Raw genomic sequence first — 243,024 nt, forward strand, 5'->3', positions numbered from 1 at the left:
AGTTATACCAATAACGCAATAGATACAGCAGAAATAGATTTATCCTTTTACCAACTGAGTGCCAAAGAAAATCCATTAATCAAAACAAAAAGTATTTAAAATCAGACATTTTCTGCTCTTTCAGATCAGGTTTCCTTCTGTAGTGACATTTTTGCAAAAACAATTTTAGAGCCTTCCCCTTATAAAAGTACGGCACATAAAAATATCCTCAATTGGCTGATCAGTGTGAGTGTATAAACCAGATTTGGAGCAGTTTGAAGGGGTGAATCTATTCAGTTTCAACATTGCTGGCTTGATTCTTTTTATCTGCTTCTACTGACGTGCGATGCAATGAATGTCGTATAACAGCACTGCAGATAAGTAATCTGATTATTTTTTGGATGGCCTCTCCCACATTGAATCACTCCGAATGTCCGGCTCATTTCATTCATAAACGGAGTGCTCTTTGTGAAACCCATGGCCAAGCTCAAGCACCCAGTCTCTTAAATATCTGTGACCGGTACAGGAAAGCACATCAGAAAAGCCCACGTGACTTGCCATAGTGAAAGAGTGAATAACATCTGTTTCATCACCATCCACAGTTCACCTTCACTATTATTTGCTTCTATGAAAGGGTTAGCAAGCCCATGATAGTCGGGGACGTTGACTAATGGAATATGACAAAGATCTGCGACAGGCCAAAAGGCAGAGCATTTCATCATTTGTAAGAAAAATAACCCTCCCGCAATCCTCGATTAATGGATAGCACCTTGTTACCTGAATTGTGACATCAGCCCTCATCAAAGTGGCACATGAAGTCATTTTTAATATTTCTGATTTCTTGTGTGAAATCATTCCAATATTAGTAATAATCTTGCTTAGCATTATGTTGTACAATGTATTGCTGCCCACAGAAAACAGTTATGCTGGATGTAGTTATTAACTCTCTAGTCTTCCATATTGTGCTAAAGATCATCTCTGTAAGGCATGATCAAATGGGATGTTCTGTGGTTGGTTTAAATCACACAGTGACATCTTCAGTGAATTCACAGACTGGTGTTCATTTTTTGTGAGAATTAGAAATCATTACAAACGAAATTCCTGTTTGTGTTCTAAAACATACAGAAGAGTGTATTGTGGTTTTACAACTTAAATGTTTTCAGTCTTTCCAGTTTGGAGGACTTATGTTAATGCTCTTGATTAGGAGTTTGATAAATTCAAACTGAAGTTAGTTCTTATAAACACATTTGCTGTTAAATCTTACCTGTTATAAACAGAACTGTAGGTAAATGTACCCACTCTTAAGTTATTTCACACCCCATTTACTGCCTTTGTTTCTAAGTACCCTAAGATATCCGTGAAACCGTGATTAAAATTCTGTGCTTTAAGGAAGAGGACAGGAAGGGTGTGTGGATGTGATTTTTATCACACACCCAGTCTGAGGATCAAGAAGGTATTGAGAGGACAATCCCCAGTGCCTAAGAGCTGTATTTAAAAGATTGATGTTTAGCGTAAGTTACCAATTGTGGTCAAGCAACACAATTCGACAAGTACATCTGTGAACTGATGTATTAAATTGGCCTAAATGCACTCCCAAAGGTCCTGTTTTCTATTCCTATGTGTAGAAAACCAATACAATTATATCTCTGTCCCAGCAACCATTCTGATTTCAGTGAGAACTGCATTTGGTCACCTGTAAGAAATGCAATATCTATAAGTCTAGCAGGATGGCTTTGACCTATTTGTGGGAATTTTTATGCAGTTATACTTTCCTCTTACTGTAAAAACATCCTTCACGTGTGATAGGCTTAGTGCTGTCAAGAGAAGCTTAGAACCATATCTTGCGACAGATGGCATAACCTTTAAAGTACAGTGTAACTGTTGAGGTTTCTCACCACTGCTTTTCTTCAGTAGACAAAGTTTGCCCTTCTCTTTAGTTCATTGTGCAGTATTGCCACATTTATGGTCACAACAGTTGGAAAGGAGGTAAAGAGAATTCAGACACAGTGGCTAAATGTCTCGCAGCTACCTCATGTGGCTCATCTCTTATACCGGGCGCTAGAAGTCGCTGTGGTGCTGGGGTACTCGCCCAATACTGAATAGTGTCTATGGTCTGCACACCGGACAGCGGAGTTCGGATTATTTTCCACTCGTCATTCTAAGATTAAATCTCAAGACTTAAAACACTCGTTCTTGTGAAATAGCCAATAAATGTACGAGTTGTGCAATTAGGCTTGGCTCCACTGAAATGAAAGCAGCAGTAGTAGTGGTTAGCGCACAGTACTCAAAGGTAGGAAGTTGCAGGTTCAGATCCTCGGGGGAGGGGGCTGCTGTTGTACCCTTGAAGATGGTACTTCACTCAGATGTTCCAGTAACGTTGTTTAAAAGGCTACAAAAGCAATCCTTAGAATGTACATTTTGTGTATCATGTTATCGAAGCTCGGTCTGCTTTTACCTCATTTAAAAAGTCAAAAGGTTTGGATCTGAATCTGCAAGTATGAGTGGACAAGTGTGCCTGAAACGCTTTTAAGGTGCAGCAAAAACAACATCCATTCATTCAAATATACCACCGTGCCCGTGTAAAATGATCCGGGCTTAAAAGGCGCTTGTAGAGAATAAAGTAATTCTTGGAAGCACTGTGTACTTTCACAGGTTCGGCCTCATCTATAATTATCTGTTCTTCCAGGGCACATTCCCTCAGACAGGTGATATAAGAAATCAAAGAAATGTGGAACGACAAATCACATGGCTGGATTCCACTTCACAACATCAGAAGAGCTCATTCAGGAACTTAACCTTTATGTACAGTAGGCCTGCAGAGACACATGGTTCACCTTTCAAACCAATCCGCTCAGCACCATACAAGGAGGAAGACCCTTTCACCTCACTGCCATTACTTCTAATGGAGAGGCAGGCAACTGCAAACTCACACCAGTCCACTTCCAACAACGTAAAAATGACAAAGGGCGAGATGTGGTCAGCGTTATTTTAGATTCTCAAAACCTGTTTAGGAAATTTCTGTGCGATTATCTTACTTTACAACCAACAAGTTGAGAACTGGCCCTGGCAGTTAACATTTGTCACAAATGGATATTAACACACCGGCAACCGTGTCATTGATCATAATGTCATTCGGTCAGTATTTGATCATTTAATAAATTTAATCATGGTTTTTTTCCCCACCAGTGGTTCGCTAATGAAACTTGTTAGGTACTAAAAATTAGTTAAGGGCGAAACCCTCAAATACACCAATTCTCTTAATTAAATTTTTGCTTTTATAACAAATTGAGTGTTTTCTAACAAACTGATTTGAAATGTTTAGCCTCCATTTGTTTTTCCAAAGCCTACATTTGTAAACCATAATAATCCATTTGAAAGTCCAGCTACACATTTACTTTATTTCAGAAAAATCAACACCTTGTCAAGTTCTGTTGCGTACTCCTCAAATCCAGTGAGGATAAGAGTGCAGAGGATCCTAAAAATAGCTACAACACTCATTTAGAAACCGACTTGGGAACTGGGCTAGAAACACCGTTGATGTTTCTGTGTACTTTGTAGACATACACATGTTTGACAATGTTTTGACTCTGGGGCCCTTTTAAGAGCAATCAATAAAAGCTGAAAAGCTGTAGATTTAGGTACCCCAGTGTAATCCAAACTCTTCAGGCAGATGTTTCACTTTTTAACAGCTTGATTATTAAGAAGAACCACCTTATTGCTGCACCGAAGTGTTATTGTTTTTAAGCATGTTGGATTTCCCTCTGCTAATAGAAAGTAAATATTTCACATGAAATAGCATCAAAAGTTTTAACAAACTGTAGTCTCATGTAGATGGAAAAAGTTATAGCTAATCAATTTCAAATGCAAGTGTGAAGTCTAAAAATGAGCTCTGCAAAGTTTAAATATTTTAAATCGTAGTTGTGTAAAGGCAATATCTATGCCTTGCTTTATTCATGTTCGGAATTATAAACCTCTAAAAAGTGCAAAGTCCAACGGACATCCAACTGAACTTTCACTCTAATAACGTTTCCGACAATTCAGAAGGCAAAATAGATGAGTTTTACAATGGAGAAAAATACACAATGCAGCTTAATCTTGTGGATTATTGGCGCAGTATTTCTGACCGTGCTAAAAAGACCCTTGGCAAAGGCAGGCTCAGCTGGCACTGCCATCGCAACTGCAGGGGACAGGTCGAAGCCATGCGACGCTCCCACATTCTGTGGAATTAAGATCTCCAAGATCAAGGGGCACTGTAAGAGGGAGCGAGTATACTGTAGATCTGCACATTGAGACATTATGGCAGCAAAACGTCAATCTGTTCTGGAAAGAAACAGGAGTTGTGAAGAGCTCATTTCAGGAACAAAGTACAGCACGGTGCAAGGCATGGGTCAAGGAATTAGTGCAGGATCACCAAAGCATTTACAACATGTACAAGTTGAAGAAAGGCCATAAAACCGTATATTCGCTTTAATAATTCACACTTCACGCTTGTCCTGCCTGGGAGACGCCTCTGTATCCCCCGGTGGAATACTGATAGAGGAAGTCTTTAGTGCCCACTGAAATATCTCTTTCAAACAATGTAGTGGAACGATCTTCTCCCTCATATTACTGTAACACTGTTGCACCGACGTCTTGCTTGGTACATTTTGTCTGTCCACTGTGTTGTTATTATGTTGGGAGTGTGCTGCAAAACAAATTTCCCAAAATGGGACAATACAGCTTGAATTGAATTGTGTATAATAATCTAACAAGTAATACGATTTGCAACTGTTCAAAAGTGTACTGCATTGTTGCAGTGAATCGAGCCAAGTGGTAAACTGGGCCAGCTTCGGTGGCACTAATCTCTTCCCCTAAATGTGACCTCCAGCTCGAACCAGCAGCTGGCCTGCCTCTGGGACTGGAGGAGGAACACTGGTACTCAGTCCTGGCTTGTGCACCCAGAGACACAACAGCAAGATTACTTTGTGAGCACTAACGTGATGGCCCATAGTCTTTAACACAGTTCTTACAGAATTTCTGTACATACACTTCTCTAGTGCTGAGCAATAAATGATTTTCCTTCATACTACTGGTTTGGTATTATTTGCATACATTTTATTTCCACACTAACAAAGTCTGCTTGCATGACATTTATCTGTAGTGTACAGTAGATTGTGTAGAATCGTGTAGAATTCAAATTCTAGGTGTTTTTTGTCCCCACAAAAAAAGTGAATAATACATTGATTGAGACATGTGAGGCCAAACTGATTTGCGTCACTTTGCCCCTTAGATATGGGACCTCCGTTCATCCACAAGAATAACGAGTTGAACAGTTTGGTAAAAGCAGAGTGTCAACTTTGTTTGGTCATTTCAGCCAAAAGGCCCTTAAGTCTGAAAATCCAACACTTGGTTACCGGCTCAGAATCAGGTATTAAACCCAGCCTCTGTCTTTGTCAGGGGGAGCCTCCTTATTCCCTGCAGAAGTCAACACATCCAAGACCTGTGGCAGCAATTTGTGGATTGTTAGCTGTAGTGTGCTGTGGGTTGTGAGCTGTTCTGTTCTTGTTTTGTTTCTAAAGGGAACAGCGTGATCTAAAAATGCTTTTTAAATCACTGTTTGCGCCTTCCTTGTTTATTGTTTCCGTGCAGTGATTCACACATTGCTGTAGGACATACGCCTGGAATTCCATCACGACAGACCAAAGCTGTGGTCTGCTTATGAGAAAACACCCTGTGGCTTCTTATTAACACAGCTGTGGAATTGCTCTGGACCTAAGGAAAGAATACAGTGGATTTTTGTTTTCTGGTGTAAAACAGACAAGCGTAGTCAACCCTCAAATCATTTTTTAACAGTAATGTAATATCATGTGTATTGGTGAATCTGTCCCCCTAAAGAAAACTGCTTAATAGAGAAAGATCTAAATTCGCTTCTTAAGTGATAAAAACAACAACATAATGTTGAACTCATTGCCCCAGTAATGGTCATTTTTAAAATCCTTTGCCCCACAATCCTATCTTTTTAGCAGCACACATCAAGACGTAGCAAGAAGAAAATGTTGATCTCAAAGCTGCTCGATGTACTTTTCCATAGTCTGTAGTAATTAGGGTGTAAAGAAGAAAAGGCAGCCCCACGAGATGATTCTCTAGCTGGCTCGTTTGTTGTTGTTTGTTGTGTGTTTTACGCTGGAAAGACCTCAGATCATCATAAACATACAGCAGATTTATGTTTCTTTCTGACTTTACTGATACCCTGGTGTCGGTTCTGTGGAAATATTTCCTGGATCTGTGTTGTGAAGTATAGTATATGGCCAAGTGTGGAGTTTGAGAAACTCCTTGAGAAATCTATGCCATGCAAAACATCCGAGATATGCAAAGTAAAACAGACATTTGCAAAGCAGCATAGTTAGGTGCTCCTAGCAATGAGACCGGTTTGCTTGTTTCTATCCAGCCTTGACGTTTTTTTCACATAGTAGTCAGCATTTTCGTGATGGATTTGCCCTGCATCGACGGGATTTAAATATTTATGCCCATGCTCATTACTGACAGTCAGGTGGCTAAATCCCATGTCCACATTCTTGACTGCCTTTTTTCCTAGCCTTAGAAAATAATTGTGATTCCCTTTTCGGCAGCTTAGTCTGTTTTCCTGATTAATTTTCATTGGAAATTAGATTATGCACTGCAGTGTTTCGCCTCGACGATTGAATAGTATCTGGATGCAAGTCATTCATCCGCAAAAGCCCTTCCCTGTTCAGTCCCAATTGACAGCCAGAAGTAAATTCTCAGAGGGCAACGGCATTAAGGCAGCGCAAAACTGGCATCTGTGATAACGCTTGTGATCTGCAGGGAAAGGCGCAGAGAATCCTGAGTCTGTGAATCTCAGGACTGAAATAAGCCAAGGTGAAATTTGCCATTTAAGGAATGCAAGTGAGATTTCTCAGACTTTATTGTAATATAGCACCAATTTATTTTCACCTCTGTGGATACTTCTTGCAGAAAGTTTTCAATGTCTGCCTCAGTTGGTTTGGTTTTCGTTCTAAACTAAAGCAATTTCCATCCCAAGACTTTCAAAATCTCAGAATGCTCCAAACCAGAGGTGCCCTGTGGCAGTGTTCAGGTGTGTGTTCAGGCTGTGTTCAGATCTGACCGGCTTTACTCCGAGCCTCTGCCTGTCCTCTCGTGCGCGATTTCAAATCGATAGCAGCTCTATCCTCATGCATGAGAACAAACTAAAGAGCTGCGAGTCTGCTTCCCGGGGGATTCTGCTGAAAATGAGAAACATGAGTCTTCTTGGCGATTTCATTTGAACAAATAAATAGACAAGAGAAAAGTCTAACCCTGGTGTGTGAAGCACAGAGATAGACCAATCTTGTCAGGTTGCCAAGAGCTATTGCTGATGTGCCTGGACCAAAGAGAATGAGTGAGAAAGACCAATTACAGTGGGTCAATGGATGTAGTATTTCATTTCAGCTTTGACATATTTTACCCCTAAGGCAGGAGTATAATTGTGTGGTAATTCCCCATCCAATTGTTTAAATGTTGGCCAGTTTCTCTTTTTGTATTGTACTCTCTATTCAAGAAGATTATAACACCAAGTTCCAGCACATGAACACAAGGGATCTGTACATACATATAGGAAAGCTATTATATACTGTATATATAATATGAGCAGTCCTACCTGTTAGACAGATCGGTGCTAATTCACTAACTTTATTTAGACATTGGTCAGCACATTACTTCTTCATTAGTTCTTTATCTTCACTTTATACAAGTAAAGAAGTCCGTGATAGTGAGTGTGAGTCTTCTCATGAATGATTTTTATGGAGATAAATTACGAAAGACTAAAATTCACTTCTTTGTTTTTTGTATTTCCTTCACATTCAAGTCAATAAACACTGTTGCTATGTTTGCTTCTGCCACTGCCTTTAAAAACAGAAACGCTTCATACATTTATATATATAATCTTGCTGTCATTTCAGTTAGTATTGGATGCGGTTTAGACAGTAATAGAAAATGACCATTACTCACTGTTCTTTAATAGAATATTTAATCCCTGTGGTCAGTAATGTATAGCAAGTTTCTGGCATTAATTAAGCAACTCCCTTCTAACAGTCATTTTATGGGGCAAATAAATATAAAATCTTGGCAGCTTATTTCCCTATTGTTTTACTTCAACAATTAATAAGATTGACTTGATAATGTTTCCTGGTGTTTCATTGTGACGCTTTGGAGTTAAGAGTTGCAGTGATCTATTAAGGTAGGTAGCCCTAGTTGTGCAAACAGTGGACATTTTAAAAAGTATTCTAAATGTTTTGTAAAATAACAGTATCACATGAAATCAAGACAGAGAAGTACAGATCACACAACAGATTGTTAGATAATGTTAGATAGTGCAATGCCAGATTTTAAGCTCCTCAAATAAAGTACACATCTTTTCCACACCTGTCATTTGTATCTGTACTGTCAGGAAAATATAGATGGCAGTGTGTTAAATGAGTGTCTAGCTGTTCTAAGCCATGCTGTGATGTCAGTAAACTAGCAGAATATGTATTTAATGACAGTTAGGTTTTTTAATAATAATAAAATATTGCTAAGAAAGTTTAAATCCCTCCAATCGCTTTTTTTTTTTGGTTTGCACAGGCTACAAACACATAACAAAGAGAGCTCAGATGATACAGTATAGCCAAGTGCTGTGTGCTCACAATTACACTATTGCGGAATCCCTATCATTTGCTGCCTCTGCCCCTTTCGTCATGTGGTCGCAACAACGGAATAAAAATCTGATTATACTGTATTAAAGCCCTGCCCTTCTGCGCTGCGTTTGCGTTCGTGACCGGCACTGTGAGCAGTTCCGGTGAACACCTGTAGGGGTCACCCTTGATACCCAGTGCATTTGAAATGCAATTTACCGGAACACTTCCTGAGACCAAGGACAGGAAAGAAGTTGGTATGACACCCTCTTTATAAGGAGCCTGAGCATGCAGTAGCTGGGGTTAATAGCAGCACAGTTCCAGCTGTGAGCAGAGGAAGAACATAGCACCAGGTACCTCAAGGCCAGGACTAGTTTCCCACTGTGCCAGCATTTCTGGGGGGGGGGGGCACTCAATTGTGAGCTTTTATATTGTGTAATGTTTCAGGATCCCAGGGAATCCTGAGTATAAACATATTCTCTTTTCAATAACATGCAGATGATGTATGATACACCCAATCAAAACAAAAGTGATTGATGGTAAATCGGAGTACCGAGATACAAAATATCCTGTCAGCCCAGGGCGTTTAAAAGACATGCCTTTTTTCTCATTCTCTTTGGCAGGGAAAGTGTAATTCTGTTCAGTGTCATTCTGTAGCGCGCATATGTTTTGGAAGGAAGTTAGCATGCCTTGTTATGCCTTCAGTTACTAGTGCTGCCTAGTGTCATCCCAAAAATGTCCCTGATGAGCAGTTCAGTGATGATTCACCATCTACATGATGCTTTGGGTTCTCCTTCAGACCATACACATGAAAAAACAGACAATTTATGGTGACCATTGCTGTATGATCTGTAAAGCCACTTACTATACATTTAGTTGGCACGTAACACGTAGCACCACCTTAGTGCCTGGAGGTGCCATATATTCAAAGGTTATGTGTTCATAATGATTACACAGCATCTGTTACAGGTTTGTATTGTGTCATTTCACGAGTCCAATCCCTTCAGAACACACAATTTCTGAACAGTCGTTTTCTGAATCAATCATTTTACAGTTTATGCCGTCACCAAAACACTGTTCTTTCACTTGTAGTGGAATATATGACTTTCTGGAAGTAAGAATTCCATTGTACCAGTACATGTACTGGTTACATATGGCAATAAAGTTCAAGTTCAAGACTACTAGCCATTAGAGTAGGTGTCAGCTCATGGGGTGTTGCTACAGATTTCGGCCAGTCAAGTGATGTTGTATTACCCCCAAAAAATAAAAACAGAAATGCAAAATACTGTGTGCAGATAAAGGCCTGTGACTTTAAAGTTCTTCATGTCTATGCAAAACGTTTAAGATTGAACGCTTTGTCCCTTTAGCTATCCATGCCTCCGTCTTACAGTGTAGTGAGCTCCTGAGCATTAAAGAGAAAGCCCTGAGTTCAGCCTGAGCTGCTCCCTGCCTCAGCAAGCAGGGCTGCGCCCTGGAGACCACTGTCAGTGTGTCCACACATCACAGTCCCATCCGCAGTGGCGCTGCACACATCTGCTGAGGACAGCGTTATCAGAAGAGACTCCAGATGGGACAAGAGGCACGTTATCATGAATTATGGAGAACTGAAAGCAGACTGCCCACCCTCAGAGTAGTCATCCCCATAAACAATGCAGAATTACAGCTATGACTAATGTTATCAAGTCCATGTTTTTCTCCAGAAAGAAGGGAAGGATCAGGACAACAATATTACTTTACAACATGCATCTCGGCCCTTACTGGAAAAAAAATATTAACAGGGCCAATTCCTTCTTCATTGGAGTGTGTTTTATCATGGAGTCCGCACTACCTTTGAACAATGTACAATCTGAATTCCTTTTTTTAAATGAAACCTTTATGTAACCAGACCAGGTGAATTAAGAGCAGGTTCTCATTTACAATGATGATATGAAGAGAGCTCTGATTTATACAGCTCTGATCTGAAGTGCAGAGCTTTCTATGCATCTATCGTAATAGTAAAAAAAGGAGCATATTATATTCATACATTAGACATAATCAGGCTTCTGGTTACATGGCTGGCCAGCTGTTTAGAACATAGTGCTAACAATGCTAAGGCTGTGGTTAATTCCCTCAGACTTTACCCAAAGGGTAGTGGGAGTGTGGAGCAAGCTATCTATCCATGTTTTCGAAGCCAATATCCTGGCTTCTTTCAAGAAACAGCCTGATGAGATCTTTGTGATCAATCGGCTTCTAACCTCTAACTGGGCTAGATGGGCCAAACAGTATTCTCTTGTTTGTGACCTTTCTGAAATTCTGAAAACAATCCCACAAGTAAGATCTTTAGGGTCTCCTCAGTTACCTCTGAGACACCTTCACCCAGTTTCAGCTGTTTCGACCTGATGTTTCCTTGTCTTCCCAGCTATACGGATGGATAACATTTGGAAGATTTTTCTTTTGTCTCGCTACATTTTCTATGTAAATGTTTGCAAATTGCTGTCTAGAAGGGCTGTAGTGAACACTGCCCCTCACCTTGCTTGTTTTGAACGAGCTGTAAACCCAGAAATTCTCCACCGCGCACAGATATCAGCATCAACAACAAGAAACCGATAACAACAAGGGGGGCTCTCTATTAGGAGGTCTTACTGTCCTAAAAACCTGTTATCATTACCTTTGCTGGATTTAACAAAAAGCTGTTGGTGCTCCACCTGGCAGGAGACTTTCTGTTTCTGAAGAAAATATTCTGCTTTATAATTGATGGCAACAATGCAAAAAACAAACTAAAACCAAAAGTGTTTTTGCACCTTCATAAGAAACAGCCCTGACCTCCTACGTTCCTCAGAACAATAGAAATGTTTCTCATGAATCCAAGCTCCACCCACTGTGGCCCTCTACCACAAATGCTGTCCGCCGTTTGTCATTCAGTGCTCTTCACATTCCAGACTTCACTGGTTTTTATTGGTATTCTTTTTTTCCAATGTCAGGCAAGCCCACTGAACCAGGTTCGAAACCTGTTTCTTCACCATTACTGTGTGAGCAGCGTAGATATACAGTAGTGTACGGCGTGATTCTGTTTATTTATCATGTGAGAAAAAAAACTCCTCTTCCACAGTGCTCCCTTCCTGCATGACATGAAGTACTTCAATGAAATTAACACACAGACAGAAACTAACTGCAATATTGTAAAAAACAACTGGTTTCAGCATTCCAATACTACTGTGAACATGAAGCTAGCCTTTAGACTGGCTTATGTTAACAGTAAATAACTGTTAAAATAAAGTTGCTGTTATACAACACTAGAATTCAGCTGCACGAAATCTGTCAGCTGCCCTCCACAACATTCAACTTCTGGCACAGGGTACATAAATATAAATATACTTGTTTTTCCAGCTAGGAAACAATATGTGGGTTCCTTGAAATCCAAAAAGAAACTTAGAAAACATGCTTTTCAACACTGCAAATAGACCATAAAAAGGTCTTGTAATTCTGAAAGTGGAAATGCATTTAGAGCATATTTTATAAATGGTTTAGATGAAGTGTTAGTGCTGTAGGAAAACTGTCACAAAACAAAAGGTTCTGACACAGCAACACACACGTCTATGTTTTTATTATTCGTTTATCAGGAAGACCATTATCTCGAAACCTCCTGTAGCCACTGATATAGGCGAGTGTTTGACTTGGGTCCACCCATCTGTTTTCCAACCTCTTTATCCAATGCAGGGTAGTGGGGAGGCCAGAGCCTGTCCCAGCAAGCAGTGGGTGCAAGCCGGGGTACACCCTGGACAGGATGCCACATGCCAGCCCATCAAAGGGCACACACACAAACACACACACACGGGCCAATTTTTTTCCCAAGAAGTCAATTAACCTACCAGTGTGTCTTTGGACTGTGGGAGGAAAACCCATGTGAACATGTTGAGATTATAGAAACAGCCCAGGAATTGAACCCAGGGCCCCACACTGCTAGGCAGCGATGCTAGCAACTGCACCACCATGCCACCCCTTGACTCAAGCTGTCTTTGTCAAACACCTTTCTGGACGGTCCTCTGGTTTTTCAGATGTCCTGTCCTGTCCCTGCATGGTTTTCCAACATTTGGCCCACTCTGTCGGAGCGACAGCACAGTGGGGAAAACGAGAGTGCTGGCACAATGTAGGCAAAATGACAAAAACACGACACTGACTTTCAAACCGTTTGTGAAGTCCCCTCGTCAGCCAGAGCTGATACCTGGAAACCTCGCTGTCACTACACAGTCGCCATCGGCCGAAGCTCCCAGCAGGCTTCGTGCTTCTACTTACTGTAACGTGAACTGTTGTCTCTAACCTGTATTTGTAAGATGAATAAAATACTTTTTGCTCAATGGGCTTGGTAAACCGATATTATGAATTGTCATTTGAGTACGTTCCTGGTGGGGTTTTTTTGTTTTGTTTGTATTGTTCTGTTTGTTCAGTTTGAAAATACCTCAGGACTACACATTTACAAAGAGAAGTGTACAAAGATAGATTTACGTGGGCAGAAGCATAGAGCAGAAGCTTCTATGAACAGTATCTTCTATGGGCCTTTTTGTGGAGCTTTCGAAGAATTTCATTCCTCTAAATTCAAAGTAAACCTCTCTGCCCTTGATTTCATCGCTGGCTACATTTTAAAGCAATGCCTGCTAGCACACCTCTTCTTTCAAACCTTCATCCGCTGTTCAACTACAAAATGTCATACATGCTAATCAGGACAATGTCCTTCCCTGTTCTGTCATCCTCTCTCTCTCTCTGTGGCCATTTAAAGTTTTCCATGCAGTATCTCAGCTCAACAAGTGTGACGTTGCTAGAGCTTTACAGCTACAGTGTTCGTGTTCACGCTGTATGAAGTCATGCTGCACATCCGTGAGCTTTGAATAAAACACAGAGATTCCTCTGTGAGCTGGTAATTTACATCGAAACAGAAAAAATAATAGGAGGAATTAGGAGGCACTGGACGGAGTCTGTGTGGAGTTTGTGTTTTCTCCCCACGCTCGTGTGGAACTGGCCCTGGGGGGTGTGTCTGTGTGTGCCCTGCGGTGGACTGGCGTCCCGTCCAGTTTCTATCCCTCCTTGCTCCCTTGGCTTGCTGGGATAGGCATCCGGCTCCGCCGCGGTGCTGTACCGAAGGAAGCGGTTAGAAACTAGATGGACAGTTTCCCAGCTAGCCGTGTCAAAAGGTGATGTGCTAATGAACAGGGCTGTCCTGCCCCTGAGAGAGTTCTCCCTCTGTCTTTCTGAATTCCCCCTCTGTGGCTCGGGCTCATGGTGCCGAGCACGAAGGCAGCTCCCTGTGTCACAGGACGCCAAGCTGCTCCATCTCCTAGAAACCCATGATCATCGGCGTGTACTGTGTGCTACTGGGAGGACCACGACATACTTTAACCACCAGTAGCTCATTTCCTTCAGTGGTGTTCAGTGAACCACACTCACTTTTCCCTGCCTTTAGGGCTCCGGACACCCTACTGTACTGCAGGGAGAGTGACCTTTTAACTCTTGGACCTGAGGGCTGAGCAATGCTCTCATCACTGCCACCAGTGTACCAGAGGAAATGTCAAGATATGGGAGTAGTCAAGCCCTAACCTTAATCCTATCCACCATGCATATACTGTATACAGAAATGTAATTAAGTCCAATTAACACGCATCGTAGGTCAGATTGTGGTCACGATTTCTTCATGCGTGACTGACACGCAGTGCAGATCAACATACAGCTTTGCAAAGCAAAAGCAGCAAAAAGTGACAGCGCACTCTTTTACAGACATAACAGTAGCAAGATACAACCATCATGCTTCTTTCCAGACATTACGATAGAGCACCACCGATATCTTCATTACAAGAAAAGCATGAAGGAAAACCCCACTACAAAAGAATCGGAAAGATTTTGTGGAGAAAGGCTAACAGTCCTCTTACCAGCGGAAGAGCTGCAAGTACTTGCTGTTTTGCCAATTGTATTCTTCTGGCAGAAATGCAGCTTTCTTTTTCTGCCCAGTATTTACTCAACTTCTTACCTCTCTTCATGCCCGGCAGCTAATCTGAGCGCTATGCGTGAGACAAATGGATTTTTCCGTAACCTTTTTTACAATAACTTCATTCTCATTGTTCCTCTGGAAAAAGACTGCTCAGGCAGCAAGCACCGGGTTCGTTTCCTTGAAAACAAAGAGATGAATTACAGTTTTGGATGAGCTATAGAAGCCGAGACACCTTTAGAACCAGGAGCCCGGTGCTTTTATCCTTATTCACCACGCTGTCTGGGTCCCCAGCCCAAAGTGAGCAAAGTCAGCTTGCATCACTGTCTGCAGCGAGAGGCATTACAAATCAGCACTCGCAAGAGCGCAAAAAAACCCCACCGGACTGTAGAAACAGGGAGTGCATTAAACAGTCTTTTAGAGAGGTTCTTCAGAATTGTTCTGGTGAGGCTGAATGATCAATGCAGTCATTAAGTGAGTCAGTTAGAAAGAACAGTTTGGAGTACCGTTCAAGGACTCTGAAACTAAAGTAACTGCTCTAGTGCAATATTCTGTTATGTCTGAATTTTGGTGTATCATTGCTGTCCACTCTTTTACTGGACACCCACAGACCTGGGCGCCGACTATGAGGTCTTTCTGTTGGAGTGTAAAGCTCTGATGGCACCCTTCCCTTACTGGTGTTACTGGTACAAGCCTATCAGTTCTCTTGACTCTGCAGTTTTCATTGAGGACATCAGGCTTAAGTCACTTCTGTCAGGGCTCATGGTTAAACAAGTTGGTCTTCGAACAGGGATTGTTCGTTTTCTCTCTGAACGGCTTTGAGGCTTGTGCATTTGGGGGATTTCTCAGTGAGAAATGAATCGTTTGATAGGCTGTTGGCACCAGATGCAGAAATGGTTTATGGCACAAAGAATTACTGCTAAGTGGGTACGCGGGACATTTGCCGAAGAAGTTAAAGATAGATGTTTGATCGGCGTCAGTTGTTAACATCGTTTGGCAAGTTATTTCAAGGCATTGCCGAAAAGTAAAAAGTCAACTGGCATCGCCGCCTACAGTGCAAATCATTTTGAATCATGTAGGCAACAGACAAAATATCTACACCACAAGTTAACAAACATGTGGAATTCATCATCACAGGAGCTCCTGAAGGGACCATTCTCCTTTGTGTTCTGTGTGGTGTGGTTTAGCAGAGACCAAAGGCTAGACAATAAATCAGTCCTGCACAGATGCATTGTAGAGAAACACTGATCAGCGCACTGGTGTCTGCGAGCGACCTGATCTCTGCACAGAAAAGCAACTCCAGGCGGCGCGGTATAAATTCAGATATCCCCCCCAAATGACGGATCACCCTGGCAGACAACCATAAAATCCGAAGCAGGGGAGAGGAGAAGGAATTCCACCACAAACATGGCCCACTCACAGCCCCAGATCTCAATGTGATTAAACGGGCGCCCCCACACAGGCTTGTGGGATAGAACACCCCAAACCAGTGTCAATTGAAGACCTGAAGCGCAGTCTCTTTCATGTGTGGAGCGACCCGGGACATAGCCTCAGCCCAGAATTTACTGGACACAAAAAGAGTAGGAGGTTCGACCAGTTACTGATTAACAATGTGAATTACAGTAACCTACCCAAAATATATAGTAAATGACTCTGTATTTGTGTGTACAGTACAGTATATATAACGATTTCAATTCCACAGAGACGTATTCTCAGTGATGAGAATATGTTTTTAAGCAGCGCAAAGGCGCAAGAGTTATCAACTTTTTGGTGGGACACTGGTGGAGACGACGCCATCCAACAGTATCTGCATAAACCAGTACAGAAAATAATACCAACATTGTATGTTTTATAGCGTGTCTCATGTCACGACATCTCAAAACGGGTTACAGATAAGGTAACAAATCGACGATACGTAGAAAATAAACATTTCTGTATTTATTAAAGTTGGGAAACGCATGACCTACAGAAATGTGTGGTTGAAAGGCTTTTTTGAAGACCGTTGTTAAGTCCTCTTTTTGCTGGCTTACGTCTTCTGCTGTACAGTTAATTATATCGGGCTCCAGTAGTTATAATTCCACAAAAACAAAATTCTTCCTAAAATACCAGTATGAAAGTATAAAAATCTGTGGCTTGCGTAAATTTAGCTCCGTTTACTTCCACATGGAATGCTGCGCGAAAACAAGCCAAATCTCTTTAAAAACGTCCCTTCCTAAGGCCTCGACTGATTGGTTTGCGTTGATATATATTCTAATGAGTTCAGCAGCTGCAAAGACCTGATAGATGGATGTTGTTGTCCGTCAGGGGGAGGTGTGGTTTGGTCTAATGCTACACAATGAAAAAGATTGATTATATGTGGTTCAATTTAGCCAGGAGCTTTCCTCAGACGCAGTGCAAGGGGCGATGGAGAATGGCAGATAGGCAGAAGCGAGTATTTGTTACCGCAGGAAAATAAGAACGCAAAAAAATTAAGAAGCGAATGGAAATACACGATTCAGCAGAGTGTGGTTTTCTCCAAGCACGTCTTAGAAGTTGAACGTCGTCCTTTTAGTTATCTGGTAAGTTTTATACAGTGACTTTTTTGAACTCCTTAAAATCGGATAACAGGAACCCAGTTCTCATTGTGCTGTCGCAAACTTCAGTAGTCCCCAGTAGGTGAATATTGATTCGATTTATTTAACATTTTTCAATAATGATTTTAGCACAAAGGGTTTGGGATGATTGTCTCACTGTAGCACTGCTTTATTTGTCCTTGTTAAAAGTTTAAGGCGAGGCAGTTATTATACTTTTAAAGTGGGGTTTCCGAATTAAATAAGTTGTGTTTCTCCGATGTATTATGTTTGAGGGCTAGATTCAGTCTTCGGGCAGCTGTGTGATTGTGTAGTCTTGGATTACAGCTGTTGCTGCTGTGACCAAATAGTAACATTTGCATCTCAATAGGTCAGATGTCTGGATCGCATCTTTTTAAAGACTAGATCTTGCATTGTGTACGTGAAAGAAAACTTGCTAGTGGGAAAAAAACACTGACACTCGATGTCGTGCTGTGCTGTAGTTGAATATGCCTGTAGTGTCTGCATTTAAAACGTGGCACTATCAACAACTGTTATTATTGCATGAGCTTGAGCAGGCTTCGCTACTATCGGAACTTTAAACCGGATTTATGGAGAGAGAAAGGAGGGGCGCGACTCTTAATTGTGAGAAAAGAAACGAGGTAGTTAAAGATAAATTGTAATCGCAACAGGATTTGTGGGACGTGTTCAGTCTAGATGAGGAGAACCGCTGGTGTTTGCGGTGGATTAGGAGCTGAAAGTTGAAGGCAGGGATTTTGAGCTCATGATGATGTGAAACCATGCAAAGGATTTGTGAGCAGCAGCGATTTACGCCCGAAAAAAAAGTTGGAAGAGGGGACCTCGTTTCTCGATAAAGCATAAACGTTAGCAGAATGGAGTTTTCGAAAATAAAATAATTATACAGGTTATATCCTTAAAAGGCGATGGGGTTCAGATCTTAACATTTTGTTGACCAAAAAGGTAGAAGAAAATGACAGGATCTCTTATGGATTTCCAAAAATCTTCGGCGCTTGGTTTTGGAGTGCCTCGCAAGCTCTTCGGTGTGCGGGTGAAAGTGTTTGAAGGCTTGGAGGCTGGAAAATTGCACATTGGCAGTATTTGCCGGGTTCCATTTTTTATGAGCGCACTTCGTAAAGCGCCCCCCGTTTCAGTTCAATTGAATTTAGGATTTGCGAATTAATATCACAGGAGGGTGGAAACGCGAACCGAGACAGACGGCACGAAAGCAGCTCTGCGTGGTCCGCCAAATGCAAAATCCTGCGAGCCTTTGTGTGGTTTCGTTGAAAATAGTCTTGGCATAAAGCGTTTATTGTAGTCGACGGAACCATAGCGGGGCTTCAATGCTAAATGAAAGAAGGGCAGCGAGGACAGATTGAAACAAAAGTTCATTGAGCAAAAAGGAAATTCCAAAATAAAACTTATAGCATAAAAAATCAGAGCATATTATCCTAATTAATCGGAAAAGTGACACCAACTTTTATGAGAAGTGTAATTTGAGCTACATAACTGCTAATTGTCAGTTTTAGTGTTTGCAAAAGATTTGCTAGAAACCTTATTTTTTAATAATATAAGGTTTAATGCTCCACAACCCGAGCGATGTGTGGTTAGGGGGACTCTTCGGTTTTTAAGACTCGGGAGCATTCGGTGCAATTATGTAGGCAAGTCACGAACAAAATATCGCAACACCACTGCAGTTACATTAAAAAAAAATAACTTTTGGGGATTAAACGGCCGAGAAATCTGCTTTGGATGTAAAATTATAACAGCACCACCGAAAATATAAAATAGTGGGGATTGCAATATTTTAGTGTTTCCACTTTTTAATATGTGAATTTTTTAAAAAAGTGTACGAATACGTTAATAACACGTCTTAAAGATTTGCTCTTCACATTGATTAACCATCCAGTGTTTTGGCCTGACCAGCTGACCCAAAGAGGTAGTTTTTTGTTCTCCTTTCCATCAGTCAAGGCAACTCTTGTGGGCCTCCGCATCCCACTGTTAAAGCGTTTTATACCTGTTGACTAGACAGACAGCTTCATTTTTTTACACTTCGGAGCAGTGGGTTTCTGTGTTGACATGTAACAGCGGGGAACAGCACCTCCTTTCAAAGCTAAGTAGTTCTTCTATACTCCGTGGCATTCATCAGTGTCTGTTGCTGACTGATCCCTCGGCCACCTGGGCTCCCTTTGCTGGTATGTTGGATTTATTCGCAATATTGTTTTAAAGAAAATTGTCCATGCTCGTGTGTTCACACACGCCACATGTAAAAAAAAAAGGCTCTACGCTTATATAGCGCTTTTCTGGACACGCCACTAAGCCCGTCGCAAGTAATGGGGACTCCCCTCCACCACCCCATCTGGAAATAGACCTACTGTAGCTATGCTGTGCTGATGAGCCCAAAATAATGTGGAACTGGTCAGCTGGCTTTTTATTAAGTTGGACTCTCGTTTGCTCAATTCAACTCTTAATTGGAGCCCAAACCCGGAGATCATCTGTGTGCGACAGTGGGATCTTCTCTTACAGAGAAGCCTGGATCAGCGTTTGTGTTTCCACGCTCCTGCGATGAAACATCGTGATGCGCTCTTGTGTTTTCTTTTTTCCTTCTGCGGAAACGAGTTTTTTTTTTTTTAAAAAAAGAGGCGTGAACAAGCGTTGCCCTCTCAGGCGGATCTCTGGGGCTACCGATGCTGAATCCAGGAATGCTCATAATTTTCCGCTGTCGGGAGGGTGATGGGCTGCCTGTGAGATGGGGTGTGTTGGAGAATAACGAGAGGCCGGCGTTACCTCCATTTCTGCTGTGTGCTGGCCCTGCCCGGCCGGGCTAGACAAACTCTAGTTGGCCCCTGTGCCTGTCGTTGGCCCGGCCCAGGTTTTTAAGAACCCAGTCCTCAATATGGCGGGTAAGAGTCGGAGAACTCAGCCAGGAGTCGTTACCGGGCTATTTCGAGTCACACGTCGGCACTTATCGTTTTGTTTTACAGTACTTGTAGTAACAGTAGAGCGCGCTTAGGGAAATGACATGTTTTTAGCAGGGGACGTGCCGTGTTGTGCTCCAGGATGTTCCAGGGTGAATGCCATAACAACATCTGCGTCGGTAGGGTGGGGGCATCAGTTTATCTCTGGTTTGCATAAATAAAGCTCTCGCTTTAGTCACAATCTTCCCCTTATGACCTGTAATTGTAAAAACAGCTAATGAAAACAATAAATAAGTTAGACCAGGGGAAACAAGCTGCATCTACGGTTTAAAAATGTGATGTGTTTCTTGGCAAACCTGTTTTGCTTTTGATTTACGTCAGCACCCAGTGTTGTGATGCTCCGGCCTTCATCGCCTACTTTCAATAGACTAAGGCAAACAGAAGTGTAAAATCAAAACACTGCAATTATCAGTTTATGACTTCTTCCGGCGACACTACAGCAGTATGAGAGAGCCTGCATCCTGTTAAACTAACAGTGGATTAAACTCTATAACACTGGCAGCCTTATTTGCTTCCTAGACCCAGGTAAAAACATTGTTTAAATGAACAATGTAAAAAGCACAGACATGGGTAAAAGTGAGACCTCTTTGAATAGCCTCTCTAGCTGGTATTACGGTTTCTTCCAAGTGTGTATGCTATTTCTGTCCTTTTCCACTAGTGTTTCCTAGCATGTCCTAAATTATCCAAGTATTTCTGCCACAGTCAGATTGATGATTTAGGTAAAGGATATCCTGGCTTTTTTATTTTTGGTGTTTGGGTCTGTAGGCAAATGTGGGTAATATGTGTGTAACTACTGTAAACTGGAGCTTCTTAATGTACAGTCTTTCCACACAATTCCCATTCAGTGCTCACTGCTAAAAGGGGAGTTCAAGTTGCACAGTCCCCTCTTTGACAGTTTTAGTAACACATTCATCCCAAAAGTACAGAGTAAAAGCAGATTTCAGATGTCAATAGCATCACCCCTTAGCTTATTGTAAGATACAGTGACTGCTCTCCAAAAATCATCTTTAATTTAAGGTGCAGACATTAATTTTTTTTAATAAGCTTGTCATGATGCCTTAAAAGTGAAAGAATGTTGAAGAGGGTTTTAGATTCATGCGCATGTAAAATAAGAGTTCACACTGCTTTATCGAACAGATGTTGAATGCCATTTAAAGTCCACAGAGAATTAGAGGTTTTCCCATTCTAATTCGGATGCGTTGGTCCTTATTTCAATAACAAGGGCAGTAGGTCATCCGTTTGCCTTGATACAAGAGACATCCTGTGCCTGATCTTAGCTGCCGAAGAACTGAGTCTTTGTTTCCCCATTGTAAGACATACCGATAATCTCATCCAAATGAAATAAGCAATTTAGATGTTATCATTTTTGTTCCTGGTTTATTAATGAAAATAGTAGTCCCGCTGTTGTCTGCAGCAGATAAGAAGGTGCTTGTCTGTTGTTTTTTTTTTCCAACGATAAGTGGGTTTTAGAAACCACGCTTTTGGTGTTTGTTTGGCTGGTCGGGGATGGGCTCCTGTTTTTGGCAAACTAAAGGAAACGCAAAAGGCTGGTGGCACCCTGGAGTGTGCCAGGAGCCATAGCAAATGTCCTGGTGCCACAGGAAGGCACACGGATGCCATGTGGTACAGAAAAGATTTATCTGTCATGGAAACAATATCCTGTTATTTCTCTGGGCTGCCTAGGCCCAGGTGCACACCTCTTGCTAAAATAAATTGTTCTCTGCTTATTCCACATCATAAGCTTCTTTAATGGCAGGTTGTTCTTAAGCAAGCAGACACGGCACATGCCGAAATGTTCTTGAGAAACGGGTTCATGTCTTACATGCACTGGTATGGAGTCAGCTGAGAATGACTGAGACACTGTGTGAAAATGAAGCCTGGATCTGTCACTGTTTCAGCCATGGCGGAAGACAGGGATCTGATCCACATTACGTGGGCTTTGTGGGGAATGTCACCACGACGAACGGGACAGCCCGAGCTCTTCCACATGTTTTTTTCTCTTGGAAGGTGCAAGGCCCAGGATTAGAGCCAGTGTAGTCTTCTTTCAGGACTGCGCCTTGCGCAGTAGTTTAGTTTACTTAGGTTTTTGTTTCTTAGTGCAAAAAGACAACTTATTAATCAGCTTTAGGTGGGCACATTTCTTATTTATAGAAGTATCTTTGCAGTACTATTTCTATTTTAGCTTTAAAGACAAGACCATTATAAAGAAGGGGAACATTCATGAACGACTGACTGACAATGTTTAGCAGAAAAGACTTGTTTTTATTTCTGTTACTGTGTATCTCAGAATGTTGTGCTTTCTTAAAACTCATGTTCTCCGGTAAAACTGTTTAGATATTCCATGCAAGTGTTCCAACAGACAGTCCAACTCACAGGTAGCTCTCGATTTATGCTCTCTTAATTCATGCATGTTTAGGTTGGTGCTTCTCCAGCATATATACTACTTCTTAGTTCAGGATAAATTAGTTCTCACTTTAACACACTTGGGGGCTGAGCAGCAGGACACTTGACAGGGTGTTACAGACGATATTCGTTGCCCGTGCCCAGTTGCATGCTGGGATGAATAGTGTCGCTTGGGTGACAGACAGGCTGCTGACTGACTCCATCTCCTCCCTCTCACACTTACTAGATCTAGAAAATGAATTGTCCTAGTCTGTCTCTTCTAATAAAGCCCTAAAACAAAGTAAGAGACTCTATGGGGGAAAAAATCTCTTAAACTAAATTCAGCATTAAGAACTTTTAAATATAGTATTAGTAAAAGTATAAATAATTAGTCATTTCAAAACTGTAAACCTTAACATTCAGTAAACTAATAATTGTTTAAAACCCTCTGTAAGGACAAATATTTACAATGTTACTTTACAGGACTTTAACCTAAATGGAAGGAAATCTATGCAGGAAAGACATGTCTGTGATCACATTACTGTTGCATATTCCACACCAGTCACCACCCACCACTAACAAGTCTTCCCTTCGCATTTTACATCACATTGTTAAACATTTACAGTCCGTATTCCTGAATTTAAAATCTATGTAGTGTTTACCTTTACCTTATTTTATTATTTGTGGATTTCTCCATTGCTGCGGGTATTTCTGATCTTAGACACAATTTTACCAGGGTTTGTCCATTTAAAGTGAACATGCCGTTTTTTGAGAGCACATCTGGCATGTGGATTGAGAACTACCTGTGTGTCTCCTGTCGTACACCGCTATTTATTTTCTAGCATATAGTTTACACTTGCATTGTACAGTTATCAGTGCGTTTAAATAAAAACACTCCCCTTTGCCGGAGGTCTCTTGTTTGAAGTGTTATGTTGAACTGTGGCTTCATGTGCTATAGCATCTCTGGAAGTGAACAGCGAGAAGCTAGTCTGTAGAAAACTCTCATCCAGCTCTCTGCTTCTGAGGCAATGTGTGGGTGGAGTCTCTGTTCATAAAGTATGGTTAATGAAGCTTCATTAAAAGCAGTGTGGCGAGGACAGTCAAACATTCCTTATTGTCAGCGCTTGAGTATTTCCCAATCAGTGAGGCTGCAGATTCCTTTGACAGCTGCGTTACTGCCTTGTAGTTTGGTCTCATCAGCCTCCTGGAGGTGGTCAGCGCTGGTAAGGGGGGATGGCCTTTGGAAAACCAGGTTGCTGCTGTAATTGCTCTTTGCTGACCAGTAGGTGGTGCTGTTCCTACTGGGCCAGAATTGCCGAACCACTGCCCCAGCATGGTGACAAGGGATAGAGTGTTGTGAGGTACCAACCTGTGGGTGGGATGTTAAACTGAGGTTCTGACCAATTGGTCATTAAAGATCCCATGTCAGCGTTTTGTAAGAACTGTCCGTACTGTTCATGTCAACCTTGGTATCTTGCCTGAATTCCACTGTGACCTGGGACACTGTGGTTTCTCTAGAGTTCCCCCTTGTCTATTAGGGATGTGATTTCTTCCTCTGTAATTGCTTTCTCAATCCTCTGATCTGCTGTCTAGTGGGTCACCCCTGCATCATGGTGGTGGGGCTGCAGTTTTTTGTTGGCTGAGCTGAGTCCCCTCCTGTGTGTGAAAGGCTATGGGATGCTTTTAGGCTGAAGAATGCTATTCAGATACAAGGAGTTCTAATTATCATCTTCTTAAACCACAGACCCCCACATACTTTTCATTTAAAGATCCATGCATTCAGGCCGATGTCACCGTCTTGTAAATCTCTCCAGTCAGTGAGCAGAGACTGTGGGCTTTAGAGCTTAGTGCTAGGTGTGTGTGTGTGTGACTTATAGTCTCATTCCTCTTCCATTTCAATGAAAGGTTCTTGCCAGATCATCCATGAGTGGTTTTTCATTCTGAAGTGCTAACATCTTTGCTAAGAAGTGCATACTGTACGTCTTGTCCTCCTCCAGGAAATCTTCACCAGATAAAGGCTTCTATCTGTGATTTGTCAGATGTAGGCTGTACTGGTTCTTGTTGTTTTTACCGGTTGGAAGATAATGACAGACAAAGCCTTCTTCACCTACAGTAGAGGATATGGAGATGCAAGAGAGAACACGTTTTAGCTTTAGGTGTTTTTTTTTTAATAATGCTACTGTTATTTGGGAGGCTTTCTGAAATGCTGAAATTTTTACCCTTACCCTTTAAGTTTTTTTTGCTTATGGAATTAACCATAGCAAATACTCTCTGAAAATAAGCCCTCCTCGTTTTTTAATTTTCGTCAGAAATGCACAGAAAATGGAACAATAAAGAGCACTTGTCCTGCAGCTGAAATTATTTTTGGCTGTGGCAAAGTGTGGCATCCTAACATCTAGTTTGTTGAGCTTTAAACAGTCTATAAAAAGTAGGTGAGCTCAGTTATACGTCCAGGGTTTCCTGAAAGAGGCTAAGGTTCTGAGTGTGCAGGCAGATGACTAACACAAGCAGCTTCCTGTTGGCTGTTGCACCCTGGAAAAAGAAACTTTGAGCTGAGATGCCCTTTTAAATGCACAATGAGTTAGTTATTGGTAACTGCAGTCTAATATGTGCTGGAAATAAACTTTTTTGTTTGCTGCTAGTTTAATTAAAGAAGGGTGTTTTTTCCCCCATCTATAGATTATGAGTAATTCAAATTTAATTGCTTCTATATTATTTTTTACCCTGGGTTCAATTCTGGACTATCTATCTGCGTGGCGTTTTTACTGTATGTTCTTTCCATGTTTGCGTGGGTTTCCTCCCACAGTCCAAAGTCATCCTGGTGGGTTAATGGGTTTCTGGGAAAACTTGCCCCAGTGTGAGTCACTGTTTGTGTGTGTGTATCTGTCCTGTGATGGACTGGTGTCCTTCCTAGAGCCTGGTGCATGCTGGGATAGGCTTTGGCTCCGCCACAACCCTGTAATGAAACGTGGACAGGTGGAGGTTTTCATTTTGTTTTCAAATTGTTCTGTTGATGTTTTCTTATTTTAAAGCATAGTATTTACTTGTAAATTAATTCTGCTTTCAGCACTCCATTTTCTTCATCTGTACCTATATACCTGAAAAAATTACTGCTATAATTAAGGAAACTTTTTCTTGCTTAACTGACGCCACATTTCTAAAAGAGGACTGGTAGATTGGTATGAAATGCAAATCATTTCTGTCCTAAAAATGTCAGGAGTAAACTGGATAGAAAATGAAGTGTATGCAGAAAAAAGAAGGGGTAAGTCACCATATTATGAAATTAGGAACCGCTTTCACTGATCATTGAGAATTTCAGGCTTCTTTGCCCCCAACAGATGATTTAAAGCAGATGTATGGTTTGACTTTCATGAAAAAAGAGAAAGAGCAGAAGGCTTCTGTCCAGCTATAAAAGGTCACTGCTGATCTGGCCTGTGATGTTCTGAGCTCCATTAACTCTCCTGAGAATGTCTGTTTCCATGGATACGCATTGTTCCCTGGTGCTTGCATTCAGAACGCCTTTCTTAAAGGTATGTTCTACGCTCCATGTGCTCACGTGTCCTCGAAGAGAGGACATTCATGGCTTACCATGATTTCGTAAACATTTCGTTTTATAGCAGGTTCATTGTATATATTTATAGTACTGTTAATGAAATGCATGGCTTCAGAGCTCTGCTTTTTCTCTTAAGCACATATCTCTTGAGACCTGTTACATAAACACAATATTGTAAGATGGATCAGATCTATTGCAGACGTTATGTGGCTGCTCGGCATCTCCTGTTTTGTATTTCTGATTTAATTTTATTTTGTTTTTCTCTTCCTATGGTAAAAAAATGGTTCTGTATAGCCCCCACTAAATAGGCAGACACTAAATGACCTCTTGGTAATCCTGTAACTGTCTCCTTTTCAAGAGCAGGGCAATTACATTTAGCCTGTTCCACCACCGAGTAAATAAGAACTGCAAAATTGATTCTGCACACAAAGTGCCTCCTATTACCCTTGCAGCCTGACGTCCATTAACAGGAGGAATAGGCCAATGGGTTTGGCTATGGTATGGTTGAGTAGGATATATGGTCGCTGCACTTGAGCTCTGAAGTGGCAGGTAATGTGCTTAATTTTGTGACCCAATGTTTTATGTACAATATATGCTAGGTTTGGCTATAGCTCTCTGTGATTACTAATGTCATGGATGCAATCAGTGTTTCAGAGGGAGATCTGCACGATTGCATTGAAGTTCCTGGAATTAAATTTCCCAAAACCTCTCTTGAAAGCACTTCTCCAGCTTGGTTTCTAGCCCGGTCTAGATTCTGATGTGGAAGAAATAAATTCACACACAGACTTGCACGATCCCCTGTGTGACTGTGTCTCGATAATATCTGGATAAAATGTATAAACCAAACCCCGGCGTACTTGAAGCTATTTTTGATGTGTTTTCTAAACTGTTTATGTACTGTGGGCCAAGTTGGATGGTATTGAAGCCAAAGCTGAAACTTTTAGTGCATCCAATGTGTTTGAAGATCTTGTGTAAAGTATGCAGCAGACTTTAGTGGTCCTGATATGTTGTCTAGGTACAAAGGTGACTCATTTTTCTATTTGTAGCTCTCTGTTCTTTTTGTCAGTGCCAGGCTTGGTACACCCCAAGCCTTATGCGAATTGACATTATTTAAAACCAGTTGTGCTTAGATGAGGGGCACGATGACACAAAGGCAGAAACTTTTAATGAAATGGGAAGGCTGCAAAACAAATGCACGGCCCACAGCCCCCTGATGGTTTATTTGCCTGGCAGATACCCTTATACACTGTAGCTTAAACCAACATGAGGGCAAGGAACAACCACAAAGTTATGATAGGGTGAAAATAAATTTAACGCCACTCCACTCAAAGTGCTCCACAGGTAAGCACCTGGATGATGCGACAGCGGCCATAGTGCACCAGTACGCTCACCACACACCAGCTCTCAGTGGGGAGGAGAGCAGAGGGATGAAGCCCGTTCACAGATGGGGATTATTAGAATGCCACCTCTACATATATACACTCAGGCTACATCCCTTGCCTCAATTAAGAGCATCTACAGTAATAGAGTGCTCTTGTATTTCTGCTTTAGTGAAATTATCGTGGAATGTTTGGTGTCTATTGTACCAAATTAAACTCCTTATTTTCCTCATGCATACAGAGAAAGCTGATGCAGAGTTGTGATAGCAATTTTTTTCCTTCTCTGTTTGTTTCAGTATAAGGCTTGTGCCCAAGATTAACAATGAGGGCCTAGATTGTCTTGGGTCAATGGGAATACTGTAATCCACAAGATAGAATGTGATCAATTTGTTTAATTTAGGCCGTGATTGCGGCCAAAAACAGAGTTGTGCCGATACTGTCTTCACGGCTTATTTCAGCTGAAAGGCTTCGGCTTTGGCAGGCAGTGCTAATGGGGATTGAAAGGCCTTAGGCCACAAGAGTGCTCTACCTCTGAGCTTTGGCACCAAAATCCTCAGTTAGTCCCAGAGAATGCACTGTTACAATCTTGATGAAAAACATTCGGAAACCTCTTTTCCTTTTTTTCCCTGAATTTTACTGATGCCTGTTTTTGCCTTAATTAGTTTCAGTTTTTGTGAGTCAACTCAAGTAAAACACGAGGATGGGGTGTCTTGGGCCTAGGGGCCACGTGAGTAGCTGGAGGTTTAGCTGAAACTATAAAGAAAAGTCTTTTCTTTCACTACTCCGAGGAAGGCATGGAAAATGAGGTGAACTCTTGCTTTTGCCTTCTGCGAGCAAGACGCAGGTAAATGAGCCAATTACACTTTTTTTCGCAAGGAGAGCTGTGAAGTACAGACGTATTTATCTGGCTATAATAGACCTGTAGATTTGTATTGGGAGGCTTTTGGTGGTATTTCACCTAAGGTGTTTGGAATGATTTATGGGGGAAGCGTTGAGTCCATTTTTCTAAAACAGTGTTAGAAAGTCCTGTGTTTGAAGGAAAAAAAGCATAAACTGCCATCGGTTGGTTTTATCCTACAAATCTCAGCAATCAAAGCCTAATTGTTTCCATGCTATTGGTTGGTCATGTAGCAAAACAGTTGGTATAGAAAATAAATATTGAAAGGAAGGGTGCTACCCAGTAGCATACCTTTAAACAAATTAAAACTGAACAAATATTTTCCTTGGCAAACCGCTGTTTTCAGTTAGGAAAACCAAAAGCAAAATACCGGTTCAGTGGTGAACTTTTTTTCAGTTCTGCACCGACTGCTGCGCAGTATGTAGGTTAGCAGGTTCTCTCGGGCTCGTTTGTGTGTAGGGAGGTTGGTGCTCTTTTCATAACTGGACATGTTGTCTTGGGAGATCTCTTCCCAGCTACCCATGAGCCTCCTCCCTGCTCTTTTTCGTCCAGTCAGGAGCAGCTGCGAGCTGGTTCGTGATTCCCGAACTGCGGTTTGTATGACTGTTTTACTAGTTCAAGTGGGTAGACACCCGAAGAAGGCTCCACAGCCGAAAAGTTGTGTTTCTTTTCAGCATGGTATAAACCTTTACTTGTTCCTTTACTGTTTTACTGTCATGCTGCTGTTGTCACTTCTCTTGATATACTTTGATATTTGTACTCTTCACAGATTGTTTTGTTTTTAGTCTGGCCTTTCACGGGTCAGGAGTCCCTCCTTGCTTTGCTCTACCATTAGGGGCCGTTTTATTGGTCTTTAATAATTGCTTACACGTATATAGCGCTTTTCTGGACACTCCACTCAAAGCGCTTTACAGGTAATGGGGACTCCCCTCCACCACCACCACCAGTGTGCAGCCCCCACCTGGAAGTGTGGATTTTAAAGCGTGGCAGCTCTTGCGCCGCTTCAGATCAAAATCCAAGTAGCTCCTTTTGTATGAATGGGAAAACAAATTCCACAGATTGACTTTCTGGTCCCTTGTTGAAATGAAGGCATAAACGTCTTTGAGCATACAAAAATGATGCATGTACCCACAGTGATTTAGATGTACCGCAGTTGAGTAATGAGGACAGATGACTTTGGACTTGCACAGGAGCACTGTAGTTCATACTTGGTACTGCCATCCCTCCATTATTTTTTAACCGCTTGATCTAATACAGGGTCGCGGGGGAGCTGGAGCCTATCCCAGCAAGCAACGGGTGCAAGGCAGGGTACACCCTGGCCAGGACGTACTTTGTACTTCTTCATCCCACATTTTGGCCAGTGTTCTGAGCCCCCGGTTCTGTGTTCTTCAGCTCTGGTGGCGTCAGAGAGATGGTCTCCACTGCTTCGCCGGGCCTGTGGCTTGTCCACTGACTTTTGCAAGGAATGCTCCCCTGTGTCTGCTGTCCGTTCGCCTTAGTCGGCAATGGTGTATTTCGGGCAGCACGGTGGCAGGCTGGATCTGCACTGCCAGAGGGGCCTGGCGCTGGGGGGGGGGTCACCCCTTCAGTGTCCCGTTCAGTCAACAGGCCCTTTGTGGCCAGACCAGATGGGCCCCTAAAGGAGGGGAAGAAAAACTGCTGTTTAGCCGGGCGCGTAGAGGAACACTTGAGTCACTCAAGCTGCATTTCCTCTGCAGTGTGCAGTGACTGCAGGCAGTCTTACTAATTTGTAACGGCACTTGCATACTTTGTGGTGTGGGGTTGAGATTCAGCGTTTTGTTAACCAGCATGGAATCTTGGAAAGAATTTCAATACTAGAGAATTGGGATATTTTCTTTTTTTTTCCACTTAAGCAGAAGAGGGTGATTTATACATTTTGTGCAAAATAGTGTTTTAGAAAGGACACCTATATCTGGATATACAGAATATCTTACGTTTTATTTTAATCGAATACTGTTTACCCTCATGGGACTTCAATGGCCGCAAGTTTCATTTGGCTTAAAATGCTAGGGGTGTTTTTTTTTTTAAGATGACACATGGACATAGTCACCCTGCACTCCTCTACATCTGGAGGATCAGGGTGGTGGAAAATTTACAACTGTTAAATATTATTTCATCTTTATTTAGAACTTGTTGATCCTGCCAAAATGACCAAAACGATGATTCTGCCCTAATCTGTGACTCATTCAGAAAGGATAGGTCATATTAACCTTGTCATTTTTGCCTTAGACTTATGTTTCCAAGGTGTGAAGGGTTTCTAAAAGTGTACTGAAGAGCTAGAAATCGTCAAAGGAAAAGAAACACGTTTCTTTCTGGTCAAATGGGAGGAACCCAAAGGAAATGGCCTTTGGTCTGGTTTATGTAAAGTAAAAAAACGCAGTGTGCGTGTGTGGATAAATGTTTTATGTAAATCTGATTACGTGAAAGCACATTCGCAGTTAATACTGTTAAAGTTCAGGGATGTGCGAAAGGCTTTGGTGTCTTTGAGAACAAAATACGTTTTTCAGAAAACGTCGTTTTCGTTCACGTAATAAATCTTCTGGACCTAAAAAGCTAAATAAGTAAGGAAGGCTGCGTTTATTTTTAGAGTGCTGTTTACTTCAGTTTTGTTCAGTGACCTTGCCGTGGCGACGTATTGGTAATATTATTTTGTTTCGCTGGCAAAGGGCGGGTTGCCAATCCAGTGGGGTGCACGTCAGCTGGGCCACTGTTGGCTCACCCCTGATTCGGCAAGTTCAGGAAAGGCAAAGCGGGGTTTTTTTTATTTAAAATTTTATGACCAAAGTAGCCTCGCAAACAACCGTCTTCAATTTCTCATGAAAATGAAGCAGTCATGCAAAAACATTTAAACCAGGTCTTCTGTACCAGTGATGAAGAAAGCTTAAACTGTTTTACAGAAAAGGGCTTGGAACTAGGTGCCCCCGACTGCGTTAATTAAATAAGTATGTTAAACACTGCAGGCTCTCGACAGGAATCCCCTTTTGGCTTCCGAGGGATCATAACTTCGCTCGACACCGCCTCTCCACCTCCAGGACGCCGCAGCAGCTGTGCTTGAAGCTGGGCTGTCAGCCCGCCTCACGACTCGCTGTGAAGGAGCAGCCTTTTCGGTCCGGATTTATTTTATCCCGCAGGCGAGACTCCCCTCCCCTCCCACACACGCGTACGCACCACGGCCTCTCAGCCCTCTCGATACCGGCGTAGCGGAGGGTCGCTGCGAGCCGACACCTCGGGGAAAGTCTGGCAGTTTGTCACCATTTGTAAAATCCAAGGGAAAAAAATAAGAACTTAACCCCACCTTCCTTTCGTGGTAATGACAGATGCCCTCGGTTTTTCAGCAAAGGTTTTCAATGGCACAGATGCTCAGATCCATTGAGGTACAAACGTTGAGTGTTAGTGGAGAAATGGGGAACTCTTTCTTCCACTAGGGCCCGGTCCTACTGAGGCGTCGGTGTGCTTTTATCAGAGGACGGGAGGAGCCCTAGCCTTGCGTTTTAACAAGGGCCTGCTTTGATGGAGATGCTGGAAACTTGAGCCACTTAACTTTTTGTCCCTTCACTCCGATCACTCGCCCTCTGAGGTCTGTGCATCTGCCCATCAAGTCCCAACTCTGGGACAACAGCATTCAAAAGTTTACGGTCAGGTGTGATTTCTTCAGGTCACCTAATGAGCTGTAACAGAATTTGTATTCATTCTGCATGCTAAGTTAAAATTGTCTGCCACACTAGTCAGGCCGCATTAAGAACACTGTGTACAATTTGGTCTCCGTGTTGTAGAAAAAATACCGCTGGTCTGGAAACAGTCCAGAGTAGAGCAACCAGATGCATACACTGACCGGCTGAAAGAAATTAAACTTTTTAAGTCTTGAATGAAGAAGACTGAGGAGACTTGATACCTCCTCTCATTTGTAACCTTTCTTATGTTCTAAACCAAAGTGACGACAAGCTTCAGAATGAAAACAATATGAATTCTACTCAACGCAGAACAGGGTGTTCTGAGAGTCTGCGAAAAGTCACAGGCTCTCATTCTGCTGCTTCTTGAGAGAAGCTCTGATAGCAGGGCTGAGTAGTTTGTCTCTCACTCCCACAACTATTAAAGAAAGTGCTTTGTGTTCTCAATATTAGGTACGCTTTTTCCACTTGTGTTTTTCCGTTGGTTTTGAAGGAGTCCATTCAAAGGACTTTTATCAGTGTCTTTGAGGATTTTGAATACTACCCACATCATATTCTGTGTTCAGGCCCAGTAAGATTCAGTTGCCTTACCTGTCCGAACATTGCTCCAAGCCTGGAAATGTATCTGCTTGCTCTTCTTCAGACAGTATTTAAAAATAAGTTCTTTCTAATGCTTTCTACAATTTTAAAACAACATCCCCTTAAATAATGTTAGGATATAAACTTAAAATTGCAGTATTTTAACTTTTAAACCAAGAAGATAAAAATGCCAGCTTAAAAAATAAAGGCCCCGTCTTCGTCTTTCAAACACCTAAGCCTATTTCTTCAAGCTCAGTCTTTCATTTATATTTTCAGTCTGCTGTTTGCCTGTGACATTTCAAATTTGTAGATATTTAAGTGTTAACTTCCATGTTTTCTCCCAGTCTTGAATTGTCTGAAGTATTTTTGTATTTCCCTCACATTTCTTACAATGTTTGCTAATCCTCCTATTTAAGTCTCTGCAAACTTCATTAGTTTGCTAACAATACTACAATTGGATAATTTCTTAAAAATTAGAAAGAGTAGTGGTTTCAGTACAGATCCCTGTGGTACGCCACTTATTTTAAGTGAAACATTTATTTTGTATCTCTCTTTTCTATCCATTAACCAGTTCTCAATCCCAACATTCATCTGAGAATTAAGTCGTTTTTAGGAGCAACAGAATCAAATGTTTTTTCAAAATCTGAGTACATCTTATCAAATGCTCTGTATTCATCATTGCTATTATTTGTTTGAAGAACTTAAGTTGCTTAAGTTAGTTAAGCAAGACCTGCGTTTTTTATCCATTTTGATCTAGTTTTGTTTCGACTCTAGTTTTGTTTCCCTACCACCTTACATGTAATAAAACTAAGATATGTGATTTAATTTTGTGACGCTTTTTATGGATGGACACTAAATTATTATATTAACAGTATTCCAGTTAATGAATATTACTGTGTCCTGAGTCACTGAAGGAAATTCATTTAATAGTCTACAGATAGCCTATCTTCCTTAATTACAAGTAATAAAATACTGTTAAACCACAGAGATTAATCTTAAATCATTTTAATTCCTCTATCCCTTATGTCTCTTCTGTGTTGATACTGCATCACATAAAACTCACACCAGTTGAGACACATTGTCAATTACTACCTTGGAAATACCGGAGTGAAATATTAATTTAACGTAATAATTTCATCACCGAAAAGTTTCATGTTCTCCTTTTGCGTTTTTTTCTTCTTCGGAATTACAACTTCTTTTCTCTCGACCATTTTTACTCCGTGCTCTTTATTTGAATCAGTTTTTTTTTAATCGGGTGTTGTTCTTTTTTCAAGTCTTGTTCTTATTCTGTCACCTTTTCTCTCTCCTTGTATTTTCTTAATTGCTTTATTAAACCCTCTTGGCCGCCGCTTTCTAGCCTTTGGGTTACTTTAGGGAAGAATGAGCTCTGGGCTTCAAACCAGATTATCTCTCCTGATTGATCATGTCAATCCTCTTCCTCTTCGCTTCTCTCAAACTCCGGCTGTCCTCCGTAGTCCCCAGTTTCGCACTATAAGCCAGCAGCCATATCGCCCTGGAACTCACAACTGGCAGCCCACTGAAGCTCAGCAGGTGTGAGCCTGGTCAGTACTTGGATGGGAGACCACCTGGGAAATACTAAGGTTGCTGCTGGAAGAGGTGTTAGTGGGGCCAGCAGGGGGCGCTCACCCTGCGGTCCATGTGGGTCCTAATACCCCAGTATAGTGACGGGGACACTATACTGTAAACAAGGGCCGTCCTTCGGATGAGACGTAAAACTGGGGTCCTGACTCTCTGTGGTCATTAAAAATCCCAGGGTGTTTCTCGAAAAGAGTAGGGTGGTAACCCCGGCGTATTGGCCAAATTTCCCATTGGCCTTTACCAGTCATGGCCTCCTAATAATCCCCATCTATCAACTGGCTTCATCACTCTGCTCTCCTCCCTACTGAGAGCTGGTGTGTGGTGAGAGTACTCGCGCACTATGGCTGCCGTCGCATCATCCAGGTGGGGCTGCACACTGGTGGTGATGGAGGGGAGTCCCCATTACCTGTAAAGTGCTTTGAGTGGAGTGTCCAGAAAAGTGCTATATAAGTGTAAGCTATTATTATTATTATTATTATTATTATTATTATTATTATTATTATATACTTCGAAGTGAATCTGAGGCTCAGAGGAAAGTAGAGAACCTCTTTAAGGTTTTCAACTTCAGTGAACTTCACAGGCTGATTTATTTTACCTTTGCTTTCACAGCCTCCTATTATAAAACAAGACAGTTAGGGGCTCTCATGTCATTCCCCAGACTTCTCAAAAAAACCCTGAGGGCACGCACACGTCTGGGTTACCTGTTTGGGGTGCTGCGCTGACGCTAGGCTGGAGATCATCTCATGCTCTTATCCTGCTCTGACAAGGCGGGCTGCATAGTATTTGCATCCCAGCCTTTTGCATAACTGCCAGAAAGTAAGAAGACTTCATTTCCATTTTCTCGCCGGCCCTGGGTGACGCAATGTCCTGTGTTTGTTTTATGTGGCCCTCGGTCGCGCGGACCTGGCACAAAGTCTGGATTTCTGGCGACACTGAACTGGGCACGGCCAGCCTCCTGTAAAGTTCTCACTCCGGCCCGACACAGCCGGGGACGCCTGCGTTTGGGGTTCTGCCACATGTTCTTTCCAGTGCAAGTCGGCATTCCAAATTAGAGTGTGACTCCCGGGCAGGTTTTCCTTCCTGTTTTTCCCTGAAGTGCCGTGCGTACTTTACAGACCCTGGGGTCTGTAAAACGGGCTGGACTGGCGACTGGCCCTACTGCCCACACCCTTCCCGGGTCCTGGGAAGGGTGCAAGCTGGGGGCATCCGTTTGGGGGATGTGGGCGCCACCCCTGTTTGCGTCGGTTTAATTGGCTGCCTTGAAGGGGAACTGCAAGGCTGATTTGATATTTCGGGGTTAGGAAGGATCAGCATTGATGAGGGCATTTCAAACCACAATACAAATAAAATGTACGCAGTAACTTGTAAAACCTCCGGTTGACATCACAAATTATTTATGCTCAGGGCCATAGTCTGTGATTCAGAACGAGTCAACAAGACATCCAGTGAGGTGAAGCAGCCCTATGACCTTGTGAAGGAGCAGGCTTGTGAATACATCTTTTAATCCAATAGCAACGTTGCTTTCGATTTTGATATGGTTTAGCAGACAAATACTACTTGCTTGTTAACTCTGCCGTCAGATCACGTTGGAACATTTTGGCAGTGAAAGGTACGAGCGAATAAGTGCAGGCTGTGCAGCAGACATCACATGACATTAGTCATTCCGGGGACTAGTGAGCAGGAAGGGCCCCATCACATGGCAGTTCAAGGGAACTCAAATACGAGTTTGAGACAACATGGCAACTTACAGTACTATCACAAAGTCCATGGTTGTGGGCTTAATTCGAAATGTGTCAATTTTTAACGAATTCAACATTTTTTAACATCAATTAATTTATTGAGTTAGAAAGATTTAATAACGGGCCTGAGAAATTGGGACTGCAGTTCCCTTTTAATGCACCTTTCAGGTGGTGCTGGTGGGTTATTCTGGGCTAGAGAGAACTAGAACCGAGCAAACACAGTGGGCTGGACGGCATCTTTGCATTTTTGACCATCCTGATTTGAACAATATCTGTCCTCATCAAGAAAAGAATTATCTTGGAGAATCTGACCGCTAGGAAGAATGCTTTAGTAAGATTTAGTTTCTTGAATCACTTCAAGTTGCAAATGAAGCAAATAAATCTGTCACTGATTGGATTTGATTTTGGTTTCGACAGGGAGAACTACTGAAAGCAGAGCACTGTGGATTTAATCGGGTTTAAACCGTGTCCCTGTCTTTTGATTGCTTGGAAGACTGGATTTATGAGCATTTGAGATATTTCATACTTTTGTAAGTTTTATGCGTCTTCAGATTTGCACAGTTGCCATTTCAACAACGGGAACTTTGTGCTTTTACAAAGAGAGATTTGTTTAACAGTTCTCCTCTCATATCATTTTTATTAGACTTTTAGATCTCTGAATTCAATTCAAATTCCTGGTTGATTTATGTGTAATATTACACTCTTGGGGGGGCTTTTGCTGTAGTGCTATCTACTTTTTATTTGGTTTAGTCGGGCTTCGATTCTCTAACCGTCCCTGTCAGCTCTCATTTGCCTGCAGCATCCTTTGAGCACCTGGCCAGGATACACAAACCCACACAGACGCACCAGAACCCATCAGCTTCTTAGCTTTAACAATGGGTGGGTGGAATCTGATTTCTTGAGTCTCCAAGACCTTAAACCTCTGGACTTCTGCTGTTCCTCAGAGATAAGCTACACGATTCCGCTACCAGCTGCTCCTGCCCGTCATCCCTCGCGGTGGATGGGGATGTGCAGCCGTGCGCATCATTTCCTGAAAACCCAGAACCGGAGGGCGATAGCAAAGTAAACACGAGGGCGCACTCGCCGCAGAGCGGGCTGCTGGCCCTCCCCTTCGGATCAGTCACGCGCCCGATAAGGAAGGAGGCGACTGATTGGAAATTCAGCCAGCCGTGTGTGAATCGGCAGGGCCAAACAACAACAACAACACCACCACAGGAAGGCGTTCCACCCTGCTGCACACGGAGCGAGACAGCAGGGCTTTCTCGGTGTAACCTCTCACCTTAAGAGAAAGTGCTTGTCAGCGGTATTACATGGATCCGCGTTGTGGCGATATGCCAAATACTGGCTGAGGAACTTTGCCTTCAATAGCTGTAGGGTTGTAAACGTTTCTATAGAGATTATTTTTGTCTCCGAACGGGCTGTGAGGCCTTAGATATTTCCCTTGTTTCCCCTGTGATCCGATTCCCATGGCTTTGGACTTGGAGACCAGTTTATACAGACAGACCAGGAATGTTCTTAATACAAGCGAAGTTTAAAAAAAAAACTAAAAACGGTGCTTCCTCATGTGTATCGGCGAGGTACTTCTTGAGCTTTCTGAGGCTTGCACGGCCTCAGTTTTACTTGTCTGAAATTTGAATGCCTGCTGCTCAGACCTTCAAGGTGGACACTGTGGTTCCACACGTAGTCAATATTCGCCTGATATATATGGGCATAACTAGATACACAGGTCTGATAAACATGCCGGGTGGTCTTTTTTTGTTAGGTGACTTTATGTAACCTGTAACTTACCCTAGGATTAAACGCTGTTTTATTTAAAATTGGAAACGTGTTCTAGAACAAACTCGGGCAAAATAATTTCCTTAGAAACCGCACCAACGTCAAGACATAAAATGTCCTTGTTGTCCTTTATTTGATTTTGTAAGGAAACGACTGCATAGGGGTGCTGTGTTAGCTTAAGAACAGTAACAAATGCGATAAGGCCGTTCGAGCCATCAAGCAGATTCTGTAGTTGGTAGTTAACTGGAGGTGATCTACATGAAGACAGGGTATTGGTTTCAACAACATAACTTTGTATTTGTTCTAAGCATAGGCTTTACCACGACTGGTGTACCTTGCTAATTGGCTTGTGGGACAGCTCTGCGTTTATACACAGAGTTAGTAAAATCCTGTGCGTGTCACCTCACAAGCTCAAATTAATATTATGCTGCAGAGTAAACGGAAGGACCCGTCTGATGTTTGCAGATGCGGCGTTGCACAAATGTGGGCTTCAAAGCTGCACAGAGGTGGTGGCCACCATTAAAAGGGGAAGAGTGTTATAAAATCCGTGCTTTAACCCAAACCACCCAAATCCGTTCTGCACCCAGTGCGTCGCCAGAGTGTAGATGTGCAAGCATCTGAAATGGTCGCCCAACGGCAGGGCCAAAACTGAAGGATCCACTTCATTTTGGCATCGCCGTCATTCCGGTGGAGGCCCTGTGCGTCAGTCTCTAGGGATTTCATTATTGTGGTGGAGGCTGGAAGAGGAGCTCTCAGCGTGTGCAGTGCACCAGCATAGTGCTAAATTGGTAGGAGCAGTGACCTTGACTTTGACCTGTATTTTTAGCAAATGGCTCTGTCGCCTTTTTTCCCCCCACGTTTGTCCTGATAGGTGCATAAATTCCCTAGACCATCTGGAAATTGCAGGAAAACAAAAGAGTGGTAGGTGTAGTGGATTTGGTGATCTTGACTCTGCTCCATTCTCGACTGCTTGTATCTTCATCTAGAGCCTTCTGAATCATTTGTGTACGACATCATCTCGTCTTTTGAGAAGATAAGATCACATTATTGGCCGTATACAATTTCTTGCATTAGGAATTTCTTTTCGCATACCCCAGCTTGCTCTCCGTGAGACACACAGGCACACAGATGGGGAGAGAGAAGCTGGGGGTCAGAGCGCAGGGTCAGCCAATTATACGGCATCCCTGGAGCAGTTGGGGTTAAGGGCCTTGCTCAGGGGCCCAACGGAATAGGATTCCTCTGCCGGCCGCAGATCCTGAGCCACAGAGCCACCGCTCCGCAGACATGTAACGCGTCATCAAAAAAAAAAACACCCCAAATCATTACGTTTCGTTATCATGCTATCAAGCAAGCGACCCAGATGGTGTTAATCTCCCAGCTTGTCACTGTAGGAGACGTTTTGCCCCCCGAGACGAGGCGCTCTAAAGTAGTCCTGTGGTGGAGTGTGGTTCTTGAAGCTGTGTCTCATGGCAGCTGTCACACACCAGGCCCTTTGTGTGCTGAAGAAAAGCTCTGCCTGCTGATCCTTCGCTCAGCTCATCGTGTGAAAGCCCCCTCTCGCAGCAAACGCAGATTGTGTCATTCATGGTTCAGTTGGGCTCCTACTTCACATTATCTTGTGCCTTGTTTTTTTTTCAAACCATGTATATCCATGTTTCAATTCTAGTTGAGTCGCTATCAAATACAGTGGATAATATGACTGCCTTAAAAACCCCTTTAGGTTTTTTTAAAAGGGGTTGTTTAAGCATTTCAGATTATCCAGTCGTTGTTTAAGCCTTGGTTGTGCTGAAGCAGCTCTGTCTGTTGGCTTTTGCAGAGGAGAGCTCCAGAGCCTCACCGAGTTGTGCTGAAGTCCAGCCTGTGTGTGAGAATCTGACTGTACACAGTTTGTTTCCGGACTGCGGCGGCACTCCTCAGGAATTCCTGTATAATGAATTTGCCGGCTCGTGATGAATAGCCCAGGCCAAAAGGACGCCAGAGGAGCATCTGGATAGTGAAAGTAATTGGCAGCACGAGGCTCTTGTCCCTTTTTGTGCAGCAGGGTGGCAGGTGTGACCCTGCTCTCTGGGGGACAATATTGCATAATTTGGCACTTTGTGCGTCTGACTCCTTAAGAAAAGACAGGACTTCTAAGAATTTCGCTCAGTGAGATAATAAATGGAAAAGGGGAGCCTAATTGAATGTAGCCTTTTTTACATACCATCCTCCGAGACGAGGACTGGGGGAATCGGTGCAGCCAACATCAATTCAGAAACGTAATTGAGTTTGAAACGGAAACCCGTACAAAACATTGTAGCAAAGCGTGCTTTTCATTTTATTTTTGTTTGGAAGGGGGAAGTTAAAAGGTATTTGTTTGCTGTGTACACTATTGCTTGATTTTGTGCTCTCGGAAGGATTAGAGCGCTTTCTCTGGCAGGATCCATTTATCCCCTGTGCTGTTAGTCTTCACTATTTTGTCTTTGTTAGCAGCTGTTACATACCTCCCGTTGTATAGCTGGACAGTTCACTGATGGATTGTAGGATCTTACTAATTCATCACTAACAAGCATCTTATGTCAACAACTGAACCAAAAGCTAATTTTATTAATCAATTGGATTTAATCGCTAAAACTGACTGGCAGGTTGCTATGTAACATTTAATGGAACAGTTCTTATTCAATTTGAGAACACATTAACCCGTTTAGTGTCTCTCCTGTCCTAAACGAATTCCTCTGAAAGTGGACAGAAGGAGCACAGAAGCTCACGTAGTATTTCACATGTGCGAAACTGGTCCAGACCCGGCAGTGTCCGTGACGTGCGAGGCCGAATGGAGACGGACAGTCTGGAAAGCGGGCCAGTGAAAAGCTTGCGTGGTACCGCGTTGATAAGATCAGGGTGCGAGGCGGATAACGGGCAGGCAAAGATGCTGCGATGAGCCACACCAAGTGCAAAGTCTGTCCCTCGCACTACAGACGCAGCGGTTTTGCTGCAAGGAGATTTGGCTTAGTGTGCCTGCAATAAAGAAATCATGATAAAAAAAAAACCTTTGCACGGCGGCGCATTGGTTAGTGCTGGTGCCCTGGGATCAGTTCCCATGTTTCCTCCCACACGGGTTTCCTCCCATGGTCCGGAGACATACTGGTAGGTTAAACTGGTTCTTGTGTCAAGGGGGTAGCCTGCTTTGTACCCTTTACTTGGCAGGATAGGCTCCAGTTCCAGCTCCCCGCAGCCCTGAACTGCATTAAGCTGTTAGGAGGTGGATGTATGGATGTCAGCTGGACTTAGTTTGTGTTGATGGGACCTTTGCTTGTAGTGACACCTCTTAAGATGTGTCTTGCTTGTTGTATAGCTGAGCTTTAAATATACAACAAGCAAATCAAGTATCTTCAATGGTTGACAAGAGAGATAGAAACACCAATAGAACAGGAATAATTTTCTCTTTCAAGAAAACGTGAAGAGAGGAGACCGACGAGAGAGTACCGTCAGTCAAGTTGTCCGACGTGAATACCTGACGTGTAGCGTGTGTTCATGCCGAAGGATTTTAATGTTAAACTCGTTCTGTTTTCTGTGTGTTACTGCAGCACAAGGATGCTATATTGGGCTATATCCTGATAAGCTCATAGGTTATCGCGGTCAGCTCCTTCACCCTCTAGGAAAGACACAATATGAGGTCAGTGTCAAAGCTGTAAAATTAGGCTATTTTAGGAGCTAATTTTAGTAGTATTTAGTTCTTAAAAAAAGCATTGTAGTGTATAATGTTAAGAAATGGTGCAAGTTCTGGGAAATCATTGTTTTGGTCGTGTTTGGGGAAAAAAAGGAGAAACAAACTTTACTTTCCGTCCACGACGGGAATCGAAAAAATTCGAATCCACTTTTACGGCTTTCAGATCCCGCAAGATGTTTTTGGCTTAGTATCCTGACTGGTAAAAAAAAAACAGTAAAAAAAGTCTGTGCAGAGTCAAGTGAAGTGAACTTGAGCCAGTGGCTGACAGGACCCTTGGGAGCTGATTAATATCCTTGGTAGCTGTAGGTGTGGATTTCCTCTCTGTCTCTCGGAATAGTTTTCACAAAAGGACACTGAAGGCACAAAAGGGTTTTAAAGAGCCGTCGGCTCAGAGCCTTTTAGTTGCCTCAAGACTTTTTTCTTCTTTGGACGTCAAACTTTGTGGAGATAAATACTGGGTATCCAGTGTTAGAGGAATAACAAATTGGAAAGAAACTTTTGTTTTGGGAGGGACAGTCTTTTGTTGGAGTCTGAAATATCTGGTCGGATCGCCCAGCTAGGAATCCTTCTGTGTCCCTCCGAGCAACCTGGATTAGAGCTTGTTGCACTTTCGTGCAGATCCTCTTACAGAGATGGACTTTTGTGGAAGAGAGAGCTTGGGGAGGGAAAGGAGAAGAGTTGAATGGATTTACTTTTGTGATGAAGAGTCACAAAAGAAATAGGAAGTAACTGATACATCCGCACACATGGTGTCTGTGTTGAAATAGGTAGGTTACAATTAAGGATCCTGTTTTTGAGGACTGGAGTGTACCTTCAAGTGTTTATGCATATCATAGTTGTGGTGGTTGGAGTATTGCCGTTTATTGACTTAAACAGAGAGACATCTAGCTTGAGTTTTGTTTTCTGAACAATCTCGTTGTATTATGCTATTTTTGGGCGCCACATGTAGCCAAAGCTACTGCTTGCTAAATGAACAACAATCTCAGTAACAGTAACCTGCTCTCAGTGTTTTTTCTTGAAAGGCAGAGACAATTGGGAATTTCCAACGGATTTGTGAGTTGCTGGGAGGCGTACAGGGGAGAATCAATATCTCTCGGGTTTGTGCTGGAAAGAAAAGGCAGCACCTTCATGCCTTAGAACGCCTGTCCTCTCTGGGTCTGTTTCCAGATTTAAAACATCTAAAATATGACTGCTTGGCAGAAAACTAAATCTTGTTTATTTGCTGTATATTCCAGCTTCAGCTATGCAACCGGAGAGGAGAAATAATAAATAGCTCTCAGTTAATGGTTCAGAGCAAGACTGGGTTACTAAAGTCCTGGTTGAAATGTGTAGTCCCCCTCCCTGCCCTCAATGAGGGGCAGGGTTTTGTGTGAATATAGTCGAATCCAGTTTCTGACTACAGTTATTCTGCATGGCTGGAGTCTCCTTGCAGTGATGGTACTCATGGTTTTTCTAATGGGCGGGTGGGTTTTTATCTTCCCAGACAGATAGTAAAGTAGTCTTTATGAGATCTAGGCGCTGTTAGTGAGTGTCTTCGTGGGTATGCTAGTTTTTTTTTTTTTACAGTGCTGTATAGGTGAGCTATGTGTGGAGTCTCGTTTTTATTTACTGTAGGGCTCCACTGTGCTCCTGAAGTTTACTGTAAAATCCCCTGCAGAGAAGCCAGGTCTTTTTCTGTGAATGGTACAATTACTGCTCTATCTCGGGGCAGTAATAAAGTTTCAGTTTTTATGGGTGCTAATTATCAGGGAGTGGCTGGACTGTTGTGTTGCCTCAGCAGAAGCTGACTGCAGATTTTCTTGTTTGGCACATGTAGGCTCACAACATGAGAACTTAAATTTTTCAGAGATGTGGGAAAAAATCTGGTCAGTGGGGCAGTGTTTATTCATGAATTATAGACAGAACATAATTTCCCTTTAGTAATCAAAATACCAGATTAAAACATTGAGCCTTTAAGTGTTGCTATGAAAAGCCTCTTTTTTTTTTCTTCATATTCTAAAATAACCACTGAAGCCATTAATTTGGTTACTGAATGGTTTAATGAGTGCTAATGTGTTTTGTACTGTCTGGAGGAAGCACCTGCTCTTCATAAATATGTATGGATCATGCCACTGGGTGCTTTTTTTTTGGCCTCCTGGCTCAACATGCAGAACTTTGATGGGTTATTTTCTTTTGAGTGCACGGCTGTAAAGACCTGGTAACTGAGAGAAATTAGGCTTATGAGCAGATGCCTTATTGTGATTTGGCTTTGCACCCTAATTCAAGCAAAGTGTGAAATGTGGCCCGTGAATCAGATTTCAGATGGTTATAGTAATCTGTTCATGATATATAAAGGCATATAGATCAGGCTGGTGGGTTTTACACATTTCAAATGCAGTTAATGTGAGTTGCTTGCTTTTACAGGGAAGTTTAGGTTTAGTGTGTTGTATGATTATAAGAAGTCAACAAAGACCACAATATAGTTCCTGTCATGATGATCGGTTTATCAGTGCCTGTCAAAGTGTTAAGTTAGTGTTCATCCAAAATTCCATCTCACTACTTTTGCCTTTTCTTAAATGAAAAGGAGGAGTTTTTCATTGTGTGTTCAGCTTGGGTAACCGCTGTTGCAAGAGCCCAATCACTGTTCTTTATTATGGACTGATATTCGACACTTTGGTTTGGTTTATGTTAGTTTTGTTTTAGAACATGAAATTTGGGCCGTTCTGGCCTAGAATATAGAGTAAACATCCTCGGTTTCATTTCAAGGGTCAGTTTAAGGATCACATCCAGATTACTTAAATTGTGTACTTCCAAGTGTAAAATAAACATGATTTACTTGTACTGGCCTTCGGTGAATGCAGTATGTTGCAATTCCTCAAAAAAAAAAATCAACCCGAATTTGAAAATAAACATGATTTCTTTTTTTACCGTCCCGAGGCTGGGTCTTTTGGAGATTTTTTTCAGATGGTGGATTCTGTGTTTATGGGGGGGGGAGGCTAAAGTGTGAAAGTGTTTAAATCGGCCAGTGTTTTTCGCCATGGGCTACCCTGCATAGCTATCTCATCACCATAACCGGAATGCCAGGGAGACCCGTCTGTTATGGATTTGGAGTGCTTGAAGCTTGATAGCCAGTGGAGTGTGTATGTCGTGCTCCTTTTGTTAAAAAGGGGGGAGTGGAGAGGGGCTTCCTTTGTTGTCCTGTTGGAGAAATTTTGTGAAACGTGCCGAAACGTCATTCTTTTTAATTCGAGCAGTGAGAGCGCCCTCTGTTGGGGTGTTGTTGTCGGTACTGCGCCGTTGCTGGCTGAAGTGTTGTCTTTGTCAGGTATGGGGCAAAATGTTTTTGAGCTTTTTGAGAAAAGGCATCCGTTTCCATCAGGTGTCAGTTTAGGAATTGGCAGGAGCTGTGATACAGTAAGGTATAAAACGATTGTTTTTAGGTGAAGATAATCGAGCTGGGTGGAATTATGAAGTAGCATTCATATAAAAATACAGGGATAAAGATAGTCGCTTTGATTTGCCAAAGGGGCCCGGCATTAATGTTTGATAATTGCAGTATTCTTACTCTTGTTTTTTAGGATTTTGCAAGTCCTCATCATTCATTTTAATGGAATCAGTGTTAGTGGAATCGGAGCTCATTTGGCCTTTTAATAAGTGAACTCATACATTTTTTTTTGTTTTTTGTTCTGTACTGAAACTAATTTGTCTTGTCCGAATTAGTGTAGCTTAGAAAATCCTTTAAAGAAGAAAGTCTCATTGTTGTGTCTGGTCTTCCAGGCTTTTGTTTAACTCCCCCTATGAACTTGAAAGGAGGCCTACGAACTGTCAAAACAGTCTGGTCTGTCTTCAGCTGTGAATTAGCAACATTGTTTGGCATTAAGCTATATCGAGTGTGGACTTGGGGTTCCCTTTACTGAAGTACCTTGTAATAAGATGGAGAAATAACAACTTTACAAAATCCATTTTGTTATACTATTTGTCATGGATACAAAGGAAACACATCCTCAGCTGGGGTCTGGCGGTCCCCCAATCAGTTCACCAAATGAAGCATTTATTGGGTTAGCTGACATCACGCTTTTGTACCCATTTCTAATGCTGGGTCCTTGACTGGGGTGGTTTGAACTCAGTACCTTCCTCAAGTGTACAGAACCAGTCCCCCACCCAGGATTCGAACCCACAACCTTCCAGCGACACGTCCACAGCCCTAGCCGCTGCTCCACACTGCTGACTAAAGTTCAATTTGACTTCCACGCCTCCTCATGTATGCAATTTAGAGCGAAGGGTGTGTTCTTCAGGCTTCGAACAAGGACACGAGGCAAACCTGGCCTACATAACATTTGGTCTTTTTAGCAGTCGTAAGTCTGGCAGAATGCACGTGACTTTCACTTTTTGTCTGTCCTCTCACCTTAATTAGTTGGAAATGGTGAACACAGCAGCAGCCCTCTTGTTAGTAAATCCCCCCCCCCCACTTTCTCTCATTCAATCAGGGCAGTGGTCCCCTTCCTCCTGAGTTCTCTCGTGGTAATTGTGGCATGCAGGGTCAAACAAGAGCCTAGTCATAGTGTGTTCCCTGGTGACTCGGAGGCATTATGGCAGGCTGTCTGGGCTAATCATTTCAGGCGGACCATGGAAAACCACTTTGGTTAAGCCTGCATCACCCTGTTCCACCAGTGGAAAAAAAAGTCTACACTCAGAGGGTGTAGCTAGCACATAAAAATACACCCCTACCAGAATGCAGGCTTTTCTCTCTCTCTCTCTCTTCCTCTTAATGGTTTTGCTTTTGAAGATTGCTAGGCAGCGACCTTCTGGGCTTGTGAAGGGAGTCTCTGTGCATTTGTGTTAGAGAGACTTAAAATATCCAGCGTGACATCGGAGAGCACTAAGTTCTTCTCGTGCGTTTGTGCTCAAACGGCTGATAGATTAAAGCCCTGAACAGAGGTAAGGATTGTTTTTGCTTTGCTTTTGTTTTTAGTTTTCTTACGTGGGATTAAGAAGGGAGGGGGGAACTTCACAGAGCTGCTTTTTATCCCTTGCACAGGTGTGGAGTAGCAGTCTCTGGATCTCGGAAACCTCCAGGGAAATGAGCCGTTTCCTTTGTTTGGCTCCTGTGTTATTTGCCACACCATGTTATTTTAGCATAGCGGGAGAGAAAACGAATGTTTTGTGTGCGTGTTCTACGGAATACAAGTTCTGTAGTGGACTCATTGTGATGGACCTGTTTTGTCAAAGGAGTGCAGCTCGTCCTGTTTAACGAGGCTTGTTTGCTTTTGCTTTTTAACCCTCTTTGAGCATATGAAGAACGATTTGTTATTAGCAGCAGTTTGGAGTTATGTTGCTAACTGAATGCGATTTAGGCTCCCCAGCGCAGAGTCTGTTTTTCTTTTCCTTGTGCTTTCCTGTTCCCACTCTGCCCCTGTCGTACTTGGTGGAAGGACACGATTTGAGCTCTGTTTGGGGATTTTTATTTTGCCTTTTAGTCTGAAGTGTTTTGTGTTCTGTTTTACTGAGCTGTGTTGCGATGGCAAGCATAATGTGAATCACTTTTAGGAAGGCAGCCAAGAACAGAGAACAAAATGAAAACTATGACTTTAAGACACTTGTCTTAAATAAAATAAACAATTTTAGTTCAGAATGCTGTTGTGCTGTGTAGATAATATTCCTGCTATTTGGTTCCTGAATGAATACACGTTATCCCTGTAATTTTGAATTGGGATTTATATAAGTTTATTCCTCTTGTGTCTGAAACTTTGTCGTTTCTTTTTTCTGCTCAGTGTTGTCCCTGCTGGCTGTCCGTGCGGTGTTTAATTTAGTCTCATGTTGAGGATGAGGTCAAGAAGTGCATGGCAATAAATAGAATAGTCAGCCCTCACCAGGATGGGTCAAATTTAAAAAAAGTTTTTCCCACTGTTCGTGGTTTATAATGTTTTAACAGGGAGGCAGAGGATGGGATGGCAGCAAACCAATCCGCATGTTTTAGCTAAGCTGCCCGGCTCTGTGATATTTTCTAACGTGTCGAGGATGTAAGTGGTAATTCCTTGATGAAGGCCATTGCTGCTGAGAAGTGATTGTTATACTAAATTTACTTGCACAAAGGCTTAAAAAGCACTTTTGAATTGCAGTGAGCTTTATAGACTTTATACTTGCCGCAAGCTTTGACCTACTGCGTCAACAATACCATGGTGTAGAGCAGTACTGGCTGTTGCCATTGGAAAGCGAGCAATTTTAGGTGCTCTGTTTAAAAAAAATCACTAAATTTGGCCTTTCAGGCTTGTTTCACGATACAGCTGGGCATCACTTTGTAAAGGTGGATGCTGCACATTGGTGCTGGTGGAGGGGAGTCCCCATAACCTGTAAAGTGCTTTGAATGGAGAGTCCAGAAAAGTGCTTTATAAGTGTAAGCAATTATTATTATTATTATTATTATTATTATTATTATTATTTATTAAAGAGGTGTGCTGCCTTGAGTTAACAATCACGGGTAAGCATGCTTTTCTTTACTACAGTCTTGGGTTTATAGGCTACAGGCTGTGCATCATAGGAGTCTTTAAATACTTAATTGCTACATGACTGCATTCGTTTTTCTCTCACTTAATCGAGGGCATCGCACCCCCCCACCAAAAAAAAATAAAAAAAAACAAAAGGAGGAATTTTTAATTGCCTTGTATATTTATATTTCCGAAAACCATGTCCTTGTACTAGAGCAAGAGGCTCCGGCAGTCGAAGTGTTCTGGGCAAGAGGGAGACTAAACAAAGGGGTTGATTGCAGCAAGACCCACTTCCAGCCTTGTAGCAGCTCTCAAGAATGCAGGGCAGCGGTTACGGGCGGCTTTTAAGAAACGGCAGATGGCCCATACGAAGGCTCAACAAAAGTGTGATGCAACGCGCACAATATGCTTTTATTAGCGCATGTCACAGCGCAAGGTGGAGGCGACGCACAGACAAAAAGTGGCTGAAAAGTTGTCATCCACACAGTACTTGCCTGGTGACTTTTGGCTTTTCCCAGAGGCTGCTAATATATCGGAACCCTTTGAGACTTCTCCCTGATGTTTCCCCTTTTAAATAGCTTATTATGCTGATCATAAAGCTGAGGCAGGAGCCTCAAACTCCTGGAAGGCTGGCGTTTTCTGTTTAATACTTCTAACCAAGCTGTGATGTGTTTCATAGGTTTGATCTTTTGTATCAATCAATACATCAATTTTGTATTTTTGTAGGTTTTGATGTTTTGTACATAAGAACCCTTACAAATGCAAGGAGGACATCCAGTGTATTTAAACAGTTTGGTAGTGAGCAGCGAATTGATCTGAAGATCTCATCCAGTTGTTTCTTGAAAGAAGCCAGGGTATCGCCTTCAACAAGATGGCTGGGTCGCTTGTTCCACACTCCCACAACCCTTAGTGTAAAGAAGTACCTCCTGTTCTCGGCTGAAATGAACTGGCATGAAGTTTCCACTTGTGTCCGCTGGTTTTTCTGAAATGGGGAGGGTCATGTCTGTGCCGTCGGGGAATTTGATTACTTGAATCGGGTCCCCTCACAGTCTTCTCAGTTCCAGACTAAAATGTGTTAAGGCATTTTAGCCTGTCAGTGTTGGATGGTCCTTTTAAGCCCAGGAATGAATCTAGTGCTCCCGTCTGTATTGGTTATAGAGCAGTAATTTTTTTTCTGTAAAGTGATTTAAAATTGTACACAATTACAAATTATTGTAATTTAAGCCTTACTAGTGCATTGTTCAGTTTTAGTACTCTTTGCTTTAAATTGAACCAATAGTTGTAAAATGTTAAGGATCTTAAGGAAAATTCTTCGTATGCGTATATACAGTGTATAAGAGCATAGTATAAAATAACTTAATTGACACCAGGCCTTCAAGGAATTAAGTTTGAAAACCCTTGGCTTAAGGGATGATAGTTTTTGTATATTCATTCCACTGTCCTTTCTGTTGAAAACAATGACTGGCATATTTGGTGATTTCTGTGCAATTTCACCTTCTGTTTGTGTTATACGCTGTACATCTATTTTTATGGTGCTTTTTTGAAAGATGTCCGCTTTCAGGCTTTTTAGAGTGTGTTTTGTTTCAACAGTCACTTCACTTTTATTGCAAAGCCAAATGTCAGCATGAACAGATTAGGCTTCTCCAGTGGAGTTGCTTCCCACAGCTGAATGAAGCAGAGGTGTTTTTTAGAGTCTCTGTGCCACTTACGAGTAAGCTTAGGGTCGATATGGCTGGCTGTGGCCTTTCAAATTCCCTGCGTCACCAACCCGCAGGGCCATGTGAGCCTCAGGAGCCCTGTGCAGTGTCAGAGATATGACTTCTATACCCTTCACCTTGATGGCTTTGGGAAGCAGCTTCCTTAATGAAATTCAGCTGCACTTAAGATTTAGGCTAGCTGCTCAATGCATGTTTTTGTCAGTGCTTGTGGATCCTGCTTCCGTTTAACATGTTTAACATGAAACCAAAAACATCATATACTGTGTGTGTCCTTGGGATATTCTGTGGACTAGTCCAGTGACGGAGTCTAGTCTCTGTTATGTTCACCTTCTCTGGTTCATCGTAAACACCTAAAAGGAGGGTTTCCAAAGGACACTTTACAGGAGAGAAAGATCCATCCCCATAACGGGTCTTGAGTGGGGTTTTAACAGAATTACTGATAACGGCCCTCTGATGCGATTTGGGAGGTACAGTAGTCTCGCAATAAGGAACAGTGAGCAAACAACCGACTGGCCAGAGGTCTCCCAGCTGTGTCTCCAGCCTGACTGGGTCGGGCTCGTGTAGAAGAGATGAGGCCTGCTGTGAATGTGCGCTCCCTCGACTCAGTGGGCCTCCGTGTCTTTTCTGCGTCTGGTGTGGAAACAGGCAGTGGTCGGTTTCAGGCCCAGTTTAAGAAAACACTGCTGTTATTCTTGTCAAAGAAGCCAAGACGTAGCTACTGTTCTTGTTCTTGGCTACTTCCTGTATTTTTCTGAACACCCACAATTAGTCCTTTGTAGTTTAATTTTTGCATTGTATCTCGAATGCTCTTACAGGGGGATATCAGCTTTAATTGTATGGAAATGGGGTGTAGGTGTATTCACCATGAGCAAAGTTAATTCCATATAAAGGCAGACGAAATGTGTACAGGAAAGAGTTTTTGGGGTGGTTACGTAGTCCGTGGAGGAGAGTATTACAGCAGTGCAGTGCTGTAACTGATGCTTTATTTGGCGTTCATTGGTGGCGCAACTTGGCAGCTGACAGAAAAATGAAAATTACATGGAATTCCACAGTTCAAAAACAAATACTGGCCAACTGAAGCTGCTTTTAAAAACTTTCCCGGCCCTTCAGATCAAACGTCACTGAGTGCTACAAAGCACGAAAAAATGTAGCTTGCGTGTACCTTTTTTTTTAAAAAGGAATTTTCTTGAATAAGAATGTGATATAGACTAGTAATGTACCCCTTTTAAAAAGGAGGGTGGCCAAAGAACACTGCACAAAAGTGAAAGATCCAGCAAGATCGATTATGGATCTTGAGTGAGGATTTAAACGAATTACAGATAACGGCTCTCTAATGTCATTTAGGAGGGAGTCTCACAATAAGGAGCTGGACAACGGTTTTTAGGTACACTGTAGATATGCTGGTAGTCCTGGGAATGCAGGGCCCTTGTATGTGATGTTAGTGATAAATAAGATATAAACATCCCATGTAGCCCTTTTTATCCCCACCAAAGGAACTTAACACCAGCATACAAAGAAACTGCTTACTAGTGGAGAGATTTAAGAATTGTAATTTCATCTCTGCTTCCTAATCCATTAACTATGGTTGTTAGATTGAAGGTCAACATGCAAAGAATCACTATTGTCATTGTGACGTATCAGAAGATTTCCTTGTGTGCGACCGTTTGTAGCCTGGATGTACGGTAGAAAGCAGCATTGGTCATGTATGTTTTTTACACATACCGTACCCTCTTCTTTCTGCTTTCAGATGACCTTAAGGAGGCTGAACTGCTGTAGTTGTACAGACCATGCAGTTTGGTGGGATTTCTACTGATAGCAGAGACAACCGTTGGTAAGGAATTCAGTTTCCATTCATGTTTTATCAGTTTTGTTGTATTGCAGCCCCAGTTCATTTTTAGAAAAAAATGCTTAAAAAAAGTCTCTGATCCACGTTTTATTTTAAGAGTTTGCGCTACTGATCCGGGTGTCATTCTGGGCTGTTCCTCTGTTTTGTTGGAAATGAGAAAATTTTTTTTCTTTGATGGTCATGCACATCTCTGGCTAATTAAAGGCCTTTTAGTCTCTCTGGAACTCATTCCATGCTCCTGTCACACATAACATCCGTTAAGCACATAAAACAGCTGGTCACGACTCCTGGTCTTTTATTATGATATTGTACATTTTACTGAACTACCCAAAGATGTCTTTCCATGGAGGTTCAGGCTTGTTTATGAACTTGTATGGATGCGTCAATGAAAAGTCTAGACAAGATAACTAAATATATCATCTAACAAAATTTTGAATTTGTTTGTTATATTTAATAACAGTTAAGCATTATTCACGGATACAAAAATGGAAGTAGCCGAGAGACACTTTTACCTTTTATATTAATATATTTGTATTAATAAATGTAATGACCTAAAGTATATACCAGACTTTAACCTGCATTTATTTTAAATTAGCTGATACTGCATAACATTTTCAAACAGGAATTTCAAGCCAGTATTTTACAGGTTTCTGCATGTTGTACAGTATCTGACTCCAGAAAACAGGCGAACAGTACGGGCAAATGAGCCTCTCCCAGACCTTAGACTTTCCATTCTTCACGTTTATGCTTTCCTTCTTGAGACGCTCAGAATCGCAACCACCTTATTTGCGGATTACGTCACGCATACAAGGATTCTGATCAGGTGTCTTGGTGCAAAACCATAGAAACGATCAAACAAAGCTGTTTCGGTGCCGGTAGGTTTGGGAGTTGACCGGTCTCCCCGAGGGCGAGTTTTGAAACGGGCGGCGTCCTGGATGAGCCGGGTCAACAATGATGCTAACATCAAGTATTTAAAAATCGGGGGTGTTACCCTGGCGTCCTGGCCAAATTTCCCAGGTCTTTTGATTGGCCTTTGCCAGTCATAGCCTCCTCTCTGAACTGGCTCCATCCCTCTGCTCTCCTCCCCACTGAGAGCTGGTGTGCGGTGAGCATACTGGTGCACTATGGCTGCTGTCGCATCATCCAGGTGGGGGCTGCACACTGGTGGTGGTGGAGGGGATCCCCATGACCTGTAAAGCGCTTTGAGTGGAGCGTCCAGAGTGTAAGTTTTAATTTTTTTTTAACACGGCCACCTCCCGCGGTGACGCGCGGTGTCGTCTTCCCGTTGCAGATCAGAATGGGGAACTCCGACAGCCACTACAGCCTTCAGGGGCCCAAGAGCGGCGGCGGCGGCGGCGGCGGCGGCGGCTTCATCCTCCCCGGCAAGCAGAAGGCCTGCTCCCTGCGGTTCCGCGCCGTCCACGCGAAGGACGAGCACTCCCGCTCCCCTCACGGCTGGGGCCGCGGCGGGGGCGCGGGAGGGCCGGGGTACAAGTCGCGGGCCCTGGCCCGGGGCTGCCTGTCCCAGCACAAGGGCGGCCAGCCGTACGTCCCCCGCCATTACGACTATGTGACCAAGGGAGGGAGGACCGGCGCCGGCAGCAAGCACGGGACGAGCCCGCCCGCCAGGGGCGGCCAAGCCAGCAACTTCCTGCTCGTGCCCGAGAATGGTTTTCCCTATGCCGGCGGCGAGCGGACGGGAAATCGCTACGTAGCCGCCGGGGAGCGCAATGGCCACGTCGCGAACGGACACGGGACCCCCGAGCAGGTTTCCCTGGCAGACCTGGATGGAGACCAGAGCAGCCCCAAGGTGCTCATCAAAACGCTCGGCAGGTTCGACGGCGCCACGCGGGTGGAGTTCACCAACACCACCAACAACAACAAGCTGGCCGTGGACGACTCCGGCGGGCCCGTGCAGTTGCTAAAATACTCCCCGGCGCCGCAGGTCCCCGCCGACAACCCAGAGATCCTCAGGCGGCACTCCCTGGCCGTCTCCGAGGCAGAGCCGAGCCTCGCCCCGGCCGACGCGGGCCTGAGAGCCAGCAAAGGAAGCTCCCTGAGCTCGGAGTGCTCCTGGTACGACTCTCCGTGGGGCAACGGCGCGGAGCTCAGCGACGCGGACAACGCGTCCTCCTCCGCCAGGACCGCGGACGCCGGCGCCGGCGAGGCGGTGCCGCCCGGCGACCAGCGGCTGCTCGGCCGGCGCGCGTCTCCCGTTTCCCTCCAGGACCTGTACAGGGACGCCGGCTTGGCCGCCACCTTCCCCGCCGCGAAGGAGCTGTCGAGCCGGTACCTGGGCGTGCCGTGCGGTGGCGGCCACCGCGCGTCCTTCGTGTCCACCCTCGACGTGGCGGCCCAGGGGGAGTGCCCGGGCTCCAAGCAGTACGCCTCCTACACCCTGCCCTGCCGCAGGTCGAAGCCCATCGTGGAGGGCAGCGCCAAGAAAGACACCCTGAAGAGCCGCATGAGGCGCATCAGTGACTGGACCGGGAGCCTGAGCCGCAAGAAGAGAAAACTGCAGGTGAGACTCTATTTCCGTGCTTCAGAACGGCTCGCCACCCGATTTAAAACACTCTCGCCGCAGGGACGGGGCATCACGTTTCGGTGGAAGGCGGGGTAGACATGCCGGTAAATTCTCCACTATAATTATTTCTCTCCAGACGAAGATTCTCCTGGCCCCTTTTCCCCAAACGGTTTCCGATACGACGGATACTGTATCGCGGCCCGTCAGATTGCCACGGGTCATCTTGGTTTTGCAGCCGCAATCAAATGGGAAATCGCTAATGCGCTTGCTCTCTGGGGGAGCCAGCGCCTGAGAGATGTAGATGCAAATGCATGCAAAAAATGTTCTGTTATCGGGGGGGTGGGGGAACGTCTGTTATCGAAAACCGACTGCTTTTCTCATACCGGGATTTTCTGGATGCTCGAGATAGTTTGTTTCAAAAGGGAACTCGATAGACGGTAAATATCTGTAATAGTTCACATTTTTTTTTAATTGTGGGAAAAGGAGCTCTGCTATTGAATTTTCCCCATTTCCTTTCTTTTCCTTGCCTGGTTTTCCTGCACGCATAACGGAGCTGCTTTGATTGCTCCCAGCTTCTCACGCGTGTGCATGAGTGTCTGAGAACCGGACAAATGAGGTGGCTGATGCTTCCGATGGTGTTGATGGTATTTTTTTATTTTTTAACCACAGCCTTCTTTACAGCACAATTTCTCTGTTCAGAGCACCTGCTGAAAAATATAAAAGTGTGTGTTCAGCGGGAGGGTGTAGGGGGAGCTGTGTTTGCATGCTGTGTGTTAATACTTGCAGGGGAGAGCGTTCATGCTGGTGGGTTGCTGTGCAAACCATTCTCTAGTCATGGGTGTTCCAAGGAAAAGGCGCCGTTTCCAATCCTCCAGCACTTCGCATTGGCATTGAATTCTTGATCTGTATTTTCGAACGGTTTTTTAAATAGTGCTGATATTCAGAGCAGGCACTGTGCACAAGCAGCTGCATGTGGCGGCGACTTTTTCCTGTTGTGAGAACCGCACCGTGCTTTTTTTAAAGACGCCGTTCCACCTCCCAGCCCCACGAGTGGACATTACTGCCAGCATTCACGCCCCAGAGAATTTCGTTCCTCCTTGGCGAACACAAAACTTAATTTCCCCAGCTTGTTAGGCAGACTGAAAGAGAAGCGATAACCTGACAGGTTTTTGGCCGGGCCCACCTGGGGTGGAAGCGCGCGCAGGGCAGCAGAACGCCGCGTAGCCGAAAATTAAAGCCGCGTCCGTATGCCAAATGCCAGTGAAATAGCACCAGCTGTCCGGGATGCGTCTCGGGGCTCTGAAAATTAGATCCGTGACGCTGCCGAAGACAGGACGTCACTACAAGCTAGGAAAGAGAGCTTCCACACGGGATGTAAAACGCCAACCGTCTCGCAATGAAACGCCGAAGAGACTTGTGCAAGCCTGCTGTATCTGCCAGGGTAAGCAGGGACACTGGCTGAAAAGAGCTCCTCACCATGGTCTGTCAGGATATGTATGTATTCACTCTCTTTTGCCCTTCAGGGGTCCCGGCAGCCAGAGGGGACAGTGTGTTGTTTGTGGTCGCGTGGAGGAACTTGTGAAACGTTGGTCCGGGGTGGCCTGCTGCTGCTGTACACGCTGTGGGGCCTCCGTGTGCACTCAGAGTAAAAATGTGCTCTTAAAAAGTGTGCTAAGTAAGAAACAAAGATGAAAAAGGTTTATTTTTTGTATAAGTAGCGGTAATGCGTCTCTTTCTAGGTGGTTATCTAACTACGGTGAAATGGCCTTGATGGGTTGAAGTGTCTCTTCTCCTTTATGACCGTTCTTTATATTTAAAGCCCATGAAAGCGAGGCTTTAAAGTTTATTTTGTGATTTAGATCTTCTGGCTCTGATTGATAACAGCTTAATGATCTTTGACATAAGAAGATGTGGGGGGGGGGAATATAGATGAATTGCTGTTATTCCTGTGTATGGACATCTGCTTTTAATGGTTTGTGTTGCTATCCTGGTATAATGAACTCCACGTTTTCAGGAAAGAAAAAAAAATGGTTTTAGGTGAGGAGTGAAGTATTCTAACAGCACACCTGTATTTAATAGGCGGTCTCACAAATAAAGAAGTAAGTTTTAACGTGGGCAAGAAGTTCTAGCTTTCTTCAAGGTGATTTGTACATTTGTCATTATTGAAGCTGGACTTCCTCTAAATGCGTAGAAAGCAGTCAGCGTGCTAGAAATCACTGCAAAGCTCTGTTTGTGACGTAGTCAAGGTATGTGCTAGTGACGATTCAAAATATTTATCGTTAGGGCACAGTATCTGTTGTATCAGATATTTATCTGATGTAGTTGATTTGCAGTTTTTAATTTAGTGGAGATCTGTTCTGTCTTATTATGTTTATTATATACTGAGAGATAAAAAAAACATCAAATTAATATTTGAATATATACAATAGAATGTAATGCATATAAATGCTTCTCGGTGCATTTTAAAATTAATTTGTTAGACTTTAAAGTTCCTCCCCAAGGAGCTTCAGTCTGCTCAAACCTCCCCAGTCACTTATCATCAGCGTTTAAACTGTTATTTCCTTAAAGGTGGTGTTAAGAAACGTTGCAGCAAATGTTGGCAAAAATTGAAGAGACAAAAAAAATGTTGATTGCATAATGTAAGTAAGGAGGCCTGTTAACTAAGTATTTACAGCAGCATTTATTACACTTGATGATTAAGTAGACTTTGTTCCCAGGAATATTCACAGACTGTTCAGTATTCTCCTGATCTGTGCTTTGTAATGTCTTTATCCCTGACTTGAGCAAGAATTAAAATAGGTTGTTGTGACTGAATCTTGGCTTGAAATTCGGCATCCTCACGGCGACATTTTATTCTAAAGTCATGTGAGCCACTACTATTGCACAGAGGCCACTCCACTAATGTGAGGCTCATTAAGGTAATTTTGTGCATCTAAATTAAGGTTTCCCACGACTAAGGGTTTTGAATACTAATGGAATCATGTTTTTTTGCTTTGAATGCGTGGTGTCGGTTGTGTATTCAACAAATATAAATTTCAAAGAGTCATGACTCAGTGTGAACTCGGTATTTACAGCTGTATTTGCTACGGTTGATTATATTAAGTAGACTTTGCTCCCAGGGCAACAAAATGTGACAACTGCAAGAGTTTGAAAACTTTTTACAATGCTCTTATAAATTTGTCTGTTCGTTCATATTGATAACGTTTAGGTGACAAATCATCAAATGTAGAGCTTGCTAAAACTTTCAAGAGTCAGTGAGGTGTATTTGAAAAGGTTTGCCAGAATGGGCCGGGGCCTTTTGATCATGGGATAGTTTTGTGTTATCTGGTTTGAAGCATGTGTGCTTTAGTAACAGGCAAATGAAACCACTGGCTGGAGGCTTGTAGAGGGATGGGTATCCTACATGAAACACAAAATGGCATCAGTCTACTAGATTCATAATTTTAATGTTACTGGAAAAGAAAGAATTGTGTTACAATTAAGTGTGAACCCATTTTCCTAATGAGGTGAAATGTGAGCGAATCTTTAAGGAGATGACCAATCACACTGCAGTGGAGTTGTAAAAAGCTGCCTGAGATGCTTGCCTGCTTGCTGGTGCACTTCCTGTTGGTAAGTCTGTAAGGAGTAAAAGGCAGGTGCTCAAGGAATGTTCACAGGGCTGCTGCATTTGTCAAAGCATTTCCCTTCACACACGGAGACGGAGCCATCGAAACCACATTAGAACGTTTTTTCCTTTGATGGCTTTTTCTCCGCTTCATCCAACTGAGGGTCGTGGGGGAGCCTATCCCAGCAAGCAGCGGGCGCAAGGCAGTGTACACCCTGGGCAGGACGCCAGTTCATCGCAGGGCACACACAGACACAGACTCGCACCCGGGCCAGTTTTCCCAGAAGCCAGTTAACCTTCCAGTATGTCTTTGTGATGTGGGAGTAAACCAGAACGCTCGGAGGAAACCCATGCTCAATGTAATGAGCATGTTGGCCCCCCTACAAACAGCACAAACGATGAAGCCCACCTCTTTCGTTAGTGCTGTGTTTGTGTGCAATTTAGTTTTTTCGGGTAATCGTGTGACTGGCTACGATGAAGTTTAAAGGTACAAACGCACTCTGTACTTTTAATTACGTGCCCTCACGCTGTATTCTACACCAGGGGTTGACCACCCGGGGCAGATGGAGAAACAAAATTGCAGACACTGTTGTCCTCGCACCAGTAATCGAGCGCTTGAACTCAACAGACGGGGTTACCGGCGGCCACGGTCGTTGTGCACGGTCACGTGATCACCAGAAAAGAAGGCTCCATATCTCGGGAACGGCATAAACCGGCACTAACGAATGAGACCGGTTCAGTTTCCCGACTACGTTGTAGGGGGGCTGAGTGACGTCACGACCCCTTAAAAAACAAGGCACTATGTCTCGGGAACGAAAGCAGCACAAACCGACCCAAACACATGACTAACGAATGGGGTGGGTTTCATTCGTTATTCAGATAATGAATAAAATCGCAGTGCTTCTTGAAAAAAGACCTGCGTTCCGTTTAAAAATGTTTAATGATTTAAAAATGACTGAATTAAAAATGCCCGAAGGAGTAGGATTAAGAGATTTATTTAGTTGGTACGGTGGCTCTGTGGCTAAGGATCTGTGCCTGTGACCGGAAGGTTGTCAATTCGGATCCCATGGCTGGCAGGGGAATCCTACTCCGTTGGGCCCCTGCGCAAGGCCCTTAACCCCAACTGCTCCAGGGGCGCTGTATTAAATGGCTGATCCTGCGCTCTGACCCCAAGCTTCTCTCCCCGTCTGTGTCTCTCATGGAGAGCAAGCTGGGGTAAGCGAAAAGACCAAAACGAAAAACGAAATTGTATATGGCCAATAAAGTGATCTTCTCTTATTTTAAAGATTGATTTCATTAGCCATTCGCGGGAGCAGTACATGCAGGAGTGCCATTATGCTGAACCCGGCCTGTGTCTGTTCACCTCCCCCCCTCCCCCTGGCTTGCAGGAGCCCAAGAGCAAGGACGCGAGCGAGTGCTGCGACAGCGGGATCGATGGCCTCACCGCGGACACCAGCTCGCCCTCGCAGGGGTCCAGCCTGCTGTGGTCGCCCGGCTCCGGCCAGGCCCCGCCGGCGCGCAGCGAGTCCGCCAGCGCGCTGCCCGGCGCTGCCCTGCGCCAGAACATCTACGAGAACTTCATGAGGGAGCTGGAGGCGGGCCGCGGCGGCGGCGGCGGCGGCGACGGCTCCGAGCGGCCCGAGCCCTCCACGGAGACGGAGGAGACCAGCAGCGACTCGGCGGGCTCGCTGGAGCAGCTGGACCTGCTGTTCGAGAAGGAGCAGGGGGTGGTGCGCAAGGCCGGCTGGCTCTGCTTCAAGCCCCTCGTCACGCTGCCCAAGGAGAGGAAGCTGGAGCTGGCCCCGCGCAGGAAGTGGAAGCAGTACTGGGTGACCTTGAAAGGTGAGTGGGAGCGCCAGCTCCTTCAGGGGGTGCGGGGATCCCCCGAGCGGACAGTCCACTTCGAGAAGCATCCATAACTGCATTTCCGTTTGACGCTTGACGTTCAGGCTGGCCAGTGACTCGAGCCTCGATGTCTGGGCTAGTGTTAACCGCTGAAGACAACGTAAACGACCGTAATCGCGACTGCTTGGCTCAGTTTAGTATGAGGCACGGCAGCCATGAATACGTGGGTATTAAAAAAAAAAAAGATCTTTAGTCTTTGCATGCCATAGCGGAAGTAACCAGGAAACCCTCAGGAGTTGCTGACCAAGTGTTTCCAGCCGATCCGCCCTCAAGTGATTGCGTGTATCATTCCAGAGTAAAACATGGATCGTGTTCTTCCCGACAGAGTGATTGAGGATATTTCTATGAATACTCCATTCACTCTTCTTTTTGTGTCATTGTTGAGGTTGAAGAGAAGGTCAGGATTATATCAAGACTGAAAAGTCCGGTTTCTCCCTCTGCCCTCTTTGGAGCTGCACATAGTGGCTAAAACGTTGGAAATTGACTCGTGCAGATCATTTTCAGCCATGTTTGACAACCCTCTAATTTAGCTTTAACAGAGTATCTTTCCAGGTAAATGGCAATATTTAATGGCCCTAATGGCAATCTAAAGAACAGGATAATGGAATATGGAAGTACGTGGAGTCAAAATGCAGACAATCTGTTTTTCTACGTGTGGAGACCTGCTTCACTTGAGATTAGTCTTAGTCAACTACTCCTTCATTGGTGCAATGAACCGTTAAATATTAATATTTTGTGTAATTAGCTTGTCTTGCTTTTTAGTGCCTCATTACATTTCCGAGCTGGTGTATTTGTTTTTTTTCTGGTATTGTTCCTTTTTAGTTTTCTGTAAGGGAGCAGTGCGTGCTTGTTAGGGTCCCTGCTGTTGATTGTGAAAATGATTAGTGCCATAGGGAAACAGTTTTTTCCACTGTATCATTTGTTTAGAAAGGCCCAACAAGTACCTTTTAATGACAGGAAAATTGCCCTAAACAGCAAGGGCAATCTTAGGTGGAGCTGCACTATGCTAATGGACTACGTTATGAAGCCTTAGGTACTGTCTCAAAAGCTTAAAGGGAATTATGCAAGTGTACTATTAAGGACAAAACAAACCTGGAAGGCTGAATGTGTAATTCTACTAAGCATAGATTACACAGCCTGGAACAGTCTTTTTAAGGTAACTAAAGAAAGACAGCACTTTGCTTAAAATGATTATTTTTTTTATTCAGAATGTTCCAGAGCTTTAGAGTGGGTTTTCTGAACTAACTTAGATGTCAGCAGTGTGATTTTTGATCTTTGTGATTTCTGACTGTTGTGTAAGAACTGGTGGTATTTTAAGATGCTGGCCTAAACTGACCGTTCACTAGAATCATTAAGATGTCCCATTGCAAACAAGATGCTATCTCATTGCCATTAATAAATATAAGAAGTTAAAATCCCCAGTTGCTGCTGTAAGCAGTTAGGTTTTCCAAGACGTAGAAGTATCTTCTTTTTGTGGTAAAAAAAACATAAGAGCATTATTCAGAAGGGTCAGTGGGGTCTGTTTTAGCCCTGGTTCACTCTATCTCCACCTGTGCCAGGCATGGTCTCGTACAGTTTGAAATTATACAGGTTTACATGCGTCTAAATGTAAGCTTGCTAAAATTCTTCTCTTATGTGATAAAAACATAAGAACATAAGATAAATGGCAGAGTACCATTTGATCCGCACAAATTTAGTTAATAATTGATCCAGGTATCTCATCCATAGATACAGTAGATAGATACTTTATTGATCCCGTGAGGGAAATTGCAGTGCAACAGCAGCTTAACACACACAACACAGCCACATTGTAACGAATGATACAATAATAATAATGATACAATACATACGATACAATACAATCAGTACAGTGAGAAGTGCACTAAGAGGAGTTACTCACAGTCCAGAACACACAAAGAACAAACCAGAACAGTACACAAAAAAGTCATATTGCACAATATAAATATATATGTATTGCCCAGGTCCCTGGCACGTATTGCACAAAAACGGTTGTGAAGGGGAAAAGAAAAAGAACAGATGTATCAGTTTACTGTTCAGTCCAGAAACAGGTCACTGCCCAGACGCAAGGTGGATGCGCTGTACAGTCTTATGGCAGAAGGCAAGAAAAATCCATCTGTTTTTTGAAAGCGGCTTGGGTTTCTGCCTTGACAACATGTATGGGCTACTCTCTCTAAAGAATAGCTCCTGCTCTCAGTTCCTCAGTACATTTCCAAAGAAAAAGAGCAAACTTAAGCATGTTGCCCAACCGATTTGATTTAAATGAAGTGTGCAGCATACATGAAAATAATGACCAGTCTTTCAATATGTGGAGCTGAGCGGCTCTCTTGGCCTAATAGCATGGAGATCTTTGGTCTGGAGTTGTCTGGACTCACTGGAGTAATCCGTGTTTAAGTGGAACACGCAGGCAGGGCTGCCTCCTCTCGCAGGCTTCAGAGGAAAAGATAACTGTTGACCTTATTGCACCACAGCTAGCTCTTCTGACTGGGCATGTGATGAAACAAGCAGAGGAGAGGGGTATATCCCATTCTTAATGGCCAGATACAGTTCACTGCATCTGGCAAATCTAGGAACTCGTTTATCAGTATGACCAAGAGTGTTCTTGGATCTTTTGACCCTGTGTGTTTATATTTGCTATGAAAAACCTAAATACCCTCTACAAATAGAGGGTAGTAAAGAAGGCTGAGGGCATTATGGAGTGTGTGTTTCACCCCCTCCGTTGTGAATCTACACTGCTCCCATCTGGGAGACGCCTCTGTGTCCTCAGGTGTAACTCAAGAGATCTTTCATCCCCTCCGCAGTCTCGCTCTCAGACAATGTGAAGTAACTATCTCCTGAAACACTGCTGTTCGGTCTTCTTTGTTGGTAATATTTGCATGTCTTTGTTGTATTGTATTGGACTGTACCGTAAACCACATCTCCCCCAAGGGATAATACATCTTGAATTGAATAAAAGTGACCTTCGGTATGAATTAATCCTTGTAAGAATGGGAAAGAAAAAAATAGGTGAAAATTAAGCTGAGTTAAATGATAAATTGGGTTTTAGTTTTTGCTTATCATTCAGGTATAAACAGGATATCAAGTCAGACTTGGTTCCTCACCTGCTAGTGCTTTATACATTAACACTGCATTTTGGGGGCATGATACTGTTTAAAACCCTTCATGTCAGACTGTCAAATTATTCTCTCGGGGGAAATTTAGACACTCTAATCTGTCTGCCAATGAGCACGAACTGCAAGATGGTGTTCTTGACAGTTATAGTTAAGCTGGTCTTGTGTAAAGACTGAAGTATTTCCTGTCTGGTCTGAGGGAGCCATACCTTCTTTTAGGAAAGAGGAAGTGGCTAATTGATGGGTTTTTAGTCGGTGTGCTTTTACTTGGGTATACATGTCTTAGGTCTCTATTGGCGTTAATGGTCCTTAATTGCTAATCTTCTCCTGTTTACAAAAAGCTCGTCATTGAGCAACAAACCTGGATTTTCTGGAGTTCCTTTGTTTCCCGGTTCTCACAGTCATATTTGTTAAAGTATGTGTTTGTTTTCTTTATTTCGCGAAGGCTGCACACTCCTGTTTTATGAAACCTATGGCAAGAATTCGATGGAACAAGACTTATCTCCTCGCTACGCTTTGTTTGCTGAAGACAGCATAGTACAGTCTGTCCCCGAACATCCCAAGAAAGAGAACGTGTTCTGCCTAAGTAATACCTTTGGGGATGTCTACCTCTTTCAGGTTGGTGTTTTTCAATATTTTATTATTTATATATAAACGAAGTAAAGGTAAAGAAGCTGTTTCAGACACTGGAAACACCCCAGTCTGGTACTATTTTGAAATCTCATCTTCCTCTACCCCTAATTCCAGGCATTCGTTGACTAACAAGTGGAGAATGGAGGCTGATGAGTGTAAAAGTCATGCTAAAAAACAGGGGGACTTAATAATGGAATATTTAGAAAGTTTATCCAAAAGGATGAGCTGATGCAGTATGTTCCTGTGTGACTACGTCTTTCACCACACCATTGTACAGCTTGTCAGTTGCTTACGTTTTTCTTTTAAAAATTTGATTTGTAACAAAATGGGGCTTTTTTGCTGCTTTTAGCTTAAAAACGTCCTGAAGGCAAACCCCGTTCGATGACCTTGCCCTTTCGTTTGTATACTGCTAACTGGCACAGATAGGTCCGGCCAGTGAACCCAGTGGATCTCGCTGCAGGGGGAAAACTGACAGCAGCAAAAGACACATCGATTTCCTTTGGGGGGGGGGGAGTGGGGCTTTTTTGTGTTTGAGAAAACCGGAGCTCGCAGGCAAGTTATTGTTGGCGTCACCCTTTCCTGTCGGGAAGACGAATGTAGCCCTGGCATCAATGCCACAAAGCGTTTGTTTAGTGGTTTTTCACACCTTTTCCGAACAAAGTGAGGAGTGGGGCTTTGTCAGAGACAATCGGCGGTGGGGTGGGGGGTTAGTTTTATTAACGGGCTGTCGGGTTGCAATTGGGATTGGGTTTGTTTCTCCGCGGTCCGGAGCTGCCCTTTGAACCAGCCGAGCGCGTCGGGGGCCAGCCTCTCAGGGCGGTCTGTGTTTCGCCGCGTGTGTCCTGCAGGCCACGAGCCAGACCGACCTGGAGAACTGGGTCACCGCCATCCACTCGGCCAGCGCGTCGCTCTTCGCCAAGAGGCAGGGGAAGGAGGACACGGTGCGGCTGCTGCGGAGCCAGACCCGCAGCCTGGCGCAGAAGATCGACATGGACGGCAAGATGAAGAAGATGGCGGAGCTCCAGCTGTCCATCGTCAGCGACCCGAAGAACCGGAAGGCCATCGAGAACCAGGTAAGGCCAGACTTCATTCGTTTCAGTCTTGGCACCAGTGTGCAGCCCCACCTGGATGATGCCACAGCAGCCATAGTGCACCAGTACTCTCACCCCACACCAGCTCTCAGTGGGGAGGAGAGCAGAGTGATGAAGCCAGTTCATAGATGGGGATTATTAGGAGGCCATGATTGGTAAAGACCAGGGGCAAATTTGGCCAGGACGCCGGAGTAACACCCCTACTCTTTTCGAGAAACACCCTGGGATTTTTAATGACCACAGAGAGTCAGGATCTTGGTTTTACGCCTCATCCAAAGCACAGCGCCTTTATTTCCACACCAGTGTAACATGGAATAAACCTTTCCCTGTCATTTGCAGCCTGTGCTGACGCAGCTCCCTGCTTGAGCTTGAACTAGGTACGGAAAGGAGTGAAAGGGAATGAAATTGTGTTAGCAGAGTAGAGGAAAGGAGATTGATGTTTGTGATACTTGTGGGGTCCTAGAAGTTAAATTCCATCTGATTTGTTGTTTTTTTTTTTACTGATTTACTTTCAGCTGAAAGGAATTGCTATAAAGTGGCAGGAAAAGGGACTTTCATAAAACTAAGATTTAAACTGATTTTGAGGGGAAAAAATGTGATCGTAAGCTACAAAGTTAACTTTCAAAATGCAGTTCATCGACTGGATCTGACGGAGTATAATGTTAGACTTTGAATGGCTGTATACTGCGAGGCATGCTGCCACTGCTGGCTGCATTCAATTTGTATTCCAGATGTTTGTGGTAATAGGCTCTTACTTCATATTATCGACTTTCAAAGTATTTCAGCCTGAAGAGAAAACCAGATGAAATCATGGATTTGCCTGGAGCAAAACTGTTTTCTGCCTGTGCCCAAGCCAGCAAGACGTTTGAGTTCTGATATCTACAGTTCCCTGTTACAAATTAGAGAAAAAAAAGAGATCTATGCAGAGGCAATTAAGGCAGGAGGTTTGTTAGCTTAAAACTCTTTTTTTATCTTATTTAAAGTCAGGAAATTGGTTGTATATCGTTCTTGGGCAACTAGGAATTACCCCAGGCATAAGAACTCTCGTGTGATTCTGTATTCTGGTTCATCTGCTGCTAGCATTGATATTTTAACTAAAAAATCTTTACATTTTTTTCTAAGTTTGCATAAAATGTGAAAAGACTGAATGAAATTCATTGTTGTAAATGTTTTTCCCTTAAACTGTGAAAATGGCTGCCCTTTGAATACAAAATGTATTTCCTAGGTTTTTTTGCTTTTGATACGACCATGCAAAATGGGAAAGTCGGGGTGTTTTTTGCGTAGGGGCCCCTCGGTCTTTGCTGCAGTGAAGGAGACTGGCCCTGACTAGTCGACAGGGAGCCAGACTTTCATCTCCAGCCCCAAATGACTTTGATGTCCTGTCCGTGAAATCGGGACCATGAGGTCTGTTTGAAGTAGACTTCTTGGCCTCTCGCAAATTAAAGGATAATCTCAGGAGTTCAAACAATTAAGTCAGCTTCTTTCAAAGAATAATGGAGAGAAGTAGCTGTAACTCCTCCCTCCTCCCCAAAAGCACACATTCTTTCTGTATCTTTATAATGGCAAAAATGTGATCAAATAACGTCCCATTGATGTTGGTGACTCATTTAACCAGATGGATGCAGTATGTGGTGACTGTGAAGGGACAGTCATGCAGGGTCTGTTTTGGTGCAGAACTGGCAATACTCCTAAAATGAAACACAACAAAGTGCGTTTTCCCCTGCACACATTCCTGAGCACTCTTTTAGCGGGCTTTCTTTGAAATGTCCAAGCCTGTGAAATCTGGCCTTCCTGAATTGATGACAAGATAAGGCAGTCTCGAATGTTGATTTGTGTTTCCTCCCTTATACAATGCAGTCATTTGGTAATGCATATGAAATTCTACAGCTATAGCTCAATTTCGGAATTTGCTGCTTTTTGAGCAATTTATTGAAATGTAGAAAACGAAACATTTTTACTCCACCTTAGATTCCTGAATATTTTCGGACCATGTATATGTAAACTGTACATGGAAGTGTTAAAAAGTCAGGTTTGCATAAATAGGCTCTGATTTATTTTTTTCCTTCTTCAAACAGATGCTTTATATTCAATTGAAAGAGTTCTTGAAAGACCGTACTGCTTACGTTTGTTAGGGTAGTAGCATAATCTGTGAAACGCACACACTCATGTAGACTTCATGCAAGTAAAACCATTCTTTTGCCACACCGACTGGGTTGTTACTCATTGCCCGCTGTCTGTCGAGAAAAAAAACTAATCCTCCTTGGATTCCTTAAAGAGATAAAGTTACTATTTGTGATTCGCAAATTAGTGCCAGAGCTGTGAACAGCATTATCCCATCCAGTGCCCTAGAATACCTACTGGTAATTGCATTAGCCCTGACATGGTCATTCCCACAGATCGCGCTGCTGGTCTCGAGCGCCAGCATTCCAAGAAGGCTTCTGTGGAAAGTCCTGAGAGCGGTTAAATGTTTTGTCTTAAATGTGTACGAAGTCGTTGTCTGTGCGGTACCCCGCTGTCAAGCAACTCTTCGGCTTGGGGAAAAGACTTAATGTCTTTTAATGTCAATTTTGTGAAACTAAGAATGGCTCGCGGCGTACCTGTGCCTTTAAGGTTTGAAGTGAAAGCCGGCAAATGCGTCACCTTGTTTAATGTGCATATTTCTCTCCCCCCTTCTCAGTCCTTTCTGTTAGCGTAACTGTGGTGTAACTGTGCGTCAGTGAGGAGATACCTTTTCTGATAGCTAAAAGTAACTCGATTTTTTTTCAGTTTACATGTTGTTCTGATCTTTATTTACATGTGGCCGATTTGGCCGGGTTCACTTTATGCTGGTATATTACCGATAGTTCGGCACCAGGAGGAGTCTGGGAATTCCATTGTACGGAAAAAAAGATTTCACACTTATTAATTTTCACCTTCCTAGGGATTTGTGTACAGGAAAGGCAGACTATTAAACTAAACAAAAAGCGTTTTCCCACAGAAAACGAGGCAGAACCCATCTGTTTTTATACTTGACGTCGTCACAGTCTCTGGTTGCTGGGATGTGATTGGTGCACGTGTTTTCCTAATGGCTCGTGTGGCTCTGTTCCCCATCACCTTTGTTGTCGGACGTTTACTGCAGGGAGCGAGAGGCTTGCCAGGAAGTGATTAGACGTGTGCCCCTGCCCCCTCCTGGGAACCTGCTCTGGCATTCCCGTTCCCCGCGTGAAAGCGATGACAGCTGTCTCGGTGTCCATCTGACCCACGGCCTTTGTCTTGCACCCTGTCCTGCCCAGATCCAGCAGTGGGAGCAGAACCTGGAGAAGTTTAACATGGACTTGTTTCGAATGCGCTGCTACTTGGCAAGTCTGCAAGGGGGAGAGCTTCCCAATCCCAAGAGCCTCCTGGCAGCTGCCAGCCGGCCCTCCAAGGTGGCTCTCAGTAGGCTGGGCATCTTCTCCGTCTCCTCCTTCCACGCTTTGGTAAGAGCAACCTAAGGGGAGGAGCGCTGTCGGGTCAGCTGGTGATCTTTTACAGGGAGGGAGGAGGAGAGTAATAATGTAATAATAATGTCTTGTCTGCTTGTTTCCTGAAATTGGCCTATTTTAATCAAGCACATTTACAGTCCGTCCATTTTCCTGTCTGCTTGGCAATAATATATTAATACAGTGATTCTTATTTTCTTGAGCAATGGGTTAATTAAGTTCTTAGACCATTAAACTCCTATCAGCCGGATAGGCAGGGTTGTCTGAATGGCCTTATTTCATCTTATAAGTTCTTTTAGGTTCTAACAAATGGACAGTTTTTTTTCAAAATTATTTTTTTCTTCCCCCATGAAGTGAAAATAAGAAATGAATGGACGCAGATTTAACAGTTTTTTGTTTAGTAAAGACTTTTTAATCAAATAACTCAGACAGTCACAACACCTAAGTTAAAAAGAGAAAGGTTATAGTATATTATAATTAGGTGTAATAATTCCCTCTATGGGGTCTCATTGCCCCATTGACCTGGGGATCTGTCTGTGTGGAGTTTGTATGTTTTCTCCATCTGCTCCAGTTTCCCTCCCACAGTCAAGAGACGTGCCGGCAGGTAAATTGTCTTCTGGGAAACTGGCCTGGCGTCTGTGTGCGTCTGTGTGTCCTGGCGTCCCGCCCAGGGTAGATTGTATTGGATGAAGAGGTTAGAAAATGGGTGGATGGCTGAATCTCCACTGTGTGCTTGCGGAGATCTGTGCTGTGTTTCAGTGCTCTCCAGGGCTGAGAGAATCTGCTTCCTGATTTTCAGCATTTGGAAAGGTACCCCCCCTGTCCCAGGTGGCTGTGTAGAGTGGACATCCACAAGCCTCACACAGTGACTTTTCAGTGCTGACATCTGGTTAATTCCAAACAAGACCAGTCCCTCTCCTCTCAGCCCCTGCTCGGGTGTACCTGCCTTGATGTCTGTGAGGGCTCACAGGCCAGCCGTGTGGCTGGGCCCGTTGTCAAGGTGTGGGCAGTCTAGTCCTTGTGTGCCTGTTTTCTGAGTGTTCTCTCTCTCTCTCCGCCCGAATGCGCTCAGATCTGCTCGCGGGACGAGGCGATGCTTCGGAAGAGATCTCTGTCCCTGTCCCAGCGGGTCCGCAGCAAGAGGGGGCTCTTCTCCTCCCTCAAAGGACTGGACAGCCTCACCAAGCGGGGCAAGGAGAAGAGGCCGTCCGTGTCGCAGGTACGCCGCGGAAACGCAGCCCGTATCGCTATGGTTCTTGGTAGAAACTCGGGAAGACGCTGAGGGCGAAGAACACTCACTCTTTAAAGTGCCGAAGTCAGAGCCACAGGTTTAGGACTGTGGAACGAATTTGTTATTCATGTTTTTTTTTTCCGCCTCTCATTTCTTTCCTTTCATAAGTCAACTTTTACAGTAATAAAAAAAAAGGACAGCTATTTCTGTATATGAGAGCATCTGGCTTCCAGTTCATGGCCTGGGGTTGGAATCCTGTAAAGATAATATTGTAGCACTATCATTACTGCCAATTGAGTAATAATCCCAGTAAACGTCTCTTGCATTTTTTCTGAGGTCAGCCTCGTTAAACCCCCCTCCCCTCCTTCAACTCCATTTTGAAATGCCAAGCCCACACAGGCCTAACCACGTCTCCCTTTCATCCACTGAACCCACTCGGTGTGTATGACAGAGTAATTGAGCCATTAGCTGCTGTTAGGAGCCCTGACTGCTACCCCCTGCTCAGAATTGACTCGAAACGGTACAGCTCGGGTCCGTGCCCTCATCCCGAGAAGTGAACAGGCTACACGCCATAAAAGCCATTACGTTCATCTCCCGGGTTTAGAAAATCATTCCCAGGATGCATTTTCGTTTTTTCCATTTATGTGCAAATGTGATATCATTAATAAGTGAGAGTTCTGTCCATAAAACTTTAGTGTCTGGTATTTTGTTGTTGGAAGCGACATTGTTCAAAAGCAAAAGCACTCCTGGCATGAATTATTAAGGCCCATATGTGGTAAATTGCATGGAGTGAAACTAGCCCTGCAGCAGTGAACAGATGGCTTGTGTGACTTGCCTTGTCATTCACTAAATATTAAGTACTGTAGGTCTATGTCTGAAACAGAGCACACTGCTCCTGTTTCCAGGACTGGTAGTTTAATATGGGGAAACTGTTACAAGATCTTAATTACCTTTAAAAAGGTGAGCCCCTCATGACTGCAAAACCTGCTAAGCTTTCCTCCAGTTACATTTGGTGTATCCTTAAAGAATCAACATACCCATCAACAAGGATAAGGTTTGTAACTCTTAAAGGGGTAATACCTGTGAGCATTAAACACTACTCTAAAATAAAAACTTAATCCAAAGTTAAAACATTAGTCACTATTTGCTTTTTGTACTCGTCCGAGAAAGATCTGCAGCAAGTAGGTGCTTTCCAACAGTGCTTGCTGGCTGAGGTATGTGAATTCATTTTAGTCACTGGCAAAAAACCCAATTAGTTTCAGTAGTGCAGGCAGCCATGTTTTCTATAACATCATAAAAAATAACAGTGGCTCTCTGTCAATACATCACTGATCTCAGAAATTTTGATTACCTGCTGGGAAAAGGTCTTTCAGAGCATCTTAACAAGGCCTAAAGTATAAGGATCCCGCTGAAGTGGTCAGTGCTTCAGTGTCGAGTGGAGAAAGAAAATTGTGAACCCCAAAGCACAAAATCCAATGTAATATAATGTGTCTGGGAATAGATTTTGGCTTGGTTTTGTTGCGGCCATACTTTTTTTTTAATTCTTTGTCTGTCTGACGTTGTGCTGATAGTGACTTTTAAAAATGTGAGTCAGCCACAGGATAAAAAATTCTGGGACATTTTGTAGGCTGTCAAGATTCTTGTAAGGAATCTGCTGTGCTTTCCTCACCTAATAGCATTATTTCTGCTTGAAAAAAGCGCTGCTACTGGCCAGTGAATATTTTAAGAGCTGTGTGGTGCTTAAGCATAAAGTGTATGCTTAAAAGTTTTTAGGTCTTTCTAAAGACATACTGTAGTAGACAGTCATCACTCATGCTGGGAAACATCATGTAACTTGGGTCAGTGTCATCCAGAAACAACCATGTTTTTTTAAATGATGTCTTTGCTTGTGTTTACTAAAGGCATTTTATTCTGGTTTGTGAGACTTTCATATTTACTTTATCTTGACAGTATCTCCATTACATTATTTGCATAATATTACACTATAGGGATAGTGATTGTGTTGAAAGTAAATGGGCAACCAAGGGCAAATGTGACATATTGGTCAAGGCCAGGGGGAAATTTGGCCAGGACAGCGGGGTTACACCCCTACTCTTTTTGAGAAACACCCTGGGATTTTTAATGACCACAGAGAGTCAGGACCTCAGTTTTACCTCAGGACGGCGCGTTTTTTACAGTATAGTGTCCCCATCACTATACTGGGGCATTAGGACCCGCATGGACCACAGGGTGAGCGCCCCCTGCTGGCCCCACTAACACCTCTTCCAGCAACAACTTTAGTTTTTCCCAGGAGGTCTCTCATCCAGGTACTGACCAGGCTCACACCTGCTGAGCTTCAGTGGGCTGCCAGTTGTGAGTTGCTGGGTGATATGGCTGCTGGTGATGGGATTTTATAAGGATGTATGACGCAGCAGTTGAGTGGAGGATAAAGCTGGGGTAGGGAGGGAAAACTTTAGAAGTCTGGATAGGAACTGGGTAGGAAGTTTTGGAAATTAACAGGCTTTCTGACATCTCTGTGTCGCCATTGCTGCAGCTATAGTTTTTGTCCTGTTTAGCAAGCGTTATGAGGTATCACCTTAGGTGAAATTTGTCCGTTTTCACTGCGGTGTTCACTCATGTTCCCTCTTCTCCAGAGAGGAACACGAGAGTGTCTTCCTGTGGCCGCTGCGAGTGGTCTGAGCCTCAGACGGCCGCTGGTGAAGAATGTGAGGATATCCCTTGCTTCGCTTCGCACGGAGACAGAATTAGCTGCCTATGTGCGCCAAGTCAGGCTTTGCATTGTGCAGGATTAGTCACCCGTGCCAGAGAGCTCAGGCCACGACAAGACAGACAGCAGTCTGGGGGGAAAAAAAAGATCTGACTACTAAGAAAACCAGCCAGTTTTTTTTCATGTATCCACCACAGGAGTTATAATTTGAGCATCGTTAGACTACTTATTATTTCCAATAAAGCCTGGAAGGTTTTGTGGATGGAAATAGTATCAAAGCTAACATTTAAGATCAAGTTTTTAATTTAAAAAAAAGCGGTGCCTATTTATAGTGTCTGTTGCCTAGTTACAGTTACTTATAGAGTGACAATTTGTTTTTAACTTTCAGATTTTTGAAAATAATGCTGGAGGACAAATAAGCCACCTTCCCTTGACTCCAAGTAGCTGTGAGGTGAGAGTTGCACCACTGTTCTAGAATTCTAGAACTTAACACTTCTTTTAAGTGTTTCTTTGGCCTCTTCCAACAAGGGACAAGGTAGGAAAATAGTCAAGTCAGTGCTTCTAGAAGTCATTTAAAATGTTTTTTTAATTGATGGACTGAATGGTGAGCTCTTTAATTAGTCCTGTGGCTTCTTAACATTTTTTATGTCAGAGTTTTAATACTGCTACACAAGTATTGTTTTCTTCAGCACCCAGTTAGGTCTGTAAAAGAAGTGGTAAGTATGTATAAATGGGTATTTTCGCATTGACTGATATTTATATCGGTTTCTTTGTGTGTCAGTAAGAGAAATTAGTTGAGGTTTTCCAGAACAATCCATAGGATAAAAGAGGCTGTATGGATATATGTGCCTATATCATTTAGTCATTTGAACAAAGTGTAAGAAAATTAAACACTTGTCTAAAAATGCATTTTATTTAATGGGGCCATAATGAAACTGGTCTTATGCAAATGTGCGGCACTAGAGTCTTAAAAGTTTGAGCACTACTCACCTTGGTTTTAGAAACAGTCTGTGGAGTTCCTCAAATGAAGGCTGATAGTTTGTCTCTAAGTGGGTTTCATGGTTCTAGATGGGCATTCTGAAGAAAGCCGGGTAAAACATCAGCTTTAGCTTCTGCAGCTCCAGTGACAAATGCAGAGACTGCGGTCCGTTTGGACAGGAATGCAGTACAAGATCAAAGCGGGGACTTTTTCTTTTCATGTCTGCAGCTTCTGCTCCAGTCTGAAACCTGTACAGAATGTCTGTAAAACAGCAGCCTTTGAACAAGCTTATCACTTCCAAAATCTGTGAAAAAAGATAAAGATATTCTGGGGACTCAATGTTCTAGTGGAATTTGGCAAATGAATCCTACTTTGGCAAAAGGACTTTGCAAAGTTACAAAAGCGCATCCTAACAGCTGTACTGTAAAAACTCAAGACTGTAACCAGTTTTCATCACTTTGACGTGAAAGTAGCAGATATATTTTCAGGAGGATGAAATGTATTGGCTTATATCCAGGAAGGGAAGGGGGCTGGTAAGTTTTTGCTTGTGTGACAAACCTAATCATCCGTTACACAGCATGCCTGAACTTTTTAACTTTTCCATTCAACAGATGTGTTAAATGCACAGTAAGGATCACAGCAGTGTCTTGAAGCATTTTTAACTGTCTGTGACCAGCAATTTTTCCCTCTCGTAAAAGAGGCGCCATGCATGACTATCTAAACTTTCTGAGTGATCGCGGCTTGTGAGATGTATGGTTTGCTGTTGAACCGTGCTTAGCAATCGCTGCTCATCATAGTTGTGTCTCTGTTTGTAAGATCCTGCATTTGGAAATAGACATTTAAAAGAGACAGACTGGCTCACATTGTGACTTTGGCTGCTTACACAAGGGGGTTACTTAAAAAGGCCATATTTCCTCCAGCTGTCTCAGAATTAGAGCTTTGCATCGTTTTTAAGGGTGTCTTGGGTTCCATACTTGTCTCAAGACACAATGCTCCATATTATTGCAACCAGGATGGCTTGAAATATTGCCAAAAATGGATATTATTAAAAGGGCTAACTAGTTGAAGGGTACTACAGACGTGGACATTGATAGAAGCTCAAAGGTTGTGTTTCATTGGGCTGGCTTGAAAGTTAATTTTTCATTTTTATTCAAGTCGAACTCTTGCCTCCCTGCACAGTTTTTTTTTTCTCTCCAGCACGAGTTTGTATTTTTTGAAGAATGGAGCTTCTATCAGACATGACGTAAGATCTGGAAATGTCCGTTTAGGCCCCGTTGCGTAATTTATTATTATTTCCTTAAAAACAAAAAGATCTGGAAGGGCCAGCGCATTTGGCCGAAGTGGCCCCCAGGATCCGCTTCCCGATGGAATTTTTTTCCGTGCTCTGTTGAGGGTTTTTTTTTTCTCCTCCTAGGTGCCAGAAATATTAGGAGCCATCAATTATTTCTGGCTCTGCGGACCACAAAAGGGGGAATCCGCTGCCTTAACGCTGGCTTGTGACGGGTAGGATTAGGCACTGAGCAGCTGTCATAACGCCCTGGCGATGTGTTGACACGGTGCTGCAGTACCAGCAAGCCCCGCCGCGTGCAGACTCGCTTGCAGACGGGGCGCCGACGCGAGCCTTTCTTCAGCAAGAATCCGGTTGTTTTTACCGCAGACTCTTCTCTACCGTCGAGGGACCGGGGTTTTTTTTTCCTCCATTCTTTCGATGCCGTTACGCTACCGAACGGTCGTTTTGCTTTGTGTTTTTTTGAGATGAGGCGAACTGCCGAGTCGCTCCTTACCGTCTTTGTCATCCTGCTGCTGAACAGCTATTTCACTCGCACCCCAACTTCCTTCAGCAAAACTGAAATGAATTGCTCTTTAGGTTTTGAAACCACTTGTCAATAAACCCACATTTGGAGAACTCCAGGGTTTTAAAAATCATTAAACGGATTAATATCATTGCTTGTAGTATTAACGGTATTTTGTCTTGTTAGTACGGTGTACAGTACTAATATTTAGTAGTAGTACAAAGGGGTTAGCAGATAAGTAGTGTTTAAAAAAAAAAAAGTTGGGCTTATTTTCAGGTGACTTGTACCCGTGTAACTACATTGTTTAGAGAAGAAAGTGGTTTTACAGCTTAATTTTTAAATCTTTTTTTCATTAAACATTTTAAAGCTACATTCACTTTAGTATGTTTGTATAGATTTTGAGACTGTCACGTTCTTCAGTGGCCTAGTTTATACACCAGCCAGAGGGGTTGTTAGTGGAGGACCGTGTTTTGCTTGTTCCTGAAGTCAGATGAGAGTTTCAGACTTTTCAGCTCAGAGTTTGCTCTTCTCTGCTTTAACTTTTTGCTAGATATGGGCTGGAGATTGTCATTCTCCAAGATGTTTTCTGTGGAAGGAAAATCTGAAGTACAGTACTGGTTAAAACTCATCACAAATGCCACAGCATTACACATCACAATCTATGCGTTTTGGCTGCTTTTGTGGAAATTTGGATGGACTGTTACAACTTTGTGGCAGTGAATGAATGCACAGTACTCTGGTATTAGTCAAGTGGTGGTTAAGAAAGAGATGCAGTCTGGTAACTGGTGGCAACAGAACTTTCCAGTAATGCAACTGTAGATGGATGACAGTTATACATTGTTTTGTTTTTTCCTGTAGGGACGGAGGCATTGAATGTTACCCCACTTTCTCTTTTGGACAAACATTACCTCAGAAATATAACAGCACGTAAAGTGATTTCACAATAGTGAACCTTTGTCAGTGTCATGAAAAGTTGTTGACACAAATTTAACAGTAATGCCTCTGGCCCTTGTTTTGGCATGGTTTGTAAGGCTTTCATTTGGCTGTATTTTCAGGGATATGAATCTCAATGTTTTTTACGGGGTTTTTTTTTCCCACCGCTGAGCAGTTGAGCACTTTGTTTTCACTTGCCATTGGGTGTGCGTGTGTTAGGTTTGTTTCCATGAGCTCCAAAATGAAATAAAGAAGCTTTATCCCTAGACTCGCACTGCCTGGTTTTAAATTTAAGTGTGGATAGAGAGTGTTTGACTCGGGTCTTAGTACAAGAAGAAGGGCCACAATGCATTTTTTCCCTCTTTGTCAAGGTTCTGTTAAAAACACTGTTGGAAGCCTTCAACATTTAGAAGCATTTTCAAATAAAAGAATAAGACAATTTGTTGGTGATGCGATCGTATGTCTACGTCTTGCAAGATGAAATAACAGAGTAAACTTTGGTCAAACCCCAGCATTACGGACAATTGTTCGGCTTCCCCATGTCTTGCAGATGGAAACAAGAGAATTAAGTGACGTGAAAGGTGGTTTGAAAAGTGCTGGACATTCTGGTTGTCTTTACTCACCAATAGTGGAAGGCAAAACCATTTAACTTTTTTTTTCCCCTTCTTAACTATTCCCCCCTTTCCCCCCTCACGAGCATTTTGTGCCTGTGGTGAGGTCAGAATTCACAGGTAGTGGAGGCACAGTAATAAAGTTACTGTTGCACCAAAAAGGAGGGCTTGCCAACTGTTAGGTTCACTGTTCCGGGTTCCTACAGTGTGAAACATGGGAATCCCAAAGTCAGAACGGTAGGACGTCAGCAGCTTGCCGCTCTGTAGACTGATCCCATCCGATCTTGCTAGTTAAGCAGGGTCACGCCGGATCAGTACTGGGAGAGGAGACCTCCCAGGGCAAACCAGGCTGGTCTCGCCTCCTGGCCGGAAGGTACAACCCAAAGCACCGTATGATGACCAGGGACAATGTACTATAGAAGGTGCCGTCCTTCAGATGAAATGTTAAGCCAGGCTCCTGGCTGCTTTTTTTTTCCATTCAAGATCCTATGGAGCAGTTTGAAAGAATGCAGAGGTGAATGTATTAACCCAGGCGTTTAAAATCGACTGTAGGCTTAGTCAGTCTGGTCTTCCTAAAGTTCCCCTTAATTCAGCTGCTGAAGCCAGTATTTACTTCCTTGCCTGGTTTGCCTAGCGGGGCTGCTGGCGCAGAAGGGCTGAACTTCAGTAGGTCCCCTCCTGTGTTTGAAGCGCTTCGGGATCCTTTGGGGATAAACGTACTACACAAATGCAAGGAATTGTTCTTGTTGTTATTGTTAGTAATAATAACACAAACCATCCTCTTTAGCAACCAGAACCTGGCTACAGATTTTACAGTGATCCGTATCTGCCACTTGAGCTTTCTAAGTGAACTGCATCTAAAAGATGCTTCTTCATTGGAAATCCTTTAACGGAGGAGCACCTTACAAGCTAATTCACATGTAGACGAAACTATGTACAGTACTATTACTTCTAAATACTGGATAGGTAAAAACCTACCTGAACCTTTGATACCAGCGACCATCTTGTTTGTGTCTTTTTTTTCTTCAATTACAGTACCTCTCTTCTTTGCTCTTTCAACAGAGATTAGATGGCTCAGCCAGTCTGCACTGCACAGCACCCCTAGAGAGCAGCCACTGGGACACTGCTTTGGAAACTCCAGTCTACATCTACATGCCTGACAACCAAGCCGTCACAGTGCCTATAAAACAGGACCACATGGTTGTGGATGTGCTTTCCCTTGCATGTAAGGTGAGCAGAGAGAGAGGAGTTTATGGAAGTTCAGCACACGCAGCTTGTCATAGATGTGACAACTCAGTAACGTATTGCAACACAGCAAGACACGGGATGAAGATTACAGAGCCCTCTTCTGCCCTGGCGACCTGCCGATAGTGGTCTTCATTTTCTTTCAGCTCCACAGTCCAGAGCCTTTAGTGAATATCACCCGTGTACATCGTGTAATCGATAATGTTTTTGTTTTCATGATAGGACATACCTATTTTTGAGGTTTCACTATGGTGAAATGTTTTTTAAGCTTGTCTTGTCTTCTGTCCTTTTTATTCTGGACTATTGATGTCTTTCTGCTGCAGGTGCCCACAGTTTATTACACATTATCATGCTTCGTGTTCTGTAAGTTACCGTGTTTGTCCTGTGATTTCATGCACGTACTGCACGTTGACCAGGGTCCTGCGGAGAAAGCTTTTATTAGGAGCAGCGAATGTGATGCTAACATGAACATCCTTGGGAAGCCAGTTCCTGGGGAGGAGAGATTGCAGAAACACACTTTCTCATGGGAAAAAGCTGACATTTTCAGTGTTTATTTTTGGCCCCTTTTCATGGATGTGGCCAAGGTCTTTCCCAAACTGTACAGAAAAGAAAACATTTTTTTTCCCACATACTTTGAGCAAGTTATTTGGTAGCTCTGAGGTAAAAACCTCTTCAGTAACGAGACATTGTTTTATCGTTGGGAGAAAAATAGCCCACGATGGTCTCGTTCCAGTGCTACACAGAGGCGTTTAAGAACTCGATCTCTGTGCTTTACACGAAACACTGCATTGTGAAAAATGTTGACTAAAAATAGCAAGTGAGTAAGAGGTTCAGGAAAGCCCAAAAAGAAAGGTTAACACAGAGTATTCAGGCCAGTCCAAAGCCCAGACCCCAATATGCACAGGATTATATATATTATCCTTGTTTCAATTGTCTCTTTTGATGCACATCTATACTTACAAGCTCCTAACCTGCTTGTCTCAACAAAAGTATAACCCTATGTCTAGCAGTCTTTGAAACAGTTTCATTATTTGACCTTCCTTCCTGTGCCTGTTCATGTGTTGAACACTTAGAATTTCTGGATGTTATGTATATGTCTGAACAGACGTGTGATGAAAAATTTCTTCTTTTTAAGAATGCAAACACGACCAAAACGGTTGTTGTGCTATACCTTGTGTCTGTATGGTCATCTCTCAAATGAAGCATAAGTACAGCTAGGAAAATAAACTGACCCCTTAAAAATAGAGAGAAATATCCAGGTGATTTGTCCAAAGGCACAGATCATTGTTACTGTATGTTGGGAAGGAAAAAGTAAAACCCAGGTGTAGTTCCGAATCGCACCACTAGATGCCGCTTAAGACTTTCTGTTCTGTGAGCGTTGGCTCTGGACGTGGATGTCAATAATATTACTGTTGGGAGTGCAGAATGAGATCCTTCTTAAGTATTTCTAAGTCTCCGTCACTCAAGGACAGAGCCTGAAGAGCATGATTTATTTGGATGAATGCTGCGAGAACTTGAAATTGTGTGATATTGAAATGTTCTATTCTATGTGACCTGTAAAAGGGGAGATGTGGGAATACATTCACGGGCACAAGTTATTAAAATTACATTGTGTTAAAATGCAGAATTAGTTTTATAATGTAAGTCATCACTTTTTTTTCTCAGTTGCAAGATTCGATAAATGTTATTATTGTATTTTTTTCGTGATGGTTTCTTAAATAGCGCAGTTTAAGTTCAGGACTGCCGAATACAGGATGTTTTGAGATGCCAACACTTGAAAAATGCTGCAGTATTCTGTTGACATTTACAGGGTATGCAGAAATGTGAAGATTGCCTGTTTAGAAAGATCTGCTGTTATTTCGGAGCGATTAGTCTTGCAATGTTTTCATTTCTGTAACGGATACCAAAAATGTGATTGCATTTTGTTTGCTAGAACCAGCTGCATTGCATTATCCCAGGCATATGAATAAATTGAAGCCCAGTGTAAGATGAAAGGGTACTGTTCAATGATATGTAAGGGGGAACTGAAGACTTTGAGCAAATATCTGTTCTTTGTGCTACAGAAGAAGCAACTAGACCCAGGCAGGCACTGTCTGCGCCTTCGGAGAACAGTGGGGCAGAACGTAGAGCTCAGCACCCCCGCGTCCAACGAGTTCATCCAGGACCTGGTGAGACTCTGTACAAGATCAGCACCAAACTGCAGCGTTGGGTCATTCTGTCCTCTGCTGCTGTTTGGGACTGAAAGCAAAGGTTGTTGTGGAATGGTTCCATGAAAAGTGATTGGGGTTCAAATGAAATTTTTTAATCATAATAAAGTAATTCCTTATACTTATATAACACTTTTCTGGACACTACACTCAAAGTGCTTTACAGGTGTTGGGGATCCCCTCCACCTCCACCAGTGTGAAGCCTCACCTGGATGATGTGACGGCAGCCATAGCACACCAGTACACTCACCACACACCAGCTCTCAGTGGGGAGGAGAGCAGAGTGATAAGGCCAGTTCAGAGATGGGGATAATTAGGAGGCCATGTAAAGGCCAGGGGGAAATTTGGCAAGGAAGCCGGGGTAGCACTCCTGAGAAACAAGAAACACCCTGAGATTTTTAATGACCACAGAGAGTCAGAGCCTCGGTTTTATGTCTCATTGGAAGGACGGTGCCTTTTACAGTATAGTGTCCCCGTCACTATACTGGGGCATTAGGACCCACATGGACCGCAGGCTGAGTGCCCCCTGCTTATCCCACTAACACCTCTTCCAGCAGCAACCTTAGTTTTTCCCAGGAGTCTCCCATCCAGGTACTGACCAGGCTCACACCTGCTGAGCTTCAGTGGCCTGCACATTGTGAGTTTCTGAGTGATATGGCTGCTGGTTAGGGTTAGGCTTAGGTAAATAGGCTGTTAAATCTAGTAACCCGTGTTTGTGGTTTGATTTTGTAAACCCAGTTTCCTAGTTCTCTTTCGAATTAAAGCTTTTCTGGTGACATGACTTAATTGACATGGCTGTGAATGTGCTTCTCCAAGTATCAGAGCAGAATTAGATAATTGGTTGTATGAACAAGAGATGGGTGGGGCTTTCTTCTGTGCTTGTTGTACAGGGGCATGTTGTACCAGCAACCTGCCAGACTGCAGTGAAATGAGTAAGAGACATGACACTCCTCCAGGTGGTGCTCAGTTCCCTGTAAGACACTGTGTAGCTTGCAGTGTAGCAAATGACAAATGGCCCAGACTGGTGGGCATGTTGGAGGAGGGGGTGCACAAGTCCTCATTACTTTGTTATAAATGGGTTCTCATAGCAGCAAGTTAAGCTAAAAAATAATTGGAGATTTCAAATTGGAATGGGCATTAAACAAAAAAATAGTACCTACAACTTTTTGGTCATTCTTACTATTTTAATGAAGTTTCTTTTCATTTTTACAGGTGTATGATGAATTAGAAATTATACCTCTGAATCTTTACCAGTTGCTCCTGTCCAGGTCTCCAAGTACAGTGGACTTTGGTAAGTTCCAGAGAAGTAATCCTGTCTAGCTCTCGGATTGTGGAGATGCACTGGAAAAACTGGCAACAATTTTGGAGTTGTTCATTATAAATCAAAGGAACTGTCTGAAATTGCAACTTAGAAAAAAAGCATTAAAAAACTAGTCTAAAAATGAGAGCTAATTAACTCTTGTTTTGCTGTTACTATAAAGGGCAGCACGGTGGCGCTGTGGTCAGCATTGCATTGCTGCCTCAGTGTTTGGGCCCTGGGTTCAATTTCAGACCTGGTGTGCCCTCTGCGTGGAGTTTGTATGTTCTCCATGGGTTTGCATTTTTCTGTTTTCCCTCCACAGTCTGCAAACTGGAAGGTTAATTGGCTTCTGTGAAAATTGGACCGTTTGTGCGTGCGTGCGCACTGTAATGGACTGGCGTCCCATCCGAGGTGTATCCTGCCTTGACCCGTTGTTTGCTGGGATAGGCCCCAGCTCCTCCCGGACCCAGAATTAGACGTACCGTTCAGAATCGGCTGGATGGATGTTACTATAAAGAATGGGCTTGGCAGAAGTTTCCACTTTCATTTATTGAACACAGACTTGCTGGACAGTCACTGTCCTGCGCACCCTGCATGTCAGCTTATTGATTATGGCTGTGTCTGCTGTGCTCTTGCATTCTCTATGTGCAATGGGCTGCGTGCTGTGTTGCAGGATTTGCGGTCACTGGTCATGTGGACGGGTTCAGGAACAGCCGGATATTCGTCAGTGAAGTGCTTCCCGATGGAGTGGCATCCAGCGAAGGTAGATCTTTTAATCTTGGTGCCCCGTTACACTCCGTTCTCGGTAAGACTAAGAGGTATACAGTATGTTCTGCAGTGCGTTGTTGTGCTGTCTATGCGTAGTTATACATTATGCGTAGTTATATATTAGTTGATTTGCGAGGCGGTCAAGAACAACTGCAAGCTGCAAGTCACAGCTTCTCCCTTTGACTTTGGAACGGCGGTGATAAAGCCTGTATTGGACAAGAATGAAGGAAGCCACGGAGAGCTGGGCATCTCGAATGCCATGAGGTTTACTGCTTGAGAGTCCAGCCCCTCTGGGGAGCAGAGAGTTGCTGTAGTACTAATCTCACAGCTGTTTCACGTTATTTTGAAACGGGAATTTTTCTGACTGGCCTTGCGAGACCTAAAGACCTAGAAATCCAAAGATCCGAGTACGCCTGGCCAAAATAAATAAACGTGGCAAGCAGAATAAGGTATATAGGTAAGAGATGACCAGTTGGATTCTTTTTTTTCCTGTTTCAAGTATTTTAGCCTGAAGTGGAGGAGAAAAGCAATTGCTTCCATTATTTTTTCCGTTTTCTGCGTAAACAGCAGTCCATTGATACCTCACATTAGGAAAGCTGCAGCGCTGAGGCTATTTATAGAGCACAAAAAGAAAACTGTTTTCAGCTGCATGACCTAATGGTGCAGGATTTAAAAAAAAAAAACAGCTGGGCCATTTTTGGGGGGTGAAAACAAGAGTGCATTCAGTTCCGAGGTGTTTTTTTAAATTAGGTTAGTCCCACAGTAAACACCGCCGTGCAGTGACTCACGGAACTGTTTCTGCCCGTTCCCGAGGGCTGCAGTTGTTCCTCATTTGCCCACGCCGTGCTTGCAGGGCTGCGGCCGGGGGACGAGATCCTGGTGCTCAACGGAAGGAGCGTGTCGACCCTGGACCTGGGGCTGATCCAGACTCTGTTCAGCGAGCAGGCGCTGAACATGACCCTTCGGAGAGATTCCCCCTCAGGCCTGTGGCAGGGATCCGCCTGGCCTGCGGCCGAGACCAGGGACCCAGCCCCGCCCTTTCCTCCCCCGGGTCAGTTCCTGGAGGACCTGCTTGAGAGCCACACCACACCGCCCTCTGCCGGTGAGTCCCTTCCTTCCTCTTCCACCCCTCCTGCAGCAGCACAGGCCGTCCGGTTTAATCTCCCGGCATCTCAGTGCCCACGGCATTACAGTGGGCACAGTCAAGAATTTTCTTTTAATAATCCAAAAGGAGTAAATTCGGAAGCCGTTGGTGCCACTTTTCTAGCAGTGGCCTGAGCTTGGGGTAATACGTGTAGGCTGGAAAATTGTTAATGTCCACTTATAAAAACTATAAAACTGAACCAAGTAGTTACTGAGCCATATGTCAGACTTCAACATGTCAGGTTATGGAAAATATAGGACATACTGTAGTCAACATGGATTAAGAGCAGGTCAAGTCTTGTTAAGTTAATGTGTTGAAGATCTTTGAACAAGAAACAACAACAAGAGAGTCCTACAGAACTACCATACGGAATAGAAGGCTTTTTCACATGGGTCATATAAAAAAGAGTTCTCAGTTTAGAAGCAATAGGCTTTCAGGGAACTGTGTATTAATGGATAGAAAGGAGAGTGCAGATACAGTAAGGGGCTGAAATTGGGGTGATGTAATTACTAGAGTACCACTGAGCTACTGCTAGGGCCACTGCCCTTCCTACTTTTTTAAGAATTGATGATTGAGTTTCTAGACAGGTCAACTAGCCCGATGTGCAGATGATCCTACAATAGGAGCATCATAGGATTATGCTATAGCTATAAGCGGCAAAACAACATTTAAAAAAGATTGATATGAAATTAAAGACAGGCCAAGACCAAATGTGCCCCATTTCAAACTTCTCAGATTTATCAGAATCTGGATCTTGTCACTGACTCTTCTGATGTTTTTTTTGATTGATCCTTTGGTGTTTCTGAGCAAACCAATCTGAAAGCAAATATTTTCATTTCCTCTTCAAAATCATCTTTAGTTTCCATATGGTGGTTTGCAGTGTTTTGTGTACTACCTATGTGATACTTACAGTTTTATTTGTGTACAACAGTCAGATTAGCCTTTTAGCAGTGTACATTGTAACAGCACAACTGACTAAAATTTCTACAGCTGCTCTGGAGTATAAGAGTTATTATTTAGAATTTAAAAGTACTTCCAAGCATTCTCAAAACAGGATGTGGGGATTTGAAGCATGGAAGTGTTGTTTTATAAATACACATTGCAGTTAGTACTATCCTGATAGCAGCTAAAATTAAAGTGGCAGTTGGTTTAGGTCATCCTAACACCTCTCTGGTGTGGAACTGTAACTGATGCTAGAGGAAGAGGTTGTGTTTCGGGAACTTGGGTATCAGCAGCACTGGCTCAAATAATTCCGCTGAAGCTGTGAGGATCTTCGTCAAATGTATCCTTCTGATTCTTAACAAAGGTTAACTTGGGGAAAGCAGCTACCTTTTGCTTTATGAAACTGTCTCCAGAGGAACTGGAACAACTTATTTTGATGGTTTCAAAACGTTGTTATTGATCTGACTGTACTGAAATGTAGGGAACTTGGAGCCTTCATGGTAATAATGGGGAACTGCAACACTGTTTTTAGACTCCGGGGTGAGAAAGAGTCAGCAGTGCCGAGTGCATTTCCAACCACAATAGAAGTAAAATGTGCACAGTAACTTGTAAAACCTCCAGTTTACATCACAAAATAGATTAAATTTCCAGGTCTGCGCAGAGCCGTGTTCTGCGATTCAGAATGAGGGAACAAAACTTCCAGTGAGGTGTAGTGGACCTATTGGACATGCAGGCTTGTGAAGACATCTCTTTTAATCCAATAGAAATATTGCTGATAAATGGAACGTACTTGTTACCTCTGCATGCAGATCACATTGGAACATTTCTGCGGTGAAATGTCTGCTGCACAACCTGTACCTGTTCGCTCTTGCATCACTTTTACATTAGTCATCACAGTGACTAGTGAGCAGGAAGGGCCGCATCACTTCGCAATTCATGGGAACTCAAATACGAGTTTGTGATAACGTGGCGACTCGCAGTACTTTCACCAAGTTAATGATTTTGAGTTTAATTTGAATTTTAATGTTTTTTTATATACAGTATATGGTCAATGAATTTATATTGGGACTGAGTTTTAATAACTGGTCTGAGACATTGTTCCCCTTTAAACCAAAACAGGATGCTATGGGGAACTACAACAGGTCAAGCAGCAGTCAGGGGGTTTTGGGTTTGTAAATGGAAGGTTGTGAGTTCAAATCCCAGGCTAGGTACTGCTGTTTTACCCCTGAACACAATAAAATACCCAGGTGTATAAATGTCCAAATGTAAGCCAGTTTGGATAAAAGCACCAGACAAATAAATGAGTAATAAGTAATTATATAGGTAATTGGAAGAAATCATGTTTTTAATCAAAATCACTGTAGCAGGTCTTGCTTTTGCTCATCTGATCAGTCAAGCAGTTTCCGTTTGCAGTCCTTCCCTTGTTTTTTGAAGTATGCTTACACTGTGCTCCTGTCATTGCCACCTGGCTTATACAGTGTTTTGGATAAGTATTTACGCCTTCCAGTGATGTACCAACCGTATTGTTGAGCTGCAAATGGTATGCACACATTTTTTAAAACAAATCTTTTTATTCAAAACCTGAATACCCAAACTAAACCCTTTCATGGGTGAAAGAATTTGAACATCAGCCAACACTCAGAATTAAAAACTAAAAATCAAAAACATGAAAAGGGTGGTTGCGTGAGTATTTATTTCCGTCAAGCCAATACGACTAGTACTTGGTCCTACACTCATGCTTGAAAGTTGGTCATTATTTTAGATATAGAGATATTATATGAACCTGAACTGTTGAATGAATTAATATATAGAATTAATATCCTAAATAAAGACGTCCCACACACAAAAAGGGATTTGAACCCGCAGATTATTAGACTGTGATATTTAACAAATCACCAGATATTCCTGTGTGCAGAAGTAAATGAACAGTCAATAACATGTGGCACCTCCATAACCAGCAGTAACTTCCCGCAGTCGCCTCCTATAACCAGTTGTCAGTCCCTGACATCTTGCTGGAGGGTTTTTTTCCCCCACTCCTCTTTACAATACTCCGCCAGCTCTGTGAGCTTTGAAGGACGTCTTGCATGAACAGCCCCCTTCAGGTCCTGCCACAGCATTTCAATAGGATTCAGGTCAGGGCTATGGTTTGGCCATTCCAGGACACGGAAACGCTTCTTCCTAAGCCATTCTTTAGTGGACTTACTTACTGTAAATGTTTTGGATCGTTGTCTTTTTGAAACATCAGCTTTGTGCCCAGCTTGAGTTTTCAAACTGATGGCCCGTCATTCTTCTCAAGAATTCACGATTCCCTCAGTGATGTCTAGTTGCCCAGGGCCAGAGAAAGAAAAACAGCCCCATACAAGGACACTCCCACCACCATGCTTGACAGGAGGGATAAGGTTTTTTTGGTGGTAGGCTGTGTTGGCTCTTCGTCAAACATGGGGCCCTCTTGTTGTACCCAAATAGTTCAATTGTGGGACTCATCTGTCCAGAGAACAGACTTCCAGAACTCTTCAGGCTTGTCCAGGTGGTCTCTGGCAAACTCCAGACGGGCAGCTTTGCTCTTTTTGACAGAAGAGGCTTCTTCCTGGTGACCCTTCCATAGATGTCCTTTCTGTTCAGGGGTCTTCTTATCGTTGATCTATGCACCACTACTCCAGAGGCAGCTAGGGAGGCTTGTAGACCTCTGGATGCTATTTCAGGATAACGCTTTACCTCTTTTATCATTCCGCTCGTGGCCCTGGGTGAAATTTCAATAGGACGTCCACTTCCTGGCAGGGTTGCCATCATTTTAAATGCCCTCCACTTGTATACTTTTTGCCTCGCAGTGGATTTACGGAGTCCGAATCTTTTTGAAATGGCTTTATAACCTTGTCCAGATTGATGAGCATCCACTGCTTTTTCCCTCAGTTCTGCTGATGTTTCCTTAGTTCGAGGCATGATGCTAGACTCGTACTGCAGGAAGAGTTACGGACCTGCTTTTTTGCAATTATTTATGTTTGCTCCTCCCTAGCACATAACTTCAGATCTTCAGTTTCATTGGTTACCATTCTGTCATTGACCCACCTGCTCCTGCTTCACCTTGATGTAAGTTGTAGAACTAAGGGTTCACTTATTTTTTGCACCTGCACAATTTCTGTATACTGTGTGTGTTATTGTGCTGCATGGACATTTTTCTTTTAAAACACTCAAAGTGGTGAATAATTATGCTTTATTTCAAGTGACAATTTCTGATTAAATATGCATTTTGTGGTTAAGAAACCAATAAATCTCACATTATGCAATGGGGTCACAAACGTTCAGGCATGACTGTAGCATCCTTGGCATCAGGTACACCTGTGAAACGTTTTGGATAAGTCTCTGCCCACTTTGCAAACCAGCGCTGTGCAAATTTCACCCATTATTCTTTATAAACTTGCCCAGGCTCTGTCAGTTGGGTTAGGGGTTGTCTAGGGACAGCAATTTTCCAGTCTTGACATGGATTTTCCATCACATTGAAGTCATGACATACTGGGCCAGTCAAGAACATACACTGACAAGATGAAAGTGAAACTTTGGACTTCTGCTTCGGGTCATTGTCCTGCTGAAAGATTTAATTTTATCCCCGTACTTTTCTCCATCCATTTTCCCCTTGAGCTTGACAAGCTTCCCAGTCCCTGCTGGTGAGACGTAGCCCTAATGCCTCTACCACACAGCTTGACAGTAGGGATGTTGTCGCCTGTGTGTTGTGCTGTATACATTATATGTTGTGTGCTTTTCAATTGGGCTTCTTTATGAAGTGGCTCAGTTAATTTTTAGATTCACGTTAGCTGCTAAACTACCAGGCAGTAGGACTAAATGGCATCTGATCTGCAGCCATTCTCACTTGAGCCCAGGAGAACAAAGCCGTGCAGAAGGTGAATGGAAATGAAAAGTTGGAATAGGAAACTGACATTTAATTTCTCCTAGACGCCTCTTGCAAATGTAGAGAGCTAAAACACAGCTTATTATTGGAGTGAGAAAATACGTGCCTAATATCTGCACAGCTGCCTGCCCCTCATGATCCATTTGAGTGATTCACTTCAGAATTGTATAATTTTACACCCACAGTCTTCTGTCATCTCCACCCACTTCCTCAGAAGAAAAACGAAAACAAAGCTGTTGTGTGAAAAGTATTTGTGTTTATTTTGTCTGTCGTATTAAAACTGGGTTGTTTTGAAGAGTGCTTGATAGAGATAGCCTTTATTTCTTCTCCAGCAGCTACACAGCTGTTAATACGACCATCTTCCGGCAAAGAGCAATGCTGCATGTCTGCATGGTCAGGGCTCTAAAATAGGGTCTGACTGAGAACTGAAACAGAGCCCTGCATGCTGACAGCTTACTGCTGACCTGATGTCAGAGGCTGCCTACGCAGGAAAGTGCTTTCATAGCTAAAGATCTGTGATAAAATTATGTGATTAAAAATGGCAGATTCTTAAGTTTGGATATACTGTCCCTATAAACAAATGGGACAGCTGGTATTTGGTTGGTTCTTCAGGTAAGTGTGTGTGTGGTGTCTTTACTACCCTAGATGATAATTAGTGCTGTATGTTTGCATTTTATTAAAAAATCTAGTTGAGGCTTATAAATCTAGAATTAGTGTTTTTTGTATAGAACAATTTTTCTTGATATGTCTTAATTTCCTGGTTGGTTTATGTCTGTATTAAGAAAAAAAACTTTAAGATAAAACTTATGCTTTAATGTCAGACTGTATTATATACACAGTATATTTTTACTGAAAGCTTAAGGTGTTTCAGGGTCTTCTCCAGTTGTTTCTAAATATAGTCATTTTCTGGTTCTACAATGCTTAAAAGTTCAATGTTTCTCTTTGAATACCTCAAAGATCACAGCAGAAGGCATGCTTGCTGTAGCTGAAAGTGTGTTTTCTGGATTCACTGGTCACAGCTAGGCAGATTAGCACCAGTGGCCACCAGAGTCAGAAACTGCACAACCTGAAAATGTTTGTGGTTTGTACAGTGGGAGCCTATTTCTTGGTATGTTACTGTGAGGTTTCTAGAAGCACAATCCTAGCGTGCATTGAACTGTTGGTGCCCTGTGGAGGTTAAAGAAAAGCGTAGGATGACCTGGCCTAAGTCCTGTTGATTCAACTGCAGGCTTTTTACATATGGAGATAGGTGCTGGCAGCCTGTCATACTGCTATGCACCCATCACACTGGCCTGATGCTGCCCAAGTGACATTGCCTTCACATTCCTGCAAAATAAAAGGCTGCCTATGGGAACAGACGTTTTATCGTTGCATGAGTCCATGAGTTATTTCCAGAAATGGGATTTTGAAGACTTCTAGACACCTTGTCTGAATACCAGCAGCCATATCACTCTGCAAGTCACAACTGGCAGCCCACTGGAGCTCAGCAGGTGTGAGCCTGGTCAGTACCTGGATGGGAGACCTCCTGGGAAAAACTAAGGTCCCTGCTGGAAGAGGTGTTAGTGGGTCCAGCAGGGGGCGCTCACCCTGCGGCTCATGTGGGTCCTAATGCCCCAGTATAGTGACGGGGACACTATACTGTAAACAGGCGCCGTCCTCCGGATGAGACGTAAAACCGAGGTCCTGACTCTCTGTGGTTATTAAAAATCCCAGGGTGTTTCTCGAAAAGAGTAGGGGTGTAACCCTGGTGTCCTGGCCAAATATCCCATTGGCCCTTACCAATCATGGCCTCCTAATAATTCCCATCTATGAACTGGCTTCATCACTCTGCTCTCCTCCCCACTGAGAGCTGGTGTGTGGGGAGCGTACTGGTGCACTATGGCTGCCGTCCCATCATCCAGGTGGGGCTGCACACTGGTGGTGGTGGAGGGGAGTCCCCATCACCTGTAAAGCACTTTGAGTGGTGTGTCCAGAAAAAGCGCTATATATGTGCAAGCAATTATTATTATTTATTATTAAATGAATGCTGTCTGCCTTCATATGACTGAAAGACTGAGGTGCCAGTATATTGTAAGATGAATGTGGCAAGGCTGGCAAGCTGTGCAAATTGGCACTAGGCGGTAACATTTGAGTTAAAAGGATATGCTTTTTTAAAACATACTGCATCTAAAGCTTGACGGTATTACAGTATTAGGTTGTCAGGCACCAGGGCTGATGTCTGGGCTTTTCCTGCTTAGCAGCGATGCATGTTAATCATCGGTAATGTTATCATACTGATGATCCTACCCTGTAGGTCTTTGTTGCTGTGTGGTACACATTTCCAGTGTCTGTAGCTCTATGCTGGTTTTGCAGTGCTGCATGTCTCCCTATGGGCTCTAGGGGACGATAAAGAGTCTCACTGCTGAAGGTTTTAGCGCAGTGGTTCCCAGTTCCCAGGGCTTTCATTTCCTCCCACCTTCAGTAGGTAGTTGAAACCATACTTGGTCTAAGAAGTTGCTTCATTGGAAGGTTCGCACTGTGTTTCAAGTCACAAGATTGGGATTTTATTTCATTTACAAAAGCTGATCATTTTGAAGAGCTGAAGAGCTGGGAACAAACAACTGAGATTAATCTTTATTATTATTAGGAACAAGTAATAGGTTTATTCCATGCTGAAAAGAGAAGAAAAAAAACACAACGTTTCGGCCGTGGAGCCTTCTTCAGGTGACTGTTATTATTATTATTAGGTCAATCAAGCGTTTGATGGTGTAACTGAGGGCTTGACTGGAACACAAACCAACAGGCGTGTGGATCACCAGGACCATAATTGGGAATCACTGATTTAATATTATTATTATTGTTGTTGTTAATAATAATTCCTCACACTTATATAGCGCTTTTCTGGCACATTCCACTCAAAGTGCTTTACAGGTAATGGGGATCCCCTCCACCACCAGCAGTGTGTAGCCCCACCTGCATAATGCATCAGCAGCCATAGTGCGCCAGTACACTCACCACACACCAGCTCTCAGTGGGGAGGAGAACAGAGTGATGAAGCCAGTTCATAGATGGGGATTATTAGGAGGCCACGACTGGATGAGAAATTCGGCCAGGATGCTGGAGTGACACCCCTACTCTTTTCGAGGAACTCCCTGGGATTTTTAAAGACCGCAGAGAGTCAGGACCTCGGTTTTATGTTTATCCAAAGGACGGCGCCTGTTTACAGTAAAGTGTCCCCGTCACTATACTGGGGCATTAGGACCCACACAGACCACAGGGTGAGCTGGTCCCACTAACACCACTTCCGGCAGCAACCTTAGTTTTTCCCAGGAGTCTCCCATCCAGGGACTGACCAGACTGAGCTCCAGTGGGCTGCCAGGTGTGAGTTGCAGGGTGATATAGCTGCTGGAAAGGTTTTAGAGTTCAGTGGTTTAGGGGAAGGGGCAGGTGTATCCTCTACATTTCAACACATTTCGTTGATCAGCATTTATAGATTAAAAATTTTAATCACTCCGGAGAAGTATAAGTTTGAACAAAGCAAAAGAAAACAACTGCAAGATCACGGTTGGGGTGGTAATGATTGCAAAGGCTTCGTTGTGGGACATAATTATAAATGGCACTGTGGGAGGAAAAAATACTTTTTTAGAAAGAATGGATGAGAATTGTGTCCATGTGAAGTCGGAAAGACATTCTGATGGTTATGCAGGTAATGGATTTTGAATATTTAGATTTCACCAGATGAAAAAGCTTTTTTTTTTATTTTTTCTGAAGCGTAGCATTCGACAAGGAAACACTCTTCCTTGCCGTCTTAAAAACACAGGGCTGTCAGTAACCTTGTGTTGTTGCAAGGATACTTCACATGTTTTGTCAGTTGGCATTTGAGACCTTTTGAAATGCAGCCCCAAATGTCATGTAGATGTAATTGAACTCTAATGTCAAATGCTAGAGATTTGGTTTACCCCCATTCTGAGAAGTGAATCTGAATTTGCCTGTTCTTTGGCAGCAGTCTGAAATGTGGTTGTGTAGAGCTTTTTCCACTCCGTAAGCCTTTGCAACACTTCTCTGTTTCTCTTTAAAGTGTTGCTTTGCAAAACATGTGACACTCTGAAAAGAGAATAAAAATAGGGTGTTTATCTGGCTGCTTAACGGCCTTTACTTGGATGTGTTTCATTGTTTAGTGCGCTGAAAAAGCTAACTTCATGAGAAGCTGAGAAGTCACGTGACTTGACAGTTTAGGTTTTTATTTTTTCTGTTTTTAGTGTTTAGGTTCTCCAATGTCCTGTGCTCATATGTGGTCAGACCCAAATTTAAAACCTGTCAGCTTGGTTTCTTTCTTTGTGATTTTAACGAGACACTTTGCCCTTTATTCTCAGGCAGGGCTGCATTTAAACCAGGTCTTCCTCACTGGTTTTCTTTCTGAACTTTGGGTACATGGGAAACTCTAACTTGAATTCCAAAATGTTTGATTTGCAACGGCTGCTTCTCATGAAGCTGGGCTTTTAGTGCCGATATATCATGTTATCATTGAGTACAAAAGTTCAGTTCCCCTGGGAAGAACATCTTATCAAGTTGAGATTTAAGGAGTCACCATTTTCTGTCTTTTCACCTTGAAAATGTGGAATATTTTGCTGTTTAAAAATATGGTTACGTGCTGGACATTTCTGCTTTATGCCATTGAAAAAACTGATTATTGGCAACATTTCTTGAAAAGCCTCAGAATGTAATGATTTAAATCTGTAATGATTACTTTTTTTAATCTCAGGTGTTGGCGGTATCCACGATGGCTCTGGCACTGATGTAGGAAGCTCCGCTGACGATGCTCAGCTGCATCTTTCTCCTGGGCCGCAGACTGAACACCATCGAAAGGTGAGCAGCAGGGCAATTAAACCACATTACCGTCCCCTTCCTTTGGATGAAACAAAGTTGCGTCCTTTTTTTTTTAAGATTAATTACCATGGCGAATGTACATGTGCTTCTGAGAGACCTTTTCAGGAAAGATAACAAAAATGAATGATGTCCAAACAAAAAGAGAGATGTTTTTATTTCTCCTGTGGAATCCCTGAGGTGTTTTTCTCAACTGTAGCGAGGCGCTGGCGGGCTCACCTGCAGAGGGCAGGTAGTGATTTGCCATCTCTGACCACAACTGCCTCAGCCAGAGGTCTGAAGCTTTTCATCAGCACCAATCCATGCGGGTGCGTTTTGGCGCCGGTGGCCCGAGATGCCAGGCTGGGTCTCCTGGCCACCTGTGTGATCGCGCTGCACTCCGGACGCAGCCCAGTGACGGCTCGCAGGAACCGCTGGAGTGGGTGGCTGCAACAGGCAGCTGGCAGGCTGGTGTGGTGTCAGTCTGAGCGCTGTATAATTTAATGCCTCATTACTTCGCTCTTACTGGTGAGATTGCTTATTACTGTCAAGGATCCTTGGAGGCTGTGACAGCTGCTCCCACACTGAAGGAGAGGAACAGAGGGCGCAGCAGCAGAATTAAGTATATACTGCTCTCTATTTTTTTTTTTTAAAAACTACTGCACTAAAACTGGGTGTAGTTGCTACACTTGGTTGTTCGATTAGAATCATTCTGCATTATTTTTGGAGAGAATTCGGTGCTGTTTGACCTGTCACCCCCCCCTGGTTTTGTCAACATTTAAATTCACAATCTCATTTCAGTGCAGGGGCTGGTAGTTTGAAAAATGATCTTGAAGCGCCGCAGATTTCTGTCTCCAGCAAAATCTTTCAGAGCGGTTTTCTGCAGGATGTCTTTTTCTGTGGAGGATGTTCAGATTTCACTTGCGTGAACAGCCCACAGGTATAAAACCTTTGTCTCCTGCGTTGGTTTCTGCCTGTCTGCCAGGAACGTAAGTATGGGGGTTTTTATCCCCGTGAATAAAAGGGCAAATTTTTATAATGACTTTTGCATAATAATGTTTGAAAGCCAGTCGTGCTCATTTCGGGGGTGAGAGTCCCATTTAATTTCATGTGTGTTCAGTGTCGGTGCTTACAACCTGCTGAGTGCTGAGTGTGATGAAGAGATGTACTGTTTCCTTTTTTTATCAGTTTGATTTAGAAATGCCGTTTAATTCATATCCGGATGTGTAGTTCATCACAAATCAATATTGCGTTTTGTTTTTCTAATGACTTGTTTGGAGAAACTGGACGCTTTCTTCAGAATACACGTCTCTATAAGGAGCACAAACTGTCACTTGTCAATAAGGAGGCACGTTGATGTAAAAGAAAAATGATCACGTCAAGTAGGTGTTTTAAAAAGACTACATTGTTGCAGAGCTGGATCGCTCGTAAAAACAGACAAGCCCGTGCAGAGGAGAGATGTGTCTAGCGCCTTTCGATAAGCTTACCTACTGGTGTTTTGTAAAGCTTGACGTTACTTCTCAAGGTGAGCAATCAAAGCCAGCAGTTCTTGACAGTTGGTGTACTGTATTAGCGTAGTTGCGATAAATGCAAACCTGTTCAGTTCTGGGGAAAAACCAGTTACAGTCTTGTGAATCATGTAACAATTGAAAACAGTTGAAAGGGTGTTTAAGGTGTTGCGGCACAAGGACAAGCAGTGATTAAAATGGTATTGCGATCTGTTTTTCAGATACACCACAGTGTAAAAAGAAGGTTTAATTTCATACCTTTTTTTTAGTTTAGTCCATCCTTATGTACTGTGACAAGGCTGTTACTGTGAAACATATGGAATTGTTGTCTGCCACCCATCCACCAGGGCGATTTTCCACGGTCTGCTAAGCTCAGTCCAAGATTGTGAAAGATTGTGCAGGATATTGTCTGTGCACACAGTGGCACACTGCTCAATAGTGTCAAGCACTGGAGCAGTGCTAGCAATCTGAGCACCCTCAGAATCTGAACTCAGACATTCTGTTTCTTAAACATTTTATTACATCCAATTTAATTTTATTTAACACCCCAGTTATTAATTGCTCCTTTTAAAACATTCACCAGTCCCTGTTCCTGTAGGTCATATAAAACCGCAGAATGTTTGTCTCCAGTCCAATTTAGTACATTGTAATGTCCTTTTTCAGTGTTTGTCAGTCGTTCCACAAACTCTCCCCTGAAGTGTACAGTATGCATGAAAATCACAGAAGTTATTCATGGCTGGCTGCAGAAGGTTAATAGCTATTGTGGCCAGCTGGGAGGAATTAATGTCACTGTTCAGAAGAATGTACTTTTTATTATCTACCAGTAGTGATGACTTTTTCCAAGGTAATTAATTTGATTGTCAATTCCAGTTAATTTATACAGAGACAAAATTATCTGTGGCAGAGTGTGCACAAATTAATTTGAAGGAGAGTCATAAATACTCCTGCTAAAATGCATAATTACTCAGCTTTTTGTGTCAAGTGCTTCTTCTGGCTGATAAGCTGCTTCTGTGTCCTGACGGCCACAACTGGAAGTCCAGTGCTTAATGTTTATTACGGGTTGCAAAGGATCCAAAATCAAGATGTGCAGAAGTCCTTTTCCTCCGTATGGCCTGTACAATTTCTATACCTTTACAATGAAAACTTAAAGTTTAAAAGAAAACTCACACTTAGGTGTCTGTGTAACGTCCTAAGTCTGTGACTTTATTATGGCTTAGCTGGTTTAGGTCTGTGGGTTGTTGGACACAGAACCTCTCTGATTTACTTCTAAATCTTTACCGTCTGGTTTTGTGAAGGTGGCAGCGTGTGTTGGAAAATATTATGCAGTCTGTACGGTGAAACATACAGCACGTTACACAGTATAACAGACGGCACCACACAGAGTAGACAGAGTAGGTAGCTGCGTCAGCAGGCGCAGGCTGCAACAGAGAAGGCTCCACAGCCGAAACGTTGTTTCCTTTCTTCTCTTTTCAGCATGGAATAAACCTCTACTTGTTAAAGTGTTGACAGTGCATTACAAAACTGTACATAATAAATAGTGATAGAGTGGTAGAGAGTGATAGAGTGGTAGAGAGAACAAGAATAGATGGTAGAGCAAGTCAAAAGTGCAGACTGCAGAGGTGCATTGAGCCCTGAGGCACTGCAGTTAGCTGTGAAGGATGCGCACTGCCGCAATGGAAGAAGCTGTTCTTGAGCCTAGTGCTCCGCGCGTTAACCAGAGCGCAGGGGGGAGAACAGCTTGTGGCCGGGATGGCGGGGATCCCGAATGATGCATCGGGCTTTATTGCCACAGCGGATGGTGTGAATCTCGCCAACTGATCCTTCAGACCTCTGCGCCATCGCCACAGCCCTTTGTGGAGAGACCTTGTCACACATGGTAGTATTGCAGAACCTCACAGCGATATAAAACAAGGAGGGGTTCTGGGCTCTGGATCAGAAGGTTGTGGGTTCAAATCCCCCAGTGACAAGCTGCTGCTGTACCTTTGAGAAAGGGGCTTCACTCAGATTGACTTACTAGTTGAAGAAAGGATTAGGTCTGAGTTTTTCCAACAAGATTTAACATGTACCACTAATACATTTTAAACTGTATTTACGCAGAGACCAGGGTGGAAGCTGATGTGCTAAAAGAGCTAAACTTGGCCCTGGTGGCACCAGTATAGTTAAGCTAAAAGAGATGGAGCAAACTAAGACAAATGCAGTAAACGTAGGAGCATTTTATAGGACATGATGTATTTCTGCCTCCTCCAATCATACAATGATTAATTCGGTCAAGGGTAAAACAAACAATGGGGAAGAAATAAAACATAAAAATAACTGTTTAATGATATTTCTTTGTACTTCATTTATGGCTTTTTTACATTGGCCAATAAAGACCTAAAACAAAGCTTTTAGACAAGAGCAATAAGCAAACGCCAAGGTCTCATGTGGTTGAATTTGCCCTGCGGAACTGTACCCCTGCTTCATCTGTCCCAGTGCTGAAAGCGCAGTGACGTGTCTGTTTCAGCCTTGCGGGGGATCTGAAACAGCACAGCTCCTGGATTGTTTCCTGCATGGTTATCTGCACTTGAAATGAGCATTCAAGCACGTCATGTCTGTGGGCCGGCGAAGTGTCTGCTCAGCGGTGTCCCTTTCTATTACACCCCGGCAATCTCTAGATGACTCGGCAGTCTTGCTTCGATTCCCCATTCCGTTCGGATTTTACTGTCCGCAGGTATTTCGCGTTTCTAAAAATACCCAGACTGGGGCACGGAAGCTGACTCATAAAGACGATGCCGTGGAGCTCACTATACGCTTTGAGGCGCTCCTGTGTTGAGCCTTCCTGTGATGTTTGAAATTTCGCTAACACGTACCATCCCTCACCTAACATTCTTATCTGGGTATCGTTTGACAGGAAGCGTGACGCTGCAGTCAAACGTTCTGTGAACCACCTTACAGAGATCATTGATAAGACTTTCAGTTTACAGTTGGCGTTAGGATGTGGCATTAGCCTTTTCCAGTTATGCCTGCAAGCTGCGACCTTGCTGATGGCACTGTCTGAGACACCGGGCCTCTTAGTCGCGTCACGGATTGGGAAGTCATCGCTCTCGTCGGGAAAGCGTTCAAGGTAATATGAAAGACGCAAAAATTAAGTACAGGCTGTTGGGGAGCAGTCACAACAGAAACCCAGGTTTCCGTAATGAAGTTCTGCGCTACATTAGCATTGTTCCATGGTGCAAAAAGAAAGAAGGGTATGAAAGAGTGAAAGAAAGGGGGCGCTGATTGGAAACCTTCCATTTCATAGTAAACTGCATGTAGACAATCAGCAGTCTAGACTGCAGTATAGATTGCATGCAGAGCTATTGGCAGGGAGACATTTTCACAAGTGGTTGCATTGTTGGTCTTCGCAAAGCTATTGCAGTAGCAGGGCACGGACATACCTAAATAAGACTGCTGCTGGTTCTCCATTCTATCGATATCATTATTTTCAGCAGACTAAATAATGTGCCTGCTAATAATAATGACACTTATTGAGTGAGCGAAAAATCATGTCAGATGAACTGTGGCTTGTCAGTCTTCCTTGCAATGATATTCACCCCGCCGCAGAACCGGGCGCATTAACGTATATTGTCTTGGAAACTCCACCAAATTTCCTGTGAGGACTCGTAGCTCCCTAAAAAAAGAAGTTGTATATTCCTGAGGCTTATTAAATCAAAAACTTGCATATCACGCGCATGTAAGCTGAGACCTTCCCACGCTTGGATCGGGTCCCTTTGTAGTCTTCTCTGCTCAAGATTGAAGAGTTTCAGTTCTTTCAGCCGGTCAGTGTAGGACTTTCCCTGAAGCACCAAATGCATCTGGACTGAATCGTGATTAGCAGTGTCTTTTCTTTAACGTGGTGACCAAAATTGTACAAGCGATTATAAAGGAGGCCTTACTAGTGCCTTATGCAATTTTTACCTAACATTCCTAGATTTAAATTCTCCGTTAACTATATAGCTGAAGTATTTGTTTGCCTTTTTAAAATGTAATATGTAAAGATGTAAATACTGTATGTCCACATTTGCGTTTTTCAGGAGAGAAGCAGAAAAATGCGAATTGTCTCCCAAATGTGGATTTTTCTCTTTAAAGCTCGCATAAACTTGAATGTTTAATTACTAGTTGAAGCCAAATTCGGAGTCCTTCTCTTCTGATTATGCCGCCTTTTTAAATGTTTCAGCAGCCAGAGTAAAACGGTATAGCTTTTAAATCTTGTGTAATGCTAGCTCTTTCTGCGCTTTATACAGTTTTAAGGATTCCCGTTTAAAAAACGGAAAGAAAGGAATGTCCTACAGATCCCATCTCGGTCCCTGTTTTTGGATTCCGAGTAGTCCAGCAGTTTTGTCGTGGTGGCCCAGAGCTCTGCAGTGAAGTGAAACACGCTTGAAGTCCCTCAGGTAACATATGGCGTGGATCTGGCTCCTAATCCAGGCTTACACTTCAGCGTCTGTCCCAGTACTCCCGAAGATGGGCTACAGACCGTCGGCCATGTCATGTAATTTGGATTAATGGCCGCAAAGACGGGGAGAAATGCCAGGCCGTGCGTTTACCTCTCCACTTTGATTGAATTACTTGCTCGGACCCTTTCTCCAGCTCAGACCGCGCACTCCCTGTTAACGATGTGCTGGTTCTGGCCGGAAGAAATGGAGGCGAAACCCTTCTTTTTGCACTTCACTTTTTTGTCTGTGAAACTTTCCTTAAAAAATAAGCTGGTGTGTCTGGTCGAAGATCTCTCCTCCTGTGTGGCTTGCAGAAGGTCCTCTGAGACGCCTCTTCTGGTATGTTTGGCATGGTTTTGGTACTGTATAGTTCTCATTCCTTTGGTATAGTTAATATTCCTTTCTTTTTACGCATTCGTAATGTACTCTTGTAGCACTTCTGTCTGTGAAAATCCAAACCTTACTGCTGTGTGTGTAAATTCGCTCATTTGGGAGCTTCGTGATCCAAAATCCAAGACAGGACATTTTGGTGCTGTTTTTAAAATATGCTATTGAAAGTCTTGATCTGTTCATAGAGCTGTTAAAAACCGTAAAAAAATAAAATAATGTAGAGAGTAAAGTAGAGAATAACCTGAGAAGTTAGATTTTGTAGTAAAGCGCTTTGAGTGGAGTGTCCAGAAAAGAGCTATATGAAGTGTAAGGAATGATTATTAATTAATTTTCTTGTGGATTTTAAAAGTTTTCATTAATTAAAAGATCCGTTTTTATAGTGTCGTAAGTGTGTAAAAAAAACTGACTTGCGTAGTGCAATTGGACTGAACAGTTTTTAGAAATATTTAGATCATGCATGCATACAGTCCATTGTGTCATTTTAATTGCATTGTTTTTGGTATTGAACTACGTGAAGAAAACTAAATGATCCTTCTTCACTCTCTGGGAAACTAGGATGTCCTTTGGCTATCATGTGGTAATTGCATGAAGAATAACAGGTAGAAGAATATTTCCATCTCTTTGCTTTTAATATCTTTTAATTCTGCTGGTTCAATACATCATTGTGACTCATGAAGAAGATTGCAGGGGTTGCTTGTAACGACTGACACATCTGTGAAAAGAACTGTATATTTATTGGTCGTTTCAAAAGACGAGGCTGTTCTGGAAAATGTTGGCGTTGGATTATTGCTCCACTTAAAGACACAAAGGCACAGTAATCTTTGTGCACTGCAAAGAGGCTAATGCTGCTTGACCCATTAAGAAAGTCCATTGACATTAAACCAGCTTCATGCCTGTTAATGAGGAATGATATGTTTGTTTGTTTATCTGTCAGAGTAGGTGAACTAGCAAATTTGTGATAGTATCTAGTATTTGGGTTCTGTGGGTTTATGAATTTCATAAAAGAGAACTAAAATTGCAGAGTGGAAGTTGTTATAAAGTGATTATACTACTGTGGAAACGCTGCTTCTTTCTTCCAGTGAAAAGCTTAGGTTGTGGGGCTACATGTCAGTGACAAATGGAACCACAGCTTCTCACTGGCTCTGAAGTGTGACCTATGATGAACAGCTAAAACAACTTTTGGTAAAAAGGGCAGAGCGATGAATCGTGTATGTTTGGCTGTGCTAAATTTTCTTCAGTGATCTCGCCGTTTGCCTTGACGAATGTTTTATGCATTCCTGGAATATTTTCTTGAGGATAAAATACAAGGATGTATTGAAATAGAAAGGAAGTCGTGTCTCGAAGAACAAGAGATTGTGAGACGCGTTGTCAGACCGATGTCCGCCAGGCTGGGGGCTGGCCGGCGGAGTCGGGAACAGTGATGGTACACGAGAGAAAAAACAATAGTCCAGAATTGGAATGCTTTCAGTTTTTCATGTTATCTAGCTGTGTGTTTTTGGATCACACACACAAAAAAAAAATTCTTCTGCTTTCTCTCACCCCCCAATAAGCAACCGCTTCATTTCCTAAGTTGGGTTCACATGAAAAAAAGAAATCGCTTCTGCATTCTGTGCTTACGTTTCCTTTTTTTCTAAGGTTGCACATTAAAGCTCAACCAAAAGCTCCGAAAATTACCCCTCTAAATTATCCAGCATTCATGGAAAACAATAATAATTTTATCATTTTTTACTCCTGCGTTGTGCCTGTGTATTCCTTCCATACCCACCCAGTTTAGAGTCACCAGTTGCTCATGGCAGTGGGTCCTGGACCCTCAAGACCAGACGGGATCTCACAGCCTGTCTTCCCACGATGCCCTTCATCTCTTGGCCCTCGGCGGGCTCCTGGAGGGGCAGCGTTGCCCTCGGTGATGCCACTGCAGTCATGCAGGGCCCCCGGGGGCAGCAGGGGTCGCTGTTTCCCTGAGAGCCCCGGTGAACTACATCGCACCCCATCCCCGCCAACACGCACACGCTGGATCCCCACCGCTCGTGTCAGCCTGTCAGCCTCCCGGGCTTCTTTCAGAAAGACCTGTGCAGTTCATGCCTCTCTCAAGCCATAGTTTTATGGATTGAAGTACAAAAGAATGGAGGCCATTTGGCTCATCGGTGCTCCCACATCCCCTCCGAGGAAAGAAGTTTCCATCTGCGTCCTCTAGTTCTCGTTTCACTGCTGGTTCTGAAGAAACCTGCTGGGTTTACTTTCTCAGTGTCTTTTGAATACTCGTCTCGGTTCTCCTCCTTGCCTTCTCTTTTCAAAACTCCGACAGTTCAATTCTCTCAGCCTCTGCGGGTTAAGGGATTTGGCAAGGATGTATCACTTCTGTATTCTATCAGTTTTTTGTGTTAAGCCAGCAAAATGTCCCTTAAGTCCCAAAATGCGTATTTTTTTTGTCATTTTCTGGACTGTTTCCAGAGCAACAATAGCTTTTCTATGTTTTCTATGAAGTGGTGATCACTTTATACAGTAAAGGAACAAGTAATAGGTTTATTCCACGCTGAAAAAAAGAAGAAAGAAAACGCAACGTTTCAGCCGTGGAGCCTTCCTCAGGTGTATTTCACACCTTCACACCTGAAGAAGGCTCCACGGCTGAAACGTTGTGTTTTCTTTCTTCTTTTTTTCAGCGTGGAATAAACCAATTACTTGTTCCTTTGCAGCCTACGCATGCTGACGCAGCTCCCCACCTGAACTTTATACAGTAGGTCATTTAGAAATTGTACACCGTCTTCTAAACGAGGCCTGACTAGTACATCGTCCATAAAGCATGGCACTTTGTTCACAGTAAGTGCAGTTGTGTTATGATATTATTCAGAGGCAGAAGTATATTTTTCTGTCTCCAGCATCCCTTACAGCCTCTTCTCTTTCTCGCGGTGAAGGAAATCCTTTCACTCTGCACGGGAAGTTTCAGAACAAATCCTGCGAGGCCAATTTGCAGAATTCGTGGAGCAGCAGTTTTAGCAAAATGCCTACAGCTACAGAATCAATCCCTAGATCACTTCACCAGGCTTTCGCTGCTCTCCTGGAGGAATAGCTCATTTGGGCCGCGGCGTGTTTTTCCCCTTGTGGAGGGGGAGGGCTTGTCGCGTCGGGCTGTCCGCCAGGGCTGTGAAGTCCAGAGGAGCTGCGGGGCCAGGCTAGCCATGCGTGTGCCGGGTCTCCGGGCTGGGGAGCTGCCTTCGCCTGCCGCGGCCGTGCCTGGCTGGAGGAGGAGGAGCCGGCTGCAGGCGAGGGGATGTTCCCTGGCTCGCAGGGCCGAGCGGCAGGCCGCGGCGGCCTTTGGGCCGATCTACAGGGCGGTGCTCAGGGTGAGTGTCCTCGCTGCCGGCGCCGCGGGGCAGGGCCGCCGGCCGGTCGCGTTTAGGGTTCGAGGGGGGGGGGAGAGCACGGCCACCCGGGGGCCTGAAACCAAGGTGTTCACGTTCCGTCAACGAGGCCGAGCCTGAACGTCGCCTCTGGATTGTGGGGAATTTGGGGTTTTCGAGGTCCGCTGCCAAAAACAAGAAGTAACTCTTCCCCTCGTTTGTGGGGAAGCGTTGAGCATCCTCTGTAAGGGAGGAGGAAGAGGGATGTCAGCACGGTTGGGATTTGGGAAAGGAGAGAGAATCCATCGCAGTCGGGGATTAAAGTGTCACCCTCCAGAATCCTGAAGATTAGATCTCATTAGTTTTCCCACGTCTGCGGCAGGTTTTAGCCTTCTATGACTTAATAGCTGTGAGCAATTTATCATCCTTGAGGGCCCGGCTGAAAATCCCGAGAATATTACCTTCCAGTAGTCCTCCAGACTTTTGTAACCGTTAGTGTTTCAGCTGATGCTTTAGCACCTCACCATAGGACCAACTGATAGGCTTTGCTCAGCTGTCCTGTTAAGGGTGTAAATGCATTTTGCCATGTTAAAGGTTACATTTAAAGTTTCATATTGCTTAAACAGCAAGAGGTGAAATATCGGTAAGGGTTGAAGAATCTTCAGCACAAAACACAGTGCAATGGAGAATTTCTTGCACAGCCAATTAGATGTCGTGACTGTGAAGTTTGCTGGACCATTGCTTGGATTTGTTGGTAATGCAGGATGGCTTATCAGATCATTTTCACCTTTTAAAGATGGTACCAAAAATCGGTGCTTCAGAAACAGCCTTATACTGAGCTCGTTTAGGACTTAAAAAATAATTGTACACCACTGTACGTCTAAATCCTTTGCAATCAGATCTTTAAAAGGGCAGTATGGTTAGCTTTCTTTATTTTGTGACCTATTCTACTTCTGGGATTTTTTGCAGGCACATCGGTGCCTTATGTAATATCTGCTGGAACTGGAGCTCACTGCTTGAAGTGACAGCATAAGCTGCTTCTAATTAATGCTCATTAGGAGCTACTGCAGCCCACAGTGGTAGTGGGTGGTCCCATCTGTGCTGGCAAATTTTACAGGCATTGCATAAAAATACCTCGGTTTGCATTGCTGTTTCCACAGGTGATCAGGCCGTGTTATTTAACATTGCACTGTGTGGCCTTTTCATTTACTTGATATATAGAAGACGATAAAACTGCTTTTGCAATGCAGTTATTTGTGAATGTCTTTTTCCATGTAATTACGATTATTTATAAATGCCATTATTTAACAACGGCATTCCCCTCTCCTCTGGGGCTGGGAATGCTTTGAAACAGCTGTTGGCCTGACTAGAACTACTTCAGTAGCAGGGGTGAGAATTTTCTTTCTATGTTAACAAGTGTAGTTTTCCAGGGCTGCTGTGTGTGTGTGCCTGTTTATCCCCAAGTATACTGTCTTCAACATCAGTCTCTACAGAAGCCACATAGAGGACCGATAAACCACTGGCTCCAGGCAGACCATTGTAATGGTCCCATATTTATGTGATGTGTTGTATTATACCCAAATTATATGACTGGCCTTTTTATAACGGACTATTTAATCTGTCAGGGCCTGCACTAAATCATGTTCAGCTGTGCACTGAATTAACCACCCATTTCAGCATGTGCTGTATGCTGAGATGGTAATTTACTGGGAAGTTCAGGAATAAACCAAGACTGTGGACAATAAGGAATTTTTATTTCTTTTTCTTGAAAAGGAACCCTGTTATTATACATTCCTTTTAAGAAACTGTAAAACTGTGTGGTTGTAAAACGGTTCTCTTTTTTTTGTTGTTGTTCTATTTGCCCTGCACTAAAACACTGAAAATTGTTGTTGCATGTGTACGTACACTATACACATTTCACGCGTGCAAATGTTGATTTTGTATTGCACCACACACGCTGGGTGAGGCTGATATGTGCGTCCCTGGCCAACACAACAGCCGATCTCTGATGTCTGCTGCTGTCTGTTTTAGAAGCTGAAAATGGGCAGAAAAAGCCATTTTCTCAAGGGCAGGTACTTCAACAACCTCTTCAGTTGAAACATCAGCCTGTGCAAAACGTTTGCAGTGGGTTGGGCTTCGGTAGAGCGCTGCTCGGTTTGGTCACCTTTTCGCTGATTAAATCCAGAAATCCGCCACGATGTGAGGGGAGCCCTGCTGCGCGCGCCGTGTGATTGCGCCCCGGCAGCGGCCGGAGTTCGTGCAGTTTCAGGTCGCGTCTTCGTGCTCTGGGCGCGGGCCCGTTGGTCCTGTGGCCCACGAAAGTGAAGTCCCCTGTCCGGTCTGTCGTGCAGAGCGTGGAGACGGTGTGCTCGCTGTACCACAGCTTCCAGGACGGCCCGGGGGGAGCGATGGACGGAACCAGAGACGCGAGCGAGCCGGCACTGAGGCCCTGCCCGAGACACATGTCCGCCACCGAGCGGCTGCGAAAGGTCATCCAGGAGCTGGTGGACACCGAGAAGTCCTACGTGAAGGTACCTGGCATATTTAATCTGGCTCTGTTGTCGTTTTAACATTGAAAAGCACAGTTTCAATGATGTTCTACAGCAATGATTCGCCACCGTGTGCAAGAGTCCGCTTCCGTTCTTTAAAAACTGATTCAAATGCATGGTCTTTGTGGCCCCAGTAACACTTTTGGTGCTCAGTTTGGATCATTCTGCAGCTTGCGTTAGCACGGTGCCGTTTTGTGTTTTTGAAAAGGGCGGGAAGGTGCACCCCGCTTTCTGAGGAAGGATGGAAAAGCTCCGGTGTTCGTCTGTGCGTCCCTTTGTCCATTTCAGCACATTCTGAATAAGGACACCGGCCCAATGAGAAACATCCGAGCAATACACAAGGATTATGTGGGGATTCTGGGAAAGCCTTCTGATTAAAATAGGCTATTCCTCAGGCATAATCTTATTAAATGGGGTGCGTGCCACTCTTCGCTGTGTTCAGGCATTTGTTCTGAGCTGGCGGTGACCTTGCTTCATTTCCAGTTTGTGATTTCCACCTTTCTCGGTCCACAGGATCTCACCTGCCTCTTTGAAATCTACTTGAAGCCACTACAAAATGAGACATTCCTCACACAGGACGAGGTAAGAGGTCACAAGGCCAGGATACTTGCTCCGTGGTTAGCTGCGAGAGGTTACTGCACAGAGCGAGAGGGTTGGATGTCACTTAGCCTGGATGGACTTGGGCACACAGATGCTGGGTATTTTCCTAATTGTTTTTGCATTCGCACAAAAACTCACTGGAACTTTCTCTGCATGTGCACAAGCAAGCAGCTATTTATAGAAGCTGTAGATAAGACATTTTACGTATTCATGACTAAATTGTGAAGTACGTAAAGAAATACAATGCTGAACTCCAGTGAGATAATGTTACCGTAGTGCAGCTGTGATGCTGAATATGGTGGAGTGAGTAGGGGATCCTTTGGCTGCCTGGGCACATTAACACTGCAGGAGCTGTGCCAGTGCTCTGGATGGCCCTTAAGCTCAAGGCTTTGGACTCTGGACTCCCCCTTCAGAAAACAATGACATCCAGGCAACATATAATTCAGTGCAGTGATTGTGTGTGTGTGTGTTTTTCCTCCAAGTCACAAGCATTGCACGTTTGTGCTGAGTGAGGCTGAATAAGAATTAGTAGTATCCAGCTCGAACATCAGAAATAATTGCTGTTTTGTAACGGCTGGAACAGAGGTTTTAAAAACACGTTATACTGTACGCCTCAGTTAGATTATTTTTTTTAGATAAATAAATATCTAACATGTTTTTGTTGATTGTGTTCCCTGCGAGGACAGACAAAGATCTGAAGTTTCCACAGAAACGACTTTTGCTCTTCAAATTAACTACGTGAAGGAATTCATCTAAGTCTTGTTTTCAGCTTGTAACTTCTGAATGGAGATGCTTAATATCTGCGTTTTTTTTTTGCTGTGTGCTGTTCCTTCAGATGGAGTCCCTTTTCGGCAGCCTTCCCGAGATGCTTGATTTCCAGAAGGTTTTCCTGCAGACATTAGAAGAGAGGATCTCCTCATCCCCTGATTTCAGCACTTTGGAAACTCCATTACAGTTCAAAGTAAATCCGCCTTCCAAAGTTTTTTTCACACTGTTTTCGCGTTGGGAAATTTTTTCCATGTCTACGGGAGTCTTCAAGCTGTGAAGTTTGAACGTGGCGTTTATGGTACAGGGGCAGGGCAATCTGGATTTCTAAAAATAAGGCAAATGACTAGTCCGTGAGGATGCCAAAGAATGAAACCTTCCAAAGCCTGCCTTCCTAATATCAGCGATGTCCTCTGGTGTGACAGGCCTGATGGTATTCACTAGAGCAGTGGTTCTCGAACTTTTTAGACCAAGTACCACCCCTAATCCAACCAAAGCATCCAAAGTCATCATCTCTTAGGAACCCCAGAAATTCTCAATGACCAACATGAACGCAGGTGCACACACACTCACACATACATACTGTATAATAAATATTATAATAATAAACTTTATTTGATATAGCGCCTTTAAAGGTGGCTTCTCAAAGTGATTTACAGAAAAAAACAGTAACAACAACAAATAAAAATGATAAAAAAGCACCATTTCAGTGAGAGGGGTGAGCCTGTTTAGTCGAGCAAAGCCAATGTGAATTATTTTTTTGAGCCTTGATGCAATGCACAACAGAGTCTAACAGATTTTAAATCGTCAGGCATTTTCTTGATGGCAAAGCTCTCGCGGTGAATGTTGCAATGCGTCCATTCATTTCTGGAGCAACCTCTCTAGTTCGTGCAGCTACACCGCTGTGTCGGCTTGTCATCGCTCTAGCGCTGTCGGTACAAACTCAGACGCATTTTATCCAGTCGAGGCCATTCTCTTCGATAAATTCATTCAGAAGCTGAAATACGTGCTCTCCTGTAGTTCCTGTTGGTAGCGGCTTACAGAACAGAAAGTCCTCACGGGACGTACTACAGACTCATCTAATTGCAGTGGAAAAACATCTGCTCATCTTAACACGCTCTGCAACGTACTTTTGATATAATCCTTCATTTCAATAATTCTATGAGTAACTGTGTCTTTCAGGGGGGGCAGCAGGTCGGGCTGTTTAGCAGCTTTTTCTCCACACATAATACGTGTCAGCTCTTTTGCCAACGGTAAATAAGGTTCTTCAAAAATAGTTTGGGGCTTACCTGCTTTAGCAATCCGCAAGCTTGCATTGTTCCGCGTTTCCGTTTTTATTTCCGTATTTTAAGTTTTTATTTCATGTGCGAAACACAGAGACGCTCTGTGTATTTTTCTCAAATGAACCTAGAACAGTTCTTAAATACTTTTCTGTTATCTATCACGCTTTCCTGCGCTCACAAGATTACCAGCATTCACAGCACGTATTTCTATGCATTCCTGTGTTTCAACATTGGCATTGCTCCAAAATCACACACATTCTCCTACCTCCCTATTTGCTGGAGATAGCTTTTGTTTTAAATACAGTTGGTCACTTACGTTCATAGCAAGCATTCCTATAGAGTGGTATAGAATTACAGAGTATCTCTTGTGTCCACTGAAGTATTAGCACGCGCTGTATCGTAGTACGTAGGCTGCGTATTCGACACGTATTAAAACAGAAAATATGAAAACCCGTCTCGATTTTTCAGCGCACACGACACAGTTCCGGGGTCATATGGCGTACCAGCTGGCGGTGCTCCGCGTACCACTGCAGGTACCCGTACCACAGTTTGAGAACCACTGCACTAGAGCCTTCCCAGAGTTACAGTGAGCGCTTCAGGCATCCCAGGAAACATCACCAAGACGCGACCCGGCAGTCTGGGGCTGGCGCTCAGGCCAGCGTCTTTACTGCCGAGTGTGATCCGTGCTTTTAATGGGAGTATTATTGTGTTGTGAAGACGATGTTGCATGTTTCCCTTGTGGCTGAATCCATGAGTGCTTACCATCCACTCCTCCAAGTCAGTTGTTAGACATTAGGTGGGTGCTTTATTCAGAGAAAGCTATGTCAAAGAATTGCAGGGTTTCGTTGAATGCGGATGTAAGGATACTGTACGTATCCAAATGCTAATTCCTTTCAGTGCTCCAAAAATGTCTCCTCCCCCCCCCCCCCCCCCCAAAGATACCAGAACATTCCACAGAATAATATCTTTTAACTGAGGGGATTTTGCTGTGTCTAACACACACTTCTCTGTTTCAGAAACTGTTGTTCTCCCTGGGAGGATCCTTCCTGTACTACGCTGATCATTTCAAGCTCTACAGTGGGTTCTGTGCGAACCACATCAAGGTCCAGAAAGTACTAGAGAGAGGTACTGCCTAAAACCGGACCGGTTCTGTTGTCGCTGTAGGAGCGAAATGGGTTTTCACCGTGGCGGATGTGACTGTGCTATTTTTGAAGAAAAGTTCCATGAGTGTCATGAGTCATATTATAATGTTCAGCAGAAGTATTGTGGTTGGTGGAATTAGTTTGTAAGTAGTGTAGCATAACTTCCTAGTGCTGCTGTAGCCAACATCGCAGTATGGTTGTGTCCTACGGGGACAGCACATTTTCTTCTGCTCAGGTAGCTCCAGGCTGCGACTTCTGTTGTTAGCCTTGTTTGTATTTTGTTTTTTCTCATTTTAGTTGGAACAAATAATGTCACAGAACCCTAAAAAAACATTTAAAGCCTGATTTTCATTCTTCTTGGGTATCCGAACCCAAGATAAACCCATGTATTAGAAGGTTAACATAGGTATGGGGTATCACGGTCCTGGAGTTTCGAGGTTTGTGGAGTGTCTTCTTGGAGTGTGTTACCTTTAAGGATGTGATTATTCATGGCAGCCCATACGCAAACCCCAACATTCAGTATTCCCCTAAACCAATACTGAAACAGTGGACACTAATGAAATGATCAAGCAAAAAGTCTTATGGCATTTCATGTATCTATAAATAGAGCCTAATAGACATTTAACAGTGGTGTGAATAAGTACCTTTGTAGATATTTCATTTAAAAAATGTTTGAAGCATTCAGATGCAGGTTTTTGCAATTGCTTTTGCAAGTTGAAGTGTCTGCCAGACTACGTGTTTGTGATCTTCAGATAAATTGTGTACTAACATACCGCTGAAAAACCTAAGCTAGCATAGATTGAGGGCAAATGCTTTTGACTTGTGCCTGGTCCTGTTTGTCCATTCTCTATCCTTGTAACATTATGCCAAACTGGAAGTTTTGTGGTCATCTTGGGTTTTGGTTTCACCTTTATGTATTTGCTTAGAAAACGGCTTTCAGTCACAGTGATTTAGGAGGTCGGATGAAAATAAACTGCAATATCCCAGGATGCCTTACTTTTTCTCAGAAAAATGTTTAGTCTTTTCATGGGCTGCTGTGCCCTCGTGTGGGTAAAAAGTGTTATGGTTTCAAGCACAGTGTTGACTTTGAGTATCTTATTAGGTTATAAATTGGCTTTTGCTTTTCCTGGGGTTGCTTCAATTTCATACAATTTTTAAAAGAGCAGAACATTTTTTAAAGAGGTTTCATGCCATTTCTAAAGGAGCTTTTTAACTTGTACCAAAGGCATATGCAGACACTTCACCTTTAGAAAAAATAAAACCAATACACAGGGTCGGATCCTGGTGTCCGTAGGCCCCGGGCACTTTCACTCTGCAATGTGCACAAAGAGGGGTAAACGCCAGCTGAATGGCGTCGATTGACATGATGCACTGTAAACTATTCTCATGCTAAACCACTTGACTGATGGAGCGAGTCGAGCGAACATCACTTCCATACTTCTCGTTTCTAGAACAGCCACTAGAGAGCGTGGGATGAGTGATTTGGAGCCCCTAGAGTGGATCGCAAGCATGTTGTTGCAGATCATTTTTCATTAGTCACTACTGTTTCACTCTTTCGTAGGCCCTAGGCTCTGTGCCTGCAGTGTCTAATGGGAAATCCGGCACTACCAATCCGGAGCTTTCTGGAGAACCTGGGAGGAGGAAAAATAATTATTGAAAACGAAACATTTTGCTGTTAGTGCCGTTTTCTCAGTTTTCAAGAGCAGTTCATTTTTTTTTTCAGCGCATAAATAAAAGTGTTGGGCGATTTAATATTTTTGAAATATCACACAGTGCAGCTATATGTGAGCATTTGAATTGGGAATGGTTTAAAGGCCACAAATTCCCGAAATCTAACCCGGGTTTATCCTTGGCATTCCCAGCCAAAACGGACCGGGCCTTCAAGGAATTTCTGGATGCGAAGAACCCAACCAAGCAGCACTCCTCCACCCTGGAGTCGTATCTCATCAAGCCAGTCCAGAGGGTGCTGAAGTACCCCCTGCTTCTGCGAGAGCTCGTCTCCCTGACGGACGGGGACAGCGAGGAGCACTATCACCTCACAGGTACGCGGTTCCGAACCGCGGCGTCCCCACCGAGCTACGTCGTTAAACATGCCCACGCCCTTAAAACCGCGTTTCGCCGTTTCGCCAGACGGGGCTTCCATTTTTTCCCCCGTTTAATGTCTTAGTAAAATAGCGAAAGACCCAGTTCTGCCAGAAATAGTTTTTCGGGTGTAACGGCTGTGGCGAGAAGGAGGCTGTTCCTCATGCCGTTTGTTTCCCGCCGTGCTTGTTTGTAGAAGCGCTGAAGGCCATGGAGAAGGTAGCCAGCCATATAAACGAGATGCAGAAGATCTATGAAGACTACGGGACTGTTTTTGACCAGCTGGTAGCAGAACAAAGTGGAGCTGAAAAAGAGGTATGTATAACGACACCGGAAACCTAGTACCTCCCTGGTCTAGCTATGAGCCAGCGGTGGCTTCCACCTCCTGACCGAATGGTCAGACCCATGTACTGTAGGTCCTGCAAAATCCACTGTCTAAATGGGTACTGAAGTCTCACAGAAGATAAGGGTAAATGTCAATCACTCTTGATAAAAGGATCAGCCCAATTGCTATTAATTTGTGGGTGTGGCGCTACAAACAGTATATGGAGCTAAAAGCATACCTTCACATGGAGAGAAGACAACGATGGTCAGATCTTTTTCTCATTCCCCAGGTCACAGAAATTTCCATGGGAGAATTCCTTATGCATTCCTCTGTGGTTTGGCTGAACCCGTTCCCATCGCTGGGCCGAATGAGAAAGGACCCTGAGCTCACTGTTTTTGGTAAGTTTGCCAACAGAAATGAGCAGACCGGTACTCTCAACACTAGCTGACCTAAGCAACTTCCAAAAGTTAACATTTGAAAAAGTTTCAGTGGGATCCAATTTAGAGATGACATGTTGCGCTTCAGTAATCTTAAGTGTTTATCAATACTTGTATTCTAGTTCTACAGTCCCGAGGTTCATTAAATCAATTGTATATGCAAAATGTGTTATGTATTTGTAGTCTTTCCATTGGAGAAGCTGCCCCTCTTGCTGTTGATGTGCTTTGTACAGTCCAGTTATCGTAAATTTTGAAAGAGCGGAAAAGGATATATTGTTATACCAATATGTAGTACAATAAGATATATGGAAATGGTAAAAATTTAATGCTCTGTTTCTCTCCTCAGTCTTCAAGAAAGCTGTGATATTAGTGTACCGAGAGAGCTGCAAATTAAAAAAGAAGATGGTAAGCCTTCCTGTTCATTGCCTCTCTAAGCTTTCTGGACACTACTGTTACGTTATTTAAAAAAAACATTAAACCCGTTTTTTTTTCCCCTTGCCTTTTCAAAGCACACGAATGCACGTTCGGCGTTCAGCCACGGCGATCTGGATCCCTTCAAGTTCCGGTGGCTCATCCCCCTGTCTGCGCTGCAGGTCCGGCTGGGGAACTCGGCAGGTCAGTGGGGCTCTGCTCACCTGCTTCCGGTGCTGCAGGTCCGGCTGGGGAACTTGGGGGGTCAGTGGGGCTCTGCTCACCTGCTGCTGGTGCTGCAGGTCTGTCTGGTGAACTCGGGGGGTCAGTGGGGCTCTGCTCACCTGCTGCTGGTGCTGCAGGTCCGGCAGGGGAACTCGGGGGGTCAGTGGGGCTCTGCTCACCTGCTGCCAGTGCTGCAGGTCCGGCTGGGGAACTCGGGGGGTCAGTGGGGTCTTCACCTGCTGCCGGTGCCCGGCCAGAGATCCGTCCCTTAGCCTCGTACGTCAGCACACGGTTGCGTCTCTCGAGCGATGTGAAGTGCACTTTCGTTATCAATCATTTATATTCTCTGTGCCTCAGTAATACCTTTCAAAGAGCTTACAATAAAATGCGTTTTATCGGCTTACTTTTGGTTAATGGATTAGATCTAACCCTCGAAGAAAATGCCTCGCTTTTTGCCCAGTGTTATATTTAAGGCATGCGGTAGGAAGTTGAAGGATGGAACGTAGACGATTGTGACTGTGAAACATGGTTTTTCTGCCACAAGTCTGTTCTCTTCGGGCTGTTCATTCTGTGGGTTAAAAAGTCAATCGATTTTCTTAATTTTGTTTTCCCAGGGACAGAGACAAACTGCATTTGGGAACTAATCCACACGAAATCTGAAATCGAAGGGAGACCAGAAACCATCTTCCAGCTGTGCAGCAGGTAGGGGGAATTACCGTGGCTGTTCAGTCAGGGTCAAGCTGCTGCCCTCCTCTCATGGAGCTGAAGCCGACAGCCTGTAAGAATCATGAGACGATGCACTCACGTGCCTGTTTACAGTTTGCCATGGATAACATTAGCCTTCCTCGACATCCTCCACAAACACTGTGCTCAGAACAGGAGCATAAGGAAGACTACCATCTGGTTATTTGATTGCCAGTAGCTCAGGAAGCTGCCCGATGTCTTCCACGTCTTCCGCGGGTAGAGCACGCTCTATTTTGTAAATGAACTCAGTGTAGTTTCCCTCTTCTGACATGAGCACGGTGTAGTTGTCCTAAAGCGGTATGCAAACAGCTGTAGGAGTGGCAGGCTGGTCACAGGGCTGGAGTCTGTTCCTGAACGGAGAAAAGACTGAATATTGTTTAAAAATGGCAACAATTTCTTGCATTAGGAATTTGTCTTTTCGCATACCCCAGCTTGCTCTCCATGAGACACACAGACGGGGAGAGAAGCTGGGGGTCAGAGCGCAGGGTCAGCCATTGTACAGCGCCCCTGGAGCAGTTGGGGTTAAGGGCCTTGCTCAGGGGCTTAACAGAGTAGGATTCCTCTGCCGGCCGCAGGATTTGAACCGGCAACCTTCCAGCCACAGGCGCAGATCCTCAGCCACAGTGCCACCACTCCGCTCCGTAATCCTAAATCTTAAATTATGTACATGAATAAATACCATGTGCTAGTGCATTACTTACAGATGAACATTTATTTTAAGATTAAGGTGTAATACTCAGATTAGGATTTACAATACCTACATTAAGTCCCATGTAGAGCTTTGCCGATATAGGAGGGTCCTTTGGGAACCTTTAGTCCTCTTGCTGTCAGTAGCTCCATTAATGTGGACTTGAAGCTGCTGCTTTAACTGCTCCTTGAGTCTGAGCTGTGATCTGACTGGATGGAAATAATACCACGGAAACCAGGAGGGGCCTGACCTCTAAAACTCCCCTAACAGCGAGGAGGCCCAACCACGAGCCAGCAAATATTCCAGGAAAGCGCTATGTAAGCGTAAGGAATCATTATGATGAAATCAAGGACAAGCAACTCGTGGAGGGGGTCAGGAGCGAGGATGGCCTGCCGACTGCGGCCCGAGCTCCGCCGCGCGAGTAACGGCCTCTCCGCCCTTTCCTGTAGCGTCCCCGAGAGCAAGGCCAGCACCGTGAAGGCGATCCGCTCCGTCCTGAGGGAGAACGTCCGGCGGAACCTGCGCTGCGAGCAGCCCGCCGAGAGGGCCTGCAGGGAGCGGCTCGTCCTGCTGAGAAACCCCGTCCCCACGTCGGCCAGAATCGGTGAGTCCCGCCGCCGGGCGGAGAGACGCGGCCGAAACGGTCGAGAAAACCAGCCGAGCTGAAAATTGAGCTCGAGGTTCGACTTCCATTGGCGAGTCTCGCTGCTCGGTTACACCTGAACCTGCCGGCTCCCGATTTGACAGGATGGGAAAAAAACCCCCGCTGAAACTCGCTCGGTCGGGTTCACTGCCATGGCCGGGCGGAGGTGCACCTCGTACGGCCGGCTCTTCTAAAGGCCACTGTCGAGAAATGAACGAGCTCGCTTTGTTAGTCATCTTTCCTGCAGCCCATCATTTTAAATGCATTAAGTTGTGTCAAGAACAGTGTGTAAGCACAAATCCCACATATCCTGAGTTTGACAAGAAATGTCACTGTAGCTTATTGTGCACATACTATGCATACAAGTATAAGTAGGCCAAATCTATTTTCGATACTGATTCGGTATTTTTAGCACCATTTGATCATTCCTGACGCAGTGTGATAGATGGTAGTGACTTGGTTGCTTTCACACTACTGCGCCTCGTGTGAGGGAGCTGATTGGGTAATGAGGTGATTTATCCTGTTGAATGTCAAAACCAGAAGAAAACCGAGGGACTGGTCTGTCCTGCTCTAAAGAAGAGGATTTTAGTCGTCTGTATGCCGGAGCAGCGCACTGGTGGAGTCGGCAGCAGTGGTGTAGTACAGTACGCGTTGTTGGCCACCTTTGTGGATAAGAAGAACAGAACTTTACAGGCAGAATGATGCGCTAATTGGTCTGAACAGCAGACCAATCAACACTTGGGAGGTTCAAGTGTGATGGGCTGGGTAGACGTATCTATTGCTGCTGAAGTGACGGCAGTCTGACTAGACAAGGCTTCTTTTGTGAAGTCCCGGGACCTGACCTGACTGCATAAAAGTCCTCAAGGACAGTGGCTTTCTTGCGAGACAAGATATGTGACCGATATGCCCTGCTGATCTCTGGCAAGATGAGCTGGGATGATGTCTGTCATCTAGGGCTCAAAAATCAATGAACAGGCAACGAAGAGGAGTGAGACACGTCCGTAACCTCGTGTGCATCATTTATTGCCTCCCAGAATTCTCCAGATGCTGTATTGGTCAGTATATTTAACGTTGGGCACCCTGCCGATGACATGTTAATCGGCGTGATGAATGAGCCACGTCCTTGCCACACTGTCGGTGCACCTGCTGGAAAAAGGTGGCTCTGGGAATTAGTTGCCGTTATAAGCAATAAATGTCTTTTGCTGCTTAGGGTCTGAAACAGAAATAGCTCTTCCACTCAGTGCGTGATATCCGTTGATTGCAGGTTCCTCCCGAGCTTCCTGGTTGTGCAAGCACCCATCCCTTGACGTCACTGCCAACGAGCTGCTGAAGGGGGGCCAGCCCGACTCGGACGAGGGCAGCCTCAGCAGCGGCACCCAGAGCAGCCACACCCCAGAGGGCCCCCCGGACCCCAGGCCGCCCGCGCCCCGGGCCTCCAAGCCCGCGCCGGCGGAGGACGGCGGCGTCAAGGAGTCAGACATCCTCAGCGACGACGATGAGTTCTGCGAGGGGGCCAAGAGGGAGCCCCCCACTGGCGCAGGCTTGGAGGCCCAGCTCCGGAGGCTCAAGCTCGCTGAGGAGGAGGAGGCGGGGGAGGAGGACCGCGCGCCGGCCCCCCGCGTTCGGCTGGGGGCGGAGGAGCCGGAGGACCCCGAGGGGCACCCGAAGCTGGTGCGGGCGCACTTCGGGCCCATAAAACGGAAAGGAAACAGCCTGAGGAGGACCAGGGGGATTCTGCAGACGATGAAGGAGCACAGCCGGTCCCTGGACAGCCAGTCGGAAGGGACGAACGTGGACCTGAACGCTCTCCTGGAGCGGGAGTTCAGCGTGCAGAGCCTGGCTTCTGTGGTCAACGAGGACTGCTTCTACGAAGCGGCCGAGAGCCAAGCGGCCCAGACAGTTCCTACCCTGTAGAGTCTCGGGAGGCTTTCTCAAACCCCACCTGCGTTAAGCTACGGACCTCTACAGGCTTCCCCATCTAACACTCCTCTTTGGAAGTAGGCCCTCATGAGGGGAACACGTTTGCCGTTTAATACAAGGAGTTACAGCAGACTTGTAACAGGTCTCCGCCTTGCTGCATTTGTGCACTAAGAACACAGATTGCCTAAATCTTTTAACTGTTTTTTTTTTTTTTTTTTTTACATGTAAATGCAGGATTTTTTTAATTATTATTTATTGACGATAGGTGTCTATTTTTTTTTATTTTAAGGAAAAGGCAAGCATTGGGGCCCCCCAGACCTGGACTGAGTCGGATTTTACATTGTTTAAAGACCAACGATAAAGAGAGATTTACTGTACAATTATTTTTGTGTAAATTATATGAAACATGAGAACTCGGGGTATTATTTTTTAATAGTCTCCATCGATGTAGCTATCAGTGTTCTGAGGCACTGCTTAAGCAGCGTACGCTTAACTGCAAATAAACTGCTTATTAAAACCAGCTATTTCGCTTTAAAAAAAGCTTTCAGCTTTCTGTGGCACAAAGGCCTAATTTAATGTTTTGTTAAAGACTGTATATTGTATTTTCTCTAAATGACTGTACTGTAACTTATATTTTGTATTCTTTACACATACTTGACATTGTACAGATAGAGCAAAATGCTGTAATTTGCAATAAATACAGTCTGGTAATATATTTGTTGCACTTTGGCTATGTTTCTGGGTAGATCTGTGATTCTTAAATTACAGCAGATTAGTTCCCATATTAAAAGTCGCTAGAAATATTAAACTTCGATCTTTCTGCACTACTTTATAGAAGGTCATTTTTTTACATACTGTAAAAATACATTCTGATCGAGTATATTGCTCATTTGTAAATCTCTTTTCTCTGAAGAACCATGAAACCAGTGAAAGGGAATTAACTTTAATTTTAAACTGATAAACATAGTGTGCATTTTGTTTAATGCATCTTCTGTGCACAAAGCTACTTCATAGATGGTAGTTGTAATGTGGATTGTGATATTCCTTTATCTCTCTAATTCTATGGTATGCAACACTATCTTAGGTTAGAAGTCCCCATACAAAGCTGAAATGTAACATGTATATTTAATCATTCCTATTGATCTTTCCCCAAGCCTGCGCCTTTGACATGGCTGTAAGGACACATTTACACTGGTCATTTGCTAGCCTGGGAATCCACTACTATGTGATAATGATTGTTGTTATTCATCTGGCTAATGCTTTTATGCAGATGTGTACACACTGATCAGAACATTTTACTTCAGATCGATGCATGTTCACAGTGCAGTACGTTGGCACTGGTCACCCCAGGATTTGAAACCCACCAGACTTCTGGTTTGAAGTCCAGAGCACTAACCACACTTCCACACTGTATGACTGAATATATTAGATGGAGACCATTTGCGTAATTAATATGAATAACATTCATAAAGATGCCCTTCAGGTGCCTGCATCCAATAAAAAAACCTATGAACTGTAGAATTCCGTCCCGCCACGATGAACGATCGTGTTCTGAACTGTGACGGTACCAAGTAAAAGTTTATTCCATGCTGAATGGCAGAACGTGCACAGACTTATTTAAAGACTACCGTGCAATTGATTCCACTGGTTAAACCTGAAAGCCAATTAATGATGTAGGTGTTGGGTTGAGACTTGTGCTATCACAAAATTAGCGCATAAAGAACACAATAAGATGATGGATACCAAATTATTTTCTTGAGGGCAGCGATACCTCTGTGTAATAAACACAGGTCATGTTTTAGGGGAGTTCTTAACCATAGTAAATACACAGATTATAGAAAACGATGTTACAGGATTACAATTTCCAGTGATGGTATACCATGGTATTTAGATGACAGGAACACAAAAAAATATATAATAAGAGGAACAACTGTCCTGTCCAATACCACGTGTAATACATAGGTTAAGCAGTTTTAAACCCTGGTCTCCAGTTTTAAGGCTATTTCATTTATATCCTAATAGCATTTAATACATGACTTAAGTGATTATAAGCGCACATGATCTGATATTTTTGAAAATGGCCTTATCCAACATGGCATACAAAAAAGAGCAGGATAATCCATGCATTTGCCCAGCTCAGCTCATTACTGAATGGATATGCTTGAATGTCTCACTACATGCCTACTGTGCTGATGCAGTACTGTGACACCTCTATACACTGGCCCCAATTAAATCTAAAATTTGATTAACCTGTCAATTTCACTTTGAAGCATATTTTTGTGACCATTATTCATATAATAATAATAATGATGGCTTCCATTCCTTGTGTCCAAGTCCAGATAAAATACGAGACAAACACCAATGTCAGGTTTTTTAACTTTAGTTTAATCTTTTCACCAGCCCCGAAAATGGTTCAGCTAAGGAGCTGTCAGCTGGGGTTCTGCAAAGGAACAAGGAAACGTTCATTCCACACTGAGAAGCCGACGAAAAGCCTGATTTGAACCTTTTCTTTTGTTGAAAAATATTTGCAAGATTTAATGCACTATTTATTATTTTTCATCATTTACTACTTTATTATGGCTGCGCTGTTTTAGGTCTGTGGGTTGCTGGACGCTAAACCCCTCTCGTTTGCTTCTAAATCTTTACGGCTTGGTTCTGTGAAGGTGGCAATGCGTGTGTAGGAAGAGATTCTGCAGTCTGTATGGTCAACATATTTGCCGATTTTAAAGTTCTTGTTTTATATGCTGTAGAACGTGGCCATATAAACGAGCAATTTGAGAAATCACTGCCCACCCCCCCCCAGTTGTTCTCTCTTTTGCAGGCTACTTACCCATATGAGAAGGGTCTGCTATTAACAGGACATCTGGTCACTTAATTATGTGACAAGCTGGCTGTTGCTGGAATGCCCCACATGGCATCACGTAATTGGTAGAGCCCTGCTGGGCTAGAATGGGTGTTAGAAAGAACACCCTTCAAAGCCAGGGGGAGTGAGGAGAGCAGGAGTCGCAATGTGTCGGGGACATGCATATTAGCATATTAATCAGCACGTGTCTGCTAACTCGGACTAATGCGCACGAAAGGGCGGAATGAGAGGCTGCCAGACAGATCCATTCGCCGTCGCACTGACTGGATGCCAAGCGAATGAAAGTCCATTCAGGTGGTTGTGTGTGAACAGACATCCTCTTAGCACAACAGCATCTCCTGTCAATTTTACCAGGCGCCTGTAGGCCTGCAGTGACGTCAGTGAGAGAGACGCCACTTCGCCAGTGGTCCCGCCGGTCTCCAGTATGTCACCAGAAAAAGAATAGCTCTGACAGGTGAGCGTGTCAAATTAACAGGCTTGCTCGTCCTCATTCTCTCTGGGCGGTGCGCGCGAGACAACGTCTTAACTGTGTGCTGGCTAAATCCGGGGCTATAAAACAAACAGCCTGGATTTATGGTTCTAATCCAGCCAGGAAACCGGTGCTACTTCAAGCAGAAACAAAGCCTTGTATCGGCTTTATCCACTGCCCATTTTATGTGGTGTAATATAATATCACCAGTTACCAATTTAACTCGGCTGCAGCAGCACTGATATTTCTCAGAACACATCAATGTTCAATTCCCTAAATGTCTTAAACACAAAGGCCACACTCAAAGGCTGATATACAGTACCAAGAACATATGTACAATTAAACCATTCAACCCATGTGATTTGCTAGATCTCTTCTTTCAGGTTTCAAGACAGTTTTCACTCCCCAAGTGATTAAAAAAAACTACAATTTTAAATAATGTATTGTTCTGGCTCACTGAAATGTCAGATTTAATGTCTGTTGTCCTTGTTGAAGCCTTCAACTTCCCTAAAAAAAAATCACAGTTCTTCCTCCTCCTCTTTGATGCACCTCGATCTTCTCTTCTTCCTCAGTTCATCTCTGAAGTCATAGGCGAGGAGACCTGGGTTGTCTGAGCACAGTTTGCTGTAGGCGTCTGACAGGTTTCTGAAATGGGGAATGGATAACTCGGTCGGGCGCAGAGTCGGGTCCACATCTGCCGTGCGTAACATCTGCTCTGAGAGCTCCAGACGCCGAGCTTCTGGAAACAACATTCTGCAAGGAAACAAAAAGAGCTCAGCCCGGTACAGTATGTCTCGCCGCACGCTGAAGCCCCCGTTTCACAGGAGCCCCAGCAGAAGATAACACGTCCTTCATAAATACAAGTGGGAGTTTTTCTGGCTGCTTTCATCCCACGTGATGCTGGGTATTATCGTGAATTATCCCCATACTAGCACAATCTGTCAATGCAGCAGCTATAGTTGCATAACTTTTCTCTTTTACTCCTTTGCTATGAAATACTAATATGAGTCATAATTCCTGCTCTCTTTTGAGTGCTCTTCTTGTTTTTCTGGGAATGGGGGAATTAGCATGAACACAGACAAAGGCGTGCTGGCAGTGTAAAGCCAGCATAAATGAGAACCGACAAATATCCAGAGCTTTCAAAAGGCTCTGATGGAAACACCACAGCTTACTCGATTCCTCGCCGGCAGTGTTTCCTTCGGAACTGAAAGACGTTCCTGACGACTTTTTCCACCAGTTTGAAGGGCTGGCCGATCTGGGGCTGAACCAGAGGGGTGAAGTGGACCACCCCGACATCCACCTGCCGAGACACGCGAGGGGTTAAAGGCACGCGGGACGAGAGGGCTGCGGGAGAGATGACGCAGCACGATGTGAACCGAGTTCAGGTTGCCACAGTAACACCTGGGAAGAAGGACCTTAAAAACAACCTCTTCAAAAACAGAATATTTAATAAGCCCCTGCGTCCGCGTACAATGCAGTTCAGGAGCACTGTTCCCTGAAAGAAGCCTTAAAGGGATGCAGCTGACACCCAAATAATTCATTCTAAAAGCTTTCAGTGCAGATCACTGTCCTCAAGATTTACCTCCAATGAAAATCATAATGTCAGAGCCAGGGAGGACTGGCCAAACTGCTTTCTGCTGTAACTTTTAGACCGAGAGCTTTGCTTTAGCTCCATTTAACTGCAGCACCACAGTGCTCTATCATCGCTAAGCGGACATGACAAACTGTTGAAGTGATCGTGCTATCCCCTACACAAGCCGGCTCTTCCCCTCCTGTTCTGTCCTGCCTGCTGGCGACATCTTTGTTGCCCTGTTTTACAGAATGGGACTGCGCATGAAGCCATGGAAATGGGGAAACAAAAGACTCAAGATTAGCTTTTCTTTCTGTCTTGAAGAATTCTGTGGCCACGCTAGCTGATGTGCGCAGTACAGTATATACCAGGCTTTCAAGGATAATCAGAACAGACCCTCCAGATTACACCTCCAGCACAGCATGCCGCCGACTAGCATGCTGAGGCACGAAACAGCCAGTGAAGCTCATGGAATGGGGAACACAGCCTGAGTTCACCTGGTAATCATCACTCCTGCATCTCTGCCAACTTCATCAGAAGGCGCGCTCGAGAGGACTGACTTCAGAGACTGCCCAGAGCTGCCCAGGAGGGGGACGAATCTCGCTCAGCTGCAACGTGCTTTCGAAACAGAATCGGCATTAGGTAAGAAAGCCGAAGAACGGGTTATATATTTGCTCAAGAGGGGAAACGCATGAAAACCGCTCAGTAAAATGTAAACTGCATGGCTTACTGAAGGGATTTTCTCATAGTCAAGTCTGCTTGTTTCTGAAGTGAAGCCACAGAACGCAATATTGCTGGAGGAACACAGTTCGGTGGTATAACTTAAACTGAAAAACAGCTAAGGCTTGGTAAACACTTTGGTAAATTCAAATATTGTAAATATGACCAACTTTGATGAACCCTCTTCCCCCAAGATAAGCTTATACTTGAAGAACCTTCCACATAAATGAATATTTATGCTGATTATTTTGAAAGACTTTTAAAGCAGAGGTAAACAAGATAGCTTTTGCAATTAGGTCTTAACCTTGCAGTTTTTGTTAACCCAGGAATTAAATTTAGCATTTAGCTCATTGTATTGACATAAAGAGGAGGTTCTTCTTAAGTGTAGTTGTTCAATGTTATCATATCTTGTAAAGTTAATAACAAAAGAAATCAAAATCACTACTTAGGCTGGCCTAGGAACATACTAAGTCACTTTTTTTTCTTCCAAAATATAGTAATACAGTACTAAAGATGATGTAATGAACATTCTGTTGTAATTATTTTCCTCACTCTGTAACAGGAAAGCTATTACTTAGAAACATAAAATGCAAATTCTTAATTTCTTCCATTTTTAACATTAAGATTGTAAAATGCTTTTTGAAGTTCCAAATTACCTTATTACAATTTCAGACTAAGAAACTGAACATCAGAACATCATTCTTTACACAGTTATATTATATTTATGTATATGCTCTAAGTAAAACATATTAAAAAGGGAACAACTGTGTCTACTATAGATTTCCAATTATTAAAAAAGAGGTTTTATAGCCTTACATGACCAAATCTTTAAAAAGGGAAAAGCACAAACATAACCCTTAATGATTTCCAGGTGAAATCTGTTTTCTAAACTACTTTGTGGAAAAACTATTTATTAAAACCCCATAAAAATTCTTTGGCTATCTGGCTTTTTAAATATACAATTTTTATTTTCTTTTAACAAATTACCTTAATTTATTATAACATGTATGTTAAATTTATTGTATGTCTTCATACAATTCTAACATCAGTTACATTTCTCAAATATTAGTGTGATTTTTCAAATGGTCTGAAAACAATGTGGAAAAAAATATTTATACTATGTACAGCAATAAAACCTAGGGTTGCATTATATTATTTTTAACTCATATTCATACAAGTAGTAGTAGACTAGTGCTTACCTTAGAGCTTACAAGTTGTCAGAAATAAGAGCCTGTCTTTCTGTTACACCAATGGCCTTTCAAAAAGATATTCAAAGTTCATTTATTTACATGTGGCCTCTGCCTTATGTTTAAATAGCAATCCTCCAGGGTAGAGAGTGGTATTCTGTTCTCAAACCTGGGAAAATGCCTTTCAAATTAAATATTAAAAATATTATGCAGGAACAGATACAAAATTGTACGTATTCTGTCAAAGAGGGGAAAAAAGACAATCACACAATCACCTGTCACTGGGAGGACTTGTTGATAGTCTGCCTACCATAATCTGATAATCTTTGGTTATCCATAAGGCCTTTGCAACCACTCTCCGTAAGAACAGAAAAAACTGCAAACTGCTCACGTTAGGCCCAGCCCTGCAAAAAGTCTTAGAACAGGTGGGTCATACCACTAGGCACCACAAATATTTTCCGAGAAGTTGTCTGAATTGCGCGTAATCAATTAATTCATTCCACTCGTTTTGGATTGTTTTCTATAATAGGTCTGCTTAATTTAGTTTCACATAACATATTCCAAAATGTGTTCAATGAGTCATCAAAGTGTTTTGTTCAAATACAGCCTCTTAAGAGTTATTTGCAAAAAAAAGTGTTCAATATTTCTAGTGGATGATCACAAAAGAGTCGGGACGGAAATCCACTGGTATTTATAGTGTTTGATAGGAACGACTTAATGAAAAATATGCTGATGGAAAGCCCACGAATCCAATTTAACAAAACTGCCAGGTCCTGTTTACATGAACGTTATCAACTAACCTGACAATCTGCAATGATTATGAGGATCAGTAAAGATCCCTGTCAACAATGGTCTAAGGCAGATGGTTCAGGCTAGATACAGCAAGCGCCTCGGACAAAATCCCAGGGTGCCCCCGTCTGCACCCTGAACCAAAGTGGGGCGTCAGCTGAGCCAGGAGAAACTGGAAAGCAGCTGAGACTGATGGCATCATTCAGAGGGACGTCTAAAACCTTGAGAGGAATGGAAGGAGGTGGCCAACTCTTCACTACCGTGCACAGGACAGGCTCCCTGGCGAGGAGCTCTCGGCCATCGAAGGCGGTGGCCTTCCATGGGCTCAGAAAACCACCAGGCGGACTGGGCAGCTGCCGACCTCTCTCTCTTGGCTATGCCAGCAAACGTACGGAGCCGCTCACACCTTCGCATGCAGTAGCACCATCATTGTCACCGGGCAACCAAGAGAGGAGAACCGGAACTGCAACGAGCAGGTCCTGCCTCTCACAACCCACCAGAATCAGGACCGGCCTGGCTCCCATGACATGGTCCGGTGACGCATCCTTCCCAGCTGGCCCTCCAACCCACTGTCAAGTGGGGAAGCGGAGTCTGCATCACCTACATGATGCTTCCGCATCGCCAGCCGCTGGAGGGTGTGACTAAGCAGGCTGCCTCGTGGCTATACCAGCGATATCCCGGATGCATCTTCACACGAGTCTATCTGGGCTGACAGCACTTCTCTCTCGGCCCAAGTGCACGTGCTGACTTTGGACTACATTGTAAACCGCTAAAGGAACAAAAAAAAGGTTTATTCCATGCTGCAAAGAGAAGAAGGAAAACACGACGTTTCGGCTGGAGAGCCTTCTTCGGGTGTCCACAACCGAAATGCGTTTTGTTTCTTCTCTTTTCAGCATTGCATAAACCTATTACTTGTTGCTTTGCAGCCTACGCATGCTGACGCAGCTCCCCACCAGAACTACATTATAAACTGCTGGCCAGGATGGAACTCAACTTGTGTTCACCTGAACACAGCCCCGAACCAGCCTTGACACCGCATGTCTTATTGCCCACTGATATTACAGTGATGTGACAAAAAGTACACCCTCTTAAGATTCTATTGTTTTACAAATTAAGACATATTTGACCTTCACATAGTCCTTACAAAGCCCTAACAGTAGATAAACCTAACCTCATGTGACAGATAACACACACACATTTTATCTTGTCATTATTTATTAAACAATAAAATCAGCCAACATTCAGTTGCCTTGTGTGAAAAAGTAAGTGTGGAACCTCCTTTAGCAGCAATGACTTGAAGGAAACATTTCCTGTGAGACGTTATCAGTCTCTCACATCGCCTGGGAGAAGTTCTGGCCCACTCCTCCTTACAAAACTGCTTCAGCGCGGTGAAGTTTGAGGGTATGTGTTTATGCACATCTCTTTAAGCCTCACCTCAGCATCTCAATTGGGTCGAGGTCTGGAATTTGATTTGGCCATTCCATAAAACCTGATTCTTGAGGAACATCTTCAAGACAAAATGTACCATATGGTGCACCTGGTCACCTAAAATAGCTTTGAATTCCTTGGCTGTAATTCTACCATGTAGAGTAATAATTCACCACCATGTTTAATAGTTGGGAACAGGCAATGTGGACTGAAGTCTTCCTTCAGATTTCTCCAAACATATAAACCATTCATGATGTAGCAAAAGACCACTCATCAGACCAGTACTTTCTTCCACTGCTCAGAAGTCCAGGTTTTGTACTCACTACAACAGGTTATATGGTGTTGCACATTGGTTTGGGGTATAAGCTACTTCAGACCGGCAGCCCTACCATAACTTTTAGCTTTGTGAAGTTCACGATGTACACCTGCAATTTGGGCAACAACTATCTCACTAAACTCTGTTAGATCTCTCCTATTGCTCAGAAACTCCCAAATAAAAAGTGATGATTTCAAAATGCCTTTTATAGCAGAAACATATTGATGATTAGCATTGGAATGAATATGAAACACTGGTAAAATCTGTTTCATTTGCAGTTTAGATACTTCAAAATACGAATCCTTATTTGCTGTTTTGCCAAACCCCTGTATACTGTATATAATGACCATATCATACTAGGAACAAGAATAAAAATGGACACAGGTGACTAGTTAAAGTGGAACATTTATTTCCCCATATATGACTGAAGCATCTTCGCACCCCTTGTGCAATAGTAGATTCTATGTGGGATATTCACAGTTCTTTTGTCCTGATTAGCACTGTGGAAAATGAAAATAACACTTACTGAAGCTAACAAACATTGTCTTCTGCTGGGATCTACAGACGTAGGGAGTTATTGGGGGTTAAAAATAATTATTTAAGGCAAGGCCTCTGATGAGTATTAATTGATCAGGTTCTTCTACCAAATTGTGAGAAGCAGTGATCTACTTAAAATACATGTAATATGGGGAAAATATTTGGAAGAAAAAAAATTACTCTGGGGAAAAAATAATCGCGATGGCAGAGCTTGGTTTCATCCCCTCGTCTCTCCTTCTCGAGCTGACTCGGTAAACTCAGAAAGCCAGACCACATTTACCTCCTATAAACAGCACCCTTTTCGCCGCTTCCTTAAACAAGTGAATGAAGAGCCGTGTTCCAAATATGAAAATGCTGCAAACCTACAAGCACTGAGGTGGAATACATTAAACTGTAACAATACCTTCAAAGGACAACCCGCATTAATTCAGCTTTTGAAAGAGGCACTTAAAAAAAAAGAGTAGGCAGTTACCAATAAAGAACAGCATCTCCTGCTGGAGGTAGCAACGCCTCATATCTCGCACTTCCCACGCTCCGCAAGCTGCCCGAGGCACGGATACGAGCCCGATGCACGAGCGGAATCCGACATCGTCGAGCCCTGCTCCGAAAGGGGAAGACGCAGCAAGCAGGGCTACAAGTTTCGGATCTGTCCCATCTTGCTCAGGGACATTTAAGGCCGGGGCGAGCACCAGTGACAAGTGGTGGTGTTTCTCCGGGTGAGCTAGAGAGAAACCCTACGTGCTGTTGTAGGTATATAAAAGCCCTATAGTACATCTCCTCTCCATGATCACAAGCAATCCCTTCACAGCTGATGTCGAGCACAAGATTACAGCAACATCCCCAGAATTAAGCCAACAGTACCACTAACCCGCCGGCATCACAACAAAGGAACAATCTGCTGTTAGCGGCTCTGGCGTGGTTTTTTTTTTTAGAAAGTCTGTTGTAGCACCTCTTGTGTGTCTCTGAAAACCTTGCTGCTAGATGAATTCCTTCTCTCTCGTTACCAGCCAATACACAAGCTCCTGAAACACAGCACTGGTAGCAGAAATACTTCCTAACAGAAAGATCACATTTATACACAAGATTGGATTATGAAGGACATGAGGCATTGTGGTGATGGTCTCCTTCAGGTTTTTATGCCTTACCACTAAGGACTGGAAGTGAACGTGCAGCACCTTGTTCATCACCTTTTTAGGAGGTATTTTAGGGAGGCATACAGAACTTGCTCCCAGGAAAGTGTAGATCAACTGCAAGTATTGAGTATTGGTACAGCAGTACAAATGACTATTCAAAGACCTGGAGGAAAAATGTTTGCACAAATAGCTAGACTTTAATAAGTATTACATATTGATTTCTGATTTGCACAAAATTACAACAAACACGAAGATAAAAGTTAAGACCCTAAAACTTGTGCATTTAAAATAAACAACTCTCTGCTTGTAAAAAGGATGAAAGTGTCCACATTAAAAACTTTCATTTCTGTGAACAAAAAGGTTAGGAATAGAAATTGTTAGCACTCTTAAGACTTTCACTGGAAAGCCGGCTGTGGTTCAGTCAGTGTCAATAGGGTGCATTGTTTACCGAAGCCCTAAGAGAAAGGAACAAAACGGTAATGTGTAATAGCATCGTACCTCACCACAAATCACAGTCTAACACATCTGGGTTCCCTTGGCACCTGGTACATGCAATTTTCCATTTTTCAGAACTAAAAGCAGCTTTCGGGAACCAGTTGCTGAAGTCGAAACTGCAGCTGTGAACGAGCTTCATGTCCCAACCAGAATGTGACCAAGCACAAAGCTCAGAAACAGCCAACACGACGCACTACTGTGTACCAATTCAAGTTCACACAGACACAGACACAGACACACACACAAGACACACAGACACACACACACACAGACACACAGACACACAGACACACAGACACACAGACACACAGACACACAGACAGTACCCGTGCTGGGCTGCGCGAGGAACACAAGCTGCTGGTGTGCACTCCTCTGGCTCTGCTCTTTCACTCACAAAAGGGCCTGGCTCCCTTCCCCCGCTGGAGAAGGGTCGCGCCTGGCAAACGTGACAAGGGAAGGATCCGGAAGCAGGGTCTTGAGCCCTGGACGTCCCAGAAAGCGCGTCAGTGCCCACTCCCTGTAACCAGCACGGCCTGGCCTAAGCAGCGGGATATTCTCATTTCCTGCACCCCCTTAAAGGACCACCCGTGCACATAAAAGGAAAAGACAGACCTTATCCTGCTAAGACCTGAGGCTCCTGAACACCTGCCTGGTAATTAATGAGGAGCCAGACGACCGCAAACAGAGCCCAAGGAATAGGTGCCTACCCTTCCTTCATACAAGTGTGGCAGCTGAAGAGATTATGGCATTTACAGCACCTTAGTGTTACATAGTCCAGGGGAAAAAATGTTTTGCCCATTAAATTTAATCTTAGCATTAAAAAAGCTTATTTTGGTAATATCCTGAGGTACTGTTCTTTTTAATAGCCAAGCTGACAGCATGATTTATGTAATAGTTTGTTTAAAACTTAGTATGGTAAGTAGTAAATCAAGAAACGGCTTTGGCATCACTACCAATTGTTTTCTCTTGCACGTTAAATTGACGTTTAATTCTTTACAACCTTAGAACAAGAAAATACAGCCTTTTGTGTCAGCCAATAGGCTATAGTGACGTATAGCTCTTTTACAGCACTGAAAAGGAAATAACCCTAATTTAAAAGCACAAAGCGGCCATGTGCAGTACCATAACTGGAATCTCTTCTAGCTGTACGGTTGCTAAGGAAATTAGTGACATGAATGATCTGTACTGCTAAATCACCCCCTCATCCTTTTTGTATTTAGAAATCACTGCAGATAACCTGACCCATGGGACTCTACACCAGTCAAGAGGTAAGAATTTGAACATTTTCTTCTTCGAAGATGTAAACTGTTCAGATAATACCAGGATGAATAAAATACACTTTTTTTCATACTTTGTTGAAAAACAGCCAGAGAAAATCTCTGTCCCACGTCAAAGTTTACACAGGATTGTATTGAGAGAGCCCAGTTTTATTCACAAGAGGGCTTTGGAAATGCCACTAACTTACAACTCAACAGGATACTGCACCTTTAAGCAGAAATTTTACCAGGAACCCGTTTATCCTAAGGAGTACCAGTTCTATTCAGCCTGAACGCAGGGAAGATGCAGACAAACCAAGAAAGCACGCACACACAAAATTCTCTACTCCCTTTCAGTACCGGCGGCGCAGAGGAGGGAGTGTCTCTGAGCCGCGCCGTCTTCAATCTTTGCCGGCGAAAAGGTTTTTTTTTTCCCTCTTTATTTCAACTTGCACAATTCTCCTTCCCCCCGTCGCGCAGCCCGCCGGAGCCTAGGCTGAGGAGCTATCGGCCGCTGTCATCAGCGGAGAGAGAGAGAGAGAGAGAGAGGGGGGGAGCCGGCCGGCCGACGCAAGGTGAGGGCGCAGGAGGATGGCGTCCGCGGGCATGCAGGTCTTTGCCTTCATCCTGGCGCTGCTGGGACTCTTCGGGGCTACCGTGGCCACCCTGCTGCCCAACTGGAAGGTGAGCGCGGACATGGGCTCCAACATCATCACGGCCATTTCCCAGATGCAGGGGCTGTGGATGGACTGCACCTGGTACAGCACGGGGATGTTCAGCTGCACGCTCAAGTACTCGGTGCTGTCCCTGCCCGCCTACCTGCAGACGGCCCGCACCGCCATGGTGCTGTCCTGCGTCCTGGCGGCTCTGGGGATCTGCCTGTCCTCCCTGGGGCTGAAGTGCACCCGCTGGGGGGGCGGGAGGCAAGCCAAGGGGCACACGGCCATCGCCGGGGGGGCGTGCCTCCTCCTGGCGGGACTCCTGTGCCTGGTCCCCGCCTCCTGGTTCACCAACGAGGTCATCGCCAGCTTCCGCGACTCCGCCGTGCCGGAGAGTAACAAGTTCGAGCCCGGGGGAGCCGTCTACGTCTCTTTCATGTCCGCGGGGTTCCTCTTCGTCGGGGGGGCCGTCTTCTGCACGTCCTGCGCCGGGAAGCAGCAGGGACCTCGGATCTCTTCTCCGAACAAGCCGCCGCCGCCTCCGCAGCACCAGCAGTGCTGTTCAGTCTCACAACCTCTAGATAATAAGGCTGGCTACAGCCTGCAGGACTACGTGTGATTTCCAGCGCGAGGCAGCTGGTAGCTGGGGCTGCCTGCACTGGATCGGCGAGGCAAGGAGAATGTGGGAGGAGGGCAATTACTGGCAGTTTTTTCTCTTTTTTTTTTTACACCAGAAGCACAAGCGTCTTAGGTATTCCCCGGAGCAGCGCAGAGGAACAATCGGATTCCGAATACAGAGCGAACAGGCAAGCGCTCGGACGGAAACGCACTGCAGGGCAGACAAACTCTAAATATTACATGCGAGTGCTGGTAATGAATATTAACTTAAGGGTTTATTAGAAATTGATAAGCCCTCTCTCTAGCAAGAATGTATTTCTCACATACAGTAGGTTCTGCGCTTAGAAGCAATTATTTAGCCGATAACTACCATTTAGCGATGCATTATTTCAGTAAACAGGCAATATGTGTAAAAAAATGCAATATGTACCATTCATAGCCAGCTTGGAATGTTTTACCATCTGCAAGAAATTACTTCTTTATATGACAGGATGCTTATTATTCTACCTAAGCATGCTATCCATAGCATTTGAAAAACGCAGCAGAGTGACTGATTTCAGACAAGCATGAGCTTGGAAAACGCGCGTCTAAAAAAGTTGCAGTAAATTATCCAGATGAAACTCTTGGGCAGATGGGAGGGGGGGGTTATTCAGGATCGAAGGTGGATGCGAAAATGGGGAAAAAAATCCACCTTTTTTTAAATTGAACAGTCGAGCGAAACCTCTCTTACTGACACAACAAAGCTGGGCAATTATGTCCCCCTGATCACATGAATCCAAACAAAAACAGGCTCTCTGCGAGGGCGGGCGCGCGCTGCTCATTTATTCCACGCACATCCGCGCGTGCGTTTCACTCGTGGCTTTTCACTGCCATGGTTACAGAATTCTTTGCCCAGACATCTATATTGTGGGGCATAAATGCCGGAGGGGCCGTCGCCCCCCACAATCAAGAGCTAACATCTGCCACCTTCACAGACACGGCTGAGCGGCCCCGCGGCTGGAAACAATAGCCTCTCGACAGGACGGAGGACGCCAGGCCGGCCGCGGCCGGTCGGTGGTCCCCCGCCTGTGGAAATCAAGAGGCTTCGCAGAAGCCAGACGTGCGGACTCCGTGAGGAAAGTCAAACAAGTCGTTTTCCTCCTTACAGCCTTCCTTCAGCTGGTTTTACTTATTTGGCAAAAAAAAAAAAACTAAAACCCATAACGTGCTGCTGCTGATGTCTCCCTACGAAAACAGGTTTTAAAAAAAAAAATTAAGAAAAGGAGTTTGATTAAAAAAACGTGTCACTTTTAAAAAATGAAAATCTGCGATGAAAGCATTCATACAACACCCATTCTGACACGGTTTCTTAGGGAATTTGTTTATACTTAGCAAGCGGATGATCTAATGGAAATGTCACCTAGTATATTTGCCCAGACCTCGGGAGTTTTGTAATGGAATGACATTTCTCTGCAGGAAATGGTATGGAAATCTTCCTTTTGTGTCAGAGATATTATAGTATTAGAACTGTATTTAATTCCACGCTGGGAAAAAAAAGAAAGAGACACAAGGTTCCGGCTGTGGAGCCTTCTTCAGGTGCACCTCAAGAAGGCTCCACAGCCAAAACATTGCGTCTCTTTTCTTTCCAGCGCGGAATAAACCTTCACCTGCTCCTTTGCAGCCGACGCAGCTCCCTACCTGTATATAATACAACTATTTACATCAGTTTAATGCTGCACTGGCCTGAAGCAGCCTACCACCACCACATTCCCCTTCATTCGTTTTTCTACCTGCTTCAACCAGTTCAGGGTCACAGGGGAGCCGGAGCCTATCCTGGCAAGCAATAAGCACAAGGCAGGGGTCCACCCTGAAGCCCACAGCAGGGCAAACACACCAGGCACAGTCTTCACAGAAGCCAATTAGCCTACCAGCATGCCTTTGGCCTGTGGGTGGAAATCAGGGCACCTATAATCATAATAATAATTGCTTACACTTATATAGCGCTTTTCTGGACACTCCACTCAAAGAGCTTTATAGGTAATGGGGATCCCCTCCACCACCACCAGTGTGCAGCCCCACCTGGATGATGCGACGGCAGCCATAGTGCACCAGTACACTCCCCACACACCAGCTCTCAGTGGGGAGGAGAGCAGAGTAATGAAGCCAATTCATAGAGGGGGATTGTTAGGAGGCCATGATTGGTAAGGGCCAATTGGAAATTTGGCCAGGACACCGGGGTTACACCCCTACTCTTTTCGAGAAACGCCCTGGGATTTTTAATGACCACAGAGAGTCAGGACCTCGGTTTTACGTCTCATCCGAAGGACGGCGCCTGTTTACAGTATAGTGTTCCCGTCACTACACTGGGGCATTAGGACCCACATGGACCGCAGGGTGAGCGCCCCCTGCTGGCCACTCTAACACCTCTTCCTAGAGGACACCCACATGAACACAAAGAGATCCTCACAGTTAGCGCCCCAGGAATTGAACCCACGGCTCCAGGGCTCCAGGGCTACAATGCTAGCCACTGCGCCATCATCCACTCCAAAACACACGCCCAACGTACACAAAACAACGTTAAAACAACCTTAGAAGGATATTCTTTGCGTCTGAACAGAAAAGAAAGCCTCACTAGCAAGAATAAAAGACCGTATTCATTAAAAAAAAGGGTGCCGACAAGACTACATACCATCTGCTTTATCTAACACATTGCCGACGATATAAATCCCGGGAGGTCGGAGGCACAATGAAAAGCAAGGGTACCACACCATCGGAGGCAAGGACAGGGCCTGCTTAGGAAGCGCAAGGTCGAATTTTAATATCCGCGCTGGTCATCGCGTACAAAACCGCTGCACTTCTGCTAATGGCGATGGTCCACAAACCAGACCAGGAGACAGATATTGATTTAGCGTATTTTAAATGATTGACTTGAAACACAACAAAGCTATGGGATTGGTCGTTTTGGTAGAACCATTATGTACAGGATCTGGAATGTGAACCAATAGCAGAAGCCAAAAGAGCACATATATAGACTCATATTGTGAACAGCACAATGGAACTGACAGCTTTTGTGTGCATGTATGTATTAGCTGTTGAGCGTATGACAATCCATTAGACAGCAATAACGTTGACAAAGAGCAAGAATGTAATTACAGAATGAATTCTGTAACAGTCCTGTCCTACTACCAAACATGTTTTGCAGCATTAAATTGTCATTACACTGCTTATTCAATTGTACAACTTCCCAAGCTCCCAAGAAATGTAATTTATGACTATACTGAATTCACTTGCCTTGCAGTTTAAGCCAGAAAAGAAAGTGTTACAGAACTAAAGGCAGGAAGGCGTGAAGGATCCCATGAATATATTAACGAAGTGCCAATATTTTAATCCATCTCCTGGAGAAAGCAGAGATAAATGATCCTGAGTTAAATATGTGCTTAGGTTGGTCTCAGGGGTTGTACAATGTCTGATTCTTTATTTTTTCCATTTCGATACACTGTGCAAAGCACATTTATTACGTTAGCACAGGTTCACAGTGTTTTCATGTTTTGTCAAGGGGAACTGCACCTAAGAGGCATTTTTTACAAAGAAACATTTTCCTATCTTCTTTAAAAGAAGACCAGTGATTTTCACCTTTAACAAGGTATCATAAATGGACATATTTGTAAGTGAATAAGTTCTCCTCATAACACTTGATCATTTTGCGCACAGCGTAACTTTGTCAATTTTCTTGCGAACATCTTTGAAAAGGGGAAAAATGAAAGTAAGCAGTTAAGAACCCACTTAACAATTTGCAACATTTCAGCACAAAATGTCACTCCTTCATTTCAACCAGCGAATACGGCTGATGACTAGACCTGTGAAAAGGGTTAATGGATTATAATTATTACAGAGCCCTGTTGCGTTAAAATGTGCATCCCCCAGAGACATTAATGTAGTTCTCGTTTTCAGAGATGCTTAGTTACGGGTAGCTTTCAGTGTGTACGCTGGCATCGGATGCTGCATGATGCTTAAGGCAGAGCTGCTTGATGCTGTTGTGTTAGTGTGTGCTGGACTTTGTGCTTGGTCTTGTGTACCACACACACACTACTTTTGGATCAAAGGTGTTTGCTTTTATGCTGCGGGTATCTGTAATATCAGCTAAAGTCTAATTCCTGTCGATCTTTTATCAAAGGATTGCATCATTAATGCTTTTTTTTCCCCGCTGTGTAGACAGGTATATTTTCCTAATAAATTATTTTGCGGAACAGCATGTGGCTTTAAATTCTAGTCCAAGCTTACTGATTTATATTCCAAGAATACACTGATCTCCTGCCAACAAAAACAACAAAACAAGAAATGCGTTTTATAGAAGCTCATTATTCTCTGCAATTAGATGTTTGCAGCATTTAGTTCTCTGGCAAAATCTGAGTCCAGTTCATTTGTTCCAGCAAGGCTAAACCGCTTGTTCTCTTAGGTGGTCCTTTCCCGTACCGAAGCAATGTAAATGAACAGCATTTAGATGGTGCTTTCAACCAAAAGGACCCCCAAAGCGCTTTAAATACAGGGGCTGACCTACGTCATCCTCTGCCGAAATACAGCCCTTACCTGGGTGACACAGCAGCTCAGTTAAATAAGTGAGACACTGTGTCACCAAGAGATTTAAGAGGAATTTTATGAGGGGGGACTTCAGGTAGGCTAGATTGGGAAAGCCCAGGGTAACAGTGGAGGTGCACTTAGCCGGGACACTGGGGCGAACACGTCTGTTTTTCGTCTTTAATGACCTAGCCGTCGGGACCTCAGTATGATGTCTCATTCAAAGGAAGACACTCCCTACAGTGCGGTGTCCCTGGTGTCAAGGACAAGAATAAGCAAACTAGTGTACTTTTAAGAGCGAAACAGATCACATCATCAACACGTACTTTTTGTATATTAACAATAAAGCAAGCTTTATATACAAGTTTCAGATTCAAATCCTTACGTATGCTGCAGTCTCCTCTTTTCTGTAATGTGTCTTATGCATATGATTCTCTTTACCAATATAAAATTTAATATGCATGCTGACGCAGCTACCCACCTAAAATTTATGAACACACTCTTTGAGATCTGGCCTCCTCTGAGTATTAAGACAATTTAACAGGAAAATAATAACAATTAATTAAGAGTTATGTGACACCAGCAGAAGGCTCAACAGCTGAAACAGAAACATGTTTCTTCTACTTTTCATTGTGGAATTAACCTCTAACTTGTTCCTTTTTTATAAGTTCATTTCAAGCAACTCTACGCATTGCACAAAGGTGCACACAGAAAAAAGCACTGATCCAATAAAACCAACAGTAAAACTCATTTACACATTAAAATGCTGTGAAAACATTTTATTATGTTTTATGTAAGAATTAGGCAGAGTGATTATTGGATTTGTATGCTAGAGAAACACATGCACTGGTCTTCATGCAAGAAGGCTCTATTGCCCATTGTACAGAGCCTGGTCTACAACACAGGACGAAAGCCTAACCCACTAGACCTTAGAGTATGGGGCCTCAAAAGACCTGATTTGTTGGGGTCTCTAAGACCTGATCTGTTCGGTGATAAAATCTCTCCAGTTAAAATCAGGTTGCTGATCTAAGCAGTTCTGGCTTGGCCAGTAGGTAGTGCTGAACTTGTGAGCAGGAAAACAAAGCCCACTCTAAACTTCACAGTGGGGGCACACTGCGAAATTTACAAGTCTGGCTGAAAAAAAGGGCGAAATCAAAGGGAGACAAATTCCTGAACCTTTTACTGTGTTAAGGTCATTCGGGTTTATGATTCTAAGTCTGAAATCCTAAATGTGTTGATCATGATTTAGAAGACAATCTTCCCCTTACACAACAGGCCCTAATTAGAAAAATAACACTGTGTTCCAGGTCTGACTCTCCAGGTATATGTATGCCTCTCTTACACAGTTCAGTGTTGGGGCTTCTCAGGATGTTACAATCCAGAACACCATTTTCCCATTCAAACCCTACAGGTTTTAATAGAAATAAAAACCCACTGTATATGTCCACTAGTACACGTTCTTCAACAACAACAAAAAAAACTCAATCCCGTCTATATATTGAAAATATGAGGAAGGCTAGACACAAGAGGAGGCCATTTGGCTTAACCTAAGCTGAGGATCTCAGCCGTTTCTTGAAGGAAACCAGGGTGTCGACTTCAACATTGACTCGCGAGTTTGTTTCACACTCCCACCACCCTTCAGGTAAAGCAACGCCTTCTGTTCCAGTTTTAAATGCATTTCCCCAAAACTCCCTCTTGAGTCCTCTGGTCTATGAGCCACTGTAGAGCCTGAAGGCCATAGGACTGACTTGGGTTTGTCATTCTGGATGCGGGAATCAAGTCCCCACTAATTCACCTTGTAGACCGTTTTTAACGATGTGAGTACATGCGGTAAACCCAGAAGAAGCTACAGTAAGGCAACAGCTGGCCCATGTATCCCAGAGCCAATATGTCAGGGTGAAATCTGTCTTTTCGGCTCTCTACACAAACCATCCCATCGGTCTAATTCGTAGTGCGGGATGCTCATTCACATGTGAGTGGCTCATTCACACACGCCTCTCCAGATGTACATATTATTCCAGAGCAAACTTTAAAGCACGCTTTCTAAGGGGGTGCCTTTCATAATGACCGAAGCTGTTGTCATTACAAAAGTCATCATTCTTTAAACCGTCCAACTACCGGAGCTCCTGTTCCCCAAAACAAGAACGTCTGAATTAATTATCAAACAATTATCGGTCACTGTTAACAGGAGCGATTACATTGGAAAATGAAAACTATTGAGAGAATCAGCATTACACAAAGAATGAAAAGATACGACGATACACTGCAGATCAAAGCAGTTCCTTGTGGGCAAATTTTCGCATTGCTGCACCTTCGTGTATTTAACCCACATTCTCCTCTGCCTTCTTTCAAGGGCTGCACCTTTGAAATCGCTGCGATTGCTGTCATGTCTAATCACAGCTGTTAGCTTAGATGCACGAGGAGCTTGGATGTAAACTGAGGCTTCGCAGGACCGAACGCCTGCGTGTGGGGTTAATCTGCCGTGGAAGGAGACACAGAAAAGCTCTTTCTCATCTTTGCAAGCTCAGTCAGTTTGTCGGCACTACAATAAACCAATAAGTGTTAAAAAAGGAATCTTCCTCAAAGAAAAAATGAAAGAGTACTGTCAAAAAGCTAACATGAATTAATGTGACTATCAGACTAGTAAAGCACACTTGTTAAGGATGCAGGGATAAAGCCATTCAAAATGCACTTAAATCTGGTATATATTTTTTAAAATAGTGGAAGATTTTTCATTCATAATGCACATTGCACTCTATCAAAAGCAGTATTTCATATAATTTTGTAGGTTTTCATCCACCTATCCTTTAGCAGAAACCAACTTAAAATTGGTATCTATTCTGGAAGCACAAGGTGCATGACAGGACTACACTCTGGACAAGCTGCCAGTCCACTGCAGGGCACAAGCAGCGACACTTGAGAGACATCAGCTAGGCTAAGCAGCAGGTTTCTGGCCGGCAGGACGAAAACGGAGCACCTGGAGAAAGCTCCTGCAGGCACAGAGGGAACATGCGGACTCCACACAGACGGCACCCCAACCAAATGTCAAACCCAAGACCGAAAAAACTGAGGCTGCAGCACAAACTGCCAGGCCACTGTATCACACTCCTTCTTGAGTAATATTGAAATATCATCCAATATTCCACTTGCCAGCAGCCATATCACCCTGCCACAAGTGGTAACCCCCTGAAGCTCAGCCGGTGTGAGCCTGGCCACTACCAGGATGGGAGGCCTCCTGGGAAAAACTAAGGTTGCTGCAGGTTGCCAGCAGGGGGCGCTCACCCTGCGGTCTATGTGGGTCCTAATACCCCAGTATAGTGACGGGGACACTATACTGTAAACAGGCGCCGTCCTTCGGATGAGACGTAAAACCGAGGTCCTGACTCTCTGTGGTCATTAAAAATCTCAGGGCGTTTCTCAAAAAGAGTAGGGGTCTTGGCCAAATTTCTTATTGGTCTTTGTCCACCAGTCATGACCTCCTAATAATCCCCCCATCTATGAACTGGCTTCATCACTCTGCTCTCCTCCCCACTGAGAGCTGGTGTGTGGGGAGTGTACTGGTGCACTATGGCTGGCGATGCATCATCCACGTGGGGCTGCACACTGTTGGTAGTGAAGGGGAGTCCCCATTACCTGTAAAGCCCTTTGAGTGGAGTGTCCAGAAAAGCGCTATATAAGCGTAAGCAATTATTATGATTATCACTTACAATATACAGTGCTGTCTTTTAAAGAAAATCACTGCACCATTTAGATGGACCAGATATGAACCCCAGTTTTTGTCTTACAGTCTGGTTTAGAATAACCTTGATATACAGTATCACTAGAAACCTCTCTGCAGTTCCTCTCTGCTGCAGAAACAATAACCCAGTCTTGTCAAGTCAGCAGTAGCTATCTGTAGCAGGTAGGAAAAAAATCCCAAAATATCAAATCCTGACAGCTCAGAAGAAAATCTCCGACTTTATAATTTACCCACATACAGCTGCTTATTATTATTTCTGGGTTTTAGAAAACCTGAAGGCGTGACTTCAGAAAACAGCAGTACAGGACTGGATTTCTCTCCTATTTCTGCAGAGAAGGGACGAGGGCTGTCAGTGATCTGAGAGGGAGTGAAACCTGAAGTGTTTGTCATAAAAAAAGTCTGGGGAATCATGTATCACAAACATTATCACAACCTTTACAGAGAGGCGAAATAGAGAATACCCCATTGCCTACCTACCATAACCCTAACCCTGCCCAGCTCCACTACCTAATAATAATTGCTTACACTTACAGTACTGTACAGTATATGGCACTTTTCTGGATACTCCACTCAAAGTGCTTTACAGGTAATGGAGACTCCCCTCCACCACCACGTCTGTAGCACCACCTGGATGATGCGATGGCAGCCAAAGTGCACCAGTACTCTCACCACACATTAGCTATCAGTGGGGAGGAGAACAGATTGGTGAAGCCAATTAAGAGATGGGGATTATTTAGGAGGCTGTGATTGGTAAAGGCCAATGTGAAATTTGGCCAGGACAAACTTCCGGGGTAACACCCCTACTCTTTTCGAGAAATGCCCTGGGATTTTAAATGAACACAGAAAGTCAGGACCTTGGTTTTACATCTCATTCAAAGAATGTTGCCTTTTTTACAGTATAGTGTCCCCGTCACTATACTGGGGCATTAGGACCCACACAGACTGCAGAGTGAGCGCTCCCTGCTGGCCTCACTAACACCTCTTCCAGCAGCAACCTTAGTTTTTCCAGGAGGTCTCCCATCCAGGTACTGACCAGGCTCACACCTGCTGAGCTTCAGTGGGCTGCCAGATGTGAGTTGCAGGGCGATATAGCCACAACGTCAAATGTTTTGATATTATTTTCAGCACAACTCTGTTTTACATCCTACTGAAATTAAAAGGTCTGGCACAGGAATGTTTCAAGGATATTGAGGTAAGTACTATAAAATGACCAATATCATCATTATACTTCTAAAAAAGTCTAACACCTAGCTTTCAGATGTTGCACGTAATCTAAAGAAATCCAAAGGTGGCATTTGAAAATTCCTGCTGGTCCATACTGTAGTATTCCAGAGATAACTCTTAGCAAATGCAGGGAACAGAATCTCAGGAGCGTAAATTACATTGACTTGCACTATAAAAAGAAAGAAAACCAGGTAAATTAACTACAGTGCAAACACATTCTGAAAATTAACTATCAATGGAAACACATGCATAGTTCACTCATAGCCTTAGGGGCAAATGAAACCCATGATTTAGAAACATCTGACAGGACAGCTAATCACTGCAGACAGAAGACTCCAAGGGCAATCAGTGTTACTCGTGGTGACATAATGAATTACAGGAAAGGAATAACTGGAAATGAAAAGCAATGCTTGCTAGTATGTGCAAGGCATTCAAAAGCCTCCAAGGCATTCACAAAGTCAACCCTAAAAAAACTTCAGGATCAACAGTGAAACATAACCAAAGGACCAAACTCAAGGCAAGCACATTTAAAACTGAGAACCGGAGGCATTACTTTACACAAAGGGTTGGGGGAGGCTGCAGAAGTCTACCCAGACATGCTGTCAAAACCGATACCCTGCTTATCTCACTAAGTTACTAAAAACCCAACAAGCTAGAAAGGCTGAACACAAACCTTTTATGTTGCGGGTTTGGAGAAACAAGAGACAGATACGTTCAGATTGGACGAACTAAATGCTCTTTGCATGCCACAAACCATAATAGATGTGTCCGGCGGACATCGGTCATCTAATTTTCTGTGCGGAAGTGTTACTTTGCTGACTTCTAAACGCCTCCAGTTCCGAAAGCTGCAGAAAACCATTTTTGCCCCCCACTCCTAACTTCTAGGAACTGTTACGCTTGGGGAAAACGCATCTTATCTCCCTTCCCTCACTCTCGATAAAATACCACATCTGTCCTCTCCCCTCCCCTAACTCAGACACTTCAGGACAATGCAACTGCCTGTTTCGATTCAGTAACGTTTAGCAGATCTGTGCAGCCAAAACTGTATTTTAGCTGTACCTTCATGTGCTCCTGTCTGTACTGTATTGCGTCCAACTTAATTTGGACAATTGTTCTTTAGCTTCATGGTTTGGTAACAGGTTGGAAATAAGTTGAGCAGGAATTGAAGAACCAGTAATTGAAGCAGTTTAAAAGTCAAGATGCAGAAGGGCCTGCGCAGACCGAATGACAAAGTGGTCAGGTTCCGCAGCTGATAGATGGGCCGGGTTCACTTTGGAAAACAGGTGCATCAGCACGACAAAGAGTTTATGCAGCTAAAGGAACTGTCTGCTGGAGGAGGCCAGCGAGAAGGGGAACGCAGACAATGGGCTGCCCCGCTTGCAGAGTTTCCATGCTCAGGCTCTTTCCAGTGCCGTCCAGTCACATAACACACTCCTCCTCCTCCCTGCACTCCTGACAGGAGCTGACAGGGCGGCGGATTCCTGTGGGTGACGGCCGTGCGGGAATTCAGCTGGCACCTCCGCTCCCTCGATAAGAGCGCGCGTCTTTTTCCGGCTGAAAGGACGCAGAGACACACCGGCGAAAACCGCCAACACCCCCTACCCCACCGGACAAGCCTCCCCGACTCCAAGCGCTCATGGCCGTGACCTCGCAGCTCCTGCCCGGGTTCCCGGTTCGATTCCGGCATGGTCACCTTCTGTGGGGGGTCTGCATGAGCTCCCTGAGGCCATGCCGGCTTTGTCCGGGTGCTCCTAGTTTCCTACCACAGTCCTACCAAGACCAGCTGTCTGGGTTAACCGCTGCTTTCACCCACCTTGCGCAGGCCTGTGGGCCCCACCCGGGCAGGGCACACTGGGAACTGGTATTTGACCAAGTGCCTTCTGACAGTGCATGGACGGATATCGGGGTTGCCTTTTATTTATTGTGATCCTCCACCCATAAGTCCATTTTCTAACCGCTCCTTCCAACTCAGGGTGGCGGGGGGGCCGGTGGACGGGACGCCAGCCCACCACAGGGCCCACACACGCACATCACAGAGCCCCGAGGTTGCAGATCCTAACAGGGCCTGAGTAAGCAAGCACGCCCCTGTTCACGGGCTGCTGGATCCTTTATGCCCCACACTCACCCCAGCTCTTTCCACAGATGATCACCAGGGCTGCAGGCTAGCAAGCAGGACGGACACAGCTCTACTGCCACACCAGGCCTTTTGTGTTAGAGGGAAACTGCAGTCCCAGCTTCTCAGACCGGTTATGAAGTCTCGGAAACAAATGAAATTAATTGGCGGTATTGCACAATTTCATAAATTCTGAATTGAGCACAGAATGGTGAACTTCGTAGAGTAATGTAAATCGCCCGTGTTGTCACAAACCCCTGGTCCCACCACAGACTCACCCAGCTTGTCGCTCAACCAGTTACAATTGAACATTTACCTGTGGCTCAATCAATTCTCTCACTACTGACTCAGTGAAATGACAAAGGCAGATGACTGTTATCCTGGACCTATCACGAATAATTAATCAAAATGACACCATAAAACATGTCATCTATCTGCAAAACCTGTATATATGACATTTTTAAGAACATGCATTTGTCCTAATAGTGAAAAAGTTTCTTTTGGTGCTCAGTACATATGAGCAACTGCAAACACCTACCTATGGACATATTTTTAGTTCGGCACTGGAGCAAAATTAACTGAATGAGACAACTCTCTTGTACGTGCAAACCACATCATGCTATTGTAATTTGTACCATTCACTTCCAGTGGTCTTTCAAAGCAAATAATATCATTCCATACAGGTGCATGAAGAATATGCTGCAAAATTATACTAATTATATCTTTTTAAAGCGTTGACAACGTCAATTGGTTTCTCTGAGGAACCTTTGCTAATGAATGAAAATAAAAATTATAATTACCACCTTATAATTACCTTATAATTAGGTAATTAGGCTTATAATTGCCGCCTCCTTTATTCAAATTACTGGTATAAACACAATGGGACCAGAGTTTTTTAAAATAATCAGTAAAGTACTATTTGTATCAAAAAAGTATTGCCATAAGTGTTTTTTTTTCCCCGTATATAGTCCTATAAACCATGAACATAACCCATGTATAGGGAGGTAGCTAGCTACAACCGAAGAATATGTTTTGGGGGAAAATAACAATTAGGTAAGTTTTAGTCAAGTCGATTTTAATCCACTTTATCATAATCAATACTTATAGGACTGTCTGCAAAAGACTCAAATTAACACTGAAAAGTCTTTTGCAAAGCTAAAAGGTGTTGCAATTCGAAGTACACCTTCATACTTGCCACCTTCTGGTAAAACTGCCTTTTAAAACTTTAGCTAGGGCCAACATTTTAGCCTGGATTGCATGAGAATGTTCTCCGTTGCTATAGATCAGCTCCTCAAATCACAAACGCCCAGACTCTTAACTGGCCCTGGAGACCTGAAATTATTTGAGACCGCTGTTCTTAGAACTGTCAGGCTGGGACGTTGAAGCCCAGAGAAATCAGGCTTTTGAAAGTATGAAGAGAACTGAAAAATCATTCTTAAGACTGTCACTACTCCGCAGTTCACCCACTTTCCTGAAAGCCATAGAATTTACTTAAAATTCACACTTAATGCCGTGCCAATATCACAGTCTTTGGATGTCTAATGACCTCTTTCCAGCAGCACTTGTAATGGACCTGAAACAGGAAGCACTCCACGGACGCAGGGTTGCTGCATCAGGTGGAGCTGCTCCTCTTCCCAAGATTCGTTTCCAAGTTGATGTTCATGCTCCAGACTCATCAGCGAGTCAGTTCATGCCGACCACCGGCCAGAACAAGCCTTCTCATGCTGCCTGAAAGAGGGGCAAAGTCGGGTCGGGGGATGAGGTGTGCAGAACCTGCAGCTCAGTTTAGCTTTTCTGCTGCGAGAGCTCATGATCCCTGAACATCCATCCCTTTGACATGTGGCATTTGAAACGAGCCTCCGCCAGATGGGGACTCCGAAAATTCAGCACACCGAATTGAGAGCAGAGTCCTGTCCAGGGCCGCTGGGTCTCGTCCACACCTATTCGCCTCTCGTTTGGTGGCGGGCGACGAGACACCGGCTTTAAAATGGGCACCTGAGTCCGAGACCGAATCGAGAACGGGCAACCGTGAGCGGAGAAGGAAGGCAACTCCGCTGTGAAATGGAAACAATTGTGAAATCCCTGCTTCTGCACGCCAAACAGCTCCAACTGTGATAACCAACAAGCTACAGGTTGACTTACCCCTCTGTATAAGTAATATAAAGTAAAACAACGTGGTCTCTCCAGCCTTAATCTAAATTCAAGAAGCCATGTTTCCTAAGCGGCACGCCACACCCTCATACTCTCCGGAGGCTCTTTTTATCGCTGCCAGCCTCGCCAGGCTGTAGAGTACCGCGGACCAGGCGAGGGCAGGGGGGGTAGAGGCTTTCAGAAACGTGCCAGAGGGGTCTTACTTGAGGTTTGGGGAGAAAGGCGCAGCCAGGAATCGTGAAGCAGCTCTTGACGCTGCACAGGGACTGAGCCATGACAGACAGCCGGCTCCTCTGCCTGCTGCCAGTGCTGGCGGTGAGCCTCTGTGTGGAGAGAGAGAGAGAGAATGAGGGCTCAGGGTGCTGCTTACCACCTGCTAACGGAGGGGCAGTGGGGGCGGCGCGAGGGGTTATTGCCGGGGGCTGTGCAGGGACAGCTACAGCACAGCGCCCTGAACACATACTGTAGGCTTCTCTGCCTTTATTTCCAATCACATCAATCTTCCATTTCTTGAACACGACTGTACAGTCAGTCAGTCCTGGCTATTCTATTCACAACACTGAAGGCTTGAATAATCAACTATTTGCACAGTCTGTTAAGATTTCCTTGTACTGTATTATGTGCTCCCCAAAACCCTCTGCTCTAAAACCCCCAGAGCTTCACTATTTTGTATGGAGCAAGCACTAACGTTGGGCTCATTGTTCAATAACATTTAGCACTTTTTATTTTATGATGAAAACAAGACTTGTTGAATTATGAACTATGTCACTACTCGTTCAGGTGGGTAGCTGCGCTAGAATAGAATAATAGTTATAGAATAAACTAAATAGTAATAGAATACACATATTACTTGTTTCTATGTCACTACTAGCCAAGGACACTGAACCTTTTTTTTTAGACAAAAAGAACATCTCACCCTTCCATCCACAATCCCATCCAACCATCCATATTCTAATCCCTTTATCCAGTTCAGGGTTGCAGAAGAGCCGGAGGTTAACTCAGCAAGCAGCGGGCGCAAGACAGAATACACTGGGAAGCCAGTCCATCACAGGGCACACACAGACACAAACATACACACGCACACACAATAACACCGGGGCAGAGTTTCCTAGAAGCCAATGAATTCACCAGTATGCCCTTGAGCTGAGGGAGGAAACCGGAGCACCCAGAGGACACCCACACAAACCCAGAGAAAACATGCAAACTCCACACAGACAGAACCCTGGAAACTGAACGGGGCCCCCAATCCGTACTATCGCGCCCTCCCGGGAAATCTCTCCCCTGGGTTTCATTTGCAACACTCCGCCCCCTCATGAAAAAAAAAAAGATCGACGTCACTCGACCACCTCAAAGGAAAAAGAAAACCATACCTCTGCAACCTCTTTCTGAAAGGTCAAGGTAAGCCGGGTCCGACCGTAGACGAAGGGACCATCCCTGTTGGAAATGTTCTCCAGCCACTTGATGATGAGGGGAGTAGAGACGCTGAACGGCAGGTTTCCAATAATGTGCACATCCGGAGGCTCTGTTCACACAAGGCCAGAAGAAGGGAAAATTCTCTAGACACAGCGGTTGCGGACAAGGACAGCTCCAGACAACGGCTGTTGGAACTGCTCATCAGTGGTGCTCAACGTTTCAGATTATGTTGTGCTAGATTACATAACATGCTTTAGGAGCATCATACCCTACAATGTACGCACAAACAACTTGGGTTTTATATTACCTTATGTGTATATACAAGGAAGCTAGGGTGGCGGGATGAGCCAGCCCTTGAGTTGCAAAATAAACAGAGGTCAATTCCCCACTGAAATAATAACAAGAGAAGGCAATGTTTTGGCTGGGTGTCACGCCACTGAAAAACCAGACACTTTCTTTTCAGCATGGAATCCACCCCTGTGCATTGACGTCTGTACGAGCACAATGGAAGCTCTAACAGGTACAGATATGTGCATTCTGTTATACACACCACTGCTAACATACAGTACATCACAGGATCACTTAGTGAACTTAATTGTGCAGTTTGAGATATTATGCACTCTTCAGTCAGATGACGGTGGCTTGAAATTAAGGGGATATACAGGGTGTAAAAACATAAAAGAGCTGTTTTCTCTCATCAGAATTTCTAAACCAGCTAAAGAGAATGTGTGGTAGCATAGTGTTTTGCCAGGGGAATGTATAATGTTAAATTATTGAAGTGTTTCTTTTTTCATTTAGAATTACCATCATCCCATTTTCTAGCCAGTTTTGGGGGAAATCCTCTTTCCATCTTGTAGGTCAGGATGTCCCCATGAACAATTCGCACTTTTCCTGGTGCAGCTTCAGCTAACAGCTGCAGAAAAAAAAAACATCAGACACTGAAGGTCTCCACAATCTGCACTGGGCAATTGAAACCTAACAAGAACAAACCTGCGGAAGAAGCAACATGTCTTCATGCACTTAATTGGAAAAGAAAGGACTCTGGAAATTGTATCTCGTTCTCCATTTCGGTTTCTTGTGTGCCAAGAATCTTTTATTGCACCACTATGCTGCTTGAATACAAATTATAAATCTCGCCCACAGTAGTCTTGGCAAGTAAGCACAAAACAGAGAAGAGGATGAGCAATCAGAAGATAAATGTTATGCAACAGAAAAGTACAGAATGTTGTTGTCAAACAGATGCATTAGCATATCAAATCGCTAAACCTGAATCACCACTCTGCAGATGTGCACTTGAAAACACCACAGTAATTCCAATTTCCATGCCCAGAGCTCACCTGTCCCACTGGGATCCTCGCAATGCCTTTTCCCTCAGAGGGACTTTTGTCAGCAGGCATTTCTGCATTAACTTTACTGCAACAAACTAGATGTGTTTTTCTGGCAGGGACGACAGCAGCTAAGAAAACCATTTTAAATCGCTGGATGAGAAAGAGCAATCTTGTTCTCTCTCCTGTCTGCCTGGGCTGTTTCAATAACAGCTTACTTTTAGAAGGGCCCATGGCTGAAGCTGCAATCCCCATATTCTGCCATGATACTATCCTGGGACGCTAGTTTTGATGAAGAAGCTCTGCTCATGGCTTAATGGTTAGACTATAGAAATTGTCACTGACTACAAGTACTTGGGACTGGTCATAGACAAAAACCTGAGCTGGGACAAATGGTGTGACACCATTTATAAAAAAGGACAAAAGGGACTCTTTTATCTAAGGAAACAAAGCTTTTTCAAGGTAGACAGAATCATCCTAACTCTTTTCTACAAGTCTTTTATTAAAAGTGTCCTATCATACTGTCACACTTGCTAGTTTGGTCTCATCAGTACCACTGATAGTCATAAGCCGAGAAAATAAGTCAAAATAAGTCGTAAATTAATTGGGGGCAAATCAAATCGCCCTAAATGTCCTCTACAAACAGTGGGTGGCAAAGAAAGCAAAGTGTATTATGGATGGTCCCCCACCCCCTCCGCTGCGGGTTCACACTTCTCCTGTCTGGGAGACGCCTCTGTGTTCGCAGGTGTGATATTAATAGACACAGGAAATCTTTCAGCCCCACTGCAATATCTCTGTCAAAACAACGTATCGGAACTATCTTCTCCCTCATCTTGCTCCAAAACTGCTGCCGGCTGGCACATTTTGTCTGTCACTGTCCTGTTACGCTGGAAGTGTGCCGTGAAATGAATTTTGCCAAACGGGACAATAAAGCTTGACTTGGAAGTGTTATGCATTTTCTGGTTTGTGGACCTCCGTGGTACCTGGTACTGCACTTTATTTTATCATGGTTTTTTTTGTTTGTTTGTTTGTTTCCTGGGGTCTGAAACTGAAAAGAGACACAACCGTCCACGACAACAAACAGCGCTTACTTGTAGGCCCGGAATGAAACGGGTGTCCTTCTCGACCACAAGCAGATCTGCAGCCCCAGCACTGAGAATGGAGCGCGTGATCCCTCCGGGGCCGGGCCCGACCTCACACACGTGAGCATTGCTCAGACCGCCAGCCTGGCGCACAATCTTGTCTGCACAGAGGGAGAACGTGTCACAGCTGACCTCACAGGAGCGCTCTCGGACCGCGCGATTCGAACCGTCCTGGATCACAGGAGTGGGTCCGGCAGGTACAACAGGGCAAACTTCTGCACTTAGCAGAATTAAAGAAGCCACATGTAAATACTAGTAAAAAAAAAACATTAATTGTTTAACCTGACAGATGATGAAGCAGACACCACAGACCACACAGGGAGCCATTTTCAGACAAAACAAAAGCAACGTCCTTGGTTTAGTGTCTCATTGAAAAGGATAACATCCTGCATTACAGTATCCCCATACTGGGGCATTGTTTGGAGATTCTGAGCAAGGGAAGGGCGCCACCTAGTGGACCTCCACAGCACTTACAGCAGGATCCTGGTTTACTTTGAGCAGTACTGACCAAACCCGGCCTCACCTAGCTAGCGAGAAGTGACGAGTTCAGGCTCGGAGGTGGTGGTGGTGCTGTCAAGTCACAGGCAGACCCCCGTTAGCAAACCATGCGGTTGACTTGCCTGTGAGTCTCATATCCAGCAGGAAGTTCTGGGATAGCTGCTTCTCTGCCCTCAGATTGTACAGCCTGATGATCTCCCCGATGGTAGGGAGAGGGGGCAGCCGGAAAACCGCGAGTTTTCTGGACGCGGTCATTCTTGTGTCCCTGTGAAATAGAAGGAAAATCTCAAAACCCGTAAAACAAGCGGGAGCCGAGTATTCTGCAAGAATTTGTTTTTAAAAAAGCAAGTACATAAGAATAATACAGACCGAGTTACAAGTTCAGCTAAAGTGATTCAGTTTTGGTTACTTAAACACTGGCAAAGATCACCGCATGGAGTCTGAGTTTAATCGGCTGTCTTTTTTCGTCTCGCATCGAAGAAGCATTCGAACGGTTTGTTTTAAAGTGAGAAATGTCAAAAAAACAAAAACAAAATCGACACAAATCTGGAACACGAAATACTGCCCAGCAAGGGGCTGGGATAGAAATTCCGCTGTAAGCGATATAAGTCCAAAGTGTCAAAATTAGAGCAATGGAATAAAAAAGGGTGATTTGGTTCTCTTCAAATTGTATTATCGACGTCACAGTCGTCTTAAACAAATGTTTTACCGAGACTAATTTCGCTTCATACCATTCAATAAAATTAAATAAAACACAATTTGTCAAAGCCTGTTACGAAGCGTCACCTCACAACTAGCAGAATTTAGAACATAACACCCCCCGGTAAATACAAATACAAACATATTTTATGGGAAAACCCTTTAACAGTGAGTTTTGGAATAAAGATATCTAGTCACACATAACCTACCTACAGTAGGCAAAGGGGTTGAAAAAGGCTTGTCTATGGAAAGCAGACTATCCGAAAAAGTACAGAACTATCACAAATGACCTACATACAGTATTTACAAGTATAATTTCATTTTCACAATCTTTTTTCTTCCACAAGAATTCGTGTTATCTTCTTTTAAATTTTTTTAGAAGCAACTTTAATGTACCTATTTCTTTTTTTTAATCTCAACCACAAGAAATGCCCTTAGAAACACTAATCTGAAAACATGTTGAAAGCTTACTGCACACATGTACCTTAGGAAGGTTGATGATGTTCCTGGCGCAGAAAGTGACGTCACTTAATTGATGGGAAAAATCCTCCACTCTGAACGCACGTAGCTTCAGCTTCTACCAATCACTTTTTTGTGAAGGCGGGATTTCCGCTTGCAGTAGAAACCCTTGTATTATGCATGTAGTATAACCAGCACACAGATATCGCTAGAGGGAGCCAGTCATCCTCCACTTTCACCGGGTTACTGATGTAGTGGAACGATTTTGAAGTATTGAGCAGAATTTTCCTTTTTATTCAGACGCGTGAATCGAGATTCCTGGGTCCCCAGGCCCACAGTCCAAGGATCTTTTGTTGGTCTCGGCAATCACCGACAGTTTGAAAGACCCGTACAGAAAGGTTAAAGTGAGCCAAGGCCTGCTTAGCCATCATGAACATAAGGGAAGAACATGACACAAGAAATTAAGACTTGGGAAGAAAATCTTTATTAATGATCAATCTTTGCCCTATAACAGAGTAAAGAACGCACTGTTCAAATCTAATACTGTCCAGTAATACGGATTGTAAGTTAACCACACACAGGTGACTATTTCACTAGTACGGTACATGAATCCCATTGAGAGGTGATGTAAACAGTATTTCCAAGCATTGTTCTACAGTACACTGACACCCACCATTACAGGGCGGTCATTGACATGTGAGTATTGCACAGGTGCTAGTGGGGGCAGTAGGGTTGGTTAGGCAAGACTATCTTTTCTAAAGGATCTATCTTTTTTTCCTAGGATATAATTTACACCTAGGTGAACCGCTAGTTCAGTTCTTATAAAATTTTCCATGATCTTATACTGTACAGTATGTAACAGAATTCAGACATATTGGTCTATAATTACCTGGTTCCGTTTTTTCAGCCTTTTCATGCACAGGCCCTACATTGGCAATTCACTCCAGTCACTCCAGGCCCTGTTTTCAGAGACCGGGGGAAGAGTTGCATCGCTGACTCTGGATAACATCTCGTTTCCTTAAAATTCTTCTAGTACCCAAACTTCTTCTAGTACTTTTATCCTGAAACTATCCAGAACATTGTCCTGAGGCAGATTGTCGATTTCCTTCCTAGTAAACACCTGATTGAAGTGCTTGTTTACAACCTCAGTTATTTCCTTTTCATTGTCTGGAGGCTGACTTGTTATCTTGGATATGTTTTACTCTGTCCTTGATGATTGTTGTGTTTGTGTGGTCGTAAAAGCACACCTTATTATGTATTGTGGCTTTCCTTGCAATATTTCTTTCTAGTTCTCTCTTGGATCTTCGAATACCCATTTTTTTAGCCGTGCTTGTATTATGTTTTCTGAGATGGCGATGATTTACATGCAGTTCTCTCATCTATTTTCGTGTCAGGTTGTATTCTTTCCTTTAAATGGATCCTGTTGCTTTTTAATAATTTAATAAGCACTGTCTGTTCCCTTACATTATTCCTCATTGATGTGTTAACCCATTTGGGATACTATTTTTTTAACCTTCTGCTGTATTCACAGTTGGGATATATTTCTTCCTTGCTTCATGTACAATGTGTATAAACGGTTGCCATCAGTCTTCTGATTTCATATCCCATTCTGCATCTTTGCATCTTAGCGCTATGCTATTTAAGTGTAATTAATAATAAAAATATTTTTTTTATTATCATTGTTGTTGCAGTTCCATAGTGGTCCTCTCACCTCTGCCTCATTTTGTCTTGATTGTGACAAAAGACAAGACTGATACAAGCTTTTCTCTTGTGTGTGCTCTTGATGAACCTTTCCATCTCCATTGCAGTTTCTGATATTCCTATGGGTCTTTCTGAGACTGCTGGGGGAAATTTTAAGTCTCCCTTAATTTCATTATACTGTGCTGAATTATAATCAACATCTGTATTTGGTGGTCTTCAGCGCGGCTGCTTTAATTAGTCTAACCATCACAGTACAAACCAGTCCATTGAAAAAAAAAAGATTTTACCATCAGATTAATAATACCACAAAAACAATTATGTCAAAACAAGGAAGGGATGGGTGTTGCTGATTTTTCAGATTACCGCTATTTTAGTTTTCAATGCACAAAGACAAAACAATGATTTACAACGCCTTGCCAAAAGTATTCAGACCTTTGCAAAATTGTCACACTTGGTTGCTTTAAAGCTTCAAAGCTTGGCGAAAATATTTAGCATTCAGCGACAGAATGATCCAAAAGCACAAGGCCAAGGTACCCTGGAGTGGCTTAAAAATATGAAAATGATTGTTCTTGAGTGGCCGAATCTGTGGAAAGATTCGAAAATTGCTGTCAATAAGTGATCCCCAAACAAAGTGAGAGAGTTTGAGCAAATCTGCTAATAAGAATGAGCTCAAATTGGCACCAGACCGGTGTGTAAAATTGGTGGAGATGAACCAAAATCAACTTATGCCTGTAACTGCTTATGCTTATTGCATACTTATGCAATCAACAGGTTTCATTTGTTTCTCTTTAGTTTTTGCTTACATTTACTGTAACTTAATTTTACCCTCAGAAGGCTTATCAGTCTTCAGCTCGAACTTCCAGGTTTTGAATAAATATTAAGTTTAAAATAAATGTGTAGGGAAAAAAAATAAAAAAATGTATCTGCCTCACATTGTGATCTCATAAAACGGGGTACCAAAGGAAGCATCTGAATACTATTGTAGGGCAGTGCATGTTTTGATATATTTTGTGTGTGTGTAGAGGTCAGATCTGAAGACGTCACCAACCTAAACCTGTGCTGACACAGGCCCAGTGCAGTCCTGCCTGGCCTGCTCACAACCTCCGCGAAGGAGATCAGCCCCACAGTACCTGCCTGCTGGACTCTCCACGGAGAGGAGAGCAGGCTTGCAGAGCATTCCTTTTGAACATCTGCATTTGTGCGGGGGATTGTATACAAGAGAGATGTGAACTGAACTCATGAAATGCAAGAGAAAAATAAACCATTTCACGCATTTTAATCAAATATAATGGAGAAAGAAAAAAACAATGCAAGAACTCTTTACAAGCTCATTCAAATGATACGTTCTTCTATCTTGCTCCTTGTGTTTCGTACTGGCTGGATTCCAAAGGTCGCAAGGCCTGAGATACTAATCTGAAAATATTTTAAATACACAATTACTATTTTCACAAGCTTATATAAAGTGATGCAAAACAGCGTATTTATTTTCTTTTTTTTTCTTGGTTTTTGCTCATTAGATTCAACAAATATGAGAGTCACGGAAAGCAGCATCCTCCTGCATCTCAAAAATAGGCAACCTATTTTTCAGGAGTGTTAGGATTTCCTCTAAAAAATGACAGCAACTTTCGAAACTGATGTCCCTGCCTCTTCGTCTGGAGCACGAGCAAAGACATGCTAATAAATTCTTTATGGATGGCAATGAGCAGCTCAAAGAGGAATTACAGCAGTTGCTCGGGGGGGGGATATTGAGTTCTTTTATTATATGCTTTTTTTAGGCAACGGGATGTGGGCTCTAATAAAAAACAGAATGCGATTTCCACCGCCATGGCAGTAACACGCAGAGAACAAGCGAAACAGCTTTCTCCCTGAGCTGCACGGCAACAAATTGATCTCGTTTTCTCCCGGTCAGGCCCTGGCCCAGTCCCCTGTGCACGTGTGAGTTAGAGGCGAACCGCAGTCCCAATTTCTCAGACTGGTTATTACAACTCGGGTACAAAAAAAAAATTCATTCATGTTATTAGAAGAAATTTACCCATTCTACAATAAGCACAAAATCGTGAACTCTGGGAAAGTACCGTTAGTCGCCATGTTGTCGCCAACTCGCGTTCGAGTTCCCACGAATTGTGACGTGAAGCAGCCCTTCCTGCTCACTAGTCACCGTAACGACTAATGGAATTTGATGTAAGAGCAAATACGGGTCGCGCAGCAGATATTTCACCATAGAAAGTTTCCAATGGGATCTGCGGGCAACGAGTTAACAAGTAAGTTCTATTTATCAGCAAAACCATCTGGAAGTCGAGAGCAATGTTCCTATTGGATTGAAAGAGTTGTATTCACAAGCCTGCTCACCTCACCGAACGTTTTGTTGCCTCCTTCTGAATCGCAGGACGGCGCTGCGCATAGCTGGGAATTTCATCTATTTTGTGACGTGAATTGGAGGTTTTACAAGTTACTGTGTACATTTCACTTTTACATTTCAGTGTGGTTGGAAATGCACTCGGCACTGCTGACTCTTTCTCACCCCGAAGTCTAAAAATGGCCTTGCAGTTCCCCATTCATTTGAGGGTTTGCGCTGTCTTCTCCAGGGACCCGCGCACCCACCGGAGGGGTAATACCGTCGCTCAGTCGGGAGCACAAGGCCTGCACCAGCCGGCTGGCTAGTACCTCTCCTTGTTGAAGTGGAAGTGCACGCCCCGGGGGTCGGGGGAGGAGTGGTAGTTGCACATCCTGCGGATGATCCTGGAGAGGGGCTTGGGCCCACAGAAGAACACTCCGATGGTCCTGCTGTGGGGGAGGAGGAGGAGGAGAGCATCAGAGGAACCACACTGCACTGGGAATCACCGCGCCTCAGCATGCCACGCCAGGTCACACCAGGTCATGCCACGCCACGCCAGGTCACACCAGGTCATGCCACGCCACGCCAGGTCACACCAGGTCATGCCACGCCACGCCAGGTCACACCAGGTCATGCCACGCCAGGTCACACCAGGTCATGCCACGCCACGCCAGGTCACACCAGGTCATGCCACGCCACGCCGCGCCACACCAGGTCATGCCACGCCACGCCAGGTCACACCAGGTCATGCCACGCCACGCCAGGTCACACCAGGTCATGCCACGCCACGCCGCGCCACACCAGGTCATGCCACGCCACGCCAGGCCACACCAGGTCATGCCACGCCACGCCGCGCCACACCAGGTCATGCCACGCCACGCCAGGTCACACCAGGTCATGCCACGCCACGCCGCGCCACACCAGGTCATGCCACGCCACGCCAGGTCACACCAGGTCATGCCACGCCACGCCAGGTCACACCAGGTCATGCCACGCCACGCCGCGCCACACCAGGTCATGCCACGCCACGCCAGGCCACACCAGGTCATGCCACGCCACGCCGCGCCACACCAGGTCATGCCACGCCACGCCAGGTCACACCAGGTCATGCCACGCCACGCCGCGCCACACCAGGTCATGCCACGCCACGCCAGGTCACACCAGGTCATGCCACGCCACGCCGCGCCACACCAGGTCATGCCACGCCACGCCAGGTCACACCAGGTCATGCCACGCCACGCCAGGCCACACCAGGTCATGCTACGTCACGCTACGTCAATCCAAGTTACGCTAAATCATGCGACGTCGCGCAACGTCACATTGCTGAAGCCCGGGCAACCCATCTCCAGAAATCTCTCTTCCACGAATTCCACTTCCTTAAAAAGCTTGTTACACACTGATATTAAACTGTCTTGAGCAATCAGAGGTTAATACCACTTTTCCTTGACCTTTTCTTTAGCCTTTCCTGCTTCCTCTGCGGCTGGCCCAGTTCCCCACCCCAGTCCGGACAATATTAGAGTTACAGCACCATGGCCCTTACAGTACATTCTCCTTCAGGTTGTGTACATGTGTGAGTCATTTCTGGTCACCCAGTGCAGCTGAAGTGGAGATAAGGACAATCTTCATTGAATAAAGAGGAATCCAGCTGAGACCAACAATCACTACAGTGCTATACCAATCCTCTTTGAAAAGTAAATTTTAAATACTATATCATTTACCGCAGGGATCTCCAACCCCTGATCCTGGAAATTTCCAATCCTGCAGATTGTGTATGTTACCATTAAATCACCCATTTCTAAAGATAAAGAACAATTTCATTGTTAATCGATTAAGCAGGTGATTTGTTAAATGAAGTAATTCAGAGGTCATGTAGGACTAAATCTAGGTACTCTCCAGCCCTCAAGCACCAGTTTTCTTAATTGAACAGATAAACAAATTGATTCATTCAATAGCTTCCAGATACTGTCTTTAAAAGCAGGTGATCTTTAAGACTAACTATATCGGGGATCTCCAGGACCAATGTTACTGTGCAAGTTACTCTTACTTTATTTCGCGGTCTTGATGTCAAAGCAGCATATTGTGCTTTCAAGTCACAAGAGACTTTCATTTCTAATGTGTAACCAAGCGTAGTTTAGGACCCTGTGCAGACGGTATAAACATGGTTAGGAGAGGACTGGAAGGGATGGCGAACAGGGGGCGGTGCCGACAGGGAATCCAGGTGCAAGGGGGGAATGCTGGCAAACAAGTCCAAGGAAGTCCAAAAGGGAAACTGGGGCGCAGTCCATAGTCCAAAACCGGGAGGTCCATCCAAAACGAAGACAAGAATAAAAACAAGGAAAGGGGACATGGAACCAGGAACAAGAAAGTTAAAAATAGAGTGATGAGGCCAGGCGCTCCGAGCCCTGGACTCAGCTGGTCAGGACGCCGATCGGAAGCCTGAGCCTTCAAGTTGCGGATGCAGGGCGACTTGAAGCTAGGCGGGCCTCAAGGCGTCCGTCTTCCAGTGCAGAGCGCCGAGGTTCTGGAGCACCGGGTTTCAATAAAGAGTGGAACAAGGGGGCAGGTGAACGTGACGATGAACTTAACACAAAAAAGGTCAGAGCGCCCTCTAGAGTAAATGCAATATACACTGGTATATTGCACTGGTAAATGCAATATACACATGTTCAATGCAAAACGTATTTTTTATTGTTCTTTTATGCCCTAATATAGTCATATTTTTATGCAGGAACTAATTCTAATAAAACTTTTATTTAGACAATCCTGCTTTTCATCTGTGTATGTTTCTCTGTCTACCATACTAATGTTAGGTTCGTTACCATGAAATGAAGTGTCACGATTGTTCTGTTTATTAAACACAGACTAATACTTTTGATGTGTCAGCCAGAAGAGATACTGTACAGTACGGGTTATTTGAAATGCCAGGCACCGACGATGCTCAGGTATTCCTTTACTGCCAAGAGCAGAACTTCTCTCTTAGAGAATCCCCCTGTGACTGTAGCAAAACAGTGGCTGAATTGTTCTTCCAGACCAGGTGCAGTTCCATGTTACTGAATGCATTCATCAGCCTTCAAGCACGCCGCAGTCAGCAGCTGTCGTTTGGTGCATGTCACGATCGGTGAAGCTGAGCTGATGTGAAAGCAATTGCTCTCTGTCAGTGAGAGGGACTGAACTGTCAGTCTAGACCAGCTTCACATCCTCGAAATACACATTTAGGAGGATACACTCACTTTTAATCACCTTTTAATGAGTTTGTCCATGCACTCGATTTGACGTCATCCGCATTAATAACAAGTTTTATTATCATTCAGGAGATGATAAAAAATACAGGACTGTGGTTCTCCAGGCTCATGCATAAGGATCACTGTGCTAGGAACACGGACAAAGTTTTACATTTTAAAACTATGAGTATACATTGTCCTTACCATTTGTCAGAGAGTGATTTTCTCATTTTGCTCACATATTCCTGTACTCTTTTCAGACAGTACTGTACATCTTAAATGCCCATGCACACTGGACCTGTACGGTGCACAGTGCTCATTTAGTAGAATCATCAGGAGCATTTCCAGTCTTTATTTTACAGAAACATGCCTCTCCTTAAAATTCAATTCCCATTCATAGTAATTTTCACCAGATCTAATTTGAACTTTTTCATTGTTCTTTGAATATAGGATGTTGCTTCATCATTATTTAAATACTATCTTATTTAGGAACAGACAAAATAAATGTGCAACCATATAGACATGTATCACTAAATAAAATGGAGGGCTGAAATTCTAGTTAAACAGTAACACCTGTAAACTCCGCCTGTGAGAGTGATGAGTCAAAACTCTCAGAAGAGCAGTGACATAGAGTGAAACCCCCCTTGTCTCTTAATTAGCTGCATTGTGTTGGTCAGTTTAAAGGTACTTCACATAAAGAAAATACAAAAGAAAAAACATGAACCCCAATGAAATATAAACAAACATATTTCATATATTTATGTCTTCTATACCAGAGATTGTATGGGGGTGTTAAGGACGGTGTGCCTAAATGTGTTTACAAATAACAGCTTAGTGCTTTACCAGACTGCTCTCCACTGCTAACCTTTCCAGCTCCGTGAATGTTCCTAAAAATCTGGAGAAAGGAATCCAGGTCAGACCGAACAAACGTGCAGATGCTTCCCAACCCCTTGTGGCACGACGCGGGGGCGTGTCCAGTGTGGAGGCGGAGCCCTGGAGGAAGGGCGGCGCCTCGCTTTTGCAGTCCCAGCTGTCCTGGCTGCTTGAGGGCGAGCCACAGCTGTGAGGGCTCTAGAAAAGCACACAGGACACCCCGCAAAGGGACGAGCAGGGCCACCCCGCAAGGGGAGGACCTTTTCACCGGCAGTCCCAGAGGGGCGTTATTTTTCTTTTTCTTTTCTTTTCGCCTGTCCCTTTACATATCTCTACAGGGGCAGGCGGTCCTTTTTCACACACTGAGTTTTTATTCTGTTTTGGACTTGCGCACCCTGCTCTCCCAGACCGAACCCCGTTAAAAGTCCAGTCTGGCTACAGCTGTGCTAGCGATTCTAGATTTTTCCCAGGCTGGACTGCGTTAAATAGGATAAGTCCAGCCTGGATACTGCGTGGCACGGCGGTACACCTTTCTTTTTGCCTTTTGTTCACTTTTTTGTGTTATTTTCGGTTCTTGCTAACCTCACACCGGTGCTTCCGTCCCTCAGTGAGGGGCGCCGGCTTTTCACCGCCCACTCCCACACTGTTCAACAGTGGGAAACCGCTCGTGCCCTTGGAGTTGGCCCTATCTAGCCCACCTGCGTTCAGGAGACTCCCAGTCCCGGAGAGCATGTGTCTGCTTACCGCGGGTGAGCGTCCGCGATGCTCCTGAACTCCCGGTCCCAGTCCGGCCGGCCGTAGAAGGTCTTCTCCCTGAAGCCCGTGACGACGTCTCTGTGGTTTTCGCAGTGCAGGCCTATGTGGTAGGCCTACCCAAACAAAACGAAACCAACTTTTGACAGAGCTGGCAAACACCGGCAAGCCAGGGGGAGGCGGGCGCCCGGTTTCAGCTCTCACCTGAGCCTCATCCCAGCCGGTGAGGAAAATGTGGAAGCTCAGGAGGCGGTCTTTCCCCGCCAGCCGGGTCTCCAGCGAGAACAGCAGGTCGGAGAACCACTCAAAGGCTGAGGTGTCGCGGCAAAGCCAGAAAAAATACAGCTGGCAGCGACAAAAAAAAAAGAATCCGTCCCTTAAACAGAAGCGAATGCATGGTGCTGTACACTGAGAAACATAACACGCGTGAAACACGGCTATTCTTCTCCAGTAAGGTGGGCACAATTACAAAAGCCGTGTCCTGAGAACAGATTACCTTCTGAAGTTTTATGGGCGTGGAGGGGTTGCATGATTTGTACCAGAGGGACTTCAAAACCGATGCGAAAGGGGTCACTCCTATCCCAGCTCCAATGCAAACGCTGACCCTGTACCGGAACACATCGCTACTGGCCGAGCCGAATGGACCGTCGACAGCCATTCTGCGAGAATCAGCACAGCACAGTCAGCAGAAGAGCACACGTGACATCACGACAACACCACAGGACTTCGATCACCTCATCCTTTTTTTTCTAAGAAGGTCATATTTTCTTTATTTGCCATTATGTTTTGAGACAGAATAGGTCATTTCAAAAGGATTCTTTCAAATAAGAGCATTTTAAGGTTACTTAAATGTCCATGTTTTTTTTTTATTTCCGTCCGAGTTTCCAGTTTCAAAATCTCCAAAATCCTTTTAACAGCCCTGTATTAAAAAATGATAAGTGACAGGAAAAAATGGCTGTCATTCACCACCTGTATTGACTATTGAAACCTAAAGTGTTTCAATAAGAACACATGACTCTTCCTAATGCAGCAAAAGTTCAGCTGTACATACGCAATAAAAGACTATACATACTGTAGTATTACCTTGTGAGGCACCAACTGTATTGACTATGTCCTGTGAAATTTGTTTTCTTTCCACTTTTAAATCATTCACTTCCGTCTCCTACCCTGTAGGGAACTTGAGGTCTAACGGAAGCCCAAACAAACCCAGTCCCATATAAATGTTTGCACAAACATTTGCCAGGCATCCTTAAAAATGGGGGCGTGCTCTCGGTGCGACCCCCAAAGCGAGACAGCGTGAGCTTTGAGCAGACTTGCCGTGGTAGCTGAGGAAAGCCTGTGGACCGCCTGTGATCCACGAAGGCGGCGCGCAGGGCTTCGGTCCAGTCTCCCTTCAGACGGACGTGCACGCTGAAGTAGTCCTCCTCCGGAGCAGACGTCAGGGTGAAAGGGTGCCATTCTAAGCGGGATATCGCCGGGCACTGCAGAAAGACGTACTGCCCCGGCTCCATCTTAAAACCGTCCTTTCTCATCTGCAGCTCAAGGACGTGCGAAGGGTGAGCCACCACCTGGGGTTCAAACCAAGCCGAGTGTTAACGTATCGGTGAATTCCGCTCTCGGACTGCTCTGCGGGCTTACACGCCAGGCCGCCAGCTCTACTGGGGGCTACCAGACGGGATGCATACTGTACATGTAATGACTAAAGTATCCCCGTTTCTAAAACGTAAGAAAGCTCAATTAAAATGGAGCAGGTATAGCTTATGATCTGAATAGTTCAGACACAGTATGATATGTTGTTATTGTTATTCAATGGACATTTGTTAGTTTATTAATATCGATTTTCCCGTAGATCAAGCAATAGATATTAACTCTACAAGTACGAACAAAAAACTCTACAGATATTATACAAATACGAGCTGAAATCCCTTACTTTTGTTACAGTGACTGGCTGCAGGGATCGGTAGACTCGTATGCTCCTTTCACAGAGGAAAAGAAGAAAGGGAGCTACAACCCACTTCCAGGACTGAAAAAGGTCACACAGAGAGATTAATAAGCACTGCAGAACAGGAACGGCTGGAGTTTCGTTTCAGTGCTTTTAATATCTTACAATAACTTGTTTCCTAGAATTATTCCTGCATGCTGGAGAGTCTTCTGGAGGCACTTTGCAAGAAGAGGAAATAAGTGTTCAGCTTACAGTATGTTATTGAATGCAGTTAGATGGCAAAACCCATAGAGTAGTTCGGGTAGGGAGCTGCGTCAGCATGCGGAGGCTGCAAAGGAACAAGTCAAGGTTTCTTCCCCGCGGAAAAGAGAAGAAAAGAAACACAACTTGGGCTCACGCCCGAAGAAGGCTCCACAGACGAAATGTTGTGTTTCTTTTCTTCTCTTTTCACCAGGGAATACACCTTTACTTGTTCCTTAACTCATAGAGGTCATGTCATCTGTAATAAAAAAAAATGGACAGACTACCATCTCCCAATTGGACCAGATGGGCCAAACAGGCTCCTTGGGTCTGTGACCTTTCTCGTGTTCTTGACATGATTCCTTCTCTTCCAACGTTTCTTTTTCGCCAGCAGCTCGACTCGCTCCTTGGCTGAAGCCCTCCCCCCCCCACCGTTATCCACAAATGTCACGAGCTTTTCGTGACACCACGGTTCTCAGGCTGCACGTCACCCTCAGTGCGAGAGTTCTGAGATCAGGACCCCGCTGCGGCCCGCTCCGCACGACGGCCCCCTATACCAAATACCTATACCTATACCAAAACGCAACACGAGCCGGCTGCCTCACCGCGGGACTGTTCCCGGCGAAGCGTGGCACCGGACACTGGGTGACGTTCCCCCACTCATCCACATGGTCCCGGCAGTAGGACACATTGTGGCTTGAGAGGCTCTCTCTGGTCTGTCCCCGGACAATTTGACTGACATACAGGGGGAAAAACAGACAAAGAAGAAAGAAGCAGGTATTTCAGCCCCACTGTACACAGCTCGTCCCATACCCTGCAGCCAGCAGTCAGAAAAATCGCTTCCTTCTTGTGTCCAGCTGAAGAGGAAGACATTCTTGTCATTACCTGTGCTGGTTTTTCCTGAGGAAAACTCTTTACATTTTCTGGAGCGCAGAGGACTCCCAGCAGGGAAGGGATTAACCTTGCTGCCCCGCAGCTCGAGCCTCCTGGGTTTGTTTCCGGGCTGGGGCACTCTCTGTGTGGAGTCTGCATGTTTGGTTTCCTGCCTCCTCCCAGAGACACACTGGCAGGTGGACTGGATACGCTGCGGTGTCTATTCTGTCCCACGTGGAGCAAGACTGAGGCTCCTGCTTCTTGACCTCCCCCGGTCTGCTATTGCACATCGCCAACAAAACTGGGATAAAGACTAAGCTGAAATGTACAGTATGAAATACCAATTCCTGACCACTTTGTCCAAAACAGGGTGGCCTTGGAGTCAGATCTCAGAAAGCAACAGGCAGGACAGGACACCAGTACAGTGCAGGGCACACACTCACAATTCTCCCAGAAGCCAACTGACCTACCAGTATGTCTCCTGACTGTGGGAGGAGCCCCACACAAACACGTGGAGAACATGCAAACTCCACACAGACAGCACCCCAGGAACTGTACACGGGGCCCCAGCGCTGTGAGGCACCAATGCTAACCACTGCGCCGCCAGCATGAAATACCAATGTTTTTATCATTTTAATTTGAGCAAACACGAAATAATTCCATTTACACAAGTCCTCTCCAGGTATTACTCCTAAAACAAAAGCTTCTCTGTTGTGGACTCTTACCCCGTGCCATGGACGACAAGTCCAATGAAAAACACAACAAAGAGGTGATGAGTCAACCAGAACAGCTCATAGGACGATCGTCTAACGAGCTCAGTTGACGAAGTCGCCATGAGGACCAGAACTACAGCAATAACCAATCCAGAGATTCCAGATATATTTGTCATCACTTCTTTAATAGGAGTCTAGGAAACAAAACACAGAAATGAAGTCAGACGGGGAAAGAAATTGAAGCACCTCTCACAGTGAAATTAAGTCAAACATCATTTATTTCACATAGGAATGTTATTATTGATTATAGGTTCCCAGGCCTTCACAAAGATTACTCGTTAGATCTAAATCCGAAAATGAAATCTCCTGCTATTTTTCCACTGTGCTTTGACTTTCGCACACCAGTTATCCAGAGCCATTTCTGCTGCACAAGTCTTGTTTATTTTGGAAGGTTGGGACAGAAGCCGGACAGGGGCAACAAAGCTTGTTTACATCCACAGCATCGCCGGCTTCCTCATCCTAAGCAGCCCCACCCTGAGCACCGGGTGTGCAGACAGTACTGTCGCTCTTGGGGACGAAACGCTAGCCGGTTTTCCCAGAAGCTGCAAAGCGACAAGCTCCGCAGCTGATTCCCTGCAGGGGGGGGGGTTATAATGGTATAAAGACAGACGGGGAAGGGGGAGGGGATCGTGAAATGCGGGCTCTCCAGTCCACTCACCGTATTGTAGGTGCGCACTGGGTTCAGGAAGGTCTCGTTGAGTGTCTCCCCCAGGCTGGAGAGCTTCAGCAGCAGCTCGCCGGCCCCCGTTGCCCGACTCTCGTGATAGCTCTCGATGTTGGACAGATGTGCCACAGTGTGGACCACTACAAAACGAGAGGTTTGCCGTCTTACGGTCGCTTCGTGGAGAACGAACAGTGAATTCTGGGGGAGACCACGACCACGACCACGACAGGCTTCAGAAAGTTCGCACAATCCCCGTTCTGCTCGGATGGCCCTCCTTACCCGAGTGCGCGGCTAGGAGGTAGGCGACCAGGCGGTGGAAAGTGATGTTCTTGTCCAGCTGCTTCCTCAGAGCTCTTCCGCGACACTTGGGGAAGAGGAACAGGGAGAGAAGGGTGAAGAGGGAGAGGGGGCGGAAGGGCGCTTTCCGCGACCCCCCAGGGGGGAAGAGGAGGAGAGGCCGCGCGGTGCCACTTACAACGCAGGAGCCCCGCAGGAAGGAGATGAAATTGCGGCTGACGGGCAGCAGGATCGCCGTGCCGTTCAGATTGATGCAGGCCGCAGAGGCGCGGGCCCAGGCCAGGCCAGACTACGGGCACAGGGAAAATCCGTGAGAGCTGACGGCGACCTTACACCCGCCCCCGAGGGCTCTCGCTCGGCGCTGTGCGAGGCTGTACTCACCCCCAGCATGGCCCGGGTGTAGGTGTAGGCCTCGTCCCCGCTGTAGGAGAGGAAGGTTGTCGCGAACAGGAGCACGTTCAGTCCCAGCCACAGGACCTAAAACACGGCAGAGGCGACGCCGAGAGAAGACTTGGAAACCGAGTCGATGCCGCAAAGCGGACCGAAAGGCGCAGCGTCAAATTTTCAAAATATACTGTCAAAGTTGCTCCACTGCAAAATTTGCACTGTTCTTTCTTCCTGCCAGAAGTTCAGAATGATATATTAATAATATTCTTAAACTAATATTACACTCACCCCAGAACTATACTTCTAAAAAACTGCATATTTATGTGACAAAAAACTTTCCTACTTAAACTTGATTTGCTTCTTTGACCTTTTACTACTTTCTCCAGGACATGTTGAGTATACTTTGCTTCAAGGCACAAGACTTTGACAAAAGAAACAAATTGTCCTCAGTCATGGATAATTCAATATTAAAATGATGTTAAAAAATCTTTTCATTGCTCTCCATAACAACCCTACTGTATTCTGATCAAATAAAACTGCTTTGGGGTAGTTATGTAAATATAAACAAAATACTGCAAAGCATGAACACAGGGAGACTACGAAATAAAAGGTAATTTGATAAAACAGCACAGTACCAGGTACTGATGGTACATTTTTCCTTTAACCAAAGCCACTGACCATATCACTTTCACAAATTGTAACAATACGAAAAAAGTCCTAAATATTAAGACATCTCAACTTGTGAAATTTTCCCTTAACTATCAAATAAATTCTTGCACATTTCTATCCTTATCTGCAACTCCAGCAAAAGGAAGATTCAGCACTGCTGTGTTATTCTTTTAAAACACAGGTCTTAACAGCACTGGGAGACACTTAATGACACAGTGGTTGTTATTAGCTTGCTCTTGATCTTGACAGAGGAAGGCTGGCTCGTGTAACAGGAGGCACATCTCGTAATTAATGAAGCAAGAGCATCACAGTACAGTTTTGAGAGCCTTACAACTGTGTAAACGAAAAAAAAAAGACTTTCTTCAGAAGCCTCAGAAAAGAGAAACGGGCAATATTGCTGATGTAAACTCAGGCTGGGGTTCATTCTTAAAACGCCGAACTCTTACTTTTTAAAAACAAGAACAAAGGCAACACTTACGACCATGAAAGAGGACAATCCTTCATTGACCACCCAGTCCATGCCTGAGGACTCACAATGTGTGCTCCTGTCTGGCCACGCAGGTGTGCTTCTGTGGTGGGAGCAACCAGTGCCAGGAGCTCTGGAGCTCTCTAAAGGCACGTCCTGCCCCATTGTGCTTCCATCAGATAAACCCTATCCAATGCCTCGACTTGCAGTCACAATAAACCTCTGATGGAAGCACATGAAAGCACCTCCTCTGCCCTCTTCAATTCCACGTCTTTAAGAGCCCGTGTGAGGAATTTGTCCAGTGCCATACACGTCTTTTAGACTTCACGTTCTATTCAAGATCTCAATGCCTGAACTGCAGACCTCGAAGGGCGAGGGAACTTCCAGTAAACGTCAGTAAAATATGAAAAAAAAAATGATCTTGATGGTAATACAGTAGTATTCTCTTCCATGAATTTGGTATTTGGTTGTCGCACCTTGGGCGTCAATTACTGCCAACAAGTCTTTTTGGTTAGGTCTCTACCGATTCTTTCACACCCACTTGGGGCAATCTTTGCTCATTGTTCTTTGCAGACTTGTTCAAGCTCTCTGAAGTGGCTTGGGGATCGCTTATGGACTGGTTTTCAAGTCTTTCCACAGACTCCCAGTAAGTCAGGACTGCACCACTCAAGTACATTCATTTTCTCCTCACGCCACTCCAGTGTAGCTTTAGCCTTTGGATCAGTGTCCTGACGAAAGGTGGACTTTTGCCCTTAAGTCTTTAGCAGTTTTAGTTTTCCTATAGCATTTGCCTGTACTATGTATTATGTATACTCTTTTTGAGAAACGCCCTGGGATTTTTAATGACCACAGAGAGTCGGGACCTCAGTTTTACATCTCTGGTCCGACTGACTAGCACCTCCTCCAGCAGCAGCCTTAGCTTTTCCAGGTTTGCCTTCTGGGTACTGACCAAGCTCACACCTGCTGAGCTTCAGCGGGCTACCAGTTGTGAGTTGCAGGGTGATATACAGTAGCTGCTGGCTAATCTTGCACCAAAAGCCCTCCGAAATAATAACACAGGTTGTAGCGCTAATAAATTGAGTACTTTGCAATAGCACGTTCACTATTCAACGGAATTTCTACACCACGCTCATATAAAACGGTTCACCATCATCCCCAACTGGCAGAAGTTACGAAAAAGTATTTATAAAAAAGTATGCCTTGTTCGCATTAAATTGAAGAAAAAACATTGTGAAAATGCATATAATGCAAATACTATATATGTTGTTATTTATAGCCATTACATTCTGCATTGCATAATTTTGATAAAAACAGAGCACGAACTCTGCGACCGCGAGCTGTTCGGTCTCGAACTATTCCAAAGCTCCACGAGCGGGAAGTGGCGCTGGCGCCGGTGATGTAACCATGACAACCGTTGGATCCTCGTCAAACAGTTCGTAAAACTGTTATAAATTCTCCGTCTTTTGTGGGGCTTGGTAGCTGTATAACTGACATTTGAACAACATGGAGGACGACACAGAAACTGTGGAACTACCCGATCTCCCAAAGGAGAAGCAGGGAAAAGCGGTACCCGAAAAGCGTCGAAGTGAGACGCCGAAGGCCGGTGGTGCTCTGGAGCCGGAGGCCGGCCAGCCTTGTGCCGATGTTACGCTGACAATAAAAGATGAAAGTAAAATAAAATCCAAACAAAAGGTGGCCAATTACCTTTTAATGCCTGAGATGAACAAAGCTACCATATCGTATTTTGGCAGCGAAGAAGCAGTTAAAAAAGAGAAGAACAGAGCTGAGGGTCAGGAGAAATTCGTCATTCACCCCTACAGTTCATTCAGGTAGGAACAGGAGCAAAGCATCCCGCTACACACAGTGTGGGAATCAGAGCAGGCAACTCACCTGCTACACACAGTGTGGGAATCAGAGCAGGTAACTCACCTACTGTACACTTAGTGTGGGAATCAGAGCAGGTAACTCACCTACTGTACACTTAGTGTGGGAATCAGAGCAGGTAACTCACCTACTACACACAGTGTGGGAATCAGAGCAGGTAACTCACCTACTACACACAGTGTGGGAATCAGAGCAGGTAACTCACCTACTGTACACTTAGTGTGGGAATCAGAGCAAGTAACTCACCTACTGTACACTTAGTGTGGGAATCAGAGCAGGTAACTCACCTACTACACACAGTGTGGGAATCAGAGCAGGTAACTCACCTACTGTACACTTAGTGTGGGAATCAGAGCAGGTAACTCACCTACTACACACAGTGTGGGAATCAGAGCAGGTAACTCACCTACTGTACACTTAGTGTGGGAATCAGAGCAGGTAACTCACCTACTGTACACTTAGTGTGGGAATCAGAGCAGGTAACTCACCTACTGTACACTTAGTGTGGGAATCAGAGCAGGTAACTCACCTACTGTACACTTAGTGTGGGAATCAGAGCAGGTAACTCACCTACTGTACACTTAGTGTGGGAATCAGAGCAGGTAACTCACCTACTACACACACTGTACACACACTCAGGAATAATACAAACACCGCTGGAGTTGGGGGAGGACTCTGCTGTTTATTACAGAGGCATACGGCAGGGGAATTGGTCCTTTACGACGTGTAAAGCAAAGCCTACAATATAGGTTATTGCGAATAAAAGAAAGTTGAATCACTGCTTAGCCAACAGTCAAATGTTACGCGTTTTCAGTTGGCTTCAGCACTGTTGGCCATCCCCGCTCGCAGTCTTCAGTCTCCTCCGATGCGGGTCGGCTTGTCACATCCCGCTTCAGATCCGCCCGAACCCGAACCCGAACCGGCCGGGTCGGGGCGGAGCTGCGTACCCGCCTCGGCACCATCCCCATCCCCACCCTCCAGTTAGGACGTTGCCTTCAGTTCGTTGCGAGCGACCCGATGTGTTTAAACAGGGCTTTCCCCCCTTTCATGCTTTTACCACTCCTTTTCCAGTCTTTCCAGTCGTTTTGCAGCGATCAGCGCCCCGTGAATGGCGCTCTCTGGAGTTCCTGTTAGTGTGATGCATCTGTCGGAGAGCGCGTACATACAGTACATGAGTCCGAGCAGCACTTCCCGCGTCCCCCTCGGTCAGTGTGACTGTTCAAACAGTTCATTTCCCAGCGTGTTAAAAGCGTTGAATTAAAGGTCCAAAATACCTGTATATTAACGTAATTGTGTATGAGATTTGCGATCTGTATCTGGATATCTAATGGTACTACACTGCTTGCAGACACGCCTTTCAACGTGCCTTTGCCTTTTGATTTTGTTAGTGTTGATATATTTTAAGTTTCCTTAATTATTAAGTTTCCTTGATTGTTGAATGCATCCATCCTTGTCTTTTCCCCATCCCAGAAAATACTGGCTTGTGCTTATGCTCCTTATTACCTTTATCAACGTCTTAATTATTCCGCTTGGAGTCAGCTTCTTCACGGAAGAAGTGCAGAGCAGCGCTGCGTGGATCGCCTTCAATGTCATTTCGGACGTCATATTCATCTCGGATCTCAGTTTAAATTTCTGCATCGGCTATACAAGTGACGATGCAGATGTAAGTTGTTGTTTTTTTTGTGAGGCGCAATGAAAGTTGGACTTTTCTGTTTTAAAAATGAAGGTGCTCGTTTTTGTGTTCGTTAAGTAAGGCTCTCCTGGAAGATACAGTCGAAATTGCATTCAAGTGCCTTACAGGTAATGCAGTGCGCATGCAAACCTAAACTGCAAGCCAGTTTATAAGCTAAAAGGACGTAAAACAGGATCAAATGATGCTATGTGGATTTGGCCCTGCTGTGCATACTGCGTGTATACTAACACAAAATACAGCACTACAAAACGAATTGAGTTGTGGTAAGGAGGAACAGATTTTCAGGTGGTTGGATTTAAATCAATATTAGCATATCAAATGAAGATACTCATTTCAGTGCTAAAACAATTAATGCTTGCTGTTGAATTAAATCTCTATTCAATTTATATTTAGATGAATGTAAATATGAAATGCTGGTCAATATCAAAAGTAGTTTCAAGTATACAAATAACTTTGCAAATACGCAAAGCAAAACACATACTACTGTCTACATTTTTATATGAAGCTTTAAATATAACATTAAAAATTGGCTTCTAATGGGAACAAACCTAAACTTAAGAAGCAGTTTTAGATGGTTTCATTTTGATAAAGTACCATCTTATTCTAAATACTTTGCTTTTATCATTTTCAGAATGTTGTGTTGGACAAGAAGATGATCAGAAATCGTTACTTTAAATCGTGGTTCATTCCAGATTTACTTGCAGTAACACCTGTTGATTACTGCTTACTCATTAGCACTGTAAGTATTTATAGTTGTTATTTTCATGTAGGATTCTGAGATTACCAAAACGGAATGAAGTTCATTTAGGTAGTTCTGTTTTCCAAAATACAGTGTGTAATACACAAATATTGTGTGCTTTTATTTTGCAAAGCACAAAATGCAACACAGTTAAATACACATTTAAAAGGGGGTTTAAACCTTAAACAGGTTTGGACAATTCTGTGACTTTCTGCACTAACACATTTCAACCCAGCCAAGTGAAGAAGTTTTGTAAACTAATGCAACAAAGTGATATCTTTGGGAATTTTAGTCTCCACGGAGCCTCAAAAGGCTGATATTTTAGCTGCATTTAGACTTGTCAGTACAAGCTGTCATGACTGAAGACTGACAGTAATTTATGAGAAGAAAAAGCTGGATTCAATGGCACCTGTTGTGACATATCATACCACATCAGATAGTACATTTTAAAGAGATACAGTAACATACTGTTTGTCAAAGTATTCACCCCCTTGGGATGTTTGTACAATTTGATGTGGTGCAAACTCAAACAGAAATGACTTTTTATGGGGTGTTTTGTCACCGATGTATAAAACTTCCCATATAATGTCAACATAGAATGAAAGTTCTGGATACTTTTAACACTTCAGGGAACACTGAAATGTCTTGATTTGATAAGTATTCACTCCCTCTGCTATGATGAAGCAGAAACTCTACCATGAATACCAAGAAACTAGCCGTACAACTCTGTCATAGAATTGTGAGAAGCTGTTAATCTGGGGAGGAGTATGAAAACATATCTGGGGTGTTCAAAGTTTCCTGGAGCACAGTGGGATACAACAATAGGCAATGGAAAGAATACAAAACCATGCAGACGCTTCCTAGAGCAGGCTGTCCTTCTAAACGAGAAAGTCCTTGGTCATTCCAACAGGACAGCAACCACAAGCAGACAGCCGGAGGAACACTAGACTGGCTTCAGAATGAGAGGATGAATTTCCTTGAGTGGCCGAGGCCCAGCCGAGGCCCAGACTTGGATCCAACTGGGAGTTTGTGAAAGGAATAGAAGATTGCGGTTTGCTGCATTCAAGAACCTTAATGTACACGTAATGCCGTGCAAAGGCCAGCCCAAAGCTGCAAGCCAGTTTAAAATATCCGCCAATATTTCCCACCCGACGTGGCAGAGTTTGAGCAAATCTGCAGGGAAGGATGGGCAAAAACCTCCTGATCCAGATGTGCAAAGCTACAGACAAACCCCAGAGCACTCAAACCTGTCACTGCTGCAAAAGGTGCTTCTATGAGGTTTTGACTTAAGGAGGCGAATACTTCAGTGAACAAGATATTTCTGGTTTTCATCATTTTTTCAAATACAATGTGTTGAGTATGTAGTGTGAAAGGAAATAATCAATTTCAATTAAAGATTCTGATGGTCACAACTATTTGCAGTTGTGTCAGGGAGGGTGAATATTTTCTGACTGCACTATAGCTGTGTTTCTTAAATATTAACTTGCACCATTACACACAAACCCAACCTTTTGTTTGTAGCCTTTTTTGTTTATTTTAACATATAATAATAATAACTTACACTTATATAGCACTTTTCTGGACACTGTACCCAAAGCGCTTTACAGGTAATAGGGATCCCCTCCACCACTTCCCCACCTGGATGATGCGACGGCAGCCATAGTGCACCAAAACACTCACCACACATCAGCTATCACTGGGGAGGAGAGCAGAGTGATGAAGCCAATTCATAGATTGGGATTACTAGTAGGCCATAATTGGAAAAGGCCAATGGGAATTTTGGCCCTACTCTTTTCAAGAAACACCTTGGGATTTTTAATGACCACAGAGTCAGGACCTCAGTTTTACATCTCAGGACAGCGCCTGTTTGCAGTATAGGGTCCCCGTCACTATACATTAGGTCCCACATGGACCGCAGGGTGAGCACCCCCCACAGGCCCCACTAACACCTCTTCCAGCAGCAACCTTAGTCTCCCATCCAGGTACTGACCAGGCTCACACCTGCTGAGCTTCAGTGGGCTGCCAGTTGTGAGTTGCAGGGTAATGTGGCTGCTGGCTTGAGTGGGACACTAAAGGAATTAAGTTCCTTCTGTCCAGTCTAATAAGGCTAGCAAATGGTAAAATGGTTAAAAAAATGAATGGTCCTAAAGGCTAAAATAGAAACTCTGGCATACTGCATATAGTATACTGTATATTGAAGGGTCACAGCAGATGATATGTGTTAATGTACTCTACACCAGAAAATTCCATACTTTTCTTGAGAAAAAACTATTTAATGTTATTTAATGTATAGGTTAATATACAATCTGGATTTTCATTGATGTAAATGTTTGCAAAGTTTTATGTTTCTGAAATTAAGCTGTTAGGGATCTCATGATATTAATATTTTGTTGTTTGTAATTTTTCATGATTTCCAACATATATTCAAAAATGTTGTTAAAGTTAGTTATCAAATGTTCTTATATTTTTTGCAACAAAAATTTGATTGACAAGGCATTAAGAATTATTTTTGTACTAGCCTGAAATTAAATGGCTTTTGTTTTGCTTAGTAAGGTTCTGTTTTGAGAATATTTTTACTAAATAAGAGGGTGTATAACAAACGCATTAGATCTGTACATTTTGTAAATCATATTTACTTTAAGCAGTGTTGTGCTTGGATGGTTTTAAAAAGTTTGATTTTTACAATGCTGCTGTTTATAAAACCCTGCTTTTAGATATCTCAGTAGTACACAAGAATACAAAGATCATTAAAATTATTCCAATTTAAATGAATATCTGGGGCACATTTGACCTCTCACCTTATTAACATAAAATATGTCATAGAAAAGAGATGGATTTTTAAATTTTGAGTTAAGGTTTCTAACTGCACGCTATTTTAGAGGTTTTTTTTATGGATTCTTAAAACACCCTTTAAATGCATGATCACATACATGTAATAATCATGTTCTAAACAAGAGGTTTTGCTTAAGGTTCAGTAAAGTTTTTCTTATAGATGTAAGGCAATGCGTATTTATTGGAATTAGAAATTATTTTGCTATGTTTTAAGGCTGCAGGTGCCATTTACACAAAACCAGCTGGATACAGTGGCGTTCGAATGATGCGAATGCTCAAGCTGACAAGGGTATTCAGCTTATTACGTCTGTTCCGCTTTTCAAGACTGCTTCGTTATGCTCGCTACTGGGAAGAGGCAAGTAGCCCCTTTTATCTTTTTAACTTTTTTTGCTGCATAGAAAATGCCAGCCCCTGCATTAAAATAAAGTGCCTGCAAAGGTATTCATACCCTTCCTATGGTGTCCCATTGTATGAAATAGTAAATGGAGGCATTCACATTTTTCATAAATATTTTAATGAAAACTTGAATGCTCAAACCAAAAAGACCACTAAGGGGAAGATAAGTTATAGAAAAGGTCAGCAAAAACTCAAATGAAAAAATGAAATATGTTGGTTGCAGTATGTTGTCTGAAGCAGGATTTTCTCGACAATTTGTCACTTGTACTTGTACTCCATGCACAATATGTTCCCATCAGTCTTGACAATCTCCCCAGGCCTTGCTAATGAGGAACAGGAATAATGCTGCCACTGCTGTGCTTGACAGTAAGGAAGGTGTTGACTTTGTGTTGGGTTTGTGTCACATGTAATGCTTTGCATTTACACCAAAAAATAAAATTTTTCCTTATCTGACACCTTTTGCCACATATTTTACGGTACCACATGCGGTAGATGCTTTGTTGCATACCGAACAGGATTTGGCAATTTGTTTTTCAATTGCATAAAATCCAGTCTTGGTGGAGTGACTGGGATATTTTTGACCCATGAACATTTTCTCCCATCTCAGCGACTGAACACTGCCTGCCTCACTGTTGCACATCCATCCAGTTTCCTCCTTGTCTAGCTGCTCAATTGGGATGGAAAGCTGATATAGGCAGTGTCTGGGTGCCTTCCACATCTTCATGATCAACTGTACTTCATTGTATCCAAATCAGTTTTAATATTAATATTAATTTAATACATCCGTGAAACGTTTCTAATGCTCATCTTCTGATATATTCCTTTATGGAATTTTATCCCTAAGTTGTTTTGAAAGCTCTTTGCTCTTAATAGTTGAATTGTTAATTGAAATTCACTAACTGACTGAGGGACCTTATAGAGATGTAATTATTCTGAAATCATATGCACCACTATCATTGCACACAGAGTCCACTCAGCAAATTGTTTGGCTCATTAACATAATGTTGTTCACCTAAATTCATTTAGGTTTGCCACAGCTAAGGACTTGCATACTATTGCAATCATTATTTTACCAGTTTTCTTTTATATTATATATTTGCTCTTGATTCTGTTTTTCACGTGTGGAGTAGATTATGTATATTTAAATAATTAATGCTATTTCAAAGTGTCATGACTACAAAGTTGAAATGTGAAGTCTGCAAGGGTCTGAATATTTTGCAAGGTACTGACTATACCATTCATAGCTTCAAAAACAATTATCAAAGTTGTACTGCAATAAGTTAAAAAAGAACCATGTACGTACAGTACAGTATGTAAGAAATATGCATATCCTGATCAGTAAGTGTTTTTGCTGAAGAGAGTCTACTGTTCTCCTGTCTATCATAGGTCCATGGCTGGAATGTGGGTGGAATAGCTGTAGCTCTGCACTTCAGCTACATGCTTCTGATCATTATTTTGTTGTGTCACTGGAATGCCTGTATTCAGTTCCTGGTTGCTATGCTGATGGAATTCCCTGAGAATAGCTGGGTGACAATTGATGGGCTCGTGGTAAAGTTACACATTTCTTTTTTTCAAAATGTTCAATATGTACAAGTGTTGCAAAAGTATACAAATAGAACGATCAGAACCACTAAGAATTCAAGAGAAAACATGGAAATTGTCAGTTTAAGTGCTGCTTAAGTGTGGGTTGATTTAGAGATAAAATGATTTTGATTATGTTATAGGCTATGCCAATGTAATCTATGGATTTTTAATTAAATCTAATATATAGAAAAAATAAATGAGCTTTTTATGTATATCTTGTGATACAATATATGTTGAACTATTTGCAGTTATTTATTGGAATGCATAATGGACGGAAATATTAAAGGTAATCTTGTAGGATATTTAGAAAGTCTTTATATTTAGGAATTTCTTGAAGTAACAGTGTTAAATAATAAGGAAAATAAATTGTACATATTCAATGAATCCAAGCAGAGGCCATCCACCTGATATTGGACAGAAATGCTTTTCTATGTCAGCCAGTCCATCCATTCACTCACAAACATAGGCTAATGGTTACTTACAGTTGATACTCTCATTTACACATCACTAACTTAAACTGACAATAGTGCAGATATTGCACTTTTCTTCGGGTTTGGCATCCTGCACCTTTCAAACTGAAGTTCATCCCTGTTTATCAGACCTCGTGTTGTCTATCAGGATCAGCACTATCAGTTTATCAGTATGACCAGCCATTGTGGAATAGCACTCACCACTATCAAAACCCTAGATCGGCATTTCTGTAAAACTGCATATCTGAATAAACCAACTGAAGCTTGCACTAGTGGTTTTATGCAGTTCCGTTCAGTCTCTGCTGGGGTTCTGCCAGCCTTGTCCAACCTGTTTTTTCCTCTGTAGGGCAAATTACGCTAAATAAATTCTTCTGTCTATATGCCACATTAACAAGGATTTAACTGCTTTAAAGATAAGGTTCATATGTAAGGTACATATGACAACATCTTAATGTTGTCATATGTACAGTACATGCACTATGAACACGGTTTTGTTGGGTCTTCACACCTAATGTGACATTACTAAATTTAATATGATTTGACACCAATTTTATTAGATTTACAAAGCATCTGTTGCATAATTTCAGATAGCATGTAGACTGTAGAGAGATTATGGACTTTTGCACTGTATTCAACATACGTAGAGAAGTACTGTAGGTAGACTAGGATCCTAGGTGATGCAAGTAGATACATTTTTATACGTTTTCAAGCCTTCCATCCTGCTATTGTGAAACCAATAATGTGGTTTAAAAATAAAAACAGAAAGATGTGTTCTTTGGACACTTTTTAATTACTGTTTTTTAAAGGTAGATCTATTTTGTTACATGTTCAAACAGGACAAGCCCATCGGCCTGCAGTATTCCAAGGCCATGTTTCGTGCCTTGTGTCACATGATGACTCTTAATTATGGATCTGTTGGAATTCCAAGAGGTAGACGAGCAAACTGTTTAAATATCAGGATTCTTTTCATAGTTTTCTAGTAAACTGGTAAATTTGCATTATAAGGGACATACAGATATACATTTGGTTTGATGGCAAAAATACAAGACTACATATGTTCAGCCTAAATATGTACTATTCTATAACATTCAGGAATTATTTAGGAATTCAATTTAAGCTAATTGCATAAATCACAATTGACAAGTGTACTTTAAAGGATAGTTAAATGATAGGAATTTCATTTTGTCTAAATCTTGTGTAACTGTACATATAATTTCTACATTGTACAGATGTGTGTTTTCATCCTTACTTGGTAATCTATACTGAGTTTAATAAAAATCCTAACATTGCATCATAAAGTGATGAGCTTAAAATTTAATAGTACATACTGTATGTAATTATATATCTTAATCAAAATGAAAAACCTCTAACTTGTCAATCTGAATGCATCCATCCAGATTCCCAAGACCAGTATAGCTTCCCTATACTTTCACTATAAACGTTTAAAAAATAGGAACTCCAGGGTTTTGCCATCACTTGGTGACATTTTACAGTCCCAGGCAAAATCAGAATTGCCAGAGTACTGTCTTCCATCCTTGTTATATGAAAGAAAGATCTTCTGCAGATGTTTTAAAAATGCATAGGTGTTCATGTTTCAATATAATTTTAATTCCTGGATATGTTATTCTACAGGGATGCTATAGCTTGAAAGAGATAACCAGTAAGTCCTGGAAAGGGTCACAGCAACCTGGAGTTGATTAAAAGGAAATCAACTAGGCAAAAATGTTTTAATAAACTGTGAAATATTATGCACTTTTATCAATTCAAATCTCAATTGATTATCAATGCCAATGTCTGATATTATTTTAAGCTCCTTTTTTGCTGTAAGAAACACCTGTGGTGTCATAAAAGACAATTGAACTTTAAAGGTCTTTGTCATCTTATTTTGCTTCCTTGTTTTTTCATTGCTTCTAGGGATTTCGGAAGTTTGGGTTGTTATTCTCAGCATGCTGGTTGGAGCTGTTATGTATACTCTAGTCCTTGCCAGACTTACCTCACTAGTGACACATTCGGCGGCAAGTGAGAGAGTGTTTGATAGCAAGGTATGAAAATCATTTCTGATTGTAATACAGAGAAGTAAATAGTCTTATACAAGACGGTACTTTTGTTTCAAGTCATATTCAGATCAAACTCTAAAAATTAAATTGACAGGTAACATTTTTCAATACTGTTATTAACTGACATTTTGAAACTCCTGGAGATAATCATTCTCTCTTTTGGTTGTGTTCATAATACAACTGTTCTAATTGTAGCATAGAAAGTTTATGCTTTATCTGGGTTTTTATAATTAAAATATCAAGAACAATGTCATGTTCTTTTTGAAATAGTGTGACTCTCTCAGATTTAAAATTTTATGTGCAATTAGTTTAACATAACAATGATAAATAGGTAACTTAATAGATTGGAAATGACAGTGCTTTAAAAAGGCTTTGTCTGTTGGGTTTCTTTGGGTGAAATTCTAGATTATCCCATTAATTGTATTGCATATATATAGTGCAGTATATTTTAATTTGTCTTTTGATATTTTAAGTTATTTTACATCTTTTAAAAGTCTGTTTTTGATGGAATCTAGCCTGATGGATGAGTTGAGTTCCCTGTGATTCAGAGCTGTGCTGTTAATTTTACTGGATGTAATACTGAAGTATTGCTTATATAACATATACATCTTTAAAATATTTTTCTTTTGAAAAAGTTTTTAAAACCGTATAGCTGTTTTATGTATGAAAACGGACAGTGAACAGTTCTCTGAAAAAAGAATACTGTAGCAGAGGAAGGAAACCTTGCCCAAAACCCCAATTCCATTCCATTGTGTTCCAGCATTTTGTCTTTGTTCCATTTAATGTTTAATTACACAGACGATCTTCAGCAGCAAGGTCACATTAGTAATTAAAGGTTCATTTAGTGCGTTCTCTTTCTATCTTGGTCCTTGAGGATTGGGGGAAAAAGGTGATTTACTGAATTGGAGTGGTTGGATTGAAGTCCTGAAATTACATAGGATGTAAATTACCAATGTGACTAAGTCTTAGCCTCTGCTCAGGTTTTTACAGTAGCACCATTTATTTTGCATAAAGATCAACAAAAATGAACATTGTCAGCTCATGTCTTAATACATTATACAGCACACATAATATAAACTAGAGGGCAGTATTTGTTTACTATTGAATCAGAACTGAATACTTATACATGTTAAACAGTACTTAATAACCCACATTTTTTAATGCAACATATTTTTTGTTTAAAAGGAAAATATATTTCTATCTCTGGGGGATATTGATAGGAGCAGATTTTCCATTAAGGCTATCATAATTAGTGGATGTATTTTAATAATGAAAGCCGTTTGCTATATTATTCAGTAACTTCTGAATAACGTTTTGTTGCTTTATTTAATAATGACACATTTTTTATGAGAGCCCTGTTTGTATATACAGTACAAATAAATGAGATATTGTATATGGCTAATAAAGTGATCTTATCTAAATGTAGTTTTGTTACATTTCTCTATGTTTTTAAAAGTAAATACATTCTTAAATAGATGTTCACATTTTGTCTTTTGGGATAGGAAATTAAATGCTTAGCACAGTGAAAGAAAACAGTTTTAAGTACCATAAGATGTTTGATTCGGTAGAGATATGTCAGCATTTTCTTCTTAAATGCGTATCTTCTTAAACTATATATGATCACCTGTTTAGCATGACAAATACAATGTGCTGAATTGTGTTGTGATCTCTTAACACAGTATAATGTTAACAAGGATCTTGGCATAGAATTTGATTTATTGTTAAAAATAATATTTTCCCTAGATTTCAAGTTTAAAATAATACTGTATATCATCATTGTTTGATTTCATCAGGTTGTCATTTCATCAGGGATTACCTTGTAATTTGTGCTCATATATACAGTATTTCCTCCTTCAAACTAACCCTTTCAGTCAAAAAGTACAGTATAAGATTCCACCACTGATGCAGGGAAACACATCAGAAATGATTCCTCACTTTAAAAATAAATGTACTGAAATTATTTTTTTATGCCTAGTACAATGAAGTTAAGGAGTACATGCGCCACCACCATTTACCAAGTAAACTCCGAAATCGGATAATGGATTATTTAGAAAACAGATATCAAGGAAAATGGTTTGATGAAGAGACTATTCTTAAGGAGCTCTCAGAACCTCTCAGACAGGTATAATGAGAAATGTAAAAAAGAACTATACTAACATTAAAAATAAAGCTTATTTATTTTTCTAATCATGTTTTAGCAGGATTAATGTTTCTGTAAGTACTCATTAATCCTAAAATTTTAAAAAATAATCACTACGTTAAAGATGTAGAGGTATCATCAAGAGTTCAATGAAGAACGGAAGATTTATTTATATACATTAAGTATGTATACATTGCTTTTCCTTAGCTCTTGGTTCAAGTTCATTACTCCTGTCTTGTTGGCTATAGTGTTAGCGATACCAATTTATCTCAGGTTAAAGGTAGTTTTTAACACAACATTGTGTATAATTTGAGATAGTGGTGTAATGTCTTGACGGAAATAAACAATACTGATTTTTTTTTAGTAGTTTTCTTCTCATTTATTTTCGTTCTTATCTTCTCTTTAACAGGAAATAGTCAGTTACAACTGCCAGAGCCTTGTGTCTAACATGCCGGTTTTTAAAGATGCGGACCCACATTTCATCACAGCCCTGCTTGAAGTGTTACAGTTTGAAATGTATGAAACTGGAGATGATATAATACGGAAGGGTGCTTTTGGAGACTGTATGTATTTCATTGACAGAGGTACAGTGCTGGTACAGGCTCCGAATCTTCAACAGAAACTGACAGATGGTGCTTTTTTTGGAGGTAATTCGAAGTTTTTGATTAATGCACCTTTGAAAGGTTTTTATGTAGTCAAACTCGTCAAAAGGCCAGGTGTAGCAGTTTCAATAAGAAGTGTTATAACCAGGATGTTCCTGGGTTTATTTCTGGCTCTTTATGATAGTGTGTGATAATCTGAGCGAATTACTTATCCACCTTCTGCTCAGTTTTTGGAACAAGATGTAAAACTGAAATCTTGTTTCAGGTAACTCTGGCAACTCTACCTGATTAAGCATTTCACCCCCTGTCTCTTTACTAGGGAAAAGAGAATTTTAGCTCAATACATGGTATTTTAGACAGCTAAAAGTCAATTACTTTTCATTTTTATAAGGCAAACATCAATGCACAACTTTGAAAGAAAATATATACCGGCATATATTTTAGCAGTATGGACATAAGTGGTCATGTATGGTGAATACCATATTAGGCAGTCTTTAAATTTATTATTTTTTAAACATGAATGAGACTTTGTAAAATTATATGATTTTCTTTGCTTTTATGGTTTTGTTTGTTTGCAGTGGTTCTTACAAAGTCATTATTTCAATACATACAAAGACTTCTATGAAGATATGTTTATGGACTTTATCTGCTTTATAAGAATCAAAGTATAAGACTGCCATCTACTGAACATTTAAAGCTATTTTCAGAAATCATTTTAGACTAGTTGATCATTAAGAATGTTTTGCAGTTACTTGAAGCAGCATTTTAAAAACATGTCTTTATTTCTAAATCAGATATTTTAAGACATTTTTGTTAGCCTTCAAACATTTTTTAAAATACATTAATATTTTACCAAACCAGATTTTGAGGAAATTTTGTTGATATAGGTTTTATTTTTTTCTCTGATGTAAAATAATGTAATAAATTTGTACCAATTAATTAATACTGAAGACATACAGTGGCTATCAAAAGTATACCCCCCTCCCCCCACCATGGACTGTAGAATTTTGTTTTCACTTTTATAGAGTGCACTTTTATACACTGTTATAGAGTATTTTGTGTCAATCAATTGCAAAAAATCCAAATTACAGTAAAAACATTATGATTCTATATTGTAACACAATAAAATATGATGAAGTCCACAGGAGGTAAATACTTTCGATAGCCACTGTAAATTTATAAGAATGTATGAAAGTTTTCAATCGAGAGCTCATTTGGTTTAATGATTCAAGAATTCCAACAACCTGTTTTATTTAAACGGCATCTCTGGTGAGAAACAATGGTAGCTTGGGATCTGGTGCACCGAAAACTGGAGCTGAGCATAATATGCGCTTCAGGGTGTTGAAGACCTGCTGTCTTTTCTTCGTCTGTCGAACGCAATGCCTTTCCTGGTAAGAGATGGAGCCAAAGTCAGTCACAAAGAGGCAGTTGTAAGACGTCAGTCCAAGAAAGACCTTCAGCAGGCTCAATTTCAATTATATGAACCAGCTTTGCACTGCACTCACCCTGTTCTTGTCTGTGGCACCCCGTTTTCCACTTAAGTGATGACCCAGATATGAGATTTCCTACTGTAACAGGTGGCACTTCTCCAAGTGCAACTTGAGGCTAGAAGCTGATTCTTTCCAGGACCAGGGAGTGGACTTAAGGAACACTGTTGAAATAAAGGAAGATAGAGGAGTTAATTTGCCTTATGTACTGTACATGTGCAATGGGATTCTTATATGTGGCACTCTCTCAGGACATGCAGAGTACAACAAGCAACACAGTACAACAGATACCACCAGATGCAGATGGAGTTGCACAATGTACAGTAGACAGCACAAAAATAGTAAATAATAAATAGTCACAGTACATTAGGAAAAGAACAAAAAATACCTGATGGCCAAGTCAGGGGCAGAGTGCAGAGGTGTGTTGGATTCTGAGGCACTGCATACTTAGCTGTTAAGGATGCACACTGCAATAGGGAAGAAGCTGTTCTTAAATCTAATAGTCCATGATGTAATGGTTTTGTACCGCTTGCCAGAGTGCAGGGGGAGACCAGTTTGTGGCTGGGATGCTTGGGATCCTGAATGATAGATTGAACTTTATTGAGATAGTGGATCCTGTTATCTGCTGTGCTGTTGCCACAACCCTTTGTAGAGCGTCTTTGTCATGTATAGTAGCATGGCATACCATACAGTGATGTCGCTAGTGAGGACACTTTCTATGGTGCTGCGGTAAAAGTTCACGAGTAGCTACTTCCCCATACCGCATTTCTTTCGCATGGCAGAAGGTGAAAGTGCTACAGTGGCTACAGTGTTCTGAGACCAAGCCAAGTTGGCAAAGATCTACAGTTTGAGGAATCTGAAGCAGCTGACAGTTTCCACTGTTGTGCCCTTGATGCTGGTTGGGGCGTGGCTCCCTCTGGGTCTCCTGAAGTCCACAATGAGTTCTTTTGTCTTGGTGACATTCAGGGCCAGATTGTTGTCAAGGCACCATCTTGTAACATGCTCAACCTCACATGGTGTCATCATCAAATTAACAGTGGCTGTACAGTCATAAGTGAACAAGGAGTACAGCCTAGGGCTGAGACAGCAGCCTTGGGGAGCTCCAATGATTAGGATCACTGTGGAGGAGATATTGTTGCCAATTATCACCACCTGAGGTCTGCCCATTAGGAAATCCAGTATCCAGTTGCAGATGGAGTTGCTTGAGCCTAGACTCCTGCGTTTTGGGACCAGCTGGGTGGGAACAATTTTGGTAAAGGCCAAGCTGTAATCTATAAACAGCATCCTAATATAGGTGCCCTGCTTGTCTAAATGTTCTAGGGCAGTATGTAGTGTTAGAGATATGGCATCATCAACTGACCTATTTGAGTAGTAAGCAAACTGAAACGTGTCGAGAGAGTCTGGGATAGTGCAAATTATATATGACAATACTTGGGTTTTCACTAGTATTCCCTTGCACTTCATTACTGCTGAAGTGAGTGCCATTGGGTGGTAATCGTTCAAACAAGCTTCCATGGTTTCTTGGGCAGTGTCACAATTGTGGTTTTCTTGTAGCACCCTGGTACAACTGACAGGGACAGAGAGAGGTTAAAAAATATTTGTATATACAATAGATAACTGACCTGCACAGGTGCTAACATAAGGACACAAGGGGAGACACCATCTGGGCCAGGTGCTTTGTGGATTTTCACTCTCTTAAAGGCTGTACAAACTCATGTTTAGAGAGCTGTAACATGATGTCCTCTGGTTCACTGGGAACCTTGATAGTGGTCTGGTGTTCTGAACCTCTAAGAGTGAAAGATGTTCAGCTCATCTGTTAGAGATGCATCAGTGGATGCTATTGCCTTTATAGTTCTCCCTGAAGCTGTTTCTCCAGGTCCTACTTTGATTTGGTTATACAACTCTCTATGCCCTGATTGAAACGTAGCAGTCTACGCTTGAAGTTTCCAGGAAATGTCTTTGTTCATCCAGTGCTTCTGATTGGGGTATATCTGGATCTTCCTGGTAGGAATACATCTGTCTATTGTTATGCCGCGCCCATAGATGGAAATTAGGGCACAGCGAATTAATAATTGCCGGAGTGGGTTCAGCAGTAGAGATTTGATGGGTTATAGAATAGTTTATAAAGTAATGGGGGGAATTAGAATGGGAGGAGTCCTAGGGAATTCCGGAGAAGTCCTGGAAGGAATCCTGGGAAAGATCTGGGGGGTAATCCTTAGAAAAACCTGGAATAAACCTAAGAAAAGACTTGAAAAACCAGCAACTGCACTCACTAGTGTGACTCAATGTCTGAGCCCTGAGGAATGATCCCTCAGGGCTTAAATAGTCTGTGATGTTCCCTTAACTCCCTGATCTCGTTTGAGATGGTCCTGATGGCTCCTTCCATGTGAGGAATGTGGTACAGGTGCACTGGAGCTCGTCAGGGCATCAGTAATTGAGGTAGGATGTGACCACCTCTGTATACCCATTCAGATCACTGGAAGAATCTTTGAATATACACCAGCCATTTTAAAGACGTTTATGAGTTCCTGCTTGGCAGCGTTGGACCTGCACTGCATGGTCTTTACTGCAGGTGGCGTGCTCTTTAGTTTCTGTTTTAAACAGGAAGAAGGAGCACAGAGGCGTGGTCAGATTTTCTGAAATGGACGCATCAGTCCTTTAGAGTGACAATTTAGGTTTTGGTAGTCCAGGTAGAAACACTAGGTGCTGTCCTTTTTGGGGATGATCACAATGGATGACCTTCAAGGACAGCAAATATTTTGGAATTACTGAAGGAACTCGCAGAGATGCTCTCCTTGTTCACTTGTCAGGTGAAACACTTTTGTTGTAGCACAAATGTATTTGTACAATGAAGGAAATGGTGTTAAAAAACACTTTTGTTGTAGTAAACATTTGGAGAAATTAGCATCTATAGGGGTCAGTGGATATACTGCAGCTGTTCATTTACTGTTGCCTGTCATTGAATGAGATGCTCTAAAATATTTGTTTCAACAGAACAAAGATTTACCTAGTGAACAATAATCACAGCTATGATATTTTAAACTACAGTTAATAATACTAAAAATATCCCATATTCTGATGGTAATGAGTATGTTTTACTAAAGTGGCACACAATTTGCTAAATTGATTGCATTTTAAAAGGATTAATTTTGCTGTAAAATAAACACCAAAAACATAAGTGTTGCAAATACTATGTAATGGCTGTGCCTAGTATTTAGATTTTGTGTGGTATGTATGTTCTGATTGAAATACAGTACATTAAGATCATACCAGGTCTACCATAGCAAGTGAATTTGATACTTTCATCTGTTTTTATTAAATACCTTAAGACTATGATTAAGGCTAATATAGCAGAGTGTTTCCTTTTTGAAAGCCAGAGAAGAGCTATATATTAAGACAAACTAAAAACATACATGAATGCATCATTTTATAGCTCCGGAAAACAAAGGCATTTTAAATTTTATTTCTGCAAATGCTTGTTGAATTGACTTGTCTTTATGCCACTCTAATGCATTTTTGTACTTAATACTTTGCATTTAATTATTTTAAATGCAGATAGCCTAAATATTGCCTATATAATGCAGATATTTTAAATCCTAAAGCAACATACAGTGGCACTACAAATTAAGAAAGAATGGCCTTTCTAACATGTAATATAGTGTTCACAGTTTATAGTTTATTTTAGGATTACTTAATTTTTTGCACTTTTTTGCACACAAAATGTTACATGAAATGTACAGTAAAAACCTTTTGTGACAATGTATTATTCTAAAAGTATTCTAAAGGTTATATGGATGATAGAAATTGGATTCAATGAATATTCCAGGTGATTAATATACCAGATCTGACATTTAGGTGCTTTCACCCATAAAAGTGTTTCATTTTAAGCATTCAAGTTTCACTAAAATTAAAAAAAGATTTACATTAAAATAAGCATACATAATTTGTAATTCAACAAATGGAACATCATTTGAAGGGGGTGAACATTTTTACAAAGCCCTTTAAAATTCATATATAATAAACAATATATAATATATATATATAATTGTCTACTTTGTAATTCCAACCTGAGTTGACAATTAAACATTTAACCTAATTATTAATTCTTAATTATTTCTTATTTACAATAATATAAGATTTATCTTAAGGTCTTCTACATACTCAAAGCATTTACGTCATTAAAGTTAGTTACATATAAAAACATTAGAGCCTGGTTAGAGTTGCCCTATTGCAATTAAGTAATTAAATAATTAAAACAATTTATGGAACAAAGAGCCTGGATGAAACAAACCAGAAAATGCAGTGCCCTCCAGTTTGAGAACTCATCTTTGTGTTCTTTTCTCATTTATAAAAATCATGTAAAATTTAGTAAGTTTGAAAAATGAAAACATAATAGGATAAGCTCTTTAATGGCATCATACTGAATTTATCGGGAATCTCCTTTGGATTTGTGTTTTTGGGGACTTCTGAGTGGCTTATTTATTGAAGTTGTTAGTTTGGGGACACAGGTTGAGACCTGTGGTTCAGAAATACTAATTCAGGTCCATGATATGCCATTACCGACTGTAGTGGGAATTCCCCAAATCAAAATGTTCATTTGACCAAGCACCACTGGTGTTGTGCAGGTTTGTGTCAAAGAGTGTATCCTAAACTCGCTGCATAGCATTGAGCCCAGTGAAATCCTTTATCTTCCCCTATTGTATACAAAATTAATTACATCTCTGCAGCTTGCTAGGAACCTCTAAGTCTGAAGTGTTGTGTCTGAAAGCCATATTCTGTCTCCACTAGTGCTTGCACTATGAATAAGAAGGGAGTACAGTAAATGTCACTTGGAAATGTGTAGAGGTCTCGTTCCGCCCATGCTAGTATGATTGTCATTTAACAAATGATTCTCCATTTTGGTGAAATGGATGCATGTTTCCAGCCCTTTTTCTTTGAAAAAATGATTGTGTGATTTTGTCCTGGTTTTAATCCAATATTTTAATCCATTTAAAATACATAAAAACCATGAACATGCTCCAGAAAATCTAATGAAACAGGTAATAATCAAGACATTTACTTGTCACACTTGGGGTCTGCTGAACATTTGTTTGGATGAATTGGAGTACAGTACCAACATTGTAATGTGTTCAGACACTATTTGATTGGCACATGCTTGTCTAGGTTGTACAAAATGAAAGGAACAGATACTTGTCCCATAACACACCGTCTGCAGCCCAGTGCAACATATGAGATGCAGCTAACACTGCTTTCCGTAGTAGACCCCTGCAGACAGGACTTGTTGTTGGCCATTATTAATCAAAACAATGCATTTATTTATGTCATGTCTGCTCAATAAAACATCACTGCACTTGCTATAAAAAGATTGGCATTTTCCAGATAATAACCTGTAGTTTTAAGTGATATGTTTATCCTTTTTTGCCTGTTCATGCACACATGCAATTACCTGAAGTAAATGATTGCCTTAACTGCATTCATGTATATGCATGCTCAAAATATGCTGATCTGCAGAGCAGGGTTGTCTGTCAAAGACACCTTTGTTCTGTCAAGGTGGAATGAGTGACGGCCCATAGAGGCTGAGTCCCACTTTGAAAAGGAAAACTGGGAAACACCTTGATCATCCTTCTGAAGCGCTTCTGGATTCACGGCTCGTTTTGGATCACAGCCAGCCGTGGATTGGGACCTGTCCACGATTCTGTATGCATTAGGATTCTTAATCGTATAACTTGATGTGTTGTGTCAGAGCATCTCATTTAGTTTTTCTGTTTTGACCATATAGTCTTTACTGTTATTGAAGTTTACTGCCTGTATATGAAAATGGTTTCAGAAAATCAAGCCCTACATTTTCATTTTGCAGTGTTTGTTTTTATTTTTTTATGCTGCTAAAAAACATACACACAAGGCTTCAGTTATTGGTTTGATCAGGCAATGCCTGCTCAAGGTACTGTACAGGTATGTCCTGCAGCACTGTGTTTTAATGTGCCTTTGCATTCCCACATTATGCTTTTATTTCTGAATCTACATTGAATTATTTACACCTTCATGGCAGCTGATTGAACTACGCATCAGTCAATTAGCAAATCAGAATTTTTTCTATGATTCCAATTTAGCGTGGAGTCCTTTGCTCCATTTTTTCCTTTTAGATTTTCACCCTGACAGTGACAAATTACTCCTCTGCTGGCTGAGATTGGAAATTAAAAGCATTTAGAGTTGCTCATGCATTTATGCTAATGAGAAATTCTGATATGATTTGCATGCAAAAGAGGGCAATCTGAAAGCTCATCAGTTTTTTCCAGCTTCTCCATTTTGATGTATTATTTCTTTCTTTTCTCAGTGAAGCAAAATATATATTTAAAGATTCTTCAAAATTGACATTTTGCACAAAAAAAGTTTTTACCTATCATACATTCTGAAGCTTGATTGTTTGCTAATAAGGGCTGTGTTTGGTTTGAAATCTGCATCCTACATTCATTTGCATGTTGTATATTTATCAAAGGCAGGTTCCGCTGTCTGCTGTGCAGCTCTACAGTTCAGCTCCATTTTAAATGCAGCAAAACGAGGACCGGGGGAAGGACGAGCTCATGGAAGTGTACTCTGACAGCCTCCTTTTACAGATAGTCTCCAAATTAATTCCATCCATATAGAAGAAAATTAATCATCAGAGCTGGCTGCAGACATCCTGCCTCGAGTTTGGTACTGTTGCAGTTAGTCTTATTAAAACATTACCACAGTCCCTTCTGAAGGTCAAAGACATAGGGCTGCAATGGTATGCCCTTGTGTAAATGCCTAGGTATGTACTACTGTATATGTGATATGTCCTTACAAGTAGTATGAAACTGACAAGATTTTAAAATAAATGTTTTAGTATAGGGCAAAGGATCATGTAGTTCTAGTGGCATCATACTATAAAGTAGGTTGAATAGAAATTGTAATCTTGTCTTAAGTTACTGGTATTTCATCACATCTTTGGGTAATGGTGAGAGGTACATGAGAGGTATATAACAACATCATGGAAAAATACTTTTGATTTAAAGGAAATGTATTTAAATGTAATAATGTATTTTCTAATTATATTTTTAAAAGTCTTTTACAGTTGATTTATCAAAACATTCTGTTCATTAAAGATTCCGTTACTTATAAAACAACTCAGCCTGTTTAAAAGTATACAATAGCAATAACGCAGTTAGACTTACAGTACTTATGTTATTGGAACTCTTGATAATTTAATTGATTGGCAGTAGTAGTGAAGTATTCAGATAAGCAGGTGAAGGGTGAGACTGAGGGTGCAGGCTCATATTACCTTAAACTGTATACAATAGATAGGTATTTTATAAAAAAGAAAATCTTAGAACAAGCAATAGGTGCTTATGTAATATTAATTGAAATATTTTTTAGACTGTGTAAACATAGTTAAATCATACCTTAATAGTATGTATTAAGTATGTATGTAAACAATTCTATATTTAAAGTAGATATATGCATACATATGCAAGCATTGAGAATGATTAGTATAAAAACTTTAAACAAACTCAAACATACACAACACCACTCTTAAATTACCAAATAAATCTCCTTGTGTTAAGAAAACATAAACCCAGAACATTGTTGAACTGGAATTTGATTCATTTTTGGGACATACTGTAGCTTTATGGACACAAGATTAAACTTTACAAAAGTGGTAGAAAAGATCACGTCTGGAGAAAGAAAAGAATTCGAAATGCTCCAAAGATCACCATCTCATCTGAGAATCATGGTCTGGCCTGGGCATTCGTAGCCAACTTTGGAATTGTCACAGCCAAGTCAAACTCCAGATTTAAATCTGACTGAGAAGTATTTTGCATTCTGAAGAGAAAGTTGAAGTCATAACACCCTTAGATTAGGCAAGCACTCAAAGCTGCATCAAAGACTTAGCAAAGTGTCTCAAATGATAATGCAAGAGTTTGTTGACTTCAATGGGTCACACAGACTTCATGCAGTTATTGCTATAAAGCATTTGCAACCATAACCGTTTACACTCTGAAATGTACTTGAAGTGAATGTTTACCAATACGGTCAATTTAAATAACTAGATTAAACACAGAAGATGTTTTTGTTATTTTATGATAATATTTATGTATGGAATTACCCTAAATTAATTGTATATTGCACTGTACTTATCATTCACATTAAATTCATGGTTACAAATTTACATTTCCTGACTATAAATTAAAAAACAGATTGACTTTGCTTTCCTAATACTTTTGGAGGGAGCTATATATTATGTGTTTTTATTCAGGAACTACCCTTGGAATCCCATGCTTTTTTATCCATCACAAGACGATAAAAAATTCAACTAATTAATTATAAAGTGTTAAAGAATCACAGTACTTTAGAATTCCATGTTTTCAGTAATTTGTATTTCACTTTAGAATACAGCTAATTATGTAGCATCTGGAAACTTCACTGTCTGAAATACTGATTGGCCTAGCAGTTTGAAAGATTCTTCATTTTGCAACCTAATTACTTACAATACCTGATATTTAAATTTTATTTACAATTTAAATAAAGCTCATGAAAGAATACCATCTTTTGAAAGTAAAAAAAACTTCAATCTCGGAAGTGAAAAACAAAAATTGGAATGTTTTTTTAAGCATTGTCACTTAGGCATTTCTTCTTTGTTTAAAATGATTACTGTTTTAGACAAAGGTACTGTAGCATCGTACAACTTATTTATGAAGTAAAACAGGGTTTACTTCACTTGGAAATATTTGTCAGATAAAATTTCCTTTCATCATTTAAACAATTCAAAGCTGTTCTGAGACTAATTTTGTATTGAATACTAAGATTTTACTTACAGTAGTCTGGTGTACCAAAGTAATCTTTCAGTCTCTTATCAGCATTTTTAACTAAACCTAATGAAGGAGCAAAATTAAATTAAATGTTCTAAATATTCTTAAATTCTTTTTACATTGTGATTTCTACTGTGATAATACATTATCTTTATTTTGGTGAATAACATAAGAAGGAACTTCAATATTATCCTGTCGCTACTGTCTGCTCTCATGAAGTGAATACAGAGAGTGCAGCAATTAAAAAACTTGGGACAGCAATTAAAAACTGTAACATTCATTAATGATCATTTGATATGAATTAATTATTGTACACTGAAAAGCATGGTACTGCACTGGCTAACCAATTAAGCTTCTTAATTAAAAACGTCAGTATTAAAAACTAATAATTAAATTGGTGCATTCATTAAGGTTATCACATACTTTTAAAAACAGCCAAAGTTATGTTGACCTCTTCCCTAGTAATTGTATGAAATATTTAAAAAGTATTTTAATAAAAATGTCTGAAGTTAGCTGAATTCAGTTGACTTTATTTTGGTGAAATATTTTACTTCCCCTTTATGCTTGCAAAGTCGTCTCGCTTCTGCAGCATATGATGCATAGATATTAAAATACTGTCATATATGCATTATGTTTTAATGCACTGTAAAGAATCATTACAGATAAAGGAAATACTCTACATCTCACTTAATAATAATTTGATTTTTATTAAAGTCTAATTAAAAAAAGTGAAGAATGTTCGGGTGTTATTTATACAGTAGATGTACAGTGGTGGAGATCAAAAGCCCAATGTAGACATGCTGTCTGTTACCCTATGTCTTTTTTGTTGTCCCATCCTTTGTTATTATAATTCTGTTGGTATACCGTTGAATGTGCTAGGAACGTGAATGAATACAGGGTCTTCACCTGCTTCTTCTCCAGTTAGATGAAGCTAAAAGAATTAGACTTTCCTGAAGTACTCTTCGGGAGAGTCAAGAATTTGATTCTCCTGAAGTATTTTCATTAGGAGAAAAATCACTGAGAGAGACTTGTAAAGTCTTTTTTGTTTTAAAGTGCTTGATGCATGTGAACAGCACATCACAGGAAAGTAATTCATTAGATCTGAATTGCTTACTTTATTAGAACCTCTCTCTGTGGCATTCCTTTGTTATAAATGTGTATGTGGGTAAGATCATACCAAGGTGTTTTCCTTTTTTGGTACCACGTCCTGTTAAAATTCTTCCTTAGGTTTTTTGTAAAATGGTCATTCTCATAGGTGACTGAGATTTCATTAACGGCAACTCTACTTTTATTGTTTCATTCACCCAACCTTACATTTTATCTGTTGCATTTTAAATATGGTTTTTAAAATACATACTTTTCAGTATGTTTTAGGCACCCAGAATTGTTTTCCACTATTTCAGAAGAATGCTAATATAACTAGCAGTTACTTTGTATGTACTGTATGTAACTCTTTTTTGTTGCTTTCTGTAATGGTGCTATGAGTGTCATGGATTTGACAAGAGTAGAGGAGTTCCCAGTTCTGATCCCCTCTGTCCCTTTGGTGTTTTTTTCTGAAGCTGGGATCGTGGTGGTAGTGATGGGATGTGGGACAGTGGTGCCTTGATTATTATAAAGATTAAGGTTTTCATTTCTGTTGCTATTGTTTTGTCTCTTTGTTCGTCCTTAGCAGCTGCTGTGTCTACTTTATTCATTCAGGACATTATTCATCGCTGGCACAGGATTTAGTCACTGATACCCATGACTAATGTTTCTGTTTTGTCTTAGAACATATGCAGGCTAAATTCTACTACCAAACATCCGTGCTGTTTAGAGTTGCTGTGAAGGGGAAAATGTCTGTTGTTGCCATGACACAGTAATCTCGTTTGAAATAACAGGTTGCTTGTAGATTTGCTTGGAAATTAGCCTACAGCCATCTAAAACGCACAAGATGTATGTACTGTGGTATCCCGGACAGCATTTCGTCAGGGCATTTTTATTTTTTAATAATTGGATGTAGGACTGCAGTACTCTACAAAACTGCCAGGTGGTGCAGTGAATCCTTAAAGTACCAGAGCTGTGTGTGGTTGTCAAACAAAAATCTTTACAGGATTAAATATTTATTAGCCCATTATTGCTTTCATTAAACAGTTTAATTAATTACACTGTTGAGACGGGATGTTGTAGCCACATTGCTACCACAAATTAGAACTGTAAGAGATACCGTACAGTATGTCACACTATAACACTATAACACTGTATAACACTAACGAAATTACTGTTTATTTTTTACATAGATTATACAGAATTATTAGTAACTGTATAAACAGTAACTAGAAAACATAATTTTATTTTAGACTTGATCATATAAAATATACATAGTGGCTTTAAAAACATATCATATTTAAAGCAAATAAACTGAAAATAAAAAAATAAATAAAAGTTTTGAGTAGTGATTTGACATTTTGCGTAGCTTAAGTTGATATGTATACAGGTCTCCACTACATTTAGATTAATATATTTAAATATTGTAATAACATTTTAATGATTGTTTGCTAAACAATGATGTGAGTAATGTCATCCAGATGAAGGCAGTATGCAAGAATGATGCTAATACTGTACTGTAATTGATGTATGTTATACAGTTGATATCTGTGGGTATTACTTTACAGAATTCTTTAATATGTATGGTACAGTACATTGGGAAATGTAGTCTTTTTGTCTATGTATTCAGCTCACGTCACCAAATTAAAAACCACACACTAATATCTAATACAGCACAAGTGCCACCTGTCGATCTTCTTTGAGCTGTGAAGCACTAAATTCAATATGCTGGAACAGACTGCAGTATGCTGCAGTTTGCTTACCACTGACGCAGGTTTTGATGTGCATTTTAGATGGGTGCATCTGTATTTGAAAACTACCATTTCAGTTATTTGTTGTTTTAGTTAATACGTCTTTGACATTTGACCCCTCTTTTAATCTTTTGGTTTGATCTCTTCTGTAATTTCCTATGTCTGAAGCAATTCTGTGTTTTGAAATTAACACTGTCATGAATCATACAGGTAAATCATAATTGGTACAAGTGTGCAGAAACTGCCTGGAGACTGGGTATATACAGTAAGTGATAGGCCTAAATCTCCTTCAATTTAGACCTATCATCTATATGTCCGTTCTCTAGGCAGTTTCTGACACCTGTACTAATTGTACCAAAGTCTTCATATATCATTTTAATCCCATGGAACAGTTCTATCACAAATCTAAGTTTCTTGCTTATAACCATGGATCTTGTAATTACCCCTGAAATCTCTGAAATGTAAATACTTAATTAAAGATTATTCTGCTGTATTTGTTTTCCAAGTGCATAATTCTTATTATAGTAAAATAAGAACGTGCAGACCACATTGTCGTTGCTATACTGTATCTTGCTTTACAACTCACCTTTTCTGAGACTACTGCATTGGAAATCACCTTTAGTAAAAAAATTAAGTCACTAATTAGAAAATGTGCAAATTATATAAATCTACTAAATTATTACTAAAACTAACAGTAGGCCCAGCCATTTTCTAGATTTGAGACTGCAAAAAAGCTCCCTGGTGTCTGATCAGCTCTTCGGTTTTTATTAGCAGAACCTGTAAATTCCAGAGCTTTTCTTGTCTGACGTATCTCCAGCCTCTTTATTTACCTAGTCTTTCTCATGCGGATTGGCTATACTGGAGGCACCCATATGCCTGTTCGAAGCACAGGAGACAATTCACTCCTTTTTAACGGATAATAAATAAGTTAGGTCCTTTTTTGCTTGTAATTATTCATACTACAGCATAAAGCCATTGAGCTTTTTCAGCCATTTTTCAAGGATGTTAATACTGCTATTATACAGTACACTGGTTGGATACCATATTATCAAATTAGTATACTGTTATCAGACAAGTTTGATTAAAGGGTGTTTTGTGTGCAATAACATTTGCAATCTTCTGCATGTTTACACATAACAGCTGCAGACATTATCTCCCTTTATGCCATTCCTTCGCAGGAGGCTGAGAAGGCTTTTTACTCAAGTGGAGCTATACAATCAATTGAAGGTCATATAGGTTTGGGATCAAGCTTCATAAATATGGGTAAAAGTTTGCCAGTTCTTCAGTAAGGTTGTTCACAGGCAGCAAGTGATTATGCTAGTTTGCAATTTCCAGGGACGCAATGGGTTTCCATTTCCAGCACTCTTATTTCCCTTGTCATTGGAACAACTAGCTAAACCTGTCCATCCATCTAGTATTTCTGGGCCTATTTTTAATTAACCATACTCAACGTTGCATATAACTGTTTGTTCACAATATATGTAGATAATGTCTTTCATTTTTTACCTCAGCTGTTAACTGTTTTTGTGGATTTTCCTTGCCCCATCAAGACTTAAAAGTTATTCGATTCAAGTCTACATTACTGCCATTACATTTTGCAGTGGAGAAAACCAATTGCGCCACTGGTTAAGCACTTTGTTAGCAGTGCTTTTCAGATTTAATTTTCTTAACATGCTATCCAATTAACAACTAATAATGTAATGTAATAATAATGTTTCTTTATTAGCCCTATACAATTTCTTGCATTAGGAATTTGTCTTTTTCGCATACCCCAACTTTCTATTCTTGAGACACACAGACAGGGAGAGAAGCTTGGGGTCAGAGCACAGGGTCAGACATTGTACGGCACCCCTGGAGCAGTTGGGGTTAAGGGCCTTGCTCAGGGGCCCAACGGAGTAGGATTCCTCTGCCAGCTGCAGGATTTGAACTGGCAACCTTCCAGTCACAGGCGCAGATCCTTAGCCACAGAGCCACCACTATAATATCAGCACCTTTAAATATCTGACTTGAACATTTTTCCAGTTTTCTTCTTGTGTCTCCATAAAAAAATAAAATAAATTTATTTCCTTGCTAGAATGTTTTTAGTTCTGTGATTGGTCTTTCTCCCCATTTTTGGTATTGACAGACTGTGCAGTAGAATTTCCAAACTCATGTAGAAAGAGAGGCTATGATCCACGGGCATCTGTTGTCATCTTTCTACACATTGCGGGAGTATCCAGTTAAGTCAAGTGTGGTTAGGTTTTGGAGATATGTCTTCTCTTCTTTCTCCACGATTGTAAACAAGAATACTCCTTGCTCTCATCTAGTATTTATGTATTTGGCTGGTGCTTTTATCCAGGCAATTTACATTAAATCCTTTTTATACACTAGGCGTTTTACTGGAGGAATCTGAGTGAAGTACCTTGCTTAAGGGTACAACAGCAGCGCCCCACCTGGGATTTGAACTCACACAACCTTTCCAATTCTGAGTCCAGAGCTTCAGCCAATCCTCCCGTGATCTTGCTAAATGGCTAAACTCCAATCTTGGCCTCCCACAGCAGCAGACACAGTTCTGGTTGGCTGGCCTCACTGCAGCTGAGAAGATGTCGAGATTGCACTGGGAGCCCCTGCATTCCCTCCACAGATATTAATTGGATCCTGTCCTGTCTTGACTATTTATTTGGTGCTTTACTATCAGAATCCATAGTGCAGAGCGTAGTGCTGGTGGGGGACTGGGGAATGGTGAGGGATTAGAGTGCCTCTGCTGACGTGGTCAAATCCTTACTGTATAGTACTTTCATCAGAGATGTGCCATTTCTTTTCAGGCATCCCTCTGTAGGAGACTCAGGGTGGGGAGGGTCGCCACTGATGGTAGGATGTTGTGTAGGAGCTGTTCTGGGGGGTGGAGTGAAATCATTTTTTTCCCCTTGTTTTGTTGTGATTTGGAACGTTTTCAGTTAAAAATAATTGAAACAGGGCACAGCAGAGGGGCTCATCTATAGTAGTAGGGTGGGTATTTGCAGACAAACTTGATGCTGAGAAACAAGTTCCTCAATGTCATTTTAATGCGTCATAGCCATTTTCTTTCTAACTTTGAAGCTGTGCAGAAGTTAGACCAATTAACACTTCACCACAGATCAGACAATAAGAGGTTTCACTACCCTTATCCATCTGTAATTAGTGCTCGGAAAAATGTTTGGAAATTCAAACATTTTTATAGATGTGTCCTCAACGACAACTGAAGCATCTGTGTTGATCAGAAATTATAGCTGGCAGAAACACAAGTAATTATTATAGGATTGCGTGATGAGGGCTGCATGGATGTACTACTACACCATGCCTGACTAATTTGATTATGAGCTCATGCAGAAGAAGGAATAGATTGTAATGTATGAGACCTGTCCTCCCCTTTCATGCAGATGCTTTTATTATTTCTGCCAATCCCAGGCAAATATACGAGTATCTATAATTGTCTTCTGCTACCATTTGAACAGAGAGAAGGGGTTAATAGCCAAACTCATTCTAAGAGAAATACAGTATTTATTCATATTATTTAGTTATAATATTTATTCTGATCATTGTGAAACTTGTCCCTTACTTTTGCCACTGCTTTGTAGTAAAATATGCTGAATTGAATTGAAAAATATGTTGATAAACCTGATAAAAGTTTAATTATGTTCTTAATAATTACTTGCTGTAACATACCGATAATGATCAATTAGTCTAAGGGCTAAGATGGGCTGTGTGGCCTCCTCTTGTTTGTAATGCTTCTTATATTATTATGAACAAGTACTTCCTAGGAAAGTCTGGGCTGAGTGCTAATCGACGTGTGATTCACAGAAGGCTGGAGCCCAATCGATTTGGAATAGGACAGTCTTCACACCAGTGCTCTCTTCAGAGTAGTGTAAATAACAAAACTGTGGCTTCTTGTGATGCTCTAGGTTACATAATTCAGTGTTTTAATGCTTTCCCTTCTATGAGCAAGAACATAGTACCTTTTCATTGAGTCCCTCAGAAGAAAAGAATTACAGCATCTTTATCTCATTTGCAGTATTTTTTGTGTTACAAATGTTATACGTTTTATATCCAGTCTAAAGCGTCAGAAAAGCTCAGATGTTTTGTCACGTGCTTTTTTGACTGGAACAGAGCTGTGCCTGATCAGAGACGGGAAGCGGACGGCCAGTGTGAAAGCCCTGACACCCTGCAGACTGTACTCCCTCTCGGTAACTGGCTACAGGAAGGTTCTCCAACAGTTTCCCGAGCTGCAGGCACAGATTGAAAAAGTTGCCATTGAGCGGCTGAAAATATTGGAAGGTGGGCTGTCAAACTTTTTTTTCCTGTTGAGCTATCCAATGGTTTGATCACTGTAGAACCTATTCTTCTTTCTGACAATAATAAAACTCATGATAGTTCAAGACATGAACTATGATCTAATCTCCTACAGCCCTGTTTATTTAGCAGTACTGATATTCAAAAATACTCTAAATATTGCGTTTTATTAATTTATTGCTTGTATTTATTGTATTTCTATTACTCCACTGCAACCATGATAATGAAACACATATTATGCTGGCATTAAAATTCACCAAGATTTCTGAGAATGTATTTGACTTTATTTGTATACCACCTCCTATTTTGTTTTGATAAACACTCCCCATCCATCATTTGTTCACCACTATACACATCTTTTTAAATAAATTAAATGTATTTCAAACATATACTATATATTAACACCAGTTGTTACATTAAAATTTCCTTGTAAATATTAAACCTGTTTACAAACTCTGGCTTTTTTGGGGAAAAAAACAACATTAAATATAATTTTATGTTTTATTTCTGTTTTAGACATATAAATTATTCTTGCCTTTATGCCTTTTCTTTTTCATTGTACAGATGTAGTTCATGTGCGTGATAAAACATCCTCCATTAGAGGTGAAAACAAACAACAAAAAAAAAGAAATGTGCATAGACCCCAGGATAGGAGGGTTTATCCTCAGAGCTCATCCAAATAGTTTAGCTTTTGATACCATGTGCTAAGCCTTTAAATAAAGCTTAATTATCCTGACATAATGAAACCTTTTCTTTCATTCGAAAAATTGATCATTACGTGTTATATTATGTGATGAATGTTATTAGTTTTTGATTTTTTAGTCCATCATTATTAGACATTATTAGACTTGGAATAGTCATCTGATTATCTGCCCATATCAAATAATTCTATTTTTCACCATACGAGTTATAAAAGTAGCCAATTTACCTTAAATGGCTGCCTTTATAAAATCATAATGCTAAGGTTCGTTGTCGTCCACAATTCAAACACAAATTGAGATGTATTCGAGCATGAGAAGACGGTGTCTAATGGAAATGCCTCTCTCTTCTGCGTTTCTTGTTGGAAAAACACTGTACAGTACAGTCTGCCTGTAATACACCTCTTTACACCACTGCACCATTACCTTATGATATCAATCATATTTTTCCTTTTAATGGAAATTACACTCCATTTAAGACTCAATTCAAGTCATTTGCTTTTTTATTATAGCTTGGCAATCCACTGAAAGCTTTTCTGTATGTGTGAATATGCTTGCTTGCTTTTAAAATAATATTAACAATTGATAGCAAGGTCAATAAAACTATTGTCTGTTTATTTTACCATGTTGTAGCTGTAAATTATGTATGTTCTCTATTAATGCCATAGGATGTAAGTTTTTATTTGATCTGTTCTTAAATACTGTGCAGTTGTACTTTCTGTATATACCAGAGTATACAGTAAAAATATAGGAAATGTAGTTGGTTTTGTCCATTTACTAGAATACTTTCTGTTGTGTGTTGTTCAACTCTTTGTGAAGTGTTCAATTATTTTGTAAAAATACAGTCGAGTCAATTTACCATTTTGTATTTTTCAGTATTTCCATTTTGAGAGTTGAGCAATCTTTATCATAACAAAAGTTTTCAAATGCAGTAGATATTATTTAGTAAACTGCAGAAACCAGTGTTTGCTTTTTCATTAGTGATGTATAGCGCCTCACAAAACCACAGGTGCCTGGGCAGAAAATACGTGTTTTTACATGAATATAAATAAACAAATGAATGAACGTCTTGCTCAAGGTATAACATGCCTTACTATAAAGCTCCCAAACTCCTTCGAAATAAGGCTTCTCTCTCCTTTTTCAGGGTTATATCTCAAGATAGGAGCATTTTCTGTTCTCCACTTAAATATCAAACAGTGTCCGACTTTAGTTTTAGGATATGGCAATGTTTGTGTTTATGTAATACATTTTTTGACAACAAACAACAAATGGCTTAACTACAAAAATAGATGGATTGATGAATGCTTTTTTCTTTCAGATGCTGTTAAAACAGAAAAACCCTGCTGAAAATGAGATTATTCGTACCAAATATAATTCAAGGCAAGATAAATTATTAACAGCCTGTTTGTGATATTTGTATATGTTGTTTTTTTAATATCCTGTTTTGTATTAGTGAAATTGCATTTACTTTTTTTCTTTTTCGATATTGCCTTCTGTCTTGATCATTTTAAAAACTGATACAAAAGTAAAATAATACTTTGATGAAAAATGTAAAATGTTGAATCATCTACATAATAAAGATTAGTTTCTACAGTTAAGGTTTTTGTCCTGATAAATTATTGGTTCTCAAATTTTGCACTGGTAGATGCTTTTTCATAACATATTCTAATGCAAATGCAATACAGCACAATTTAGTCTTAGAATAAAAGTACTTACAAAATCATTTATGTGAGGCATCTCAGAATGCTACAGCAGCGTCTGCTTTATTAATGTAAATGTTTGAAGCAAATTAGTATGGTAACTTATGCCATAAATTAGGTGTTATTAAATTCATCCCTTCTACAAATGTACCAGATACATTGAAATATATTTAAAAGCTTATTACATGAGATATAGGTAAGTTAGAAAGAAGAGAATTAGCTCAAGCACAGTTAACCTGGAGTTCTAATTTGTTACAGAATTATTTATTGGTAGAAAAATTATTGCTCCATTAGTTGCTAGAAAATTACAGTAAAAATAATGACATACGTTGCAGGAATAACTTTGAACAGTCTGCATGGCAGAGCAGTGGTTAGCTTTGTTACCTCGAAGTGCTGGGATCCTGGGTTCATTCCAGATCCAGGGTGCTATCTGTTCTATACGTTCTCCTCTTGTTTGCATTGGTTTCCTCCCACAGTCCAAAAACATACTGGCAGGTGCTGTGAAAACCGGGCCCTGGTGTGAGTATGTGCATGTTAGTGTGCCTGCCCTATTATTGACTGGCGCCCTGGCCATGGTGTACCCTGCCTTGCGGACCCTGAACTGATTGTTAGAAAATAGATGGATGGATGAATAAAATCATCTGAAAAAAATACAATGTTTAGAAAATGACCTGCTAATTTCATCAGTCGTACCAGGGAGTTATGGAGTGACAAAGATGCAATAATCTAGTATGAAGACTAGACACTAAGGATCAATTGTTAGATGCTGACACAAGGTTGATGTCACGATTGTAGTCCCTCCTCCTTAAGGGCGCTCCGACTCTTTCACTTTGCACTTTGCGTTTAATTCTGTGCCCAGTCCACCTTAAAAGCCAGGCGCTGACGTTCAGCCGGGCTCTGCATCTGGTTTCCACACTGTGCGAGTCCGAGACCTGGGAGCGCCTGGTCCCGTTCCCTGTCCGCCAGTTCCGACCCGGTTCATGGTTTTAATTCCTGGTTTGGATGGATCACCTGGCTATGGACTTATTCTTGCGTTTTTGGATTCCCTCTATGGATTACTTTTGGATTGTTTGCCTCGGCCACACCTCCCCCGTGCACCAGCGCACTTTGGACACGCCCCCCTGTTTTCAGCCCCGTATTCCTGCAGGACTTTTCCCTAGTGTTTCCCCACTTCTTCGGATTGTGTCGTCCGCATAGGGTCCGGAAAGAACTGTTCGTTACAGTTGAAGCTGACACTAATTTTAAGAACAACATTTAGCATTTTTTAATGCCTTATATTTTTATAGAGTGTTGTGACGTTTCAAACTGTGAAAAAATAAGCTGTTTGTTGCTTTTATTAAACTGATACTATCTGCTAAATGTTTTATTCCTTCCTGTAATCTTCCAGCAAATTTAGGCATCCTTTTAGGTGATTATCCTGGTTATTCTTTTGCATATTTTTGTGTACATACTTTATATAACTCTTTACATTTACTCTGTAGCTGTCATTGACATACTGTATGAGTATGGCATACAGTATAACTGGTAAATTGTTCCACACAACAAAATACTGTTGATATAATTCAAAAGAAACAAGGCATCCATAACATTCTGGAGACATAGCTCTATTTTAAAGTAATTGTTATTGATTCTAATGTCTGAATAAATAAAACCTTATACTAAATATTTAAATTGTTAAATGTACATAGGTATTGTTAATATTACAGTGAAATGTGCATATTATACATTTACATTCAATATAAACACTATTCTTCTTTCTGTTTATATTGGAGCGCCAGTATCTTCTTTCAACATTCATTTAAATGGAAGGACCAATTTCAGGAGAGTCTCAGGATATCACAAACAGCTCATTGGTGTAGGCTACTTACTCAGCAGCTTCTGTGTGTCTCGGGAGTTTCACTCACGTTGTTAAGAGATCTCTGAGACACCAGCTGGTCTTTTAACTATACCAGTACTTTTAACTAATCTCCAGTAAAAACATATCTGAGTTTCCACTTTAAATAGATACTTTTCTTTAGATGATCAATCTTCATATTTGCTACAAATGCTTAAGGCATTTTGAACAAAGTTCTGTTTAGTATGCACTAGATTCTTGGAAATTCTATTATACTGTCTACAGCTATTACAATGCTACATTTAAATTCTTTCACAGAAATGTACAGTCATTTAGTATACTAGTATTTAGTTTTTGTAGAACTGGGTGTAAGTATGAGCAACCTTTAATATAAGGTAAAATTATAGTTCACCTGAATGTTTTTGTAATCCTGTAAAACATCTTTTTTCATTTGTAATAATGATTACAATGAATTATATAACCTGTAAATGCAGTTGGATTGTCTCTATAAAGTATACAAGTTAGACATTCTTTATCCATGAATGGTTTTATGAATCCATAAAAAGCACAGGATTGTGGATTTGGAGTGCTGGAAATGAAGACAGTAATATGGTGCTTCAGCATGTCACAATTACAGAGTTGTATAGAAAAAACGTTTTTCAGTGAAACTTCATTTGATCTAAATTATTAAATCACACAATGAATGCATGTCCATGTACGTGCGTTATCTTTACCAAACTCAGTCACTGTCTTGTCGATCTGAAGCTGAGTAATGTGCTCTTTTGTTTTTCCTTGTATCAACCACTCATCCATCTACAGAGATGGAAAGTGACGAAAGTGTTAGGAGTCATAGTTGCATCAACGTATTATTTCACCGTTTCAAAAAATCAATATGTGTGCATATTCTTTATTGGATTAAGGACTAATTTAATTTTGGTAACAGTAGAATCTAGGTGATGCAGAGCTGGATTTGAGTACTGATTAATTTTTTAAGAAAGGTTTGCACTGAACCTGAACTCTGACCATGCCATCTAACAGGCACTCAATAGGAACAGCATTATAGTAAATCTCATGCCAGTGCTGCTGTGCACTTAGTACTTGCAGATTTGATGTTGGTGTCAGACCATGTGAAAGTATAGCCCTTAGCCAGCTGCATCCTGAAAATCAAGCATAAACACTTTTTTCCCCAGCTGTTGCTGCACTTTAAAGAGGGCAAATAAAGAGATGCTGTAACATCTCGCAAGGTAGCTGAGGAGACGTGTTGCATTGGCTTTGACACCTGAACTTGAGAGCAGTTTATGTGTTTTCCAAAGGGGGAGTATGTTCACCCCGGACAAATGAGAAAAGTCACAAACAACACAGCCAGCAGACAGGATATATTGAGGCAATTCCTAAGCAACAGCTGCGACCTGGGTGGTGTAAAAAAGTCTAGACACCAGACTAAGTGGCTTCACTGAGTCACTGACATTTTAATTCATGCATAAAGGAAGCAGTGTTTGAGTAGAGTGAGATTCCTCTGTTGAGGAACTGGAAATGTATTTTACCAAGTCTGTACTAATTTAAAAAACAAAACAAAATACAAATGCAAAAAACAGGGAATGCTCACACATAAAAAAATAGAGGAAACTAAGTTCTGAAGGGAAAAAAAGGCACCAGGCTACTCTGGTAAGTTTTTAAAGCAGCAAAAAGTAATGTAGGCAATCTTGTTTACATAGGAACAGCTTTCTGTAAGGCGCTAACCATATGCAATTTAAAAGTATCATCACGTCCACCCAATCTCGGAAAATAGACTTTTGACTGTAGTTAGTCATGTTAACAAAAGACATCATGCCTGAAGTTAGATACAATTTTGGGAACTGTCAGTGAAAAGTAGCATTTGAGGTCTCGGTGATTAAGCCACACCAGTTACTATACATTCAAAAGAACATTGGTTATATTTGTACAAAAGCGCTCTGTCACAGGCCTCTATCTAAACATGTACTGTATATACTGTAGGTACCAGGTGCACGATAACTCTCCCTGTGGCAGAAAAGGTCAAGAGCAAACATCTTCTGGGATTACCAGTTTGGAGATTCTTACATTCTATGCAAGTTTAACAGTTATTACAGTAGCTTCCTTGCTGGGTTGTTAGAGAGAAAGAAAGTATTGGCCCACCCTGCATCCCATTCTGTCTAACAGTAGAAAGGCAACCAGGAGTGGACTGATTTTGGAGAAGAAATTGCAACAGAGAAGAGAAAAGAGCAAGCTCCTTGTGGTGACTGTATAACAATCAGATCAGCCACTGGATGGGAGGGCCGCACAGTGTCCCTTGGTATCCCATAGGCGTGAAGCACTGAGCAGAATCCGAGAGGCACGACACAGGAAAACATCGGGAGCACACAAACCTCTCTCAGGATCTGTAACACACGCAGGCCACTGTCATCAAATAATTTTTTCTTTGCTTTCTACCATGTTTTGGAGATCAGTTATTGAAATCAGCAATCCCCCAGTCATTAACTTTGTCTTTACCGTTGTCACGTTGACACTTTTGGAGAGACTTCTTTGATTTAACTGCACCTTGTCTCATAAATCATTCATCTAACAAGTCATTCATCTTGGGGCACATACAAAAGAGCCCATTTAGAGCGTCAAGCCAATTTCATCTGGCGCCTGTGGCCAGATACCTTTTGTCGTTAAATGATTAATCCTAATTGTTCACGGATTAAAGTCCTGAGCTTAGTCATGCTGTACTGTATGTATCTGTCATTTGGAGGCGGAAAGCAGCAGATATGAAATCTTAGGAAGGAGGGGGGAAAAAATTCCACAGTTAAATCACAGACTCTTTGAAAACTCACTTTAGACCAGTGTATATTATGCTGTTAATATACAGTAAGTAACCAAATGACTACTGTTATTTCCAAAACTCAGTAAGTATAATTGTGTATGCCAAGCATGCCTAATTAGTGTTAACCATCATTGTTTCAGATGATATATTCAAGAAAAGAACATTTAAATTTCCAGTATGTGAAAAATTGGGCTTTTAAAAGTGCCTTAATAAGGCAATAATATTTCTTTGTAATGCCATTTCTACATAGGATCTAACCTATTTTCTTTGCATTGGCCTACAGCATTCCCCCCTCTTGTTTCTTTCATGATTGCAAGTGGGCACGTTGTATGGCCTCTAAAACATTTAGCCACAGAAGTGGAAGTGGAACCAATTTACATGGGAATTTCAAGGGCAAGATGGGAAATCCAGATATTGTGTTCACTTATAATATGGAAGGCGTGCGTTCTTTCTCACTGGTCGCCTCTTCACAAAAACGCGCCACGCGCGTTCCCAGCACCCCCCCCTGCTCAGCCCCGCTGCTCCTCTGGTGACAGCAGCCACAGAGCCCTGACTCGGTTCCTGCCTTCCAACACCTCAGCAGCACCTACAGCCGACCACATGTCTGCTGCTTAAGATTAACACGCTCGCCCATGCCCCTTCGCCAGCGGCTGCAGCCCTTACCCGCTGCAGTTCAAAACAGCCGCTTTTCCCCGGCTCTCGCACAGGCAGCCTCTCCAGCGACCACACCCGCACACAGCACACGTGTCTGCCTCCTGCCAGGCAGCCGGTTTCACTGGGTCCAAGAGAGGTTTTTCTCGCCAAAGAGAATTGCGCTCAGAAGTGAGTTTAGACGGGACATTTCAGTGGGACAGCTGAGCTCGTAGCTGGCCACCCATCAGGGCCTCAGCGTTGACCAGCGGTGAGCTCCCAGCTCATCGCCAGCTGACACGCTGTCACAATATACTGTATATCTGCCCTCCGGTTAAAGAGTCGTGAAATCAATTAGCAGAATCACGCTCTTAAAATTGTGAAGCACCAGTGATGCTTTAAAAACATTTTAAACGAGAGCATTAAGTAATTAAACAATGAGGGATGTGGGATATTTATAGATCACAGCTTTATTACATCATTTTTACACCACTGTGCTTCAGGCATGGCTACCTCAGACACAATGTCCACCACACTGGCATGTAAATACTAACACATGGAAACTAGAAATGTGCTGGGAAAACAGCCAAAGAAAGGGTGTTTGAACCTATGCAGTGCTAACTTGCATGTCAGCTCCAGTCTTTCTGTTCCATGTGGATGACAACGGGGAAAAAATGGGACAGGCTTTTCACAGACTCGGTTAGCTGTCATCACCACTGGGGAGCTGCTTCATCACTGACATCATTCTGAGCCCTTATCCAGTCTCTGTTAACCCAGAGAGGAACGCAGAGCATCTTTATTCTTCTTGATCATATAAAGTCTTGGGTACAACTGGAATGAGAAGGAAAACAAGAGTGTGTCAGTCGTGAAATTATATCTCTAAGAAAGATATCTGTTAAAGCTCCAGCTTGATTGACATTTGTAAGTTCATATATTCTTATACAAGAGTACAGTATCGTGTGTTTAACTATTATTGGACAAAGGTCTGGATTAAATCTAAACTTCAACTTTACGGCCTGTTGTGAATTACTCACCAAATGTTAGACCTTGATTTTTTTTTGATGTAGCTTTCTTCTTTCTACCTAAAAAACATGCAGTCAGTGATAAAATGTTCGCGTATGTTCAGAAAGTTCAGGAAACTATTTCTTTATGCTATATACCGAGGACATAACTACCAACACTGTTTTTTTTTCTAAACAGCAAAAAAGTATTTTTTGAGGCATTTTCTTATTTGACTGTGACTTTCTATTTTCCCTTCATCCATCTGGTACTGCAAATTCTTAATCAACTCAGCTTAACGGCACAACATCTGTCCTTTATACCAAGCTCAAACGTGAATTACAAGACAGCTGGTGGTTTTTGGAGAAGCAACAGGTCTTGCTGAACACTGATGAACCAGCAAACCTGCAGGCGCCCGACAGGATGCAGGAGCTGTACTTTTGCATGGCAAGCTGAAGTAGCCCAGGCTCAATTAAGCATCCAGCTTTGGCAGGGTTGTGCCAATCGTGCACTGCAGCAGTTGGCCAATGTCATATGAAACCAGCATTGGGTTGGCCAATATTGTATCAAACCAGCGATAAGCAGGCCCATGTCACATCAAACCAAGAGTTAGTCAATGTGATATCAAGCTGGCACTGAGTTGGCCAATGTCATATTATTTGGCCAATGCCAAACCAAAACTATAAAAGGTTGGCAACTATCCTATCAAACCAGTAATATGTTGGCCAAGGTCATATTAAACCAGAGAAGAGTTTGCCAATGTCACATCAGAACAGTGTTGAGTTGGTGAATGTTGTATTAAACCAGTAATGAGTTGGTGAATGTTGTATCAAACCAGTAATGAGTTGGCCAATATCATATCAAACCAGCTTTGAGTTGGCTAATGTCCTATCAAACCACTGATGAACTGACCAATATCGTATCAAACAAAACATACTCCATCTTGCACAAGTTAATACAGTTTTAAAAATCCCATGGTAAATAACAGACAATAATCAAAATCAATCAATAAATCACAGAAATGTTTTAAAACATTGCAGTGGCTGTACATCCAGGCCATGGACATACTGTACCATCTGGGGACACAGACATGCTTACGTCTGGGCAGGACGTCCGAGTATTAACTTGTGCAAGATGGAGTGAAGGCTGCTTCCTTACAGAAATAAAGGCTGTGTCCCAGGCGGCAGGAGTCCTGGCTCCCTGGCAAACTGAGGAATGCAGGAGTCTTGGTATCCAGCTTCCGACAGCGGGCACCTCTCTAGTATTCGCTCACCGTCAACTCCAAAGGCCCTAAGGAGGTCTGTCCAAGGGGCGTCCATCCGTGTGGACGGATTAGGAGGACTGCCAAGACAACCCTGTAAATGTCAAGCTCTGCTAAGGCACCTGTTGTGCACTAGATATTTATTTTGTTGTGGTTTTTTCACTGTTTAGAACTGCTCTATTTCGCTTAAAACCTCCTGAAAACGACTCATTTTCATCACAACAGGACAGCAGACGTGCTGTCAGACCTATCACGTGTTCCTTCCAGATCACAGCGAGAGCCCGTTCAGCCAGCCACTGCCACCACTCTAGTCCCAATGTTGGTAAAAGCATTTCTATGGAAAAAAGGAGCAGTCAGCTCCTATTACTTCCCAATATATGGTCCTTTATACATGAGGTACCACTCCTTGCTCCACTCTAAAGAAACACTGGGCTTTCGAAAATGAATGACATCTGAAAGACGTATGACACAACCACCACATTTCATGCCCAGATAGATTTTTATTCACCAAAATAGCACGTCAACATAATTGCAAAGCATACTTTTCACGGTTAAATAGAGGCTCAGTGGGTCATCGAGAGATTTATTTTGGCTCTGCCATCTGGGTAATAAAAAAAGACAAGGCACAGGTACTATCAAGAAGAGATTTACGCCCAAGGAAATCAATGGAGAGGACACAATTTCAATTTGGGATATTTCTCTGGTAACGAGATATAAACGACCACATTGGCAGGCCAGACCTGCATTTTCAGGGCATATTCTATTCCGATCATGGTAAGAAAGGCAACTTCTCAGAAAAAAAAATCATGAGTAGGTGTTTTGATGGAGTGTTTAAGTTGCCTGACCTGCATATTCTTTACATTTTCCAGATATCCCATTCCTACAAAAATCTTAATCCAAGACCTCCCATCCTGCAAAATTATTTTGTAATATTTAATACAGTTCCAAGCTCAGATGCTTCAAAACTTTTAAAATATATCTACTTCCTCTTTAAATTCTCTATCATGGTTCCCCTGCTTTAATTATCATGCAGCTAAAGTTTAAATAAGGACATTTCTTGTTAGCTGACATTTACTGTATGCGTACAAACACTACAGTTATCATTTAAGCACCTGACAACACACCCTTCCCTAAAAATGATCTAACAGGGGCAGGGGAAGAAACAGTCTTACTGGGCTTGTTTCACAAGGCAATGGAGTTGAATTCTGAAATGAGACTCACCATGAATAATTTTGTTAATAAATAAGTTTGTTTCAGCTTTTTTCAGTACAGGTTTGTACTGCCTCCCACTGGAGCTCATCAGAGAAGGAACAGGAAGACAGCATAGACACATGACAGATCTCGAGGGTTTGTGCTGCTGTACGACTTTTATAGCTGTACACAGTACAGCACTGGCACGCCAGCCCGTTGTGTCACATTCCTCATGTACCTTATTGCTACAGTTGTTCCATGTTTTTGGAAATCAGTTATTTCCAAAACCCTCTCCAGGCAAGGACAGGCCCCATGTTTCCAGGGCCCTGGGGCAAAACTCTGAGATTTGGCCCCATTCGCTCACTTTATTGCCCCCCAACACGATGTGGAGGGCAAGAATGAGGCACCCAAATGTCACAGTGTGTGGCCCTTCAGTAATGCACCCTAGTTTGTATTATGACTTAATTTTCTAAATATTCACCAAAACAATACAGAAAAAACAGCGTGGTTACCATAAAAAAAAGAAAACAAATATTTTAATTGGAATGTAATGACTAATTTGACATCTCGTTTTGAGTGCACTGTCTCAAAAACAATATCTTCTTGTTATATCTAGGAAAAAAAAGTTAGTAAGGTAGGAATGTAAGGTCTCCTGGCCTTAGTTTTAGCAAATGTTGATGCAATATCATCCAGCTCTTTTGCATGAAAAGCTTTGCTGAAATAAACATTTTATCACCTTTTCCGTAATTTCTTCTTGGTTTTTATTTATTATTTTATTTTTTTCTGGCTCATTTCATTGCTGTGGGCTGACCATGCCTAGGTCAGCTGTAGCACAGAGTTAGTGGTATTGCTGACGTGTGTGTCATGGTGTGTGTGTGTGTGGGAAATCATGACTGACAGATAGTGCCAGCTAGGCCAGTCACGGGCCAGCAACATTAAAAACAGGCCAATTGTGTCAATGAAAAACACCCACATAGGAACATAGAGAAAACACGATGCTTCAATACAATGTGGCTGTTAAACTATAGCAATTCAAGAATAGAGAGGAGAAATGCAATCCGACTACACCACCTAGTGTTATAGAGGACTGGGACCTCTACGTTCCATAGGCTGCTGGTACCCAAACAACCAGCTCCTAAAGGACACAGCACCCAAACCCACAAGGTTTATTACTAACAATCAGATGAAAGTTGCTCTTAATAACACACACATGACAAGGACACCAAGATTAACAGTTCGCAGTCAACAGTGGTTTGCGGCACAATTCATACAAGTGAATTAACACAGCACAAACGTGGACCCAAGACGAGAACACGAAACTCAGAAGCACTTTGGACACTAGACTTAAACTCACATCCACTTCTCCCAGAAGCCAATTAATTAACCTACCAGTAGTTCTCCAGAGGAAACCTGTGCAAAAACAGGGGAGAACATACAAACTCCACACAGATAGCACCCCAGAAATGGAACTCAGGACCCCAGTGCTGCAACGCTGCAAACCCAACAGTGCTTTCTTGACTCTTAATCACAGTTCTTCCAGAAGTTATTCGATTTTTGAAAGCACTGTAAGAGTCATTTTCAGAACTATAAGAAGCGATGTGACCCTCTTGGTTCAAACCATCCTCTCCCTGGAAGTATTAGAAATTTTCTAATGCTATTCTTACGTAATGTATTGTAGCGTTGCGCTCCCCCCGGAGATATGGACTGTGCCATTGACCCTTGACCTTCCCCCCCGCCCCCGTAGAGCTCAAACTCACTATCCGGGGCGTGGCTACGCCCTAAGAGGAGAAGGATGCGTATCTATCCAGCTCCTCACCGAATTTAGCAATTCAGGCTTAAAAGAAAGTCTTTTAACACAAAACATGAATATAACATTTTTTACAGTTAAATAATGTCATTTGTCGACTACTGTTCCCTCCAAGCACTATATTATGCTTAGTCGTGTCCTGTTTGTAATGTGAAGCGTCATTGTGAGGCGTTGGTAGAAAGACAATCGTATCGCATTTGAACCGTATTGAATCGCCACCTTTCTTGCGTCAAGCGCAGATTGCGAGCGCGGATTCGGTCTGATAAACTTTTTTTTTTTAAGTTTTGAAACCGTCTGGAAGAGTTACATTTAGACATGCCCAGGAGAATTAAATCGTACCAAAACAATGGACAGAAAGGTGACAACGGTTATCATTGAACGACAGACGCCAGAAATGATAACCGAACAATATGGTTGTGTACAGTACGAGTTAGATTTAAACTTTGCTTGGTAGGATACGAGTTAGATTTAAACTTTAGTTGGTAGGATAGAAGTGAAGACTATAATTTTCATTGGCATACTGACTTGCTGTTTTAAATAGTGATTAGTGATCTGTTGAACTTGACTGTCAAAGTTAAAGATATGCATTATAGTTGCAATGTTGTGAATTAAAAAGTCCATGGTAAAACTGTTTGCATTAGCGTGCACAATATTAAGTAAGCGGTTTATTGCAATTCACATCAATCAAAATATCAGAAAATTAACATTTGCACGTCATAAATGGAAATCTTCAAGAACTTCATAAAAGTTTCTGATCATTCTGGAGGTGCAGTTCACGCATAATTAATGACATTACTGAACAGCAAACAATGAAAATTTCTGATAATGTAGCAAAACAAATAGGCCTTCATGGGAGTCGTTAAATAACACGATTTTGCAATACATTATCGGTCAACTCAATAGGTAGTGCTTGGAAACGTCTCTTAAAACTACATATTGCAAGTACTTCCTTTAGTTTAGCTGGCAAACTTTCACAAAGTCAGCAACAGCAATACATGGGAACAAGTAATAGGTTTATTCCGTGCTGAAAAGAGAAGAAAGAAAACACAACGTTTCGGCCGTGGAGCCTTCTTCAGGTGTGGGTTTGCCTTGGGTCTTTTCGGTCGATCACAGTTCTCACAGGGGACCGTTTGAAGCCCTGTGCATCCTGCACTTCAGCTGTTTTACGCCACCGCTCAGGTTAAGTCATCCGCTCAGCAGGAAAAAAAAAATCAGAGGGAACATAGTTGTCGAGAAGAACTCGACGACGAGAGAGAGAAGGCGAGCAAGATGGAGAATTTCCTGGGGCAGATGGTACGGTTGAGGCTAACCTTATCATAGATAAAGTCACAACAAACATCGCCGAAATATTGGAGTCTAAACTCGCAGCGATCCGAGAACCTGTCGCTGCTATATCCAATAAAATGGACAGAGTGATTAAAAGAAAAGATGAAGTGGAGCAGCGAGTTTCGGACCTGGAGGACGGCAGGCAGTAGGATATGGGTGCTTGAGACAGACATGCGCAAGATCGTCTTGAAGACTCCGAAAACAGAAGCCAGAGGATACACCCTCTGCCTTTGTGAAGCTACAAACCTGTCTCCTGCCTCCTGCCTCCTGCCTCCTCTCTGTCGCCATCCTCTCAGTTGAGTCAGGTTTTGGCTGATTCGCCACAGTATTTGTCTTTTCTTGACAGAGGAAATGATGTCAGCAAAGATTGTGATTTAGGACAGCTGAGGAGAATTGAACGTGTCATCACTCCGGGACGCTGGTTGTAAACTCCCGTGACCTTCAGACAGCAGAGTTCGTGCTGTTTCTCGCTCTATGGCAGGAGTAGGAGCAGAAAGTCGGTGACATCAATTAGAACTCGCCATCGTGGTTTAATTAGCTACAGGAAAATAATCATCTCAACATATCCTCTCGGTTTTCAAGAACGTGCAGTCACACAGCCACTGACTGCATGTCAGTTAAACAAGCCATCAGCCCATCTCAGAAACTGTCTCGCTGCCCTTGTCTCCAGTCTGGGTGCAAACGCTGCTTCATCAAATTCAAATTAAATACATTCATGGCAAGCAATTCCGCATAAAAACCAAAATACAAAAACCTGTAACCAGAAGGATGGGGCTTGACCATATTCTTAAGTTTAGGATTTGGGATAATGGTAGGATTAGAGTTAGAAGTTGAATGACACAAACATTAAGGTAAATTCTGTTAAAATTTAAAAGAAAGAATATGATTACTGTCGGCTATGTAAATATGTCTTAAGCAGTGCAATTCACAACTGAACTGGCAGCCTCACTGAAGCTCAGCAGGTGTGAGTCTGGTCAGTACCTGGAAGGGAGATTCCTGGGAAAAACTAAGGATGCTGCTGGAAGAGGTGTTAGTGGGGCCAGCTGGGGGCGCTCACCCTGCAGTTCATGTGGGTCCTCATGCCCCAGTATAGTGATGGGGACACTAGACTGTAAAAAAGGCACCGTACTTGGGATGAGACGTAAAACTAAGGTCTTGACTCTCTGTGGTCATTAAAAATCCCAGGGCGTTTCTTGAAAAGAGTAGGGGTGTACTCTGGCATCTTGGCAAAAATTCCCCCTGGTCCCTAGCAATCATGGCCTCCTAATAATCCCCATCTATGAGCTGACTTCATCACTGTTCTCCTGCCTACTGAGAGCTGGTGTGTGGGGAGTGTACTGGCGCACTATGGCTGCTGTTGCATCATCCAGGTGGGGCTGCACACTGGTGGTGGCGGATGGGATCCCCATTACCTGTAAAGCGCTTTGAGTGGAGTGTCCAGAAAAGCACTATAAATGTGTGAGGAATTGCAATAAGATCAGGAGATCCCCGAGTCTTCCTCAGGTGAAGATGTAAGCAGGGGACATCTTGTTTGTGCAGCTGACTACCGCTTGGAGCTGGAGGTGAAGAGGACTCTCTTGTCAGTCGATAAATATTACCTTTTTTTTCAACATTATCTGAGCCATCTGAGATGTTATCGTTAAGGCAAATGGCCATGTCAGTTTTATTTTGTTTTGAACATAAATGTTTTATTTTTTGTCTTCCCCTCACAAGGGACTCAAAGGCCATCTTGTAAATTCTAAATTCCAAAAGAAGCACACAACTCGTTTGAGAATTTGGCCTTTTCTTCGTGCTTCAGATTAGACATTAAACCAAGGTCCTATTTACTTCGTCATTAAAGGACCCATTGAACTGTTTCTAAGGATTGTGTCTTTGTCTAAATTCCTTTCTGGACTTTTATTACCTGACCTCGCTAAACTGCCCCCACCAATTCTCCACTTGTGGCCAGACTGGTCTAGAATGGCTGCCCTGTGTCACCCAGGTGTCACCAGGTGATTGATCACAAGTAATGCATATCACTCTTTTCAAATGAATATTTTTATTAAAATCCGTAATGATCAATTTGAACACTGTCAAACGTGAAGGAGGCTGAATGTCAGTAAAATCTGGAAAGAAGGTATATAAAGTTAAACTCACGATTGCCCTATTCACCAAAGTCATTGCTTTGATCTTACAAGAGAAGATGTGATCTATCAGGTTCCCTCCGGTTCTGACAAGTTTGTACGGCAGACAATGTGGTTGATGGCCTGCAATCATCAAGCCCCGCCATCTGTACTGTACGGTATGGGATTCAAATCAGACGTGTTCCTGGCCCCCCTCACCTTCTCAGACGACTTCAGTGTGGCATGTGTCCTGTGTTTCAGATTTTAGATTCTCGGGTGACTCAGGCAGGTTTTGCCCTGATTCACCTGTATGTCGCTCCATCCATTTCCCCCTCCCTCTTGGCAAGTTTCCCAGCGTCCCCTGATGGGAACCAGCCATATAATATGATTCTTCCAGCACCATGCTTGACATGCTCGGTGACATGCTGTATCGGGCTTGTGCCAGACCTAACCCCTTGTATTTAGACCAAAAAGTTCAATTTGTCTCTCGTTTGACCTTAACACCCACGTGTCCTCAGTGTAGCTCGTACAGCTTTAGAAGCAGCCTGTTTCAAGAAACAGCTTTGTGTAGGGACTGGGGTATTGTCAATGTGTCAACCTTGACACAGACAGCACGGTGGCGCAGTGATTAGCATTGCTGGGACGCCAGGTTCAATTCTGGACCTCGGTTGCTGTCTGGGTGGAGTTTGCATGTTCTCTCTATGTTCTTGTGGGTTCCCTCTGGGTGCTCAGGTTCCCCCCCCCCAACCCAAAGACATACTGGTAGGTTAATTGTCTTCTGGGAAAATTGCCCCTGATATGAATGAGTGTGGGATTGTGTCTTTGTCTGCCCTGTGATGGACGGGCATCCTGACCAGGTTGTATCCTGGCTTGTGCCCATTGCTTGCTGGGATATCTATTGTATTAGATAAAGTGGTTAGAAAATGGATGGATGGATAACAATTGCTACATTACATGGCACATGTACACTAGGTTAAATACTGTATCACTGGTTGCTGCTCTTTTAGGCTGTAGGTTTTATCCCAGGTTGCTTATACAGTAGCTCTCTGGAGTGGGACTTGAGAATAGAATTGAGAGTAAAAAAGGAACTGTCTCTCAGTTTCATTTTACATGTGTGCTAGTTTATAATGTCTCACACTTGTCTGAAATGGCACACCTCAGTGAGCTACCTGATATTATAAAAAATAACTTACTGACGGAAAGCCAGCTACAGACAATCTAACAGATTGGGTCTTTGGAGATGGGCCAGACACAGTAGCTGGAAAACGGAGTCCGGGTGTCCTGTACACCTGCTAGACAAAATTAATTTTTCCCTACTCATAGTGCTCTTCGTACTGCACATGTACACGTTACACCGCAGTCTGGGGTGGATTAAAGTGAAATCTGTTGCACTGCCTTTGTTACTTTGGCAAAGAAAACAATGTTGAATATCTTTCAAAAGCATGGTGCTTTATTGTAGACTTTAGAAATGGCTCCTTGTGTTTAAGGGACATTAATAGCCAGGCTATGATGAGATCTGGTGGTTTTTATGACAATTCTTTGACACACTGCCTCAGAGGGTGTTGTGTGGTGTTTTATCACTTTATTAACCCTTTACAATTTCTTGCAATAGGAATACCCCAGCTTTCTCTCCATGAGACACACAGGCACACAGACAGGGAGAGAAGCTTGGGGTCAGAGCACAAGGTCAGACATTTATACGGTGCCCCTGGAGCAGTTGGGGTTAAGGGCCTTGCTCAGGGGCCCAACGGAGTAGGATTCCTCTCTGCCACCACTCCGCCCCTATTGCCCCTACTATTGCAAATGAATGCAATAGTAAATAAAAAATCTTTATTTACTGTTGATAATTAGATGCATCAGGGGCTTACTACAGAAAACATGCTCAGTGTGTCGGAAACGTTGTCAAAACCTTTCATCTTTACATCTATACAGAATTCACATTCACCCCTGCGCTGGGTTCATTCATATCGCCTTTTCAGTGCAATGCTCCTCACCTGAAAATGCTGTGGCAGCCATCAGGCTGGTGTTTGATTCAGCACAGAGCTTTTAACTCACCGCAGTGATAAATGAAAGCGGCCTGGCTCCCCACAGGGATTCATGGACGGCAACGTCATCTGAAGAGCCCAGAAGGGAGAGAGAGAGAGAGAAAGAGAGAGAGAGAGTGACGCTTCTCTTTGATATTTCAAGGCAGTGAACAGGGCAGGACAGGGGAAGATCCAGGGGACAGCTGGTCCCGGCACAGGGGCCAGAATTCCTGGTCCTGGTGAGCCGGAATCCGGACCGGGTTTTACCGGCAACCTCTGAAGGACAAGGAGCAGAGAGCTGGAAAGGATGGTCGATCCTCCTAATTACACATCTGATTGATCCAGTGAAGTCGTTCAGAATTCAGCTGGAAGGAAAACCAGAAGACTCTGCAATTCCCTCGGCCCAGAGCACCGTAAGAATATCAACCAAAAGTGAAACTGTCAGAGTACCCCCAAAGACTCATCCACACCTTTAGTGGGGAGCATCTCAAAAAGTACAGACCAGGAGAACTTATGGATAACGAAGGAGATCAAATAGTATCAAAAGAGAAAGATATGTGGTAGATCCGTTTATTTTTTTAACCGCTTCTTCCAATCCAGGATCAATTCCTGTCCAAGCCTGTTCTCAGAAAGCAACAGGCACAAGGCAGGGTACACCCTGGATGAAATACCAGAGGCCAATTAATTAATTACCAGTACGTTCTATGGGAGGAATCCAAAGCTCGTGGAGGAAACCCACACAAACACAGGGAGAACACGCAGACTCCACACAGACAGCACCCCAGGAATTGAACCCAAGGCCCCAGTGCTGCTAACCTCTGCTCCACCGTGCCACCCTGTTAGCTGGACACGTGTGGGGCTCCTTTTAAAAAATTCAGACAATGTCATATTTCAATTCATACTACTCTTTGTGGCTGCTGCTCTATACTCTTTTAAAAGACGGTGCTTTCTGTGCTTTGCTCAGTCTGCTTCCAATTAAAAATAATAACGTGCACGGAGATGTCCTTCAAGCGGGCTCAAATGAAACAAAATATGCTGTATTTCTTCCCGCTTCAATTGAAATTATGCTTATCAGGCACCTCACCTCACATAAGGTTAAAGATCCCTTTAAGAAGGCAGCTAAAGCCTTTCTTTTCATAATTGAGAAGAGTTTTAAATTAATTGTATAATTAATCTTGTCAAATTAAGTTACACAGAAGTCAGCCCCTTTATTACACATTCTGGAATATTCCAAATTGCTTTAATGCAAAATCTGGCACTGTAATGCGCTTTGCTCTTTTGTGATAAAATGAAGGAAGGTTTAATAGCAATAATAAGAAAACCTTAATAATGTACTTAATAACCAGCTATTAGTCATTATCACGATTGTTCCTTGATGTAATTAATTTTAACACAAAGCTGTTATAATGGTTTTAAAAAGGCAAAGTTTTTTTATTAATTATAGAAGTGAAAATAGGAACATGTTTCTTTGAATAATGGATGTTAAATATAAGCTTTAGTTAATATTCTTTAGATTTGTCTTCAGATTTTTCAGAACTTCTCTGTGAAATGAAATTGTTTTGCTCAGTAAACACTGCAGAATTTAAAGGGCTTATGAATAAAAAAAACAAATACATGAAGTGACTGAAATTAGAAGATACCAATCGATTTTTCTCTGCAAATTCCCGTTAATTCCTCAGAATCAATTTTTCATCGTTAATTCCTTTAGAATTCCTTTAGAATCAAGTACAGCCTTTCAGATAGGCTGAAGTTTGCCATCAGCCCGTTTGTAAAAGGCATTGTGCCACGTGTTACAATCCACACTGAAGCTCTGGGCTGTGCTTTTGAGCGAGGAACTAAAAAATAGTAAAATGTAGTTAATTTTGTCATTATGTGACATCACATCATGCAACTCAGAATTCATAGGATTTAAATCAAGGATAATTGCACTAAAATGCTACAATACAATAGTTGGTAAAATCTCATTTAAAACATTAGAAAAGGGTGCAGCTTTTGAATCAGTCCAGAATTCTGGTAGAACTACCAGACACATTTCTGGTCTATGAAGAATGTCACACCCTGACAAACTGCACTAACTAAACATTTATAGTCTTGAACACGGAAGACTCTGAGCAGACCAGCCCTAACATGGGACTCTAAAAGAAGGGATTTTTAAAAATTTCAAGCAAGTAACAGATTATGATGGGGCATGATTCAAGAGCTCAAAAAGCTCATTTAAGCTTAGAATGAACAAGGAAACACACACAACAGGCCTGAAGTGGAAACCACACGGAAGTGCTTTTCAAACTGAAACAGAAGGCACTTTTTTGGAAACAAAAGGTTGTGGGAATCTGGAGTGACTGAGCCATCAGTGCTGAAAGCTAACATTCTGGTCTCTTTCAAGAAATGACTAAATGAGAATTTCGGGTCAATGAGCTACCAGCAAGCGAAAGCGCTAGCCGAGTCACATGAATAAAGACGCGCAAGAGTCTTCATCCACATGGCTGGACAGCTCGCTTCATACTCCCTCAACCCAATTTTTCTCCTGTACATTGGTGGAGTGTCCCAGGGGTTCGATGAACTAGATTGGGAATCCTCAAATAACAGCTCGAGTGTGGCCGGCTGAGTGAGTGCACATTCCTTCTGTCTGTGGCCCAGACACTTGACATCCGCCCTTCAGCCTTGCAGGAAAATGTGTCTTCGAAATGCAGGCACTCCAGCTACAGTGTGGTGTCAGGTTCACTAGACATCAGCCATTTCGAATGCTGATAATAGAGTAATAATATCCCAAATTCTGAATTATCGGGTGTGGTTTAAAACCAGAGAAATACAAACCTGTTGGAGTTTTTCGTCTCTTTTTGGCAAGGACTGAATCTCGAAGGTTAAACCTTTGCAAAACCCCTCTGAGCATTTGATCAAAACTGGAGGAGTGGAAACTACTACAGTATCCCCGTTACCTTGTTGTTTGTGATCTGTGTAGGTTCAGGGTACGGCAATTGAGCAAATGTTTCAGGTTTTACTTTACTACTAGTAAAATATCCAGCCTTTGACAATGAAACAGATGCTTGACAATGAACCTGAAGGATCTTCTGCGTGCTGGAAATCCAGACCTACAGAGAATATGATTTTTGGCAAAGATTTTACACAAACCAGATAAATGTACTTTGAAGAAAACATTATTTTTTAATTTTGAATTAAAATACCGTTTTTAGTCCATCTTAACAGATGGGGACAGAAGGTGTTATTACATTATACATCAAAAAGAGTATCCAGGCAAAGGAATATTACCTACATGAATCAAGGGTCTCAGAATCTATATGGGTCCGATGGTTAAACCAGACAGTTACAAACATTCAAAGGGCTTAGTGTTAGGAGCAGGCTGCAGGCTACCAGATGTCAACCAACAGTATTATCAGGAGAGATTTTAATTTTCGTCACATATATTGAGAAAAAAAAACATTTAGGCAGGGCGGCGGGAGAAACTGAAAAGGTAGTTTTAACTCAGAACACATTCCAGCGGCAGTGATTAAGGCTCTTTCTGAAGACAGAGGGCAGTAAACAAAAACCAGAAAGAAAAACCTTCCCCAGCCTGTGCAAACCTGACCCTAGAACAGGGGGTTGTTCCCGAGGGAAGCCATAGAGCTACGGCCACCCCCCTCAGGAGAGCCCTCAACGCCATGACAGAGGCAGGCCAGGAGATCAGGCCCGAGGAGACGGAACAGGAACAAGCTCCGTTCGTGCTCGTCACACGGACATTGCATGAAGGCTAGTGTCCTCAAACCAGAGTCACACAGAGGGAAAGGGGATCCCCAAGGAGGTGCCCGACGGCGCTCCCAAAGGTCCAAGAGTGGAAAGACAGGAGTCCGCTCCGGAGCCTGACCTCGTATCTTCCTGCTGAGAGCTTGAGAGGGAGAGAGGAAAGAGGAAGCAGAACGCAGGAGAGGTGTAACAGATAAAGATAGACCCGATGGTAATTTATGGTAATGTGACTAATAACAATAATAATAATAATAATAATAATAATAATAATAATAATGTGATGAACTTCAAACCAAGGGATGTTTACTTAGTTGTGCCGGGTGCGAGACACACTGATCAAAAGAATCTTCTGGGTCACCTGAGTGAATGAAGCTCTGGGTAAATGAGAGAGGAGACATGAGGACACGTGGAGCATGTGCCAGGTCAGAGGTCCTTGTCCAGATAATCCCGAAGAGCGGGCGTGAGCTGAGTATTTCAACCTTGTTAAGAGAGCTTGCTATTCTGTCTTTGTTAGGGAACTCTGATTTCCTGAGTAAAGAATCCTTTGGTTAAAAATGGCCTCTCCTGGTGAGTGGGTGTGTTTTCGAATAGGGAGATAGGTTCCCATTCATTTGGCAGCATCCTGGCTCATGAGTTTGATTACTTGGTAGCAGTTACTGTAGGTGTTTTTCTGGGAGGTGTAGACACAGGCCTCTGAAACACCTTGTATTTAACTTGTAAATATAGTAACTGGTCTGTTTATGTTGTGTGTTGTTCAGTGAGTTTATGGTCATTTTAAAAAATATTTGTTTAACCAAATGTTTCTGGATTATTACTCTTTTCACCAGAACTGTGCCAGAGAACAAAGAATTCAAGTGCCCCTAACTATACCGACTGTTCAGGTATAGTCTTGCAAAAATCAGTCAGGGGTTATGATTATTTATTTAAATCCACTCAAACAGTTCCTGCTTAATTAACATTTTTGTAAACAACCAATTGTAACAACAACAACAACAATAATAGTATGAAATACATTGCTCAAAGGCAGAACAGTAGTGGCCCACCAGGGACATACAGTACACCTGCAGTCTTCCAGTTCAGAGCTTCAGCTCAAACAGCGCTCCACACTGCTGCCTCCAAACCTCTCAGGCATGTTTCTTATATTTTAAAAATCATTGTGAGAAACAATAACACCAAATGATATTTTTGAGCTAATGTAATAAACATATTGATAACCATTGCAGATCAACTATTTATTTTAACGCATTTGGGGAAAAACAACACACAAGCATTTTCCCCAAATCCAAATACAGGAGAAATGTTGCACACCTTACCGAGGTCAAATTGAAATGAAGAATTCTGTGAGCATGGTTTTAGCTGTAGGATATATACGCGCACGGTATACTGAGAAATTCATGCTAATGCAGTTCGTGATATGGAGATCTACACTTCCTCGGAATAGCTGGGTGAGGAATTGCCCCCAAGCTTGCTCATGGATTATTATTGAGCAGACTGTTTTGCATTTTAACTCTGTCTCTGCCAGCGGATTCAGGCAAGTGGGAATGCACTGGGATACCAGAATTCCTGAATATAAAGTAAATGATGCTGGCATTAAGCTTAACAGGGTGAGTCTGTTAGCTCACTTTAGTATTGTATGGATAACAGCTAGCTCATTTTAGTATTGTATGGATAAAGTGGTTTTACTGCATCGATCAGCTAGAGAAAGTGTATCGAATGTCTCTGTGAAAAGCATCTTACAAACATATAACCCCTGTTGAGTAAAATTAGCTGCCTAGCAATCATTTTGAAAATAATTTTCAAAATTGTTACCAAATTTTTTTTAATAAATTGAATTTGACTACGTTAACCTTATCTTGACGTACTTTTGCTTGTAACCTATTTGTCATGAGGACTTCATGAACCAAGAAAAATCAGGTGTCCCACCTCCTGCCACTAGTCAGTGAGGAACAAGGTAAAGAAAGAAAAGCTGTTTTGAAGGTGTTAAAAAAATGAATTCCAAACAGTAGCTGTGATTTTTATATATAATGTTCTTACACATTGTGTTTATGTAATGTGATAATTGTGTTGTGCCGTTTTTTTTTTCTTTACCAGTTTAAAGGGTGTTTTAAAAGAAAACAAAAAGGCGTGTGAGATAATTTTGTAGTTCAGATTTTCCATGATTAAAAACTAAGATTACAGGAAGCAGCTGTGTTTTTTGCCTGTGTTGGCTAATCTATGACAAAACCCTGTGATCGAAATCCCCAGGGTCTACAGACTGTTGGATGTTACACAAAAGATAGAAGCCGATCATAGAGTAAGAACCCAAGAGTTGTAAAGTGATTGATATCGGCTTGTTATTAACTGATGTTGTGACCAAAGATAATTAAATGATTTTAGAGACCTTTTCCGGGCTTGAATTAAGAAGAAAACAGAGAAACATTTCATTTTCCTTCTTGCCACTTCACTGTGACAGTGGTGCTTTTTTGCGTGAGACAGCCAGATCTCCTTAGTAAAACGTAAGGCAGCTGGGAAGACAGAGAACTGAAGTCCCACGTTCTCAGACCTAGGTATCAGTCAGTGTGCCCCCTTCTATCACTAGGACTGCAACCCCCCGGTGATCCAGGATACACTGAAAACTGTCGTTTTCTCTGTGATTGGCGTGTCCTGACTCTGGGGGCACCTATGGCATAGAAAGAGTTGTTTTGTGCAGATTCTCAGACATTTCGCAGTAGCAGCAAAGCCCTGAAAATGCAAGTGGCCAAACAGAATGTAATTGCTGGTGTGTGATGATTATTGCTCGAAACAAGTTATTTCTTCAGCCCCAAGGTCAGACAGGGTTTAATTAGGAGAAATGCAATCAGTGTCAGGTTTCTCACGGGCTGCTGTTTGGGCCAGTGCCAGCCCCACTCCGAAGCTGTCTCAGTGGACATGTTCTTTAAAACGCAGAGGATAACTTATGTTGCCGTGGAGCTGTTTGGCAAACACACAGAGGAAAGTACCCGTCCTCGTTAGGAGTCAAAGGCTGAGATTTCAGATGGGATGGGCACATCATCAGGACATTTTATGCCACAACATGTGCTCCGGCCTTCCAGTAATTGATTTACAACTATAAAGTCAACATTTCTCTTGGAAGTTAAACTCAACTTCCGCCGCCGAATAAAACCGATATTCTAACCAAATGATAATCCAAGGTGCTCAGAAACTTCTGTTCTCAAGGCTTCATAATTAATAGCCGCATTATCTATGCATTACTTTCACTTTTAATTTATGTTCCCTATTAAGAGGGATTCAGAAAAGCTGGAAAATCCATCATAACCGTCAGATTGTGAGTCTGCTAAAAACACACAGTTACTGCGACAAATGCAGTGATCAGTTCCACCCCGCTAAAAATCGTCACCTGTGAGGACACGCACGCCGAGGCGAGAAAAAAGAGAGGGTGATAGTTGGGTCAGGAGATGATTTTCTGTGATAACTGAACTGAAGTGTTTGAAGATCAGTTCATTTAATAATCAGTTCATGTGAACATGTAATTAATGCTGGTAATTAATGAGTTGTTTTATAGAGGTGTCCTCCAATAAAACACATTGATGCCGTAACAGCCTGTCATTATGTAAAAGCGTGTCATTTACCCCACAATGCAAAATCCTTGACAAATAATTAATCTGAATAATTTTCCTGAAAGCCCCGTTACTCACTCACTCTATCAGTCTCGGTGACTTACTACCAGTATCGTTTAATTACAAGAAAACAAACCTGGATGCTGGCTCTTGGATGTGGCCATCCTGTGATTAGTTTTGAGATCACGGGATAATTATCTCAGTGATCACAGGATTTCAGGAAGAAATGGGTCTGTTCCGTTTATGGATTCTACTGCATGTAAATGGATATTATAGAGGAAGTTGCAAATGTTACGTTCTTAAAAAAATGAGATGAGGTATCTCATGATTTCAAGGTAAATGCTTTGTTTTCTAGAATTATGGTGTTGAAATAAATTACCCTTTGAACCCTGAGAAAAATTATAAATGTTAATAATAATAAAAAAAAATCTAATATGTTTTCTTCCATTGGCAGCCAGGAAATAATATGCTATGTCTACCTGTTTCTACAGAGTCTTTCACAGACATCAGGGTTATAGTTCAAACCCTATTTCCTGTACTTCACAGCAATGTTGTCCTTCTCATCCTTCAGCATGGCTCACCCCCTGTTGTAACTGTGTTTCCTGTCAGGCCAGAGGCATGAAATCACGAGGAAAGAATAGTTGTGTTGCAATAAAGGCAGTTATAAGTGTGTGCTGGGGTGTCTTTATGGAATATCTGATATGGGTTCAAGACCAGACAGTGACATTTCTCTCTTATTCCCCTTTGGCTATCAGCCAACCACAATGCTATAGTTTTATTTTCTTAACATACGGGTTGGATTAATTTACAATTAACCTGAAGCAGGTTCCGACTTTCCAAATTGGATACTGGAAAAAAAAAACATTAACAACAAAAATAAATCTCTTCTTGTTCAGCTTAGTCATTTCTGTCGTTTCCATGTTTCATTTATGCTTTGCCAGGTAGCTGGGGGGGGGGGTCTTTTCTCACTTCCTGTATGGATTTAGGTTCACTCTTACCATCCTCTGATCTAATGCAGATCTGACCCTTCCTCTGTGCTTTCAATAAGAACGTTCAGGGGTCAGAATCGCAGCTTGTGCCTGACAATTTTTAAGCAAATTCTCCTTGAAGTTGATACACAGTAATAAAAACAACTAAATAGATGTTCATTGCAACTATACGGTACATATACTGTATAGAAAGACTTAGATGTTAATTCCACGATTAATTTAAAACAAAGCTTCCTTGAGGTGTGTATTGTTAAAGTGAATATTGTTTTATCTTAATGTGTATTCTCAAACTGAACAATTTTGTGGTGAATAGGTTGTCAGCGTACTTTAGGCACCATATAAGGTATGTATTACATTTGCAAAGGGAAAAATCAGTAGCCCCTTTAGATGGTTCTGCGTCTGTCATAGTGAAACAACATGAGCTAATTAATAATCATTCCCATAATTCACTGTGACTACATGAACTTAAAACACACCAGAAACAAACTGCGTGTCCTTTAGAAGGGGTATAAGTAGGGATGCATAGAGCTGGTTGTTGCTTGGGGTACTGGTATTATCTGAATTTCCAGAGACATCTTATTCGATGGCTTCATGATTCAAGGTTATCTGGCTGAATGCACTGCCCGATCTGATTAATACCTCACACGTTTAATAACTTTCGAAAGCAGAATTTTTTTGCATCAGGCCAGTCAAACCCATGTGACAAAAATTTTGTTTAAAAAATAGACTGTAATAGAGTATAGCTTCACAGTAGACAAACAGGAGAGAAACAAAGAAGACAGGACTCACTGAGTTGGTCTTCAACAACAGTTGGTCTTCACCACTTGGAATCCTCATTGACAAACCCCTGAAGGCACTCAGCTTAAATTTAGGGAAAAGGCTATTTTGTAAGATGTGGGTGTTAATTTTCCTTCTTAAATTTATGTATCTAGATGCATTTTTGTATAACCTCAAGGGTTATTTCAACACTGCGTTCTGAGGTATCTGCGTCAAATTTCTGAGGTTCGCCTTTTGGACCATATTTAGTGCCATGAAGTTCTGAAAAGATTACGCCAATGTAAGCGGACATTACCATATGTACACAGGAGCGCCAAGATGAAAGCTAGGGTTGAGAAAAAGGGCAAGCCTCCCAGGTCAATATACCTGTTAATCTGTGGACATGCTTATAAATTGTAATACCAGCACAACATCATTCACTGCATGATCTGACAACTTGTAGGGCACACTTTTAATAATAATCATCATCATCATCAGCAGCAGCATTATTATTATTATGAGTTGCATTTACATAGTGTTTTCTATCCCAAAGCGCAAATCCTTGATCCTTTACCCAAAGGTAAAGGATCTAAGGTGTAAGGATGTAAGGTGCTTTACATACTGGATGGGGCCCATCTCACCCCCACCTGAGTGATTCACAGCGGCCAGTGTGCACCAGCAGTGGTGTTTTGCATCTTTGGGGTGCATTAAGTGCCGGGAAGCACAAACGTTTGGGAACTACAAGATAAACAGCAACTAATGGTAAATCTGTTAAGTAAACCAGTGTCAAATGTCCTTTAGGTTAATAGACTGTAGATTGTTTCCTTAGCAATGCAACACTTCTGCTGCTGATACCTCTTAAAATTTGTGCTGATGACTAAGCTAAACAGGGAATTAATGATACGAAACATCCTGCTGTAATCAGAACACATTGTACGATTTTGTCTGTGCTCAGACAGAGAGCTCAGGAGAGATGACAGCAACCGAGTTCGCTTTCACCTCAGCTGCCCTTACTTGTCATCATCCCTGATATCATTTTCCAAAAGCTGTAAACCAAGAGTTTCTCCACCTTGAAAACCTTTTAAGCTCCCCTCCTCCACCCCTGCAGCTGCCCCCTGGTCACTCCTCACTCCGCACCCACTCTGACTGGGGGTCCCAGCCTCCTCCTCCTCAGCCAAGAAGGATTAGCGAAACCTTCTCAGGTTTAACGCTCAACAAACCTTTCCAAAACACGTCAAGACTTGTGTGCCTTTGTTCTGCCTGAAACGAGAAGTTCCTACAAAGACACGGAGAAAGCTCAGGGGACACAGAATAGAAACTACAGCTAAGATGTAATACACTTGAATACCTTGAGAGGGCTCTTCCTCTGTACTGTCTCAATCGGGGAAGTAGAGAGGAGAATGGTGAATCTGCTTTTTTGGGGATAAATTTAGAGTGATCCCTCAACCAGGGGAGGAACAGGCCGGAGCCCAGAGAGTTCAAGAGTGGAATTTAGCCAGGACACCGGTCTTAACGTCCCTAGTCTTAGAAACAGAGCCATGGGAATTTTCTGTAATTCCAGGTTATATATACACACAATGTTGTGACTCCTACGGCACACAGCCTAAAAAAGGTAGTGCACTGTAGAGTCACAACCAGGTCTTTCATCTCTAAAGGCTCAGTTGCTCTGCCTAAGCTGGAGGTTTCCCAGTAACTCTGGAGGCACTGTGACTTGCCAAGCAAAATGGAAGTCAACACCAATTCATCTCAGCGAAGGGCATTTTCAGTCCTGCTGCAGATGCTTAAGATACGTTTGGATAAGAGGGCACCTGAAGACTGACAAGCAGAGCAGCGTACGAAGGCAGCTGGGACAGCCGGTCCCTGGAGCTGGAAGGGAGTGAAGTCCACTCTTTACGGTCCAGTTGTTTGTGTGACAGGACAAGCTCCGCTTGCCGAGCTGTGTGTCTGTGTGTGTGCGTGTGTTCCTGAAGAAGATTAAAGGCCATTGGAAGAAAGAAGACTAATCTCTCGTGTTCTTTCTGTGAGGATATCTCCCACCCTTGAGTCTCACTGCTGGCAAAGGAAAAACAACACCCCACTGTTTTTGCTTCATTACTTACAGCCGCTGGCAATGCGGTCTCAGAATGGCTGAAAGAAAAAAGAAGAGGGAATGATCATAGACTTACCTCTCCTCTTTAGTTATTAGTGATCGCAGTACTTTTTTGCACTTCTGTCAGACAACGTGAGGGCGAGCTTTTAATGTGCTTTGAAATACCAAGCACCACCTGAACAGCGCTGCCCAGCCCACCTCTCTCAGCCCTCTTGCCTCCTTTTCAAGGAGGTAATGAATGTTCTTTATTTTAATTCTCGGACTGATTGAACTGGGTAAGAGTTACGACTTCACCTTCTCGCCACCAGAGGGCGCCTCAAGCACTGGCGCAGCAGAGGCGCAGACCACACAGACAGCTGCATTCGGTCTTAGCCAATCATAGACCAGTGTACCTAGGACTCCCCGCCACTCTTCCCCATCTCTATACATTCAGTGCTCTCATTCACTTCAGTGCTCAGTCTCGTGTAACAATGCGGGAGTGGGAGGGGCCACGATGAACACTGGTAAAAGTCGACGCCCCTTTTGAGGGGGCGGAGGCACCGGTGTGAGGTCAAAATTGGACAAATACAAACAAAAAAGGAAAAAGAAAAAGCGCACCGCTTTGCACAGCGACGTCCAGACCGTACGATCCCTATCTAACAGGGTCCAGTCTGCAGGAAAAAGAAAGACCGCGGTAAGAAAAGGAGCGAGGCCGAAAACAAAAGAAAACCCGACCTGTCCCGGTGAATCATCATAGCAGGACAGGAGAAAAGACAAACAAAGAATCAAAAATGCGGCCTCAAGGCTCTCTCCACAACCCCCTCCGGGGCTGTCTCTGGAAGGTTCTCCCCTTGCGGGGGTCTGCCCGTCCCCCCAGGAGCTGCTCAGTGTGTCTTCAAGGGTCCCACAGCCGTGGCTTGTCCTAAATTAGCCAGGACAGCTGTGGTTGCTAAGGCAACGCGTCGCCCTTAATCCGTGGCTCTGCCTCCACACTCATGACCTCTGATTTTCTCCTTTCTCTTGTCCCGTTTCAGCCCTTAGTCCTTGTTCATCTTTCTTCCATTGTTTTCTCCTGTTTCCAATCCTCTGATTTTTGTGTTGTTTCTCCTCGGATTGCCTTCCTGGTTTCTGAATTGGGTCTGTTCTTGGGCGTCGTCTGTGGATTAAGTGTCTGGTAGTTACTTCTTGTTCCTAGTCTTTAGGTGCCTGCACAGGGTCCACTTCTCCTGGCTAGGCAGCTCTTACAGTAAGTGCAAGCTCATTGTAGCAGGGGACTGCACACAAATTTGCATGAAAAACAGTCTTGAGCAGCCTCCTCTGAAGACCCTGGGCATTAGAGCAACCGTTCCCAGTCCTGGTCCTGGTGGTTTATGTTTCAGTCGAACCCTCAGCAACACAATTAAACCTTTCATTGACTTAGCAACAATATTAAGATGAATTTGAGCTGTTTGTTCCCAGCTCTTCAACACGTTGGAGCTTTGACCATTGTGTTTTGTAAGCAGAATAAAATCCCAAATTTGTGACGAGAGGCAAGACGCAAATATTCCAATGAAGCAACATCTTACATCAAATAAGGCTTCAGCTATCTAACAAAGGGAATGAAAACCAGCAGGTGTTCAGGTCAGCAGGACCAGGACGGGGAACCACTGTATTAGAGCAATACAGCATGACAACAGGTGCAGTTTCTGTTTTGCTGTGAATGATACACCACTTTACTTTTTCTGCAGGTGCTCAAAGGAACAGCCATCGCTGTTGGACCAATAAGGTGCCTCAGAGCTTGTTCTGGTTCTGAACAACTGGAACAGTGGGATGGGAGGTGTAGGCAACTCTTTCCGGCCCAGATATCATTAGACAACCTTGCGCCCGACGTGGGACACGAGCCCACTACCCTGAGATTATGAGCCTCGTGCTCTACCAACAGAGCTAGTAGGGGCGTAAATATGCAACACCAGTGACTAAAACATTGCATAGCATCAACACAGCATGCGTGAGCAATCAATTTCATTTTCTAAAGTCTGTGCAATTGACTCTTGTTTTGCTATCGTTCATTAACCAAGTTTAAAAGTCTTCAGTGAAGCGTCTGAAAACAGAACAAGTCAGCTGAATCTTCATTCAGAGCCCCTGTCACTCATCTGCACGACGGTGGCTGTGGCTTTTGTGGTGGCGGCGCGTTACAGGTGCACAAAGGCACGTACGCCCAGGTTCGGAGACAGTTTCTTCCCACGAGCTGTCAGATTACTGAACCCTACCCCAACCACACTGATGTGTTTGTTTTTCTAAGCTGTGTGTTATTTGCTGCTGTTCTGTGTTGAGGTTTTGGGCGTTTCCTTAATGTCTCTGTATTGGAGCATACGCGCAAATAAGCATTTCATTGCACTTGTGCATATGACAAATAAACTGAACTGAACTGACCTTTAAGAAATCAGAAGTTCACAGATATGAGCTCCATGAGCCCTCAAGAGAGGGTCTTTACGGACAAGCACGCACGCACACACACTTACGCGCAACAACACGGCTGTTCAGTGAAGTGTCTGTCCTTAACAAGGACTTCCCACTGAGCAGCCGGGAGCTGTATTGTGTGCGAGGCAGTGTGAGCTGGCGAGGCTGAGAGCCGCACTTTGATAGAGCTGTGATCCGCACGGCGGTGGCCGCGGCTTCTGTGGTGGCGGCGCCTGTTGTTTTTCTTGCTGATGTTATTGGGGGCGGCGGTAGAGGGGAGGTGTGTGTGTGTGGGGGGGGGGGTAGTCTTGTAAATGCGCAGGCAGCAATTATACGGTGAAAATTCAGCACCTGACAGTTGCTGCTGGAGGGCAGTCAATTTTGCTTACGGCAGATGGCTGCCTAATCCAGAGGAGGTGATGAAACCTGAAGGGAGCTGCTGAACAGGTGGTAATCGTGACTGACACGCCGCCGGCCTGTGCAGACATGCGGCCGCCCGGCAGAGCCCTCCCCGCAGCTCACCAGCACTCGCTGCTCCTTTCACTTGTACCAGCAACGCCGCCTGGCAGCTCTCCAGCGCAAGGAGTCGCACTGGGGGCGCTGGGACCAGGCGGAGGTAGCAGCCCAGAGCTCTCTTAATCGTGGTTGGTGTTTAGTTTTGTTTGGCGTTTCAAACGGAGATGGAGCAGGTGGTTAAACTACCACCCCTGAAATCAGCTTCACCAGAAAGACCCACCCTCCTGTATCCTGCATACTCTTCAGTCTGACTCATGCAGCGAGCCCAGCAGAGTAAACGTTAAGATTTCTATTTAGGTGGTCTTTGTGGATCTCTGCCAATACTAAAGTAAAGCACTTTTGTTAATAGGGGGGAGTGATTTATTGCGTCTTTAGTGAACAAATGTCGTGCCTTGTCTGCTGAATCTTATTCAAAATACTATTCTCACCTTCAAGTTCATTTAGAGAAAAAAAACTATGGCTGTATTCCTGGTACTGATGGTACCTAGCAAGAAACAATAACCACACAGATTTCATTCAGAAGCTTTTATCCTAATTAATTATACACAATATCAAAAGGGAAAAAAAGACTGAATGATAATCATTTAGTATTACAGAAGAGCATTAAAATAATAAAGATAAAAAAGATAAAAGCTGCTTGCATTTATATAGTGGTTACCATCTCAAAGGACACCAGAGCACATCACGTAGAGGAAGGGACCCACATATCTGCTGCTGAAGTGCAGCTCCCAGCTGGGAGACATGTGACAGACTGGAAGACCAGGGAGCTGTGTAGGGCGACAGATGAAGTGCTTCTCAAAGCAAGGCCTGCAGATGATTGTACTCATCACCTTGAAACCGCTGAAGCTCTGGGCTGAACACATCTGGAAACCCTCAACCCTCTTATTTTCAGATACACTGGCTTTTGTCTGTCTTAACCTTTCAAAGTTTCAAGCTTGGAAAGAGAGGGATTCCTGGTCTGCCTTAAAATAACATTCGTTTTCTAGCATTTGCATCAAGAATTTACAATCAGGATGCAATTGTCATTGCCCATAAAATTTGTTACCTCTAACTGTAGCGTGTGTCAGTACCCCAGAGACAGTAGGGGTATAGAACATATTAATTCTGTTACGATACAGAAAAAGAAAAGCAGTCAGCATCTATTTTTATATTATATATTGACAAATGTATTCACAATAACAAAACAAAACTATACTTCTGATTACAATAATTTAGCATGAGTAAAGAAAATCACAAAAGTGCACTTATCTAAGAGTCCCTTTCTGTCAATGGGCTTCTGTCACTGTTGTTTGTTGTAAATTGTTGTTTCTAGGATTTCCCTTTCAATGCGTGTCCACCAAAACAGATATGCAAGAGGCGAAGTTCAATATCCCTCGATAAACAATAAATCCAAATATATATTGTATAAATCCTATTCGTGAGTATAAAATGACTTTGAAACAGGCTGAATCCCTCTCTGCTCAAACTCCTAGGCCTTTTTTGTCGCTCGCTCCTTTTTTAACTATTTAAATAATCATTCTGGTAAATTCTGGTCAAGAAAGTCCAAGATAACACTAATTATTTTCATCAAGCAATGTTATTTACAAATGATGAATATTTTTAGTAAATCAAAAATATTTTCAAATAATAATAATAATAATAAAAAACTTTATTTTATATAGCGCCTTTAAAAGTGGCTTCTCAAAGCGCTTTACAGGATGACAATAACAAGAAATAAGAAGACTACAACAATAAATAAGAAAATTTCACAAGACAGGACACAATTATAATTACAACAATACAACAATAACAATAGAGGAGACCGTGGAAGATGGTATTAAGAAGAGCAGAGGGGTGAAGAATGGAACCAGTTAAGTAAAGGCTTTTCTGAAAAGGAGGGTTTTGAGTCTGGATTTGAAGGAGTTTAGAGAAGGTGACTCTCTAATATCCTTGGGCAAGGAGTTCCAGAGCTTGGGGGCATAGCAGGAGAAGGCCCTGTCGCCCATACAATGTAGACGGGCTTGGGGGACAGTAAGGAGGGCAGAATTTGAAGAGCGGAGGTTGCGAGGTGGGGAGTAGGGCGATAAAAGTTCAGACAGGTATTGAGGTGCCAAGCCATGTAAAGCCTTGTAGGTGAGCATGAGGATTTTAAAGTCTACGCGGAATTTGACCGGAAGCCAGTGCAAGGACTCCAGGATAGGAGTAATGTGAACACTTGCACTAGATATGGTCAGGATTCTGGCTGCTGAATTTTGGACATACTGCAGCTTGTTCAGAGTAGATTTAGAGGCAAAGGCAATTATTCCTAACAATTCTAATAATCAGATCTAAACCAATACTGGCAAATATTGACCTGGACAGGGACCGAGCCAACCCGTGCACAGTTAATCCATCTCTTACCTTTAACCAGCAGGGTATTTAAGACCAGCCTCAGCAGTACCTCTCCGCTCAGACATAGAGTGTAGCCTCTTGCCTCAGAGCTCCTTTCTCTCGTACTTGCGTGATCGTTTTTCCCAGATTTGCTCTACGCTTCTCTCCACCTACCTCTCTGGATCTCCTCCTGTGCTTTGCCTGCCTCCTCTTGTGTTTTGATCTGGCCTGCTTTGACCCTGCTTTGTTACATTCCTGGCTTGCTTCCTTGACTAAGCCTTGGGAATCTCCTTATGTATGCTTTTGCCCTCTTCTTGACTTCGATTTTCACGTTGGCTTTAGACCTGTTCTTCACTGATTGGCTGTTTCACTGATTTACCTTTCTCCCCACACGTGGATTCAGCCTTCTGTTTCAGACCACTGCACCCAGTCAGGTGAGTGCAGCAGGATAACATATACAACATGTTTCAGGTGGCAGCAGAAGACAGAAGCTGGGCTGAAAAGTTGACATCTGCTTTGCATGGCGAACTCTTGCATTGAATCCCCTCACACGAGGGATTTCTGTTTAACTCAAGCATTTCTGAGAAACTCACCAAAGAGCAGCCTGACAAACTGGTAGACAGAACAGAAGCCTGCATCTGTGTGGATCGTTGTATTTTGATATTCCCCGACAGACATCTAAAGATAAAGCAGGAAACTAAACGTTTACAATAGTCTAAGGGGGACAGCATTTAAGTGGTACTTGTTAAGAGGTCTTCATGTCACAATCCACAGCAAACCTTACAGTTATGTTTCAGCTGTTCTATGAACAAAAACATTAACCTTAAATATGCAAGTTTTAATTCAATTATTGTTTCATTTGATCATAATCATCTGGTTTTTAATTGTTGTAAGTGAATATGACAATCTGATATTAAAGTAAAATAAAATTGCATGAGTCAATTCTGGGACAGCATGGCGATGCAGTGGTCAGCAGTGCAGCCTCGCAGTGTTGGGGACCTGGGTTCAAATCCTGGGGTGCTATCTGTGTGGGGCTCATCTGTTTTTGTGTGGGTTTTCACTAGGTCCACCGATTTCCTCCCCCAGTCCAAAAATACGCTAATAGGTCAATTCGCTTCTGGGAGAATTGGCCCTTGTGTGGGTTTGTGTGTGTCTGTGTCTCTGTGTACCCTGTGATGGACTAGCATCATGTCCAGGGTGTACCCCGCTGCTAGATAGGCTTTGTCTCCCCTGCAACCCCGTATTGGGTTAATTGCTAATAACTTACTGTATATCCTGTGTAGTATGTAGAGGTATATTCAGCCAGATAAGGGAACGTGGAGCTTAGCACTAAAAACAGTATTCTAAAACTTGATTTAGCCAAGCTTGGAATAACCATACAACCCATTTCTTTGCACACAAATGTCCTCCCTGGGCTTATGTTTTCCTGCTATCTGAAAACACGATTAACAATCTGTAACATACGTAATTCTGCTGTGTGTACCGACTCCAGGAAACAACAACTTCCACAGATACATTTCACAGATAATCGGAAAATGTAGCATTGGTGCTAATCTCGGCCATATAATGGAAATGTTGTGATTATTAAACCCACAGGCTAATGGATTACAAATGCCAATTGCTTTTGGTGGGAACGAATGTTAAAAGAATACCGCACATCCAGAGCTCACAGTTCCATCCCCAGGGACCTGCGGTATTGGCGTCGGAGAAGCTCATTGTCTGATTTCCCCCCGGCTCCCCTGTCTTAAGAAGTAAATATTCCACATCCTCCTGAGTGAATTCAAAAGCAAATAACACATGGCTCAGATTCCAGAAACTACCAAGCTTATGTTAGGTAGAGGGCTGCCCAGCTTTCTGCAACTCTTAAAAGATACATTTCTACTCCAGCAAGATTTAAAATGAGTGATATTGCATTATGGTAACTTGAGATGAAAGTGAGATGTTTTTGGTAAGAGTTGTGGAGGCACAAACTTTGCCAAGCTTTGCCATTTTGTGTTTTGTTGGTTACGAATTAACACCCTTGCATAACTGAAGACTGAAAGACAGGGAACAGAGACTGGACTGGGACTGGAGAAATACTGAGTATAGGACTGTCAGTAGGTAAAGACAGAAGAGTTCTGCAACCAGATGACTTTCACAAGACAGTATAACCCCCCAGGGTTTATTATTACTATCTTAATATATAATAAATTGAAGTATGTACATTGAAATATTAATATATTAAACTGTACCTATAACGGTCATTCAAGGTTCAGTGCTACACAGCGCAGAGTGGGAGTATTGTCATAACAGTCGTCTCCTTGCCTTCAGTGGAAACCAATCAACGTCTCTGATGCTCTGGCAGGTGTCGTGGAAGCGATCGTCACAATCCCACAGACACTTCATCTTCCATTATTGGCGAACGGGAAGATGACATGCCCGTGGCTTCAGTGCCCTGAGTACTTACAGTATCCAGAGACCCCATTTCTCCCGTCACCTGACATCCTCCTGAACTGAGGTGGAAGAGGTCACACTGGCCACCACTGTCACAACTAGAGTCTTGTCATATCCAGGGGAGGGACGGGATGCGGTCAAAGGGACTCCAGCCATCTTCTAACAGCCTTATCCCATTCAGGGTCATGTGGGAGCCGGGGCCTATCCCAGCAAGCAACGGGCTCAAGGCAGGGTACACCCTGGACGGGACGCTAGTCCATCGCAGGGCACGCACAGACACACACACACAAACACTCACACCAGGGCCAATTTTCCCAGATACCACCCATTTAACCCACCAGTATGTCTTTGAATGTTGGGGAGAAAACAGGAACGCTCGGTGAAGACCCACATGAACACGGGGAAAACATACAAGCTCGACGCAGATAGCACCCCAGGAACTGAAGCCATTGTGAGGCAATGCTCCCCACTGTGCCACCACGCCGCATTGAAAGGGACTCACTCATCTTTGGATATTTTTTGGATTTGGCAGTGAGATTGAAGACTACATGTCGCTGTTTTAATCATACATAGTGTATTCTATGATATATGTAAAATATAATACATATAATATACAATGCGCTGTATAATGTACATAGTATATAATTTCCCTGTCAGGGATATTTCTTTTATTGATTATTAAACATTACTGTACTTCATCTATACCCACCATCCCTAAAATTACTCACATCAAAATCCATATACTGCATACAGATGTAAAATGAAGTTTTTGCATTTTGGGTAGGGAACCCAGGACCAACTTTTGATTTCCCGTATTTTGCAGGCAGGTCATAAACCAGGTTAATATTTGCAATTACTGTGTTGATGAAGTAAAAAAATACAAAATGCTGTAACTGTATTTTGCTCATCATAACACAGGGCTCTTCAATGGTGTGACTCAGAAGCGATTGATTTGTCTGAGCAGACTCTCTTGTGATTAACAGGGTCTCTTCTTTGGTTTCTCCGAACACTGTGCCCTACACACGTATGACAGACACATGGGATAGTGCATTTTTATAGACAGACCATGCAATTTAAACCTGCCTTAGGCATGGTGAAAGTGCTCCCAAGTGATATCTCTAAAATTAATGGAAATTGTTTTAGAGGATCATTATTAACATTCTCCTTAAGATGCCCTTTTTTTATCATGGCTGCCTTTCCATTTTACACACACATTGTGGTTCTGTAGGAGAAAACATGTGAAGACCTGGTTTTTAGGCAGTAAAGTCTTTGTAGTCTTCTGCATTAAAGAGTATGCCCATGTTGGATCTATCCGTACAAACAAATGTGTTTGAAATGCATCACAACTGCAATAAGGTCATTAACTTATATTCTTTTTTAAATTAATGATTATTTAACAGAGCAAAAAGCTAAATTTACCCAGTCAAATCAGACTAATTTAAGAATCATTATCAGACTAATGTAGGAATCATTTTCATTAAGTTTTACTTGATTTCTTAGTTAACATTTGAAAGAAATACACTGTAATGTTTTTTCTTGGAACATGTAAAAGAGTGAAATAGCTGGTTCTAATAAACAGATGTTTTCAGAAATCTCATTTCAAATTCTAATCAAATTCTAATTGTGACAAGCTAACGTTGTTCTTTTTGTTACAGTTCAACCTCCTCGCCCCCAGAGGGCGCCTCACGCACTGGCTGCTGCCCCAGCTGTGCAGCAGAGGTGCAGACCACGCAGATAGCCGCCTTAAGTCCCAGACTGACCAGTGTACCTACAGTAGGACTCCACGCCTCCCTTCCCCAGCTCTATGAATTCAGTTCTCTCATTCACCTCAGTGTTGAGTCTCATAAGCTCTGACTTGAGCTCTGGACTGTTACTTACCTGCTTTTTCCTGATTCTCGTAACCCATTCTTGCCTTGTTTTCAGCTCTTAATCCTTGTTCATCTTTCTTCCATTGTTTTTTCCTGTTTCCAATCCTCTGCTTTTGGTGGTGTTTCTCCTCAGATTGCCTTCCTGGTTTCTGAATTTGGTCTGTTCTTGGGCGTCGTCTGTGGATTTAGTCTCTGGTAGTTACTTCTTGTTCCTAGTTGGTCGTTGCCTGCACATGGTCCACTTCCCTGGTCATTTGGCTGGTTAGGCAGCCCTTAAGGTTTTGTGCAATTTTCTTGCAGTTAGCGTTTGCTTTTGCTTTTGCCAGAGGCAGACATTACTTCCTTATTCTTTAACTTTTACTCCTCATTTGTCTTGTGCATCCTGTTTGCTTGTTGCTCAGCCTCCACCCCATCTCCTTGTGCTCACTTGCTTGTTGAGCACAGCTGGACCCAGCAGTCCAGCCAATGCCTCCACGCTTTGCCTCCATGCTTCAGAGAAATCGACTGACTCCCAGTAGTCGTCATCATATCACACCTGCTTTTCCAGTTCTTTCCCATGTCGTCACCCATTCCCACAGCTCCACCACCACCGTGCACCATGGGATCGCTTCCTAAACCCCACCTCTCTCCTCCTCTCCGAGATCCCGACCCATCTGCTCTCTTCCTCATTCTGTTCCTCCTTCTGCCCCAGTTCACTATCCCAGCCACCACACCTGTGGCCCCAGTCTTTCTCCAACGCTTCAACTCCGCCCTTTCCCCAATCCTACAGCTGACCGAACTACAACCTCAGGAGCACCCCAGGTCAGTGACGCTCACTCCACCCAGAAGGCTCAAATACACAACATCAGGCTGGTTCCTCATTCACAGCCCCCCGCCGGTTCCCCCCTTTACACTCCCCTGCCTGGCATCCATCTGGACGCAGTGCTGGCTCCTGACTCTCCCATTACTAAGCTCTTCCACCAGCAGCCCCGGTGCCAACCCTCTCAAGTGTACCTGTCTTCTACTTGCCCCCAAAAACCATCACTTTAGCTACTGGTTTTGGGGGTACTACCTGGAATCTGTCCTCGTTCATTCAGATGTAGCACACAGAGAAGTCAGGTCAGTAAGCTTGGATTGGGTTCTAATTAATTCTTTCCCCTTTCAATCCGTTTATCATCTCGCTTCAGGACATGATCACTCTCTACCAGGTCCTACACCACCTCCAGTTAGGCTAACCAAGGCCAACCTTAGTGCCAATAACTTTCAGGCTACTTTTCCAGAGAGGTGCAGCATCTTCCACAACCTACTCTTTCACATCAGCCCCTAGATCAGTGTTGTCTAGACCTCTAAACCTGCTTCATACACTGTAGCTGACCTGATCAACTGTGTCAGAGTTATGGGGTTCCTTCAACCTCTTTTGGGGTCTTGTTAGCCTGGACTTCACTGTCAGATAGCCATTCCCTGAGCCAGATGAATTACACCAAATGAACTTTAATTACCCTATCCCTAATTCTATCACCTCATGACACTATTATTATTGTTTGGAAGTACTTTCGTACAGTAGCTGTCTATGGGCTGAGAGGCAAGCAAACACAAGGTAAGTCACAGATGATTCAGGGATGTTCCTAATGAACTACTGCGTTGATTGTGTCGATAGGATTGCCTTTGAGGATTTCAAGGAATACTTGAGCCAGGTCCCCTCACAGTCTTCTTTTCTCAAGACTATCCAGTTCTTTCTTTGCTGTCAGTGTGAGACATTCCTTTAAAACCTAGAATGTATATTGTTATTGTTCGCTTGGACAATTCAAGAGTAGCAATCTTTTTTTGTAATTAAATTTGAACGCAATATTATAAACAAGGTCTTACTAGTGCATTGTAAAAATTTAACATAGCATCCCTTATTTTAAATTCTAAGCTTTTAACTATCCTTACTTATCCTTTTAAATTCCGAGCTTTATTAATTTATTTTCTGTATTATATAATTCTATATTTTAATTCCTAATAATTTGTTTTCCTTTTTATAGCTTCCACATGTTGTCCCGAAGATGTAAATGATAACCCACACACCTAGGTTTTTTTCAGACACAGTTTATTCAAGCTTTGTGTTTCCCAGTTTGTACCTATGATGTGATTTTCCAACTGCGTGCAATATTCTACACTTGTCCACATGAAGTGTCATCAGTCAGGTGTTTGCAGCAGCCTTGAATTTTGTATCCACCTGACTACGTTACTTACTATACCAAAGTCCAGATCATTGAGATAATTTAGGAAGAACAGGGGTCCTAAACCCATGAAGTAATTATGTCATCCGTATTTGACCCTGTACCTCTTATCTGTAAGGTTGCAAAGGGTTATGGGAGTATGAATCAGGCTCCCCGCCATGTTGTTGACGTTGATACACAAGCTTCTTTCAGCTACCTACCCAATGGGCTAGATGGCCCAAGTAACCTCTTCTCGTTTGCAGCCACTCTAACGTTCATCTATGTGTCTATCCATTGGTGCTGTTGCTTGTACAGAGAACTGTAATACATTAATTACAGTACCTTGCAAAAGTATTCAGACCCTTTCACCGTACTGGAGTGGCTTGAGAATAAGAAAGTGAATGTCCTTGATTGGCCCACACTTAGACCTGACAGCGTCAGCAGATCCTCCAAGCTAAGATCATCTAAGGGCTCAACAGGTTTGCTAAACCAGAATCTACATCATTGATATCCATTAAGAAGAGCAGGGTTCCCAGTGCAGATCCTTATGATACTTCACTAATTACAACACCCTGCTTTGATCATTACCCTCTTATCCATACGTTTATGTTTTTTCCTATTAGCTATTTCTCAATCCAAACACATGCATTTCCCCGAATGTCTATTGCTTGTAATTTAGGAATTAGCCTTTCATAAGGAGCTTTATCTAAAGCCTTCTGAAAATCTAAACATACCGTATCATATGCTCTGTGTGTGTCTATTACTGTTGTTGCTTGTTCAAAGTACTCTAACAAGTCGACTCTCTTACAGATATCCTCGGGAGGAAATGTGTGCAATTCATCACTAGCACATTACTCTTGGCAGGGCAAGACTGCCACTGGGCATGAACGAAAACAGTTCCTGAGATCTGCAGTCAAACATAGTCTGCAGTAGGCCCAGAGTTAGTACAGAACTAGAGTGAACAGAGATTTGCCAATTTAGAACTTGGATCAGGTAAGTGTGGAAAACACCCATCTTGAAAAGTAACTAGTGGGGAATCTAGGTTTTTCAAGCTGGTTTAAAATAAGTAGTGTTTACATGATCATGTTGCTTAGTAATTATGCCCCTTTTCACTCTTTACTTGCATATTTTAGTATATGTGACAAAGAACTGTGCTAGACCTTTCTCACACGGCCTTTGTGACCTATCATAGGACATTTCTACTTAGTTTTTGTAAGTTGCTATGTTATTTCTGTATTATATGTATCGCTGTATTTTATTGCGTGTTACTGGTTGCGTTGTCTTGTGTCTGTCTGTTCTACCATCTTGTGTCTGGTTACAGAGCTTGTCGACCCCCCCTCTGTAAATAGAGGTTCAGCTGTCCATTAAGAGCCCCAGGGGTGGGGCTCATGGTATATAACCCAGCCTTGGTGGTGTAGTAGTTAATTGGTGGAGTTTTGCCCTGTCCTGCTGTTTTTCTGTTGGCACTTTTTTGTTCTGTTTCCCTTCTCAGACCTGAACTTGTTTTGCTCCTTCTCTGGTTGATATGGCATTTTTTTAAACTTGGTTGACTACTTCTGCTGGGTAGTTAGTTACAATGTTTTATCTATAGTGTGATTGTAAGAAATACTGTGTGTTTATGATGTATGTTTGTAAAAAAAGTAGGAAACCTAGGTACTGTTAATTTTTCTACACGTTATATTCTGGTGGATTAAAGTTGAGAATAGACATGCTTTTTTGCTATCACTATATCCATTCAAGCTCAATAATGAAAAGAGAAACAAAACTGCATCTGTCTCTCTAATTGGGTTTGGGGGCAAATTGATATGGAACATATCTTTGAACAAAGCTACTTTTTCAAGTAGGAATTTTCTTTTCACTGCGACACCCATAAAATGTTTTGCATCCAGAAACTTGTTCTACAGTCTCTTTGTTAGCACGCTTGATAAATCTGATGATCAAATTCTCATAAATCAGAGCAAGTCGTGTTTTGCTTGTCTGTTGTTCTCTGGCAGTTTGTGTCTTGGAAGTGAGAACCTGTGTTAGGGTGTGAATTAGACAGCTGGATTGTCCCCAGAATAAAACTCCACAAGCTCTAAAAAATACACATGAATTTTTCCTGGTCTGGTTTGTTCCCATAGACTTTTCTTTCAAAGAATTAGATATGATTATTTAAAATACCTGTCACACATGTAAGGAGAGCATAGAGGTGTAGGAGGAGATAGGACATTGATGAACAGCAAGTCAATGAAAGAAGGGAGCAAACGTTGTGTTTGAAATCTCCACCTCAACATCTGGAGACGGGGCTGCCGGGTTTCTCGTAAAGTACAATTTCCTGTTCGGAGGGCAGGTTGGGTCCTATAATCCAGGGATTGCTAGGCCATATCATTATGTCATTAACCTTGAGTCAGCCAGGTAATTGGAGGCTTGCTGCGCAGCAGACCCTGTTATCAGTGAAAGTTGCATCTGCTCTCCTTCCCCAGTGCCCTGGGTTTTCCTTTATTGCACTGGGGCCGGGCTGTGAAACATGAACGGGTGGCCTGAAGCTGCTTGCTTGTGGGGATGGCGTGTGAACTTCCCTCGTGCTGGTCGTGGGGCTGTACAGCAGCCGAGTCTCCTCCCTGTTGACGAGGGATTCCCAACATGAGTGCCAGAACCCCTGAAGATCACCCATAGACATGCAGTATTGTTACATCTGTTACGCGCACACACACACACACACACACACACACACACACACACACACACCAGGGCCCGTTTTGTGAGAAGCCAATTAACCCACCTGCATGTCTTTGGATTCTGGGAGGAATCTCCCGCGAACGCCTCAGGTCTGGTATTGAACACAGGGACCCAGGGTCGGATCCTGGTGTCCGTAGGCCCCGGGCACTTTCACTCTGCAATGTGCACAAAGAGGGGTAAACGCCAGCTGAATGGCGTCGATTGACATGATGCACTGTAAACTATTCTCCTGCTAAACCACTTGACTGATGGAGCGAGTCGAGCGAACATCACTTCCATACTTCTCGTTTCTAGAACAGCCACTAGAGAGCGTGGGATGAGTGATTTGGAGCCCCTAGAGTGGATCTCCAGGACGTCGTTTCGGCTCGTTTCCTCGTCAGTCACTGGTGTTTCCCGGCACCAAAAATGTTGTAGGCCCTAGGCTCTGTGCCTGCAGTGCCTCATGGGAAATCCAGCACTGGATCCTCTCCCCTCGGCCCCCGCTGGGGAACCCCAGTGACGATGAACGTAGGGTCGGTGTCGGATGGGCGACGCTCAGGAGGAGTCCGTGCCAGTGCAGGAGCTGCACTCCGGATTCGGATTCCGCCCTGCTCAGCGGGAAGGGTCCTGGCAGCGGAAGTCCCCAAAGGCAGAACAGATGGAGGGAGGTGAACCACCGGGACGACCTCGGCTGTAGAACAGAGCCCAGCAAGCAATGGGAAACTTGCCAGTCCAGCGCTGGGCAAGTTCTCTCAGATTTATTATTCACTCCCCTGTTTCATCTCGGTCATTGTGGAATACATAGAAAGAAAGGGATAGATAGGGAAAGATATGTTTATATACTGTTTAAAGATGGTTTTGCATATTCAATTCCATTGCTACTATCATTGTTGATTTCTTTGATGTGCTGGTTGTTAACTGCAGGTGTCTCGCCTGATGTTTTCCGGGTTACGGACTCAGCTCTGGTATGATTGGAGGCCTCCTGTCCATCAGAAGGGATCAGGGCTGGAGTACAGGGTGTTGAACCTGGTGTTCAGGGGCCACCAGTCATTTAGCTTCGTCTTAGTCTTTGTGGTAGCTGTGTGCTGGTCCAAAGCTGGATCTGTAGTAGACCTATATCTTTAAAACTACTAGCAGTTCCCTGGGGAATCTGCAGTTTACTATTTTAGTTTTTGTTTTGTATGCCTTTTGCTTTTGTGAATATTTTTCTTGCCTTGCACCAGAACACTTCAGTAAACAGACATTTTTTTCAGACACGGGTTTCTGAGACTTTTAGGATGTGGTATGGGTCAATATTTTGAATTTTGGAGATTTTTTCTTGACCTCATTAAGGGTGCTTACTTTATCTGGTGTAAAGCCTTTTCACATGAAATAAATGTAAATCTTATTTTCATTTTGAAGGGATTTTACAGTTACCGTGTAATTGCTGCTATTTAAGTATAATGCTACGTAATTTAATGAAAGAAAGGATATGTTTTGAATTAACAACATCAATTAACAGCATAATTATTATATTATGGTATTGTACATGTATCTGCTAACAGTAATGTAAGGAACGTAAATTATTCCATTGATGTTATGTAAGTAAGAAATAAAATGATTACACTAAATCATTATGTACTGACAAACTCAACTAATTGCTAAAATACATTTAAATAGGTGGTCTGGCTTACAGGAATTTATTACAGGAGGAAAAAAGCCAGCACTAGAGATTTTGAAAGCTTGCCAGCTTTTTTTTGTTACTGGCTGCAATAAATCACTGAGCTTAAATTGGTAAAACTGCTATGTGAAATCCATATCTTATAGGTCAGGAATATTACCCACTTATAAGCTACATCGTACTCTAATCAAAGATAACAAATAAATTGGATACATTCCTGTTTTTTGTTGGTATCATTTATAAATGCATTTACAGCCACAATTAGAGGTATATTTCAAAATTACTTGTCATTATGATTAGGTAGAGCTGTCTAATTTATCTGTATAATGCCATTTTACTGTAGGAGCCAAGAATGACACTGATAGAGAGCAACTAGTCCTTTGTAATCTCTTATGTGCTTCGATTCCAAAGACTAAAACTCTACACTCTGCACAGGGCTTATGCTGAGATAATGTGACTTTTGATCTGGAAGGAGGATTTAAAAGAGAATTGAAGTGTTTTTTGGGTTTTTTTTGCCTCGACCTGCTGTCCTAGTCTTAACCTAAAGTAAACAGCCATGGTCAGAACAGGCCAAATTAGCCCAAAAGCCCATAACGAGAAACACCCTTATCTTCCTCATCGTGAAGTCGACTGAGACAAGGTATAATATATCAGCCCCAAGTTAATCACTCGGTCCAAGCCTTGCCTCCTTAATTGCCCCTGGACAAAGATACAGTACGGTCAGCACATACAGTATGAACTGGATGTGCGTTACCCCCAAAACGTACCACTCTGTGACTCTCCTACTGCCTCTGTTACGTTGCAGGCACTGCTGAGTAAAAACAGTAACTATTACTATTTACCATTAAACCCTAAGATAATCAAAGGATATGAAGCAGAAGGAGAAGACGGGACTGTGCTGTAGTGAGGATGACTCATCATGTTTGCAAAATAATGTGGCGAGGAGGAAGCGCACCAAGGCACTCAGGGTACCGCGAAGCATGCTGGGAGTTGTAGCCGGGGGGAGTCTG

General features: G+C 42.7%; 5 protein-coding genes across 13 annotated transcripts; 3 read left to right on the forward strand and 2 right to left on the reverse strand.

The window, feature by feature from the left end:
- The first annotated feature begins 16,970 nt into the window (after positions 1-16,970).
- On the forward strand, positions 16,971-116,639 carry LOC102684046 (TIAM Rac1 associated GEF 2). 4 transcript variants are annotated; one of them, XM_069196999.1, is made up of 27 exons: positions 16,971-17,156; positions 51,370-51,453; positions 52,760-53,989; positions 58,985-59,438; positions 63,075-63,247; positions 64,111-64,335; positions 67,626-67,811; positions 68,887-69,033; positions 72,141-72,203; positions 77,131-77,298; positions 79,377-79,481; positions 80,733-80,811; positions 81,494-81,583; positions 82,442-82,690; positions 92,320-92,423; positions 104,462-104,641; positions 105,173-105,241; positions 106,095-106,220; positions 108,324-108,432; positions 110,312-110,491; positions 110,728-110,846; positions 111,146-111,254; positions 111,640-111,698; positions 111,803-111,908; positions 112,544-112,631; positions 113,811-113,965; positions 115,269-116,639. In XM_069196999.1, exons 3-27 carry the CDS (start codon positions 52,766-52,768, stop codon positions 115,916-115,918), a joined length of 5,217 nt encoding a protein of 1,738 aa, XP_069053100.1. In that variant the 5' UTR covers positions 16,971-17,156; positions 51,370-51,453; positions 52,760-52,765; the 3' UTR covers positions 115,919-116,639. The 4 variants fall into 4 exon arrangements, with proteins under 4 accessions (XP_069053100.1, XP_069053124.1, XP_069053107.1 ...); XM_069197006.1 differs by lacking the exon at positions 16,971-17,156 and adding an exon at positions 41,831-42,207; XM_069197015.1 differs by lacking the exon at positions 16,971-17,156 and adding an exon at positions 46,201-46,357.
- Positions 116,640-118,288: 1,649 nt separating this feature from the next.
- Positions 118,289-149,377, reverse strand: tfb1m (transcription factor B1, mitochondrial). Of its 4 annotated transcripts, none has more exons than XM_069197052.1 (8): positions 149,307-149,377; positions 148,246-148,388; positions 147,575-147,726; positions 145,963-146,071; positions 145,116-145,267; positions 143,949-144,068; positions 120,429-120,556; positions 118,289-120,009 (listed from the first exon to the last, which is right to left on the reverse strand). In XM_069197052.1, the coding sequence occupies exons 2-8, from the start codon at positions 148,376-148,378 to the stop codon at positions 119,775-119,777; spliced, it is 1,029 nt and encodes a 342-aa protein (XP_069053153.1). In that variant the 5' UTR covers positions 148,379-148,388; positions 149,307-149,377; the 3' UTR covers positions 118,289-119,774. The 4 variants fall into 4 exon arrangements, with proteins under 4 accessions (XP_069053153.1, XP_069053159.1, XP_069053163.1 ...); XM_069197058.1 differs by lacking the exon at positions 149,307-149,377 and adding an exon at positions 149,032-149,291; XM_069197062.1 differs by lacking the exon at positions 149,307-149,377 and adding an exon at positions 149,021-149,291.
- LOC138242078 (claudin-20) lies at positions 120,553-134,253 on the forward strand. 2 transcript variants are annotated; one of them, XM_069197081.1, is made up of 3 exons: positions 120,553-121,468; positions 128,652-128,699; positions 129,168-134,202. In XM_069197081.1, exon 3 carries the CDS (start codon positions 129,279-129,281, stop codon positions 129,963-129,965), a length of 687 nt encoding a protein of 228 aa, XP_069053182.1. In that variant the 5' UTR covers positions 120,553-121,468; positions 128,652-128,699; positions 129,168-129,278; the 3' UTR covers positions 129,966-134,202. The 2 variants fall into 2 exon arrangements, with proteins under 2 accessions (XP_069053182.1, XP_069053184.1); XM_069197083.1 differs by lacking the exon at positions 120,553-121,468 and having other exon boundaries at positions 122,977-128,699; positions 129,168-134,253.
- A 2,864-nt stretch (positions 149,378-152,241) lies between the features above and the next one.
- On the reverse strand, positions 152,242-164,630 carry LOC102683842 (NADPH oxidase 3). Of its 2 annotated transcripts, XM_069197093.1 has the most exons (14): positions 164,488-164,630; positions 163,335-163,430; positions 163,132-163,242; positions 162,936-163,020; positions 162,651-162,796; positions 161,945-162,126; positions 160,952-161,081; positions 160,095-160,187; positions 159,482-159,732; positions 158,661-158,823; positions 158,369-158,509; positions 158,156-158,280; positions 153,647-153,766; positions 152,242-152,395 (listed from the first exon to the last, which is right to left on the reverse strand). In XM_069197093.1, the coding sequence occupies exons 1-14, from the start codon at positions 164,527-164,529 to the stop codon at positions 152,332-152,334; spliced, it is 1,749 nt and encodes a 582-aa protein (XP_069053194.1). In that variant the 5' UTR covers positions 164,530-164,630; the 3' UTR covers positions 152,242-152,331. The 2 variants fall into 2 exon arrangements, with proteins under 2 accessions (XP_069053194.1, XP_069053201.1); XM_069197100.1 differs by lacking the exon at positions 160,095-160,187.
- Positions 164,631-165,848: 1,218 nt separating this feature from the next.
- Positions 165,849-198,572, forward strand: LOC102683634 (potassium/sodium hyperpolarization-activated cyclic nucleotide-gated channel 1-like). Its single transcript, XM_015353072.2, has 11 exons — positions 165,849-166,304; positions 167,830-168,022; positions 168,684-168,791; positions 171,838-171,978; positions 173,406-173,567; positions 174,910-175,003; positions 175,988-176,115; positions 178,106-178,252; positions 178,680-178,917; positions 196,147-196,314; positions 198,346-198,572. Exons 1-11 carry the CDS (start codon positions 165,979-165,981, stop codon positions 198,372-198,374), a joined length of 1,734 nt encoding a protein of 577 aa, XP_015208558.2. The 5' UTR covers positions 165,849-165,978; the 3' UTR covers positions 198,375-198,572.
- Positions 198,573-243,024: the final 44,452 nt, after the last annotated feature.

This window comes from Lepisosteus oculatus, chromosome 2, assembly GCF_040954835.1.
Source record: "Lepisosteus oculatus isolate fLepOcu1 chromosome 2, fLepOcu1.hap2, whole genome shotgun sequence".
Taxonomy (NCBI): Eukaryota; Metazoa; Chordata; class Actinopteri; order Semionotiformes; family Lepisosteidae; genus Lepisosteus; species Lepisosteus oculatus.

What these genes read in the sequence shown, in the direction of transcription:
- LOC102683842 (XM_069197093.1), bottom strand. Translation starts at nt 164,529, where the DNA reads ATGGACTGGGTGGTCAATGAAGGATTGTCCTCTTTCATGGTC. An exon ending in TCCTGCGGGGCTCCTGCGTT is followed by an intron (nt 163,021 to 163,131) that starts GTAAGTGGCACC and finishes CTCTTCCCCAAG; the next exon opens with TGTCGCGGAAGAGCTCTGAG. An exon ending in CCGGCTGGGATGAGGCTCAG is followed by an intron (nt 158,281 to 158,368) that starts GTGAGAGCTGAA and finishes TTGTTTGGGTAG; the next exon opens with GCCTACCACATAGGCCTGCA.
- LOC102683634 (XM_015353072.2), top strand. Translation starts at nt 165,979, where the DNA reads ATGGAGGACGACACAGAAACTGTGGAACTACCCGATCTCCCAAAGGAG. An exon ending in ATACAAGTGACGATGCAGAT is followed by an intron (nt 168,023 to 168,683) that starts GTAAGTTGTTGT and finishes TATCATTTTCAG; the next exon opens with AATGTTGTGTTGGACAAGAA. An exon ending in TCTCAGAACCTCTCAGACAG is followed by an intron (nt 178,253 to 178,679) that starts GTATAATGAGAA and finishes TCTCTTTAACAG; the next exon opens with GAAATAGTCAGTTACAACTG.
- LOC138242078 (XM_069197081.1), top strand. Translation starts at nt 129,279, where the DNA reads ATGGCGTCCGCGGGCATGCAGGTCTTTGCCTTCATCCTGGCGCTGCTG.
- tfb1m (XM_069197052.1), bottom strand. Translation starts at nt 148,378, where the DNA reads ATGACCGCGTCCAGAAAACTCGCGGTTTTCCGGCTGCCCCCTCTCCCT. An exon ending in GCTGGATATGAGACTCACAG is followed by an intron (nt 147,727 to 148,245) that starts GCAAGTCAACCG and finishes CCCTCTGTGCAG; the next exon opens with ACAAGATTGTGCGCCAGGCT. An exon ending in GTTTCATTCCGGGCCTACAA is followed by an intron (nt 146,072 to 147,574) that starts GTAAGCGCTGTT and finishes TTTTTTCTGCAG; the next exon opens with CTGTTAGCTGAAGCTGCACC.
- LOC102684046 (XM_069196999.1), top strand. Translation starts at nt 52,766, where the DNA reads ATGGGGAACTCCGACAGCCACTACAGCCTTCAGGGGCCCAAGAGCGGC. An exon ending in TGACTCCAAGTAGCTGTGAG is followed by an intron (nt 72,204 to 77,130) that starts GTGAGAGTTGCA and finishes CTCTTTCAACAG; the next exon opens with AGATTAGATGGCTCAGCCAG. An exon ending in AAACTCCATTACAGTTCAAA is followed by an intron (nt 106,221 to 108,323) that starts GTAAATCCGCCT and finishes TCTCTGTTTCAG; the next exon opens with AAACTGTTGTTCTCCCTGGG.